General features: G+C 41.1%; 1 protein-coding gene and 2 long non-coding RNA genes across 10 annotated transcripts; 2 read left to right on the top strand and 1 right to left on the bottom strand.

The window, feature by feature from the left end:
* Positions 1 to 54,752: 54,752 nt before the first annotated feature.
* On the top strand, positions 54,753 to 102,105 carry LOC129625275 (uncharacterized). Its single transcript, XR_008701306.1, has 4 exons — positions 54,753 to 55,326; positions 56,161 to 56,261; positions 58,861 to 59,038; positions 101,867 to 102,105. It is a non-coding gene; the product is annotated as an uncharacterized LOC129625275 (long non-coding RNA).
* Positions 94,175 to 177,683, bottom strand: SNAP25 (synaptosome associated protein 25). Of its 7 annotated transcripts, XM_055543387.1 has the most exons (12): positions 177,538 to 177,683; positions 162,309 to 162,504; positions 161,880 to 162,061; positions 161,443 to 161,745; positions 160,131 to 160,326; positions 126,696 to 126,830; positions 124,745 to 124,786; positions 117,762 to 117,810; positions 107,287 to 107,404; positions 103,268 to 103,393; positions 100,744 to 100,888; positions 94,175 to 95,464 (listed from the first exon to the last, which is right to left on the bottom strand). In XM_055543387.1, the coding sequence occupies exons 6-12, from the start codon at positions 126,765 to 126,767 to the stop codon at positions 95,396 to 95,398; spliced, it is 621 nt and encodes a 206-aa protein (XP_055399362.1). In that variant the 5' UTR covers positions 126,768 to 126,830; positions 160,131 to 160,326; positions 161,443 to 161,745; positions 161,880 to 162,061; positions 162,309 to 162,504; positions 177,538 to 177,683; the 3' UTR covers positions 94,175 to 95,395. The 7 variants fall into 7 exon arrangements, with proteins under 7 accessions (XP_055399362.1, XP_055399357.1, XP_055399361.1 ...); XM_055543382.1 differs by lacking the exons at positions 161,880 to 162,061; positions 162,309 to 162,504 and adding an exon at positions 168,302 to 168,365; XM_055543386.1 differs by lacking the exons at positions 161,880 to 162,061; positions 162,309 to 162,504 and adding an exon at positions 168,302 to 168,365 and having other exon boundaries at positions 161,443 to 161,742.
* LOC129625274 (uncharacterized) lies at positions 176,940 to 215,689 on the top strand. Of its 2 annotated transcripts, XR_008701305.1 has the most exons (3): positions 176,940 to 177,267; positions 205,469 to 205,551; positions 215,428 to 215,689. It is a non-coding gene; the product is annotated as an uncharacterized LOC129625274 (long non-coding RNA). The 2 variants fall into 2 exon arrangements; XR_008701304.1 differs by lacking the exon at positions 205,469 to 205,551.
* The last annotated feature ends 72,669 nt before the right edge of the window (positions 215,690 to 288,358 follow it).

The following is a 288,358-nucleotide window of genomic DNA, read 5'->3' as shown; positions in this document are numbered from 1 at the left end:
ATGAGGTGGCCAAAGTACTGGAGTTTCAGCTTTAGCATCAGTCCTTCCAATGAACAGCCAGGACTGATCTCCCCTAGAATGGACTTGTGGGATCTCCTTGCAGTCCAAGGGACTCTCAAGAGTCTTCTCCAACACCACAGTTCAGAGGCATCAGTTCTTCGGTGCTCAGCCTTCTTCACAGTCCAACTCTCACATCCATACATGACCACTGGAAAAACGATAGCCTTGACTAGATGGACCTTTGTTGGCAAAGTAATGTCTCTGCTTTTCAATATGCTATCTAGGTTGGTCATAACTTTCCTTCTAAGCAGTAAGCATCTTTTAATTTCAAGGCTGCAATCACCATCTGCAGTGATTTTGGAGCCTCAAAATATAAAGTCTGACACTGTTTCCACTGTTTCCCCATCTATTTGCCACGAAGTGATGGGACTGGATGCCATGATCTTTGTTCTCTGAATGTTGAGCTTTAAGCCAACCTTTTCACTCTCCTCTTTCACTTTCATCAAGAGGTTTTTTAGTTCCTCTTCACTTTCTGCCATAAGGGTGGTGTCATCTGCATATCTGAGGTGATTGATATTTCTCCCGGCAATCTTGATTCCAGCTTGTGCTTCTTCTAGCCCAGCATTTCTCATGATATACTCTGCATATAAGTTAAATAAGCAGGGTGACAATATACAGCTTTGATGTACTCCTTTTCCTATTTGGAACCAGTCTGTTGTTCCCTGTCCAGTTCTAACTGTTGCTTCCTGACCTGCATATAGGTTTCTCAAGAGGCAGATCAGGTGATCTGGTATTCCCATCTCTTTCAGAATTTTCCAGTTTATTGTGATCCACACAGTCAAAGGCTTTGGCATAGTTAATAAAGCAGAAATAGATGTTTTTCTGGAACTCTCTTGCTTTTTTGATGATCCAGCAGATGTTGGCAATTTGATCTCTGCCTTTTCTAAAACCATTTTGAACATCAGGAAGTTCACGGTTCACATATTGCCAAAGCCTGGCTTGGAGAATTTTGAGCATTACTTTAATAGCATGTGAGATGAGTGCAATTGTGTGGTAGTTTGAGCATTCTTTGGCATTGCCTTTCTTTGGGATTGGAATGAAAACTGACCTCTTCCCGTCCTGTGGCCACTGCTGAGTTTTCCAAATTTACTGGCATATTGAGTGCAACACTTTCACAGCATCATCTTTCAGAATTTGAAATAGCTCAATTGGAATTCCATCACCTCCACTAGCTTTGTTCGTAGTGATGTTTTCTAAGGCCCACTTGACTTCACATTCCAGGATGTCTGGCTCTAGGTCAGTTATCACACCATCGTGATTATCTTGGTCTTGAAAATCGTTTTTGTACAGTTCTGTGTATTCTTTTCACCTCTTCTTAATATCTTCTGCTTCTGTTAGGTCCATACCATTTCTGTCCTTTATCGAGCACATCTTTGCATGAAATGTTCCCTTGGTATCTCTAATTTTCTTGAAGACATCTCTAGTCTTTTCCATTCTGTTGTTTTCCTCTATTTCTTTGCATTGATCACTGAGGAAGGCTTTCTTATCTCTCTTTGCTATTCTTTGAACTTTGCATTCAGATGCTTATATCTTTCCTTTTCTCCTTTGCTTTTTGCTTCTCTCCTTTTCACAGCTATTTGTAAGGCCTCCCCAGACAGTCATTTTGCTTTTTTGCATTTCTTTTCTATGGGGATGGTCTTGATCCCTGTCTCCTGTACAGTGTCATGAACCTCTGCCCATAGTTCATCAGGCACTCTATCTATCAGATCTAGTCCCTTCAATCTATTTTTCACTTTCACTGTATAATCATAAGGTATTTGATTTAGGTCATAGCTGAATGGTCTAGTGATTTTCCCTACTTTCTTCAATTTAAGTCTGAATTTGGCAATAAGGAGTTCATGATCTGAGCCACAGTCAGCTCCCAGTCTTGTTTTTGCTGACTATATAGAGCTTCTCCATCTTTGGCTGCAAGGAATGTAATCAGTCTGATTTTGGTGTTGACCATCTGGTGATGTTCATGTGTAGAGTCTTCTCTTGTGTTGTTGAAAGAGGGTGTTTGCTATGACCAGTGTGTTCTCTTGGCAAAACTCTATTAGCCTTTGCCTTGCTTCATTCCATATTCCAAGGCCAAATTTGCCTGTTACTCCAGATGTTTCTTGACTTCCTACTTTTGCATTTCAGTCCCCTATGATGAAAAGGACATCTTTTTGGGGTGTTAATTCTAGAAAGTCTTGTAGGTCTTCATAGAACAGTTCAACTTCAGGTTCTTCAGCGTTACTGGTTGGGGTGTAGACTTGGATTACTGTGATATTGAATGGTTTACCTTGGAAACAAACAGAGATCATTCTGTCATTTTTGAGATTGCATCCAAGTACTGCATTTCAGACTCTTGTTGACCATGATCGCTACTCCATTTCTTCTAAGGGATTCCTATCCACAGTAGTAGATGTAATGGTCATCTGAGTTAAATTCACCCATTCCTGTCCATTTTAGTTTGCTGATTCCTAGAATGTCGATGTTCACTCTTGCCATCTCCTTGTTGACCACTTCCAATTTGCCTTGATTCATGGACCTAACATTCCACGTTCCTATGCAATATTGCTCTTTACAGCATCGGACCTTGCTTCTATCATCAGTCACATCCACAGCTGGGTATTGTTTTTGCTTTGGCTCCATCCCTTCGTTCTTTCTGGAGTTATTTCTCCACTGATCTCCACTAGCATATTGGGCACCTATTGACCTGGGGAGTTTCAGGATACTGAAAGAGTATCCTATCATTTTGCCTTTTCATACTGTTCATGGGGTTCTCAAGGCAGGAATACTGAAGTGGTTTGCCATTCCCTTCTCCAGTGGATCACATTCTGTCAGACCTCTCCACCATGACCCGCCCGTCTTGGGTGGTCCCACATGGCATGGCTTAGTTTCATTGAGTCAGACAAGGCTGTGGTCCACGTGATTAGATTGACTAGTTTTCTGTGAGTATGGTTTCAGTGTGTCTGCCCTCTGATGCCCTCTCGCAACACCTACCATCTTACTTGGATCTCTCTTACCTTGGTTGTGGGGTATCTCTTCACGGCTGCTCTAGCAAAGCACAGCCGCTGCTCCTTACCTTGGACTAGGGGTATCTCCTCACAGCCGCCCCTCCTGACCTTGAACATGGAGTAGCTCCTCTCGGCCCTCCTGCACCTGCACAGCCACTGCTCCTCAGATTACATATAGAGGAGCATAAAAAGCCAAAATTACAGAAATTTATTTAGCTTCTTAACTTTGAAAGCCTAGGCTTAAAAACTACAGTTGTTCTTGTTTACTTGCTAAGTCAATCTGACTCTTTGTGACCCCAGGCACTGCAGGACACCAGGCTTTCTTGTCCTTCTCTATCTTCCAGAGTTTGCTCAAATTCATGTCCATTCAATTGTGATGCTATCTAACATCTTATCCTCTGCTTCCCCCTTTTCTGTTCACCTTCAATCTTTCCCAGCATCAGGATCTTTTCCAGTGAGTCGGCTTTTCACATCAGGTGGGCAAAGTATTGGAGTTTCAGCTTTAGCATCAGTCCTTCCAATGAATATTCAGGCTTGATTTCCTTTAGGATTGACTGATTTAATCTCCATGCAGTCCAACTCTCTAGAGTCTTCTCTAGCACCACAATTAAAAAGCATCAACTCTTTGGCGCTCAGCTGTCTTTATGGTCCAACTCTCACATCCGTATGTGATTACTGGAAGAACCATAGCTTTGACTACAGAGTTTGAATTAAATCATTCTCAGCCTCAGAATAGTGGAGAGAAAATCATCAGTGATAGGTAATTTTTCAAAGCAGACATTTTAAAAAGAACTGACAACAATTTTCTGAGTGAAAGGTGCTTCGTGATCAGTTTGTAATATTTCAAACCAATTTGCTCAAATCTTAGCTTGGAGTTTAATTACTCCAGGACAATTTACTCTTTCTTTATAAAAATGTATAATATTTAAGATTTATCAGCCTGTGGGCTGAGACTTGTTTCTTCCTTTAACTGTAGTATAAAATGTCAAAATGAACCAACCTTCCATTGTTATCTGTTGTGAAAGAAGAATATAACCATGGAAGTTTCATGTCTGAGAACAGAGAAAGCAAGAAACTCGGCTGAACAGTACACTCTAGTCGTCCACATCACTCCCATCCTTTAACAGATGAAAAGCCAGAGGCCAAAAGCATGTCAGGACTTGTCCAAGGTCATATAGGGAGCAAATAAGAAAACTCCATTAGGAATAGAGTCCAGGCATGAAATTCTCCTTCAACACATTCATTTTGCTGGGTGCATTCATCTAGATTTTATTCCCAAGATGAAAAAAAATGGCAAATTGTTCATATCAGCTAAATTTCATTCATGGGAAATCCCTGTGTATCAATTACATATTGCTGCAAAACCACCCACAACATACTTGTGGTGTAAAACAGCAACAATAATTTGTTATTGTTATTATCTCTCATGGTTTGGAGGCTCACTGTCTCAACTACAGTTCTCAGTTGGGAGTCTCTCATGCAATTGCAGGCAGGTGGCAGCTAGGGCCAGAGTCCTCTTGAAGTATTCCTCAGTCAGATGTCTAGTGATGGGTGCTGCTGTCTGCTGGGGCTTCAGCAGAACCTGTCAGCCAAAGCACATATAGATACTTCTCCACATAGCCTGAGTTTCCTCACAGCATGGTGTCTGGATTTCCAGAGCAGGTGTCCCAAGGGAGATGATGCAAAAATTGCATTTACCTCTTACAAACCAACTTCAGAAGTCACCTAGCATCACTGTAGTCACAAGCACACTCAAATTTAAGGGGAGGAAATGAAGTCATCAGGCTTCCTTGGTGGCTCAGTGATAAAGAACCTGCCTGACAATGCAGGAGATGCTGGATTAATCCCCAGGTTAGAAAGATCCTCTGGAGAAGGAATTGGAAAGCCACTCCTGTATTCTTGCATGGGAAATCCCATGGACAGAGGATCCTGGTGGGCTACAGTCCATGAAGTCTCAAAAGAGTAGGACACAACTTAGTGACTAAACAATAATATAGTTACCATGTCTCCTTAGGAGGACAATAAGAAGAGTAGGGGGTGGGGGGACTCCCCTAGTGGTCCAGTGGTTTAAACTCCATGTTCCCAATGTAGTGGCCCAGGTTTGCTCCTTGGTCAGGGAACTAGATCCCCCCATGCTGCAACTAACACCTGGTGCAGCCAAGTGAATTACAAAGAAAAGTGCGCCAAATGACATAGCATTGCAGCCATTTTGGAAAATATTGAATGCAATGGTTTACACTGTGGTATAATAAAGAAAATATCTCATTATCTCCAGTTCCTGACACAGAGCCTCAAAAACCCTTGGAATTTTCTGTAATAAAAATGTCTTTGTCATGCCAATGAGGTTACTCTTAGTGAGTTTGCTTTAGGATGGGGACTTGTCACCAGAAAGACCAACCATGATTTGAAAGCTGGAATTGTCCTAGATCACCACAATGGTGTGATCACTCACCTAGAGCCAGACATCTTGGAGTACAAAGTCAAGTGGGCCTTAGGAAGCATCACTACGAACAAAGCTAGTGGAGGTGATGGAATTCCAGCTGAGCTATTTCAAATACTAAATGATGCTGTGAAACTGCTGTGCTCAATATGCCAGCAAATTTGGAAAACTCACCAGTGGCCATAGGACTGGAAAAGGTCAATTTTCATTCCAAGCCCAAGGAAAGGCAGTGCCAAAGAATGTTCAAACTACCACACAATTGCTCTAATTTCACATACTAGTAAAGTAATGCTCAAAATTCTCCAAGCTAGTCTTCAACACTACTTGAACCAAAAACCTCCAGATATTCAATCTGGATTTAGAAAAGGCAGATGAACCAGAGATCAAATTGCCAACATCCGTTGAATTGTAGAAAAAGCAAGAAAATTTCAGAAAAACCTCCACTTCTGCTTCACTGACTACACTAAAGCCTTTGTTGTGGATCACAACAAACTGTGGAAAATTCTTTAAAAAGATGGGAATACCAGACCACCATACTTGCCTCCTGAGAAACCCGTATGCAGGTCAAGAAGCAGCAGTTAGAACCAGACATGAAACAATGGACTGGTTCCAAATTGGGAAAGAAGTATATCAAGATTGTATATTGTAACCCTGCTTATTTAACTACTATGCAGAGTACATCATGAGAAATGCTGGGCTGATTGAAGCACAAGCTGGAATAAAGATTGCAGGGAGAAATATCAATAACCTCAGATATGCAGATGACACCATCCTTATGGCAGAAAGTAAAGAGGAACCAAAGAGCCTCTTGCTGAAGGTGAAAGAGGAGGGTGAAAAGCCTGGCTAAAAACTCAACATTCAAAAAACTAATATCTTGGCATATGGTCCCATCAGTTCATGGCAAATAGATGGGGAAACAATGGAAACAGTGACAGACTTTACTCTCTTGGGCTCCAAAATCATTGCAGATGGTGACTGCAGCCATGAAATTAAAAGACACTTGCACCTTGGAAGAAAAGCTATTACAAACAGCATATTAAAAAGCAGAGACATTATTTTGCCAGCAAATGTCCATATAGTCAAAGCTACGGTTTTTCCAGTAGTCATGTGTGTACCAAAAAGAAGGCTGAGCATTGAAGAATTAATGCTTTTTAACTACGGTGATGGAGAAGGCTCTTGAGAGTCCCTTGGACAGCAAAGAGATCAAACCAGTCAATCCTAAAAGAAATCAGTCCTGAATATTCATTGGAAGGACTGTTGCTGATGCTGAAGCTCCAATACGTTGACACCTGATGTGAAGAGCTGACTCATTGGAAAGATCCTGATGCTGAGAAAGATTAAGGGCAGGAGGAGAAGGGGATGACAGAGGATGAGATGATTTGATGGCATCACTGACTCAATGGACATGAGTTTAAGCGAGCTCTGGGAGGTGGTGAAGGATGGGGAAGCCTGGCCTGCTGCAGTCCATGGAGTCATAATAAGTTGGATGTGACTGTACAATTGAACAACAACCTCCTAGAAGGGGGGGTGCTGGAGATGGAGTTCAGTCATATGACAATGATATGATCAATCACACCCAAGTATTGAAACCACAAGAAAATCTCTGGAGTGCATTAATCTGGGTTCTCAAGGACCAACAGTATACAGTTGACCCTTGAACTGGCAGCCAGGAGCACTGACCCCTGTGCAGTAGAAAATCTGTGTATCACTTTATAGTCAATCTTCCATATCTGTGGTTTGGCATCTGTGGATTCAGCTAACTGTAAATCATGTAGTATTTTAGTATTTATTGAAAAAAATCCACATATGAGTGGAGTGTGAAGTTCAAACACATGTTGTTGAAGGGTCATTTGAGAGTGTGAGAGAGTGGGGGACAGACGAAGAGATCTCCTGTTTCTCTATGTTCATAGATTTTTCTATGAGAAATGGTTCATATTATTGTGAAAGTGAAGTTGCACAGTCATGTCGGACTCTTTGCAACCCCATAGACTGTAGCCCACCAGGCTCCTCCGTCCATGGGATTCTCCAGGCAAGAATGCTGGAGTGGGTTGCCATTTCCTTATGGAGACTGATAATTCCAAGGTCTGCAGCTGGCAAACTGGAGACCCAGGAGAGTCAATAATATAGTTCCCATCCAAACCCTAGTCCAAGGGAAGGAAAACAGCAATGTCTTAGCTCAAAGACAGCCAGGCTGAGAGAAGGAATTATTTCTTACTCATGCTTTTTCAGGTCTTCAATGGATTGGGTGAGGCCCACCTCCGTTGGTGGGGTATGATCTGCTTTACTCAGTCTACTGATTCAAATGGTAACCTCATCCAAAACCACCTCACACACACACACAGAAATAATGGTTAACCAAATATCTAGGCAGCTAGGGGCCCAATCAAGTTGATACTTACAGTTTACCATCACACAGAAGCTCATGGGAGGTTCCTGGTTGGTGAGTGAATAACCCGATGTGCCAGGAAATTGACGTACCTGAATTCCATGAGAAGACAGCATGAAGTTCTGCCTTATCTTCCAACCTTGCCCCGTGCCTTGCTCCATCTGTCAGATCCATACTCTTAAGAGAAAACTGTAATTGTTAAGAATAATACTTTCCTGCATTCCACAAATTATTCTAGCAAATTATAAACAGTGAGAGGTTCATGCAGCTCCTGAATTTGTAACCGACTGTTTAGAAGTGCAGATGTCCTGGAATCTGATTTGTGGCTAGTGTCTGAGGTGGGGTCAGTCTTGCTCAGGCCTTGTCTGTGGGGTCTGCACTAATGCTGGGGAGTTAGTATCAGAAATTATTTGTTGGACGTCCAGTTGGTAGTACAGAATTGGTGTCAGATGGTCACACTTGTGACATTGATTCTTCTTCAGTTACCAAATCATTTCTTATTTTTTGTCTTATTCTCTCTTATATAGATTGTGTCCACTTCACATGCTATAGACAGCTTATAGGTATCACAGAGTGCTCATCAGACCAGATCAGATCAGATCAGTCACTCAGTCGTGTCTGACTCTTTGTGACCCCGTGAATCGCAGCACAATTTTTATCTCCAAAGTTCTCTCTTTTCTGTTTTCTCCTTAATGCCAAAGATGCCCAGTGAACATTTATAATTTCCACTCCAGAGGATTTTCTAACCTGATGGTAACAATAACCCTGTGTACGAGACAGCAAAAGAGATACTGATGTATAGAACAGTCTTATGGACTCTGTGGGAGAGGGAGAGGGTGGGAAGATTTAGGAGAATGGCATTGAAACATTTAAAATATCATGTATGAAACGAGTTGCCAGTCCAGGTTCGATGCACGATACTGGATGCTTGGGGCTGGTGCACTGGAACGACCCAGAGGGATGGTATGGGGAGGGAGGAGGGAGGAGGGTTCAGGATGGGGAACACATGTATACCTGTGGCGGATTCATTTTGATGTTTGGCAAAACTAATACAATTATGTAAAGTTTAAAAATAAAATAAAATAAAAAAATAAGGATCACGAAGACTTAGGCAGTACTCGTTTCTGGCAGGACAGAGTGTTCTTCTCTGATGGAGATAACTACAGCAACATCTCTAGGGCTCAGTCCTCGGATATTTTCTCTTTTCTACTTACATGCTCTCCTTAGCTGGTTTCACCCAGTATCCTGGCTTTCAATACCATCTGTGTACTCCAAACTGGATATACACTCCAAACAATCTTTCCATTCTTAGTCAAGGGCTGCTTCTAGCTGTGCAAGTGTGATCCTTTGTTTTCTTTCTTTCACATCCCACCTCTGATCCATTAGCAAATCCTAACAGCTCTTTTAAAATATAGTCCAAATTCAACTACTTCTGTCTACCTCGCTGCCACCACTGGTTCCTGCCATCATTATTTCTTGATTAAATTATTACAGTAGCCTCCTCACTTCTACCCAACTTCATGTTCTGTTCTCAACTCAGAGGATGAAGAGATTATGTTAAAAATAAGTAGAGAGGAAATAAATGTTAGATCAGATCACTTCTCCTCCAAAACCCTTGAATGGCACCCTATTCCAGTCAGAGTAAAAGCCAAAATTCTTAATAAAACCTACAGGCTCCATGTGACCTGGTTCTATGTCTTCTCTGACTTCATTCCCAGTTTCACTCCTTTGTTGACTTCATTGCAACCACAGTGGTTCCTTCCTATTCCTCCAACATACTAGGCACACTCCCAGATCAGGACCATTCTATTAATTATTCTTTTTGCTTGAACTGACACTCCCAAATACCCAGATGGCTTACCCCTTACTTTATTCAGGTCACTACTCAGAATTCTGCTTTTGTGTAAGAGTTTTACTGGTTACTTCATTTAAAATTTCAACCCAACTCTTTTGCAGATATTAATATCCTCTCTTCCCACTTGACTTTTCCTCTTAGCTCATATAACTCTCTAACACTTTATATATTTTACTCATCCAGTACCCAATTAGCAGCCAAATTATGTACTTTAATGAACTTAGGAATCTGAGGAAGGGAGAGATTTGTAATATCCAGGAAAGACTTCATAGAATAGGAGGATGTGAGTTGCCTTTGAAGAAATGGGTGGGATTTGAATAGTCAATAAGGGAAAGGGATGACAATTACAGGTGAAAGAAGAAATTAACTATTTTCCAGAGATTTGAGATGCAAAAACTATTATAGTCTCTTAAGAAGTAGGGCATTGCAATACATTTTTGGACCTTTCCTTGAACACAAGGACATTTTCTGTTTCTGTTTCCTTCATAGCTAATCCCAGTACTGGGCACAGAATAGAAATTCAATAGCTGTCAGGTGAATTATTAGATGAATAAATCGATGGATTGATGGATGCATGCATGTATGAATGGATCAAAGGATGGATGAGTGCATAGGTGATACAGACTCATGGATTCAGCTACTTTCTGTTTATATGACATTGAATTCTGATGCATTTTAATCATAAAGATAATTCTTCACTCAGTGATCATAAGACTGACTTAGTATTGACCCACCAGGAAGGAACTTTAAACAAATAGACTATAAGAATTTTTTCATTGAAGTAACACATACATGACATTAAACTTGCCTTCTTAACCATTTGTAAGTGGTCAAGCAGAGTTAAAGATATTCACATTTCTTGCAGTAGATTTCTAAAGCTTTTTCATCTTGTAACACTGAAACTCTATACCCAGTAAATATTAATTACTCTACCTCCCTTCCCCCACTATCTCACAGTAATCACCTTTCTACTTTCTATGATTTTGACTATTTTAGATAATTCATATAAATGGAATTATACAGTATTTGTCCTAAAAAGTCTATAAGAAGTTGTAACCTCCTCTTATGCTACTTTGACAGGAGCAGTCATTGGAAAACATTCTACCTTGGAAGCTAAAGTTCCTGTTGTGCAATTCAAAACTGGATTGAGCAACAAGAACTGATTATTAATTACTTGGTCGGATCTTCATATTTATTCAATAAGATAATGATATTCTCATTATATAAATGAGGCAAGTCAAAGTATCATATTTATTAATTCTAAGATATTCATTTCCCCCCACATTTTAAAATTACTGAAATAAAGGTGTATTATAATCCATGGACAAGTGTCTTGCACCTGGAGCCTAATGATGTGAGACATAGCAAAAAGAAATACAGGAATGTCTCACACATTGCATTGGGCATCCGTCCACTAAAAAATAATTTATCAGAAATTCAGATTTAACTGGGCATCCTGTATTTAATCTGGCAACCCTAATCTCACTTGATCCTTGAAATAAAGGAGTTCAGTGGACTGGCTTTGATTTCCCCAAGATCTTCAGTGAGGGGAGCTGGCTGGGGAGATGTGAGATGCTCCAGTTCATCAGGAGCAGAAACCCTCGGGACAGTGCCTGACCCAGTATCTTGGGAGCTCCCTTAATCCAGCTCTTGAGTCATGTTGGAAGTGTACCAAATCCTTAATTTGGCTGAATGCCAAATAGCCTAGTGTTAAAATAAATAATAGGCTGAAGCCAAATATTGTCAACTTAAAATGAACTTCTAGGGCAGGTTGTTTTCTTTAAAAACTCACAGCCCAAATGGAATTAAATAGCAAAATGGAAATATAGTTTTTGAAGATATTTTGTTCAATCTCATAAATGATACAAATCTAATAATTATGCAAACTCTATAAACATGATTTGTAGATAATCTCAATTATTCAGCCTTCTATTCTCATTTAAAATTGTACAAACATTTATTGCCTCAAGAAGAATAATTTATTCTTCTTAAAGTTACCCAGCATTCATCCTTAATATTCCTATTAGGCTGATTTATTTCTTTATTGATTTAACAATTTAAAAGTCTTTAATAATTAATTTTTACCTAAAATTGTAAAAACCTTTCACAGTTGTTCATTATAATAGTATTTTACTCTTTCAGTAATAAATACAAATTTCAGCTGAATGATTGAATTTTAGCACATAAAGCTCACAAGGAAATTTTTATTCAATATTTTATTTAGATGCTTATTTCAATTTGAAAGTAAATATTCAGATATTAACAATAAATCCAAAAGAGTAACTGTTTTATTTAACTGATTTTTTTTTTTTAAACTTAAAGTGTGGTCCTGAATTAGCAGCATCACCTGGCAGGAATGTTCAGGATTTCAGGTCCACCCTGCTACTGCTGCTACTGCTGCTAAGTCGCTTCAGTTGTGTCCGACTCTGTGTGACCCCATAGACGGCAGCTCACCAGGCTCCCCTGTCCCTGGGATTCTCCAGGCAAGAACACTGGAGTGGGTTGCCACTTCCTTCTCCAATGAATGAAAGTGAAAAGTCAAAGTGAAGTCGCTTAGTCGTGTCCAACTCTTCGTGACCCCATGGACTGCAGCCTACCAGGCTCCGCCGTCTATGGGATTTTCCAGGCAAGAGTACTGGAGTGGGATGCCATTGCCTTCTCTGCAGGTCCACCCTAGACTTACAGAATCAGGATGTGAGGGTAGGCTTGTGTTTAACAATCCCTCCAGGTGATTCCAATGCACAGTGAAGTTTGAAAAACTCAGGCCTTGAAAAACAGTCTCCTGGCCACTGACAGGATCTCAGAATCATCTCAAGCCTAGGGAATTAGAATCTGCATCTCAAAAAGATGCCCAAGGGATTTGTGTGCACATTAAGCCTGAGCCCCACTCTTTTAGAGTTTTAGTTTTAAAATATACCAAAATGAACACTGTGCTTCATCATGTCTAACCAGCTGAGAGTGATGAAAGACCAGTGACTTTGAGTGATCCCTGTGCTCAGACTGACAACTAAACTCAATTCAACCAATAGTGGTGGTGTTCGGTTTCTAGGTTATGTCCAACTCTGTGACCTCATGGATGCTGGCTTCTTTGTCCCTCACTATTCCCGGAGTTTGCTCAAACTCATGTCCATTGAGTCAGTGATGCCATCCAAACATCTCATCCTCTGTCATTCCCTTCTTTTGCCTTCAATCTTTCCCAGCATCAGGGCTTTTTCCAATGAGTCAGTTCTTCACATCAGGTGGCCAAAGTACTGGGGCTTCAGCTTCAGCATCAGTCCTTACAATGAATATTCAGGACTGATTTCCTTTAAGAATGACTGCTTTGATCTCCTTGCAGTCCAAGGGACTCTCAAGAGTCTTCTCCAACACCACAGTTCAAAAACATCAATTTTTCAGTGCTCAGCCTTCTTTATGGTCCAACTCTCATATCCATACATGACTACCAGCAAAACCATAGCTTTGACTGTACACACTTTTGTCAACAAAGTGATGTCTGCTTTTTAATATGCTGTCTAGGTTTGTGATAGCTTTCCTTCCAAGGAGCAAGCATGTCTTAATTTCATGGCTGCAGTCACCATCTGCAGTGATTTTGAAGCCCAGGAAAATAAAGTCTATCACTGTTTCCACTTTTCCCCCTTCTGTTTGCCATGAAGTGATGTGACTGGATGCTGTGATCTTAGAGTTTTTGAATGTTGAGTTTTAAGTCAGTTTTTTCACTCTCATCAAAAGGCTCTTTAGTTCCTCTTAGCTTTCTGCCACTAGATTGGTATCATCTGCATATTTGAGGTTGTTGATATTTCTCCCAGCAATCATGATTCCAGCTTATGATTCATCCAGCTGGGCATTTTGCATGATGTACTCTGCATATAAGTTAAATAAACTGGGTGACAATATACAGCCTTGAGGTACTCCTTCTCCAATTTGGAACCAGTCCGTTGTTCCATATCCAGTTGCTTCTTGACCTGCATACAAATTTCTCAGGAGACAGGTAAGGTGGTCTGGTATTTCCACCTCTTTAAGAACTTTCCAGTTTGTTGTGATCCACAGAATCAGAAGTTTGGGGATAGTCAATGAAGTAGAAGTAGATGTTTTTCTGGAATTCCCATGCTTTTTCTATGATCCAGCGGATGCTGGAAATTTGATCTCTTATTATTCTGCCTTTTCTAAATCCAGCTTGTACACCTGAAAGTTCTTGATTCACATACTGCTAATGCCTAGTTTGAAAGATTTTGAGTATTACTTTGTTAGCATGTGAAATGAGCACAATCGTACAGTAGTTTGAACATTCTTTGGCATTGCCTTTCTTTGGGATTGGAATAAAAATTGGCCTTTTCCAGTCATGTGGCCATGACTGAGTTTTCCAAATTTGCTAACATATTGAGTGCAGCACTCTAACAGCATTATTTTTTAGGATTTGAAATAGCTCAACTGGAATTCTATCACCTCCACTAGCTTTGTTCCTAGAAATGCTCTTTGAGGCAACAAACACTCCAGGCAGTCTGGCTCTAGGTGAGTGACCACACCATGGTGGTTATCCATGTCATTAAGATCTTTTTTGTATAGTTCTTCTGTGTAATCTTGTCACTTCTTCTTAACTCTTCTGTTTGGTGAGCAGATGTCAATCTCATTCCATTCTTTTGTTCTGTCTACATTGCTCCTTTTTAATCCTTGATTGGCATTTGTGTGTGTGTGTGTGTGTGTGTGTGTCTGTGTGTGAAGTCTCTCAGTCGTGGCCGACCCTTTGCGACCCCGTGGACTGTAGCCCGCCAGGCTCCTTTGTCCATGGGATTCTTCAGGCAAGAATACTGGAGTGGGTTGCCATTTCCTTCTCCATAACTACTGCAAAAACTCTTCTACCTTCTATCTAGCCCTTACCCCTGGTTTTGTTACACAGTGATAACTAGCTGATATAATGTCCCTTATAATAGCTTTATCAAAGTCATAAAGGCATATCCCCAAAACATCTTGGGAGATGGTATATCTTCCAATTTTTTAAGAGGCTTCTTTGAAGCAGGAGTCCCAGGTCTGGCTATGTGGTCAAATCACCTCGTAACTTTAAACTTTAAACTTCTGATATTCAAGGAGCCCTCCAGACAAATGTGAATTTCTGAGTGTGGGCTACAAGCATTAATCTCTTCCTAAAGGCTGCACCAAAGTAGAGAACCAGCTATCTACAGTTTGATTAAATTACCATACCTCCTCTATGCAACATGGCTTATGCAGCTAAGCTTGACATTCATGGTGATGGAAGTTCAAGCAAATGAAATACAGAGGTTTCTTAGTTTGCAAAGTCTCACAATCTCTTTATTATCACACAGAGAGTCTTTTAAGTGGGAGGCAAGTAGGTTCCACCAAGATCATCACTCTAATAACCCTCTCAATTGAGGAATCCACAAAATGGATTCAGGGAACTGAGTTTTATCACCTGCTTCAGACGTTAAAAATAGGCACATCAAATGTTTGCAATAACATTCATATTTTATCCTCCATTCTTCCTAATTATGTGACTCTCCCCAAACGTGTTGAGTTGCATCCTGTATCTACCTCCTCATCTCACCAGTAGGAAAAATACCTGATACAAAGGGTTCAGAGTTCTGTAGTCAGCCTGGAATTAACTTTTAAACTTGAATTCCAAGTTAAATATTGGTTCTGATCTCTCTATACAGGCTTTTGGGAGAAAATATCCATTTGAAACACTCTTCTGGCCATAAGACTGCGGTTTAAATTTAACCTAAATCTCTCTAGTAGCTGAATAAGTTCATTTCCACTCCTGGAGAGGAATTCTTGTTTACAGATCCACAATCCCAGATGTGCTTTGGAACTGGAAATTCGGGAAGTGTAGAAAGTTAATGCAGTGCATACCTGGCATATTGTATTACATCTCCAGGGAAGTCCAAAGCAGCATCCTGTAATAAACACATTTAAATCTCTGCAAGGAAACATAAAAATTCACAGTAAGAGAGATAAATAGACATTATAAACAGTTTTATGTGAGTTCTGATTTTGCCATTAAATTTAAAGGAAACTTAGTTTTCAGAGCTTTTCCTATTTGGGCACTCTGAATAAGAGATTGTAGACTGCAAGCTGCTGTTTAAAAAAAAAAAAGAAAAAAGCTTTAAAAGAGTGAATTTCAGCTGGGAAAAGCTGAAGGGAAACAAATGAACAGGAAGAGTGGTATACACTGGAAAAGCTCATTTAACAGATTTCTTCCCACAAACAAGCTAGGTTGTAATGAAAATTGTGTGATTCCTTAGGGACCAACCTCAGAGACCCAACCAGGAGATCTTGCAAGAAAAAAAGAGACTTATTTGGATTGAGAGATGGGTTTTAGGGAGAGATGAAATGAGGGGAATATTAAAAAGCTTTGGGAGCACCTAGAAATGGCATCTTGTATGTGGGCTAATTATTTTCAATGATGATTCATTCCCCAAGAAGTTTACAGCGTTTGTTTCTTTCTTTTTAAAGTTCATCTACTTCAGTGTGGTTAATGGTGGGTGGTTCAGGACAGATCCATTGTTCTTGCAGCTTTTGAGAAAACTCAGGAACCCTTTTCAGATCTTCTGATTTTTGCCTCCCAAGTTCTGCTTGCTGACTGTTTGTCTCGGCCAGAAGAAGGAAGGGGTCCCTTGAGTCTGTGATTGTTTAATTGGCTTTTGCTCAAGGAACCTCACAGGTTAGTGAAAAGAAAATAGAAATTGGTAAGCTGTAGCCCTCCTTTAAGAAACATGCTACTTTTTTTTCTAAGTGTATTTCTGAAGATTTTTCTTTTGACATCATCTTTTAAAGAATGGATCTGAGCTAAGATGTGTCAGATCAAAGACAGATTAAAAATTCATAAGCAAATCATCTATTTTTTCTCAAATACTTTACTGACTAGAATAACTGAGCACTTCAGAAGTGTTTAATCACTTTTAAGACAGTCTCAGGGGGTTTTGTAATGTAAGTTTTATCAATATATAGCATACATACAGTAAACTGCACAAATTACAAGTGAGCAGATAGACAGCTTATCACAAAGCTTACATGCTCTGTAGCCAGTGTCCAGACTAAGAAATAGACCATGACCAGCACTATAGTCTTTCCTATAGTCCCTACCCCAAGTGGTGGCACCATCCAAAATTAAGACCATAGGTTAATTTTGTTTGATTTTAATTTCACTTTTTATAAGTTTTATTTTTTATTGAATACATTTGATTTACAATGATATGTTAGTCTCAGGTATACAGCAATGTGATTCAGTTATATATATATAATATTCTTTTTCAGGTTCTTTTCCCTTTTAGGTTATTACAAAATATTGAGTATAATTTCTCTTGCTATACAATAGGTCCTTATTGATTACCTATTTTATATATAGTAGTGTGCATATGTTAATCCCAAACTCCTAATTTATCCTCCCTGATTCCCCTCTTGGTAACTATAAGCTGATTTTCCATGTCTGTATTTAATTTCATTGTTTTGAATTTTATTTCTTTTGCTCAACATATTTTTGAGATTCATCCACATTGTTGCCACAGCTATAGTTCCACTAGTTGCATTGCTGTGTGGTTACCGTTGTATGACAGGCTGCTACCATTCGTGGCCCCTTGGTTTGTGATTGCTCTGGGTTAGAGTGACTAGTACTGCTTTAAGCACTCTCGTGCATGCCCCTCAGTAAGCATGCATATGCTTTCCTGTTGTGTGCCTACAAGTGGGATTCCATAAGTGGGTCATATGGCATGCAGACCTTCAGCTTTAGCAGGCGCTGCCAATGGGTTTTCCAAAATGCTCACACCAGCAGTACATGGGTATTCCATGGTGATTTTGAAATAGATTTCCATGTACAGTAATATTTTTCAGTTCAGTGTTTGAAGTTGTCCCTCTGTATTCTGTCTGTAAGGATACTCAAAATTAAACTTCAAGCCTTTCCTTATGTTTTAAAATAATCTCATGGTTTAAAGTAACCCCAATGGTTGCATTCCTTTACACTAACAATACAATATCAGAAAGGAATATAAAAAAAAAAAAACCTTTTAAAATTATACAAAGAAAATAAAATACTTAGGAATACATTTGACCAAGTAGGTAAAAGACTTACATACTGAGAACTATAAAACGTTAATAAAAGAAATAAAAGAGGATATAGATCAATGGAATATCGATATCTCATGCTCCAGAAATGAAAGAATTAACATTGTTCAAATGATAATACTACCCAAAGCAATCTACAGATTTAAGGCAATCTTTATCAAATTACCTGTGATATTTTTCATAGAACTAGAACAAATAATCCAAAAAATTATATGGAACCATAACACCCCCCCCCCGCCCCAGATCTGCTAGAGCAATCCTGAGGGGGGGGAAATAAAAAGGCAGGAGGCATAACTCTCCCAGATTGTGGACAATATCACAAAGCTACAATAATCAAAACAGTATTTTTTTTCTTAAGGCATATGGATCAATGGAACAGAATATAAAGCCCAGAAATAAGCCCACACACCTATGGTCAATTAATCTTCGACAAAAGAGGCATGAATATAAAATAGATACCCTCTTCAGCAAATGGTGCTGTGAAAGATGGACAGATGCACAAAATCAATGAAGTTAGAATACACCTTCACATTGTGCACAAAAATAAACTCAAAATGGCTTAAATACTTAAACATAAGCCATCATAAAACTCCTAAAAGAGAGCATAGGCAAAACATTCTCTGACATAAATGATATGTCAGAGATATACCATGGTCAATCTCCCAACGTAATAGCAATAAAACCAAATATAAACAAATGGAACCTAACCAAACTTAAAGCTTTCTGCATGGCAAAGGAAACCACACACACACACACACAAAAGACAATTTACAAAATGTGAGAAAATATTTGCAAATGATACTGCAGACAAGGATTTAATCTCTAAAATACATAAACAACTCATACCACTCAAAAACAACAAAAAAATAACCCAACTGAAAAATGGGCCAAAGACTTTAATAGATATTTCTCCAGAGAAGATACACAGATGGTCAGTAGGCACATACAGATGGTCAGTAGGCTCAACATCACTAATTACTGGAGAAATGCAAAGCAAAACTACAATGAGGTACCACCTCACAACTGTCAGAATGGCCATCATTAAAAAGTCTACAAGTAACAAATGCTAAAGAGGGTTTGAAGAAAAGGGAGCCCTCCTACACTGTTGGTGGAAATGTAAGTGGGTACAGCTAATATGGAAAACAGTATGCCAGTTCTTCGGAAAACTGAAAATAGAATTATCATATGATCTAGCAATCCAACTTTGGAAAACACACAGACAAAGCTATAATTCAAAAAGATACATGCACCCCTATGTTCACAGCAGCACTGTTCACAATAGCAAACATGGAAACAATTTAAACGTCCATCAACAGATGAATGAATAAAGAAGATGCAGTAGATATATATAATGAAATACTACTCAGGCATTAAAAAGAATGAAATAATGCCATTTGCAGCAGCATAAGTGCAACTAGAGATTATCATGCAAAGTGAAGTAAGTCGGAAAGAGAAAGGCAGACATCATATGATATCACTTTCATGTGAAATCAAAAATATGGTGCAAAAAAAACCTATCTACAAAACAGAAGCAGACTCATAGAGAACAGACGTGGTTGCCAAGGGGGAAGACGGTAGGGCGAGGGGTGGGCTGGGAGTTTGGGGTTGGTAGAGCAAACCATTGTATTTAAAATGGATGAACAAGGTCCTAATGTATAGCACAGGGAACTATATTGAATGTCCTCTGGTAAACCATAAGGGAAACGAATATTAAAAAATATGTATGTGTAAAACAGAGTCACTTTGCTGGATAGAGATTGGCACAATATTGTAAATCAACTGTGCTTCAATTAAAAAAAAATAAAAAATAAAGTAATTCCAGGTTTCAAATGAAAAGTCCCTCACTCACTGTTTCATTAGCATCACAGCATGCTGCAGCCTTCCATATTCTTCCATGACTAGATTTTGTCAGCCAAAACAGGTGTACTGATTTTACCATTTCTGAACTTTTAGAGAGCAGTTTAAGGGACTTATAATTTGAGGAGCAATATTCAGTCTTAAAGTTAATCAATGAGAAGTTGGAAAGTTAAATGAGAAAGTGTACTCAATTCTAGCAAAATCTAACATTGACCCTCACTTGAGACTGTCAAGGTACCAGGGTGATTATCACATGCAGTTTCTATGTCCCATTATTTTGTGGCACATTTATGTACATTCATAAGGCAAAGAATATGTAGACTCTGCACATAACTTACAAAACGTTTCATGTCATGTTTCATGTAGTCGTGGCCTCATTTTATGCATGGGTATATAAGCGAATAAGATAACACCTATTGGTTAAGTGCTGACTATGTGTCAAGGAGTGTGATCTAGGCTTTAGACTCTTGTTCCTAAAAGTGGATCATGGCATGGACATCATCTGGGAGCTTGCTAGGAAAAGAGATGCTCAGGTCCCACCCAGATATGAGCAGGAACCTTCCTTTTAACAAGAGGTCCAAGGGATTCTAATACATGTTAGAGTTTGAGAAGTGCTTGATTTAGACACTTTATCTGAATTAGCCCTTCTTAAATTCTGAAAGAGATGGGAATACCAGACCACCTGACCTGCCTCTTGAGCAACAGTTAGAACTGGATAGGGAACAACAGACTGGTTCCAAATAGGAAAAGGAGTACGTCAAGGCTGTATATTGTCACCCTGTTTTTTTAACTTATATGCAGAGTACATCATGAGAAATGCTGGGCTGGAAGAAGCACAAGCTGGAATCAAGATTGCCAGGAGAAATATCAATAACCTCAGATACGCAGATGACACCACCCTTATGGAAGAAAGTGAAGAGGAACTAAAAAACCTCTTGATGAAAGTGAAAGAGGAGAGTGAAAAAGTTGGCTTAAAGCTCAACATTCAGAAAGCAAAGATCATGGCATCTGGTCCCATCACTTCATGGGAAATAGATGGGGAGACAGTGGAAACAGTGTCAGACTTTATTTTTCTAGGCTCCAAAATCACTGCAGATGGTGACTGCAGCCATGAAATTAAAAGATGCTTACTCCTTGGAAGGAAAGTTATGACCAACCTAGATAGCATATTGAAAAGCAGAGACACTACTTTGCCAACAAAGGTCCATCTAGTCAAGGCTATGGTTTTTCCAGTGGTCATGTATGGATGCGAGAGTTGGACTGTGAAGAAAGCTGAGTGCCGAAGAATTGATGCTTTTGAACTGTGGTGTTGGAGAAGACTCTTGAGAGTCCCTTGGACTGCAAGGAGATCCAACCAGTCCATTCTAAAGTAGATCAGCCCTGGGATTTCTTTGGAAGGAATGATGCTAAAGCTGAAACTCCAGTCTTTGGCCACCTCATGTGAAGAGTTGACTCATTGGAAAAGACTCTGATGCTGGGAGGGATTGGGGGCAGGAGGAGAAGGGGACGACAGAGGATGAGATGGCTGGATGGCATCACCGACTTGATGAGCATGAGTCTGAGTGAACTCCGGGAGTTGGTGATGGACAAGGAGGCCTGACGTGCTGCGATTCATGGGGTCGCAAAAAGTCGGACATGACTGAGCTGAACTGAACTGAAGATCATGTAAGGGTGCTAGGAGCAATATTCCTATCCTATTCTATTCTAATTATTTATGCCAGTTTTGTTGAGACATAAAGGACATATGACCCTGTGTAATTAAGGGATACAACGTGTTGATTTGTACATTTTTATACTATAAAATGATCACCACCAAAGTGTCACTAACATCTGCATCGTATCATCTACTTATCATTTCATTTCACCCTCTCAGCAACTTTCAAGAATATATATATTCAGATCATCTGCCAATTTTTGTCAGATCTGCTGCTGAGTTGTATGAGTTCTTTTTTTTTTTTTTTTTTTTTTTTTTAGCCATACTGTGTAGCATGCAGGACCTTAGTTCCCCAACTGAGGGTCAAATCTGTCCTCTCTGCATTGGGAGTGCAGAGTCTAAACCACTGGACTCCAGGGAAGTTTGTAAGAGTTCTTTATATATTCTAGCTGTCAACCATTCCCTGTTCTTTATCTCATGAATGATTAGCTGAGATTAGAACTTTGTCCCCTTGAACTTGAAAATGAAAGTCACTCAGTCATGTCCGACGCTTTGTGACCCCATGGATAACACTGAGGAGGACATAACCTGGGCTTCAGCATCAGTCTATGTTAAGTCTGTCCTTAGCACACTTGGCAGCCTCTGAGCTGCTGCTAAGATGCTGAAAAATTCTGAAAAGTGTGAGAATATTTAAAGTAGAAATCCTCTAAGTGCCTAAGTGCATGTGAGGTTGCAGAATTGATCTAATACGCATTGGATGGTTTTGAACTAAGATATATAATACAGAGAGCTTAACTCATAGCTCAGTTGGTGAAGAATCTGCCTGCAACGCAGGAGACCTCAGTTGGATTCTTGGGTCAGGAAGATCCCCTGGAGAAGGGAAAGGCTACCCACTCCAGTATCCTGGCCTGGAGAATTCCATGGACTGTATAGTCCATGGGATCACAAAGAGTTGGACTCAACCGAGCGACTTTCACTTTCATATAATACAGATGCTCTTTCAAGATTTGCATTTTATTTAATAGCATCATTTTGTCCCTCTAGAAGCCTGCTTAACCTTTGAACACAAAAGGTGTTATGGAAAAAATATATATGTATTTATTCAGCTTCATTTGTCACAAGGAAGAAAAAGCAACCACTTTCCTGTACTTTACTAAAAGATATTCTTTCTACAAAATAGAAATCTAGAAGTAGCAGGGAACAGAAACTTCCATTTACTCTATGTTCCATTTTTGCCATAATAAGCAATCCTAAGATTAATTTAAAAAAATCTGACCATCCTTCTTTGCATTGTATCTGTGTTGTGGGTCCAATACTAAGTGATTAGAGAATAGAGAATAAAGAAACAAAAAGTCTCTATTAACCCTTATTTAAAAAATGGTTTTTGGCTTGTGGTTTTTGGTTTGTTTGTGTTAGCTTGAGTTTTTAAATCCTGGCAACTGAATGTACTATGTGATGGTCTTTTCATAGAAAATGTACAATCTACTTAATGAATTAAAATTAGAAACTTGCAAGGGGAAAGTGAAAGTGAAGTCGCTCAGTTGTGTCTGACCCTCAGCGACCCCATGGACTGCAGCCAGCGGGCTCCTCCATTCATGGGATTTTCCAGGCAAGAGTACTGGAGTGGGGTGCCATTGCCTTCTCTGTGCAAGGGGAAGGTCTCTCTAAAAATCAGGACTAAGATATCAGCAGAAACTGAAATACAAAAATATATTAATTATATTGTGTAAAACTCTATGAAACTATTATTATAATTTTTATAACCAGAGGTGTCAATTTAGAAATGTTCATGGCTGTAGAGATTTTTATTCTACATATAGACTATGCAGAAATATCACCTACTTACTCTTCAGTCATTTTCACTACCCACTACCAACCTGTTTTCACTGTAATACCAAGCTTTATTTTCATGTCTGTATTTTCTGGTTTGCCTCTAGAGAACAATTAGGCAGAACTAACAACACTGAAGTTAATTTAAAGATTGCTTGCAATATATTTCAGAGGCAGCAAGAAATAACACCATGCAAAGTATAGAGTTTTATGCACTATAGCAACAGAGTGGCTGGACTTTGAACCTAAAACAATTGGGTTATTTTTCTAGTATGAATAGACAGGTTATCGCAAAGTTGTCTTCATGTTTCCCCCAAATAATCTTTTTCTGTTGAGTCAATGCATAGGACCTCAAGAGCACTGCTCCTGATGTTTTATAAATTAGTTATAGACTGAGGTAACACAAGGTCAAAATAGCAGTACTTATTTTATGAATATGTAATTGACATATACATTGTATAAGTTTAAGATATACAATGTAATGATTTCACAAACATATATATTGTGAAATAATACCACCATTACCACCATAAAGTTAGTAAATACCTCCATAAGTTCACATGCTTATCTTTGTGTGTACGTTAAAAACATTTAAGATTTACCCCCATAGCAACTTTCAAATATATAATATGGTATTACTAACTGTAGTCACTATGCTGTACATTAGATCCCTACTATTTATTCATCTGAAAACTAAAAGTTTGTATCTTTGTCCAACATTTCCCCATTTTATTCATCCCTAAGCCCCTGGCAATGATCATTCTACAGTCTCTTCAGGTTCTCTTAACTGGATTAAATTATATTATTTAGCTTATTTGTTTATGTTTCTTGCTATTGAGTCATATGAGTTCCTTATACATTTTGAATATTAACCCCTCATCAGATAGTTTGCAAATATTTCCCCCATTTCCTTAGACTGCCTTCTCATTTTGTTGGTTGTTTCTTTTACTGTAAAAAAGCTGTCAGTCTGATAGTTACACTTGTTTCTGATTTTGTTGCTTGTGCTTTTGGTGTCATATCTAAAATACCATCGCGAAAACCAATGTCAAGGAGGTTTTCCCATATTTTCTTCTAATAGTTTTTTAGTTCACATTTTAAATTTAAGCCTTTAATCCATTTGGAGCTAATTTTTGTGAGTGGTATAAGAGAGAGGTCAGATTTCATTTTTTCCAAGTGATTATTCATAAACTTCTCTCTTAGAATTGTTTTTACTGCGTCTTGTAAGTTTGGGTATGTTGTGCTGCCATTTTTATTTGTTTCAAGATATTTTTTATTTCCCTTTGATTTCTTCTTTGATTAACTTTTTGTTTAGGAGTTGTATAATTCCCACATATATGAGAATTCTTCAATTGATCTCCTGTCATTATTTCTAGTGTTACAATATTTTGGTCAGAAAAGATACTTGGTATATTTCACTCTTCATAAATTTCCTAAGACTTGCTTTGTGACATGATCGGCCCTGGAGAATGTTCTATGTGTACTTAAGATGAATGCATAGTCTGTTGCTGTAGGATGAAATGTTCTGTCCGTCTTTTAGGTTCATATGGTCTAACGTACAGGTCAGGTTCAATGCTTCCTTACTGATTTTCTGTCTGAATGATCTATCCATTGTTGAAAGCAGGCTATTGAAGTCCCCTCCTATTATTGATTGTTGTCTATTTCTCCCTTCAGATCTGTTACTATTTGTGTAAATTTATGTCCTCTGATGTTGGGTGCATATATATTTGTTATGTATATATGCCAGTGTTGTTTAGTTGCTAAGTTGTGTCTGACTCTTTTGCGACCCGATGGGCCCACCAGGCTCCTCCATCCATACGACTCTCCAGGCAAGAATACTGGACTGGGTTGCCATTTTCTTCTTCAGGGGATCTTCCTAACCCAGGGACAGAACCCATGTCTTCTGCATTGGAGATGGACTCTTCACCACTTAGCCACCAGGGAATCTCACATATCTATTTTAAATTGTTGTGTTCTCTTTATGCACTGACCTCTTTATCATCATATAACAACCTTCTTTGTTTCTTGTTACTTTTTTAAAATCTATTTTGTTTAATATGAATATAATTACCTCCTACTCTTTTTTGACTTCCACTTTCTTGGAAAATCTCTTTCAATCCCTCCACCTTGAACTTACGTGTGTCCTTAAAACTGAAGTGAGTCTTTGTAAGCAATATATATTTGGGCATTGTTTTTTTTTTTTTAATCCATTCAGCTACTGTATACTTTCTGATTGGATCATTTAATCCTTTTACACTTAAATAATTATTAATAGGTAAGGATTTATAGTATGATTTTTCTGAATTGTTTTCTGGTTGTTCTGTAGTTTTCTTGTTCCTTTATTCCCTTGATGTCTTCCTTTGGTAATTGATGATTTTCCATACTGGTAGTTTTTTATTCCCTTCCCTTTATCTTTTGTGTACCTACTGTAGATTTTTGCTTCGTTTTCACCATAAGACTTATATAAAACATTCCCAGGTGGCACTGGTAAAGAATCCATCTGCCAATGCAAGAGAAGCAGGAGACACAGGTTCAATCCCTCAGTCAGAAAGATCCCTTGGAGTAGGAATGGCAGCCTACTCCAGCGTTCTTACCTGGAAAGCTGCATGGACAGAGAACCTGGTGTCATACAGTCCATGGGGTCACAAAGACTGAGTGACTGAGCACATAGTCATAATAGTCTATTTTACTCTAATAACAACTGAACTTCAATTGCATACAAAAATTCTACCCTTTTTCTTAACCACACACACATTTTGTTTTGGATGTCACAATTTACCCTTTTCTATATTGTATATTCATTGACACATTGTAGCTACAAGTTATTTTTATAATTTCGTCCATTAGGTTTTATATGTGGAGAAGGCAATGGCAACCCACTCCAGTACTCTTGCCTGGAAAATCCCATGGACAGAGGAGCCTGGTAGGCTGCAGTCCATGGGGCCACAAAGAGTCAGACACGACTGAGCGACTTCACTTTCACGTTTCACTTTCATGCATTGGAGAAGGAAATGGCAACCCACTCCAGTGTTCTTGCCTGGAGAATCCCAGAGACAGAGGAGCCTGGTGGGCTGCCATCTATGGGGTAGCACAGAGTTGGACACGACTGAAGTGACTTAGCAACGGCAGCAGCAGGCTTTATATTAGAGTTAAGTTCTTAGCACAACAACATAATACAGTATTATAGTTTTCTATATTTGACTATATATTAATACTTATCCTTACGGGTGTTTTATATTTTCATATGTTTTTGTGCTACTAATTAGAATCCATTTTTCATCTTGAAAAGCTCCTTTCAGCATTCTTGAAGGTAGGTCTAGTCATGATGAACTTCTTCAGCTTTTGTTTGTTTGCAAAAGTCCTTATTGCCACTCCATTTCTGAAGGACAACTTTGCCAAGTAAAGTATTCTGGATAGCAGTTTTTTTCTTTCTACATTTTGAATATATTACCATGTTTCCTGGGCTATAATTTGCCTGCTGAGAAATCTGCTGACATACTTATAGTGGTTCTCTGTATATGACATTTTTTTCTCTTGCTGTTTTTGAAATTCTCTCTTTCTTTGAACAGTTTTATTATGCTATGTCTTGGAGAAGATCTTTCAGGTTGAAATTTTAGAGGGAAACTTTGTGCTTCATGAACTTGGATTTCCAAATTTCTCTCCAGACTTGGGAAATTTTCAGTCATTATCTCTTTAAGTAAGTACTCTGCACCTTTCTCCCTTTCTTCTCTGGGTCTCTGGTTTTGATAATGGTAACCCAATGGAGATCATGATGTCACATCTGACATAACTTTAGCAATATTTCAAAGGGTAAATATTATTATCCTCATTTTATTGAATCTAAAACTAAGGTCCATTGTCCCACCTAACAGTTTATGATTAGAAGCTATAGAGACAGCACTCTAATGCAAATTTTCCATTTAAATTATTAGTATCTTTTTTTTTTTGTACAAGATGTGGCTCTATTAGAATGGCACTCAACAAAGAAGACTCAGATGACCATTATATCTACAACTGTGGGCAAGAATCCCTTAGAAAAAAAGGTGTAGCTCTCATAGTCAACAAGAGTCCAAAATGCAGTACTTGCATGCAGTCTCAAAAATGACAGAATGATCTCTGTTCATCTCCAAGGAAAACCATTCAATATCACAGTAATCCAAGTCTATGCCCCAACCAGCAATGCTGGAAAAGATGAAGTTGAATGGTTCTACAAGGCCTCTAGAACTAACACCCCAAAAAGATGTCCTTTTCATTATAGGGGACTGAAATGCAACAGTAGGAAATCAAGAGATACCTGGAGTAACAGGAAAATTTGGACTTAGAGTACAAAACAAAGCAGGGCAAAGGCTAACAGAATTTTGCCAAGAGAACGCACTGGCCATAGCAAACACCCTCTTCCAACAACACAAGAGAAGACTTTACACATGGACATCAACAGATGGTCAATACCGAAATCAGATTGATTATATTCTTTGCAGCCAAAGATGAAGAAGCTCTATACAGTCAGCAAAAACAAGACTGGGAGCTGACTGCGGCTCAGATCATGAACTCCTTATTGCCAAATTCAGACTTAAATTGAAGAAAGTAGGGAAAACAGCTAGACCATACAAGTATGACCTAATCAAATCCCTTTCAATTATACAGTGGAAGTGAGAAATAGATTCAAGGGATTATATCTGTTAGAGTGCTTGAAGAACTATGGACAAAGTTTCCTAATATTGTACAGGAGATAGTGATCAAGACCATCCCCAAGAAAAAGAAATGCAAAAAGGAAAAGTGGTTGTATGGATGTGAACTATAAAGAAAGCTGAGCGATGAGGAATTGATGCTTTTGAACTATGGTGTTGGAGAAGACTCTTGAGAGTCCCTTGGACTGCAAGGAGATCCAACCAGTCCATCCTAAAGGAGACCAGTCCTGGGTGTTCATTGGAAGGACTGATGTTGAAGTTGAAACTCCAATACTTTGGCCACCTGATGCGAAGAACTGACTCATCTGAAAAGACCCTGATGCTGGGAAAGATTGAAGGTGGGAGGAGAAGGGGACGACGACATTGAGATGATTGGATGGCATCACCAATACTATGGACATGCGTTTGAGTAACCTCTGGGAGTTGGTGATGGACAGGGAAGCCTGGAGTGCTGCAGTCCCTGGGGTCACAAAGAGTTGGACATGACTGAGTGACTGAACTGACTCATGATTTATGGCAATACAGTTTGTATTGGCTTTTGTTTTTATTTTTTCAGATTCCCAGAATGTTATAAATTTCCCCACATAGCAATTTCATATGCCTTTGCAGAATCTCTGTCCATAAAAATTATTATTGCTTCAGATTTCCAATTGTTTAGGAAGAAGAATTTTATTTTATTAAGTTATAAATGAGTAATGAATTATTTAAGAAGCAAAGCAAAATGAAACACTGAGTTAGAAAGAAAGAAAAGCATATTGAGTTTCCTGAGAGGTGATTTGTGCCTTATTGTTCAGGTTCTAAACATACTAAATACAGAAAACAGAGTCTGCAACTGTATCATGGAAAATATTCATGGACTAGACAGAAAAATATTAAGGTATAGAAAGCTCACAGCATTTATTTTTGTAGTCAGAGCACCTGTGTGCTTTAGTTTCTAGATGAGCTATCACTATTAAAATTGTTTAATCTTCCTGGAGCTCTGTTTTCTCATCTGCAGAACATAGAAACAATAAAGCGTATTCTTCTCTTGGGGTTGTAAAAGTCAAATGAAATAATAGCCATTACTATTGACTTTTGTGCTCCTCCCAGTATGCTCTGTGGGCAGGCTCCACCACTGTACTCCTACAATTCTGCACTGTTTCAACATGTGAGTCTTGTCCCCACACCACCAATCTGGGTATCCTATAATCCCACTCAATTCTGACACTGTTTACCTGGAGAGAGCATCAGATTCCACAAGTTAAAGGCTCAGTCCCCAAGACAGACTTCCACTTCAGATACCAATCACAGTCCATTTTGTTGCCTTTGTTTCTGAACAACTGGCTATAAATTATATAGCCAACCACACCCAAACACAACCCAATCCTTGTGTTTGATTAATTTGCTAGAGTGGTGCACAGAATTCAGGAAACCAGTTTACTCACTGGATTACTGATTTATTACAAAGGATTTTAAATGACACAAATCAACAGCCAGATGAAGAGATTCATAGGGTCAATGTATGGGAGGTGTATGAGGAGTCTGTGCTCTCTGACCATGCCACTTTCCCCAAATTTTTACTTGTTCATTGACCTAGAAGCTCTCTTTCCTTCTTTTCTTTCTTTCTTTCCTCTCTTTTTCTGTCTTTCTTAATGGAGGCTTCATTACATAAGCATGGTTAATTAAATCATAGGCCATGGATGATTAAACTCAATTTCCATCTCCTTTCCGCTCCCCCATGGTTGCCAGTGGTGGGTGGAGGGCACAGGGGACTGAAAGTCCAGACCCTCTAACAAGCTAGAAGCCTGCATTCTTAGGCTGTTGTTTTTGTTTAGTCACTAAGTCGTGTCCAACTCTTTCAGACCCCATGAACTGCAGCATGCCAGGCTTCCCTGTCCTTCACTATCTACCAGAATTTGCTGAAACTCATGCCCATTGAGTTGATGATGCCATCCAACTGTCTCATCCTCTGTCCCCTCCTCCTCCTGCCCTCAGTCTTTCCCAGCATCAGGGCCTTTTCCAATGAGTCAGCTCTTTGCATCAGGTGGCCAAAGTATTGAAGTTTCAGCTTCATCCTCAGAACTTCCAGTGAATATTCAGGGTTGATTTCCTTTAGAATTGACTGGTTTGATCTTGCTGTCCAAGAGACTCTCAGGAGTTTCTCTAGCAACACAATTGGAAGCATCAATTCTTTGGCACTCAGCCTTCTTTACGGTCCAACTCTCACATCTCTCTCTCACATTCTTAGGGAACCCAGGGCTTTCCGAGAAAGTCACCTCATTAGCATAATAAAAGATACCATTATGGTTCTCCACACTTAAACTACAAGTCTTTTAGGAGCTCTGTACCAGGAAAGTGAAAAGAACACCAAATGTATATTTCTTATTATTAATATAAATCACAATATTATAGATCCTAAGTCGGCCTTCTCAGGAGAGAAGAATAAACCTGTTATTTTTCAGCTTAAGATTCCTTCCATGTAGCAATGCCAATAGGAAAATAGTCAAAACCATGTGGATACAGCATCATTAGATTTATTATAGACTGACCCTGACCAAGGCCAGGGAGAGAAATATCTGTTGGGCCTAGAAACTCCTGCACAAATAGGTTCAGTTTAACCCCTTTATAAATAACTTAAGAGTGTTTTCATTTTGACTTTATCCTTTGTGATCTAAATGCCAAGGTGGCCCTAGAGGCCACTGCTAGGTCCACCTCTAATTACTATTTACTTCACTTGGGTATGTTTTTTCTCATTAACAGATGGGAGAAGGCAGGTCCTCATGGAGGCAACCCCCAGTGGGCATGTGTTCACGCTCGGTGGATCACATTCTGCCTATGTTCTGGCTCAGATCACTTACATGATTTCAAGAATATAAAAAATTCCCACTTTTCCCTCTTCATAATATTTGTTTCTTCACAAAGTTTTGGTGACCTGAATACATTGTCCTGAATTCACTGGTTTCATACATTCCATTTTTACAACTGACCTCAATATCTTTCCCTCCTTTGCTACAATAAACTCCCCAACAGATCCTCACAGGCTCCTTATAGTGAAAAGACCATGAATAAACATAAGACCCTTTGCTAATGTGTCTAACATTAGACACATTGCTAATGTTAGATTTGTGTTGCTAATTTCAAACCTAAAACATTAGCAAGGGTGAGCTAGTTATTCAGACAAAAGTTAGGGCTACATTTTGCCTTTCTTTTCTTCTGGTTTTTGCTCCTGCCCTTCTACATCTTTCAGGCTTCCCTTGTGGCTCCTCTGGTAAAGACTTCATGTGTGGGAGACCTGGGTTCAATCCCTGTGTTGGGAAGATCACCTGGAGAAGGGAAAAGCTACCCACTCCAGTATTCTGGCCTGGAGAATTCCATGGACTGTATAGTCCCTGGGGTTGCAAAGAGTCGGACACGACTGAGCAACTTTCACTTTCACTTTCTACATCTTTCAAGGTCCTCTCCTGTTCCTCCAAAAGGTTTAAATTCTACCAATCCCGATATTGAAAATTGCCTATAAACACTTCCTTTATTTGTATAGATTATCTCTGGCATGTATTGTTTGTAGAATACATTTATTAATTTGCTCAAGAACGGCTTTGCAATATTACTTTGCTTGCTCTCTGTACCACATATTTATCTTTCATAATGTTCAGTTTCATGCTAATGGCACTTCTCCCTGCCTAGAATTTTAACCTTGAGAACAAGAACTGTTGATTATGCTTCTAGGTAATAGCACCCTACTCCATCTAATGCCTTCATTTAGCAGGTCTTTCAGGAATTATTGCTTTTATTTTTGTTTTAAACATATATTTCCTACATTTTGCCAAAGGAAATTAAATTGAGCTGGTACTTTAACCACTTCCAACTCTTTTACTCTGTGTATGTATGTATGTATGCATAAAGTTTTTTTGTCTTTTTATACAGTTCATGAGGTTCTCATGGCAAGTATTCTGGGGTGTTTACCATTCCCTCCTCCAGTGGATCATGTTTTGTCAGAACTTGCCACTCTGACCCACCCATCTTGGGTCGCTTGACATGGCATGGCTCATAATTTCATTGAGTTACGCATGACATAATAGTGATACATGACCAGGTAGTGATCTGTGAAGGTGTCTGTTGTCACCCTGTTTTTCTAACCTATATGCTGAGCACATCATGAGAAATGTTGGGCTGGATGAATTACAAGCTGGAATCAAATGGGTGGGAGAAACATCAACGACGTCAGATATGCAGATGATGCCACTCCAATGGCAGAAAGAGAAGAGGAACTAAAGAACCTCTTGATTAGGGTGGAGGAGAGTGAAAGAGCTGGCTTAAAACTAAATATTAAAAAAACTAAGATCATGACAACTAGGACCGTTACTTCTTGCCAAGTAGAAGGGGAAAAGGTGGAAGTAGTGACAGATTTCCTCTTCTTGAGCTCTAAAATCACTGCAGATGGTGACTGCAGCCATGAAATCAGAAGACGATTGCTTCTTGGCAGGAAAGCTATGACAAACCTAGACAGGGTATTGAAAAGCAGAGACATTACTCTGCCAACAAAGATCTGTATAGTCAAGGCTATGGTCTTCCCGGTGGTCATGGAGGACTGTGAGAGTTGGACTGTAAAGAAGGTAGAGCACCAAAGAATTGATTCCTTTGAACTGTGCTGCTGGAGAAGACTTCTGAGAGTCCCTTGGACAGCAAGGAGATCAAACCAGTGAATCTTAAAGGAAATCAACCCTGAATACTCATTGAAAAGACTGATGCTGAAGCTGAAGCTCCAGTATTTTGGTCACCTGATGTGAACAGCCAACTCACTGGAAAAGTCCCTGATGCTAGGAAATATTGAGGGCAGAAGAAGAGGGCATCAGAGGATGAGATGGCTGGATGGTATCACTGATGCAATGGACATAAACTTAGGCAAACTTCAGGAGATGGGTACAGACAGGGAGGCCTGCTGTGCTGCAGTCCATGGGGTTGCAAAGAGTTGGACATGACTGGGTGACTGAACAGCAACAACATATAAAGATTTACTTTTTAATTGAAAAGTTAATGAAGCAAAGTTGTTGCGTGGGTGGTGATGATAGATGATGGTGGTACCTGGTAGAACTTCCACAAATTAGGAATAATTATCATCCATGTTCAACAAAAGCTTCTTATGTATCATGCTGCAGTATAATTTTTAAAAATATATTTGATTTTTGTCTCTAGTTCCTGGTACAGAGCTTCAAAAACCACTGGAATTTCCTCAATGATAGGAGTATCTTTTGCTATTCATAATGAGCTGCTTTCCACCGCTTTCCACTGAGTTTATGCTAATGAAATGACTTAAGATGGGGGCTTTATAGAGCTTCGGGATGGGGGCTTGTGACCAGAAAAATCAAACACCTGATTGGAAGTTTGAGCCTTTCAGCCCCATGCCCCAACTACTAAGGAGGGGAGAGTAGCTGCAGATGAGTTTAATCATGTGGCTAATGCTTTAATCAAGCAGGTCTACTCAATAAAACCTCAATTAAAAAGCTCAGCAATGAGGCTTGGGTTTATACATGTAATGTGCTGGTAGTGTAGTGGACCTTAACTCCACAGGAGTTAGATCCTACACTCAGGACCTGCCAGACCTTGCATCCCATGTGTCTCTTCATCTGACTATTCATTTGTATACTTCCTAATAAAATGATAATTGTAAGTATATTGTTTTGATGAATTCTACAAGTTGTTTCAGTTAATTATCAAACCTGAGCGGGCATAGTAAGCTGTGAATTTGTAGCTTTCAACCATAAGTGTAGGTGGCATGGGACCCTGTGGCCGTGCAGCTGGCATCCGAAGGGGTGGGGAGGGGGCAGTCTCATGGGACTGAGCCATCAACCTGGGAGGTATGTGCTCAGTTCAGTTCAGTTCAGTCGCTCAATCATGTCCGACTCTTTGTGACCCCATGAATCACAGCACGCCAGGCCTCCCTGTCCATCACCAACTCCCGGAGTTCACTCAGACCCACGTCCATCGAGTCTGTGATGCCATCCAGCCATCTCATCCTCTGTCGTCCTCTTCTCCTCCTGCCCCCAATCCCTCCCAGCATCAGAGTCTTTTCCAATGAGTCAACTCTTCGCATGAGGTGGCCAAAGTACTGGAGTTTCAGCTTTAGCATCATTCCTTCCAAAGAACACCCAGGGCTGATCTTCAGAATGGACTGATTGGATCTCCTTACAGTCCAAAGGACTCTCAAGAGTCTTCTCCAACACCCCAGTTCAAAAGCATCAATTCTTTGGTGCTCAGCCTTCTTCACAGTCCAACTCTCACATCCATACATGACCACAGGAAAAACCATAGCCTTGACTAGACAGACTTTAGTTGGCAAACTAATGTCTCTGCTTTTCAATATGCTATCTAGGTTGGTCATAACTTTTCTTCCAAAGAGTAAGCATCTTTTAATTTCATGGCTGCAGTCACCATCTGCAGTGATTTTGGAGCCTAGAAAAATAAAGTCTGATACTGTTTCCACTGTTTCCCCATCTATTTCCCATGAAGTGATGGGACCAGAGGCCATGATCTTCGTTTTCTGAATGTTGAGCTTTAAGCCAACCTTTTCACTCTCCACTTTCACTTTCATCAAGAGGCTTTTGAGTTCCTCTTCACCTTCTGCCATAAGGGTGGTGTCATCTGCATATCTGGAGAGTTTTTCTGGAACTCTCTTGCTTTTTCGATGATCCAGCGGATCCTCGGGCATGGGGTCCTCCCGGCTTCTGCCCCTGACCTCGGACATGGGGTAGCTCCTCTTGGCCGTGCTAAGTGCTCCAGTTGCATCCAGGGTGCTAAGTGCACCAGTCGCAGCCGGTATGTGCTAGCTCCTGGTAATTCACATCAGAATGGAATTGGATTATTGGACACCCAGCTGGTATCAGAGAGTTAGTGTCAGAAAGTCCTTAGCACTGGGCTAAGCACTTTCTGTATATTTTCTCATCTTGGCTTCGCTACAGTAAATCCATGAGGTAAGTGTGGCTTTTGTTATCCTCTTATGCAAATGAGGAAATTAAGGCACACTTCTCCAAGATCAGAGGCCTGGTTTCTTTCCTTTTCTTTTTTTTTTTTTTTTTTTAAGGTTTAACATACATTAGATTTACTATATTAAAAATCTTTAAGTAATACTTCAAAAAATAGTTTCAAGTCTAAATGGCACATTTATTTATTAAGATTTCTTTTCTGGGGGATTTAATCTGATTTTACTTAACTGAAGGATAATTGCTTTACAGAATTTTGTTGTTTGCTGCCAAATATCAACATGAATCAGCCACAGGTATACATATGTCCCCTCCTCTTGAACCTCCCTCCCATCTCCCTCCCCACCCCACCCCTCTAGGTTGTTACAGAGTCCCTGTGTGGGTTCCCTGAGTCATCCAGCAAATTCCCATTGGCTATCTATTTTACATATGGTAATGTAAGTTTCTATGTTACTCTCTCCATACATCTCACCCTCTCCTGCCCTTTTCCTGAGTTCATAAGTCTGTTCTCTATGTCCGTTTCTCCATTGTGGCCCTGCAAATAAATTCATGGGTACCATCTTTTTTAGATTCCATAGATATGTGTTAGTATGTGATATTTATCTTTCTCTTTCTGACTTACTTCACTCTGCATAATAGGCTCTAGGTTCATCCTCCTCATCAGAACTGACTCAAATGCATTCCTTTGCATGACGGGGTAATATTCCATTGTGTATATGTACCATTACTTCTTTATCCATTCATCTGTCAATGGACATCTAGGTTGCTTCCATGTTCTTGCTATTGTAAATAGTGCTGCAATGAACATTGAGGTACGTGTGTCTTTTTAAATTTTGGTTTCCTCAGGATATATGCCTAGCAGTGGGATTGGTGTGTCATATGGTGGTTTTATTTCTAGCTTTTTAAGGAATCTCCATACCATCTTCCATAGTGGCTGTATCAATTTACATTCCCACAAAATTGGAACCCAAAGAGGGTTCCCTTTACTCCACACCCTCCCCAGCATTTACTGTTTGTAGACTTTTTAATGATGGCCATTCTGACCAGTGTGAGGTGATATCTCATTGTAGTTTTGATTTGCATTTCTCTAATAATGAGTGATACTGAGCATTTTTTCATGTGTTTGTTAACCATCTATATTCTTCTTGGAGAAATGTCTGTTTAGGTCTTTTTCCCACTTTTTGATTGGGTTGTTTGTTTTTCTGCTATTGAGTTGTCTGAGCTGCTTGTATATTTTGGAAATTAATTCCTTGTCAGTTGTGTCATTTGCTATTATTTTCTCCAATTCTGAGGGTTGTCTTTTCACCTTGCATAGAGTTTCCTTTCCTGTGCAAAAGGTTTTAAGTTTAATTAGGTCTCACTTGTTTACTTTTGTTTTTTATTTCCATTACTGTAGGAGGTGGGTCATAGAGGATCTTGCTTGGATTTATGTCATTGAGTGTTCTGCCTAAGTTTTCCTCTAAGAGTTTTACAGTTTCTGGTCTTACATTTAGGCCTTTAATCCATTTTGAGTTTATCTTTAAAGTGTATGGTGTTATGAAGTGTTGTCATTTCATTCTTTTACATGTAGCTGTCCAGTTTTCCCAACACCACTTATTGAAGAGGCTGTCTTTGCCCCATTGTATATTCTTCCCTCCTTTGTCAAAAATAAGGTACCCATAGGTGTGTGGGTTTTTCTCTGGGCTCTCTGCCTTCTTCCATTTGTCTATATTTCTGTCTTTATGCCAGTACCATACTGTCTTGATGACTATAGCTTTGTAGTATAGTCTGAAGTCAGGAAAGTTGATTCCTCCAGCTCCATTCTTCTTTCTCAAGACTGCTTTGGCTATTCAGGGTCTTTTGTATTTCCATATGAATTGTGAAATTTTTTTTTCTAGGTCTGTGAAAAATGCCATTGGTAATTTGATAGGGATCACATTGAATCTGTAGATTGCGTTTGGTAGTATAGTCATTTTCACAATATTGATTCTTCCTACCCAGGAACATGGAATATCTCTCCATCTGTTTATGTCATCTTTGATTTCTTTCATCAATGTCTTATAATTTTCTTTATACAGTTCTTTTGTCTTCTTAGGTAAGTTTATTCCTAGATATTTAATTCTTCTTGTTGCAATGGTGAATGCAATTGATTCCTTAATTTCTCTTTCTGATTTTTCATTGTTAGTATAGAGGCATGCAAGTGATTTCTGTGTATTGATTTTGTATCCCACGATTTGCTAAATTCATTAATTAGCTCTAGTAATTTTCTGATAGTATCTTTAGGGTTTTCTATACATTATCATGTCATCTGCAAACAATGAGAATTTTGCTTCTTTTTTTATGATCTGGATTCCTTTTATTTGTTTTCTTCTCTGATTGCCAAAGTAGGACTTCCAAAACTATGTTGAGTCTTAGTGGAGAGAGTGAACACCCCTGTCTTTTTCCTGATCTGAGAGGGAATGCTATCAAGTTTTCACCATTGAGAATAATGTTTGCTGTGGGCTTATCATATATGGCCTTTACTATGTTGAGGTAGGTTCCTTCTATGACCATTTTTTAAAGAGTTTTTTTTTTAACATAAATGGGTGCTGAATTTTGTCAAAGACTTTTTCTGCATCTATAGATATTATCATATGGTTTTTATCTTTCAATTTGTTAATATGGTGTATCACATTGATTGATTTACATATATTGAAGAAACCTTGTATCCTGGGAATAAACCCAACTTGATCATGGTGTGTGAGCTTTTCAATGTGTTGCTGAATTCTGTTTGCTAGAATTTTGTTGAAGATTTTTATATCTGTGTTCATCAGTGATATTGGCCTGTAGTTTTCTTTTTTTGTGTTGCCTTTGCTGGTTTTGGTATCAGGGGGATGGTGGCCTTGGAGAATGAGTTTGGAAATGGTCTTTCCTCTACAATTTTTTGAAAGAGTTTTAGGAGGATAGGCATTAGCTCTTCTCTAAATGTTTGATAGAATTCACCTCTGAAGCCATCTGGAGGCCTTATTTCTTGATGTGAAATTCCAGTGATGTGATTCATATTGCTCCCAAAACTACAGTCTCATAAGCTGAGGATAACCCATTTGGCAGTATGGAAGTAAAAATATGCTGGACCCCTCATGCTCATTTGCATAACGTTTTGGCCCTATCTTTTATTCCACCTATTGCTACAGTGTGGTGGAGAAGACTCTTGAGAGTCCCTTGGACTGCAAGGAGATCCAATCAGTCCATCCTAAAGGAGACCAGTCCTGGGTGTTCATTGGAAGGACTGATGTGGAAGCTGAAACTCCAATACTTTGGCCACCTGATGTGAAGAGTGACTCATTGGTGGTGTTGGAGAAGACTCTTGAGAGTCCCTTGGACTGCAAGGAGATCCAACCAGTCCATTTTAAAGATCAGCCCTGGGATTTCTTTGGAAGGAATGATGCTGAAGCTGAAACTCCAGTACTTTGGCCACCTCATGTGAAGAGTTGACTCATTGGAAAAGACTCTGATGCTAGGAGGGATTGGGGGCAAGAGGAGAAGGGGACGACAGAGGATGAGATGGCTGGATGGCATCACTGACTCGATGGACATGAGTCTGAGTGAACTCCAGGAGTTGGTGATGGACAGGGAGGCCTGGCGTGCTGTGATTCATGGGGTCACAAAGAGTTGGACACGACTGAGTGACTGAACTGAACTTGGCCCTATCTTTTATTCCATCTATTGCTACAGTGACCAGTTCAGGACATTCCTTGATCATCTTTGGGGAATGTATTTCATTAAGACCAGCCACTCCCTTTTTATGCATGTACCTTAGGGAACAGCTCAGCATCTACATGTGTGCAACCAGATGAGAGGGGATGTGGACTCTTAACCAATGAGTAATGGAAGCCAATGGGTGGGTAAATGGTCCCTATTTTGTCCCTGTGATATATTTTATAAGACTCTTCAAAAAAGTCTTATGTGGTCAAGCACCAGTTGCCACATAGTGGTGTCTTACTTGATATTCCTGTTTTGTTTCTCTTTCCTGCCCTGGGGTCCTCTTTCTATACCATATTCCTATTCCCTGAGATTATTTTGCAAATATACTATATATATTTTTGCAGGCTGTGCTTGCCAGAGAAACCAGCTGAAGACAAAATACTGCTAAATTCAGTCAGAGAAATACTGATGACACCTTAATGACACAAAGGCACAGAGGTAAATAGGCTCTCACTGAGTTTAAGGCTCCTGCACAAACTCTGATTTGTAGTGAAATAAAATATGGTGAAACTAATTAAAAGTGTCTCACATCATGGAATTTTTTGAAAGGGATTACTATGAACTAATAACATCTGAAATGATGAATGGTATGGCAACTGAAAAATTAACAGCAATGAACTGTGTTCATTATAACTCATGGAAAAACTAACATGAAGAGATTTCAGAGTAGACAGGACATTATTTTATGTGAGTTTAAATTCTGTTCTATTTTAAATAAAATTTCAATTTTATATTATTCCAAGTCTGAGAGATCTAGAATAATAATCTTTAAAAAAGTGTTATCTGGCTGAAGAAGGTCAGTGGCTGTATCATAGTGATGTTTGCATCCTCACTTCATTTGGGGTCTGACACAAAATAGACATTTAACAAAATGTGTGTTGAATGGACAGAATTTTAAAACTGATAATCAGAGGTTATACTGGATTGAATTGGGGTACCAAAAATATATGTTCACATTCTAACCCAGGGTAACTGTAAATGTGAACTTATTTTGAAAAATATGTCTGTAATAATTAAGTGAAGGATCTCAAAATGAGATCCACCTGGATTAATAAAGTGTATCCTAGATCCAAGGGCAAATATCCCTACAGGAAGAGAAGAAGAAACCAGCAGAAGGGAAGACCATGTGAAGTTGGAGGCAGAGACTGGAGTTATGGAGCCACAAAGCAACAGAGGGCAAGAAAAGGATTTATATCTAGAGCCTCTGGAGGAAGTGTGACCTGCCAACAGATTGGTTATAGACTTCTGGTCTCCAGACCTGTGAGAGAAAATTTCTTTGGTTTCAAGCCACTGTTGTTGCTGCTCAGTGGCTAAGTCATGTCTGACTTTTTGGCATCCCATGGACTACAGCACTCCAGGCTTCCCTGTCCTTCACTAACTTCCAGAGTTTGCAAAAATTCACGTCCATTGAGTTGGTGATGCCATCCAACCATCTCTTCCTCTGCTGCCCCTTCTCCTTTTACCTTCAGTCTCTCCCAGCATCAGGGTTTGTTTTTTTTTTCCAATAGTCATCTCTTCACATCAGATACCCAAAGTATTGGAGCTTCAGCTTCAGCATCAGTCGTTTCAATGAGTATTCAGGGTTGATTTCCTTTAGGATGGACTAGTTTGATCTCCTTACTATCCAAGGGACTCTCAAGAGTCTTCTCCAGCACCACAATTTGAAAGCATCAGTTCTTCATTGCTCAGCCTTTTTTATGGTTCAACTTTCACATCTATACATAACTACTGGAAAAACCACAGCTTTGACTATTCAGACCTTGTTGGCAAAGTGATGTCTCTTCTTTTTAATACACTATCTAGGTTTGTCATAACTTTTCTTCCAAGGAGCAAGCATCTTTTAATTTCATGGCTGCAGTCACCTTCTTCAGGGATTTTGGAGTCAAAGAAATTAAAATCTCTCACTGTTTCCATTTTTTCCCTTCTATTTAACATGAAATGATAGGACTGGATGACATGATCTTAGTTTTTTGAATGTTGAGTTTTAAGCCAGCTTTTCAGTTCAGTTCAGTTGCTCAGTCGTGTCCGACTCTTTGCGACCCCATGAATCGCAGCACACCAGGCCTCCCGGTCCATCACCAACTCCCGGAGTTCACTCAGACTCACACCCATCGAGTCAGTGATGCCATCCAGTCATCTCATCCTCTGTCATCCCCTTCTCCTCCTTCCCCCAATCCCTCCCAGCATCAGAGCCTTTTCTCCAATGAGTCAACTATTTGCATGAGGTGGCCAAAGTACTGGAGTTTCAGCTTTAGCATCATTCCTTCCAAAGAAATCCCAGGGCTGATCTCCCTCAGAATGGACTGGTTGGATCTCCTTGCAGTCCAAGGGATTCTCAAGAGTCTTCTCCAACACCACAGTTCAAAAGCATCAATTCTTCGGCTCTCCGCTTTCTTCACAGTCCAACTCTCACATCCATACATGACCACTGGAAAAACCATAGCCTTGACTAGATGGACCTTTGTTGGCAAAGTAATGTCTCTGCTTTTCAATATGCTATCTAGGTTGGTCATAACTTTTCATCCAAAGAGTAAGCGTCTTTTAATTTCATGGCTGCAGTCACCATCTGCAGTGATTTTGGAGACCCCCAAAATAAAGTCTGATACTGTTTCCACTGTTTCCCCATCTATTTCCCATGAAGTGACGGGACCAGATGCCATGATCTTTGTTTTCTGAATGTTGAGCTTTAAGCCAACTTTTTCACTCTCCTCTTTCACTTTCATCAAGAGGCTTTTGAGTTCCTCTTCACTGTCTGCCATAAGGGTGGTGTCATCTGCATATCTGAGGTTATTGATATTTCTGCTGGCAGTCTTGATTCCAGCGTGTGCTTCCTCCAGCCCAGCGTTTCTCATGATGTACTCTGCATATAAGTTAAATAAACAGGGTGACAATATACAGCCTTGATGAACTCCTTTTCCTGTTTGGAACCAGTCTGTTGTTCCATGTCCAGTTCTAACTGTTGCTTCCTGACCCTCATACAGATTTCTCAAGAGGCAAATCAGGTGCTCTGGTATTCCCATCTCTTTCAGAATTTTCCACAGTTTATTGTGATCCACACAGTCAAAGGCTTTGGCATAGTGAATAAAGCAGAAATAGATGTTTTTCTGGAACTCTCTTGCTTTTTCTATGATCCAACGGATGTTGGCAATTTGATCTCTGGTTCCTCTGCCTTTTCTAAAAGTAGCTTGAACATCTGGAAGTTCACGGTTCACATATTGCTGAAGCCTGACTTGGAGAATTTTGAGCATTACTTTACAAGTGTGTGAGATGAGTGCAATTGTGTGGTAGTTTGAGCATTCTTTGGCATTGCCTTTCTTTGGGATTGGGATGAAAACTGACCTCTTCCTGTCCTGTGGCCACTGCTGAGTTTTCCAAATTTGCTGGCATATTGAGTGCAGCACTTTCACAGCATCATCTTTCAGGATTTGAAATAACTGAACTGGAATTCCATCACCTCCACTAGCTTTGTTTGTAGTGATGCTTTCTAAGGCCCACTTGACTTCACATTCCAGGATGTCTGGCTCTAGGTCAGTGATCACACCATCGTGATTATCTGGGTCGTGAATATCTTTTTTTACAGTTCTTCTGTGTATTCTTGCCACCTCTTCTTAATATCTTCTGCTTCTGTTAGGTCCATACCATTTCTGTCCTTTATCAAGCCCATCTTTGCATGAAACATTCCCTTGGTATCTCTAATTTTCTTGAAGAGATCTCTAGTCTTTCCCATTCTGTTGTTTTCCTCTGTTTCTTTGCATTGACAGCTGAGGAAGGCTTTCTTATCTCTTCTTGCTATTCTTTGGAACTCTGCATTCAGATGCTTATATCTTTCCTTTACTCCTTTGCTTTTCACTTCTCTTCTTTTCACAGCTATTTGTAAGGCCTCCTCAGACAGCCATTTTGCTTTATTGCATTTCTTTTCCGTGGGGATGGCCTTGATCCCTGTCTCCTGTACAATGTCACGAACTTCTGTCCATAGTTCATCAGGCACTCTATCTATCAGATCTAGTCCATTCAATCTATTTCTCACTTCCACTGTATAATCATAAGGGATTTGATTTAGGTCATACATACCTGAATGGTCTAGTGGTTTTCCTTACTTTCTTCAATTTCAGTCTGAATTTGGCAATAAAGAGTTCATTATCTGAGCCACAGTCAGCTCCTGGTCTTGTTTTTGTTGACTGTATAGAGCTTCTCCATCTTTGGCTGCAAAGAATATAATCAATCTGATTTCAGTGTTGACCATCTGGTGAAGTCCATGTGTAGAGTCTTCTCTTGTGTTGTTGGAAGAGGGTGTTTGCTATGACCAGTGCATTTTTTTCACAAAACTCTATTAGTCTTTTCCCTGCTTCATTCTGTATTCCAAGGCCAAATTTTCCTGTTACTCCAGGTGTTTCCCCACTCCAGTACTCTTGCCTGGAAAATCCCACGGATGGAGGAGCCTGGTGGGCTGCATTCCATGGGGTCGCTGGGAGTCGGACACGACTGAACAACTTCCCTTTCCCTTTCCCAGATGTTTCTTGACTTCCTACTTTTGCATTCCAGTCCCCTATAATGAAAAGGGCATCTTTTTGGGGTGTTAGTTCTAAAAGGTCTTGTAGGTCTTCATAGAACCGTTCAACTTCAGCTTCTTCAGCATTACTGGTTGGGGCATAGACTTGGATTACTATGATATTGAATGGTTTGCCTTGGAAACGAAGACAACGAAGGTGGCTAAGACAGCGCACAGAGCATGGGCGGCTGTGATGGCGCCCAGAGAGCGGGCGAGAGGAGCTACACCATGCCTGAGGATAGGGGCAGAAGCTGGCAGGACCCCATGCCTGAGGGGCGGCAGCCAAGAGGAGCTGCCCCACACCCGAGGCCAGGGGCCACGGTCGGGAGTAGTAACCCCAGTCCAGGGAGCGGTGGCTGCGCAGGCGCCTGAGGGCCTAGAGGAGCTATTCCACGTTCAAGTTTGGGAGGAGCAGTGGTGAGGAGATACCCCTCGTCCAAGGTAAGGAGCAGTGGCTGCGCTTTGCTGGAGCAGCCGTGAAGAGATACCCCATGCCCAAGGTAAGAGAAACCCAAGTAAGACGGTACGTGTTGCAAGAGGGCATCAGAGGGCAGACACACTGAAACCATACTCACAGAAAACTAGTCAATCTAATCATACTAGTACCACAGCCTTGTCTAACTCAATGAAACTAAGCCATGCCATGTGGGGCCACCCAAGACGGGCGGGCATGGTGGACAGGTCTGACAGAATGTGGTCCACTGGAGAAGGAAATGGCAAACCACTTCAGTATTCTTGCCTTGAGAACCCCATGAACAGTATGAAAGGCAAAATGATAGGATACTGAAAGAGGAACTCCCCAGGTCAATAGGGGCCCAATATGCTAGTGGAGATCAGTGGAGAAATAACTCCAGAAAGAATGAAGGGATGGAGCCAAAACAAAAACAATACCCAGCTGTGGATGTGACTGGTGATAGAAGCAAGGTCCGATGCTGTAAAGAGCAATATTGCATAGGAACCTGGAATGTCAGATCCATGAATCAAGGCAAATTGGAAGTAGTCAAACAGGAAATGGCAAGAGTGAACGTCGACATTCTAGGAATCAGTGAACTCAAATGGACTGGAATGGGTGAATTTAACTCAGATGACCATTATATCTACTACTGCAGGCAGGAATCCCTTAGAAGAAATGGAGTAGCCATCATGGTCAACAGAAGAGTCCAAAATGCAGTACTTGGATGCAATCTCAAAAACGACAGAATGATTTCTGTTCATTTCCAAGGCAAACCATTCAATATCAATATCACAGCCAGCTTTTACTCTCTTCTTTCACCCTCAACAAGAGGCTGTTTAGCCTCTAAGTTTGTGGTAATTTGGTAATCAGGCCACTAAGTCTGTGGTAACTTGGTATGGCAGCCCTAAGAAACTAATACAGAGGTATTAAAATAAAATAAAATATGTCACAAAAGTTAATGGAACCTAAAATATGGCTCCAACCATAAAACCATTTCACAAATATTCACTGAGCATGTACTATGTTCCAGGCATTTTTCTAGAAAAACTCAGTGGGCAAACTTGATGGAAACCACTGTAGTCATGGCATATATGTCTCAGTAGTATTCTTCCTGATCAGAGGAGCCAATTTATTTAAAACTCCTTTACCTTTAACCAAAATGTTTTTTCGTCTGTACCTACACATCAGAGCGAATTATTAAACACAGCTAGTGGTAAAGACATTACTCAGCGAATAGGGATTACATAACAGCTTGGGAAGAAATTGCTCTCCATGGAGAATGCAAGCACTAGATTTTCAGATAGGAGATATTATTTTTTACCAATGATAACAGAAGGAAGACATTCAACATTTAATGACCACTAGATTTCTGTTCAACTGAAAGTTTAGACTTGGTTTGTCCACTCAGTGCAGTAGAATGTTGACCTCCTGTGAACAAGGACAAGGGATTCTGCAATAAACAGTATTCCAGTTTAGGGAAAACGATCAATAAAATTTTTCTCAAATTTGTTTTTCAACAATGCTTTTGAAAAGATAATATTTCTTAAACTTTCAAGCCATTGATTATCAGCCAGGAGATCCAGTCAATAGCTAGAGGAATGAGCATGACAAACCAATACTGAGGAATAGGTTTAATTAAAAAGCCTGTGTGTGTCTAGTTGGATTTTATACTTGTGATTGAGATATACTACTGCCTTTCATACTGCTTAAATTTAATTAAATTAAGGATTTCAATCAAAATAAATGTAAAAAAATCAAGCATATAATTTTAGTTAAATTATTATCTATATGATTGGAATAAGACATACCAAAAGCTCATCAAATTCTGGGTAAAGCTCTTTGGTTTCCAAGTACTTAAATACTAGAACATTAATGAACAAGCAGAGCAAAGCTCTAAAATACTGGAAAGAAAATGCATAAGGTGAGATATCAAATCCTATAAAACTAATAATTCAGTGCTTACACATAAATCAGAAAATGTCTTTACATTTCAACACATCTGTATTGAACTTAAATGTATTTAACTTATATGAATTCAACTTGGCAAAAACACACACCTTTCAATTAGCACTTGCCACTTCATTGACTTGGGGTAAGCCCACAGTCAGTGTGAGATGGGAGTCTTTGTTCCCTCAGCTTCCTGAGTCCCTGAATTCCGTGTGTGTGTGAGCTGAATACAATTCTTGTGTTTAAAGGTGCATAATTTTTCATACAACATGTTACCTATTGCCAAGCCAACTATCGTCACCGGCCTTAATCCATGCCTTTAACTGTATTATATTCTTTGAAGAGGATATAGACTGTCTTTAGGGGTAATTTGAGTGTTTTTTTAAAAAGCAAATTGATGCTGGAGTTTCTGTCTCATAAAGAATCTAACCTCAAAAAGAAAAAGGCAGAAAGAGAATCTGTTTGACGTGATATTAAACAAAACCAAAAATATGAAAAATGATGACTGTAGCCATAGCAAACAGCTTGACTACAATCTTTTTTTTTTTTCTCATTTGCAGCATGTGAATTTTTAGTTGCATCATGTGGGATCTAGTTCCCTGACCCGAGATCAAACTCTGGCCCCCTGCATTGGGAGCACAGAGTCTTAGCCATGGGACTACCAGGGAAGTCCCTTGACTGCAATCTTATGAGAACCCAAGCCAGAATCACCCAGTTAAGTTACTTCTGGAGAAACACCAGGAAATAAGCATTTGTTGTTTTAAGCTGCTAAATTTGGGGGTAATTTTTTGTACAGCAATAGATAACTAACAGGGTAAATATTTAGATTTGAAGAAAATATAGCCTTTGAATATTTTGAAATCAAGAGGCTTCCCTTGATAGATATGCGAAAAGCAACTACAAAACAAAGTGAGAGATGCCATAATCGGGGAGGTCACTAGTAAGCCAAATAAGACTTGGGAGCAAAAATTCCATTTCATTCCACATCACTGCTGCTGCTAAGTTGCTTCAGTCGTGTCTGACTCTGTGCGACCCCATAGACGGCAGCCCACCAGGCTCCCCCGTCCCTGGGATTCTCCAGGCAAGAACACTGGAGTGGGTTGCCATTTCTTTCTCCAATGCATGAAAGTGAAAAGTGAAAGTGAAGTCGCTCAGTCTTAGCGACCCCATGGACTGCAGCCCATCAGGCTCCTCCGTCCATGGGATTTTCCAGGCATGAGTACCGGAGTGGGGTGCCATTGCCTTCTCCGTGATCTCCAGGTCACTAGAGGACTATATATGCTCCACTAGGTAAACAATTACCTTCTCCCAACAAAGAAATGCACTACTTTAAGTCCAAGGCAATAAAGGAAGAATTACGACTTCCCTAGTGGTGCAGTGGATAAGAATTCGCCTGCCAATGCAGGGGACATCCACATGCCGTGGAGCAACTAAGCCCATGCACCAAACTACTGAGCTCAAGTGCTGCAACAACTGAAGCCTTCACTCCTAGAGCCTGTGCTCTGCAGCAAAGAGTAGTCCCCACTTGCCTCAACTAGAGGAAACTCACGCAGCAATGAAGACCCAGCACAGCCAAAAATAAATTAATAAATAAAATTAAAAAAAAATAAAGGAAGAAATAGAGGAGGAGCTGGGAAGCACAAAGAAGGGCCAGTGACTTTTATCAATTATCTACTACATCCTGTGTGCTTTATGTACATGACCTTAGGCAGTCTTCATACCATTGTATTAGAAAGGTGTAATTTTCTTTATCTTATAGATGGGCATCTGAGGGCCAGTAAGTGGTGGGGCTGAGTATATGGACTGCTGGGTCCAAAAGCTCATTTTTATTCTACTGCACCAGACTGCTCTCATCCTTACCCCTCAAGTTCTAGTGATGCCCATTGGAATATCAAGACATGCAAAGCCTTTCCTTTTGGAGTATTCACAGCATTTGCAAAAGTAATCAGTAAGACTACATTGAAAGTCAGACTCCCTAGCCTGTAATAGACAGTGGCTTGAATCTTCTTACTAGTGAATTTCCATCAAACTCTTGTTACAGTTTTATAGGAGTTGGGCCAATATTTCATGAAGGTGGAAGAATTAAGCAATGGGGAACCATGAACTAACCAATAGGTTGTGTTCTCAGTTCCTTAACTTTATAGACAAACAATTCTTTTCAATTTTGTTAATCTTGCTGAGGTAATCTAGATAGAAATGTTCACTGACTGAAATCTTTGCCTGGAGAGTTATTGTCATGTTTGAATTTCTAAAAGCCTTTGAGTAATTAAGAATAAGCAAAAGATGTTTCTCTTCCAAGAAAAAAACACTGACAACTGAAACTTTTTTGGGAACATAAACTTTAGCATCAGTCTTATTGCTAATAATCTTAATTCTATGAAATTAGACTTGTAAAAACTGAACTGAAAGGAAAATGGTTATTACCAAATGAGGAATGGTTAAATTGGCGCAGATAATTATTTAGCCAGAATAGTGAGCCATCTACTTCTGCACCTTGAGAGGTGCTAGAAAAGATTATCCTACCAATGACTCCTTCATTGTCTTGTTAAAACACCTACAATTCCTATGATTGGAGTCATTCTTTTGTGTTTCTTCAAGGGCTTAATTCTGAACTTGAATGGGTAAGGGTCACATGTTCAGAAAACAAAACAACAGAAAACACCAATCTAGGGACTTCAGGTATGAGCAAGTCTGTATAAGCAAGCCTCTTTCTTCTTTAATTCCTGAAAATTGTATAATATTTTCTAGAAGAATAAAAAACTTCTACTCCCTCATAGATTTCATCTTCTGTGAAAGTAGGAGACAATATGATCCACAGACTGTGAAATAAATAAAGCAACAGAGACGAGCAACAGCTGCAAGAAGGAAGAGAAGGAAGAAAGCAAGAAATTAGTAAAAGGACCCGGAGAAAAACAGATCTCAGAAAGCACTGTAAGAATACAGTTTCAGAAGGTGATGCACTCATGTGAAAGGACTATGGACAATACAGAAATTTTACAACCTACAAAAGTTGGAGCTCAGATGGTAGTTAAATGTGATGATTTTCTCATCCATAGTGACTCTGACTTAAATAACATCATTAAAAGCTGGAGGACTGCCACTATGGTGTTTAGCTTCCCTGGTGGCTCAGACGGTAAAGCGTCTGCCTACAATGCGGGAGACCCGGGTTCAAGGTCGGGAAGATCTCCTGCAGAAGGAAATGGCAACCCACTCTAGTATTCTTGCCTGGAAAATCCCATGGACTGAGAAGCCTGGTAGGCTACAGGCCATGGGGTTGCAAAGATTCGGACACGACTGAGCGACTTCACTTTCACTTTCAATCAAAGAATAGATGCACACATTTTTAACAGTGCAAAGGTAACAGTAAGAAAGATAATATTATTGATATGAGTGGTAGAGGAGAGAAAGGTTGTGGAAGAAAGAGAAAATGCTATTTTTATTGTTTCTCATGCTGCTGCTGCTGCTAAGTCGCTTAGCAGAGGACTATTATGTACTAGCTAAATGCATTAGTAAGAGTAATCACCAGAACAGAACTACAGATCTTCCTAAAACTCAGAGCTACAGACAGAAAACAAACCAACAGACTATACAGAGAAAGTCTTTTCCATATATAAAAGCAGAAAATAAGAAGACAGAATGATAGAACCAAGAACAAACATATGCCATCTCAGTATTTATAAACGGGTTTAACCAACATATTAAAATAAGAATTTCAGATTAGATTGAATTAAAAATATGTGAATTCTATGTCACATAAGAGACACGCCAAAGTGATTCAGGACGCTTAGAATAGAAGAGTGGGCAAAATCTACTAAAAAAGGACACATTTTAAAAAATGGAGGGATTAGGATCATGGTATCAGAAAAGTATGACTCAGCCCCAAATTCAGCACTTTGTAGTTTTGAAGAATCCAAAAAACATACCAGTTATAAATATCTATGTATCAAATAACATAGCAACTACAATCATAGAGCAAAAATATAGATGATAAAAAGAGAAATAGAAGCATGTTATAGTAAAGGACTTCAAATTACTCTGGAGTTTATAATAGCTTGAGTGGATAAAAAATATGAAAGGATAAATGAGGTCTAAATAGCATAGTTTTAAAGTAGAACTGATTGATATGTATCAAGTTATACCCTGAAAATAGAGCACATGTATTTTTTCTCAACATCCCATGAAATACACATAAAAATGACCACATTAAAAAAAAAATCAGGACACAAAAAATTTCAATAAATTCCAAAAAGTAGAAATACTTGAAAAGACTTTAATAACCAGTTTCTTCAAAATCCCAAAGTTTCATATTATTAATCATTCTCATTTAAACTGTAAAATATAGAATACACAGTGGTAGAGGAACATACAACCTGACCAAATCATAAGTACAGTGTTAGCTTGCATCCAAATGCAATTTTTTTTTTGTGGGGGGGGGGGGTGGTATGTCATGCTGCTGGCAGGATCTTAGTTCCCTGAGCAGGGATTGAACCCATGCCCACCACAGTGCAAGTGTATAGTCTTAACCACCAGGGAAGACCCTCTAAGTATTTTCTTTTAAACAGTATCTACTATTAAAGTCAGATACACAACTAAACAAAATAAACACATAATTGTACCATAATTTGAGAAGGTTTTGGGTTCTAGAAAACACATATTGTCATTAGTTACTGGCATAGTTAATTTATGTAGATAATCATGAAAAGTTTGCTTCCACGCTTGCTTTCTTCTTTGTGGTTGTCTTGCTTAAACAACCTCAGAATCTCCTGTACCGCTGAAACTGAAGAAAAGAGAGGGCCTATTCTTAAGAATTTCATTTCTAATGATTGCTATTATGATTTACATATGCTTATTGGGGATAACTTGGAGAAGACAGATTTTTAAAAGGTATAAAATCAAAATTACCTAGTGCCATTTATATAGCTGTAATTCCTGTATATAAATGGCTTCTATATACTTCAAGAAAAGAACTGGATTATAAAGTTGGGCACCATTGTAGTGTATGTAGAATAGTTTTCTTTTCCTTTCTTCCTTTTCAACAAAACATTTTTACAACATCAAAGAAATGAAGTGTTTAATATTATATTAATATCATAGTGAATGATACTAGATATCTGTGGTTTTAAGACTTAACTGAACAGAAATGAATTTAATAATAAAAGCATATAATATGAAAATAATCATCAACTATGCTTTCCTAATACTGTTTACTGTACCTGAAATGATTATTAAACTGTAAAATATTTGATTTTTAAATAAGAAATACTCAAAAGAGTTCAGTGAGTGAATGAATGTTTCTTGAGTTTTATTTTGGGTTCTCCTAAAAATCAGGTCCTGAGACAAGGATTTGAGAGTAGTTTGGGAGTTAATTTGAATTTAAATTGGCAAGGTTTCAGGATTATTTAGGAGGTGAAGGAAATACACACTGGCGATCTTCTAAGACGGGGAAGAAAGAGTCAGTGATGTGTCTCACTGAGTCAGTTACCATTATGGAGAACTGGAGCTTAATTTTGCTGGGGAAATTCTGTAAGCTAGTGAAGAATATGTCAGGGTTATCCTATCTGAGGGTCAAAGGAACTGGGACATTTATACACTGACTGGCAGAGGGGGCTCCAGAGGACAGTGAAAACCCTGGGGAAAGAAATGCAGAGACTGGCTGTTGAAAGCTGGGCCAGTGTGCACCAAGCCACTCAGAGGAGTAGTGGGATGTGGGCGAGACAGCAGCAGCATCCGATCTTTGGTGTGTAGAAGCACAGTATCAGTAACTGAGGGAAGCTAGAAATCAAAATGGAGAAGGAAATGGCAACCCACTCCAGTATTCTTGTCTGGGAAATCCCACGGACAGAGAAGTCTGGTGGGCTATAGTCCATGGGGTCACAAGAGTCAGACAAGACTTAGCGACTAAACAACAACAAAACAAAATCAAAATGGATAAGTTTTTCTGAGCACACAAGTTGGATTGAGCACATGTATAAAATCAGAGATTTTTTTCTTTTTTTTTTTTTAGACCTCCACAGAACAGTGTATTTTATTACATGAGGTAGTAATCTGCAAAGCTTCCTCTCTTTTCTATTTTTTTTGTCCTTGCCCTACAGACTTTCCCAGTTGGAGGCCCCTCTGCCAGTGGGTGGATAAACATCCCAGTCATTTCCACTAGACCAGGCTTTGTAGTTCTTCAATACTCAGTCTTCACTTGACTGTGCTAGAGTCCTTTGTTAGAATAGTTTTCAGAATCCTTTTTGAATCTGAGACCCCAGGATGTAGTATTAAGATTGGCTTCTGTTCAGTTCAGTCGCTCAGTCGTGTCCGACTCTTTGCGACCCCATGGACTGCAGCACGCCAGGCTTCCCTGTCCATCACCAATTCCCAGAGCTTGCTCAAACTCATGTCCATTGAGTCAGTGATGCCATCCAACCATCTCATCCCTTGTCGTCCCCATCTTCTCCTGCCTTCAATCTTTCCCAGCATCGGAGTCTTTCCCAATGAGTCAGTTCTTCGCATTAGATGGCCAAAGTATTGGAGTTTCAGCATCAGCATCAGTCCTTCCAATGAATATTCAGGACTGATTTCCTTCAGGATTGACTGGTTGGATCTCCTTGTAGTCCAAGGGACTCTCAAAACTCTTTTCCAACACCACAGTTCAAAAGCATCAATTCTTCAGTGCTCAGCTTTCTTTATAGTCCAAATCTAATATCCATACATGACTACTGGAAAAACCATAGTTTTGACTATATGTACCTTTTTCGGCAAAGTAATGTCTCTGCTTTTTAGTATGCTGTCTAGGTTGGTCAAGATTGGTTTGGTTCTCCTGAATTTTTCTTTGTTATTTGTCCCTGTTTTTTTTTTTTTTTTTTTTTTTTTGGTCCTAAGAACACTATTATTTATTTATTTACTTGTCCTTGCTGTTTTTAAAGAGATTTGCATTGATTTTGTGATGTGCTGGTGGATGCCTAGAGGAACTTAATTAAAAATAGACTGTGAACAATTTGGTAATGTGGGGAATGCAATATGGGGTATAAAGTGAAGAATATTTAGCACACAAATATTGAGGACACTTGGCAATTGCCATGGACTCATCAATGAAGGTTGTTTCTCTACTCTGAGCCCGAGTTAAGTCTCAGAGCTGGCTGATTCTGGGGCTCTGTGGGAGAGAGGATGGGATGACTGAGATAACTTGAGGATAAGCCAAGGGGCTCACAGTCATGGTTAACTACCAGTCAGCACTACCAGTTCATAAACTGCTAGTGCTGGCTGAAACTCAGCCCTGCGGATAACCTAGGTAAAAATGTTGTCAATATTTATTTCTTAGAATTGAGGTTAAGATGGCGTTTTGCCTACTCCTGTTTGCAGATGGGACCAGGGAGTCTACAGAATCTCACCAGCGTCTGTAATTCACACTGGTTGTGGTCTAGCGGCAGTAGGCCTCTAAAGAAACAACATGGACTGGATTAATCTGGATGGCTGTCTGAAAACCTTTGCTCCAATACCATTTCCCAAAATACAACCAGTTCTGTATGTTTATTTATCTCCTTTTGTATACATGGTTACCAAGGTAAGATTACCTGCTACTTTTCCTTTTAAGTGCTATCTCCAGATGCCTGAAGGAAAATACCAGAATATGGATGAGCGGAATACCAACATCTGGGCTGGTTTTTCTTTTCTTTCTTTTTTTTTTTAAATACTCAAATCTCTTTTACTGGGTGGATGCGGAGAGGGGTCGCTCTCATCGCACAGCCTGTTCATTGGTACTGCCTCCTGGGTCCTGGGGCTCCATCATACGTGGTAGCTCAGGTGGGCTGGAGAAGGGCTCTGTGGGTGCGCAGGGCCTCAAAAAACCTGCCCAGAAGGCTAACCCCACTATGGCTAGGGCCCGGGGCTACGCTGTCTGGCTGGTGAAGCCACACTCGCTCAATGCCCTGCCTTTGTCCAGAAGCTAGGGCTCCTTGTACACAGCCACTCTGGTCCGGTGGCCGCTCCAGGATGCCTTCGGTGATGCGCTTCAGCTGGAACACTGCGCTCGACACTTGAGCATCCGTGAAGATAGCGCTTCATGGCACGCAGCCGAAAGAACCCGGAGCCGAAAGACCCCGCAGCGTTGCACCCCGGAGGTGGCCTCTTCTGGTTCACGTGCCTGCGTGGCCTTGCTCTGCTGGGTTCCCAAGTCCCTGCAGCCGGTGTACCGGCCTCTGGCCTGCCCCGCTTCTCTGCTTCTCTGATGTTACCTTTATTTCCATACATGAAAGTGAAATAGAATTAAAGTAGCTGTTCAGTTCAGTTCAGTTCAGTCGCTCAGTCGTGTCCAACTCTTTGCGACCCCATGAATCGCAGCACACCAGGCCTCCCTGTCCATCACCAACTCCCGGAGTTCACTCAGACTCATGTCCATCGAGTCAGTGATGCCATCCAGCCATCTCATCCTCTGTCGTCCCCTTCTCCTCCTGCCCCCAATCCCTCCCAGCATCAGAATCTTTTCCAGTGAGTCAACTCTTCGCATGAGGTGGCCAAAGTACTGGAGTTTCAGCTTTAGCATCATTCCTTCCAAAGAAATCCCAGGGCTGATCTCCCTCAGAATGGACTGGTTGGATCTCCTTGCAGCCCAAGGGACTCTCAAGAGTCTTCTCCAACACCACAGTTCAAAAGCATCAATTCTTCAGCACTCAGCCTTCTTCACAGTCCAACTCTCACATCCATACATGACCACAGGAAAAACCATAGCCTTGACTAGACGGACCTTTGTTGGCAAAGTAATAGTGTTTGCTAAAACCATTCATTAAATGTATTTTTTCCCCAAAAAGCAAGCCATAGGGGAATTTGAAAATTCCAACTCCAGTTCGGCTCACAGCAATGACTATACCGACTATACCGACTGTACCGACTTTCTGGAGAGGCTGAACCTTTGAAGGACAGCCGAGTTCACGCCAATCAGCAGGCAGTGGCAAAATGAAATGGATTTTCTTTCACATTAGACTAGATGGTGTAGTGACAAGCTGCAAAATATGCTGTTTCATTTTGGATCATGTTTTTCTTTTTTCCTACTCTTTGATTTGACTTGAAAGTCAAACTGAATGTCAGAGATAAAAATGTCATGCAGATCATAACTCAGTTATCCTGGGTTCATTGGAGATGGACACAGCTGAGACTCTTGACAAGGTACAGAGAGGTCAGTTCAGCTATGCTGTTCCCCAGCCATCCCCTGCTATTCCTCACTCCAAAAGAGTAGTTCACTTTATTATGTCTAGTTCAATCTCAGGTAAAAGGTTCAGCTGGGCTCCTAGAAGCTTAAAGACAGTCAATTTATGAAAGTATTAAAAGATAATTTTTAAAAAAATCCTCATAAATATAAAAAATAGGCACACGTCAGAGATTTTATTTAATTCATTAATTAGTGAGAGAACCGCTAGGATGTTACCACCAGTTCAAAGGAGACTCCAAAAAAATACACATATGTAGGCTATCAGGAATGTTGCAGTGAATTTGGATTTGCTTCATTGGTGCCAAAATCGCTTCTTGCACAGAGAGGGAGGAAAATTAATAGAATCTCCTCCAAATGCATTTGCATATCTGTGGACAAGAATCATTTTTATCTCTTTCAGTTGTTTATAACTTAAAGATCTGTGGAGAACATTAATACAATGACAGATGTAAAGGCCCTGCAGAATCAGATAACTTGGAGACAAACATCGCTAGTTTTCCACTGAAAACATCCGAGAGTGTTTTGGCTGTATTTTAGTCTTTCATAACTTCTTCCTACAAAAGAAAACTTGACTAACATCATGTCTGTCTCTCTAAGGTTCTATAGAACAGAAAAGGCAACTGTGCTCTCTTCCTGCGTCTGTTTGCCAGAAACAATCAAAACAGGACAACAGACGGACTGAGTAGCAGGTACTTGGGAGCTGGAGAAATCAAAGGGAAGGAGAGTAAGCTTTAAAATACCCTTTGCTTAATCATTGTCTTTATAGCATATTGCTTTGTGTTTCACGGTGTGGAAAATTTTAAGAGAAACCCTACATGAATGAGACATCCTTCAAGCTACACTCTTTTGATTTCACAACTTTCAACATTTTGGAACGTCAGGAAAAGCACTGTGAATCCTTGAACCTTGAATCAAATGCTTTGGAGAATAATGTGAAAGTCTTATGACAATTTTTATGAGAAATTAAAAGACACCAAGACACCACACTTCATTCTGTCCAGCAAGCCTTCTTGACTACTTTCTTATACCTCTTCCTCTAACCCCCAAATTCCACCTCTAATGGCTGTTCCTGAATCTCTTCTCTCTCACTCGTGTTCAGTTGTGCAAACTCTTCTCCTTATTATTTCTTTTTTTATATAGAGATAATAACTTCATCTTCTCATCTTCAATTTTTCTGTTTCTACTGTGTCTCTCAGCACAATGTCCTGCCAAACAAAACCAAGCAAATCCTATATCCTCAGAAGTGAATGAAGAGGGATACCACAAAAACTTGTAATTTGATATGTTCCTTCTTGTCACACTTTATTTCAATCTAAAGATTAAGTCTCTTTGCTATATGTCTTGGAATATAAATAGCTGCCACATATCATACTTTTAAGTATGTGTACCATACTAGATAACAATTTTTATAAAAATGGTAATTTTTCTGAGAAAGGATTCTTGAGCTTTTTCTAAATGTTAACTGGATTTCTCTCGACAGTCTCAAAATTCAGACAAGCAGATGGACTGTATTTGTTTTCTAGGGCTACTGTTGCAGAGTACCCCAGATTGGATGGCTTAAACAACAAAACTTTATTCTCTCCTAATTCTGGAGGCCAGAAGTCCAGGATCAAGGTGTTTCCGGGTTGGTTTCTTCTGAGGCCCCTCCCCTTGACTTGTGGATGTCTATCATCTCCCAGTGTCTTCACGTGGCCTTTCCTCTGTGTGTCCCAATGTCCTCTGCATTTAAGGACACCAGTCACATCGGATTAGGGCCTACCCTAATGATCTTGTTTTCATTTAACTCTCTCTTTAAAGACCCCATCTTCAAACACAGTCACATTTGAGGTAAGAAAGCTAAGATTTCAATATATGAATTTTGGAGGGCCATAATTCATCCCTTAACAAGGACTGTTCTTTCTATTTCAGTAGAAGACAAATGCCAGGTATTCAGGGACTAAGTGACCTCTGAGCAATCTAAGGAACACAGATAGGCCTCTAATTCTTAGGAGTCATTTTAAGGTCATTCTTAGGAGAAGACCTTAAAATTTCAGAGTTGGCATTAGAGAAAAAGAAAGCAATGCTCTTTTCTTTGTCTTTAATTTAAAGATATAAATGATGGATATATGCCAAACTTATAAATATGCTTCAAGGTATCTAAGTTAGCCATTTCCATAGCTGGTCTAAATATTCATACAACAGTATTATAGGTATTTTGTGTGTGTGTTTTGACAATTGTACTGAGATATAATTTACATACTACAAAGTTCACCAGTCTAAAGTGTACAATTATCATGAGTACAATTATGTAGAAAAGGATTCTGCACTCTATGTTGATTAATTATAATCTCTATGATATCTCTGCAAGATTGACATCACTGGCATTTTTAGATGAGGACATGAAGTTTAGAAATGGAAATAATTTTCTCAGATTCTCCTAGCTAATAAGTAAAAGAGTTAGTCATTCAAACCCAGGTTTATGTGGGTCTAAAACCTAGGCCCTCTATACCATACCACTCAGCGTACCCTTCCCCTTTTACCATAGGTAATATTTTTTCATTGTATGGAAATCAAAGAGCACAGCTAAATAAAAAGAAAATAAGAATCATCAGTAATCCTTACCCAGTGTTCCCCATCTATAATCATTTTGATATGTATTCTTACAGTTGTTTTTCCATTCATGTGTTTCCAGCACATATGACATCATATAAGCAAACTCATTGTGTCTTTATTTTCTTCAAATAAAATTAAGTGTATCTCTGATTTTCAACCTACAAGGTTGTCCAGAGATCCTTGTAAGTATTGAGGCTCCTGACTTTCCTTGAAGTCAAAGAGAAAAGAGAGGCTTAATCACTACTTGCAAAGTTGGGGAAGGCCTTTGCCCTTCTACCCACAGTGGTATCCTTTATCGTTGTCTGTTGTCCAGCAGTTCAGGAGGACAGGAGCTGTACTATTTCAGAGCCTGCAAGAGCACAGAGAGCTCTGCTCCAATGGAAGGCTCATTACCCATGGAAGCTTCCTTCTGAGGTCTTGTCACCACCAAAGGGTAGGTAGCTCAGTGGTAAAAAATCGGTCTACCAATGCATGAGACAAGGGTTCAGTCCCTCTGTTGGAAAAATCCCCTGGAAAAGAAAATGGCAACCCATTCCAGTATTCTTACCCGGGAAATCCCATAGTCAGAGAGGCCTGGCAGTCCATGGGGTCACACAGAGGCGAACACAACTTGGTGACTAAACAACAGTAACAACACACAGTCTATGAAGCATGGGGCCTGAGTCCTCCAAGCTCTCTGTGCACCCTACTCCCCTTTAAGGATTTTACCTTATCTGCCTGTCACTCTTTCTCCTGTAATTCCTTCTTCCATTATATAATCCTATTTGTGCAGGTTTAGAAAAAACAGGATCTAAGAAAGGAAATATTTACAGTTTACAACTCCCTTTAGAAAAAGGAAAGAATAAAGGATTTGGCTATTGAAACAAATTTATTTGTTATGATTATTATTTACAAAATCAGGATCATATTCTACCTGCTGTTTTTATCCAGTATGACAATCTTTATAGTTTTTAATTGGATTTTTAAATTATTGAGCTTTAACAATTCCTTGTATATGTTGGATACTAGTCCTTTATCAGATTTGTGTTTTGCAATTGTTTTCTTCTATTTTGTCTTTTATTTCTTAAGTGTCTTTTTAGAACAGGAGTTTTACATTTTAATAAAATCCAACATATCAGTTTTGGTCTTGCAGCTAAAAAACTCAGTCTCTCAACCCAAGGTCATAAAGATTTTCGCCATTTTATTATAGAAGTTTCACAGTTTTTCACTTTACATTTAAGTCTATCATCATCCACTTTGAGTTAAATTTTGTTTAAGTGTTAGGTCTGCATCTAATTCCTAGTGTCACTTATTGAAAATACTGTTCTTTCTCCATTGAATGGCCTCTGAGCCCTTGTCACAGATCAGTTAGACTTTGTGTGATAGGCATTTGGCTATACTCTGTGGGTCTATTTCTGGGCTCTTTATTTTGCTTCTTTGATCTATGTATCTGTTTTTTTCCCTAGTACCATGCTATCTTGATTATGGTAGCTATCTAGTAAGTCTTGAAATTGGGCAGTTTAAGTCTCTGTTCTTTTTCAATATGGTGTTGGTTATTCTAGGTCTTTTCCTTTTTGATATACATGTTAGAATCCTTTGATATTTACAAAACAGTTGCCAGGATTTTGATTGGTTTTACATTACATCTACAGATAAACTTGGGAAGAATCGACATATCTGGCCGGGACTGTCACTAATGACTCATGGGAGTTGGTTGATGAATGCCCAAGTTTTCCCACTACTCAAGTGTGACATCTCTGTGCATTTTCCCCAGAGCTTCCTAGAGGTCTCCACAGGTTCAAGCACCGGTTTCCCACAGTGAATACCAAAGTGAGTAGCTATTCCCTTCTCGAGGGATCTTTCCGACTCAGGGATTGAACCCAGATCTCCAATGGCACCCCACTCCAGTACTCTTGCCTGGAAAATCCCATGGATGGAGGAGCCTGGTAGGCTGCAGTCCATGGGGTCGCTAAGAGTCGGACACGACTGAGCGACTTCACTTTCACTTTTCACTTTCATGCACTGGAGAAGGAAATGGCAACCCACTCCAGTGATCTTGCCTGGAGAATCCCAGGGATGGCGGAGCCTGGTGGGCTGCCATCTATGGGGTGGCACAGAGTTGGACACGACTGAAGCAACTCAGCAGCTCCTGCATTGCAGGAAGATTCTTTACCATCTGCACCACCAGGGAAGCTCCCAACTTCTCATTAAAACATCCTTTCAGCAAAAACAAGACCAGGAGCTTTCTGTGGCTCAGACCATGAACTCCTTATTGCCAAATTCGTACTTAAATTGAAGAAAGTAGGGAAAACCACTAGACCATTCAGGTATGACCTAAATCAAATCCCTTATGATTATACAGTGGAAGTGAGAAATAGATTTAAGGGCCTAGATCTGATAGACAGAGTGCCTGATGAACTATGGAATGAGGTTCGTGACATTGTACAGGAGACAGGGATCAAGACCATCCCCATAGAAAAGAAATGCAAAAAAGCAAAACGGCTGTCTGGGGAGGCCTTACAAATAGCTGTGAAAAGAAGAGAAGCGAAAAGCAAAGGAAAAAAGGAAAGATATAAACATCTGAATGCAGAGTTCCAAAGAATAGCAAGAAGAGATAAGAAAGCCTTCTTCAGCAATCAATGCAAAGAAATAGAGGAAAACAACAGAATGGGAAAGACTAGGGATCTCTTCAAGAAAGTCAGAGATACCAAAGGAACATTTCATGCAAAGATGAGCTTGATAAAGGACAGAAATGGTATGGACCTAACAGAAGCAGAAGATATTAAGAAGAGATGGCAAGAATACACAGAAGAACTGTACAAAAAAGATCTTCACGGCCCAGATAATCACAATGGTGTGATCACTGACCTAGAGCCAGACATCCTGGAATGTGAAGTCAAGTGGGCCTTAGAAAGCATCACTACGAACAAAGCTAGTGGAGGTGATGGAATTCCAGTTGAGCTATTCCAAATCCTGAATGATAATGCTGTGAAAGTGCTGCACTCAATATGCCAGCAAATTTGGAAAACTCAGCAGTGGCCACAGGATGGGAAGAGGTCAGTTTTCATTCCAATCCCAAAGAAAGGCAATGCCAAAGAATGCTCAAACTACTGCACAATTGCACTCATCTCACATGCTAGTAAAGTAATGCTCAAAATTCTCCAAGCCAGGCTTCAGCAATATGTGAACCGTGAACTTCCTGATGTTCAAGCTGGTTTTAGAAAAGGCAGAGGAACCAGAGATCAAATTGCCAACATCCACTGGATCATAGAAAAAGCAAGAGAGTTCCAGAAAAACATCTATTTCTGCTTTATTCACTATGCCAAAGCCTTTGACTGTGTGGATCACAATAAACTGTGGAAAATTCTGAAAGAGATGGGAATACCAGACCACCTGATCTGCCTCTTGATAAATTTGTATGCAGGTCAGGAAGCAACAGTTAGAACTGGACATGGAACAACAGACTGGTTCCAAATAGGAAAAGGAGTTCGTCAAGGCTGTATATTGTCACTCTGTTTATTTAACTTATATGCAGAGTACATCATGAGAAACGCTGGACTGGAAGAAGCACAAGCTGGAATCAAGATTGCTGGCAGAAATATCAATAACCTCAGATATGCAGATGACACCACCCTTATGGCAGACAGTGAAGAGGAACTCAAAAGCCTCTTGATGAAAGTGAAAGTGGAGAGTGAAAAAGTTGGCTTAAAGCTCAACATTCAGAAAGCAAAGATCATGGCATCCGGTCCCACCACTTCATGGGAAATAGATGGGGAAACAGTGGAAACAGTGTCAGACTTTATTTTGGGGGGCTCCAAAATCACTGCAGATGGTGACTGCAGCCATGAAATGAAAAGACGCTTACTCCTTGGAAGGAAAGTTATGACCAACCTAGATAGCATATTGAAAAGCATAGACATTACTTTGCCAACAAAGGTTCATCTAGTCAAGGCTATGGTTTTTCCTGTGGTCATGTATGGATGTGAGAGTTGGACTGTGCAGAAGGCTGAGCGCCGAAGAATTGATGCTTTTGAACTGTGGTGTTGGAAAAGACTCTTGAGAGTCCCTTGGACTGCAAGGAGACCCAACCAGTCCATTCTGAAGGAGATCAGCCCTGGGATTTCTTTGGAAGGAATGATGCTAAAGCTGAAACTCCAGTACTTTGGCTACCTCATGCGAAGAGTTGACTCATTGGAAAAGACTCTGATGCTGGGAGGGTGGGGGCAGGAGGAGAAGGGGACGACAGAGGATGAGATGGCTGGATGGCATCACTGACTCAATGGACGTGAGTCTCAGTGAACTCCGGGAGTTTTTGATGGACAGGGAGGTCTGGCGTGCTGCGATTCATGGGGTTGCAAAGAGTTGGACATGACTGAGCGACTGATCTGATCTGATCTTATTAAATATCTTTTATTCCCTGCTCACTCTCCCACTCCCCTACTAGTGTTTCCTGTGATCACCTCCAAAATAAGATACTTTTCCTCAAAATCTCTTCTTAGGGTTTGTTTCTGAGGGATTCAAACTGTGACAGCCCTGTGGTAACACCTGTACACTAAAAGGCAGGTTCAAGTAAGTCAACTCCGTTGCCTACATGTACCTAGTTTCCAAAGCAGCATCAGACATAATCAGTTTAGATAGAAATCACATAGTCAGATGACTTAATGCCTACCCCGGGTGCTCAAATGTATTCTTTAAGAGATAGAAAACAAGTGCCCTCTGTTCTCTCTCCTGCAGATAAAAGAGAATTAAGATGAAGCACATTTAATTTCAATAAGCATGCATGTGTGAGAAAATCTACCTCAAAATAGCTAAAATGGTAAAATATATGTAGCTATTTTAAAGCTAGGAGATTTGGATTTGTCTCAGGCAGCTTTTAGCTCCTAGGGTTTTATGGCTCACTAGCTTCAGGTTAAAAAATTAGACTTTCAAAGTATGTTGTAGTTTTAGTCTCTGCCCGTCTTTTATAGTTTTGTAGTATAAGGGTTTGGGGGAGGCGGGATATAGGGGGAGGGATAAAGTTAGGGAGTGAGGAATGAAATGTACCAAGGAAGCTGGTCCAACTATCTGTCTTGATTTTTAACAGCCTTCAAAGCAAGTCACGCATGCTGAGCACTGCAGAAACACCAGATGCTTGTTGGGGGGAAAAGTCTTCTGGGAATGCACTCTTTGAGGGGAGAAAATGGCTTCATAAAGAATGATGCAAACACTGTACATTGCCCTGCCAGCAACTTCTCTCTTTATTTGCAATTGTAGAATGAAATCTCCCCTACACCAAAGCCTCAGTCAGCTGCAAAAACAATGTGTTGTAATATGATATTTATTTTTGCTGAAATGGAGCCACAGCCCTGCTATTTCAGATTCTGCAGCCTTGCAAAAGCATCTAGAGAGCCTTCGCTGACCTTGAGAAAGGGCAGAGGCTAATGAAACATCCTCGCTTTTGCAATTTAATTTTTCTTCAAGAACACAAGGCAGAGCTAGATGATTTTCCAGCCAGCTTTTGAAGTGAAAAACAAAAATGAATTAATTAAGATTATCAGACAGCCTTTACAAAATGTAATATCAGCCCTTTATTATGATATAATATCAGCCAATATTTGCTTCACTTTCCCTGGGAGGAATCGGATTGGAGCTGCTGATCATGGAAGAAGTCATAGTTTGTTGTCTCAATGCACATTCAAGCAATTTAAATCTAGTCTCCCAGAGACCTGACATCATAAAAGGAAATTATGTTCAGGTCTTCTAATCTAAGGAAACATTACCTCAACACTGTTCAACTCAGCCACTATCATGATTTTCTCTTTCCCCAAAGCACCAAACTTTATGGGAGAGACGTTATTGCTTCACCACCTAATGTTTCCTTGATTCTAAGATCTACTGCCACAGAACACTTGAATTATGTTGTTCTTTGGAAGGTCATCAAGGACCTCACCCTCTCCGATCCAGTAAGCATTTTTCAGCCCTGAGGGCTGCGCCACTGGACACTGCTTGCCTGCTCCGCCTTTCGCACTGAAGCCTGTTTCCTTGCCTGTGGTGGGTACGATGCTTCTTTCTTCTGGGCATCCTTGCAGGTCTCCCTTCAGGTCATTCTTCAAAGGCTCTTTCTTCCAGCCTCCTATTCTTCATATTCAGTAAGTATCCATTCTCATATTTTTTAGCCATCACCTCCCCGATGGCTGGAGCTTCAGCAGCAATCTTGAATGTTGAGATCCCTTGAGGATGGAGTCCCCCACTGTAGGATGCTGAAGAGCACTTTAGAAGAAACTTGACTCCCTGATGACTCTGTTGGCTGTGACATATTTGTTCAGCCTTGCACTTTATGATTTCTTCTACATGCTAAAATAAACTCTATGTGTTTAAGCCATTGTTAGCTCAGATTTTCTGTATATGCCACAGAATCTAATTTAGGTAATAAAAAATGGGTATAATAATGCTTCTCACAAAGTCAGTGTGAGGTTGACTCGGCAGAATATAGGTCATGTGCCTATATTATAGGTCATGTGCTTAGCCAGGCAGGGCCCTATGCAGCTGAAACATTGTAAATATTATAAACTCTGTGCCTGCACTCCCAATTTCATAATGACCGTACCACAGAGCCTTAAGCACATTCAAAACAAATCCCTACCAAATCCAACTCCTCTTCCTAATTACTTTATTCTTTGGTTTATGACATTACTAATCTCTTGCTGTAAATCAAGGTTTTGATTCTCCTTATTCTTTCCCTCCTAATGTAGAATTAATTGCTAAATCTTATTGATCTAGTCCTTCAAATCTTCTCCAATTAATTTCCTCATTTTTCTATCTCTGCTGAAAACTCCCTAGTTGAAGCTTTTTATTATCACCTACCCAAACCATTGCAATTGTCGATTGAATTGTTTCCCACTTTTTGCATGTCTTCCTACACCGTTATCTTGTGGAAACCCTAGATGAATCTTCCAAAAACACCACTCTAATCCTGTTACTCTTCTGATTAAAAACCGGAGTCGCTTGTCATTGCCCACCGAGTTAGACAGCTCATTCCTCAGCAGGCACTTGAGACCCCAGCCTGTCTTCTGATCCCATTCTCCATCTCCCTCCATGCTTATCAATCTAGACTCTCTGATTTGCCTTCTGCTTTCTTAATTCTGTTTCTTCACTTCACTTCACTCACCCAGAATGTCCTCTTCCACTGCACTCTCTACATTTCAATATCTTAGCAAGCTTTTAAAGCTTTATAGAAACAGTCAATCCTGGAAGTCCTCCTTCCAAAGCAGATGTGATTTCCCCTTTACTCAAAGCACTTTGTATCTCTCTTACGGTACGGTGGCTCTATTGCTTTATAGCTGTGATTCCCAAAGTTTAGAGAGCATCATAATCACATAGAAGAATTGTGAAAATCGATTTCTATGCCTGCCTCCCAGAGGTCTGGACTCAGAAGGTCTGGGAGGGGGCGGGGGGTGGGCGGGGTGGAGTCTGAGAATTTGCATTTCTAACAAAGTCCCAGGTGATGCTGCTTTATAGTTTTCCCTCCATATTTGTAAACTTCTTAAGATCAGACAATATGGTTTATTCTAATCATGTATTTCCTGAGGCTCCCAGCAACTGTAGATAGTTAATAACTTTATTTAAAGGGAATTGCATAGAACAAGAAACCAAGTTTCTATTTTCAAAGTCGGCACTGTTCAGAGTTACATTCAATTGTTGGTATCCATCATTCAGATAGAACACATCTAAGTGCTTTTGCTGAGAGCATAGCCAAATTCTTCCTAGTCTTTGCTGTTGTTCTTGGTCTGGGCAAGCGTGCTCATAGCATGTACTTGGAGGAATATTAGGTTTTTAAGGTAATGACATGACATGGGTTCAGGGAAAGCAGTAGTTGAAGGGCTCTCTCAAAGGAATAGGATGACAGGAGTTCAACGGTTGGGAAATTAAGTATGAAGGTTGCCATGGTAAAGTAACAGCAGATTTCAAATCTATAATTGTACCTGGAGAGAGGTACGTTAAAGACTCCTCCATATACTTTTGTTCCTGCTTATGCTTTCAATGCTTCAAAAGGTAGTCACTCTGAATTCAAGTTGTGCTTCTAATTGCCCTTACTATTATTCTCAGAATGTTGTTGAGAACCAACACAATTTTTCTAAAAGGAAATTAATTACACCTTTTCTTGGTTTAGAAATGTGGGCGACTGGGTATTTTGGCAAATTCATCTGCTGTTTTCTTCCTCTATGTAGATAACAGACTGATAATTTCCTTCTGCATGTCTTTCCAGTTATTCAGTAAGGGTATTTTTTTGGGGGGTGGGGGTGAGAGGAAATTTTGCATGTTGAAAGTATTTTTGAAATGACAAGAAAATAAAGAACAAGTCAGGCAAAGAAACAAAAACACCACAGTCATCCCCCAGAGGCCTTCGTTCTTAGCTTTTAATATTTCACATCATACTTCTCATGAAATAAACCCTACAGAAAAAAACAAAGAATGAATGGAGAACATTACAAGAAAGGATTTATATCAAAGAAGGATATTTTTTATTTTAAAGAGGCAATTCAGTTATACCCAGATGGAACATTAAAAAAAAGTCGCATTTATGCATCATCGTTTTTCAACAACTGAACAGATGGTACCTTTTCATGTGCACTGTGCGCAACAGCCAGTGCATTCAGCAGCCGTCTGCCCCACCCTTACCACGATTCCAAGTTTACATGGAAGAAGACATGTTGGTTGAGTTAACTCAGAGACCCCTTGAGAAACTGCTTTCCTGGAGCCCTGACATTACTGTTTTATAATATTTCCCTCTTCAAGGAAGCAGATGGGACAGCCAGAGCATGACTTTTATCTCCTGTTCTTGAGCAAGGTGCCCAAAGGCTTCCTGCTCCTTCCCAGAGACAGGCCACAGATCTACAGTGCTGGAGAGAAGCAGGCAACATCTGCAGACCTAATGCTAAAAGCTCTTGTTGGTTTAAATGTCCTATTTCTTTGCTATTTGTATTTCTAGAAATTTTAGGGAGATGCTTGCTTACCCTTTCTTGTCCCAGTGAGGTTACATTACAATTGATGCTGTTAAGGACCTATAATTTATGTTCTAAGTGGAAAAAAAAATGAGTGACAATACATCATCACCACCACCACCCTCACCTGACTGTTGGAATGGTTTGCCTGAGGATAGTAGTAGAAATTCTGCTTCCTCTAGAGAAATTACTATGGGCTTTGAAAGGCTAGGGGTGTGGGACCCAGGCAAATCTCAGGGGGAAAAAGTGAAAGTTGCTCAGGTGTGTCTGACTCTTTGGGATCCCATGGACTATACAGTCCACGGAATTCTCCAGGCCAGAATACTGGAGTCGGTAGCCTATCCCTTCTCCATGGAATCTTCCTGACCCAGGAATCATACTGGGATCTTCTGCATTGCAGATGGATTCTTTACCAACTGAGCTATCAGGGAAGCACTCAGGGAAGGCACCAGATAAATAATAACTGAGAAGGACTTATAGTTTAACTAAAGGGAAAATGAAATTGTTTGCCAGCCTACCTCGTGTTGTCCCACAATTTCTGGCTTCACTGAGATAAAATAAAACTGGTCAGAGAGCAGAGAATCCTGAATTTTTGGCATACCCTTGGACCCTAAGGCATTTCACAGACTAGCATTGATTTCATCACTTTAATCCTTGGCTTCCTAAGTGACAGGCACTTATCACTTTCAACATTTCAGGACTATGTTAATCTCTGTTGTCTCCTGTCCCCAGCTGTTAATGTAGCGTTGCCAGTCCTTTGAAAAGCTCTGTCTTCCTATTCTTCAGCCCTTCTGGTATCCATGCCTTTGGCCCTGTGGCTTTCCAGCATCTTCCTTCCAGAGGCTGAGCTTGCTCCCCTGCCCTTTGACTCTGATTTTATCCATATTACCTGGCCTTAGCCAATGGGATATGAGCAGATGTGACTCAGGCAGAGGCTTGAAAAGGAGTTTCTTCCTTTCCACTGTGGTTTGTGTCTCTGCTGTCTCCAGGAACATGTGCCCAGACTATCTTGCTGGAGAATGAGAGATATATGGAACAGAACTGAGTTGTTACATTTGTCTCAGGTAGAGACAATCTAGATCAATCAAGGGCCGACTGACTCCCATACCAATTCTTTATCTTTTAATCCATGGTCTAGTTCTGGTTTTATCTCCAATGTCATTCTCGAGTTTGCTCACTTCTTTCCACCTACACAGTCACTGCCCTAGTTTAAAGCATCTGTGCTAGGGCCTCTTAGAAGCAGCCCCACTTTCCCTCACTTTTCCCCACAAGGCTGTTCCCACTCAGCAGGCAAGGGATCTTTTAAAAACACATTTCAGAGGGTGTTATTCCCCTAGATAAAACTTTTGATTGTTGTTGTTATTCAGTCTTTCAGTCAGGTCTGACTCTTTGTCACCCCATGGACTGCAGCACACCAGGCTTCCCCATCATTCATCATCTCCTGGAGCTTGCTCAAACTCTTGTCCATTGGGTCCATGATGCCATCCAACCATCTCATCCTCTGTCATCTCATTCTCCTCTGGTCTTCAATCTTTCCAGGGTCTTTTCCAATGAGTCAGTCCTTCACATCAGATGGCCAAAGTGTTGGAGCTTCAGCCTCAGCATCAGTCCTTCCTGTGAATATTCAGGACTGATTTCCTTTACCATTGACTGGTTTGATCTTCTTGCAGTCCAGGGGACTCTCAAGAATCTTCCCCAACACCACAGTTCAAAAGCATCAATTCTTTGGTGCTCAGCCTTCTTTATGGTCCAGCTCTCACATCCATACATGACTACTGGAAAAACCATAGCTTTGACTATATGTACCTTTTTTTTGGCAAAGTAATGTCTCTGCTTTTTAATATGCTGTCTATCTTGGTCATAGCTTTTCTTCCAAGGAGCAAGCATCTTTTAATTTCATGGCTGCAGTCACCATCTGCAATGATTTTGGAACCCAAGAAAATAAAGTCTGTCACTGTTTCCACTGTTTCCCCATCTATTTGCCATGAAGTGATGGGACCAGATGCCATGATCTTTGTTTTTTGAATGTTGAGTTTTAAACCAGCTTTTTCACTCTCTTCTTTCACCTTCATCAAGAGCCTCTTTTGTTCCTCTGCTTTCTGCCATAAGGGTGGTATAATCTACATATCTGAGGTTATTGATATTTCTCCCTGCAATCTTGATTCTAGCTTGTGATTGATCCAGCCTGGTATTTTGCATGATGTACTCTGCATATAAGCTAAATAATCAGGGTGACAATATACAGCCTTAATGTAATCCTTTCCCAATTTGGAACCAGTCCATTGTTCCATGTCCAGTTATAACTGTTGCTTCTTGACCTGCATACAGGTTTCTCAGGGGGCAGGTAAGGTGGTCTGGTATTCCCAACTCTTGAAGAATTTTCCACAGTTTCATATGATTCACACAGTCAAAAGCTTTAGTGTAGTTAATGAAGCAAAAGTAGGTGTTTTTCTGGAATTCTCTTGCTTTTTCTGTGATCCAATGGATGTTGCCAATTTGATCTCTGGTTCCTCTGCATTTTCTAAATCCAGCTTGTACATCTGGAAGTTCTCAGTTTATGTACTGTTGAAACCTGATACTTTGCTAGCATGTGAGATGAGTGCAATTTTGCTATAGTTTGAACATTGCCTTTCTTTGGGATTGGAATGAAAACTGACCTTTTCCAGTCCTGTGGCCACTGCTGAGTTTTCCAAATTTGCTGGGCTATTGAGTGCAGCACTTTAACAGCATCATCTTAAGATTTGAAATAGCTCAGCTGGAATTCCATCATCACCACTAGCTTTGTTTGTAGTGGTGCTTCCTAAGGCCCACTTGACTTCTCACTCCAAGATACCTGACTCTAGGTGAGTGATCACACCTTCGTGGTTATCCAGGTCATTAAGATCTTTTTAATATAGTTCTTCTGTGTATTCTTGCTACCTCTTCTTAATATCTGCTGCTTCTGTTAGGTCCATACCATTTCTGTCCTTTATCGAGCCCATCTTTGCATAAAATGTTCCCTTGGTATCTCTAATTTTCTTAAAGAGATCTCTAGTCTTTCCCATTCTGTTGTTTTCCTCTATTTCTTTGCATTGATCACCGAGGAAGGCTTTCTTATCTCTCCTTGCTATCCTTTGGAACTCTGCATTCAGATGGGTATATCTTTCCTTTTCTCCTTGCCTTTAGCTTCTCTTCTTTTCTCAGCTACTTGTAAAGCTTCCTCAGATAACTATTTTGCCTTGTTGCATTTCTTTTCCATGGGGATGGTCTTGATCACCACCTCCTGTACATTGTCACCAACCTCCCTCCATAGTTCTTCAGGCACTCTGTCTATCAGATCTAAGCTCTTGAATCTATTTGTCACTTCCACTGTATAATCAAAAGGGATTTGATTTAGGTCGCACTTGAATGGCCTACTGGTTTTCCCTACTTTCTTCAATTTAATTCTGAATTTTGCAATAAAGTGTTCATGATCTAGCCACAGTCAACTTGTGGTGATGTTTTTGCTGGCTGTATAGAGCTTCTCCATCTTCAACTGCAAAGAATATAATCAGTCTGATTTTGGTATTGATCATCTGGTGATATCCATGATCTTCTTAGGATAAAATCCAATATGTTAGCACAGTTCTCAAGATTTGCATACCATGCTTGCTCATCTGAGTTTTATTATAAAACACTGTTCTATCCTTTTATTATAGTCCTATTCTACTGACCTGCTCTATTTTTGTCCTCAAATAAGCCCAGCCCTTTCCATCTCTGAGCCTTTGCCCATCCTGCTCCCTCTGGAATGCCCTTTCCTTAGCAATGTGAGTCACCACACTCTCCATCAGTTTGTGCTTAAGCACCACCTCCTCCTGGAGATCCTCACTGTCCTTTATCAACAAGCCTCTCCCAAGCTGCAATCAGACCATTTAGACAGTTTCTTTCATAACATTAGTCACAATCTATAATTATCCTATTTGAGTCTTTGTTGGCTGCCTTCTTAGAAAGTACATTTCTCATATACAAGAATTTGATGTTCTTATTTTCACTGATATTCCTGCATCTCACCTATAATCAGTATGTGTGTATGAGAGGTTAAAACTGGAGAACTCTTACACACACACACACATACACAATATATAAGTAATAATTATTCGTGTGTCTATGTTAATTAATCCTTTAACTTCACACAATATGTAATGCATATGTGGAACGCACATAGGCAATGTATACATATGTGTATAATGCACATATACACGCAACATCTTTTATATTTAACCACACACACATGTGCACAATTTACTGTTCAGAATCTTGTGTTACATAGAAATATAAGTTGACCGTTTTTTTATAGCAACAGATATAAGCCCACCTCATTCTTCAGGTTGCACAGTATTCCTTTGTAGCATGGATGAACCACAATTTATTTATGCAGTGTGAGCTAGTACTGAGATTATTCCTGTTTCAGTGATGAGAAAAGAGAGGCTGAGGGAAGTCCTTTGCTGAAGCAGCCTGTGTTGAACATGGGGTTTGAAGCTCAGTGGTGGAATGGGGCTGCACTGGCCTGGCCCAGCACTCCTAAGGCAGGACACAGTGGAGGCAAGTTTGGGGCAGGGTCAGCTTCTGCTGCTCTCGCACTTCTTTGTGGCTTTCTGTCCACAATCGTCTCTCCAATCTATCCATTGCCAGTGGTTTCCTGCTGGCTCTCACTCGCAGATCTGGGCTGTGGGCTGAAATTCTGCATTTCTAACAAGCTCTCAGGTGACTCTGGCGCTACCAGCCCACGGCCACACTTTGGGCACGTGAAGTGCTCTGTAAATGCTAAAGCCCACGTAAGCCAGGTGAATGTGAACTCTGAGTGTGAGTGAAGCACCTGATTGAATGGCAGCTGTGGTGACAGGCATTACGGGGGGAAAGCCGTACTGCATGGCCCTCATCCACGAAGACTTAAGACTTTAGTTAGTGAAAACGAAACATGTGTTGCAAAAACAAATTTTCAGTGCAAGGAGGAATGAGATAAGTGCCAAAGGCATAGACTTTAATTAGAAACCAGTTATGGGGAAAAGGAAAAAACACTCTACTTTGTGCAAACCATCAAATTTTTGGTATCTATTAACACTTACTGAATATCAATTTTGTTGCTAAAACTTTCTTCCCTCATTTTAGTGGGTATAGAATTAGCATTCTCCCAGAACTCATTGACAACTGTTTTGAACTTCTGCTTGCTGACCTCTTAGCTAACACCATCCTAAGATCCACATCGTCATAAGGGGAAGAAGCTATCTTAGGTTGAGCTTGAGATGAGGATTCTTACTTAGGGCAGGCACTAAGGAGGAAACTGACAGAGTGAGGAGAGAAGGGCAAAGCCAGGCAGGAGTGGGACGGAGGTGTGGTCTCATCTGTAGCCTCAACCTGAGCCCCTGCGGAGCTCTGGGGAGTGAAGGGCACTAAGAGACGTGCCACTTTAGCTCAGGGGACCACCCTTTAGTACCCCAATGTCACTCAAGCCTTGGTGGTGGGTTGCCCTGGTTCATGTGGCATCGTCTGCGTGGGGCACCTCCCATCAGTGCTTTCAGTAAGAATTTGCAGGCTCTGGGACCCCTCCATTGACATTCACTGACCTCCTGACTTCCCCCAATGTCCTCAATCTTTGTAAATACGTGCTTCATGCTTAGATGTCTACCATCCTCATTGCTCACTCTTCCTTCAGCTGGAGGGTGGCTAAAATACCCACTTACCGTGGTCTTTGTACATGTAGGTCTTAGGTTGTTGTAGCACATGGAATAAAGGTTATTCAAAGATGTTAAGTACTAATCCCTGTGAACTGTTAGTCTGACAAGGGAAAGGATCTTTACAGATCTTTACATCTTTATAATTGTCAGGATCTTGTCATGGATGATTATCTAGATTATTCAGGTGAGCCTTAAATGCAATGGTGTGTTGTTATAAGACAGGCAGAGGGAAATTTGACCCTGTAAAGATGGAGGCAGAGATCGATGTGGCCTTAAGCCAAGGAGTACCTGCAGCCACCAGAAGCTGGAAAAGACAGGAACAGATTCTGCCCTAGCGCCTCTATAAGGAGTATGGCTCTACCAACACCCTGACTTCAGACTTGTAACCTCCAGACCAGTGAGACAATAAAACTCTATGGTTTTAAGCCACCCGACTATGGTAATTTATTATAGAAACCATCAGAAAGTATTACAACTGGAATATTACCTTTTTCTGGTATTACCTGTCCCTGCAACACACACTCCAACAGAATGATGCCTATTTGCAGCTCAGGTGCCGCCTCTCCAGGTGGACTTCTAGACCTCTCCTCCCACCACCTCCAGGCCCCAGTCTGAATAAATACACCTCCTCCATCTCCCACAGTTTCTTTCTTTAAAAAAATTTTTTTTTTATTTGGTTGCACTGGGTCTTAGTTGTAGCACGCAGAAACGTCTATCTTTGTTATGGCATGTGGGATTTTTTTTTTTTAAACCTGTGGCATGTGAACTCTTAGCTGCAGTGTGTGAGATTTAGTTCCCTGAGCAGGGATCGAACAGGCTGCCTGCCTTGGGAACACAGAGTCTCGGCCACTGGACTACCAGGGAAGTCCCTCCCACAGTTCCTTGAACAATCCTCTCTCATTGCTTTTGCCCTATTATTTTTCCCCCTATTCTCTTGTATGACTGTCCCTAAGTCAATTTCCCTGTTAAGTTCTTAATCCCCAAGGGCCTTATTAATTTTTGTATTTTCTGGGTTTGGTACCATGCTGAGTGCAAAGTGGCATCTTAACAAGTGTTTGTTTCTTGGCATGAAGAGGAGGTAGATGCTGCTGTTCAGTGGCTAATGGGGAGATTTGAGGATCCCCAAGGCCTCACATAATTGGCCAGAACTGGCTGTATGTGGGTGGGTGGCAGCTCCCCTGTGAACCTGCCCATCAAGACCTCCAGCTCAGCCTGCTTGGAAGCTTCCTGAGGCCTCTGACCTGGGGCTCCCCTCCGCTTTGCACCTGCAGAGCTGGTGTTTATTTTCTGCCATGCTCTTTTTCTAGTCTCCTCCTCTGTCCATTTTCCTTCTCCTGCCTCCTAAACAACTGTGACTTACAACCACAAATGCAGATCCCCTTTCCCATGATTTTTAGGAGTTTCACAATTTCCCTCATTATCACCTTTGGGTTTAAAACAGGAGTTCTCCGGCAGTGTTTCATGTCTCAGAGCCAACCTAGGGAACACAAAACATGTGACACTTCAAGAAACTGGGTGTCATTTTAGAGTTCTGGCAGTCTAGTTGTTCTGAGGGGGTAGTGGATAAATATGGAATCTGAAAATTAGGAATTGGGTTTCAGTCAAAAGGATGATGTTAGAGTTTTTTTAGTTCTTCTTCTACAAATTTCCAACTCAGATTTCCTGGACAGTGTTTGTAGTCAGATTTAACAGTCCCTCCTAAAACTTGACAGTTTTCCATTAGCCTCCAAGGAAGGTAGAGAGATATTTTTTGTCTCTCTCTTTCTCTTTTTTTTTTTTAAGTATTAGGTAGAAGTCTTCCCGGAGAAGGCAATGGCACACCACTGGGGTCAGACACGACTGAACGACTTCACTTTCACTTTTCACTTCCATGCATCGGAGAAGGAAATGGCAACCCACTCCAGTGTTCTTGCCTGGAGAATCCCAGGGACGGGGGAGCCTGGCTGCCGTCTCTGGGGTTGCACAGAGTCAGACACGACTGACGTGACTCAGCAGCAGCAGAAATCTTCCAGGGACTTCCTAGGTGACTTAGCAGTATAGGATCCACCTGCAATGCAGGAGACACAGGAGACTCAAGTTTGATCCCTGGGTCAGGAATATCCCCTGTAAAAGGAAATGGCAACCCACTCCAATATTCTTGCATGGGAAATCCCATGGACAGAGGAATTTTTTGGGATACAGTCCACAAGGTCACAAAAGAGTTGGACATGGCTCAATGACTAAACAACAACAACAAAAGAGGGCTTCCAAGGTAAGGGTTTTGCTGCTGTCTTTTCTCCCCTTTATGCTATTTAGAAGCCACTGTAAGGTTGCAATTATGGAACCTGATCGTTAGGGGAAGGTGCAATAATTTATTCACAATTATTTGAATTTGTTATTCAAATAACAAATATTTGTTATCTGTTGCTGTGTTACAGTTCAGTTCAGTTCAGTTGCACAGTCATGTCCGACTATTTGCAACCCCATGGACTGCAGCACGCCAGGCCTCCCTGTCCATTGCCAACACCTGGAGTTTACTCAAACTCATGTCCATTGAGTTGGTGATGCCATCCAACCATCTCATCGTCTATCATCCCCTTCTCCTCCTGCCTTCGATCTTTCCCAGCATCAGGGTCTTTTCTAATGAGTCAGTTCTTTGCATCAGGTGGCCAGAGTATTGGAGTTTCAGCTTCAACATCAGTCCTTCCAATGAATATTCAGGACTGATTTCCTTTAGGATGAACTGATTGGATCTCTTTACAGTTGAAGGGACTCTCAAGAATCTTCTCCAACACAGTTCAAAAGCATCAACTCTGCTGCGCTCAGCTTGCTTTATAGTCCAACACTCACATCCATAAATGACTATTGGAAAAACCATAGCCTTGTTTAGATGGACCTTTTTTGGCAAAGTAATGTCTCTGCTTTTTAATATGCTATCTAGGTTGGTCATAACTTTTCTTCCAAAAAGCAAGCTTCTTTTAATTTCATGGCTGCAGTCACCATCTGCAATCATTTTGGAGGCCCCCAAAATAAAGTCTGTCATTGTTTCCACTGTTTCCCCATCTATTTGAAATGAAGTGATGGGACCAGATGCCATGATCTTAGTTTTCTGAATGTTGAGTTTTAAGCCAACTTTTTCACTCTCCTCTTTCACCTTCATCAAGAGCCTCTTTAGTTCTTCTTTGCTTTCTGCCATAAGGGTGGTGTCATCCACATATCTGAGATTATTAATATTTCTCCTGGCAATCTTGATTCCAGCTTGGGCTTCATTCAGCCCAACATTTCTCATGATGTACTCTGCATATAAGTTAAATAATCAGGGTGACAATATACAGCCTTGATGTACTCCTTTTCCTATTTGGAACCAGTCTGTTGTTCCATGTCCAGTTCTAACTGTTGCTTCCTGACCTGCATACAGGTTTCCCAAGAGGCAGGTCGGGTGGTCTGGTATTCCCATCTCTTTCAGAATTTCCCATTTTGATCCACACAGTCAAAGGCTTTGGCATAGTCAATAAAGCAGAAATAGATGTTTTTCTGGAACTCTCTTGCTTTTTTGATGACCCAACAGATGTTGGCAATTTGATCTCTGGTTCTTCTGGTGTTTCTAAATCCACCTTGAACATCTGGAATTTCACAGTTCACATACTGTTGAAGCCTGGCTTGGAGAATTTTGAGCATTACTTTGCTAGCGTGTGAGATGAGTGCAATTGTGCAGTAGTTTGAACATTCTTTGGCATTGCCTTTCTTTGGGATTGGAATGAAAACTGACCTTTTCCAGTCCTATGGCCACTGCTGCATTTTCCAAATTTGCTGGCATATTGAGTGTAGCACTCTAACAGCATCATCTTCTAGAATTTGAAATAGCTCAACTGGAATTCCGTCACCTCTAATAGCTTTGTTTGTAATGATGCTTCCTAAGGCCCACTTGACTTCACATTCCAGGATGTCTGGCTCTAGCTCTAGGTGCATGATCACACAATCATGGTTATGTGGGTCATTAGGATCTTTTTTGTACAGTTCTTCTGTGTATTCTTGCCCTCTCTTCTTAATAGCTTCTGCTTCTGTTAGGTCCATACCATTTCTGTCCTTTATTGGGCACATCTTTGCATGAAATATTCCCTTGGTATCTCTAATTTTCTTGAAGAGATCTCTAATTTTTCCCATTCTATTGTTTTCCTCTGTTTCTTTGCAATGATTACTGACAAAGACTTTCTTATCTCTCCTTGCTATTCTTTGGAACTCTGCTTTCAAATAGGTATATCTTTCATTTTCTCCTTTGCCTTTAGCTTCTTTACTCAGCTATTTGTAAGGCCTCCTCAGACAACCATTTTGCTTTTTTGCATTTCTTTTTCTTGGGGATGGTCTTGATCCCTGTCTCCTGTACAATGTCAGGAACTTCTGTCCCTAGTTCTTCAGGCACTCTGTTTAACAGATCTAATCCCTTGAATTTATTTGTCACTTCCACTGTATACTCATAAGGGATTTGATTTAGTCCTATCTGAATGGTCTAGTGGTTTTCCCTACTTTCTTCAATTTAAGTCTGAATTTGGCAATAAGGAGTTCATGGTCTGTGCCACAGTCAGCTCCTGGTCTTGTTTTTGCTTATTGTATAGAACTTTTCCATCTTTGGCTGCAAAGAATACAATCAATCTGGTTTCGGTATTGACCATCTGATGATGCCCATGTGTAGTCCATTGAAGAGGGTGTTTGCTATGTTACAAACTCTCCCCAATCCTAGCAGCTTAAAACAACAAGCATATACTGTCTCACAAAGCTTCTGAGAATCAGGGGTTATTCTGATTCAGGGTCTCTCGTGAAGTTCCTGTCAAAATGTTGTTTGGGGCTGTAACTGAGTAGGACCCTATGGGCCTTCCTGGGACAGATCCCACCCCCATATCTTTTGCTGTAGCTCCTCTCTGAAGTACCCAGATAATAGTGTGTGCATGTGTGCTAAGTTGCTTCAGTCATGTCTGACTGACCCCATGGACCACAGCCTATGAGGCTCCTCTGTCCGTGGCACTCTCCTGGCAAGACTACTGGTGTGAATTGCTGCGCTGTCCTCCAGGGGAACATTCCAATGCAGGGACCAAATCCAGTCTCTTTACCTCTACGTGCCCTGGCAGGCCGGTTATTTACCACTAGCACTGCCTGGGAAGCCCACCCAGATAGTCGTATCTCATGCATATTCCCTGAGTTTTTTGGATGCTAAAACCACCACCGAGTGGAAGAAATAAACTACTTGAAGATCATGAGCACTTAGCCCCCAGATCTTCAGGCAGCTAAAGATTAACAGTGTTAATTGCCCAGTTACCTCATCATCAACCAATCAGACAATTGTGCACAAGCTGATCACACATCTGGCGATGCCCTTCCCTCACCTGGCCTTTAAAAATGCTTTCCTGAACCCTTTCCAAGAGTTCAGAATTTTGAGGGACATGACCACCCACTTAACCTTGCAATGCATGGCCCGTCTATGAATCTTTCTCTGCTCCAAACTCCAGTGTTTTAGTGTTCAGCCTCACTGTGCACCAGGCACATGAACTTGAGGTTGATAACAGGACTACTACAGCCTTCAGAAGGAGCCGCGGGATCTGCTTTCAGGAGGCTGATTCCTGTGCCCCTGGGCTGGAGGCCTCAGTTCCTTGTCATGAAGCCCTCTCTATAGGGATGCTTGAGTGCCCTCATGACCTGGCAACTGCCTTCTGATCCTAGAGCTGGTGATCCCAGAGGAAACAGGGAAGAAGTCACAGGACTTTGACTACCTCGTCTTAGAAGTTACACACTAGCGCTTCTGCCTTATTCTGTTCCTTGGCAGTGAGTCACTAAATGTCCACTAAAAGGGAAGAGAATTAGGCTTCACCTACTGGAGGGAGCATCAAAGAATTTCAACCACCAGAGGAGCTTTCCTTCCAATAGCTCCAGAGAAGGCAAACAAGTTCTTGTTACCCTGTGGATAAAATACCAGTATGTGAATAAAATACCGGTATGTGAATGGTCTGCTGAGAGGTTGCAGGGGGTATAAAGTCTTACATCATAATCATGGAAATAGTGAAAAAGAGTCATACTTATGAGAATAAGAGTAGGGGGTGCTGCTGGCTTCAATTTAGTGCTTTCTGTTTAACATACTCAATATGAACTAGATATCTTGCTACGTCCTTCAACTCAACAATTCAATATCAAGTGCCATGATGAATGAAGTCAAATCCCTACCTTCGAGGATAAGATACAGGTGGAGCAGTGCTATCCCAGCTAAACTGTCCCAGCCAAAGTAAGCCCAGAGGGAAATCCAACGACCCACAGAGGCATGAGGGAGCCCAGCAGAAACCAGCAGAACCAGCCAGCTCAGATCTGCTGAACTGAATGTGAGACATTAATATTTATTGTTGCACACCACAGAGCTGGTGTGATTGCTTGTTACACAAAAATAGTAACTTATATAAGTTTATAGTGTCAAGAAAGAGACAAATATAAAGGCAAATTTTGCAGTGCAACATGATGCATATCATACATGAGGATTTATTAGGGTGCTCTGGAAAAGTGAGTAGGCAGTGCCTAAATCTCCCTCAGAGCAGTCAGGGCAGTGGAAGACTTCAGCTCATGCCTGAATGAAGTCCTAAGCATGAGCAGGTGTTTTCTAGAGTGGGTTGGGAGATTGAGGTAGGTGCAGGGGAAGCCCATTTTTTCAGAAAACTTAAGCATCTTAGTAAGCTAGGGAGCAATAATAATAAATGAGTCCTATTTCTTGGCAGCCACTGGATCATTAATAACTTTATATGTCCTGTTGAAAACCTTGTTCTTTATCTTAAAGGTAACCATTGAAAGATTGAAGGTACATAACATGAACAGATTGGTGGTTTTTTAAGTTCATTCTGGGAGTGGTATTTTATTTTATTTTATTTTTTTGCTAAGTTGCTTCAGTCGCGTCCAACTCTGTGTGACCCCATAGATGACAGCCCACCAGGCTCCCCTGTCCCTGGGATGCTCCAGGTAAGAACACCGGAGTGTGTTGCCATTTCCTTCTCCAATGCATGGAAGTGAAAAGTGAAAGTGAAGTCGCTCAGTCGTGTCCGACTCTTGGCGACCCCATGGACTACAGCCTACCAGGCTCCTCCGTCCATGGGATTTTCCAGACAAGAGTACTGGAGTGGGGTGCCATTGCCTTCTCCACTGGGAGTGGTATGAACCCAAGCAACCATCCCCTGGGGGAGGCTAGTCTTGAATCAGTGATCTTCCAGATATAGCCACAGATAAGAAGAGGGCAAGAGAAGGGAGATATTAGGAAGTGGTGTAAACAAGGCTTGGCAACAGATTTTGTGAGGGAGTGAGTGGTACCTGGCTTCAGTCCCAAGAAGAAAACTTTGTAAGGGGGAGTGGTAAGCATTTCATTGTGGGTCATGATGAATTTGAAATGTCTGTGGGTGAGCTGGGAGGAGGTGTTTAGTAGGCAGGCAGATATGTGATTTGGGGCTTCAGAAGAGAAGCCCCAGTTTTAAACATCTAGTTTTAAACATCTGCCTGGAGGCTGTAGCTGAAGCTTTTACAGGGAATGTTGGCTTTATGTAGAGTGAGAAGTGAACCAAATTTAGTACCTTAGGGAAACATCAACTCCTAAAAGATGGGCAGAGGAAGAGAACATTCAGAGGCTGAGAAAAGAAAAAGGAGACTGAGAAGTTTCAGAAGAGAGTGGTTTCTTAAAACATGAAGATTGAGTTTTGAAGTCAGAGATCAAAAGTATCAAATATTCCAGAGAGGCTGGGAAGTTTTTTCTTGCTTTTGTATCCATAAACTATGCTGAATTTCATGGTATTCCTGCCCAAGAGTTGAATTAAAGTTCAGGAAGGGTCAGAGATATATTGCAGAGAGACAAGAAAATGGAGACAACAACGGTTGTTAACTATTTCTTAGTAGAAGAGCCATCCATGGGCTCTCGGCCTCAGCTTTGACTGCAGCCATGGCTGGGTAAATAGTCCTGTATGGCCTTTTCGAGCAGGCATCATCTTGCCTCTAGTTTGTACTTGGAGTATTCCCTTTTGTCCGGGACTTCTCCAATGCCATGCGCACCAGTGACAGCTTGCTCAGTACAAGCAATCTTAGAGGGATTGGGGAATTATACCTCTGTTGGGGAATCAGTCACACCCGTGTGAATGTGAATTAATGAATTAAAGGCTTCTGCTTGCATTATTCATAATTCAAGACATGGAAACAATCCTAAGTATCCATCAGCAGATGACTATATTTAAAAATGTATTTATGCATAATGGAATATTATTCAGCTAGAAAAGGAAGAAAATCCTGCCAGTTGTGACAACATGACTCAACTTCGAGGGCATTATGTTAAATGAAATAAGCCAGATAAAAGAAGACAAATACTATGTGATATCATTTACATGTGGGACCCGAAAAAAGCTGAATTCACAGAAACAGAGACTAGAATAGTGGCTGTCAGGAGCTCCAGGTGAGGGTGATCAGGAGGTTTGGTCAAAGGGTCAAACTTGCCAGTTATAACATGAATATATTCTGGGGATATAATATTCAGCATGGAGACTATAGTTAATAACACTGCATTATATATTTGAAAGTTGCTAAGAAAGTAAATTTTAAATGTTCTTACACACACACAAAATTGTAATTACGTGAGATGATGGATGTGTTAGTTAACTTTATTGTGATAATCAGTTTGCAATATGAACACATATCAAATATCACCTTGTACACTTTTAACTTACAAAATGTTGTATGCTAATTATATCTTAGTAAAGTAAGAAGAAAAGAAAAGAAAAAAGTGTGCTACTGCCTCTCCTCTTTAGAATGGAGGATTCCGAGAGGCATTCTGTAAATTTTTCAGAGGTGCCCATGGAACTGCACTCCATTGCTCAGAGCAGTGATGTTGACAACGCATGCTTGAATCGGCTTTTCTTCCTTACCAGAGCCCTCATTCCTGCTCCCTGGGATGACCTCCCAAGTCCTTGACTCAGGCTCTGCTTTGGGAGAATCTAAATTAAAAAATAAATCTTTTAGACTAAAGATTTAAGGTGAATTTATAGATATAAATAGGTACTCACTGCACTGCACCCTCTTTCCTTAAAGCTCCTGCTGACTAGGTGGCTATGTTTGTATCACATGATCTAACTCTCCAGTAATGGCTAACTGGAGCAAGAGTGAGCATGTGACTAAGCACAACCAATTCAAATGTAGATGAGTCAGCAACCTATGATGCTTCTTGTTGTGAAAATAAGGGAGAAGGTAAATAGAGTCCCTGTTTTGGGAATCGTACTACAAAAGATTTAAAGAATGCAGAACTAAGTGATGAGAGCAGAAGCTGAAGGGTTGAGATGCATGGTTGGTCCCCTCCAGCAACATTCAGTTCAGTCACTCAGTTGTGTCCGACTTTTTGAGACCCCATGGACTGCAGCAATCAGGCTTCCCTGTTGTTCACTACCTCCTGGAGCTTGCTCAAACTCATGTCCATTGAGTTGGTGATGCCATCCAACCGTCTTGTCCTCTGTCGTCCCTTCTCCTCCTGCCTTTAATCTTTCCCTGTATCAGGGTCTTTTCCAGTGAGTCAACTCTTCTCATCAGGTAGCCAAAGTATCGGGACTTCAGCCTCAGCATCAGTCCTTCCAATGAATATTCTGGGTTGATTTCCTTTAGGATTGACTGGTTTGATCTCCTTGTAGTCCAAGGGACTGTCAAGAGTCTTCTCCAACACCATAGTTCAAAAGCATCAATTCTTTGGCACTCAGTCTTCTTTATGGTCTAACTCTCACAACTATACATGACTATAGCTGAGACTATACAGATCTTTTTCAGCAAAGTAATGTCTCTTCTTTTTAATACGCTGTCTATGTTCATCATAACTTTTCTTCCAAGGAGAAAGCATCTTTTAATTTCATAGCTGAAGTCACTGTCAGCAGTGATTTTGGAGCCCCCCAAAATAAAGTCTGTTACAGTTCTCATCGTTTTCCCATCTATTTGCCATGAAGTGATGGGACTGGATGATAAGATCTTAGTTGTTTGAATGTTGACTTTGATGCCAGCTTTTTCACTCTCCCCTTTCACCTTCATCAAGAGACTCTTTAATTCCTCTTCACTTTCTGCCATAAGGGTGGTGTCATATGCATATCTGAGGTTATTGATATTTCTCCCGGCAATCTTGATTCCAGCTTGTGCTTCATCCAGCCCAACATTTCACATGATGTACTCTGCATATAAGTTAAATAAGTAGGGTGACAATATACAGCCTTGATGTATTCCTTTTCCAATTGTGAACCAGCCCATTGTTCTATATCTGGTTCTAACTATTGTTTATTGACCTGCATACAGATTTCTCAGGAGACAGATCAGGTGGTCTGGTATTCCCATCTCTTGAAGAATTTTCCACAGTTTGCTGTGATCCACACAGTCTAAGGCTTTGGTGTAGTCAATAAAGCAGAAGTAGATGTTTTTCTGGAATTCTCTTGCTTTTTTGATGATCCAGCAGATATTGGCAATTTGATCTCTGGTTCCTCTGCCTTTTCTAAATCCAGCTTGAACATATACGTTTTCAGTTCTTGTACTGTTGAAGCCTGGCTTGGAGGATTTTGAGCATTACCTTGCTGGCATGTGAAATGAGTGCAATTGTACAGTAGTGTGAAGATTCTTTGGCACTGCCCTTCTTTGGAATGAAAACTGATCTTTTCTAGTTCTGTGGCCACTACTGAGTTTTCCAAATTTGCTGGCATATTGAGCATAGCACTTCATAGCATCATATTTTAGGATTTGAAATAGCTCAACTGGAATTTCATCACCTCCACTAGCTTTGTTCATAGTGATGCTTCCTAAAGCCCACTTGACTTCTCATTCCAGGATGTCTGACCCTAGCTGAGTGATCACATCATCATGGTTATCCAGGTCATTAAGATCATTTTTGTATAGTTCTTCTGTGTATTCTTGCCACCTTTTCTTAATATCTTCTGCTTCTGTTAAGTCCTTACCTTTTCTGTCCTTTATTGTGCTCATCTTTGCATGAAATAGTCCCTTCAGTTCAGTTCAGTCACTCAGTCATGTCCGACTCTTTGCAACCCCATGAGGCATGCCAGGCTTCCCTTTTCATCACCAACTCCCGGAGTTCATTCAGACTCACATCCGTTGAGTCAGTGATGCCATCCAGCCATCTCATTCTCTGTCATCCCCTTCTCCTCCTGCCCCCAATCCCTCCCAGCATCAGAGTCTTTTCCAATGAGTCAACTCTTCGCATGAGGTGGCCAAAGTACTGGAGTTTCAGCTTTAGCATCAGTCCTTCCAAAGAAATCCCAGGGCTGATCTCCTTCAGAATGGACTGGTTGGATCTCCTTGCAGTCCAAGGGACTCTCAAGAGTCTTCTCCAACACCACAGTTCAAAAGCATCAATTCTTTGGCACTCAGCTTTCTTCACAGTCTAACTCTCACATCCATACATGACCACTGGAAAAACCATAGCCTTGACTGCTGCTGCTAAGTCACTTCAGTCATGTCCGACTCTGTGCGACCCCATAGACAGCAGCCCACCAGGCTCCCCTGTCCCTGGGATTCTCCAGGCAAGAACGCTGGAGTGGGTTGCCATTTCCTTCTCCAATGCATGAAAGTGAAAAGTGAAAGTGAAGTCACTCAGTCGTGTCCGACTCTTTGCAACCCCACGGATTGCAGCCCACCATGCTCCTCTGCCCATGGGATTTTCCAGGCAAGAGTACTGGAGTGGGGTGCCATTTCCTTCTCCAATAGCCTTGACTAGATGGACCTTTGTTGGCAAAGTAATGTCTCTGCTTTTCAATATGCTATCTAGGTTGGTCATAACTTTCCTTCCAAGGAGCAAGTGTCTTTTCATTTCATGGCTGCAGTCATCATCTGCAGTGATTTTGGAGCCCAGAAAAATAAAGTTTGACACTGTTTCCACTGTTTCCCCATCTATTTGCCATGAAGTGATGGGACCGGATGCCATGATCTTCGTTTTCTGAATGTTGAGCTTTAAGCCAACTTTTTCACTCTCATCAAGAGGCTTTTTAGTTCCTCTTCACTTTCTTCCATAAGGGTGGTATCATCTGCATATCTGAGGTTATTGATATTTCTCCCGGCAATCTTGATTCCAGCTTGTGCTTCTTCCAGCCCAGCATTTCTCATGATGTACTCTGCATATAATCCCTTGGTATCTTTAATTTTCTTGAAGAAATCTCTAGTCCTTCCCATTCTATTGTTTTCCTCTATTTCTTGGCATTGTTCACTTAGGAAGGCTTTCTTATCTCTCCTTGCTATTCTTTGGAACTCTGCCTTTAGCTGGGTATATCTTTCCTTTTCTTGCAGCAACATTGTGAGAGAAGAAAAGCAGTTAGTTAACACAAGAATATAAAGACAGACAAAAGGAGAACTTCCACAGAGCTCATAGCTATGCTCCTTCGGAAACTTCAGTTTTTGTCTTATAATAAAAAGTAAAATCATGCTTGTAGAAAGGAAAGGAAAAGGGTAGGCCAGAACTTGTTCGTTTATATTAAAAGACCCTTACAGCTGAAGGAAGAGCCAGATGCATTTGGAGACTGTATTTTGTTGTTTTTATAACTGTTTTGAGACTTCTTGTCGAGGTATATAAAATACATCCCCCAAATTGCACACATATCATATAGAGCTCAGTGAATTTGTGAAAACTGAATCATGCATGTAACCAGCATTGATATCAAGAAACAGGACATTATTAATGCCCCAGAAACTTCCCTGTGTCCTGGTTAAGTTCTTAACCCTTCACCCCAAGGGTAATTACTATTCCAAATTCTAACTCTGTGGATTGATTTTTTGTTGTTGTTGTTTTTAATTTATATACATAAACTCAAATAAAGTGTTCTTCAGATAGAAAACAAACATATGGTTACCAAAGGGAAAGTGGGAAGAGGGATAAATTAGGAATATGGGATTAACACATGTATTCTACTATATATAAAAGAAACAACAGTGACCTACAGTATGGCACAGGAGCTATATTCAAGATAGGTTATCTTATGATAACCTGTAATGAGAAGTATCTGAGAAAATACACATATGTATATAAACAAATATATATAAATATATATAGTGATTCATATAAATGAATCACTTTGCAGTACATTTGAAAATAACACCTGAACCTAACACAACTTTGTAAATCTAATATACTTCAATAACATTTTTTAAGTAAAAATGTTCTTTATATTTGGCTTATTTCATCCTGCATTGAATTAGTAAGGTCCACGCATATTGCTTTAGCATGTAGTTGTATTAATAGTTTGTACATTCCTATTGCTATAAGAATTCCATGTGTAAACAACCATAAAAGATTTCTTCATTCTACAGTTGATGGGCATTTGGGTAAAGCCCACTTTGGGTCTGTAATGAATACTTTGGTTATGAATATCTTGGTACATGTTTTTGATCAATGAAGGTACAGTACATATCTGATGGGTAGATATCCAGGAATGGAATGACTAAATCATAGTGTTTGCCTGTGTTTGCTTGTGTTTAGCTTTTGTAGATGGAATGGCTAAATTGTAGTGTTTGCTTATGTTTAGCTGTTGTAAATATGGTTGTTCCTCTTTATTCCCAGGGGATTTGTTTCAGGACTATTGGATACCAAAATCTATGGTTGCTCAAGCCCCTTACTGAGAGATTTGTGTTTGGTTGAATCTGCAAATGCAGAATCCTGGATATGGAGGACCAAATATACCACCAAACTGTTCTCTAGAGTGGTTGTACCAATTGACACTGCCACCTATGCGCATGAGAGTTCTAGCGGAACCATTTGTTTTCACTGGCACCCGTCCAGGAACTTGTGTGATTTTACCCTGTGTTCCCAAGGACTTCATACAAGAGAGACCAGGCAGAGGACTGTATTATTCAGAGTCTGGGGTTTATTATTCAGGGTTGAAGGGCAGGAAATTATAGATATTAACACAAGAGTGGAGAGCATTGTGTACCAAGCATCTTGGTGACATTAGGAAGTTGGACTGACTGAGAAAGAACAAAGGAGGAGCAGCTAAAAGTTTAGATGAGTTTGAAGGGCATGAGCAGATATGTAAGAACACAAAACAATGAAGTGTAAAGTTTTGGGTCAGAGATGAATTTTTCCCTGAACTTTGTGGCAATATTAGGTGAGACTGAGGATGAAAGCAGCTTTGCAGTGTAGAAGCTTATATTCAAGGTCACCTTGATGGCTGTGAGCATAAAGGTAGAGAAGGACCAGGGACTGCGGGTCAGGTTATTTTCAGAAGATGAAAGAGAAGTGGCAACAGGGACCTGAGTCTATAATCAGCCCCTGTTCTCCAATCCTTCAGGTAATAGTATCGCCTAAAAGTTCTCTTTCATATTTCTTTCTTATTCCCTTTTGACTAGTTACACCATTCTCTGCCCCCACCTCCTCAATTTCTTCTCTGCTGTCATTTTGCCAGAATCATTCAATGCTATGTTCTTTGTTGTCACTTTTCCTTATCTCCCACCTCATGGTAAGCTTTCTGACCCTTTGTCTCTGGGTTTTCAGGACTCAAAACCAAGCCTTCCTTATCACTTTTCTGCTGCCATCCAAAATCTTTGATCTACCACCAATATTTAGAACTTGATTCCCAACCCCTCAATCTATTCTTCACTTTGGTCTTCCAAACTATATCTGTTGGTCCTCCAAGTTATAGTAAAACAAAAGCTTTTAATACTTCATCTTATGTTGTTTTGCATTTTTTTTTTAAGCAGTGGAAGCTTTTTCAAACAAAATCTCACTTGAGACCCTAATTATAAAGCAGGGAAATAGGGAGCTGCTGCTATGATGTGCGGAGAAGGTGATGGCACCCCACTCCAGTACTTTTGCCTGGAAAATCCCATGGATGGAGCCTGGTAGGCTGCAGTCCATGGGCTCACTAAGAGTTGGACACGGCTGAGTGACTTCACTTTCACTTTTCACTTTCATGTATTGGAGAAGGAAATGGCAATCCACTCCAGTGTTCTTGCCTGGAGAATCCCAGGGACGGGGGAGCCTGGTGGGGTGCCGTCTCTGGGGTTGCACAGAGTCGGACACGACTGAAGCGACTTAGCAGCAGCAGCAGCTATGATGTGAGTGATGACTCCTAAGACTGAGCAGTATGCAACCCACAAAACTGTATGCAAAGCACATCAGATGCTTCTTAAACATACCTTCCAATCTCTCACCACAGCCACAGAAGTGGTGACCAATGTCATGCAGGTTTCAACCAGTTTCACACAAGGGCAGACAGTACCCACCTCAGCCCGACCTCTCACTTCTGCCTGGAATTCTTTGATCCTCTAGTGTGGGACATCCTTAAAAAGAACCTCTTGACATTCAAGAGCATCACTAAGAAGTATAAGGGAATTGATGCTCTGCCCTGTGGCTACCCTTGACCAAAGGGAGATAAAAGCTGATGGGCAAATCTCTCCTGCTTGCCCTAAGAAGATGGCCCTGGTGTGCATTTCATAGGGCTTCTCAGCTTCCCCATGGAAATCAAACATCCAGGTGCCTGTACTTGGCTAATTGGTATGCATTCTGGCATTTGCTTCCCTTCCTTTGCTATTCACTCTCCTATCCTTTTTTCCTGCTCTCTAAAATCACACTCCCAGATAAACTACTTAGACTTATGCATCAATCTCAGCTTTGTTTTCTGAGGAATCAGCCTGGAATGCCCCCAATTCAGCCCTTAGAGTTTGCAGGAAAGCATTTCCAAGGTACTTAGTGTTTCTTCTTGGTTTGAATAACTGCTCTGGAATAATAATTATATTGAGATAGTTGGTAGGGATATCTTGATTGTTTTTTGTTCCCAGAGCTGAGCAGGTTCTCCATATATAAGGTGCAGAAATGAAATTCTGGAGGCTAGGAATTCCAGTGGGCCATTGCCATGGTCAAATTGATAGGTATGGAAGATAAAGTGGCTTTTCAGTGGAGACAGATAAAAGCTTTAGCCTCCTGGAGAATCTCATTGGTTTAGGTGGGGGTTTTGCCTTTAATAGCAAATGAAGATATGGGTTTAGGTCTCTTGGGCTTTTTCTTCCCCCGGCCTCTGAAAGTTTAAAAACACACACCCTTAGCCTTGCCTCATCTTTGCTAAACTGGTGGTTGTCACAGTTCCCTTAAAGAAGTAAGACAGTGCCTTGGAAGACAGCAGTCACCTCCCACACCCCCACTCCCCTAGACACCCTTGTGTGTACTTAAGCTGTCTCTGACACACATAATTTCTTTTTCATCCCTGAGTAATCAGTCTTTTTTATCCTCTTAGTAAAGAGAAGAGTATATTTTTGTACAGAAAAGACTGGGAGGAAAGGAAAATTAAAGAAAGCACCATTCTCTTGAGAAATTTCAGTGTAAATTCTCACAAAATAGCAACAAATAAAAGATGACAGGGAAAAACCACAGAAGCTTCTAGAATAAGGGTATTTGCCAGGTGCTGGTCAAGGATCCAGTTCTATTTTGAACATTTTAAAGTGTTTTCTTTCCAGTTCTGGTGTGTAGGGGTTAATGACGGTGCTGAAACCCTATTGCTTTGAATAGGAGGGATTAGTTTCATTATTTCGGGATTAAGGTCAGTCTTATCGACTGGCTGCCACATCCTGTCAGCAGTGCCTGGAACTACAGTCACTCTGCCCTGGGTTCTCAATTCCTCCCTTGGGCAGCTGCGTGCTGCGTCCTCCGTTATTATTATTATTATTTTTTAATATGACTAAAGGGGAAGAATGGAACTTCCCTGTGGCTCAGAAAGCAAAGAATCTACCTGCAAGCAGGAGACCTGGGTTTGATCCCTGGGTTAGGAAGATACTCTGAAGAAAGGAATGGCAACCCACTTCAGTACTCTTGCCTGGAGAATCCCATGGGCAGAGAACGCTGACAGGCCACAGTCCATGGGGTCACAAAGAGTTGGACACGACTGAGCAACTAACACCACTACTACCACCACTAAAGGGGAGGAATACCTGCATGTACTTACTCTAAGTTACACAGAGGCTCTGCCCTGAACTTTTGTTTCTCTGTGAGAATAAGGATGCAGAGGAGGAAAGGAAAATTCCATACACGTCATAGATAGATGGCCAAGACAGCTGTGTTCACTTCTCTCTGTATCCACACCCTTTGCAGTGTGATTTTAACCTTTTCCTAATAAGAAATGTATTTTCCTATCTCTTGAATCTGAATTGGTCTTGTCTCTTGTTTTGGCTAATAGAAAGTAGTAGAAGCAATAAGCCTAGATCTCAAGAGATTTTGCCTGCTTCCGCCTTTTTTCTTAGAGGAAAACAATAGAATGGGAACGACTAGAGAGCTCTTCAAGAAAATTAGGGAAACCAAGGGAACACTTCATGTAAAGATGGCCACAATAAAGAACAGAAATGGTATGGACCTAACAGAAGCAGAAGCTATTAATAAGAGGGGGCAAGAATACACAGAACTATACAAAAAAGATCTTCACAACCCAGATAATCATGATGGTGTGATCGCTCACCTGGAGCCAGACATTCTAGAATGAAAGTCAAGTGGGCCTTAGGAAGCATCATGAGGAACAAGGCTAGTGGAGGTGAAGAAATTCCAGTTGAGCTATTTCAATCCCAAAAGATGATGCTGTGTAAGTGCTGCACTCAATATGCCAGCAAATTTGGAAAATTCAGCAGTGGCCACATGACTGGAAAAGGTCAGTTTTCATTCCAGTCCCAAAGAAAGGCAATGCCAAAGAGTGTTCAAACTATCACACAATTGCACTCATCTCACACACCAGCAAAGTAATGCTCAAAATTCTCCAAGCCAGGCTTCAACAGCACGTGAACCGTGAACTTCCAGATGTTCAAGCTGGTTTTAGAAAAGGCAGAGGAACCAGAGATCAAATTGCCAACATCCGTTGGGTCATCAAAAAGCAGGAAGATTCCAGAAAAACATCTACTTCTGCTTTATTGACTATGCCAAAGCCTTTGACTGTGTGGATCACAACAAACTGTGGAAAATTCTTCAAGAGATGGGAATACCAGGCCACCTGATCTGTCTCCTGAGAAATCTCTATGCATGTCAGGAAGCAACAGTTAGAACTGGACATGGAGCAACAGACTGGTTCCAATTTGGGAAAGGAGTACGTTAAGGCTATATATTGTCACCCTGCTTATTTAACTTCTATGCAGAGTACATCATGAGAAACGCTGGGCTGGAAGAAGCACAAGCTGGAATCAAGATTGCCTGGAGAAATATCAATAACCTCAGATATCCAGATGACACCACTCTTATGGCAGAAAGTGAAGAGGAACTGAAAAGCCTCTTGATGAAAGTGAAAATGGAGAGTGAAAAAGTTGGCTTAAAGCTCAACATTCAGAAAACGAAGATCATGGCATCTGGTCCCATCACTTCATGGGAAATAGATGGAGAAACAGTGGAAACAGTGTCAGACTTTATTTTTCTGGGCTCCCAAATCACTACAGATGGTGCCTGTGGCCATGAAATGAAAAGATGCTTACTCCTTGAAAGGAAAGTTATGACCGACCTAGATAGCATATTGAAAAGCAGAGACATTACTTTGCCAACAAAGGTCCGTCTAGTCAAGGCTATGGTTTTTCCTGTGGTCATGTATGGATGTGAGAGTTGGACTGTGAAGAAAGCTGAGTGCCGAAGAATTGATGCTTTTGAACTGTGATGTTGGTGAAGACTCTTGAGAGTCCCTTGGACTGCAAGCAGACCCAACCAGTCCATTCTGAAGGAGATCAGCCCTGGGATTTCTTTGGAGGGAATGATGCTGAAGCTGAAACTCCAGTACTTTGGCCACCTCATGTGAAGAGTTGACTCATTGGAAAAGACTCTGATGCTGGGAAGGATTGGGGGCAGGAGGAGAAGGGGACGACAGGATGAGATGGCTGGATGACATTACTGACTCGATGGACATGATTCTCAGTGAACTCCGGGAGTTGGTGATGGATAGGGAGGCCTGGCATGCTGGGATTCATGGGGTCACAAAGACTCAGATACGACTGAGTGACTGAACTGAACTGAAAGGAAATCAGTCCTGAATATTCATTGGAAGGACTGATGCTGAAGCTCCAATACTTTGGCCACCTGTGTGAAGAACTGACTCATTGGAAAAAGACCCTGAAGGCAGGATAAGGGGATGACAGAGGATGAGATGGTTGGATGGCATCACTGACTCAATGGACATGAATCTGAGTAATCTCTGAGCGTTGGTGATGGATAGGGAGGCCAGGCGTGGTGCAATCCATGGGGCTGCAAAGGATCGGACACGATTGAGTGACTGAACTGAACTCTGTTTCTTGGACTTATCTGATTTTGCCATGAAAGCAAATCCTGATTGATTTGGAGAATGAGAGATCACAGAGAGAAAAGGGAAGGAGCCTCAGCAGACAGCTGCCAGTTCATCCAGCTTACCTGCAGTTGAGTATAGTTATCATTCTTTTTAAAAATAGCATCTTCTCTCCCACCTCCTACACTCTTTATCTCCTTCAGTGTTTTACATTTCTCTGGCACACTTACCGTCAGATATACTTCATATTTAGTGGTTGACTTATCTGAGCAGATAAACCCTCCAGCTTGAATGTGTGTGCATGTGTACTCAATCGCTTCAGTTGTGTCCAACTCTGTGCGACCCTATGGACTGTAGCCTGCCAGGCTCCTCTGTCCACGGGATTCTCCAGGCAAGAATATTGGAGTGTGTTGCCATGCCCTCCTGCAGGGGATCTTCACGAGCCATCGATAGAACCCAAGTGTCCAATGACTCTTGCATTGGTAGGTGGATTCTTTACCACTGAGCCACTTGGGAAGAGTTATCTTCTAGGTCTGTCTACAGCTTTGGAGGCACACATCCGACTCGAATCATGCCTACATCACTTACTAGCTTTAATGAGATAAATCTGGTTCAGGTAATCTATTAATTTATTCTGCAAAATGGGGCTAATAGTGTCAAGGTTACAGAATTTTTAAGAATTTAATGAGTCATCATAAATGAGGCACTTTGCACAGCACCTGGCTTGTATTAGCTGATCAGAAAGAAGTATGAATTTTCTTCCCTTTTTCTCAGTTTCTAGTGCAGTTGTCAATGGGCTGACAAATGAGTGCCACAAAGCTTGCGGTGAGGTGGTCAGAGCAGAGGCCAGGAGAGGGTGTGGAAGGAGGAGAACCAGGAGAAACGAGAGGCAGACAAGAGGAAAGGGCTCTGTCACTAGGACCCAGGACCACCTTCTAGTGTTTTTGTAGAAGATTTAGGCCTTGCAGTATTCTGCCTTGCCCCAATAATTGTATTTCTAGTGTACTTCCTGAGTTGGTACATTACCCAGGTCTGATTCATCCCTGGAGAATATGTCTTCCTTTAGCCAAAAGGAGCTGACTGCATTAGAGCTGAGGCTAGACAAGCTCAATTATCCAAGGAAATATGCTTCAGAATGAATTATGTGTTGGACCTTAAAGCAGGATGCCCATGTCCTACTTTTCATATATTCAGTATGGGGTTTTAATTATTCAAACAATGTGGAAACACACTCACTTCACTAAGAACAGATGGAATTGGGAAAAGAATTTTGTAACACAGCCCATAGATCAACCCCTTAGTTGCTTTGACATACATGGTATGTTTATTTTCCCCATCTTTAAGCATCCTCTCTACTACCTAATTTTAAGGCATAAATGTGTTGCTAGAGTTGGTCCTTAGAATAACTTCCCTGAGCATCTGGGTATCTCTAGAACTTGTTCTAAAACTTGGGGAGAAGCTAAAGAACTGCAAACATTTGCTGAGCATGATGAGTTTGTCATCACTGGTTTCACTTCTTAACAGCGCTCACCAAACCTCTGGAATTACTGGTGGAATGACCTGGCAGTGAGCCAAGGTGATCAGGACGAATTCACCTGCATTGCCTCTGCGGGGTAGGAGAGGGAAGCAGCAGAGGTGGTAGGAGTGAGGAGATAATGATGGCACTGGTGACGTGGTGGAGGGGGAGGCAAGGGCAGCGGCAGCAGTGGTGACGGGGGCGGTGCTGATGACTGGGGAGGGAGCAGTGATAAAGGAGGTGCTAGTTAGGGTGTTTCAGAGGCGGTAGAGGTAGTGGCAAGGTCAAGGTGGTGGTAGTCAAAGCAGTGGTGGTGGAGGAGCTGCAAGGGTACAGGTTATGATGGAGGTTACGGTGGCAGAGACAGTAATGGGGGTGAAAGTGGTGACATCAAAAGAATTGAAAACACACGTCTGCACAAAAACCTGTGCGTGAATGTTCAGAGCCTCATAACTGATGAGTCCAAAGGTAAAAACACTGCAAATGTCCAGCAATGGGTGAGAGGATAAACAAAATGTTTTCCATACAATAGACGTTATTTGGCCATAAAAAGGAAAACTCTGATACATGCTACACTATGGATGAAATCTTGAAAACATGATGCTGAATAAAAGAAGCTAGTCACAAAGGACCACATATTGTACCATTCCATTTATAGGAAATGTTCAGAATAGGCAAATCTATAGACAAAACTTAAATCAGTGGTTGCCTATGGCTGAGGGAAGCAAAATGGGAATGACTACTGATAGGTATGGAGTTTCTTTGGGGGATGATAAAAATATTCTAAAATTAGATTGCACATAACTGTGAATATACTAAAAACTATTGGATTACACAAATATTGAATATATTGGCTTCCCTGATGGATCAGATGGTAAAGAATCTGTCTGCAATGTGGGAAACCCAAGTTTGATCCCTGGATTGGGGAGATCCCCTGGAGAAGGAAATGGCAAACTACCCCAGTATTCTTGTCTGGAGAATCCCATGGATGGAGGAGCCTGGCAGGCTACAGTCCATGGGGTGGCAAAGAGTGGGACACGCCTGAGCAACTAGCACTTCCACTTTCACACTGGATTATACGTTTTAAATGGGTGAATGTTATGATATGTCAATAAAGCTGTTAAATAAAGTGGAGGCAGCAGTGGTGCTGGTCCTGGTGGGCTCAGTTTGGTGGGGTGATACTGGAGAGAAGGAAGATGAGAGTTGATTGACACCTAATCTACCTCAACCCATGTACAGCCACGTCTGAGTACTACCGATTTTTCCTATGGATTTTTTTTTGTTGTTCTGTGCCTTCTGGTTGAATTGCATTCCCCCCATGGCCAACACTGATCTCTACATAAGAATTTGTGAAACAGATTATAAAAATCATGCCACGTTTCAATTGCCAATGGATCATATGTAGAAGGGACACCTCTGCTTTTCCCATATGGTGTCCTTAGCACACAGAACTGACTTCTTAGGAGTGATGGGACTGTAGCCAGATTTATTCTTCTCATGTGAGTACAAACTCAGACAGGGTCCATGAAGAAATTAAAGCAGACATCTGGGGTCTATAATTTTTAATAATTTTAAATTAGCTACAAAATGTCAATCACATCACAAACTGACAGAGGAGACAGGAGGAATTTAATATTACATGCCGTAATGATATTTATCTCATAGTTTATCTATATTTCATTCATTTACATTATTTTTTTTAAAGGTTTCTTTATCAGCTACTAAATATCTCAGCAATTTGGTGTGCATAGCTCTAGATTAAGCAACAGAGAATTGTACTGATAACAAACCACAGGGGAAATAGTGATTAATAAGAGTCAGCCTTATAAAATTTACATCTCCACACTGTTTCACAGCAAGGTCGCTTTCTCCAAAACACAGTCTTCAAAAGCAGCAAACAAACTCTATATTACATCCATTGGACATAATTTCAGTCAAACGTATATTTTGCTGGAAATGATTGAATGGTCAGTATGTCAAACCCATCTTTTTTTAAAATTATTCTTTTTAAAAAAGGATGATTATGATTGATAAGTTTAAATATTGACAGAAAGAAGTGACAGTACCGCAGTTTTGCTGGTATAACTTAATCTCGACAGTGTCTCAATACTGAGCATGCTTTGTTGTTGTTTTGCTGTTGCTGCTGTTGTTGTATGTGTGTTTTCTCATCAGTATGCTACTGTCATGGAAAGATTTTGTTTAAGTAGGAATCTAAAAATCTATTTAGTTCTCATGCATAAATGCATAAATCACATCACTTTGAGTGCAATGCCTGTGTGTAATTCCACGTTGTCTAATCATGAAATCATAAAGACAGATGACAGCCATGAGGAACCAAAGACAGCAAATTTTGAGTTTCAGAGCCTGACACCCAAAGAAAGGACCGTGGCAGTAGCTCTGTGGAATGTCGCAGTTTTACAAGAACAATACTGTGTATTGAAAGAATCAACAGCACATTGAGCATTCCTAATTTGTTATCATTCAGCAAACACCACTGAAAAGAGAAAAGGTAAAATGAAACCCAAGACATCTTACATAAAAAGTTAGAGCCACCAAATGACCACTATATATAGCCTTTGGAAAGAAAGAGACCCAGAAAAAACAGAAGACACGTAGTATCGTTGGGCTGATGGACGACACAAGACAACATTCACAATGGGGGCAGGTTGATGTGTGCATGTGTGCAGACCTACTAGGTAATACCATGAGAAAAGCATGAAGGTGCTATCTTGCCCAACAGCATTTGGAAGAAGACACAGACGGGCCATTTAACCACTCCCCAGCATCTTTGTTGCACGTTGGTTGGCCTCATCAATTCTGGTTTTGTTGGAATCAGCCTAGAAAAAGGGGAAAGGAAAACAGAATTCAGTTTACCCATTAAAATTCTATTGGACCCCTTCAGGGTCCAGTTCAAATGCCTCCTATTGGGTGAAGGCATTTTGAAACTTTCCTTTTCATCAGAATGAACCATCCCCTCTTTTGTGTTCCCAGAACCATTGGCTGGACTTGAGCATGATCACAGAAGTTTGATCTCATGACTTAGTTCTCATGATTGTTTTCCCTACCACAGAGTGTTCTTTGGAGGACAGAGACATATCATTTATCTTTCTCTTCTGGAACGACACCCAACGACTTCTACGGCAGACATTCACATCTGTTAAATTGAGTTGAATTCCTGCTATTTGTACAGTTACTAGCAGTGTCAGTTTGGGCAGATTTCTTAACATTTTGGCGCCTCAGCTTTCTGCACGGTAAGCTGGGGGCAGTAAAGAACACTGCTGGTGAGCACAGTACCACTACTAGGTTCCGCTCACTCAACTGGGACAGCATCAAGATTGATATCAACACTGAGGGATATACTGTTGTTAGCTCCTATTTCCAACTGAGGAAACTAAGCAGAGAGGATTTAGGCAATTTGTCTAACATCATAGCACTAATAAATGGGGAAACCAGAGTCAGAAGGTCCGGAGTCAGAGTCCACACTATAATCACTGTTAGTCATCTTACTACTTAGGTTTGCTATGAGGATGAAATGAGTTGCTACACATAATGGTCTTAGAATAATGTTTTGCAAAAATGAAGTGCTCAATATATCTTATCTTACAACTAGTGCTGTTGGGTGAAAACGTGGTTTGCTTTTGCAATATTTAATATTTTTTAGTCCCATTTCTGAAGACTTACTCCTGTCAACTTGATAACTGGCTTGTTTTAACAGAGACACACTTACTATCATTTTGTATTTTGACTGACTGCCTCACTGCTTGAGTTCTCTTTTGCTCTACATGCATCATGAAACCCAGGACTACTACCTGGATATACTGTTAAACTCTGGAAAATGAACAATTCCTAACATCACTGAGGAACATACGAGTCAGCAAGCAGAAGAGAAGACAAACGTTCCTTTGTGGCTGTTGTTTCTGTTCTATTTTGGTTGATAATGTGGTCTGTCTCTCTCCAACCTGGGAAGGGGCCAGGAAACTGAGAGGCAGGGCAGGGAAACTGGACTAGTTTATAGCAACAGTACTTATTCGGTGATTACTGCTTTCACATCAACAACTGTGCCTGGTGCTTTGTAATCTCCACCAAGTTGTGTCTTCTTTATCCAGTTTAGTTGTGAATTCCCAGGACACTAGAGTTATCACTATTCAAATAGAAATTTGCCAAGTGAAAGAAAAATATTTCTAGACTGTTCATAACTTTGAATTATCTGGCAATGGTTCCTTACCATCTGTTTGGATAGTTAAGAGTTGACTTCAAAACAGTTAAGGTAGAACACTAATTTTCCTTGATCGTTTTGATCTATAGACTCGTAGTTTTGACCTTTAGGTTTGTAATTTGGAAAATGGGTATTTCTCTCCAGTTTTCCTGAATACTTTAGTATTCCCTCGTTAGCTACAAATCCTATCATAAATAGTAACACTTTGATCCAAAGGAAAACTAAAAGGTCAGATCAATGTGAAATGTTTCTTAAGATTGGATTATGCTGATTATTTTTCCAGACTTAACTTTGAGAACTGCTCAAATAAGGAAAAGGCTTCCCTGGTGGCTCAGAGGTTAAAGCATCTGCCTGTAATGCGGGAGACCTGGGTTCGATCCCTGGGTTGGGAAGATCCCCTGGAAAAGGAAATGGCAACCCACTCCAGTATTCTTGCCTGGAGAATCCCATGGACAGAGGAGCCTGGTGGGCTACAGTCCACAGGGTTGCAAAGAGTCGGACACGACTGGGCACCAAATAAGGAAAAAACATACATTTAAAAACAGATAGCATTTCTGAAGGCAAACATTCTAGGATTTCTTGCATTACGAAGGCACTGGTGAGGCTTCATGCGATGGTACAAGAGAATGTTTTGAAGTAGAGCATGAGGATACTCTTTGGATACACTCAAAGAATCTGGGAGGAGCTAGAACAGACGTATCGTCAATGAGCATCTGTGATGTCCACCTCAGTTCTTTCCGAAGCATATCAAAATTCCAGCCCATACAATATCTGACACCACAGGAGCCAAATCTTTATTATATTATATAACATATGTGCTTTTAGGAAAAAAATCCTGAGATAATCTTCTTTCACTTGTCTTCCTGGTATTTGGAGAATGGATCTGTGTTTACTCTATTTATATCTTGTAGGACATATTTATGCAATATATCCCATCTCTGTTTTCACATTTCTATTTAGAGAATCCTAAACTTGCTAATACACTCAAGATACACTACATGATTTGCCTTTGTAAGAAAACCTGATCCAAAAAACCAGCGGAAGAGGTAGAAGGGGCTGTTTAGCCCACACTTCTGAACACTCTGGAAATCTTTACTCCAGACCATGGCAAGTAGCTTTTAGGGCACAGCTCTGACTTCTGGAAGAGGATATCTCTATCTTACATGACAGGCTGTTCTGATCCCAGATTTGAACTGTTCTCTTATTATCTTTCCCCTGGAGAAGGAAGTAGCAACCCACTCCAGTATCAGATGAGGAACCAGGTCATGAAGCTGGTGAGCAGGAAAGCCTTGCTGGAACTCAAGATCTTAGTTTTCAAATGCCATGCTTCCACACTGATGGGAGACTGTGAGCAATCCTCAATCTTCAACTTTACTGTATTTAACAGTAAAGATGCGATGTGTGCATTGCATCTTGCACTGACAATTTTAAATCCAAGTTTGAACATTATTGTTTCCTTAGCAACAGTTCCCATAAAGACCTGACAGAAACTTGCCCCATTTTAATAGATTTCTAAAAGAATCATACAATTCCAGCCTTAGAAGACTGCCTATTTATAAATACCCTAAATCAGAAAACAGGGTTTTTAAATGGACAAAGTAATTTCTTGACAGTCCATAGGAATGTACTGAAGACTGCATTATTTTGGATTCCCAAAACTTCACTACTAATTGAAGTGATGAAAAAGGATCATGATTGGTGGGGTTGGGTGAGGGCTGTTGTTTAGGTCATGAGAGAATATGGGAGAAATAGAAGATTCTCTTTAGTCCTACAGTATGATTTTAATCCTGGATATGCAGATCTTTGCACACCATTTTCTATAATCAGAAGTAAGAACTTGCAAAAGAAGGTAGACGTCTACTAATAATCATGTAACATGTATCATTTGGGGCAATGCTGAATTGAAATGGGTTTTATCTCAATCATATCCACATTGTTGTTTTGAGGGAAAAAAAAAAAAGCTAGTTATTAGAAGGGAACTAGACCCCTGCCTCACTTCTTAAGGGATTCGGCATCCAAGGATGAGATAAACTATAATGGCTATTTCCTATCCACTTGCCTGACTTTTGATGAAACCCTATAGCTGCACAAGTCTTGGTTCTTGCAGTAAACTGGGCCCAGAATGAAAACTTTCCCCTAAAGAATAGACCTAGAGATGTGAAGTGGTAGATTAAGATGCCACCTGCCTTTCCAGGAAAACTGCTTGCTTAAAGCCCAGCTCTGTCAATAAAGACTTGACCCCTCTTTCTTAGTAGAAGTTCTCTCTCTAGGACTCTAATTGAGTTAGAGATACATTATCTCCCTACATCTCTGAGTCAATTGGGTCCTTTGATAGAAAAATGGCTACTTTTCTTTTTTTTTCCCCCAAATCATTTTCCTATTCGAAGGTGGTTCAGCAATTATTTCTTAGTTCATTTTTCTGGGCCATAATGGGTTAGATCCATTTCTGTTGGCTCCAGGGCTTTTTAAAACTCTCAATATTGTTCTAAAAATCTATTGATTTACACAGCTTAAAAGCTTTAGCACATCAAAGGCTCTTACCAACAATAAGCATGACTTGTGAAGTAAGCAAAGCACAGGTATTTTGTCAACTACACTGACATTTGTGTAGCTCAATATTGATTAGGCAAAATATTATGCAGTCAAATATCTTTATAAAGTGCATAGAACACAATAGGGCAAAGCACTCCCTTTAAGTCTACTCATTCCTTTCTTAAGTCAGTGGTGGATGCTCAGATCCCAAGAAACAGAGTATTTAGTCTTACGATTCAAGAGAGCACAAAAACTGCCCTTCTACCCTCAACCAAAGTGGAATGAGTTGTTGAAAAGAAACTCAGGGTTTCAGGCTCAAAACTTTAATATCTTCCAAGGAATAAACTCACATCATACAAGATTAGCTAAGTAGAATTGATTATAGATGCACAATTACCATTAAACTCATAATTTGCCTATTTCTCCCTGTTGGCATTTGGATATCTTGAGATTATAAATAATATTTAGGAGTCTACTGATTAGGGAGGGGATGGAACACAAAGACACAGACTGTATCAGATTTGCATAGTGTAGAATATCAGGTGTGGGTGCCACAAATCTTTTTATAAAAGCTTTCCAGCTCTTCTTTCTGTTCCTTCCTAATCTGAAGCCCCCAACCCTATCTTTTTCCATTTGACTGTCTCTACTTTTTCTGACACTAGGTGGTTCAGTCTTAGTGTGACATCTGGTGTCCTTATATGAACTCAATTTCATTAGATTATGTTGCCTACTTCGAGATCTGGACGTGTGCACTTTTGAACTGGAAATGGAATCTGGGCCTTTTTAAACTATCATTTGAGCTTCCGCACTTAGAGAATCAAAGCTCATATTCATCTTCTGGCAAACCTAAAATAACTGTTCTTCCCTCCATTTCCTGATTCTATTCCTACCTCATCTCTGACAAGCTCCTAACCAACCTTCAAGACTCGATTCAAATTCATCTTTTTGGGTGAGATTTTCCCATCCCCTGACCCTTGAAATCTTTCCCCATCTAACCTGACTTAGCATTTGATGTGCAACTTTCTTGACAAATTATTTTCCTCTGGATGCTCACTGCCTCCCATAGGCTGTGAGTTTCTTGGCAGTGGAGATGGTGTCTTTCTCATCTTAATATGTCCTTTGATGCCTAGCACAATGCCTGTAGTAAAGGTGGCCCTGAGGAATATCTGCTAGATTAAATTCTACCTTATTATTTACTTATCTTTTGCTGTATTTCTGTCTTGGAAAATTAAGGAGAAGATGTCTATCTACCAGGGCCTGAATCCAAAGTCACGGTTTTAGGGTCTTGTTAAGCCATTCATGCTTCCTTGGTGGTTATTTCAGAGAAGATGATAAGCAACAGAAACCTGCTGACTGCCCCGTGCTCACCTTCTCCATGATCCTGTCGATCTGGCGGTTCTGTGTATCAATCTCATTGCCCATATCCAGGGCCATATGACGGAGGTTTCCAATGATGCCGCTCACCTGCTCCAGGTTTTCATCCATTTCATTTTCTCGGGCATCATTTGTTACCCTGGGCATCAAAGAAGAGAAGTTTTAGAAGGTAAGAAAAACTCAAATGCCCAGGACCCAAAGCTTAGGGAAAATCTATTGATCTCCAGGTATCAATCAGATCCTTTTTAAATCTCTGTTCTATATGAGAACATTTTAGCTTGTGTAGATAGGAAAATAATTTGTAAATGCATTATTGAACACTTAAATTTCTACTTTTAAAGACGGCATATTAAGCAGATTAATATATCACTTCTCTCAATTCTACCAACACCTCACTTCCTCCCTTTATGACTATCCCAATTTTCATGTTTTGAGGCTAAAATCATTTTAGTTGGGAGGATTCCAGGTCAGAGAATGAAGGTGGAACCAGTTAGAAACTGTATTTTTCTTTGTGAAATGTCAATCAAAATCTCCAAGACTCAAATTTATAAGGAAAGAAAAGCTATTGTACTAAGTGAGAGAGTTTCTCCACTCATCTATTTCTCCATTTGGGACAAACATTAATGGGAAGAGTAATGAGAATAACAATCTGCCCCTTAATCCTATTTGCTCCCAAGAACTCCAAAGGGAACTACTTTTTCAAGACGATTTTTACTTGCTCAGGTTTCGATGTTATGTGGTTTTTTGTGACATTGTGAATAGGTGATTTCAAGGAAGAAAACTGTGATAAAATATTGTTTCAGCCTACGTAGGGAGGAAGGAATTGGCTCTCAAAATGCCTTCCCCAAGGGGAGTTCCCATTTTTTTCATAACTCAGCTTGAAAGTTAAGAAGGCACTTTTTTTTTTCCTTAAAAAAACTTCTAATTGCAATTTATTTACATATCATTTTTATTAATAGCTACTATATAGCCACAGTTCACCCCCTGCACTGTGTGGATCCATGCACTGCTCAAACTGTCTTTAAGAAAGAACTCATTGCTTTAAAAAAGAAAGAACTCATCGCCCAGTTGTAAGGAGTGTGATTAGCTGACAGCTTCTCATTGTTCATTCCTTTAGGTCTGCTTTGAGCTGAGGTCTTGTTCTTCTCAAGGTGGCCCCAGGCAATGACGAAGCAAGACTTTTTACAAAGACTTAGTCATTTCTACCTACGGTGGAATTCCTCCAATGAGCAACTTTGCTGTGGAGTTCCCAATGAGTTGGTAGATTGTCTGCCAGCTCTGCCTGATGGTCTGACAGCTCTTCCCCAGTCTTACTTCCCCTCTTTCCCTCCCCAATGTTGCTCTCTAATAAACCTTTTGCACTCTCTCTCATTCTTAGCACCTGCTTTTGACCCAGCTAATGGACATGGGCACATACCACACTAACTTTATTGTAAATGGTAGATACTTATTTCAGAATGTCTGAGTTTTTCCTCCTACAGATGGCGATGGGCTAAAATTTGCTCACAGGGGTTAAAACCCATCCCTCATGGTAAATCCCAATGTACACTGCTCCTCTAGGGTTTTTAAAGCAATCTAGGCCAGATAAAGTTAAAGGGGAACTTCCCAGGTTTCGTATGTAGAAAAGAAGTTTACATAAATGATCGTCAGCAGCTACGACTTACTTCTGGTTCCATAGTTCTCAGCCTTCTTTTCATATTAAAATCTGAGGGGCTCTAAAAACTACTGACACCTGGATCTCACTTCTAGAGATTCTGATTCTGATACAGTCGGTATGGAGTAAGCCCAGGCATCTCAACCCCTGCCCATAGCCATAACTACTGCTGGGCTCTGGTGACACTTCTCTCCTGTCCCTTTAGTATTCTTCCTGCCATTGCTAGTTCATAGATGTTTCACCATTCCTTATTATCAACACGGCCCACATATCTGCACATCATCTCATAAATTCTGTCCAATCAAAGTCATGGAGTGAAACATTGTTTACTGCCACACTGACGCTGGATGTGGTCACGTGGCTGGCTTTGTCCAGTGAAATGTGGGCAAAGGCTTGACAAGTGCTTGCATATGGGAGCCTACCCCTTGGTGCTGCCACTACCACGCAAGAACCATGGGCTTCCCTGGGGAGAGGTCACAGAGAAGAGAAGGGACACCTCATACCCACGGCCCCAGCCAATCACCAGACAAGGAAGCACTGCTGTCTTAGATCATCTTGCACCCACTTGCATGTAATGAGTGAGCCCAGGAGATGCTCTCGGAAGACCTGCTCAGTCAACACAGAGATTCAGAAGTTAAAAAAAAAAAATGGCGTTTTTCTCTTTTTTTTGGCGGCACCACTCGACTTGTAAGCTCTTAGTTCTCTGAGCAGGGATTGAACCCAGAGCATGACGGTGAAAGCACTGAGTCCTAACCATTGGACTGCCAGGGAACTTCCCAGAGTTGTTTTAAGACCCACTCAGGTTGGAGTGGTTTGTCATTCAAAAGTAGGCAACCGCTATAGTGCCAGGTGCACAAGGCTCACCTGCGGATGAAGCCACCACTGATGGCCATCTGCTCCCGTTCGTCAACCACGCGAGCAGGCTGGCTGGCCACAACTCCATCCTGATTATTGCCCCAGGCTTTTTTGTAAGCATCACTTGATTTAAGCCTATGCAAAAAAGAGGGTGAGTGACGAGCAAAAGGGGCAGCGCATCAAGCTCACAACAATCATTACCTCTTCAAGCTCAGAACCGAACCAAGCGAATGAGTTTTAATTCGAGGCATTAGAGAATACCGATATATCATAATCCAGACCCAAACAGTTGGCCACCACCAAGCCTCAGCTACTCAGGATTTCATTTTAGTTAGTTCAGTTGGATTTAAGACAAGGATTAACGTAGTTGGAGGACATTCAGTTCTATTTCAATGACATGGTTATATTTGGAGACACAAAACACAGAAAAAAACATACTGGCAGACAGACACAAAACAAGACTGCCAAGTAGAGTGTGTCTATCACACCACAGCAACACACTGTCATCAAGAAAAACATCCTGGACCAAGTTTTTACACACTATCATGCAAAGATTCCCGTTTTAATTGTTTTCCCCCAATGCATATGCAGAACCAAGCATTCTCACTCTGCATGGAGAACATACAGGATTGGTGGTTGGCCAAGGGTGATGGTCTTTGAGTTGCCTCTAGAGTGATTTGAATTAGATAATATATCGGTACTTCCAAACAGTCACCATACATCCAGAGTCGATGTACAAACCTTTGTCCACAGAGACAAAAAGTAAAAGAGGCATAGTGAAATGAATGCAGGAAAATAGAAGAGAGAACAAGCCATCTAGCACCAAAAAGGGAAATCCCTCTACATCTTCTTCATGCACCAGCTACAGGCATGAGTAGAAAGTGAAGCATTCTCATTTAAGCCAAACTACTCCAGAAGTTGACCATTCTCAAAAAAGGCACTAGCAGGACAGTAATAGCCTTCATGAGGATTTGAAACGCAGGTTCAATAGCTTCTTTGTTGGACTGAGGGGCAGGATGGGAGTGGTTATAGCTGCCTACTTCAAACTATACTGGGATGTGGTAGGGGAAAGTGGTATGGAACTGGTGTGGTCTCTGTGGGCCATATTTCACTGAGCTGCCTTGGAGAGAGACTTAAAATCCAGGCATACCTATTGTGCCCAATAGACACGTGTGCAGCATATTCTGGTGGGTGTGTTGTAACTGAGCAATCAAAGATGTTTTTATGTTCTTTGCATAGTAGAAGCCACACGCCTTTTAGTCCAAGAACAGAACTTCTTTTGGTCCCGTTTTCACATTTTCTATTTTCTATTATACGACACCAGAATTTAACCTTTTTTTTTCCTTTTTTTTTTTTTTTTTTTTTTTTTTTTTACTGGAGGACCATAGCCATCTATTAAAACTGGCACTAAGACTAATATTTGAAGATTAGGGACCAAGAAACCCTGGAGACAAATTGGAAAATTGTACAGATGGAATTTCAGCAACTCCCACATCTAATGTATAATGCCATAGCCTTCAAGCAGTCAGAATTCACTGCTCTAAAGAGCCAGGGCCACTTAGTGGGATAGGATCCAAAAAGGAACTTAATAGAGTTTAGAGTATGGCTTTGTTTTTGTTATTTTCCAAATCCCCATTCCCCTCCCTCCTCACATTAACAGAAGTTATATGGACCTTGTGATGCTTTCTGCTATGTAAAATGTCTGGTGTACCATCTTTGGCAGTCAAGGGAGTGGGAAAGTTTGCGTTTCTGAACGAAGGCAAATCACTGCACCCACAATGCTGCACATAGACTCACATAACTGCGGGACATCTACCATAGTCCCTCGAAACATGCCGAGACAGGGCGAAGCCCCCAGAGAGTGCAGGGAGCCACCAGCCACTGTGCTGTGACACATGGTTTTTAAAGCATTATTTACACACAATAGGGAACACTTCAGTCAAGCTTTGAAGCTCAGTTAGGGTCTCTTGTGTAATAAGGAATTAGTGCCAACTAGTACGTGGAATTCCCAGGGGTCGTGATTTCATCTGAGCATTAGAATCTGTCACAGGGAGGGAGGGGGGCCTGCCTCCACCCTTTGTCCACACAGTTGGTGGATGGGGAAAATGTATCTCTGAAATTCATCACAAAATAGGTAGACATCTCACCTGGGGGCAAGTGACCACTGAAAATGATGAACAGTTAAATCTTGACTAACTGGAATGCTATTTTGGTGAATTATAGGACTTTCCTAACACAGTGGGCCATGGAGGTAAATTTAGTTTCAAGAGTGATGGCTGACTATCTGTTAGACTCTTGAACCACTCTCCTGCCTTAGAGTCTTAGGGCAGGGAACATGATCAAAGAGCTCCTTGGCTTTGGTTTCTCTTGATATGTCTGTTTGCCCTTCCTCTGCAGCTCAGCTTTCATTGCTTGGTCCGCTTGGATGTGGAACTTGCAGAATGAAGACTGAGCGAGAGAATGCAAACTGCCTAGACTGACCTTTAAGAGAAATGCTGTTAAATCCCTGATGGGATTTTCCTCTTTGTTTATTTGCCTCTTCTTGCTAAAAGTCAAAACGAACACAAATATAAATATACTTGAAGGTTCAAGTTAGCTAGATTCCAGTTAATCAGGTTTTACTGTAGATCATTCTTTAAAAAAAAAAAAAAACAAAACACATTTATTTGTAAATTGAGCCCCTCCCCTCCTAAACAGGAAGTGGGATATTTTAAATCAGCCTCAAAGTTTAAAGGATGTGAATGGTCATATAATCAGCTAGAAATGACATCGATTTCTATTCTAAAAGCTAGGATCAGGAGAGCTTTTAGAAAAAGGCTTCTGTTCAAAGGGAAGTAGGAGGGGTGAGGGGAATCGGGTAACGGGTTTAATTTTCCAAATGCATGTTGGACAATCCGCTCATGCATTTTTTTTTTTTTTCCACTGCTAGTCAAATAAGACTACCTTCCAGAACACTAATTTTCAGGTTCCTTCTGTTGCAAACCTTTATAACCACATGTCACATTTCTGCTACATTCCAAAAAAGCGTTGCAGAACCTTAACAGTTGAATGTTTTGTGATGTCGTGCATGCAAAATCTACACATTTCAACATTTCGGCCAGTGTACGGGAGATCTTTCAAAAGGAAGAATTGGAGAGGGATGGGTCCAATTTGCTAAGGCGTGAGCACTTCTTGGTGAAGGACTCTTTGCCTCTGCATTGGGTGCAGCCGTGGCATCTATGTTCTAACCACTGACCAGATTTGGTAACTGGTGGGCAGTTGAAAGGGTGAATCTCTGTCTTACTCTCTAACTTATGGAATACTTGTTTGGGCCAAATTACCTGTTACTTTTGCTTCTGAAAAATCAAACCTTGATACATATGTGTATCTCAACTTCCAAACTTACCCCCAGTCTTTTCTAAATCTGCAATTTTGGTTTTGGGGATTTAGAGAACATAAAATTCCCTGGGTGGTGCCTCTTTCTTGAGGTTAGTCTCTGTCTTGAGGTACACTTTCTGGAAAATGTTGAAACGTTCATCAATAAAAGTTGCTGACAGTGAAGCTTTCACTGTAGTATGCCTGATTTTTAATGCATCAACAGTTTACTCCCACTAATATCATCTATGCTATGAGATGAATGCATTAGAGACGGTATTGATCTGTTCTGCATGCCACATACTCATCCTGCCTTTGCACCCAGCAGGAATGAGCTTGTCAAGGCTTGGAGATGGGCCTTGGGAAACCAAAGCTTCAGGCAGGCAGGCAGCACCTACTTGTTACAGGGACACACACAAAGCCCGCAGAATTTTCCTAGATCCGTCAAATTCTTTTCTGCTTCTTTCATGTCCTTATTGATTTGGTCCATCCCTTCCTCAATGCGTTCCAGTTGTTCTGATTAAACACAAGTATTTTATCCCCACAGAATGAAGCGGATGGAAAAGGACAAAGAAAAAAAAGACAAAACTTCAGACATTCACTTTGACATTAAAAAAAAAAAAGAAAGAAAAAAAACTGGACGCCACAGATTAGAGCTGGTACCCAGTACCTACTTGTTACAAGGACATATGAAAAGGCCACAGCATTTCCCTAAATCTTTTAAATTTTTCTCAGCCTCCTTCATGTCTTGATTGATATGGTTCATGCCTTCTTCGACACGATCGAGTTGTTCTGGTTAGGACAAAGGGATGACAGTGTGGAATGAATTTTTTGGGGGTTTTCAACAGAACATGAGAAATGAAACGGAATTTGAAAAAGAGGGAGAGCTATTACAATGCATTGTCTGAGGATATGCATTGCTAGAATCGGCTGTTGATGTCCTGTGCAGCCAGGGATGGAAGAAAATGAACAAAAGTGACGCTCATATAGTTTACAGTTCAGACATGATGGGATGGGGTAGGTAAGCCTGCTTGATTCTGAATGTCCAGGAAAACATCACAGCATATTCACTTACTCAGACACCAGTGAAACCCAAGAGAAAGAAAATAGGGTGTTAGTTTATGTTTTAGGCATTCAAATGCAATGGTACTAGAGAAAGTGTCTGCTTCAACTTTAAAACATCTCTGTCTTTTGGTTTTTAGTATCCTCAACCAGCTAAGGATAGAAAATAATCCACTTTCTCCTTTGGGAAAAATAACAACTATAGTGATAATTAGCAATAGGTACCATATCTTTTTTTCCTCCTAGGAATGGCTGTCTAGCCAAAGGCAGGCCATAGGCAGTTTTTGGTTTTGAATATTCAATTCATAGAAGCTGTAAGAAAAGCAATATCTGCACAGCAACATTACAGGTACTGGACCATTAAATTCCTGGAGAAAGGCAATGGATTGGAACATGAAACAGTACTAAGTCATCACTGCCAGGAAAGCTGACCTTAGACAGTATCTTAAGACATAGACTGATGGCCATAAAAACGAATCATACTTCTAGGTTGCCAGGGTTACATTCATCAACTTGATTAATTTTTCAAAAGTGGTGTCATTAAATTGAGTAAACTATAAGTTTCACGAAGTGATTTTTAAAACAGCTTTTATAACTTTTCAGCTTTTCAGGTAGCTCAGTGGCAAAGAATCTGCCTGCCATTGCAGGAGATGAGGGTTCTATCTCTCAGTCAGGAAGATCCCTGGAGGAGGAAATGGCAACCCACTCCAGTATTCTTGCCTGAAAAATCCCATGGACAGAGGAGCCTGGTGGGCTACAGTACATGAGGTCACAAAGAGTCAGACACAGCATAGCGACTGAGCACATAAGACCATTAAGGCAGCAGTGGGATGTCCTGGCCGGCTATTTACAAAACCTTCACACTTCTATTCCTCTTTTCAACTATATTTTCATGCATGCATGCCTATACCCCTGGGAAGAAAGACATGATTAGAATAAAACTGGTATAAAAAAACTTTCCTGTATAAAAGGGCATAAATAATTACTTAAAAACAATTTCACATTAAATTGCCATTCCAAACTGGAGAGACTGCTTGTCCATTTGGAAAATAAGAAGCTATTGTGTTGTCTTTTGTGGGGCTAAGGAACAGAATTCAGCTTATTAGGAATCTGCTGTCTCTCCTCTGCTTTTCAAGAGACAGGGGAAAACAGAATGTTTATCCAGTATGTGATAGCCACAGGAAATGACAGTGTAGTGCTGGCAAAACTTTGCTGAATAAATATAGGTATAGTCATATCTTTAAGAACATTCTTGAAGGGGCTAAAAAAATGGATGGCTGACAACTCTTTACATTCCAGAGAATTCTGTACTTTTCCAAACACTTCATTCCAGTTTCCTTAAGGAATGCAATAAATTAGTCTATAGATCAAAATAACTATCAAATGAGAGATTGGTTTGGGGAAGTGGAGCCCAGTATCTTCAAAACAAGAAGCACATTAAGAACAGACAGAATAGGGATGACAACCCCCATTTGAGGAATGCTAAGGGCTTCCTGGAGAGCTGATCTGAGGTGGGATTGAAGCACATATCTGGGTTTGGTTCAGTTCAGCCATTCAGTTGTGTCTGACTCTTTGTGACCCCATGGACTGCAGTATGCCAGGCTTCCCTGTTCATCACCAGGTTCTGGAGCTTAGTCAAACACATGTCCATACATTCAGTGATGCCATTCAACCATCTCATCCTCTGTTGTCCCTTTTTCCTCCTGCCTTCAATCTTCAATCAAAAGTCCCCCATCAGGGACTTTTCCAATGAATCAGTTCTTTGCATCAGGTGGCCAAAGTACTGGAGTTTCAGCTTCAGCATCAGTCCTTCCAATGAATATTCAGGACTGACTTGCTTTAGGAGGGACTGGTTGGATCTCCTTGCAGTCCAAGGGACCCTTAAGAGTCTTCTCCAACACCACAGTTCAAAAGCATCAATTCTTCGGCACTCAGCTTTCTTCACAGTCCAACTCTCACATCCATACATGACTACTGGAAAAACCATAGCTTTGACTAGACAGACCTTTGTCAGCAAAGTAATGTCTCCACTTTTCAATATGCTGTGTAGGTTGGTCATAGCTTTTCTTCCAAGAGAAAGCAGCTTTTAATTTCATGGCTGCAGTCACCATCTGCAGTGATTTTGCAGCCTCCCAAAATAAAGTCTGTCACTGTTTCCATTCTTTCCCCATCTATTTGCCATGAAGTGATGGGATTGGATGCCATGATCTTCATTTTTTGAATGTTGAATTTTAAGCCAACTTTTGCACCCTCCTCTTTCACTTTCATCAAGAGGCTCTTTAGCTCTTCTTCACTTTCTGCCATAAGGGTGGTGTCATCTGTGTATCTGAGGTTATTGATATTTCTCCAGGCAATTTTGATTCCAGGTTGTGCTTGATCCAGCCCGGCATTTTGTATGATGTACTCTGCATATAAGTTGAATAAGCAGGGTGACAATATACAGCCTTTATGTACTCCTTTCCTGATTTGGAACCAGTCTGTTGTTCCTGTCCAGTTTAACTGTTGCTTCTTGACCTGCATACAGATTTCTCAGAGGGAAGGTCAGGTGGTTTGGTATTCCCATCTCTTTCAGAATTTTCCACAGTTTGTTGTGATTCACACAGTCAAAGGCTTTGGCATAGTTAATAAAGAAGAAGTAGATGTTTTTCTGGAAGTCTTTTGCTTTTTTGATGGTTCAGTGGATGTTGGCCATCTGATCTCTGGTTCCTCTGCTTTTTCTAAGTCCAGCTTGCACATCTGGAAGTTCATGGTTCACATACTGTTGAAGCCTGGCTTGGAGAATTTGAGCATTACTTTGCTAGTGTGTGAGATGAGTGCAATTGTGCAGTAGTTTGAGCATTCTTTGGCACTGACTTTCTTTGGAATTTTGGAATGAAAGCTGACCTTGTCTAGTCCTGTGGCCACTGCTGAGTTTTCCAGATTTGCTGGCATATTGAGTGCAGTACTTTCACAGCATCATCTTTAGGATCTGAAATAGCTCAACTGGAATTCCATTACCTCCACTAGCTTTGTTATAGTGATGGTTCCTAAGGCCCACTTGACTTCGCACTCCAGGATGTCTGGCTCAAGGTGAGTGATCACACCTTCGGGGTCATCTGGGTCATGAAGATCTTTTTTGTACAGTTCTTGTGTGTATTCTTGCCACCTCTTCTTAATATCTTCTGCTTCTGTTAGGTCCCTACCATTTCTGCCCTTTATTGAGCCCATCTTTGCATGAAATGTTCCCTTTGTATCTCTAATTTTCTTGAAGAGAGCTCTAGTCTTTCCCATTCTATTGTTTTCCTCTATTTCTTTGCATTGATCACTGAGGAAGGTCTTCTTATCTCTCCTTGCTATTCTTTGAAACTCTGCATTCAAATGGGTATATCTTTCCTTTTCTCGTTTGCCTTTTGCTTCTGTCCTTTTCTCAGCTATTTGTAAGGTCTCCTCACAGCCATTTTGCCTTTTTGAATTTCTTTTTCTTGGGGATGGTCTTGATCACTGCCTCTTGCACAACATCATGAACCTCCATCCATGTTCTTCAGGCACTTTGTCTATCAGATCTAATCCCTTGAATCTATTTGTCACTTCCACTGTATAATTATAAACAATTTGATTTAGGTCGTACCTGAATGGTAGGGAAAACTATTGTTTTCCCTACTTTCTTCAATTTAAGTCTGAATTTGGCAATAAGGAGTTCATAATCTGAGCCACAGTCAGCTCCCCGTCTTGTTTTTGCTGACTGTATAGAGCTTCTCCATCTTTGGCTGCAAAAAATATAATCAATCTGATTTCGGTGTTGACCATCTGGTGATGTCCATGTGTAGAGTCTTCTCTTGTGTAGTTGGAAGAGGGTGTTCGCTATGACCAGTGCGTTCTCTTGGGAAAACTCTGTTAGCCTTTGCCCTGCTTTGTTTTGTACTCCAAGGTCAAATTTGCCTGTTACTCCAGCTATCTCTTGACTTCCTACTTTTGCACTCTAGGCACATATAATGAAAAGGACATCTTTTTTGGGTGTTAGCTCTAGAAGGTCTTGTAGGTCTTCATAGAACCATTCAACTTCAGCTTCTTCAGCATTACTGGTAGAGGCATAGACTTGGATTACTGTGATATTGAATGGTTTGCCTTAGAAATGAACAGAGATCATTTTGTCATTTTTGAGATTGCATTCAAGTACAGTATTTCAGACTCTTTTGTTGACCATGATGGCTACTCCATTTCTTCTAAGGTATCATCTGAGTTAAATTCACCCATTCCAGTCCATTTTAGCTGGCTGATTCCTAGAATGTCAACGTTCATTCTTGCCATCTCCTGTTTGACCACTTCTAATTTCCCTTGATTCATGGACCTAACATTCCAGGTTCCTATGCAATATTGCTCTTTACAGCATTGGAGTTTACTTCCATCACCAGTCTCATCCACAATTGGTATTGCTTTTGCTTTGACTCCATCTCTTCATTCTTTCTGGAGTTATTTCTCCACTCTAGCATATTAGGCACCTACCGACCTGGGGAGCTCATCTTTTAGTGTCCTATCTTTCTGCCTTTTCATACTGTTCACAGGTCTCTCAAGGCAGGACTACTGGGGTGGTGTGCCACTCCCTCCCCCAGTGGACCACGTTTTGTCAGACCTCTCCACCATGCTCCGTCCATCTTTGGTGGCCCCACTCGGCATGGCTCATTGCCACATGCAGGTGTCTGGGGGAAGATGAAAGTGGTTCCTGTGGTGAGATTTCGCCTCCTAGAATTATGAAAGTAAAGGTTTCTTTTGATGTGTTCACTGTGGGTGGCACTGATTGTAAAGAATGATTTGAAATACTTGTTTCTACATTGCTTCAAAAATCTGAAGCCTCTCAAATTCATTTGAATGATCTTGCCTGAATCTTAGTTGCTCTTGTTGAACTTGTGAGAGACTAGCAGAGCATCCCTCCTCTGGGGGCGCTCCACCTCCACCAGCCTTCTGGCTTGCTCTGGAGCTCCACATTCTCCCCACTGGTCAGGACAAGGTTCCTTAAAGTCTGCCCTTATCAGAGAGGAGCTGAAATGGCCCAGCAGAGTGCTTGAAACCAAGAGGACTGTGGGCAGGTAGGCCCATATTCTGCTATCTGGGTAGAGAGGGCAAATATGCTGGGCTCGACCAATAAGCTGACACATGCACATGTTATGGCATGCGGACATACATTTAGGTGTTTGCCCTTCCTAAGTAATTTCTCAAGATAGTATTTTCAGCAAAATATAGGAGCCCCACTCACTGTGTCTCCAGGAATTAGAAAATAACATAAATAAAAGCAAATTGGTACACAAGTGTTAGATTTCTAAACCAGAGAATCCAAATGAAAACATACAAACAGGAAGAGTCAAATCCCTATTTCTGAGAGTGGGCTTCTGCCATGGGTTGCAGCATGTACAGCAAAGATCATAGCAAAGTAGAATTCTGGAGCTATTTCAGAACAGTTGATTCTGAAAACTATTTTATATTTACCAATTTTGGCTGAATGTATCATTATACACAATGTAAGTCAAATCCTGAAAAAACATCATGGAACAATTTTGTCACAGATATTCTAATGATAACATTCTTTCCTTTTTCTTGTCCCCTATTAGAATGTGAATGTTATGAAGTCAGGGACTTTTGTCTGTTTTCTTCAGTGCCATTGCACGTAGTAGGTACCCCAAATAATGTCAATCTTTAGAGTGTAATCGAGTTATGTTTGCGAATATGCTTGGACTATAGGGACTTCACAGCACTTCAATGATTTCTGTGAAGATATTTCTCAGGAAATGCTTGAAAGCAATCAATATCCTCATTCCATTCTGACATGGACAACAACACCTGAGAGACTGATGCAATGCAGTATTCAGGCTTGACTGCTCCTTACTTCCCTAAACTTACTTTCTGACTGTTCTCTGTTTACTCTTGGAGACTGGGAGGGAAATAACGTTTTGGATTGGGGAGGTGTTCCAGTACATCACACTATATGTCAGGGCAAGAAATTGTTCTTTCTTACTTCTGCCATGATATTTGGATGACTGGTTATTTGTGATGGATCCACCAATGGCAGGATGCTTAGGGATCTAAGTTTAGATATCATTTCTACTAATAGCTCAGTTGGTAATGAATCCACTTGTAATGCAGGAGACCCTGGTTTGATTCCTGGGTCGGGAAGACCTGCTGGAGAAGGGATAGGCTACCCATTGCAGTATTCTTGGGCTTCCCTTGTGGCTCACCTGGTGAAGGATCCGCCTGCAATGAGGGAGACCTAGGTTCGATCCCTGGGTTGGGAAGATCCCCTGGAGAGGGAAAGACTATCCACTCCAGTATTCTGGCCTGGAGAACTCCATGGACTGTATAGTCCATGGGGTCACAAAGAATCAGACATGACTGAGCGACTTTCACTTTCTATTAATATTACTTAAGTAAAGCAGCATGGGGCCATTAGAATCCTCAATCTAATAAGAAAAAAAATAGAAGAATAGCAAGACCCAATGTATAAGCCTTCATGAGTGTATCAAGTTACACATGCTGAGTATATGATTTTAATTTTCCTGTGCACTGATGAACATATGGTAATTAATTTAAGTAAATTTAAATAGTCACTTGACTAGTGGCTACCATATAGGACAATAGCAGCTTTAGTCATTCATAAGAGAGATTGGTGAGGGGACTTTAGCAAGAGGGATGTTTCCACAAATGCTCTCTTGTAGGGCCATGAACCATTTAGAAATGTTGGCAGACCCTCTGGATGATGGTTTACTGTGCCTTTACTCTGCCAGGCAGTGGCCAAAGATTTCACTGTCTAGTTTGGAGTTTTTCCCATTGGATTTTCCCAAGAGCCACATTTTCAGCATCTAAACAAACATATAACCCAGCAAAAACCAACAAAGGGGACAAGAGATATGGAAGTGAAAGTTTAAATCATCCCACATTAGAAGTAAGGGTATATCGGGGGATTTCTTTCGTAGAACAGAAAAATCCCAGGACGCAGTACATTTCCAGGGCCAGCTGTCATGCTCAGTGTTCCATGGCCTCCTGATACCTGAGTATAAAACAAGAATCCCATAAGGAATTTCTGAGTTCAAGCATTTAGCAGGGCAACCTGGAATGGCTCTTTAGGAGGATGGCTGTTTCTTGAGACTTCTGTGCAGCTGAAGGGTAGAAGCAGTCAACACTTGCGGTGTTCAGGCAAAGATAAAATTAGTAGAGCATAAATTGGAGAGAAATTTTAAAGCAGTTACTGATCTAAACAACTAAACACAGCATATACAGTATTCAAATGCATTTACAATGGCAGAGAAGATAGTTGTTGACTCATTTAAAAAGATCCTAATCTCTTCTTACAGTATAAATGGAACATATACCACTTAAGATCAGGCAGAAGCCACCTACTTTTGAAGGTTTACAGTTGTGTGTTTCTCTTCAATATCAATTATCCATCATGCATCTGGTAAAACCCAGGTTATCCTAGGAAATATGTTCAACCAAGAATTCAGCTGTGTGGCCATAACTGAAATGTCTTAGCTGAGAACATTAACTGTCTTGCAGGGAATATCTGCACTTTTGGTTTGTTTCTCTGAGAATAATATAAAGATATTCTTGGGAATCATTTATGTTTAAGAATAATTTATTTTTGCATTTGATTGGAGATTTTGGCAAATTTTGTCTCGATTTTCTTCATCAAAGTACAATGTAATTTGCAATTTAATATCTTACTTTTTTTTAAACTTTAGATTTTATGTATTATTTTTCATGTCTTTATGTCAAAGCTTTATAGTTAGGGGTAAAATGGCATTATACTGAACCTTTTTCAAACCTTTCTTTCTATTGCAATGCTTCTTTTCTAGCCCTTTCATATGCAAATCATTAACTAAAGAGAGTTAATAAGGTAGAACTCTATATTTCTTTTTGAGTGTATATGTATCAATTAAGCACTGGAAATGAAGTACCACTCTTCTATAGGGGCACATGTTGTCTAATTAAATACAATTTTTAAAAAACGCAGTGACAGTGCATCCTGAATTTCAAAGTCTGGGACGTTGTTATACAGATCAAGTCAGCAAGTCTTAAAATTCATAGCAAATTCATTTGAGGATTTCTGAAGACTGCTATAGCTATTGTAATCCCTTCAAAATACAACTCTACTAGACTTCATTATTTTTGTATTAATTTTGCAATTTATATTTTTTTAAATGAGAGGGCAAGTGTTGGGATTGATGTTCATTGTTTTTTTAAAAGAACTTTTCTCTTGATTTTAAAAAACTGGTTAGTTAGTGTATGTTTATTGAAAAATTTTAATACAAATAAATAATATAGAAACAAATGTCTTTACCGACAGCCATGCGGGTATACTCAGATCTCCTTCCAAGAGGGCCTCTTTAGTTAGTTGACACCTCCAGCTGTCCCACGTCTATGATCTCCCATATTTACATGGAGGCCACGCCCTCTCTGGGATGCTCCTAGCCAATGACTGAGCATGACTTACTAGCCTGGAGGCAATCCTGCCCAGCATGGTGGTGCCCCGCTGGGTAGTCTTTGCTCCTGGGCTGCACATCAGTCTGGCTGAGACTTTCTCAGAGCAGCATTGCAGTATGAGATTCCTACCCAAGCCTCCATCCACCCTCTCCCCTCTCAAAAGTATCAGGCCCACATCACAAAAGGCTCTCCCTGCTTACTCCTGCTCGTCTCCTCTTCACCAATGTATTTCTAATTGATTCCTAGCAGTTGTTTCTCAGAGGACCCCTAAGAGTAGTTCAGTCACTCCCAATCCCTGCCCCAACTCCTCAGAGGTCAGTAAATAAAGATTTATATTATATATTGCAATGGTTGAAGACACTTTATGCAGAATTTCTTTCATGGCCATACCATAATTGATGTGGTTGGCCTCTTCATTGCCAGACGCTTAGGTTGTATCCAGTTTTACAGTATTATAGGTAAAGCATGTATATTTTTCTTCACAGATTTGTCAATGAATATCTGCAGCATCTACTTCTAGGAGTGAAATATCTTGGTTGAAAGATGGGCGCACATCAAAATGTGTGTATATTATCAAATTACTCTTAAATGTTTGTATCAATCAACAATGCCCACATGTAGATTGAGGGTTTCTGTTTTCCTGACATATTCACAGTATTGATTATTATCAGTTAAAAAAAGTTGTGCCGTCGGCTAAAGAGTGGCATCTTATTACTGTTGTTGGGTAAAGCAGTTTCATTCGTCTACATGTAAGCTGATGATTTACATATTAAGGCAATTTTCCTCTCAATTTGAAATTTATTCCTGGAGTTTGTTTATGATGTTCCATGTTTTAAATAAATGTTACCTTTTTATCTTTGACATTTAAAAATTTCTCATGATTGCTGAGAATTTTCTAAAGCCGACATTAAATACAAATAAAGAGAAAATATTTCTGCCAAATCTGTTTGTTATGATAAGAATTTAGAATGGAATCAGGCAACTAACTTCTAGCTAGAATTAAAGCATCACTGAATGACTAGATGAATAAGCCAAAGGGAAATATGTTAGTACTCCCTTCTAGATTCCACCATAGACTATAAAGATGCTATACTAAAATGCTGGTACTCTGATTTTCACTGCCTCTATTTTTATAATTAAATGAAAAAGTTAAAATATTTTAAGTGGTTCAATTTTCCATTTTCAATGATTTCCCTCAGTTTATGGCCTGTTAAAAAAGCTTCTAGCTATTTAAGGAACCCTCTTAATGACTTATAAATCAAAACGGCCAGTCTCATTCTATCTAGGAATTATTAGAAGAACACCAAATTTATGGGAAAGATTGGGGCTAAGGGGGAGAATCCCCAAACTGTCCAAAATATTATCATTTAAAAAATCCAAACAAATGACTTTTGCCTTCAAAATTCTTTTACCCCAACACATATAACAGAGAGTGTAGTACCATTTATTCAACCATGAAGACATTTCTATACATATACCAATTTCTTTAAAAGGAACAAAAAAATAAGATGAAAACTAGAACTCGTACACTTATATATGTGTGTAACACATGCAATGACCACGTGTGGATACACAAATCATTTTTAAATGCAGTTTATTCAGAGGAGGAATTGTTCTTACTGAAGAAATCTGAACTTACCTCCTTGTTCATCCAACATAACCAAAGTCCTGATACCAGCATCTTTACTCTACATTCCAATAATGGTAGCAAAGTGGAAAAAGAGTTAGAGAGAGAGAAAAGAGAGAAAGAGAAATCAGTAAGGGGACAATTAGCCCTAGAAATGGAAAATGAAGAAGGATCAAAGGAAAAAGAGGAAGGAAATATGGTGAAGAATATTAGGGGCTGGGGAGGGACTCAGAGGAGTGGGTCATTTATGGACCTGATCATTCAGTGATTCTCAGATAGAAGAGGGGGATACAGCTCAGTCTCCAAGGGGTAGAACTGGGGTTGGGGCTTGACATGGACTTGGAATATACACATATAATAGCATACTGTAATTCTATATCTGGAAAATAAAAATGCCTATCATTTTGGTAACACCAACCACAGAAAGAAAAGTCTTTCAAAATCTTTGAGACTAAAACTTCTTTGGCTTGATATATCAGAAAGTTTCCATCAGTGAATTGGGGAAGGGTGGTCCACTGGGAAGATGTGTGTGGAATCTTGTGTGGGAGGTGGGGTGAGATTTTTAGGGTTATCTAAAGAGATGACTGCATTACAAAGGTTGAGAAACACAGCTCAAAAGGAAATTCAATCTTCCATTTATTTTTCTCTATGGAGAGGTTTTCTGCAAGATTTAGAAAAGGGATTAAAAGATGAGAGATAAGGGCTTTTTCTAATGAAATCTAAAGTTCTGCACAACAATATAGTGTGAGAAAATAATTCATCCACAAGTTTTACTGCAGATTTTCAGGTCAGGAGAAGTCTATAAAAGGCACCCACACCTCACTCCATATGATCTCAATATGTCCAACAGCCCTGAACTATTTGGTGGAGGGAAGTGGGAGTTGGTGATGGGTGGGAAAAGGAGCAGAGATATTTGTATTGCTCATACTTAGGAATCTTCATTTCCAGGAATACTAACTAGTTAAGTAAAGACCTTCCATTTCATAGGGTGACTGTTGATAGGTATTAAATGCTAGTGCTTACAGTTTGGATTAATTGGTTTTCCAAGGAACACTCATGGCAGCCCTGAGAATAAATTCTAAAATAACACATCTCTCATGGCTCCTTTTATTTTCTACTGGCTTACAGTAAACTAGGAGAGAGAGAGAGATGTTACTGGAGGTCAACAGAAGGTTTGGGTTGTTGTTGTTTGAACAGTTCTTCAATGATTCAATTCCAATAGTGCTTAAAAAAATTAAAACAATGAAAATTATTTCTGTGAGCTTTTATAAACTCACTGTTTCAGAAAATGTGTGCAGTTAACTTTCCCAGACAGAAAAGTATTTTGCTTTAAAAAAAAAAAATTGAATGAAAGATTCTTTAAAGTGCTGTATAATTTTCACAAGATTCCCATACCTGATTTCATATATCTCATAATAGCCGCTTTCCCCCCATCCCTATATGGCCCCTTCCTTTTTCTCACTGGCAACCACTAGTTTGTTCTCTGTATCTGTGAGTCTGCTTCTTTTTTGTTCTAGTCACTATTTTTTTGTGTTTTTTAGATCCCACATAAAAGTGATATCATACAGTATTTGTCTTTCTCTATCTTATTTCACTTAGCATAATACCCTCCAAGTTGCTGCAAATAATACTATCCATGTTGCTGCAAATAATACTATCCATGTTGCTGCAAATGGCAAAATGTCATTCTTTTTTATGACAAATAGTATTCCATTGTGTATATATACACCATAGCTTCTTTATCCATTTATCTGTTGATGGACACTTAGGTCATTTCCATACCTTGGCAACTGTAAATAATGCTGCTATGAACACTGGGGTGCATGTATCTTTCTGAACTAGTGTTTGAACACATTTTGATAAACTTTAGCTGCCAATTCAGGATATAGTTTTGAAAGTGATGGCTCAGCGTGACTTCAAGAGTCATTGACAGCACAGATTCTGAAGCCAGACTCTGCCCTGGAATCCTGGTGATTTTCTTTCCTGGCTGTGGGTCCTTGGCCAAGGGGCTTAATTGTTCTGGGCCTCAGTTCTCTCATTTGTAATACCGTGATCATAATAGTGCATATCTCACTGAGTTGTTACTTGAATTCAAGTTGTTACTTGAATTCACTGTTCTAGCACAGTGCTAGAACAGTGCCTGGCCTATAGTTAGCATTACAATCGGGTTACTAAAATAAACACCTTCACAAACTGCATCTATAGCAGGATATCTGGGCAAACTAAAATATCATCATTACCAACTACCGTAAGAAGCTTCTAGATCACTGCTTCTCAAACTTTGATGTGCATGTGAATCCCCTGCATAGGAAACATCTTGTTAAAATATAGATCTTGATTCAGTAGGACTGCGATAGAGCCAAAGATTTTGCATCTTGAACAAGATCATCAATGCTGGCTGGTGCAAGGACGTACACTAGCAGCAAGATTCTAGACCCCAGAAGATACTTCAAATGTTGTTCTTCAATGTACTATGAATGGAAATTCATCTACACTAGCCTGAACTTTAACAGGGGTTTTCCTTGTAACTCAGATGGTAAAGAATCTGCCTGCAGTGCAGGAGACCTGAGTTCGATTCCTGGGTCGGGAACATCCCTTGGAGAAGGAAATGGCAACCCATTCCAGTTCTCTTGGCTGGAAAATCCCATGGACAGAGGAGCCTCGCAGACTACTTTAATTTCTTTGCCCCTTTTCTGAAAATTTTAGCCATTGCATATGAGAAGAAATTTTAAGAAGCAGATGGCTCATTCAGACATACAGATGTGATAATGCAAGTTCTGGTGAGGACAGAGCCATCTTAGGGAGTATCTTCTTTTGTGAGGACTCAACTCAAGGTCATGTATGAGATCTCTGTTCCATTCTATTGGGGACAGAGGGTGGGCAATAGATGAATGATTTCAGTTTAGTCAACCCAGCTCTCAGCTGTTGACCCTTTTTGCTCTACTCATTTATTTTATATGAAGCCCTGCAAGTATAATTTCCTCTTTGTTCAATTTGGTGCTCAATATTTCACTGTTGGAATGATTCACTGAACAATCCAGATATGCCTCAATTTGGGAGAACAGAAGCAGTGAGCACAGATCAGAAAGTCAGGAATACTGGATCGTGTTAGCTCAGCCAGCAACTGAGATTGAGGAATAGTCACTTGACCTTTCTAGAGGCTTCCCCATGTTTTTCTTAAAAAAAAAAAAAAAAAAAAATTAACTTATTTTAATTGGAGGGTAATTACTTTATTGTGGTGGTTTTTGCCATGCATCGACATGAGTCAGCCACCAGTGCACATGTGTCTCTGCATCCTGAAGTTCCCTCCCACCTCCCTCCCCATCCCATCCCTCTGGGTTGTCCCAGAGCACGGGCTTTGAGTGCCCTGCTTCATGCATCAAACTTGCACTGGTCTTGGTGCTTCCCCATGTTTCAGACAAAGACAGAGATGCTAAATAAAACTGGGAAGTCCCTAGGTTGGTTCATTCACTCATTTGTTCATTCACTAAATGGTTATTAAGCTTCTACTCTGCCCCTGGAACTAAGGTAAGGGGCAGACAAATACATGGCTGAGAAGACAAGTATTATGTTTTAATAGCAAGGAGGGAGAGGAGGTGGTCCTATATTTGTCTTAGTTCAATTCTTGGTTCCTGTTTGAGATTCCTGGGAAACCTGTCTACCTAATAACAGGGGGAATTGGAGATGTCAGGGACTTTTTTTTTTTTCATTTCTTTTTATTTACCTTTTATTTCTCTGTCTTATTTTTTTTCTTGCTGATGAACTAAGACAATGTTTATAGAACATTTTAAAGTCTTTCTTTTGTCATCCTGAAATGCTTTCTCCAAAGTCCAATACACCTGAGCTAAAACTAGGCCAGTCCAGGTACTCTCTCAACTGCTAGAGTTCCAAAACACCCTCCCGTCTGTCTACCTGAAAACAATTGTGCAGCCTGATCTCCCCTTTGGCAGAAAATATGGCATAATAAAGACATAGCTTTAGAATACTTACTTTCTTCTTGTGGTCAATGTGTTTCAAAAGATAAGTTGGAATGAAAAGAAAAGATGCTACAACACCCATCAACACTGGGGAGCCCTCAGTAACCACCATGGCATGAAGCTCTGTGTGGGGCTTTAGGATCAGCCTGCCCTACAGCAGCTTGGCTTTTCCTGGTTTAGCTTCATGGCCCAAGGCATTAACGTGTAAACAGCGTTTCCTGCAGTTAGTATTATGACTCTTCCTTTAGAATTCACTGTCCTCTCCTTTGTGCTCCTAAGAGGGGGAGTCTTGACTTTGGAGAACTATTTCCATAAGTTTTCCTGCATGATATCCATTTTTATCTTCCACCCCCAGAATCAGGCATTCCGTAAATACTTGTTGAAATGCATCCATCAAAACAGCCAGTTCCCAACTCTCCCTAAAAACCAAGTGCTATGTGATTTCCAATCTTTTTAAGTGTATATGGTATTCAGCTTTTCTGAACTTTCTCCACTGACCTCCGTGTGACTTTACATTGTCCTTGATAGGCTCTCGGTAGCTTCTATTAAAAACTAAGCCTCCATGCTTCCACTCTGTTATACCCTGCAGTCCACGAGGGATGGCACAAAGTCCTATATTGCACTGAAAGTGGAACTGTTTACCTTAGGGATACTTCACAAGCTGAGTAACCTTTCCTGTCTTTAAGACTCAATTTCAATAAGCATTCAGCTCAATTCAAATTATATGGCACTGATGTACTTTGGGATCATGGGCAAGATCCTAGTACTTCAATGCTTGAATTTTCCTAATGATTTCTGCCCTTGATGAATATTTAATGCCGATTCTCTTTAAAGGGAATTTCCTTCTTGATTCAAAAGCAGAATATCATCTGACTAGCCAATGCCCTAGACATAAGAGGCGTCCGACCATCAATATAAAATAACCCAGGAGGATATAAGAGCAATCAATCTAGTCTCATTATGCCTTGCTCATAACTTCCTAAGGATTGAAAGTCTAATAGCCTCCTCTCTCTCATTAGAGGTAGGAAACAGCATCCATATGCTTCATCCCCTGATCTAAGATGCAACTTTATGCTTGGCAGAAACACTTAGGAGAAACAAAAATGTATGATTTGAGAATCCTACTTCAATCAATAGAGCTTTTGAGATGTTTTCCTCCAGAATAAATTAGAGAATTAGAGCAGATGCTTCTTTTCCAAGACTGGCCAACACTGCCTGCAATTTAAGAAGACACACAAAAGAGAAGCGTGCATAGCCCAAAGACTCAGGTTGGGGAGAGGTGGGGGGAAAGGTGTATTGGATATGTTTCTCTATCACTTGTCATGTTCTAGGCAGTGTTCCAACATTGCACAGGAGGGCAAACTGGTGATAGTTTCTGTAGATTAGAAATTTGCTTCACACATGCATACAAACAAGTTAAATATGAGCTTGGAGGCCACAGTTGAAGGTCATATAGATGTATCATTATATATCAAGATAATGACATCAGCTGACTTCCAAGCTCCCTTGCTTCCAGTCACTGTGATAGCTCACGTGGGGATGTTACTCAGATTTATTCCTTTCACTTGTTCTCATGACAGGTTGAGGAGCAACATGTTTATTTGGAAAGCCTGGTCAGCACTCTCAAATTTAGTCTATCTGTGCTTCCTTCTTGGTCCTCAAGTATTTCCGCATGAATGGTGTTCCCAGGATGGGGCAAAGAAAACATTTCTCTTCATTAAGAGAGCGAAGGTTGCCTCCTTGTGTGCCTGCCAAGGGTCCCTGGCTGGCCTGACTTCCTGTGAGACCAATTTTTGTTACACTGCAGGCTCACACTATCATTTTTCATGACAACAGATTTCATTTAGCAGCCCGCCCCCACCCTCCTGGGGGTCCTCCACGTTCTTGGTTGCCACCTTCTCCTCCCCTTCCTGTGACAAGTCACATTTAGCTTTATTTCATTCTTAGCTGAGAAGCTGAAGCTGCAGAAATAAAGGGAAATGATGGCTTCTATAGTGTAAGAGATGGCTGCCCTTCCCTTTCGCCTTATAAAATTTATCTTTTCCTCCTTTCATGTCATTGCAGAAGCAATTAACAGAAGCGTGAGCCCAGTAGGCTCATTTAGTCTTTCTGCTAGAAAACCCCCAAGATCTCTGAAGATGATAACCACACATGAATTCATACGTTGATAAGCATTTTCAAAGCATAGCTAAAACAGCATCTCACTGAATAAAAACGATTAGACTTGTTTTATTCAGTTAAGATAAATATAGCTCATCCCATTCTTTTTCCACTTCATCTCTCCTAGTGGACAAGTTCAATTAATCTATTTATTCTTCCTGGTTGACTGCTGCTCTCCCAAATTGGAATAAGTGGAGTTTATTGCAAATGCCCTTTTGATTCCATTATTGCTATCTGCCCTATTTTACCCATTTAAAAATAGTCAAGGAGTCATTAACCATGCCTTGCAAATGAATGTTCAGTCCAGAGCCAGGAATGAAAAAAGAGCTTCTATATTTACATGACTAGACTTAACGCTTCCTTTTATTAAGGAATTTTCCTATTATTTCATGAATTTTAGTTCCTGACTCTAAATCTAACAATTTTTGAAAATATGATGCCTCTATGGAGACATATTTTTAAAAGTAATACATGTGGCTAAAGTCAGAACAGAAAGCCAAGATTAGATGCAATTTAGAGGCATCAAAATCAGTACAAATGAGGATTTTTATGTGGACAATTCTTTTGTATATTAAAAAATATCACTCTGATATGTTTTTAAGATTTCTTGGGAGCATTTATTTACTTTGAAATACCATTTTCCTCTGCTTTCCAGACTTAGCTTGGGCTGGAGGGAGAGTGAATACTTTGATGTCTACTTGGCAGCTTAAATACAGCATCTCCTTCCTTATGCTGCTTTCTGGTACCTACGTTCACACTGAAATCAAAGGGACAGTGGCCAAGGGAAAGACAAAGGGCCTAGGCAAAGAATACGTCAGCCAAAGGCAATGTTCATCTTAAAATATGGTCATTCCTTACCTCTTCAACCAGTTGAAGCATACGACGGGTGCTTTCCAGAGACTAAGACAAAAAAACATAAATATTATGAGTGAAGGATCCAGAGGTCAAGGAAAATCAGAAAACTTTCTTCACTTGGGAAACATATAGGGTCATTATCACATGTTCTTTGAAGTTTGTAACGGAAACACAATTTCAATCTCTTTCCTATCAGGCTTTCTACATAATAAGATTCCTTAAAGAAATTACATTAAAGCTGATTGTCATAAAATCAGAACCATATGAAGCTGATCTTGATATCAAAGACAAAGTAATCCGGAAAAGATAATTCTGCATGTGGAGGAGTCATGAAAAATTATCTTAAATACTCAGAGGACTAATTTTGTCCCTCTGGATGAAGAATATTGAATTTTAAAGACATTGCTTTTCATGAATTGAGATAAATCTAACATCAAGTTTCTTATAAAGCTCCTAGAAACACAATTGGAAGTTCTTATCAGTACAAATTAAGTTGTTGCCCTAGGGTGGAAAAAAAAATCAAGCATGTTTGAAATGACTAGCCTGCAGGAGACAGCTATAATTATCTTGGTTCTAAGATAAGAAAAAATAAATTCAGCACTAGTCCCTTGGGCATAGTGTGGTCACTTTTTTCTCAGTTCTTTTGAAATTATTAGAATTCAGCAACGAGTGTGATTTCTCAAAAGCTGTGCTTTTAAGTGACAAACTTATTTGGGACAAGAGTTTTCAGGAACATGAAGCATGTTCACTTTCTGGGAAGAACGGTCAGCAGGCTGCTTTTTGAAATAGAAGAGCTGTAAGCAGTGGTGTGCTGGTAAATGCCTAACAATAGGCTCACCAGAAAAAATAAAAAGTGTGTTATTTTAATGACATAAAGGATGGATATAAATGATATAAAGGATGCTATTTATATAATAGCATAAAACTTACTATTATTAATAAAATACATAATACTCTTTATTGTAAATTCCATATAGCCAATGGATTTTCACAGAAAGCTTTGTTTATTTTGCTGAACTCTTGTGTCCACAGCTAAGCATGAAGACAACAAGTGCAGCTCTGGTATGAACACTGGTTGATATTTTCATTTACATTAATGAATAAAAGCAAAGTGAAGGAAGATGTATGTTGCAATTCTATTCATTTATCAATGATGCAAGTGGCTTCTCTGTTGAAGACAATCATAGTTTTCAAATACTGGAAGATTTGCTCAGTTGTTTTTGTGTGTGTGTGTGTGTGTTTTATAGTGTAATGGCTGTGGATGTGCATCCTTCAAAATTTAATCTGTTATTAATACTTTTCCACTTTCTTAAGTCTAGAGGATCAACAAAACAATAGGTCAAGTCCTGATTTGTAGTGTTTGCAGATTCCATGGTCTAAATATTTTTTCCCTCTCAGATTTCTAAGTGCACCGTGGTGTCCCTGAAGGTGAACCTGGGAAGGTTCATCGGTCACATGCTGGTAGACTATATCCTCACACTACAGATACTGCACATACCAAGAACTTTGAAAGCATAGATTGTAGTAAAATCATTAGGATGTGATGAGATTTAAGCATTTATTACCTTTGATTTTAATAGAATCTATTTAATTTCAGTTTATATAATTCAATCATAATACCAGCTTGCAAAGTTCTGGACAATGTAACAACCAGCTTTCAGAAGTGAGCCATTTCCTGCACACCACCGGCTGTAAGACATTCAGAGACGTTGCTTTTCTCAAAGAATCGTGACTTCTCTAGATTTCCACAAGTTGGGAGTTTGGGCTCAGTCACTGATCTGCATGTAAGTTTTATAACCAACCCATTCCTGTCCGCAGAGGCCTTAGGTATATAGGAAATCAATGCTGCTTCTTCTGAAACAGGAGAAGAAGCTCTTTCCCCACCTCAGCCTGACTAAAATAGACTACGTGGCTGCCCATCTCTTGCTTGCTTCCCGGGGCTGGGTTCTATCACCTCATCGGCCAGCTGGTCAGCTCTCCGCTGCATCTCCTCCAGCTCATTGCGCATGTCCGCGTCCTCAGCCATGGTAGCGGTGTGGGCGGGCAGGGCGCCTAGATCGGGGCGTCAGGGACGGGTTGGCCACGGAGCCTGGAAAGAAGCAGGTTTGACCATATGAGTGTTTCTATGTATACACGCTGTTGTGCCCAACTAGGGGAAGCTCTAAATGGTCCACGCTTTCTGTCTCCATGCCTCAGCAATCTTCTGAGTTGTAAGCGGTGCTCAGAAAGGAGGGCACCGAATTAAGTTGCTTCTCTAAAAGCCACGTGAGTGCCTCCCTGCCTACTTTACAGTGGAGCTAGATACCCGTCTACTCATGAAGCATTCTTAAAGATACACACCACCCACGTTTGGAATGGAAGAATGTGGCTCCGGGTTAGAATTCATTTAACCTTGCACTTGTTTATTTTTATTTTATTCTTATCAGTTTAGTGAGGCATAATTGGCATACAATAAATCCCACATCTTTGAAGTACACAGTTTGAGACATCTTGAAACATACTCCCAAGGAAACCATGATCCAATTAAAATAAACATATCCATCACCCCCAGAAGTTTCCTCTCAGGCCTTTTGTAATCCTACCCACCCACTCACTCCATCACACTGTACCCTGCGTCCCCCACCTCCCTCACAGTGACAAGACAACGGCTTATCTGCCTTCTGTCACTATAAATTAGTTTGCATTTCCTAGAATTTTATACAAATGGAATAATACAGCATGGACTTTTATTTGAGATATTCTATTGTATTCAGAAGCAAAAGACAGAAAGTCTTTAGTGTCTTTCAGTTATTATCACAGATTGTCTAGAGGGCTGATGTGGGGGGTGCATAGGAATTTTTCCAAAGAAGAATGGGTCATTGGTGGTGAAACGTGACCTGTGCATTTTTCTGGTTATGCTCTTGAAATCCTGTGTGGTGCAAATTATAGGTAACCAGAGTGCTCCCTCCAAAGCCAATCGGCCCCTTGCTTCCCCTCCCCGCTTCCTCCTCCATGTTAGTCACCAGAGTAAGTTCTTATGATGTAGAGTTGTAAATGCTTTGCGTTTTAGCATAGTCTCCATTTTAGAAATTAGGGATCTAGGAAACAGAAATTGGAAGCAATTTTTAGACCAAACCACTCCTGAACCTTGAGATGAGGGGAAACAAAATTCCTGTGGTCCTCTGTGGCTGGGGTCTGCTCTCCAGGATAAAGTGGTGATCTAGTGGAAACACTGAGTATATCGTAGGTTGTATCTGTGATGTCAGAAGGGCCGAGGTGGACTGTTGGCTCTGGCACTCAGCTGCTGGGTAACTCTGGGCAAGTTTATCAATGTCTCTGAGCCCCAGCTTTCTCAACCGGGCAAATAATACCAGTCTCTTTGGCTTCTGGGGAGGGGCATATATTATAGGAAGTTCTGATCAACCTCATTTGTAAGGATGTGGGAGCTTAGTCATCAGAAAGGCTTGCGCCTTCACGATAAACCTGTAGTCTTTGCCAAAAGTAGAACCAGTCTAGTGTTTCTTAATTAGCTTTCCTTTACTGATGGCTGGGCAGGAGGCATGTTGCATGCAGTGCTGAGCACCCACGGAAGCCTGAAACCCGGGGAACCAGCATAGGGCCTGAGTCTCCAGTCTCCAAGCAGCACCTCTCAAAGGATTTCCACATAGAGACAAATAAGAGCACCTTCTCCCCTGTTCTCATCTTTGTATTTCTGCTGCCTTGGTGGAGGCAGAAAGAAACCTACCTTTCCTTTAAATAGGCCAGTTTGTTAGAAGGCAGAGGTCTGCGTGCTTTCAGATCTGTAGCATCACACACACACACACACACACGCGTCTCATGTGTTTCCTTGGCAATCTCCTCTTTAAGTTGCTATTCTCAGCACTTGAAGAACAGCTGCAGGGACCACTGAGCTCAAGCTCATGGTCACCTATAGGGACCTGGCGAATGGGCAGTTGGCACAGTGGCAGCAAAACCATGTGATAGACACCCTTTTTTTTTTTTTTTTTTAATCACTTTCACGATCCCCATTCCCTGGTGCTCCCAGCTCTTGTCTTGCTCTAAAGAGTGGGGGTATGTCTGTGATTGGGGGGTTGGTGATACATCTGACAGATCTCAGGTGCATAGTATTTCAAAGCTGAGATAGCAGTGTCCACTCTCCTGGTAAGAACAGGGGGAACGAAACCACAGAATGAACCTCCAGATCTTCTGTTGGGACATTTATTGTTTGGTATTTGATAAATCGCCCCCACACCCCCCAAACCCATGCATATTAGATTCTAAGAGGCAGCACCAGAAGAAGCATAATGATATCAATTAGCAGTAATTTCAGTAGCTGAAAGAATGTTAATAGTGAAGTGGCATTTATTGCAGCCATGAAATTAAAAGACGCTTATTCCTTGGAAGAAAAGTTATGACCAACCTAGATAGCATATTGAAAAGCAGAGACATTACTTTGCCAACAAAGGTCCGTCTAGTCAAGGCTATGGGTTTTCCAGTGGTCATGTATGGATGTGAGAGTTGGACTGTGAAGAAAGCTGAGCGCCGAAGAATTGATGCTTTTGAACTGTGGTGTTGGAGAAGACTCTTGAGAGTCCCTTGGACTGCAAGGAGATCCAACCAGTCCATTCTGAAGGAGATCAACTCTGGGTGTTCTTTGGAAGCAATGATGCTAAAGCTGAAACTCCAGTACTTTGGCCATCTCATGCGAAGAGTTGACTCATTGGAAAAGACTCTGATGCTGGGAGGGATTGGGGACAGGAGGAGAAGGGGACGACAGAGGATGAGATGGCTGGATGGCATCACTGACTCGATGGACGTGAGTTTGAGTGAACTCCGGGAGATGGTGATGGACAGGGAGGCCTGGTGTGCTGCGATTCATGGGGTCGCAGAGTCGGACATGACTGAGCGACTGAACTGAACTGAACTGACACGCAACACTTCATTCAGATTAGCACATAACCTCCATCTTGGGGTACTCAGGGGCCAGCTTGCCTGCCAATGGACCAGACCCAGCAGCTGCAACTGGGACCCTTTTGTCCCTGGACTCCTCCTGACACGGACAACTGGCCAGAGTGCTCCGACCAGCAAGGAACAAGAGACTTTATTGACCTCTCTCCCCTTCCCTCTCTCTTTCCTCTCCTTAACCCTTCCTATCCTTCCCCGTTTTTCTAGTCCCCTGGTCCTGGATGCAGGAATCTGGTCAAAGGGCCCTCAGCGTGAGCTGAGGATTGGAGACTGATCACCTCCTCTTGGCAGAGAACTCGAATTCTGGTTCTGATTTCTGGTAGGGCCGAGTTCCAGTCCTCCCTTCTCTGGAGGCCCAGGGAAAAGTCCCATAACGCCTAGGTATCTGTAGGTGGCAGGAGATGTCTGTAAGGCCACCCCTATCAGCCCCTCTCCCGCCTCCTCCCCCTTCTTCTTTCAACCTGGGTTCCTTTCCTCCCTTTGAAATCTTTGTTGTTAGTACTTGGATCTGAAGTCCTGTGTCTGAAGGAGGTTTTCTGAGAGACTGTATTCTTATATTTAAGGGCTTCCCTGGTGGCGCAGAGGTTAAAGCATCTGCCTGCAATGTGGGAGACCTGGGTTCGACCCCTGGGTTGGGAAGATCCCCTGGAGAAGGAAATGGCAACCCACTCCAGTATTCTTGCCTGGAGAATCCCATGGATGGAGGAGCTTGGTGGGCTACAGTCCACGGGTGGCAAAGAGTTGGACACAACTGAGCAACTTCACTTTCACTTCACTTTCCATCTTGGGTGTTGCCCAAGCTGCTAGTGTGGCCTCAGCCAGCAAAGCCTGTTTAGTAAGTGAGGAAATTAGAAGCAGAGCCTCTCAAATCTGTTCCCTGGGGCTCTGATGTAAAGTCTCTCTCCCAGTCCATTAAACGCCCAACAGTATCCTATTAATTAGCTCAAATCACTAGTGTTTATCAAAGGGTCTGGTCCCTAGTAGGTGTTCAATTCACGTTAAATGACTTGTTGAATGAACAAATGGACCATTCTGACACCCCTAGGTGGCATTGATGCTTCCAAGATAACGATTTTCCAGATGTGGTCCAGGTGGTACCTCTAAAACCTCAATGGGCATTAGACTCACCATAAACCTTGTTGAAACAAATTGCTGGTTCTCACTCTCAGAGACTCTGAGTCAGTTAGACAGAGGTAGGGTCCCAGATTCTGCATTTCTAACGAGCAACCTGGAGATGCTGGTGGTGTTGGTCCACGGAATGCACTTCGAGTAGCTCTGCTCCTCAGAACACTCCCCCGGAATGTTAATAAGTGTCCCCAGGTCGGGTGGGCAAGGCCTTGTGGTTGTTTAGAGCTGGAGAAACAGTCGACTCAACCAGGGGCTTCCGGAAAGCATGGCCAAATCCAGATTGCTGACTGCTTTTATTCTGGCTGTAAGTGAAGGATGCTTTTTACATTTTAAGATGCTTAAAAAGACTCAAAGAAGAAAAATATCTTGTATATGTCAAGTGTCAGGGTCCAAAAACAAAGCTTTGCTGGAGCGCTTCCACACTCATTTGTTCCCCACCCTCCATGGTCCTTTTAGGTCACTTTGACAGAGCTGAGTGGTTGCCAGAGGCAACAGGGCTCTCAAAAGTGAAAATATTTACTCTCTGCTCTTCTATGGAAAACAGTTGCTAATCCCTAGGCTAAATAAAGTTAAACAGAAATCCTTAAAGCAGTTCTTGCCCATGGGTACCATATATTTGCCATTTACAGATACAGGGTGTGTGTGTTTTTCTGTTTGTCTGTAGCTCTGGAGCTTTGTGATGGAGCTTCCTGTGATGGGGTTCGTGCCTCCTGGACCACATTTTGAAACAAGAAATGATGCATGGAGTGAAATATTAATATGAAAGTGAATTTGCCTTTGACTGACAGAGTTCTGGGACTGCAAGTCCTATTAATTTGTGTGATGAATCTGGGATGGGCACACAGCCCTCATAAAGACTCCTAGCTTTCACGACCAGCTGTAGAACAAGGTTCCTGGCCTCAGCTGCAGCACTGGTTTGCGTTGGAGACAGAGATGTCTTGAGGATTTGCTGCTGTTGAGGTACTCAGTAGAGAGTGGGCTGGCTGCAGTTACCCACTGCCATCAAATGTAGTTTGAAAAGTTCTCATTCTCCTTCTGCATGCAAGTCTATTTAAGACCCACAGTAGACACAGGACAGGTAGGCTCTAGAGAAAAGCCTTTCTCTGTCATGAACGGGCTTACTTACTTACATGAGTTAGGTTAAGACTGCTTTCTCAGTATAGGGTCTGGACTCAAATACGGGGTTAGGACTCAAGAAGCGTGGGTGAGTATGGATATGTAGAAGTGTGGCTTTGATGTACAAGGTTGACAGAGACATGGATGGCCATTATGCTGGGGACACCAGCTATCAGTCCAAGTGCCACAGGGCTGGAATGTCATGGAGAAAGTGTAAGAGAGTGTACCTTGAGCTAACATCTATTTCTCTTCATGTTTCACACTTTCATAAAAAAACAAAACAAAACCAAACCTATATACACCAATATCCATTGGCTGAATTATTACAGAAAGCTGAATCCAACATCTTTGTGTCTCCTCACACTGCTAATCGTTTGAATGAAGCTTCTATAGGACACGTCTCTCTCCTCCTGCAGCTCCTGCCAGGCCAGAATACTGAAGTGGGCAGCCGTTCCCTTCTCCTGGGAATCTTCCCAATCCAGGGATCGAACCCCGGTCTCCCGCATTGCCGGCGGATGCTTTACCAGCTGAGCCACAGGGTGCTTGTTTATCTATTTAATATACAGCAGTGTGTATCTGTTAATCTCAAATTCATAATTTATTCCTCTCCCCTTACCCCTTTGGTAACTATTAGCTTGTTTTCTATGTCTGCGAGTCTGTTTCTGTTTTTTTAAAATAAGTTTCTTTGTATCATTTTTTTTTAGGTTCCACATAGAAGTGATATCATAGGATATTTGTCTTTGTTTGACTTACTTCACCTAATGTGGTCATCTCTAAGTCCATCCATGTTGCTGCAAATGACATTATTTCACTGTTTTTTATGGCTTGAGTAATACTTCATATATATATATATATGTATATATATACACACACATATATATATGAATATTGGAATGCAGTTAATTTTTCAAATAAGAATTTTTTTTCTTTTCTGAGTATATGCCCAGTGGAGGGATTGCTCGATCATATGGTAACTCTAGTTTTAGATTTTTAAGGAAGCTGGGCTTCCCTTGTGGCTAAGGTGGTAAAGAATTTGCCTGCAAAGTGGAAGACCTGGGTTCAATCCCTGGGTTGGGAAGATCCCCTGGAGAAGGGAAAGGCTACCCACTCCAGTATTCTGGCCTGGAGAATTCCATGGACTGTATAGTCCATGGGTCGCAAAGAGTCAGACACGACTGGGCAACTTTCACTCACTCACACTCACTGACAGGTATGCTGCTGCTGCTGCTGCTAAGTCGCTTCAGGCGTGTCCGACTCTGTGCGACCCCATAGACGGCAGCCCACCAGGCTCCCCCATCCCTGGGATTCTCCAGGCAAGAACACTGGAGTGGGTTGCCATTTCCTTCTCCAATGCATGAAAGTGAAAAGTGAAAGTGAAGTCGCTCAGTCATGTCTGACTTTTAGCAACCCCATGGATTGCAGCCTACCAGGCTCCTCCGTCCATGGGATTTTCCAGGCAAGAGTACTGGAGTGGGGTGCCATTGCCTTCTCCGACTGACAGGTATATCTCACATATATTCCAACTTTGATATTATTTATCATCTCTACTTATGTTTTTAATCTCCAATTCTTTTTTCCCTTACCTTTATTCTTATTTTACTTCTTTTCTTCCTAAGATGTGTTACTACACTGTTCCTTTTATATCTTCTTGACTTGACAAAAGATTCATTTTACATTTTTTCTTATTTTTGGTACAGTATACTTCTTATTGTCCTGTGTGTTATTGTGGCCCTTTTCTACATGTTTTGACATATAGAATGGTCTTTGTTATTTATTTCTAAATACTTTCAGATCTCAGTTTTCATTTCTTTTATAACTCAAGAGTTATTTGAAAATTTGATTTTAAAATTTAAATTAAATATTTCTGGGTAATTTCTAATTTTACTTTCATTATGATCAATGAAGACAATCCATACAATTCTTGCTTTTTGAAATTTGCTGAGATTTTCTTTGCATCCTAACATATGGTCAACTTCTGAGAATGTTTTATTTGTGTTTGAAAAGAAGGTCTATTCTGTATTTGACACTATCTAGCTACCTACTCCCATCAGATGGAACTGAAAAGGAAGGTGTGTTATTCAAACTCTCTGAAATCCTTAGTCAACTTGATCTATTGATTCCTGTGTATTCACATTGTGCATAGGAGCGATTGCTTTATTCTTTCCTTCCTATATTTCAGTCCATTTTTGCTTTTTCCATTTTGCAGCTGTGTTATCATACATATAGACCCTGCCCAATGGCCACATTTTCATGGTGGATTGCAGCTCTTATCAACGTTAAAGAATAGTATTGTACCTGTGTACCCATTTCATTATGTTATTTATGTTGCACAAAGTAGGTCAAACTCAAAGGAGAGAATATATATCTTAGCCTATCCATTTCATCTTCAGCAAACAGTAAATAAACCCAAAGAGCTACAACAACAACAAGAAGCCAGTATCACACATCCAAGTTGAGGGAGCTCTCACTTGGCTCATGACTCAGAGGCTAACAGTGGGGCAGCCTTCTGTTACTCTGGGCTTTCCTCCTCCCCTCCAGAAGGGACCAGTACTTGGTATGGTTGGAGGCAGGTCTCTTTTCCCAACTGTGATGGTACAAGAATGTGATCAAGGATAGGCCCAGTGCTATTATTTTCCCAGTTGAAGTTTCTCCTTGAGGTTAATGCAGCTACAAGATCTAAAATGCTCATTCTAAGAGAATGGTGAGCACAGTTATTGCTGCTGAGACAAGTCTCTAAGATTCCTAAAGCACAGTGGGAGCATTATTTATTCTGAATTATCTGAATTAAGCCTAGGTTTGAAGCAGCCTTTCTTGATTAAGATACATCAGCTGCAATTATCCAACATTTTATGTCACATAACTCTTGTCAAAATATTAGATGTAATAATAGTCATTTATTGAGAATTTAATAAGCGATAGAAATCAGGCCAGGAACTTTACATTAAACTTTATATGGGGTTTATAATAGGGTCCCCCAAACCTTTGCTACTCCAAGTGTGGTCCCCAAACCAGCAGCATCGGCTTCACCTGGGAGCTTGAAGATACAGAATTTTAGGCTCCACCCAGACCTAGAGAATCAGATCATCTGCCGTAGAAGATCACTGAGCATGAAAAGTTTGAGACGTGCTGCCCTAAACACATCATCTTCACACTAAGCATGAATGATGTGCCAGTTGATAACCAACCAAGATCACAGAGCTGCCATGGAAGAGACCGAGAGCCCCACCTCTGGAGCCTGACCCTGCCTGTCCCTCCACTCAGACTGGATGCATTACTTCACTCTACTCTGTCTACACAACCTGCAGACTTCCAGCAGCATTTGCTTCCCCAAAAGCTTAAAGCTCCATGGGGCCATGGTTCTAAATGTCTCACAACAGAGTACTGTCCTTGGAGGTGAACAAACTGGCTGATTTCAATGAGATTATGTCATTCAGAATGCACAGAGAAGATGCTTATAAGAAAAAGTGCACCGAGACTTTTCATCTTCCCAAACAATAGAGTCTGTAAAGGTTAAGACTTTTCATTTAAGATCATTAGAACTCAAAAAAGAAAGTTGGGGATTTTGCATATTGGAGACTCTATGGATGGTCCTGATAAATTCTTCTTCTTCAGAAAATGATGATAATGCAAATACAGGTCTTAATGCTAAACTCAGGACCAGAGCAAAGAATAATTTCAGCAGATGACAGGCAACAAGATTCTGTTTGCAGTTCTATTGTTAAAAATGGCCATTTGTTAAATCTGCTGGGTCCATGGCTGTATAAGTTCTTCAAAGTGTGGACTGCATCTGGCTCCCTGTTACTCTGTTTTGAACATTCTTGTGCATGAAATTTAGCCTCTTTTCACTACTGGTTTTAATAAATGTCTTAGTTGAATGAAAAGAGTATCTTTCAAATATAAAGAATAAGTGGCTCATGAATGAACTGACTTACTATCATATGTCCATTTTATGTCCATTATGTGGTTCACAGATAAGTCACAAGTGACTTAGGGCTTCTCGGTAGCATGGTCTGAGTTCTCCTTGCATCTAAAACATTTTACTCGCTTATTGAAATACAAATTTCCAGTCACACCAGCTATGGAACAGGATCTATGAAGGTAGGGCTGGCATATGCATTAAAAAAATTTTTTTTTAATGTGTACCAATTTAAAAGTCTTTATTGCACTTGTTATAATATTCCTTCTATTTTATGTTTTGTTATTTTGCCCCTGGGGCATGTGGGGTTAGTTCCCTGACCCAGGATTGAACTTGCACTCCCACTGGAAGGCAAAATATTAACCACTGGACTGCCAGGTCTCAGAATCTGTATTTTTGACAAAACCACAGGTCCTTCTTATGTGTCCAGAATGGGAGGATCCATGTGCAGTATCATGTAAGGCTGAAGGGTCCTGCAAGTACTCAATGGTCTGATAGTTCTATGATAAAACCATCTAGAAATGCAAGTGCATGGCTGTCCAGCATTTAGGAGGTCATCTTGATCTGAAACAGCAGTCTTCGCTTCTCCCCACCATGTTCTCAATTGATAGCATAGTATGTGCTGGGTTAAATACTATGAATACACTCCTTATAGGAAAATTTGACTTAAGAACCATCTCAAGTGACAAATATCTCAACCAGCTTGCAGAAGTGTCATTGTGCCCCTGAGTGTTTCTGAAGGAGGGCACTGACTACCATTAGAGCCCAGTTCTTTTTAAGCTGGGTTTATTTGTCTCCTAAACCATTGCATCCCACACTGTTCCTAAATGTGACTCTATATTTGTACATCTGGTTATATGGATACAGTCCTGATCTGGTTTCCTTTGATAAGGGAAGTCTAACTTCCCAAATGAGTCCCTTCCTGGTCTATTCTGGGATTAATGACATCATGGCTGACAGGCGGATTTGGCTTGGTTTTTGTTTTTTAGGGACTTGGGTCAGGGGTGGCCTGGCATTTCAATGCAGCCAGCTTTGGCATCTCTTAATTGCAACAAGGCAGCCAGCCACAACCAACACTGATTATGCCTAAATTTCCCCTTTCAAAAATGCCAATGTTTCCTTTCTCTGTTTTGCAAATGTGGTCAGATGGGTATTTAGCAATGAGGTTTGTATTATGCAACAGTTTCTGACTGTTTACGTGGGAGCCACGCTGGGAGGAATCACTGACCAGGAGAGAGGGAAAGGCAGAACTGAATCTCATCTCATTCATCCTGATCATAGTCAAAGCAAACCACAGTAACTGGTTCATGCATTTAACCAGTATTTGCTGAGTACACAGGTTAGTGCAGCCACACCCAGCCTGCAGCTGGAGAGGAACGGCTTCCTCTATAGGGTGGCTGTAGGAGCTTGAGCTGGAAATCTTTGCTTTCAAGTCTCCTCCTCCATCATGCCTTCAGAAGAAACTGATTAAAATGTTGTATTACAAGGTATCTGGCTTGGTTTCCAAGGGAAGGACAATATCCATGTAAGACTAATACTTGGCCACATGAAAAACAAAATGCCCTAAATAAAATGATTTCACTCAGGAGCACATGAACAGATAGAAGCCAGGACTAGGCAGAAAGACCCTCATTCTCACTGGAACAAATTCTTCTTGTGCCCACATGACTAACCAGCAGTTAGAAGGAAGCCACGGTTTGTTCTGTCTCCTGACACCTTGTCTTCAGTTGCAGATGCTGTTGGGGCTCTGCTTGCCTCCCTGTGACTTCCCGCCATTGTTTCCATGTGGTCACCCCCTATTTCTGTTTCACTCCTGACTCATGTACGTGACCCTCTCTGTAAAGCCACCCTAATGTGGCTTCACCTGATCTGCTTGATCACCTGCAAGTCCCCAGGTCCTTCTGGGCAGACCCACAGCTGGCAACCTGCTGGCACAGGAGTACAGAGGCCCAGCTTTTTTTTTTGTCCTAAAGCGAGAGACATCCTGAACTCAGTGGACACTCCAAAAGTTCGCTCAGGGTCACACTTGGAGACCTCACCTGCCATTGCTCCACTGCCAGGCTTCCTTTCCCTGGAATCAAGGAGTCCAAAAACCAAGTGATATCTATCAAAATTCATACTCATCACTTTGTGGTTAGCTTGAAGTTGGGAGGAGTACAAGGGGGTTAAGAGCTTTGAAATCATATTATACTAAGGATGAAGGAAGGCATGAGGGTGTTTAGCTGGGAGAGAAGAAAGCAGAACAAAACGTGATGGTTACAAGGAAGAAACGTGATGATGGTCTTGGTGAACCCCAGAGGCCCACCTTCCTGAAACAGCTCTTCCAAATGCTTCAGTACCCGTCACCTGGGATCTACTGGGAGCCCTGCTAATTAACATAATGGATGTTAGGGATGCTTTTTCATTGGTGAATAGTGTTCAAGATATAGGAACTGGCTAGAAATACAGGCACTAATATCCCACATAACATAAAGTGTGTGTGTATGTGTATGCACACTTGCACACATATATACTCTCTCAGTCCAGTCCTGTGCCATTGGCCTAAGGTTGGAATTTGGTTCTTGATTCTGTTATGGTTAGGTAATTCCCTTGCCCACAGATTCTCACCTGAAGAGCCTGCAAAAACAGCTTGCTGAGGTAGTAAGTAACTCTGGAAGAGGACCTGATAATTTGTAAGAGACTCCCAGGTGATACTGCTACTGTTCAGGGAACACACTTTGAGAATCACTGGTATGGTCTGATTACAAGGTCATGTGAATCCTCCCACTAGACTGTTTTGGCAATCTCCTGGATTAAGCTTTTCATGCAAGGTACTTATTGGAGTGTCCCAAAGAACAGAAAGTTGGGATATGCACTAGTAGAACAGGTTGTCCATCTAGGGTTGTGAGGGTTGTGTCTTTTTTCTGAGAATATTTGTATGAAGACAACACTTCATCCTGAATCTTGTTTTCTTTCTAACATAATATCTAGTTTCAAAGTCATGTCAGAAGAGACCCACAAGCTCTAACTACTGGAGGCTGTGACTATCTACAAAATAATCATCAGAAGACAGTGTGCAATGGACTCCAAGGAACAAAACCACCAGTGCTGGGGGGAAGTTATAGGAAAAGAGAGTTTGGCTCAGTAAAGAACCTTGGAGTCTAAGGTTTGAGTGTGACATCTTGGATGGATCGAATTCCTTTTCTTGGAAATACTCAGGGAAAGGGTGGTAGCCCATGGTGGATGGATTCAATTAAGAGAGAGGACGCTGGATTAGGCGATGTGTAAAATTTCTTTTCAAACCTGTGTTCTTCGGCTCTATAAGGGAAGTCAAGGTGAATTTACGATGGTGATGCTGCAAGGCCAGGCCCTTCTCAAGAGTGGGGTCTTTGTGCCATGGCAACTGGGAGTCACTGATCAGCAACACCATCTGCTTCTCTGTGTTAAAGGATAGGAGGTGGGTAGAAACCAGGAAAATATTTCCTAAGTGGATGAGCTCCCAGGAAGGTGTTGTTTCATTAGCAAAGTCCACTTTATGGAGGTAAGAGAACCAAAAATGCCAACCTAATGGTTATTTCTTAGTTTCATTGATAATTTCCCATCAAACAATACAGGCATTTGCCCCTGGACTATATAATTTTCACCTCTAATAGAGATAATATTTTTTTTTGTTGGCCTTATATAAAAGCTCTGTCTCTTGAAGCAGGCAGCACCTTCAAACTCAAGCCCACTCCAAGCACACCCATCATGGAACAACCTACTAGGCAATTAAACTAAGAAACTCATGGAAAATTACTTGTTCTAGAAATGAATTTACTTTAGGGTTTCTTTAAATAGCAAAGCTCCTGGCTTACAGTCTAGCATTTTCCAGACCATTAAGTACTTGACAGACAGAGTGTGAACGAAAAATAAAAAATTCTGGCCAGAGCATCAGGAATCTCAGCTAAATGCAGAAGGACTCCAAGAGATAGTGAAGGGTCTCTGATGTGATTGTATAAGTCTTTGGGAACCAAAGACTGATTTGTAGTATGAGATTTACTCAAATTTCCAGGTGCTTAGAACAAGTCACCAGAGTATAAATCTGGTTTCTTAGATGACTTGATTTGGCATTCCCTAACATTAATATGGACTTCCCAGCTGACCCAGTGGTAAAGAATCCACCTGCAATGCAGGAGATGCGGGTTCAATCCGTGGGTCGGGAAGATCCCCTGGAGGAGGGCATGGCAACCCAATCCAGAATTCTTGCCGGGGAAATCCCATGGACAGAGGAGCCTGGCAGACTACAGTCCATGGGATTGCAAAAGGGTCAGACATGACTTAGTGACTAAAAAATGCAACACAACACAACAACAACATGAATATGGAGTGGGTTTAAAAAGCACTTTGGATTAAATCTTGTGGGCAGAGGGCCTAGGGGTTTTTTTTGGCACATACTGAGAACATCAGAGAGAAAGAAGCTTCCTGTGCCCAAGTGCTAGATATTCATGCCAGATTAAATCCCCACTCAATATATTTCCAATGTTCGCTTCTGTCATTGAATCTGTGTTTGATCACAGATAACTCCAATGCAAAATTCCAAAAAGTTAAAAACACAACTCTCATGAAAGTATAGAGTAAAAATATGCCAAATATTCATTTAGGGACTTTCCTGGAGGTCCAGTGGTTACGATTTGCACTTCTAAGGCAGGAGGTGCAGGTTTGATTCCTGCTCGGGGAACTGAGACTCCACATGTGGTATGGTATGGACATAAATAAATAAATATCAGAGCTTAATAAACCATTTTCTAAAAATCCATTTGCTTTCAGGTTTAAAAAACAGATTTATTTAATTCATTAATGAGGGAAGCAACTAGATAAAAAAGCTTGTTCACAGATAATTCATATAGAATAATGCTGGATTGAGATTGCTAAATTAGATACAAACTGGTTTATATCTTATAGGGCAGTAAAACTGTAGCTTTTATACTAGACAGAAATCATTTAAATCTTTAGCACACAAAAATCTCCAAGCTGATCTTCACAGGGTCTGGAGCCTGATCAGAAGTTAATAGAAAGTCATACAAAGAGAAGTAAGTAATCCTTAGGTGAGTCCCTTAGACTTGTATCCAATTTCTTATCTTATTTCCAAGTTTTGGATAATTTTTCTTAATATAGAATAGGTGAGTTATGCCATGGGCACTATACCATGAAATTTGTAGCTGCCACCTGATGAATTTCTTTTGCTTTGGAAAGTGGAGTGCTTTCTCCTGGTATACTTAGTGAAAAGGAGTGTTTTGTTTTGTTTTGTTTTTTTAGTTTCTCTAATCTGAGGTGGGTGGGAGGCACATTAGTCTCCTACAGAACTTAAAAAAAATCCAGATGTCTGGGGAACACTGCAGAGCAATTCGATGAGAATCTCTGAGAATGGATCTAGACAGGAGGATATATTAAATCTGTTTGGGTGATTCTAACTGCAGCAAATTTGAGAACCACTGAACTATTTAGAATGGACATCTATGTGTGTATGTCTATAAATAAGTTTACCTTTCAGTTAGAATATAATGATATATATCATCCTGTTTTTTCTTTTATTAATTATATTTTGAAAACTTTCAGTAATCATTAAATGTTTCTCAGATATCATTTTAAAAGACTATATACTGTGCTTCATCATATAAATGTGCTATGATTCATTGGGCTTATCCCTAGGCATTTAATACTCTTTACTTTTGTTTTCTTTTTTTCCTGTTATAAGTTAGACTGTCATGAACATATTTACATAGAAACTTTATCTACTTCTTGGATTATTTCCTGATAATGGATTTCTGGGAGTGGATTTACAGGTCAAAATAAACAAATAAATGTTTCACAGACACTTGAGACATATTACCAAAACTGCTTCCTATAAAGTCTTATCAATGTATACTTTTAAACTGATGATCTCTTCAATTTTTTTATTTACAAGCTATTTAAATATTCTAATAACAGTCAAATATTCATTTTCTTTCAGTTTTTCTCAGTGGTTATTTTTAACTTTTTATCTAGCTTAAATTTATGTTAGAGTGTATATAGAAACAGTTAAAACTCTAATTTCATATGTTTTCCAAACAATCCCTTTTTTCAACATGCTTTGTGGAATAATTCATTCTTTCTCTATTAATTTATATAAAGTAAAACATGTAGGTTAGTTAGCTGTGCTTTGTAATGGGTGATAGACTCATAGATATTCGTGAAGGTTTAAACTACTAACAAACTATTTTGACTGTATTCTTGTCTCAATTCTAACCGTCACTATTTCTTAGAGATACTGAGTTCTGGTTTTAATGCTCCCTCAGAGAACTCTTAGGTGTTGAAAAGCAACTCAAATCTCATCCTCCCTAAGATGGCTTTAATCTGTCTGCAAGCAGCTTGTAGCTTTGCCAATAACAGGCCTGCCTAAATCCATCTGTTCTACTTTAAATATTCTCCCTTTGTAATGTTGGTTTTACTCTTACATTACCTATGAAGAAAGGTTTTTCTATGTAATGTCTCCGATTGAGTTATTATCAATTCTGAATTTAGTGGGATCCCTTTTCATATATTTTTGTTTACATATATTTATTTATAATATTATTTCTATAATAATTATAGTCTTGTTCTGTGCATAATATCCTTATTTAAAATAATTAAATGAAGACGAAATCTATCAAAGCCATATCACACAAAAGAAAAGCAGCCCAGAATTTTTAATTATGCTCAAGAACACAGAAACATTTTTGATGACTGCAGGACCTGAATTTCTCCTTTCTATTCCTTAAAATTCCTCTATTAAATCATAAGAAAGGTAGACTTGCCTACTCAGTCTTTTTCTTTTTTTTTTTACTTTTTATTTTGTATTGGGGTATAGCCGGTTAACAATGTTATAACAGTTTCAGGTGAATAGTGAAGGGATTCAGCCAAACCTATACAGGTATCCATTTCCCCCCAAACTCCCCTCCCATCCAGGCTGCCACATGACATTTCCTACTCAGTTTTTTAATGAGCTGTACTTCATTAGCATTATCACTGTTAGCTTTGTTGAGTCTGAGAAACTGTCACTATGCATCTCCTATTTCCAGACATTGTATGGACCCCTAGTGACTGTGTGTTACAAAGAGGAACAGCTGACCTCAGTGTATTTCCATTACCTTGAGAAGGCAGAGGAAATGTGTGTGTGTGTTAATCATGTTACTGTTTCAGAAAGTGAGACTAGCTTACCCTAAATCATCGACCCTCCCCCACCCAGCCTCTATCTTGATCAAGGAGTTACTTGCTCCTCTAAATATACATGAAAGACGGTTGCCAAGATTAAAGGTGTCATCTGTGGCCAGGGGAGCAAGTATCACTTAGAAGTGCTTCCCAGCACCAAAAAGTCCTTGTGAGACCATCCAGCATTTGGAAACCTGGCAGGGTGCTCACGGTCATTGCATTAACCTGAGGGCCCCTGGGGATGTGTGATCTGGCAAACTCAACCCAGCAAACTTCCAAGTCTTTCCCTTGCCGTAGGGTGTGGCCTTCCCTGAGGTCACTTCAGGGACCCTTCGTTGGAAGATGGCTGGGCTGAGGAGTCCCACCACGTCTCAGCCATCCCCTCACTTCAAATGAAGAAACAGTAGGACGCCCAGACCCCCTGCTGTGGCTGAATTCAAGGAGGAAGCTGAACAAACTGTGCAGACATCAGTGAGGCTCAGAGCAGGCTGCACCTGTTTGGGGAGAAGCTCCTGAGGCTCTGGGCCTCCCCGTGCATGAGAAAAAACTCCCAGTGATGCAGGTCTGAGCAGAAGGCATCTTGCCTTAAGGACACATCGTCTGACCCCTGGAGGGTTCTGAATGCTGCGCTCTTCACCCACTGCGACTCCAAGCCTCCCAGCCTGCTTCTCCTCCTGCACCCAAGGGTTAGTCATGCAGTCATGCCCGACTCTCTGCAGTCCCATGGACGGCAGCCCACCAGGCTCCTCTGTCCATGGGATTCTCCAGGCAAGAATACTGGAGTGGGTTGTCATGCCCTCCTCCAGGGGATCTTTCCAACCCAGGGATTGAACCTGTGTCTCCTGCATTGCAGGTGGATTCTTTACCATCTGAGCCTCCAGGGAAGCCTCTCACGGTGCTTACAAAACCAGTCGCTCAGGGTGGTACCTTGCTCAAAACAAGCCCTGACTTTGTAGGAACTTCAAAGTTGGACTCCACATGTATACACTGCTACATTTAAAATGTATAACCAACAGGGACCTACTGCATAGCACAGGGAACTCTGCACAGTGTTATGTGGCAGCCTGGATGGGAGGGGAGTTTGGGGGAGAATGGATACATGTATATGCATGGCTGAATCCCTTTGCTGTTGACCTGAAACCATCACAACACTGTTCATTGGCTATATTCCAGTATAAAACAGAAAAATAAAAAAAGCTGGACCCTCCTCCATAGGGGCCCCACAAGTTCTGGGCAGAAAGACACTTCTCTATTGGTGACAGCAGGGAGAAAGGAGGTGGTCCTGGACTGATTCCTCCCAGGAGCCAACCCTGAGCCAAGAATCTGTACAAGACTCTCCTGGGGAAGAGTCTCAGCAGATACCTGGGAGAGAATAGAGGAAGTAGGCTGAAGAAGGGGAAGACATCACGCAAGACAGGCTCATTCTGCAGGGAGCCGCGAAGTGTAAAACCAGCCTGAGATTATGTGCTGCCTTGAGGCCAGGGAGCTGGGCTTTCGGACTCCCACCCCAGTTAGTCATGGGCAAAAGCATCTGCCTGGACGAGGGGTGCAAAGACTCTGCAGGCATTGCTGAGACTGTCTGACTGAGGCGAGCTTCACGGGGCTATACACGGGCAGCTCTTTATATGGCAGGAGGCGGGGGCTGTCTGAGCAGCAGAAGCTGCGGACACTGTGTAAAAAGCTGGTGAAAGGGACCCAGGATCTGGCGGGCCCACAGTGCCTGGGGGAGGAGCCTCTGGGGATGCATCTTCTAGCAGCCCTGGGCAGAGCAGTACTCCAAAACCAAGGAGAAGTCATCTGGCCTAAAGCAGGTGGGAAGCCATCTGTGGGCTCTGTGGGAGCACGAGGCACATCCTGCTTAGGGATCCCTGCCAGTCAGCGGGGGCAAAGCCTGGCCAGCTCACCCTGAAGCCTGCCTGCCTGGGCCCCGTGCAGTGTCAACACCTTCCCTCCAGTGCTGGGCTGTGCATGATCACCAGAACTTTCGTGTCATTAGACTGTATATACAGCCGTCAATGTGTGTTAGTAACACAAACATACCTTTGTAGCTGTTACTGAATGACAGCCCAAAGGGAAATTGTTCTGCATATAAAAATGTCTTCAAGCCTCATCCCTCTGAGAAGGTCAACAATGCTCATCAGTTCTGCTGACACATCCAGGACCCTTGGCTGCCCAGCCATTCATGCAAAAGCCCTAATAATAAGGCAAGGGCCACTGAGTGCCGAGCATCTGCCCAGCTGTGTTGAGACGCAGGGTAATAACCAACTCTGTGAGGAGGGTGCTTGGAGCCAAGGAACAGAGGGATTGAGTGAATGGCCCAGGGTTCCATAGCTGGAAAGTAGCAGAGTTGAGATCTGAAGCCAGAGTCTGATCCAGAGTCTTTCCCCTTGACCACTGGGTTACACAGCCTTGGGGACCATAGTTCTAAGAGTTGTGAGTAGCTCCAGGATGAGAAGAAGCCAGACTTCCATCAGGATTTGGCCCAAGGCCCAGTAAGTGAGTTCTACTTTAAGAGTTAGATCCAACTTGGGTGCTCATCTATTCTCCTAGTCCACAGGTGAGAAGTGAGATGTAAGGTAAAGGGAGGTGCCGTGGTCAAGATGATGCAGTTCTTAGTACTCTTGGTACCTCATTTTTGGTTTGTATTCTTTCTATCCTCCTTATTATCTCATTCAGGCTCCTCAGCTATACTGGAGTGGGTTGCCATTTCCTTCTCCAGGGGATCTTCCCGACCCGGGGATCAAACCTTGGTCTCCTGCATTGCAGGCAGATTCTTTACTGAGCCACCAGAGAAGCCCTTTCTTCCTTAGAAACAGTAACTAAAAACAGTGAACACTGACTAGTCCTCGGTATAATATGTGCTAGGTATTTTGCTAAGCATTCCACATGCATTATTTCCTTCAATCCTAGTTATATAGGAGGCTATTTTTAATCTTCATTTTTTTTCCAGATAGAAAGCCTGAGCTTTAGGAAGGTTTAAATATTTTGACCAGGGCCACACAACTGGCAAGTGACCAAAACCTAAATCTCTTTTATTCTAGAAGCAGTTGTTTTAATTGGTGTTAATAAAAATTATCCAAAATTTGGAAATAAAGGAGAATGATCACCTCCTTTTCTATCAGACTGGAGAATTGTCTAACATTATAGAGGAATGTTTATTTGTTTGGCTTACTATTTTTTCTCTTTCTCTTTAACAGCTTTATTGAAACATAATCGATATAAAATATACGCACATATTTAAACTATTGTCACATGTACATTGCCCATGAAACCAGCACCGTGATCAAGGTAATAACTATATCCATCACCCCCCAAATTTTCACTATTTCGTCTTAATTAGAGAACAGAATATCAAGTTAAATGGTACTTTATAGACAACTGAGCAAATGAGTTTTTTGTCCATAGAGATACAAATGGTTTCTCTTTAGTAGAAAAGATAATCCCACGTATGACAGTTTTATTGCCCTATAAGACATTAATCAGTTTCATACTTAACTGAAAGCATTTATTCTAACATCCTTTCCTGACTGTTTATATAAATCTTTATTCCTCAAATGCTCTGTGAGTGTGTTTTCCCAGCCTACTGGTTCTCACTAATGACATAAATGAACCTTTAGAATATACTCACTATGGGCTGAGAGGACAGTCATGCTTTAACTCTTTGGACACTACTGAGTTTGCACGTGTGATTTGAGAAGGTGTCGATGTATCCCTATGTCTCCAGACAGTAAGTTAAGGCACGCATTTTCTTATGCACTTAAGTATGGTAGACCTCCAGGTGGCTCCAGAAGGTCATGGAAGCCATGGCAGAAACAAGGCTTGCATTTGTATTTGGCGTGTGCTGGTGTCATAACCTGGCAGACACAGGAGCATTGAGAATGCATGCTTTGAGTCTCCAGGTTCCTCTTCTTTCTGTTTCTCCAGGTTTGAGATTTCCTTTTCTGGTAGCTGCACAAATACCTAAAAATTCCATAAATTCATTTTCTAGGAGGCAGGGATTACAGGCAAATGGGCTTTTCTGGGCCCACTGTTCAATTCACTAGAACCTCCAAGGGATATGATGGGAAATGAAAGATTTCATGAATAACAAAATGGAAACAGAAAAGCCACCCAGGAAAAGGTTGGCCTGCTTTAATCACAAGTGTAAACATAGATTCTTTCAAATCGATTTGTGTGTTCCTTTTTGGAGGTGGCAGCAGGTTTGTTTAACATTTTCCAAAGAATCTGTCTCATGCTTATTAATCATTGCTCCCTCGGGAGCAAGCTTGATGAAAATGCTTACCTACTTTTACTGTAATCCTCCAAATCCCTGTGATTTTGCTTGCCGCAATATCAACTCTAGACTCGGCCCTGCCTTCTTTATTGGGCCAGCTTCTGCCCAGCCTTCAGAATTCAGCACAAGTGGTATCTCCGGGAGGAGGCTGGTAGCCTGGGCCAAGGCCCCCTCGACTCCTGTGTGCCCCTGGCTGTCCTGTCCTCATATTTCTCACTTCATGTTACACTGGCCTCTTTATGTTACCGACCTCTCCACTACCCCCTCATGGGTCCTCAACAGCCACCCTTTGAGGGAGGCTAGCACACAGAAAACATCAAGTGACTGATTTTGAGGACAAGGGTCAGAGTGCACCCTTCCTTGTAACAGCTTTGGTTTGACCTGACTCTGGGCTCTCACACTTGAGCAGGCACTCACACACATTTGCTCATTTCCTGCAGTTTTTTGGCACCAGTCTTCCTTTGACCATTGAAGGCAATATATCCTTAATTAATGTTTGTTAATATTTGTTGGAGAATCCAATGAGCAGTTTAAGAAATCACACACGCACACATACACACACACATTATCTGACCTCTGTCATAGAAGGTGGAGGGAATATGAGAGACACAGAGGCCACTGCTGGCCATCAGGTGTCACTTTTGTAGGGCCTGACTAAAGTGCCCAGAAAATGTAGCCCCAGCCATATTTGCCAGGGATTCTGGTTCTAATGAAACCAGTTGGAAGGCCACCAAAGTTCCCAGAACATGAAATTATGACTGTACCTTGCACCCTTCTATTCTCTTAGACTTAGTCAGCTCTTTCAGAAATGCCTCTGGGCACCAGAACTAGCTCTATTTCAAAACAGTTTTTGTCGTCGTTGTTCAGTTGCTCTGTTGTATCTGATTCTTTGCAACACCATGGACTGTAGCACACCAGGCTTCCCTGTCCTTCACTATCTCCCAGCGTTTGCTCAAACTCATATCCTTTTGAGTCGATGATGCCACAGACTTTGGTTAAAAAATATTTTAAAAATAAGTGGTTTTCTGAAGAAAGTGAGTTCCCAAATTAAGAAAATATCCTTTTAAAATGTAACTATAGAATCAGAGATCTCAAAAAGTTCTTGAAAGTTGAGATCAGTTTCTTTTTTGGAGAAGGGTGTTGGCTAAAGCGGTGCTAGTTAGAGTGTGATCTAGGGCGGCAGCATCTCAGCCCTAGGGGACTCGCTGGGAATACAAATTCACGAGCCCTGCCCCAGGGCAGCTGAACTGGAGTCTCTGAGCATGCAGCCCCCAAAATTATGTTTTCATAAGCTCTCGAGGTGATCCTGAGGGTCACTAGGTGAGCAAACTCAAAACTCTCCACAGATCAGTTGTTTTCCTTCAGGAGCAAATCAATCCATTCTACAGAGTTCTCAGAACACCAGAGCTGCTAAAAACGTAGCTGTCAAAATCACCAGGAGAGCTTATTAAACACAAATTCCTGGGCTCCAACCACAGAGATTCTAGTCCAGTGAGTTTGGGGTGCTGCTTATAAATTTGCTTTCTCTCAGGCTGCCCAGTGGTTCTGCTGATCCCTGGACCACACTTTGAGTAGCAAGGGCAGACATCCAGAAAGCCATGAGCTGATCATACATGGCAACAGAAGCCACACTCCACGCAGTCAGCACGGAATGATGCCCTGGCAACCATAGGGAGGGTTTTGTTTCTTCCCCTGTAAGAAATCCAGTGAAACAAAAAACAGCACAGAAGGTGCTGGAGCAGGTTCCTTTCTGTAGCTTCAAAAGGCAAAACTTTTGTGCAATTTTTTTCTTTCACCTCTTTTGATGAGGACAGTCCCTTAAATATCAGTAACCAGAGGCTGCTGGGAGTGGGGCTCATAACACTGCGCATCCCAGGGCTTCCCAGCTGAGCCCCTCTCCAAGGAAAGGAATAAATGAATGAATGAATGAATAACTACAGAAATCACACACATATACACACACATGCTATGTAACACTATATAACTAATAATGAATAACAACCTCCACATATCACAGTAATGCCTGGTTATCAGAGAACTTGCATATATATAATAAATAATTATTTATAATTATTGCTTAATTATTGCTTCTGGACTGTGAGATCATTGTTGACTTTCTTTTTTATACTTTTCTTTACATACTTTTTCTGCAATTAAAATTAATTGTTTTTATAACCAGAAGAAACACTATAAAAAATGATATGCATTAAAGGAGAGAAAGTGTTAACAACTGAATTGGATGAGGTGTTCGGTTGGCTGGGGAGTATTATATGGGTCCTCATGGGTCTCTTTATCCTTAGAGCCAAGCATATATTTTATTGGCTTCTGTACATGCGTACACATGTATGAGTTTGCTCATTCCTGTGCGGTCTATCATGAAGAAAAACATCTTAGGCCTCATTACCCATGGGCATGGGTTTCAGATGATTGATTAAACTGGGGTGACTTCTATACTTCCTTGTATCCATGCAACCGCTAGGTGAACAAACCCAGGCTGGCCTAGTGGATTATAAGATAGACCATGTGAAACAGAGATAAGTCATCTCGGCTAAGACTACTCTAGACCAACTAGCATCCAGCTGACCTAGCAACTGACCATAGAGTGAGCCCAACCACGAGCAGAAAAACTGCCCAACTGAACTCAACCCAAAGTACTGACTTTGAATCATGAGCTAAATAAATGGTGTTGAAGCCACTACATTTGAGGGGGTTATTTGTTACCCAGCAAATGCTAACTGATATACTGGGTATACATCGAGTTTACTAAGTGCCATCATCCTATTCTTCTCTCCATACCCAGAAATCATTTTTGTTTTTACCCTTCTATGTTAGGAGTTTTAAAGATAGTGGTATTATCAGGATGAGTAAGCAGCAGGCAGCAAGTAGAGCGGAAATAAAGTATGCTCAGAAGGCATGGCAGTAATGGAAGGTGCTGTCTTCACATCCTTAATAAAAGAAAATAGGCCAAGAGGAAAAAAAGAAGCCTGACTTAATATAAATTTTTCATATGGCATTTCAGGAACAACCAGCCATTCTATTCTTAACCTTTTCCTCTATTGAAGCTGAAATTTATTTCCAGTTAAACATCTAGCTTTGTCTGAAAGACAATACTGAAGTTGTGGGCCAGGACAGGAAGAATGAAGTTGGGAAAATAAAATGTGATACTCTCTACAGCAATTCCATTATCATTTCCCTATCTGATAAGTGAAGAAAACGAGGAACAGGAAGATTACATAACTTCCGCCAGATCTGAGGCTGGAACACCCGCCATTTAACCCTTACATTAGATGGCAGCCACATGCCAGGACAGTGCCTAGGATGTGGCAGATGGTCAACAAATGCTGTGTGGGGCTGATCATGTGAGCCCTAATAGGATGTTGCACTTGGGCCTGGTGAGCAGCTTCTGGAGAATGAATATTCGTGATGGGTATTGATCGATCTGCCTCTTTTATCCCCACCTTTCTCTATATAGGGACACTTTTAGCATATCCATTCTTTATGGATTTCAAAGAGCCAATGAAATTCTTTATGGCTTAAAAAGTGGTGATTTGGTAGGAAGTTCAGGAGACTTGTCTGGAAAGTGAGTTTTCCAAGCACACGTAATTTTCACTCGGGTTCCGTGAGTGCTGTGGATGACAACTGGGGAACTGGTGGAGATTCTGGGCATGGTGGGTGGGAAAAGCATCCCCCTAGACACACCTGCCATTGTCAAGGTGGTTTACCTCTTTTCTCTCTTCTCTATGGTTCAGCCAAACATTAAAATTTCTTGTATCCAGTTGATCATGCAATCTTCACTAAAAACCTTGCAAGTATGAACTGATTTGCCTCTCAATAAATTGGTCAGTCATTTTCATCTTTTCTTCCACCTCCTGTGCCCACCCCACAAACATGGACAGATGTGCACAGAACACACGTCACATGCCCACCACCCATGTTTTTTTGTTTGTTTGTTTTTTGCTCTCAATCAGGAAAATTCAAGTAAGACTCTATTTGTGAAATATAACTGCTCAGAATCAGTTCAGAATCAACATGACCCTAGTGAAAGCCCTAGAATTCTGTGTTTTCCCAGCAGGCTTCAGAAAGAAGTGGAATCAACACAGTCAAGTATAAGATGAATTCCAATGAGCTCCACTAAATAATGCCAAACCTCGAGGATACTCATTACCTGGGCTGAAGGACATGAAGCTTTGAAGTCTCAGATGTAGGTAAAGGCATGTTTAAAATTTCAGTCATGATGTGAATTAATATACTTCTATTCCTTGCCAAATTTGGGAAGCAGAAAGATGATTTTACATAGGGACAAGAAAGAGTAAGAGAAAAGACAGCTTATGATTTACATGTGCTTCTGAGGTTTCAAATAGGCTGCAGTGGTAAGTAAGCAAATAGACTTATTCATGAGTCTATTTAATTATAAATTCATTTAAAAATATGTACCAAGCACCAACTGAGTGGGAATTAGTGCCGTGTGTGTGAATGATAAACAGGATAGTATTTCTGGCGCCAAGAAGTTTGTAGCCGAGTCCAGGTGCAAGAACGTGGATCTGGAGACATACTCAGGGTGAGGCGCTGGCAGTACTCAGAAACCCACCCTATCCAGGAAATAGCACTTTCTTTAGACTCACAAATTTAAGAGAATATTCGTTCTCCTGAAACACAGCCAACCTAAGTTTTCACAATCAGAAGCTTCCTTTGTGTTACCAAACTCTTGACATAAATATGAAAGACAGATTGACTTTCTTAAGCGTGCAAGACAGAGCACAAGGGTGTGTTGAATGGTCCAGATTCTTTTACACTGACCACCAGTTTGAGTTATTGAAAGCAGTGTCCACCCCTCTCCTAACATCTCCCTAACATCAAAGACCTGCTGAATTTTCCCAAGTGCATCTTCAAGAATTGAGAAAGCAGTAAGAAAGAGACTTCCTGTGTAAAGGATACTTAACATCACATGGCCTTGGAGAGAACCAAATCTTACTATACATCTCTGCTCTCCTTCCCCTATCTCACTCCCAACTTACTTTCCTGGTATAAGTTTACCCAAGATTTCACAGGTGCACTTCCTGATGGGGTCCCCTTCCCTGACCAGGTCATGCCCCATTTTAAACAGTCTCATAACACTCTATACTTTTGACAGTACCATTTAAAATACTGTAGTGGTTATAAGTATGGACTCCAAAATCAGACCTCTTCAGTTCAAATCCTGGGTCTGCCACTTTCTGGCCATGTCCTTTTAGGCAAGCTGCTTAACTTCACTGTGCCTCAGTTTTTCTTATCTGTAAAATGGGGTTAAGAGTAGTTCCTACCTCATAGGCTTTTTTTGAAGACCAAATGAGGTAATATTTATGAAAATGATTAGAACAGTGCCTGGCAGAAGGTAAATGCTAAATAAGTGTTCATTTAATACATAAACAAAATGGAATGAATTGTTTAATACATTCCTTTCAAATATAAGTTCCAACTTATTGTTTTTCATCACTGAGATGAACTATTGTAGTACTAGATGTCCAATGCACATGGGTGGAGTAAGGAAGGCATTACTACTTCTATTATTACTATTACAGTTGGTACCTAACATTTATGGAATATTTGCTCTGTATCTGGCACTGTAGTCAAAACTTTATAGGCATTATCTGATGTAATCTTCACAATAAATCTTAGAAATAGATATTAACACTCTTTTTTCAGATGAGGAAACTGAGGCTCAGAGGTTACTAAACAATTTGCCCAAGGTAACATAGCCAGGAAGTGCTGATTCAGTTCCAGGGGGTCTGAGGAGTATGCCAAGTCCTGGATCATTTGAGAAGTTTGCATAATAGTGACTGGGAACTAAGGCAAAGAGATGAGGTCAGTACGGTGGCTATGGAAGTGTACCCCTCAGGTTCTTGCTGGTGAGTGGGGTCTGGGTACTATGCACACATACACACACACCTTAAGGATGGGCTAGATTCAGTGCTGAGTTTCTAACATGAGCATATGGAAAGGAAAAATAGTAACTCTGCAGGGAGAGACTTGACAAGCTCTGCCTTGGGCAAGTGGGCTTCCCCAGGGGCTTAGCAGTAAAGAATCCACCTGCAAAGCGGGAGATACAGGAGATGAGGGTTCAACTTTCCTGTGTCGGAAAGATCCCTTGGAGGAGGGCATGGCAACCCACTGCAGTACTCTTGCCTGGAAAGTCCCATAGATTGACGAGCCTGGTGGGCTGTAGTCCATGGCGTCGCAAAGAGTCAGAGACGACTGAAATGACCGAGCACGCATGCATGCACCTTTGGCAAGTCCTGAAGTAGACCTCTCCAGTGATACTACATGGATTTACTGTCCCTCCTGACAGGAGGTGGTGAGTAGGACACTTCACTTCTGCCATATTCTTTCCAAAAACCCGTAACTCAAGTCTAAAGCTAAGAGCAACAGCACACAAACCCAGATTGGGGGACATTCTACCAGGTACAGGGCAATGCTCCTCAAGACTACCAAGGTTTATAAAAATCAAAGAAAGATGGAGAGACCGCCACAGGTTGGAGGACATGGGGGAGACATACAACTAAGTGCAGTGTGGTACCAGGATTAGATCCTGAACCAGGAAAAGAGCGTTAATGAAAGAGCTGGTAGGACACAAATAAAATCCAGAATCCCATAAATAGTAATGTCAGTTTCTTAGTTGTGACAAATGTACCATGTGTCAAATGTAAAATGTGAAAATGTAAGGTGTTAACAGTGGGAGAAATTGGATGGGCAGTGTAATATCCTTGCGATTTGTCTGTAGATCTAAAATTATTCCTAAATAAAAAGTTTACTTTAAAATGCTTCCAGAAATTGTGACTTGATTGCTCTAAGATATGGCCTGAGCTTTGGAATTTTTATAAGAGCCACCGGAATTCTGATCTGCAGACAAGTTTTGGATACTACTGATCCACACTTTTAGGAGCTGGGCAGTAAAGCTACTTCCTTTTAGGTAAAGTCAAAGGGGCAGCTGCCTTAAGGTGACTCTACACCTGAGCTACTGCTTCCTTCTCTGTGATCTCAGTTCAGTTGTCCAGTCATGTCCGACCCCATGGACTGCAGCATGCCAGGCTTCCCTGTCCATCACCAACTCCTGGAGTTTACTCAAACTCATGTCCATTGAGTCAGTGATACCATCCAACCATCTCATCCTCTGTTGTCCCTTTCTCCTCCCGCCTTTAATCTTTTCCAGCATCAGGGTCTTTTCCAATGAGTCAGTTCTTCACATCAGGTGGCCAAAGCATTGGAGTTTCAGCTTCAGCATCAGTCCTTCCAATGAATATTCAGGACTTATTTCCTTTAGCAGGGACTGGTTGGATCTCCTTGCTGTCCAAGGGACTCTCAAGAGTCTTCTCCAATACCACAGTTCAAAAGCATCAATTCTTCAGCGCTCAGCTTTCTTAACAGTCCAACTCTCACATCCATACAGGACTACTGGAAAAACCAAAGTAATGTCTCTGTTTTTTAATATGCTATCTAGGTTGGTCATAACTTTTCTTTCAAGGAGCAAGTGTCTTTTAATTTCATGGCTGCAATCACCATCTGATTTTGGAGCCCCCCAAAATAAAGTCTGTCACTGTTTCCATTGTTTCCCCATCTATTTGCCATGAACTAATGGATGCCATGATCTTAGTTTTCAGAATGTTGAGCTTTAAGCCAACTTTTTCACTCTCCTCTTTCACTTTCATCAAGAGGCTCTTTAGTTCTTCTTCTCTTTCTGCCATAAGGGTGGTGTCATCTGCATATCTGAGGTTATTGACATTTCTCCCGGCAATCTTGATTCCAGCTTGTCCTCCAACCAGCCCAGCATTTCCCATGATGTATACTACATATAAGTTAAATAAACAGGGTGGCAATATACAGCCTTGACGTACTCCTTTCCCGATTTGGAACCAGTCTGTTGTTCCATGTCCAGTTCTAACTGTTGCTTCCTACAGATTTCTCAAGAGGCAGGTCAGGTGTACTGGTTAGGTGGGCCTAATCATAATTATGCTGGCTAAATGGGTATTCAGACCTCCCTTTGTAGAACCAAACTAAAATGGAGTTGCTATTGTCAGGGATGAAATCAAGATGGTCAATACAGGCATGCAAAGGAAACATAAGTGAGCCTTACAGGACTTTACAGCTCTTCTCAGAAATCAGCAGAGGACACTAGCCAATCCCCAAACTCGAGTTCTGTTCCCATTAGCTCTAGATTTCCTTGTGATCCTGACTCAGCTGCCCTGACCCAAATAAGAACGATCACTGGGCAATCAATCAGCTGAAAAAGCCAAATAGCTTCTGTATCGATCCCATAAATCCCTCAGCCTGTGAGCAACTTAGAATTCTTTGCTCCTGGAGTCTTGAGCTTTCCAGTTCACAGGTCAAAAGCCTTGCAATAAACTCATCCTTCTGCTTTGTTTTATTCTGAGGGTAGAGCTTGTTTTATGACATCATCCAGCATGCCAGAAATTTATTCCTGAGGAGCTGAGTGAATGGAACATCTGGGAATCAGTTAAGTGCCTAGTGAGAGTTGACTATTTACAGGCTTTTTTGAAGAGAACCCGTGGACAATGAGAAGTTCCTCCTGTAACAGACCTCCCATATTAGCTCACTTAATTTATTTATATTTCGTTCCAATGTTTTCAGACAGCAGGGCACTTTATAGCCTAGTCATCTCACTCCCTCACTCAGGTGAGTCGTGGCTACCGTAAGGGATGCTGGAGGTGCCCTGCCTAGATCCCAATTACTCTGTACTAGAAGGTGTACCAGTTCCCCAGAGGTCAAGCTTGCTGTGCTTACAGGTTATACCTGTGACTTGCCCTGAGCCCTGCCCCTGGCTCATGGGCCACCCCACCCTGAGATGCCTGGGAGTCCAGGCTGCCCAGTGACTGGCTGAACAGAGCTACCTCCTTGCCTCAAGGCAGGATGAACTGTGATGCCACGTGCCCTCCGGAGCTCAGGACCAGGCTGAGGCTAGTCCCCGGCTGAGATGGCATCCTTGCTGGGCTCTTTCCCCTTCCCTGTCTTGCTCTCCTCACTCTTACAGGCTGACCTGAGAATCCTTCCTCATCAAATCACTTGCACTTGAGTTCTGTTACAACCAGGGAACCAGACTTATATCTGCCTGCATCCCGCTCCAAGTGGTGACTGGCGGACAGTAGTTAGGGTCCTCCCACCCCAGTGATCTTCACTGGCCACCATCTGTGTCTCCCTGCACCCCTAGTATGGCTCTAATGGCGTCTTAATTTCTGCATCCACAGCCACATCAGGAGATGCAGTTGCCTCCTACTGGGCTCCCTATTTCTGCTCTTATTTCACCTCAATCCAGAATGATGCTGGAAAAAGATAAAGCCCCTCTGAGGAACCCTGCAGAGGTTTCCAGTGCTCTTCCACCAAAAGCTGGACCCTCCTCAAGGCCCAGTGGGCCTCGCCGACCTGGCACTTCCCAACCCCGGCCTCATCCCACATCCCTTCCTTCTCCACCAGCTTTGACCCCTTGCTGCTGAAAACACCATCCTGGCTCCTACCTCAGGGCTCTGAACCATTATCCTGAAACACGCCCCCACCAGGGCTGGCGCCTCCGCCTCTGGGGCTGGACTGCCATCCTCCCTCAGAGAGGCCCACACTGACCCGTCTCATTTCCACTTCACCCTCTCTGAATCTGCTTAGCCCCTGTGTCATCCGAGGCCGTTTTTGGTCTGCCTGCTTGTTGGATGCCTGCCTCTTCCTGCTAAAACATATCTCACTGCCGATCTTGCCTGACTGTTGGCCCTGTTCGCCTAGAGGAGCACTAGGCACGTAACAGATGCTCAGGAAGTGCACGGAAGGAGGGGAGCTGAGGCGCCGGTGCTTGGTGCTCCAACGCCAGCGTCGAGGGGATCTAAGCCCACCGACGACATCCGGAGCCCAGGAGGCGTCACCAGACAGCCTATAAATCACAGAAAAAGAGGCCACCCTTGCGCGGCGATGGCATTCCTCTGTCAGACTGGCCCCTCGAGGTCTGTTCTAGTCCCCATCTCTCTGGCCACGTCCTCACTGCTCTTCCTGGCTCGGGGTGCCCCAGCTTTGGTTGGACTCATGTACCGAGGGCCCACAGCCCACACAGCCCCTCTCGAGCAGGGTGAGCGGCCCCAGATCTTTTGCTCAGCTCATTCAGCGAGGCCAAGGGGCGTCCTCCCCACCCCCAACAGCTGCTTCGCAGAGGCGTCTCCACAGCTCGCACCAGGGACCCCGGCTCCTGCCGTGACTGCTGGCCCCGTGACTGAAGCCTTTTCATCAGTCCCCAGGGCTGCTAACGGTGAACACTGAAAGGTATTCCTCCAGAGCCCCCTGCCTGCTCTTCCAGGGCTCCGCAGGCCTTGCCTCTTCTGGAACAATGACTGTGGATTGAGGCAATCAAGGTCAGAAAAGTGCATGGGGGCCCCAATTCGGGCTGGAAGGCAGGCTGCAAATAACCAAATTACCCAGTTCAGAGCGAGACCGAGCTGCTGAGATAGGGTCATTTGGGAGGCCGCTGATGGATGTCCTCAGGAGAGGAGCCTGTGGACAGTTGAAGGGCTATAGGAAACGGAACTGGCCTTTCCCCAATGTGGGGGCAGGATTCTAAGACAACACTCAAGGGACTTCCCTGGTGGCACAGTGGTTAAGATTTCGCCTTCCAGTGCAGGGGGATGGATTTGATTGCTTGTTGGGGAGCTAAGATTCCACATGCCTTATTGCCAAAAAGCCAAAACATAAAACACAAGTGATATTGTAACAAATTCATTAAAAACTTTAAAAATGGTCCACATCAGGGAAAAAAAAAAAGACAGTGCTGAAGATTCCGCCATAAGCTCTGTGTGTAATCCCCCCCGTTGGGCACTGGGTGTGGGCGTCTGTGACTGTGACAGGATAACCCATAGCCCGGTGGCTAGGTTATGTCAAATGGAAGAGGCAAAGGGACTCTGCAGAGGTAGTTAAGGTTCTTAATTAGTTGATTTTGAGATCATCTAGGGGGTGGGCCTGACCTAATCAGGGGAAAGTCCTTAAACCAGGGAGTTGGTTGACCCTTCCTGAAGAAATTCTCCCACTGGCCTTGAAGAAGTAGACTGCAGCTTTCTGAAAGGGCTTGCGAGGGGGCTTGCAAGGAACTGAGAATGGCTCCTGGTGGCTGGCCAGCCAGGGAACGGAGCCTCAGTCCTATGAATCCTGCCAACCACCCAAACATGCCTGGGAGAGGCCCTCAGGAGGTGTAGCCAGCTGACCCTGGACAGCAGCCAGTGAGGCCCCGACCCAGAACCCACGGGACCATGAGATGCTCTATGCCATACAGTGCCCAGACCCAGGACCCATGGGATCCGTGAGATCTCTATGCCACACAGTGCCCAGACCCAGGACCCACGGGACTGTGAGATGTTCTATGCCACCCAGCACCCAGACCCAGGACACACAAGACCGTTAGACATTCTATGCTACCCAGCGCCCAGACCCAGGACCCATGGGACCATGAGATGCTCTATGCCACCCAGCACCCAGACCCAGGACACACAAGACCGTTAGACATTCTATGCTACCCAGCGCCCAGACCCAGGACCCACGGGACTGTGAGATGTTCTATGCCACCCGGACCCAGGACCCATGGATCCGTGAGATGCTCTATGCCACCCAGTGCCCAGACCCAGGACCCACGGGACCCTTGAGATGCTCTATGCCACCCAGCGCCCAGACCCAGGACCCACGGGACCATGAAGTGTTCTATGCTACCCAGCACCCAGACCCAGGACCCATGGAACCATGAGATGCTCTATGCCACCCAGCGCCCAGACCCAGGACCCATGGAACCATGAGATGCTCTATGCCACCCACCGCCCAGACCAAGGACCCAGGAGACCATAAGACATTCTATGCCACCAAGGGCCGAGACCCAGGACCCATGGGACCGTGAGATGCTCTATGCCAAAAGGTTGCGGTAATAATGTTACGCAGCAATAGATAAGAACTACACCTGGGCTTTAGAGAGGCTGCTATGGGTCTGCAGGCTGCCTCCCCCAGACCAGAGGGCTTCTGCCCCCTCTTGTCTCCCTCCACACCTCTACTTAGGAAAGGCTCACAGGTACTGCAGCATAGCATGGAAGCTCTACTCATAACTAAAGTCCCAAAGTGTCCTTACTTGTGAGTGAGGGGCTTGAATCGAAGGCTTCTCAACATTTCCTCCAGTTCAACGTTCCATGATTCTACGATGGAACCCCATCCCTGGGGCACCACATTGAGTGGTTCAGAAGCAACTAGAGCTGGTATCTTAGATGGGATTCAAACTAGGCCTGAATGACCCAAGGTGCCCTAGCTTTCATCTCCATATCTCCGTTAAAGCACTTTAGAGTATGTCATTTAAATGGGTTCCGGGAACCCATGGCATGAAATTTACATTCATTGATCTATACCAGGGCGTTTTTCCATCAGAGACCCTCCGTCCCCCCAGTTTGGGTTCTTTCAATTCCAACTTTATCTTGTTTTTGTCCGGTGAGGGGTGGAGAGTTTCAGCCACTCACCAATACTGGCTTCAGAGCAGCACTGATGTTCTATCAATAATGTTTTCCAAAATGACAGGAAGGCCCCCATGAAGTCAGATATACGGGTTCTAAAATGGAATTGTGCACCATCACTATGCACCCCACATGCTCCCCTTCCTATTTTTTCGCCACCTGGAGGCTGACGCTCTGTGCCGACTGCTGCAGCTCCTTCCCGGGACTGCGAGAGCTGCCACCTCCCTCCCACTCCCCGGCTGGCGGGCTGGAGAGAATTACTCCCTCTCTCGGTCCTCACCCCATGCCATTTTATTTTTTAAATGTTAACAACGATAAAGTGGGACTTACATTTTGGTTTGGTGCTTAAAAACAAACCCTTTGATTCTGTCTGCTTGGGGCCCATGGGTGCAATCAGCCTTAAGATCACAAGATGCCAAGAGATATGGTTCTCTGACTCCTTCAGTAGGAAACCAGGAGCAGCAGGACCGGACAAAGCGCCTGACAGATGCTGGATGGGGGAGCACAGATGACGGGTGGGTGTGGGCTGGAGAATGTTTAAGGATCCAGAGATTCAAAGATGTAGTGAGCTTAGAGAGAGTGGTCACAGTACCCAGGGTAGGGGGGCCTGGGAGATGAGACGGACAGCCCACTGCCCTCAGAGAGGGGTCACCGTGAATAGAGCTTAGACTGGAAGATAGACCTGGTTGAGAATGTTAGTTCTGCCATTTTCAAGCCAAGAGACTAAGGTAACTTACTTACCTTAAATTACTTACTGAACCTCAGTTTTCTCAACTGTTAAATGAGACTAATAATACCTTGTAGGTTATCATGGGAATCAAATGAGATGATGTATGCAAAAACCTTAGCTTAGTGACTAGCACAGAGATGCTGAATAAATGGTACCCAGCTGGAGTGCAGTGAATACATGCTGAATAAATGAAGGGTTGTAATATCTATGTGCCAAAGCTGGAGACAGCTATGACGCTTGGGTGTCTGGAGATGACAGTTTGCAAAACTGTAGCAGTCATTCTTGATTCTCTGCCTATGTCACCCCGGTACTGTCCTCTCCCTTATATTCTAAGAGCATGTATGACAAGCACTTATGTGCCTTTGGGGATTTCTGCCTTCTCGGGAGTAAGCTTGCCATCTCGCAGGGCTGGGTGCAAGTGGCACTTAGCCACTTAAGGATGGGAGTTGGTATATAAGTACCCTCAGATTCCATGCCCTTCAGGTGGGGCAATTCAGGCATATTGTACGCTCCCTCTGAGAGAGGTCCTGCTGGGACTGAACCCCTGCAGGCGGCACTCTGCTCTCTGATGCCCCTTGTGTTGGCTTCCTTCCCATTTGAGCTAGCCTCCCTGCACACCACTCTGCTTCCTAGGATCACCTCCCAAATAGAGTGCTGCATCCTTCTCCTGGGCTCTGCTTCTAGGAGGACACTACCTAAGACAGCATTCCGATGAAAACATTTAGAAGCCTTTGCATTTTCCTTTTTCTTTCTTTTTTTTTTTTTTTTTTCCCACTTTGGGGATTCAGTAAACTAAAGCTGCTGCAAGACTGAACAAGCGGACAGCTCTTCTGCCTGGGGTCTTATCCTCAGGAGCCTGTCATCTGCCATCTGAAGTGGTTTGAAAAAATGAACAGCCAGGTTTCAGGATACTCTTTGGAAGTGCGTGACTAGAAAGTGGGGTGAGCCAGACGTCCCCTGCTAATCTGCAGAAGAGCTAAGATGAAGTTTCTGGTGGGGCTGCTGCGAGGTCCCGATGCAGGTATCTGGCTTGTTTTCCGTGACGCAGCAGCACCGCTGAAAAGCCTTCAGGGTTTTTTCCACTGCCTCCTCCCTCGGGTTCCCGTTTCTCCAAAGCCCTCATTGGATAATGGGTTGGCTGAGGGCGGCTTCTACCGTTATAGGGAGTTTTGCAATTAGAGGACAAAGCAGGGTTTTCTTACACAGAGGAGACTTCTGGAAGGACAAAGAAAAAACTTCAAATACAAATTCACTGAGACAAGCCCGAGTGAAATTTCAGCTAAAGGAACATCATCACAAAACAGTAAGAAACTGATGTTTTTCTCCAGTTGGAGCACAGAAATGCTTACTCATCCTCAATGTTTAGAGCAGAAAATTTTCCCTGTGCCTCCTGAATTGACTAGACATCTGGATCTGTGATTTCTTGGCCACCTTGGAGAGATGCAGTAAAAGGTTACAGGTGCCTTCTTGACTCAAGGATATCCAAGCTTAGGCCAAGGGCTCTGACTCTGGCTGAGGAAGGGACGGAGGCCTACAGGATGACAGGGTCATTATCATGCATGCCCAAGTTCCCTGCTTTGTGGAAATTAGTGGAAGCCCCTAGATGGACAGGCAGAGCCTAGAGCCCAGCCTGTGGTGGTGGAGGGGTTTCTGTGACTTATGCTCCCAAGATTGGTGGGGGCTGTGGTTGATAATTTTATAAAAATGGCTGAAATAATTCCCCTTTGGGTATTTACAATCTTGGGCGGCCCCTCCCCCACTCACATACAGTGACTTACTTTGGCCAATGGGACGATAATGAACGTGACCTCAATGGACTTGGGAAATGTGAAACATGGCGGCCTGCCCTCTCATGCTGTTTTTGGGTGATATGTGGTCCAGTCACTCCTATTGCCCCAGCCAAGAGCCAGGACCCACCACCATTCACAGAAGTGAAGACATCATGGACCAACAGGACTCCAGCCAATCTACTAGCTGAATAAGAAACCACCCAGGTTACCCACAGACCCATAAGCAATCATAAATGCTGTTTCAAACTACTAAGTTTTAAGGTAAACTGTTTCATAACAAAGACTAATGACTTCAGGGTCTCCCAGCTGTCACTGGTACCTAGATGGCATGTAGACTCCCCTTGCTCCCTCCATCAGCCTCCTCCCACCCCACCTCCGGGAGGGCTCAAACCCTAATGAGCTGCCAGTAGAAATCTTAGGACATTTTCATATTACTTTGCAGCGGTTGAAAATATCTCAGAATATTATATTCTCAGCACCACTTTGAAATTATGGTAGTTATTGGACTGAACATTGTTACTTAATACTTAAATCCTTAAAAGATTATATATTGCTGTCCCACAATTTAAATATTTTGATAGCTATGCTTTAGTTGATGTCCTATGAAATCCTAAGTATTTCATCTTATACATTAAAACATATCACCCAGCAAAGGGATCCAAAGACTTCCTTAGATTGACTGCCAGGAGGATCAGCGGGGGAAAAAACAGCTAACTCTATTCAGATTAAAAATCAAAACCAAAAAAACTTGGTTGGCCTATTTAATACAACCAATCTAGTCTCCAAATACTGACATCACTTATGAAGACTAGGAAAAGATAACCCAGGAAACTTCTAGCTGTATCTGATTCTGACAGGATCATTGAATCACCAAGAAAACCACTACTTTTAGGTAGTAGAGACAAACTCAAATGCCCTTACAGGCTGGCAAAATAATACATGTGTGAATTGAAGCAGGTATATAAAGACATTTAGTGCTAGGCTCTGTGGCAAATTGAAACAGAAATACTCTGTGTTAAGGCACTCAGATTTGAAGTGTTTGCAAACTCAGCATTGGCCCAATAAAGCAAGTCTGTGGACAGCATTAAGCCTAGGGGTCATTAGCTCGTTAACCGTGGATTAGAAGCAAAACCAGCCATCTGGTCAGCCCTTTTCCTTGAGCTGGCAGTCATCGACTTCAGTAGGTAGCTGATGTTTCACAGGGCAGTCAAATTTCTGATGCCTCAGTTTGCATAGCCACAAAATGGTCACTTTTAAAATAACTTTCCTTTCGAGAGCTGTCATGAAGTTAAAAAATTAGGTCATATCACGGGAAGCAATTTGTAAAAAAAAAAAAAGTCTTTAAATATTGGTTTTGGTTTGGTTTGGTTTAGCCGCTAAGTCATGTCTGCCTCTTGTGACCCCATGGACTGTAGCTTGCTAGGCTTCTCTGTCCATGGGGTTCTCCAGGTTTGGTAAGTGACCTGATAAAAATTAAGTCTGTGCATGTTGGAGATACTGCGGCTTATCATACCAACCCTGAACCTGGTTCTCCCCTCAACTGCATTGTGTGTGTGGTTCCAGCACGTAAAACATAATCTTGCATGATGTTCACACCCACAATCAATTGATATAAGCTGGGCACCTGGCCCACGCTGCACCAGCCAGAGCTGTTCTGAGAGCTTTTAACATGGGGTATAGACAATAGAGGGCCGTCCGTTGTCAACAGTGGATGTGCAGGGAGCACAAACTAGGCATCCACGTTCCTGGTACCTGGAGGGAGGAACTGACTTTTTAAGGAGAGAGAGTGCAGTCAGTGTACAGAAGGAAGCACTGACACGAGGCAGCAGGAGAGCCTTGGAGGTGCTTAAACACTAGGTTTGGGTTGTTCCTGAATTCCAGCAACCTCTCTGTCCTTCTCATGGTTTGGCTGTTCAACATTTACTCAGATTCTTTGAGCAACCATTCATCTCCATTTTTGCCTAAATAACTCATATTTGGGTTTTTCTGTCATGTGCAAAACCCGAGTAGACACAAGCAATATAGCCAATCATTTTAGGATGCTCTACCTGGCAGCTCAGAATCAAAATGTTCCTCAAATGCTTTTATAAATGTTGGGTCACCATTTGAAGCCTGAGATCTCTGAGGGGAACAGCAGATTGAGACATCTCCTGAGTGGAGAGGAAATTTGGAAGAGCTGAGGCAGGACTGGCAAGGAAGAACAGGACAGGAGAAGAGCACTGAACTGTGAGTCAGGAGTCCTGCTTAATGCTCACCCTGTGGCTTGGTAAATAATTTAGCTCTGAGCCTGGGCATTTGTTATTATTATTATTTTTTAAATGCCATCTGTACATTCTGCCATAGCTCAAACCTATGGTTCTCTGTGAGCTGAGGACAGAAATCACACAGATCCTAAGGTGAGCTGTCAGGATCCTTTTTCTAAGGACAGTTGATGCTCTGATCCAGAGCAGAAAACAAAACATTGCGGGATGAGTGGAAAAGGTCAGGCTCCCTTCTTGCACCAGCGGCAGTTTATTGAAGCGCCCAAAGCAAAGGCATGGAGAAGTGCTTTATTCTTTGCACAGTGGGTACTGTTTCCTCTCTGGTATCCTTCAGAGGCTGCAGGCTGGAACTGCAGAAAGAAGGGGCTACAATGTCATTTGGCGAGATGTTAAATTTTTCTAAGTTTGCGGAGGAAGAATCTAAGAGCCAGAGATTGTTGCAGGGGGGAAAAGATAACAAAGGAGCCCTACGTTCCCCACCCATGACCCCTGTCTTCATTCTGTGGACATTTGTCTTCCTCATCCTTCAAACTCATTCTGATGGGCAACAGCATCCATATATTAACTACGTCAGAAGAGTGAGTGGAGACTTCTAACCAGAGGCCCAGGACAGGACTTCTCTCTCCAAATACCTAGGCACAGCTTCTGTGTGGCAGAGAACAGGGGAAATGCCTCATCCTCATCAGACCCTGTTCAAGATCAGTGTGAAAACTTGAAGGACCTACTAAAGGCTATTGGTTCTCAAACTGCAGCATGTATCAGAATCACTTGGAAGTGATGAAACAGGAAGGCTCTTGCCCCATCCCTAAAGTTTCAGACTTAGGGGGATGGGATGGGGCCTGAGAACCGCATTTCTAACAAACTCAGGGGACACTGATGTAGCTGGTACAGAGATGATAGTTTGAGAGCCAATGTCCCAGAGTAAAGAGCAATGACTGTGGAGGGTCAGCAGTATTGTGCTTGGGATCTGAAAACTCAAGTTTCCTCTCTTATTAGCTGTGTGGAAGGAGCGTCCATTCTCTGCCTCTCAGACTCGTTAATTTCTCCCTCATCCCTTAAAATGGGAACCTTCACTCTTCGGGAAGATAGTTTCCACCATTCCTTCCACTCCTTTCTTTATTTGCCCTTCCAACACCCAACTTAAGTGCTTTGTAAGATAGGAAACAGGCAGTGAGCAAGTAGAGCCCAGTCCTCCATTTGGCTTTTTCCTTTTCTTATCCACAGAGAGGTTACATTTTCTGCTCCTCCAAGCTGCAAATCTTCTGAGGCATGTTCTGCATCTTGGGAGGGATAAGGGGGAAGCCAGGACCCAAGATATTCTTGCTGTGCTTGAGTACACTTATCTCTGAAGCCCTTCCTCCTTTCGTGAGTCTCAATTTGCAAGAATTCCCCCAAAATGTAAGGTCACTGCTGCATAGAGAATTGCTTTGGGAGCATTTTCCAACTTTAGAGGGAAATCATTCTGTGAATGCAGGCTGGAGCATACATTTTGCAGTTCACATGACTTGTTCTATTATATATTTGATTTTATATTTATTGGTTTTCATGAATAAAGGTAAAGGTTTTGATGAGGTGACATATGTAGGAATCTTGTACCTGGAGCTGGCTGCAAGAGAGTCTGTGTTTGTACCTCTCTGCCTATATATTATGTGCATATACAAAAACACACATGCCCACGTACAATATTTAATAAGGAGCCCAATGGTCCCCCAACAAAAACATTAACACTCAATACAAAATGAAGCCAACAGATGTAGCTTCAGCAACAGTTCACTAACTTACAGTAGATTTTTTTCTTAAGCTAAAGCAGAGCAGGGAATTTTGCATATCATCTCTAACTCCTCAAGGGTCTTAACACCTAAGGCCTTAAGCAAGAGGGGACCAGTGCTTTGATAAAGCATAGCCCGAGTTTCTTCATTTCCAAAAGCTATCCTGAGACTCACAAAGCCATTCCCAGAGCAGAGGTGCTATTCAAAAGCATTTGAAAAATCCTTGCACAAATAGAAAAACCAAAGACTGTTGACATGTTTTTCCATTTTATCGTGCATGCTGCTGAAGACAAAAGAATAATGTGGTAGTGTGACCTGCTGTTTCCATAAGCAACACCCACACTACAAAGAGGAAGAGAAGCACACAGCCTTTATGCGACCTGCGATAAAGAACACTGGACGTCTGGCACCACAAACGGTGGACAGTGGAACATGATGACACCAGTTCCTTCTTTCCCTGGGGCAGGTAACAATATTCCACAAGCTCAGCATCACATAGCATCACAAGACACATGCAAGGCTGCCACTGCTTTCTTCACACAGATGTGAAAACTGAGGCTCAGTCCAAGCTGGGCAAGTTGGTCAGGGTGATATAACTGAAGCGGCAGGGATGGGCTGGGTATGCAGCCCTCTGATACTTGATTCAGCACTCAATGAGTTTCTCCAGGTAGCGCACATCACCATATCTCACCTGGACTTTTTCGTCCAGAGGACAGAATTCTTCAGATTTGGCTGACTCATGTTCTGTACATCAGAGCACATTTTCTAAAAGAAGATCCCAATGTATTGTGTGCGACTCATGAGAAAATTTATGAGGTGGTAGGGAAAAGCATGGGCTTTGCAGTCAGAGAGACAAAAATTCCAAAGGCTTTTAAGGTTGCCATGGAAATTAAATGAGATAACGTACGCCAAGGCCTAGCACAGCATACTGTGGGCATGCAACAAGTCTGGTGGCCAACAAGTGGTGCCTTCACTCAGCTGGGGAAAGTAGGGCACAGAGTAACCGCTCAGTGGTTTTAGACTTGTTTCAAGAGAAGGACTGGCGGGGGCGGGGGAGGGGGATGCAAAATTCAGCGCTCCGTTAGTAATGGCTTTTTCTTAGCGATTGTTGTTGTTTAGTTGCTAAGTCATGTCCAACTGTCTTGCAACCCCATGGACTATAGCCTGCCGGGTTTCTCAGTCCATGGGATTTTCCAGGCAAGAATACTGGAGTGGGTTGCCATTTCCTTCTCCAGGGGGTCTTCCTGACCTAGAGATCAAACCTGAGTCTTGCATTGGCAGGTGGATGATAAATGGGACTAATTTACCACATCATGTCTCAGTTTAGTTTTCTCTCCTAGGCAAGAGGACACTGGATGTTTGAAAGGACAAGTTAGAAATTATTGTGTTTGGAGGACATTTTCTCAGAAGTTAACTCAACATGGAGAGTTTGTATATACCAGGCCACCACTGCATCACAGAAGTGAGCAAAATACATGGCCTCAAAAACAAGAGTGAGCTGAAGCTACCAATCTGTCTCCACTGACTATATGTCTCAGGAAACATGCGAAGAGAGGCAGCAAAAATATCCTTTCTATCTTAACAAAAAGTAAAGAATTTTAACAGCTTATATATGTTAAATAGCTTGGCTTTATATGTGAAACTGGCCTAAATCACTCATAGGCAATATTCTTCATGTTCTTCAGTGGTTTTTCATATCTGAATATAAACCTACTTTTAGTAAGGTTTTTCTTGAGATCCTTTTGATTCTTCATTAGCATTTTAACTCTTGACTCATAGGTGATAAAACAGCAGGTCAGAAAAATTAATTATTTGCCAAACTTTGGCAGCTAGTTGGGATGAACAAACGTAATTCTTTAGGACATAATTTTATTCCAACATTAAGGGTGAATCTGTATTTCTGAGTTGTTCTGATCATAATATCTGATCAATAAAAGAAGAAATTACTTACAGTGGTAGAATTCGCTGCAAAGGGGTAGTTGGCATTCCCATTCACTCATTCTTTTCCTGTATACCTGGTGTGTGACAGGAATTGTTACAAGTGCTGAGGATTCAAAGATGGTTAAGACACTGCCCTTGGTCTCAAAGACCTTTATAGTCCGTTAGGGTAGAGAAATTCACAAGTACATAATTACAAAGCAATGTGATAAATCTTATAAGGAAGATGGGAGCATTGCTTATTGGTAAGGAGAGGTAGATTCTGAAAAGCAAGAGCTGAGAGATCATTACATTCTTCTGTTTGTTCCTGAATCTTTGAAACTTGTTTAAGGGAGTTTTCAGAGGAGGGGAGTGGATTGGCTTGGGAGGTACTGTCACCTAAAAGATGTTGCTGTTTTTCTCAGTCACTCTATTCTTGCTTTGTGCCATGAATTTTATAGTTGGGGCTAGGTTTTCTGGCCTAGAAAATACTATATTTCTTGAAGCCTGACCTATTCTCCCCATGAGTGGTGGGGAATGGTCTATATAGGGAGAGATTGGGGTACTGTAATATAACAGGAATATAAAGGAAATTTAGTGATATCCTAATTTGTTGCCACACAAATAGAGACAAATTTGCACACAGGAATATCTTAGATATTTACTAAGTTCCTAGATGGCTAAGGATACATTTTGCTTATGATGGCAACCTTTCCATGGACACTGATCACTGAGTAGAAACTTTCAATCAGTTATATATTTTGGACAGAGAGCCAAATACTTTTCTAAGTTGGGTTCATGTCCTTGAGTCTAAAAGGGAGTCTATGTGAAATGTGTCTTCTAAAAGAAAAATACATCAAGAACGGATGCCCAGCAAAAATACACTGAAGGCAGAATCATGTATGTTTTATTCACTGCTCTATCTTCACTAACCAGTACTGCTTTCCTGGGACAAGAGAGACGTTCAATAAATATTTGTTGAATTAATTAGTGAAGAGTGCTATAATGACAGCTGATTTATGTTTGAGGAGGGAATAGAGGGATAGTCACTTTGAAATTGGAAAAAGTTCATATATTCAGCAATTTCTCAAGCATAAATCAGGAATACTATCTTGCTTTCTAGTATCATAATGAAGTTATAATGGACTGTCCTATGAAAATGAAGAAATTCACTCAATAGAACTATTGCATATTGAAATCTTTTGCCAGTGTTCTTCCTAGCAGACATACTGGCATTTATTTCCCTCTACTTTCTGTTTATGCTGCAATGTGATTTGCCTCTAACTGGCTGTCAGACAAACCTCAGCGAAATTTAAAAAATATACTGCTTCACAATTTGTCAGTCACTATTCTTTGAAACTGTACAGAACATGAATAAAAGAGATCAGCAATTTGGCTTGAGATTCTCCGTGGAAAGGGAATTCTGTTCAACTTGCAGACTCTCTAAGCTTCACTGAGAGATTTCTCTAGAATAGGGATGAGGCAGGAGTCCAGGGAAACTCTGGCCTCTGGGGGCAGCTGAGAGGCTTTTGTTTTCTTACATGTCATCAGTAAAGGACAGAAACCACTCACTCAAGCCTGTAGGCATAAAAAATCATCTCTCAAGTTCAAAATCTATAATTAGGGTCATTTGGATATAGAAAATGATGGGGAAACTGGGACAAGATAGGCATTTTGTTGAACCTAGAACCATTCTAGAAGGAAAACAACCTTTTCTTCAAGTATGAAATGGACCATTTTGGAAAATGAGGTGAGCGGACAGAAAGTGCAGTCTCAATTTATGATATAAGAATTAGCCATCTCTGGGTAATATAACACAATAGTTGCTCAGTTGTGTCTGACTCTTGCTAACCCATGGACTATAGCCCACCAGACTCCTCTGTCCTGGAGAATTCCAGGCAACAATACTGGAGTGGGTGGCTGTTCCCTTCTCCAGGGGATCTTCCCAACCTAGGGATCAAACCTGGGTCTCCCACATTGCAGGCAGATTTTTACAGTCTAGCCACCAGGGAAGCCCCTTTCAGTAATAGGAACCAAATAAAATCAGTAACAAAAACCCAACAATAGAATAAAAGATAAGTAAGTTGTTTTAATTTTCCCTTCACAGGGATAATACTTCAGCTTCTTTTACTAACTAAGAGGATCAAATTTATTTTTCAAAACCACAGAAAGCAATTCACAAACCCAGCGCAGCTGTCATTCAGCACCAATCCAGTCTGAGCATTGTTAATTCACTTTGAGTTCTTCCAGAATGGTTGTTAAGCATTTAAAAGGAAGCACTAACACTTCAATAGGATTTTTCCCCATCTCTTTTTGGGGATACAGATTTGTTCTTCTCATTAGTTAATCACTGCTGAAACTAACCTCTGTGAGTCAGCAGTAAGAAAATCAGTTAGCATATCCTCATGCTTTGCTTTGATGGAAAGATGCTGAAGTCTGCAGTAAGAATGAGGTTATAGCAACAAGGGGAACAAGGCTTTTCTGGAACTTGTGAATTTAATCCACACGTGACTATGAATTTAATTAACATATATTGTACCGCCAGCTGTAACCTCTGAACTTTAAATCTCATAGCCTTTAAAGCTTCCTTCTTTCCTAGTCCCTCATGCTTGAAACTTTTTTGTAATGTTATTTCACCACCTTCTCCCCATCCTCCAAATTTTATTAGTTTTTGAGCTGGCTACTTAAATCATGTAATTCAGTTCATATGAAAATGTTGCTTTTTAAGTACTTATGATCTCACAGACTCTATAAAAAGCTTCTGTCTCCCCTTTTCTAAGAGGTAGGAGAAGAAAGAAGAATGAGGATATAACAGCTAATAAATGGCTTTAAATCAGACAGAAGACATGATCAAAAGGGGGTTTAGAAAGAAAATTTTAAAAACAGTTAGTTGGGTTGAAAGAAGAATTATAAAGTTTAGGCAGGTTGAATAAAACAGTCTGTGCCAGACAGCAATAAATCTGATTGAGGAGGGGAGATCCCCCAAAGCAGTGATGACTCAGATTAGGGCTTTGAGAAAAAAGTCAGGATTTTTTAAGTCTGACCAGAAAGGCCTCAGAAAGATGATGTCAAAGAAATTATTGAGGGGGAAAAAAGAGAGAGAAACATTGAGGAGCAGAGGCGCGGTGGATATAATTAATCTTACATTGAAAGAGGCAGTCAGGTCAGTTACTGAAGCAGTATTAGGCAGTAACCTCTGAGACCACCAGGTAACCATCTCAGACTCACCCACCTAGACTTTTCACCACTGATTTCATTAACTTCATTAATATGGTAAGGATACTGGAAAACATTCATTCAATTCTGTCATTCAGTAGATGAGGAAATTGAGTTCCAAGTGGAACTCAGTTCCACCATTCAATAGTGGTTGAATGATTCATTTAAAGAAATTCATGTTGATGTATGGCAAAACCAATACAATATTGTAAATTAATAATAATAATAATAATAATAAATAAATTTTAAAAAAATCTACCAAAAAATAAAAAGAAAAGAAAAAGCAGTTGCTTTGGGTCTAAATCCAGATCTCCTGGCTCCTGATCAGCAAGCATCCTTGCCATCATGCTCTGCCATCAAAGTGAAAGGGGAAAGATACTGCAAACAAACAAACAAAAAATCATGTATATTCTGTGCCCTATTTGGCCAACATGAAAAATGTAGATGATGCAAGAGGTCGCAGAGTGTATAGCTTAGACTCTGAAATCACACGGACTGCATTTAAACCCTGGCTCTGCTCTGTAATGTTAGGCAAGTTACTTAGCCTTTCTTTGCCTCAGTTTCCTCCTCTGTAAAATGGAAACAATAATGGTACCCTGACTACAGGGCTGTTACGAGGGTTCCGTGAGCTAGCACAGGTAAAAGCTTTTAATTAGAGGTTCACTCTTCTCCCCCACAGACCTATTCTGATTAATCACTGCTTTGGGTATCTCTGTTCTCAGATTTATGGCTTACTAAATGTTACTAATATCATATATGAACTGACTATGGTTTGCATCATTTATTTAGACATTAGAAACTGCTTGGATTTTATATTGGGTGAAGTGCTTTGAGATCCTTGTGAAGAAAATTATGTAGAAACAAGTAGCTATTATCATTACAGCAATGATAGTAATTCTGAAGAGTTCAAAGTGCAGACAGCATTCTCTGGAAATTTCTCCGAAGCCTCTTTCCTTTTGTAAGATTACTTTTAAAAAAACTTTCTCCACTGACCATGTTCTGTTTCCTCAGTGCTCTGTCCTATCTCCTCCCTTCTACTTAATAACTTGGAAGGCCCTCTGCACTCAGTTTAATAACCATCAGTCTGACCTTCTAAAGCATCAAATGTCACTATCTGCAATTTTGCCCCAGGGAGTCAACTTGGAAATCAACATGTTATCCTAAGGATGTCTCTCCTGCCAGTGTTTTGGTGAAGAACAGATGAGAATAGTCCCTTGACACTTCTGAGCGAGAATTGAAATAGCAACAAGATCTATGTCTGCAACTGCCATTTATTTTTCCACACGAAGCCAGGGACTATTTCGGGTTCAGCAGTTCCATCAGAATTTGGAATTGTGAAGCTCTGCTGTGAGAGTAGCAACCACAAGATTAAAAACAAAATGGGTATAGCTCAGACCTCAAGCAAGCCCTGGAGTGACAGTAATCAGCAAAATTCAGCTAGGATGCTAGGATGGTAGGGAAAGAAATATGATATACTGCCCATTTTACCTCAGTTTTTCAAACTTTTATCATAGCATCTTTTATTCCTTCCTTTCTTTTTTCTCCAGTTTTGGCCACTGGGAACTGGTTGTATGTGTCATGCTGCCTGAAACATGAATAGAAAACCTGGCCTCTTTCCCCATCTATCCAGTTAGTGTATTCGACAATGCAGAATACTCAGAGAGTCCACAAGAGTGTTCCACATGTTTATTATTCAAGTGTACCTTCTGGATACCTCTCATCTCCAGATTTCTGACCTGATTCTCAACCTTCTTGGTAGACACTCATCTTGAATAATTTGTTCCAGTCAGTAATTAAAATTTGAAACTTACAATTAACTTCTGGGTAGGACTTAGAAGCCCATGTGTATACTGCAGGATGATCTTTCTTAAAATTTATTATTTTTTGAGATATCTGGTTTCCTTTATTTTTTTATTGGAGGAAAACTGCTTTACAGTATTATGTTGGCTTCTGCTGTACAACAGAGCAAATTGGCCATCATTACACATATTTCCCCTCCTCTCCTCCCATCCCACCACTCTAGGCCATCCCAGAGCACACGGCAGGCTCCCTGCGTGACACAGCCACTTCCCGGCTATCCATTTTACACATGGTAGTGTTTATATGTCGATGCTCCTCTCTTCATTTGACCCACTCTCTCCTTCTCCTACAAGTCCATTCTCTATATCTGAGTCTCCATTCCCTCCATGCAGGGTGATCTTAACAGATGACTAAATGAGGACTGGTTATTATTTTTTTAATTCATCATCCTTTATGATAACACTTTGCCACTGTCTATTTATGAGAGAATGCAAATTTAATTCCATTCAGTCAACAGCAATTCCAAAATGCTAAAAAAAGACATTCCTACTTTGTACATCAGCTTCTGCTCAGAAATCATCTTCAAAGGATAAAGCACTAATTCCTCAGTGTAGCATTCAAGGCCTTTCATAGATGACTCTAACTCACTGTTCTAGCATATTCCCCTTTACAAGCCTCCCACTCCACCCAAATAGATGGGCATTTTTAGGGTCTACTGAGCATAACTTGAGCTTGTTTAACTTGTAGTTCTACCTATGCTGTAACTTTTACTTGCCAGACTTCCCCCCACCTCTCTCCAACCTCCAAAAGCCAGCTCAGGTTCTGTTTCTTCTCTCAGACCATTCTAGTCCACTGAAATATTGCCCTAAGAATTTTCATTCCTTACTTTTGGTCACATTGACGTAGCAAATAATTATATACTCCCTCATGATTTTCCTTCTACTGTTTTGTTGTATTTTCTTTCTGGTATTATTTACAAATGTTTGTTGTTTATTGTTTTCATTAAGAATACTAGATGTTAAACTTATTGAAGTCAAAAACCATATAAGCATGAGATTTTATATCTTCAGTGGGGTTCATTTATGTATCTGGTGCTCACTGATTGATCAATATCTTTCAATCAGGTTTGTCTCTGCTGACAAGGGATGACATTGCAGAAATGTATCTAGCACTGAGGCTGAAAAAACCAATTTTCTTCCCTTTATAGAGCTGTAAATCAGTTCCATGATGTGAGAAAAAGTTTATTCATAGTGCATCATATAAAAAGCAGATTCATCTATTTTTAATCCTTCATATCTTCTTTCTCAACTTCTCTCTCAAATTATCTCTCATTTCTCCTAATCACCGACACCTACATGATCTGCTGAAGGCTGCCTGCTACAAGAAGAGGTGCTACTGGCAGACACCTCAGTCTTCTGGTTGATGGTCAAGACTTAAGACTTTAGAAGTGTCTTTATATAATCTAATTCAGGGGCAGTTGGTACTGTGTTTGTGCATGTGTGGTCATGCATGTTTAACAAAGTGAAAATAAGATAGTGAATTCTTGGCAGATTTTACCATGGAGAGGTTAATAAGATTACAAACTGTTTCACGTTCTGAATGCCAAGGTGGTAAAGCAGAAAATTCCAGCGAGCAAACAGGCAGGTACCATCAGAAGGTCTGTGTTAATGTTTCCTGGCAAGTCTTTACATCCATCTGCTTCTGCCTCTTCTCACTGTATCGCCCTGGATTTTTTAAATTTAAAACTTAAGGTAGGAAATATCTTGATTTTTTTTTTCCTGAAGCTTATCCATAATGTAAATGTTAAAATTCATGTTTCAATTACATTTCTGTTTAACTTCTCAGTAAGCCATTAGCTCCATAATTGTGCACATCAACACTTCCTCCCAGATCTGTGCCCTTCGCCAGCTTCACTGCAGTCCTCTACCTCTGCCCCACCATCCCAGTCTTCCACTAGCAGACAAACCCAGCAGTAATTACTAATGACCAAGCACGTAATTCCGGAAGCGTTGAGCTTTTTCATTTGTCGCAACTACGCAGAGAGCTGTCTGGACATGCAGCATGGAGTCAAAGCATTTTTAAAGACTCCTAGCCATCTTGTCTCCCCTCCTCCCATCACTAAAACACAGTTGTTTATTTCATCTGTAGACTGCAGAGTTATAAAATTCATCCAAGCAGTTACATACACTTAAATAATAATTTTACATTTGTATCCAACAACAGTTGAATATATACTTACATGGAACCACATAGTTATCCATAAAAAACTGTAAAACAGTAGTAAATAAATAGCCAGGAATGAAAAGTACTTTCTCTATGTGGATAGGGCATTTGAGCACCTCCAGCATATAAATGACTGGACTTAATGACTAACTAGCCCCAATATAGGATCTTATTTTAAGACTTTTCAAGGGATCATGCTAACGTTTATTTAATGTGTGGTATCTACATTCTTACACATGATGCTGTTACTCTTATTTAACAACTAGTCAGTGAGCACAGTTTTGTTCCTAGTCATTTTATATTGATTTTTGTCCATACCAAATGGCTGGAAATATCCCTGTAACAATTTTTGTTCACTCAGAGGCTCAAAATGTCAGAATAGAAAATAGTTAAAGTACTTATCACTGCCTCAGCAAAATCCCGCAGTGCTGTAAAGGAAATCACAGATCTTTAGGTCAGAGTCCAGTTTCAGTCTAACACCATGGTCCTTCCATCTGCATCACATTGAAGGACACAGTTGGATTCTCCTGAGGAAAACCAGTCTTAATATTGTCAAAATCAGAAAATTATCCTGAGATAACCAATGTCCATAGGAAACACTTCCTCTCATTCTGAAACCACGGCCAAAGAGGTTAAATCTATACCCTGCAAGACCCATAATATTTCTTAGAGATGTATTTTTTATGGGTATGTGCTTCTGTTCATGCCTAATTACAAAGATAAAGGAGAAGAAGAGGGATTCACTATTGAAGTTGATTTTGCTTAGTTCAATTACCCCCATATTTTTTATCAAATAGATACATGTCAAAAGATATAACATTCCTATAAACAGATCGTGTTGGCGTCTTCGTATATACCCTATCCATGACCACCTAGGATCTGTAGACAGATCTATTTTGTGTCAATAAATAAATAAATAAAACCCCTGATTTCCTACTGGAAGATAAGTACAGATCTTAAAAAATGTGTTTATTTTCTACCTTAAAAAGGCGGGGGTAAGGAGAGGGAGAGGGTAACACAGAAAATTTTCATAAGTAGACTTTTTTCTGAAGCTATGCAGGAGCTAAGGATGGGAACTGGTAATTGCCTGCAGAGGGGTCCAGTAGGAAGGATTTATTTTTTCCTTTTAACCTACTATGCCTGCTCTATTAGGGATATCCGAGAGATCGGAGTCTCAGAGAAGCAGTTTGGCCTGAAACCTCTAGCCCTGGCCAGGCGTCTCTGCCGCAGGTAAATGCGGCGCTGTGGCCGGACCGCTATCCGCGGTGCTGAAAGGTCGCAGGCGCCAACGCAGGCCCCTGGTGTTGCTGTCCAGGGTGCTGAGCACGGGCCGCCGCAGTCCCGGAGGCGAGCCCGAGCCCCCGCCCCCGCCCCCGCCAGTCTTCCGCAGAGCCCTCCCACCCAGCACTACCCGTCCGCCTTCTGCCAGCCTGCTGTTGACGTGGAGCAGGCGGCATAAATCAAGTCTGTGGGGCATGGAGGCTGCTGTGGCGGCTGCAGCTCAGCTTGCCCGGGGCGGGAACTCCTCTTTCTTTCGCCTCCCAGCGCCCACACCCTGCCTTCTACCTAATTCTTCCCTGGATAATAGCTCCCTAACGACAGCAGTCATGATAATAAGGTCAGAACGACAGGGTTGGTTTGTTTTGATCTACAGAATGAAAAAAAAAACAAAACAAAACAAAAAACCCAGCAGCCTAAACATCTCTGAAAACTGCACCGCAAAATGGAAGAGACAGAGGGTCCCACTACTGTTTCAAAAGAGTAAGTTATTCCGTACGTATTCTTGCGCTTCCACCCCATCGCTCCATCTGCACTATCCCCTTTCACTCCTTCCCCAAGCAGCTCACCTCGAAAACACTTTATAAAGCCCTAGGCGGGAGTCTAGCCGGACGTGCACACACGGAATACCGCACCCTGAGTGCACAAATTCTTGTATTTACCCAAGCTCACTTGGTCTGTCCAGCTGTGGTCCCTTCTGGGTATGCAGCCAGCCAGTGCCAGAACCACGACCTGGGGATGGGGTCTCCTTACCTTGGCTTCTCCAGAGGGTAGTGTTCGCCCGGCCCCTGCAGGTTCCAAGTGTGAAGGAGCCGCGGAGCAGGGAGGGAAGGAAAGACAGCGCCTGACCTCCCCGAGGTTTTGTCTTCAATGCAACGTGAGCTCTGCCCTCATCAAAGATGGCCGTCCCTTTTGACGTCAGCAGCTTTTAATAGCCATCTCCTGGAGGGGCGGGGAGGAAGTGTGTTTAGGGGAGGGCGGGGGGAGGACGCGGGCGGGGGTGGGAGGGGAGGAGCCGCGAGGTACTGAGCGCTTGACTCAGCTCCCAGCTCGCTTTACTGCAAAGCTTTGTATTTTAGTTTTTTATAAACACCCAAACGGGACTATTCTTATGATTCCACTTTAACACCCGGGCACGGGCAAATTCATTTATCTCGCGACTGGTCTTCTGATATTGTTTTGTTTGTATAGGTGTGTGTCTGTATGTATATGTGTTATATACATGGACTATATGCGATTATATATATACAAAAAATTTCCCCTGCTGAGTTGAGTCTTTGGTTGAGTCATGAAACGGAAGAGGAAGGCAGAGGAGGAGTAAGAGGGTGGGGGATTTCAGCTGCAATTTGCTTTTTCTAAAAAAGCTGGTCCGAAGGGGCATCCCTGTCAACCCCCACCAGCTCCATATATGGTCAGGCTACGTGGGTTGCTATTTTTATGAGTGATTTCTTCATTTTATCAAAGTAGCATCGAGGGCTTGGAGTTCGCATTAATGTGGTCAGTTGTGGAGAGAGACTAGTACACGTTATTTTAAAGTACGTCAGAGCAATCATCACAGAGATTTCAAAGGAGTTGGGGGAAAGGGTAGGGAATGGCAGGTAGTTAACCCAACTAGCGTGGGTTTGCTGAGTTCAAGGCTTGGAGTTGAGAGTTGTTTGAGGAGGGCAAAATAGATGACGCTGTTTGGGGTTGAATTTGCAATCGGAGCCTAGGGTTTTATGTTGAACTTATTAGGAAGAGTCCACAGAGGCGCCGTACATTCCTTATAGGATTGACTAGGCTTCTGGGGAGCCGGTAGTATGTGAACAGCTACAGGTTCAAGGATGCTGGGACGCTACAAAATTCTGCTGGTTCATTCAGTGCGCAAACCCTGGGTACCAGACGAGGCTGGCCTTCCGATGCTCAAAACAAGAGGTGGGCGAGAGAAGCTAGTAGTCCTGGTCATAGGAGAGATTAAAAAGAATAATCATAAGGCAATAATCTTGTTCTTTGTTGTGTGCTTTAGGCGCCAAGAAGGGGAGGGGCGGTGGAGGGCGCATATGCAAATAGTCCCGCGGTGGCAGCCTTTCGGATGATTCATAGGTGTTGGGGAGGCTGTCGCGGGACTCTCCGCGGGGAGGGCAAGCTGGGGAGCGCGTGGGAGGGGGGATCTCGGTTGAGGAACTGTTTGTACTTTTCCGGGAAGAATGAGATTAGAAGTCGTGCCTCGCAGTGTTAAAATTTGATGGCCCCTTTTAGGTGATGGAAAATCCTTGTCTGGGGGTTGGGTGGGGGGCAACGTATAACTTCCACCCCCAGCCCCCGCAACACACAACCCCCCTCTGAGGCATGAGAGCCAGCTTAGGTTTTTAATGCACAAGGAGAGCGAGAGAGAGAATGAATCCCAGAAACAAAGGAGAGAAGCAGAGTTGTAAAGAGAACATTTATACCGAATAGAACTGTAAGAATTCAATAAGCAATACCTTTAATTGAAATAAGTGGATGTTATTGTCTCTTTAAAGACTTCTTGACCGAAGGGTATTTTGAAATATTAATGTTTTCAATAATAATTAACAAATAGTGTTTGGGTTTTTATTAAAGCTGGATTCTGAAAACAGGACGTGTTGCTGAAATGTGTTTACTTCATTAAACATTTAAGATTCTTATACAGTTAAGAAGAAGAGAATCTGCCTGGTCCTCAGATACTTGACAATGAAATTCCTAGTTACAACTGTCACCTTCGTTGTAGAGCAAGCTGGAACGGGCTGGGAGAAGTGAAGGCGAATGCACTGATGTCACAGCAAAACACTTTATGATCAGAATTTTTTTCCTCTAAATGTGACTTTTTTTTAGCCCATAAAAGTTGAGGGGTTGGGGAGCCTGCAGTGGGAAGAAACGGAATATGTGTATGGCACTCAGTCTGAAAGTCATTCAGGCAGAAAGTTTTGTGCAGGAATGGAGGAGGTAGGGGATTTTCCAGATTAAAAAATAGTAAAACTGAAAAAGTACCTACGTCAGTGAGGAAGGCTCATCCTGTGGGCGACAGCTCTGTGGCAGTCACAGGGGAGGACTGGCTTGGTATTCTGAATTTTCAACTGCTGATGCCCCACACTGACATCTTTAAAAATTACACAGTATAGAAGAGAGTCAGACTGATTCAAAGCATCACAGAAAATACCTCAAGCTCTACAGGATTATGCTGGGTGAAGGCAGCATTTCTCATTCTCTTGTGCTTCTGTGAAAAATGATGCTGTTTGAGATGTTCTTCATTTTGTTCTGAGAAAAGAATAAATTTGGAAAACATAGACATTGGATAAATATAAGTCTATTCAGGAAAACCAGACATCTGTAAATGCATTTTAATATGATAATGAGATTTCCCCCCTAGGGTTTTCTCCTTGCTTGATTTAAAAAAAAAATCCATAGTCATCCTTGCCAGTAGGGAACCAGCATATTTATGTTATTCAGGATCCATAAAGGCCTAAGCCATACAGAGAAGGAAAGTGATGGGAAATTTGCTCTGAAATGATTCAGCTGCCTGTGAGTTATTTCTACAAAGATCCAACATGTAGAGCAACGAATGCTTAGGAACTCATTTGATGAGTAATGAGAAAATTATCTGCTCTGCTGGATGGATATTTACACTATGCTAACTTAGTCTCTGAAAGCTTTTTCTGGTACACCATGCGCCAAAGTATTCTGGTTTGCAGTAACTCCAGATGTAAGATATTTAGTTTATATCTCCCAGGTAAGGTACAAGATACAAACTTCCCTGGTGGCTCAGATGGTAAAATGTCTGCCTGCAATGTGGGAGACCTGGGTTTGATTGCTGGGTCGGGAAGATCCCCTGGAGAAGGAAATGGCAACCCACTCCAGTACTCTTGCTTGGAAAATTCCATGGACAGAGGAGCCTGGTGGGCTACAGTCCATGGAGTTGAAAAGAGTCAGACACGACTGAGCGACTTCACTCTCACTGTCTCTCACAAAGAATAATTATAAAAAAGTTTTTATAACATGTTATAAGGTCTTTCCAAAGTCAGTTTGCAAATAGTTTAGAACTAGCCCAGCTCAGAACCCTCTTCTCCAAGATCATACCCATGAACAATATTTCAAAATATCGTGAGTGCACAAGAATATACAATTTGACAGATCAACCGTTTTAATTCCTTGGTTTCCTTTCCATGTGGCTTACTTGCTGCTTTCTCTTTATACATTTTTCCAGTTCTGACTCCAATCCCCGCCGCATTTATAGACAGTGACTTAATAGTAGCTGGGGAAAACGTAATACTCTAAATCTAAACTCATTGTTCCCTGAAACCTCTGAGGCAGAGACATACCTTGTAGGAGGTAGATGGAGGACTAAAGATACTGGTTTCTGTTTCTGAGTTGCTGTGTTGGAAAAAAAAAAAAAAAGACTACACCTCAAATTTTCAAATAACACCTCATTCCTTACTAAGAACAACATTGTAGGATGGAAAAAGAAGTACTTAGCTGACAGATGCTGAGTGCTTCCAAACTCCTAGTCCTTAATGCATCAAAATTATAAGGTCCCTTTTGCACATGAATGCATCCTAGGACCCTCTCCCATACTGAGATATGAAGGTGGTCAAGCAGGGAAGAAGAACCCTGTGACAGGGACAAAAGGAAGGAGAAGATAGTAGCTGAAATTAGCAAACTTTCAAAGGGTTATTTGAAAGCAATCACAATATTCCTTTAGTAAGTCTTTCAAGAGTTTTATCAGGTCTGTAACCTCTCTATACCTTCGTCCTCTCATAGGTAAAATGGGGATAAAAATTATAACCAACTCAAAAGGAAATTGTGAAGTAATGATTAAGTAAATCTCTCAATTTGATGAGACTCTTAACTTTTCCTTTAAGTAGTGACATAACTCTGCTTTAATATGAAAGGTTGATTTTTTTCATTAGCTGCTAATGAAATATGTATCAGTTAACGACTCTGGTTTCTTCACCTGTATTGGTTCATTCATTACTCAACATTTACCTGCCATATGCTTGACACTGGAATATATTGGGATTTTAGTAAAACAGAGTGGGGAATTGAGGATTAGAGAGGTTAAGTAACCTAACCATAGCTAATAAATGATACAGCTGGAATTTGTGCTTTAGTATAGACTGGAATCACTGTGCTTTAGTACAGACTCTGCCAGCCCCATTGAACTTACTCCATCTGTATCTCTCCAGAGAAACAGAACCAATAGATAATGAATATATATATAGAGAGACATACGTTCTCTCTCCCCCATACTACCCTCCCCCTTCTTGTTCTCTAGTATGTGTGTGTATATGTATGTGTGTGTGTGTGTATATACATATATATATATGCAAAGACATTTACTGCAAGGATTTGGCTCACATGATGATAGAGGCTGATGAGTCTCAAGACCTGCAGGGTGAGTCAATAAGCTGGAGATCAAAGACACCAAGCCAATGATGGTGTAGGTCTAGACCAAAAGCCAACAGGCTCAAGATTCATAGAGAACCATTGTTTCAGTTTGAATCTGAAGACAAGGAAAAGCCAGTGTCCCAGTTTAAAAGAAGCCAGGCAAGAGGAATTCTGTTACTTGGGGGAGAATCAGCCTTTTTGTTCTACTCAGGGCCTTAGCTGATTGGATGAGGCCCACCACGTTAGGGAGGGCAATCTGCTTCATCAGTCTATTGATTTAAATGTTAATTTCATCCAAAGAGACTCTCAGAGAAATGTTTGACCAGATATCTGGGTACCCTGTGGCTCAGTCAAGTTGACAGACAAAATTAGCCCCCATACCCTCACTTTTCAGGTAACATCAACATATTATGATTTGTGTATATCTAATTTCTTTAGCAGCTTTATGGTTCCATCTGCTAATGGGCTTTCCAGGTGGCACTAGTGGTAAAGAACCCATGTGCCAATGCAGGAGACCTAAGAGACACCAGTTCTATCCATAGGTTTTGGAAGATTCCCTGGAGGAGGGCATGACAACCCACTCCAGTATTCTTGTCTGGAGAATCCCACAGACATAGGAGCCTAGAGGACTACAGTCCATAGTGTCGCAAGGAGTTGGACATGACTGAAGTGACTTAGCATGCAAGCATGCTGCTAATGGGATGAGTCTATGGATCACTGACCATATGTTTGGTTGGGCTGAATTTCAAGACAAGATCTAGGCTGGCAAGATGATTACTTGGGATAAGCAGAAGAAATACAGTCCAAATAAAAGAATGCCAAGTTCAATCAAGGAGGGAATTCAGAGATCAATACCTAATAAGGAGCATAAATAAAAATTAGGTCAGAAGAAACACTCAAAATTTATTTGAGAGAGTCAGCCAGAAGTCAGAACAGAATATCAATATCAATGTCAGCTACTGTTTTTGAGGGGATGATGTGAGATCTTCAATAAGAATTGATTCCAAGAGCCAGGGACTCTGGCAGTGAAAATCAGGTGGGGATCGGTTGGTGTGAATAATTCAGGATATGGCTGGGATGGAGCAAGGCTATCTGGGCTCATTCTGTTAGTGTTGGCCATGAAAAGCAGTGCAGTTCTGCCAGCTAACAGGTACCAGGCTGGGCAAGGCACTCTAATATCTCAGCAGATAACATCAGTGACCTCTTGCTCATATCCAGTGGACTGCCCTTCTTTTTAACCTCTGACTTCACTTGACGGTTTGTGCAACTCATTCCATTTCTTAAAGTGCTCTACCATGCACTCTCTCCTGTCTCTACCTTCTCTGTTGTCTGCTCATTCTCCACAGCGTTTGATTTGAAGCAGTAAAATTGTGGTGCCCAGCACGTTAAGCTGGACATTTCCCTGAGCCCTGCACAAGCCCTCTAGGAGCTCCATATACCCATGGAACATGTCCTGACTCTCCATCATGAAAACTTTAATACTCTAAGCCAAAGAGAAGAATATTGAACTGTTCACATTTGTACAAATTGTAAAGCACTGTCACACATGTGATCTCTTTTTATTCCCACAATTCTCTGAAGTATGGGCTTCCCTGATTGCTCGGGTGATAAAGGATCCACCTGCAATGCAGGACACTCTGTTTCGATTCCTGGGTTGGGAAGATCCCCTGGAAGAGGAGGTGGCAACCAATTCCAGTATTCTTGCCTGGAGAATTCCATGGCCAGAGGAGCCTGGTGAGCTACAGTTCATGGGGTCACAAAGAGTCAGACACAACTAACACATTCACTTTATATTCCAAGTCCCACCTTCTCTCATGATCTTCAGAAACATATTCCTAGCTTCTTACTGAATACTCTTTCATCTGAAGAATCAAAGGCATTTCAAACTGAAGCTATTTATGCACCAATTGATTTCTCCCACCCTCTTCCTCTTAAATCCTTTTTATAAAACTCTTTTCTTTAAAGAGGATAAAGGAGGTATTTATCTGGTCTAGTCTTACACCTGATGCATATCCTATTCAGTTCAGTTTAGTCACTCAGTAGTGTCTGACTCTGTGACCCCATGCAGCAGGCAGGCCTCCCTGTCCATCACCAACTCCCGGAGTTCACCCAAACTCATGTCCATTGAGTCGGTGATGCCATCCAGCCTTCTCATCCTCTGTTGTCCCCTTCTCCTCCTGCCCCCAATCCCTCCCAGCATCAGAGTCTTTTCCAATGAGTCAACTCTTCGCATGAGGTGGCCAAAGTACTGGAGTTTCAGCTTTAGCATCATTCCTTCCAAAGAAATCCCAGGGCTGATCTCCTTCAGAATGGACTGGTTGGATCTCCTTGCAGTCCAAGGGACTCTCAAGAGTCTTCTCCAACACCACAGTTCAAAAGCATCAATTCTTTGGTGCTCAGCTTTCTTCACAGTCCAACTCTCACATCCATACATGACCACAGGAAAAACCATAGCCTTGACTAGACGGACCTTTGTTGGCAAATATCTTTGCTTTTGAATATGCTATCTAGGTTGGTCATAACTTTCCTTCCAAGGAGTAAGTGTCTTAATTTCATGGCTGCAGTCACCATCCACAGTGATTTTGGAGCCCCCCCAAATAAAGTCTAACACTATTTCCACTGTTTCCCCATCTATTTGCCATGAAGTGATGGGACCAGATGCCATGATCTTCATTTTCTGAATGTTGAGCATTAAGCCAACTTTTTCACTCTCCACTTTCACTTTCATCAAGAGGCTTTTGAGTTCCTCTTCACTTTCTGCCATAAGGGTGGTGTCATCTACATATCTGAGGTTATTTATATTTCTCCCGGCAATCTTGATTCCAGCTTGTGCTTCTTCCAGCTCAGCGTTTCTCCTGATGTACTCTGCATATAAGTTAAATAAGCAGGGTGACAATATACAGCCTTGATGTACTCCTTTTCCTATTTGGAACCAGTCTGTTGTTCCATGTCCAGTTCTAACTGTTGCTTCCTGACCTGCATATAGGTTTCTCAAGAAGCAGATCAGGTGGTCTGGTATTCCCATCTCTTGAAGAATTTTCCACAGTTTATTGTGATCCACACAGTCAAAGGCTTTGACATAGTCAATAAAGCAGAAATAGATGTTTTTCTGGAACTCTCTTACTTTTTCCATGATCCAGCGGATGTTGGCAATTTGATCTCTGGTTCCTCTACCTTTTCTAAAACCAGCTTGAACATCTGGAAGTTCATGGTTCATGTATTGCTGAAGCCTGGCTTGGAGAATTTTGAGCATTACTTTACTAGCGTGTGAGATGAGTGCAATTGTGCGATAGTTTGGGCATTCTTTGGCATTGCCTTTCTTTGGGATTGGAAGAAAACTGACCTTTTCCAGTCCTGTGGCCACTGCTGAGTTTTCCAAATTTGCTGGCATATTGCGTGCAGCATTTTCACAGCATCATCTTTCAGGATTTGAAAGAGCTCAACTGGAATTCCATCACCTCCACTAGCTTTGTTTGTAGTGATGCTTTCTAAAGCCCACTTGACTTCACATTCCAGGATGTCTGGCTCTAGGTCAGTGATCACACCATCATGATTATCTGGGTTGTGAAGATCTTTTTTGTACAGTTCTTCTGTGTATTCTTGCCATCTCTTCTTAATATCTTCTGCCTCTGTTAGGTCCATACCATTTCTGTCGTTTTTCGAGCCCATCTTTGCATGAAATGTTCCTTTGGTATCTCTAATTTTCTTGACGAGATCTCTAGTCTTTCCCATTCTGTTGTTTTCCTCTATTTCTTTGCATTGATCACTGAGGAAGGCTTTCTTATCTCTTCTTGCTATTCTTTGGAACTCTGCATTCAGATGCTTATATCTTTCCTTTTCTCCTTTGCTTTTCACTTCTCTTCTTTTCACAGCTATTTGTAAGGCCTCCCCAGACAGCCATTTTGCTTTTTTGCATTTCTTTTCCATGGGGATGGTCTTGATCCCTGTCTCCTGTACAATGTCATGAACCTCCACCCATAGTTCATCAGGCACTCTATCTATCAGATCTAGGGCCTTAAATCTATTTCTCACTTCCACTGTATAATCATAAGGGATTTGATTTAGGTCATACCTGAATGGTCTAGTGGTTTCCCCTACTTTCTTCAATTTAAGTCTGAATTTGGCAATAAAGAGTTCATGATCTGAGCCACAGTCAGCTTCCGGTCTTGATTTTGCTGGCTGTATAGAGCTTCTCCACCTTTGGCTGCAAAGAATATCATCAATCTGATTTCGGTGTTGACCATCTGATGATGTCCATGTGTAGAGTCTTCTTTTGTGTTGTTGGAAGAGGGTGTTTGCTATGACCCGTGTGTTCTCTTGGCAAAACTCTATTAGTGAATTACAATTATTGAGTACTTGGCTATTAGGCATTGTGATGTGTGCTTTACATGTATGATCGCTTAAGGTGAACAGTGTTGGATCTGTGATCTCTGAAGAAGATTTAGCTTTGGGAACAGGGACCAGGCTTGATCACTGAAGAGCTTTTGTGTAGCAGAGCTTTATTAAGGTATGAAAGGGGACAGAGAATGCTTCTTACACAGACATCAGAAGGGGGACAGAGAGTGCCCCCCTTACTAGTCTAAACAAGGGAGTTCTATACGTTTTAAATTAGTTATGAAATAAATCAAAAGAATGTCTCAAGGTTGTCAAGATCTGAGTAGACCCACTGTCATAATTTACATTTTAAGAAAACAGGATTAGCCAGAATGTTTTCAGAAAGGAGAAACTGTCCTCAAGCAGGATACACTGTTGTTATATAATCCTTAGTACAGAGTTTAAACTGAGTTGTTTGTTGTGTAATCATCAGTTCCAGGCTTAAAGAAAGAAATGTTTTATGTGAGTAAGACTAAGGAATGTAGAGAGAGAGAGAGAGAAAAAGATGTTTGTCCTTTCCTCCTCCTTGAGAATTCCAGAGCCCTTTCTCCTTCTTGAGGGCTCTGGATCCCTTTCTCCTCCTTGGGGACCCTGGACTTCTTATCAATCTGCTTAAGAATTGACTCTCTCATTCCCCTTTTTTCTTTTAGGAGTATTATGTTGCCAAGGGGAAGGGTCATCATTTTCATTTCATAACTACTTCCTGGTGTTGAGAGGCATTGTCCCTAAATTTGTTGAGGCAGCAGATTCTCCCAACCCTCATATTGAGGGCCTCTGATCCAGGAGCCCCAAGTAATAGTTGGAGGAGATTGTGGCACTTCTAGGAGCCTGGACAACCATTTGTAACTTAAAAGCCTTCAGACAGTTAGAAACAAACCCCATGTACAGTTACAGATGTAAGGCAAAACAGTCATTAAACCAAGTTAAAACATAATCAAAATTAAAAGTCACATTATTTCCATAGTTACATCACTCCATCTTAGGATTGTTAGATGTCATCAGATCAAGAAGAGGTGTCACATATGATTGTTGTTGGTGAAGGTATTCTCAGAGTTGAAGAAAGTCATTTTCTTGAAATGGAGAAACCCACCATGGGAAGCCTTCAGTTGATGAGGAGGTTGAAAAGCTGAAAGCTGAGTAGCATAGTTAATTCTAAGACTTCAGGATCTATGACAATATCTGCGCACAAAAACAGTCTGCTATAGAGACAGTCCCTTCTTAGAGGCAGTTCGAGCCCTCATTAAAGCTATGGGTCAAACTTTAAACCAACTGTCTTGTGTTTCCTGAGTTAGCTTATGCAGATGCCTTTTAATAATGTCATTAGCCTTTTCAACTTTTTCTGAAGATTGGGGTCCCCAGGAACAGTGTGATATTCTATTCCTCAAGCTTTTGACACTCCTTGAGTTACAGCAGCTTTAAAGGTGGAGTATTGTTGCTCTGAACTTTAGAGTTTAATATAAAACTTACATCATGACAAGTCAATACAGTAATATTTTGCCCATTCATTAACCTCAGGCTTTAGTGGATACTGCTTTTGATGTGAAAATAGGTGAGGGTTATTGAGCTTAATGATGACAGGAACAGCATTTTATGCTCAACCCATAGTTTTTCCATCAGCCCACACTCTAGGATTTACATTTTGTTCAATTAATGGGAGAGAAAGAGCAGGCTCCATATTCATGAAAACAGAGGCCTAGACCTTGTTCAGTATATCTCTCCCCAGAAGGGGTGAGAGAAACTCCAGCACAAATAGAAACTCGTGAGAAAATAGCACAGAGTCCCAGTTGCAGCTTAAAGGATGACTGAAATAATAACACTTGGCTCATACAGAGAATCCCATTACAGTAGTGGATCAGGAGGAAAGCGGGCCAGGGGCTTCAGTGAGCACAGAGAAAGTTGCCCCAGTGTCCAAAAGGAAATTGACTGGATTGGCCCCCCACCATTATTAACACCTGGGGTTCCTCAGATTTTATTAGAACAGGGGCTTGTGTGGGGACCCCTGAGCACCTTCAGTCCTGATTGTCCTGAGAGTCCAAGCCCTGGGACCTAGGCCTCAGATGGCAGTCTCTTCTCCAGTGTGGTCCTTTACAGACTGGACATGGAGCTGGGAGTGGCTTCGATGCCTGAGGGCAATCTCGCTTGAGGTGCCCCTCCTTTCCACATAATAACAGGCCTGTCCCTTTTCACCTGGGTCCCTCTGGGTATTTTTCTCTTCAGGCTGATTCTTAGCAGTTTTCTCAACCATCACTAGAGCCTGGGCCTTTTCTTTGGTTTATCCTCCTCATATTCTCTACTGTAATATATTGTCCGAGCCTGCTGTAACAGTTTTTCTAAAGACTGATTTGGTCCGAACACCTGTTTTAGTAACTTACGGCAGATATCTAGCGCTGACTGAGTGAGAAATTTGAAATCAATGTCAGTAAACTTGTGGAGAGCCTCCCATAGTCTATCTAAGAATTTACCAGCAGTTTCCTTCTCTCCCTGTTCTATATCAGCCAAGTTAGCATAGTTTAAAGTCTTAGTGTGTGCTTGCTTAAGTCCTTTAAGAATACATCCAGCAAAGCCGTTCTGTTATTGGAACCGCTTGGCTCCCAGTAGGAAGGAGGTCTATTTCCCCTTGTTTCACGTTCAAACCATTCATCTCCAAAAGTAGTAGCTTCCCCCAAAACTCAAGTTTTTGAGTCAGGAATCAGTGTCTGTCCCAAGACATGTGTTGCGTCTCTCCAAGTAGCGTCATAAAGTAAAGTTAGTCCTATAAAACCTTCCATGTACCTTTTGGATCCTCTAAATAGTCTCAACCACAACTGGGACTTTGAATTTCTACCTAGACTGAGGCAACCCTTCCTGGAAGGGTGCCATGATTCTCATCCTGTTCAGTTGGGAATCCCAGATACAGGGGCAAAGTAAGAGGACAGGAGGGAGCTGAAAGTTTCACACCCAAATCTGCACCCTTAGGACACAAGTCTGGCATGTCTCGCAGAGAGATAGAGCAACACATATGGCACTTCTACCATCCCCCTTGTTTTCTACAGAATTGATCTAATTGTGAAACAGTAGTATTGTTGAAACCCTTCAGCAGCAGGTTAGTGTTCCCCAGCTTCCAAAAGATACTTGGCAATTCAGCATCACAGAAGAAGATCAGGATTGTCTTTTTTAAACTCGGGGGGTTAAACTTATCCCAGTTTTTAAAATGCATTTTAAAAGAGTGGTTATAGAACTGTTAGCTCCCATCTATAAGAGAAAAACGGAGAAGGCAATGGCACCCCACTCCAGTACTCTTGTCTGGAAAATCCCATGGACGGAGGAGCCTGGTAGGCTGCAGTCCTTGGTGTCACTAAGAGTTGGGGACGACTGAGAGACTTCATTTTCACTTTTCACTTTCATGCATTGGAGAAGGAAATGGCAACCCACTCCAGTATTCTTGCCTGGAGAATCCCAGGGACGGGGGAGCCTGCTGGGCTGCCGTCTATGGGGTCGCACAGAGTCGGACACGACTGAAGTGACTTAGCAGCATAAGAGAAAAAAGCAGCATCCACAGCTGTGGCTTCTTTCCACCAGAGGCATCCCTCCCTGCTCTAGATGGGGGTATAGAAAGACTCTCTACTAAAGGTTTCCTTCCCTGGTCGGACTTGGTCTGTCCCTTACTGACGCAGGTGCCTTACTCGTCCCTCTTGGTTCTGCCACCGAGGCTGGGTGGAGATGCACCAGGGTTATACCTGATGGCATCCCAGATTGATGTCCAGTTCCTCACCATTAAGAACTTTGCCTGATTTTCGCCCCCTTTCCTCTGATGCCACCCAGGATGGAGCAGAGTAGCTTTGTGGAATGCTTCCTAAGCTAGGACTCAGGGGAAGCATCCATGTTCCACGTGCCTATGCACATTCCTGAGTAGAGTCCTGACTGCAATAGAAGCACTGAGTCAGTGCCACATCAGTATATGTGACAGTGAAAGGGTCAGCCAGCGAGGAAAAAGTGATTTTTGTCCTCAAGCTACTAAGACCAATCATTTCAGTTCATTTCCATGGATTTCACAGAAAGAATATTTCAGGAGTTGAGACAGAAGTCATCAGAGGGCCTCCTCTGGTCTGTTAAGAGCTAGCACTACCAAAGGAAGAAACACATTTCACTTCCAATCTGACCAAGTCCTGCACTTCTGGATCTGTGTCCTCCACATAGATAGGAGGCACAGCCATGACAAAGACTCACTTTCAGGTTGTTGGCCCCTGAGGCAGGCACCTGTGAGAGTGACCTCTAGCCTGTGAGACATTCCTGGAGCTAGAGCTCTGTCTAGTTCCCACACATGCTGCTGGAGTTAGAGCTCCACCACACCCCAAATGTACTCCTAGTGACTTTCTAGCAAAGCTTGCCTATCTAGCAAGGCTAAGCACTTCCATCCATGGGGTCTAAGTAGAAGTACACAATAACAGAATGGATCACAAGTCTGTGATTCGACAGATTATGTTAGTAGTTCTAATTCCCCACGCAATTATGAAGTGGTCAAAGAGACCAGGAAAAGGTGACTGAGAAAGGAAAGTTTGTTCTACATGCTTTGCCCATCTCTGGCTGCTCCCCTTTCAGGGATGTTGGTTGTCTCTTGGCATTGATTGGCAGGTCGATATAAACCCCCAACAAGATTCCCCTTTCTGGGGCTACCTTCGGTCATTACGAAGCACTGCGAAACTGCAGAGCAGGACTCATCACTTGCTTCACGCAGGGAGTGTCATTCATTCACACAAGAAGCAGAAAACGTGTATACTGGGAAAGCAGAGAGGGTAGAGCTCTTAATGTTCTTATCTTCTCCTGAAGATGCCGGACAGCTCCCAAGATGGTAGCTTATGGTCAACGGTGTCGGATTCATGGTCTCCGAAGATGATTTAGCTTCGGGAACAGGGACCAGGCTTGATCACTCAAGAGCTTTTGTATAGCACAGTTTTATTAAAATGACAGAGAAAACTTCTGACATAGACATCAGAAGGGAGACGGAGAATGCCCCCCTCACCAGTCTAAGCAAGGGATTCTATACTTTTTAAATTAGGTATTGCAATAAATCAAAAGAATGTCTCAAGGTTGTCAAGATCTTAGGAGACCCACTGTCATAATTTACATTTTAAGATAACAGGATTAGCCAGAATGTTTTCAGAAAGGAGAAAGTGTCCTCAAGCAGGATACACTTTGTTATACAATCCTTAGTAAAGTGTTTAAACTGAGTTGTTTGTTGTGTAATCATCAGTTTAGGTCTTAAAGAAAAAAACATTTTATGTGACTAAGACTAAGGAATGTAGAGAGAGAAGGGGCGGGGGAGATGTTTGTTCTTTCCTCCTTCTTGAGAATTCCAGACCCCTATCTCTGCTTTGAGAGCCCCAGACCCCTTTCTCCTCCTCAGGGACCCCAGACTTCTTATCAACCTGCCTAGGAATTGACTCTCTCATGTATGAGTGCATTAAATCCTCACAGCAACCCCATGGGAATACAGTTATTGGCCCTTTTCAGATGTAGAAACTGAACTGAGGCAAATAAGTGACATGGCTAGAAATTGGCTTAGCTGAGATTTGCCCTGTCTAACGATACAGCCATGCTTCTCACCCCTGCATTATAACTCTGCTTCATAAAGATCTTGTGCTAGAGTGCTTCTTAAGGTTTGATAGTCAGTGGTCTTGAGGAGGAACTTGAAATTCTATCAAGCCCCCAAGTAGTGTCATTGCTGCTGATCCATGGATGACACTTCGAATAGTAAGACTCTGATTAGTTTGGCCAAGTGGTAGTCCAACTTGTACTTGAACACCTGTGGTTGTACGGGAGTCACTACCATTTCAGAAAGGCAAGCCTTTTCATACACAGATGGCTCTAATCACTGTGAGACTTCCCCTTTTACATTTTATTCCTCAGATTGGCCAAAATCTGGCTTTCTTGAGGCAGCACAGTAGAGACTCACAAACCAAATGGCCTGTGCTTATACCCTGGCTCTACTCTCAACTGTGTGACTTTAGACAAGTTATTCAGCTGTTTTTTCTCAGCTTTCTCATTTAAAAAATTAAAGTATAATTGACCCACACTACTATGTTAGTTCTAAGCACATAACATAGTGATTCAGTATTTCTATACATTAAGCAATGATCATCATGACAAGTCTAATAACCATCTATCACCAAAGTTACTACCATATTATTGACTGTATTCCTCATGTTATACATTTATTTTGTATTATAATCCCCATGACTCATTTATTTTGAAACTGGAACTTTGTACCTCTTAATCCCCTTCACCCACTTCCCTCTGACAACCACCTCTTTGTTGTCTGTATCTATGAATTTGTTTCTGTTTTATTATGTTTGTTCATTTCTTTTGTTTTTAGATTCCTCATATAAGTGAAATCATATAGTATTTGTCTTTCTATAATTTATTTCACATGGCAAAATGCCCTCCAGGTCTAGCCATGTTGGTGCAAATCATAAGATTTTATTTTTTAATGGCTGAGTAATAGTCCATTGTTTATATGTATAAAATATTAATATATGTGTATATCATGCCTTCTTCATTCATTTATCCATCAATGGACACACTTTGGTTGCTTACATATCTTGGTTTTTGTAAATAATGCTACTATGAACATAGGGATGCATATATCTTTTCAAATTATTGTTTTTATTTTATTCAGGAAAATATGCAAGAGTGGAATTGATGGGTTGTATGGTAGTTTTATATTTTTTTGAGGAAACACCATACTGTTTTCCATAGTTGCTTTACCAATTTGCATTTTCATCAACAGAAAAGTAGGGTTCCTTTTTTTCCACATCTTTGCCAATATTGCTATTTATTGTCTTTTTGATAATAACTATTCTATGTTTGAGAGGTGTGAGATGCTATCTCTGTGGTTTTGATCTGCTTTTCCCTGATGATTAGTGATGTTGAACATTTTTTCATGTGCCTGTTGGCCATCTCTATGTCTTCTTTAGAAACATGTTTATTCAAGTCCTCTGCCCATTTTTAGTTGCATTATTTGTTTTTTGATATTGAGTTGTATGAGTTTTTAAAAATATATTTTGGATATTTACCCCTTATCAGATATGTCATATTATATAAATATCTTCTCCCTTTCAGTAGACTCCCGTTTTGTTTTGTTGATGGTTTCCTTTGCTATGCAAAATAGTTTAGTTTAATGCAGTTCCATTTGTTTATTTTTGCTTTTGTTGCCCTTGCACAAGGAGACATACCTCCAAAAATATTGCTGAGACAAAAGTGCGTACTTACGTGCTTAATTAACAATATCACAAGATGTCTTGTTTACTAAAGTAATACTCAGATGCATCTTGGTATTCTCCTTCTCTGGCTTTTCTTCATCTTCTCAACTCTCCAGGCTCAGGCCAAGACCTTTCCTCCTCTCTATACACTCATTTCTTGGTGATTTTATCCAATTCTTCACAAGTGGCGCTAGTGGTAAAGCACCTCCCTGCCAATGCAGGACTCTTAAGAGGCACAGATTTGACCCCCAAGTCGGGAAGATTCCTTGCAGAAGGAAATGGCAACCCACTCCAGTATTCTTGTTTGGAGAATCCCATGGAGAGGAGACTGGTGGTCTACAGTCCATAGGATCACACAGAATCAGACACGCCTGAAGCGGCTTAGCACATAGCACACATAGCACACAGAGCCTCAAGTAGCATTTATCTATTAATGCTCTCATATTTACATGTTTAGTCCTGTTAGGTAGGTAGAATAGGGAAAAGGAGTCCAAAATGGTGGTGGCTAAAAGACAAGGAAGGTCAAAGGGAGGTCTAAGGACCAGAGTGAAGACTTCAGGCAGAACAAACAGCACTCCTGGCTAAGCCCAATTTGCACAGGGCAGGCCCAGGTGGAGGAAAAAAACATATAAAAGGAGGAGCCAAAGCACTCTCTCATGGACTCTCTCTCCCGCGTGCGTGCGCTCTTTTCTCTCTCTCTCTCTCTCTCTCTCTCACTCTCCTGCTATCTTCTAAATAAAATAGAGCTGTAACACTGATTTGCCTAAGAGCTGTAGCACAGGTTTGTCCAAGACCCAAGAGCTGCGACGCGCCGAGGGCTTTGATGTCCGTCGCTCCAAATCTTTGTTGTGACGAGACAAAGAACCAAGGAACATACACTCGTGTGACAGTCCTATTTATCTCTTGAACCCCAGTTGTACTCCACACATGCACTTAAATAAAAAAATAAATATGGATTTATAACCTAGCATGAAGAATTTGTGATTTTTAACTCCAAAATGATTCCTCTAACTTTGTTCCCTGTGTTATAAATGGCAACTACATTCACCTACTTTCTCAGAAAGAAGATGAAAAATCTTATTTCACTCATCTCTTTCACATGTACATCTAACCCATAAGCAAATGTTCTATTGTCAATACATTTTTAAAATTCAATGACTTCTCAACTTTCCATAGATCCTATCTTAGTTTAAGCCACCCTCATTTCTCAGTGAATTGTTAAAAGCAAATTCCTAATTTGTCTCCTAGGCCCTATTTCTCCACATAGCTGCCACAATGACACTTTTCAAGACAAGTCTTTCTCAAAAATGTTTGATGGTTCCTATCACACTTAGAGCTCTTCTCTTGACCTGTAAGATGAGGTTCCTGGTCAGCTCTCTAAGTTTCTTTCCCAGTGTTCTCTCTCCACTTATCTTCACTGCAGTCATATTTGGCCTTATTGTTGTTCACTGTACAATCAAACTCACTCCCATCTCAGGACCTTTGCCTTTACTATTAACTTTACCCAAAACACTACCCAAAATACTTGTTCCCACTCATGTCTCATTTTCTCAACTGCTACTTTTTCAAAGGAACCGTCTCTGACAATCCAAACTAGCTGAGCTTGGCTAATCTCCAATTCACTATCATTCTTTATTTTTTCACTCTGAATTATTTTTCTTTATAACACTTTTCTGCTCTTGACTTTATCTATTGGTTTATTTATCTACATCTTATTTTGAAGAGGCAACAATTGTCAATGACATTAGCTTTTCCTTTGGGTAAATTTTTTTGTTTCTAAATAATATGCAGACATCGTTAACTCTTTTTTTTTTTTTTTTAATTTTGGCTGCACTGGGTATTCATTGGACACACAGTCTTTATCTAGTTGCATTACATGGGCTTACTTGCAACCCCTCCCCCAATGTGGGATCTTAGTTCCCCAACCAATGTTTAAACACACATCCCTTGAGCTGGAAGGCGGATTCTTAACTGCTAAGGGAAGGCTCTAACACTGTTAATTCTTGATTTATAAAATAGAATACCGTTTGACTTCCTGTTATGATCAATGATAGTCAAGCTCTCTTAGATTTTCCTCTCCCTATTCTTTCAATATCATGAGTTTTTTTAATATAATCACTTAGCCATCAATATGAGTAGGTAAGTATTGTTCAATGACAAGTTAGCACCACACAATAAATATGCTGTTTCTTTTTAATAATTTTCCATTTTCCTTGGGGAAGATTTTAAGAGCTTCTGTAGAGAAGAAAAGGATGGTTGCTTACAAAGAAATATGAATCACATCAACATCAGGCTTCTTCTCATCAGTGAATCCAGAAGGTAGGGTCAATGGGATAAGTCTTCAAATGTTGGAAGAAAGATAAAATTTAGTCTGTAAGTCTATACCAAGCCAAAGTGTTCATAAACAATAAAGGGCAAAACAAAGACCTTTCCAGATATACACAAAATCAGGAAGTTTACTTGTGTTCTGTCTGTGAAAAACAATTTCACAGCATTGTACCCTAATCAAATATATCTGCAAAGGAATCCACAAAATGCAGGTAGACTAAAGATTTAAGAAATATTAGAACTAATGTTGAATTTCTTTCTTAGTATCAAAGCTAGGAAGCAAGTATAGAAATAAATCAGTGCAAATTATATCATCTAACAAATAGCATAATTTAAAAGATGGTTGATTATGGTTTTGGTCTGACAATGGCGTTGTTGTTGTTGTTCAGTCATTAAGTCATGTCCAACTCTTTGTGACCCCATGGACTGCAGCACACCAGGCTCCCCTGTTCTTCACTCTCTTTAAGAGTTTGCTCAAACTCATGTCCATTGATTCGGTGATGCCATCCAACCATCTCATTCTCCGCTGCCCCCTTCTCCTCATGCCTTCTATCTTTCCCAGCATCAGGGTCTTTTCCAGCGAGTCAACTCTGTACGAGGCGGCCAAAGAAAGTATTGGAGCTTCAGCTTCAGCATCTAGTCCTTCCAATGAATATTCAGGGTTAATTTCCTTTAGGATTGGCTAGTTTGATCTCCTTACTGTCCAAGGACTCTCAAGAGTCTTCTCTGGCATTATAGTTCAAAGGCATCAGTTCTTTGATGGTCAGCCTTCTTTATGGTCCAAACCTCACATCCATACATGATTACTGGAAAAACCATAGCTTTGACTAGATGGACCTTTGTTGAAAAAATGTCTCTGTTTTTGAATACACTGTCTAGGTTTGTCATAGCTGCTCTTCCATGGAGCAAGTGTCGTTTAATTTCATGGTGGCAGTCACTGTCCATAGTAATTTTGCAGCCCAAGAAAATAAAATCTGCCACCGTTTCTATTTTTTCCACATCTATTTGCCATGAAGTGATAGGACTGGATGTCATGATTTTAGTTTTTTGAATGTTGAGTTTTGAGCAAGCTTTTTCACTCTCATTTTCACCCTCATCAAGAGGCTCTTCATTTCCTCTTCACTTTTTGCTATTAATGTGATATCAGGCGATGGCACCCCACTCCAGTACTCTTGCTGGAAAATCCCATGGACAGAGGAGCCTGGCGGGCTACAGTCCATGGGGTCACTAAGAGTTGGACATGACTGAGCGACTTCACTTTCACTTTTCACTTTCATGCATTGGAGGAGGAAATGGCAACCCACTCCAGAATTCTTGCCTGGAGAATCCCAGGGACCGGGGAGCCTGGTGGGCCGCCATCTATGGGGTCACACAGAGTCAGACACGACTGAAGTGACTAAGCAGCAGCAGCAGCAGCATCTGCATATCTGAGGTTGTTGATATTTCTCGTGGCAGTCTTGATTCCAGCTTGTGAGTCTTCCAGCCCAGCATTTCACATGATGTACTCCACATATGAATTACATAAGCAGGAAGACAATATACAGCCTTGCTGGACTCCTTTCCCCAATTTGGAACCAGTCAGTTAGTTGTTCCATGTGTGGTTCTAACTCTTGCTCCTTGACCTGCATACAAGTTTCTCAGGAGACAGATAAGTTGGTCTAGTATTCCCATCTCTTTAAGAATTTCCCACAGCTTTCTTCTAAGAACAGTAAAAAATAAAAAGCCCCTATTTAAAAATACGAGGAAAAGCAAAACTACAACTTAGATTTTTGGTTCAAATATGAAACAATTTTGAGAAATTTTTGATGGAGCTTAAGGAAATATTTTCCATTTATTCTTTCCCTTTATTTTCGTGTTATTATGATGAAGATTTAGTGCCATAGGAATGTTTAAAAACATACTATTTTACCTGGTGCTGTAATGGATAATAATTATATAATCATAATGTTTAAGTGCTATTTATTAATTTTCAAAGTTTATAATCAAGTTTTATATCAAGCACAGAAGATATAATTGTTTACCTAACAGAATCTAAATATTATAAAAAAGTGATGGTAGAACTTTCAGAATGTGACTGTTAAAGGAGGTGCTTTAACAGGAAGAGACAAGGTGGAGAGATTTTATTTAATGATCCAATTTATCCAATTTTATTTGGTAAAGGGTTAAGAGAATAAAGCTGATAGAAGAAAAAAAATAAAGTTTAGGGGCAAAGCAGAGATGACAGTGAGGGAAGGCAGGGGGTTCATGTCTCCCCATACCAAGGATGCTCAGGAGGTGCTGGTAGGACCTGCAGTGGACAGGCTGATGGGAGGAGCCCCAGGAGTGACCAGTTACCAGGTAGGGGGGAGTAGGAGAAGGTCTAGGTTGGGAGATTGGTGACTGAGGGGCTGCTGAAGGAAGGGGAGCATAAAAATTGACACAGCCACTATGGAGATTCCTTCAAAAGTAGAAATAAAACTGCCACATGACCCAGCAATTCCACTACTGGGCATATACTCTGAGAAAACCATAATTAAAAAAGACACATGTGCCCCAGTGTTCATAGCAGCACTATTTATAATAATTAGGACATAGAAGCAACCTAGATGTCCATCAGCAGATGAATGGATAAAGAAGTTGTGGTCCATATGGTTACAATGGAATGTTACTAACCATAAAAAGGAATTCATTTGAGTCAGTTCTAGTGAAGTGGATGAACCTGGACCCTGTTATACAGAGTGAAGTAAGGCAGAAAGGGAAAACCAAGTTTCATATATTAGGACATATCTACGGAATCTAGAAAAATGGCACTGATGAACCTAATTGCAGGTCAGGAATAGAGACACAGACACAGAACGGACTCTGGACACAGCACCATCCTGTCTAAAATGGTCAGTGGGCGGCTGCTGTCTGGGTTCAGGGAGCTCAGCCTAGTGCTCTGTGACAACTTAGAGGGGTGGGGTGGGGTGAGGCGCTGGGGGGAGATTCAGGAGGGAGGGCACACACATGTACTTGACCCACACTGTTATATGGCAGAAGCCAACACAATGTGGTAAAGTAATTACCCTCCAATTAAAATGTTTCAAAAAGAAAGAAAAGGTAATCATATTATATGGTTACATATTGAGTTATATATAAATTAATCAGCAGAAATCCAAAAATTAACAGAAGTAACAAAGTTTAGGTGTTGGAATAAGAGAGAAAAGGCCAATTAGATCATGTTCTAACCTTGAATAAGAAAGAATTAATAAATATTATTTAAAGTTGATAAATTAAGAAATAGAATATATTACTTAAAATTAAGGTTATAAACAGTAAGAAGAACTTATAACTGAAATATTTAAGGATGGTTACTTTGGAGAAGGATAAACACTAAAATGCCTGATTTTATTTTATTTAAAAAATTTTATTGAAGTGTAATTGACTTAATATTAGTTTCAGGGTATAGCATAGGGATTCAATATTTTAATATACTAATAAAGATCATCACAATAAGTCTAGTTACCATATGTCACCAAACTTGGTTATTATAATACTTTTGACTATGTTTCCTATGTTGTGTATTACATCCCCATGACTTACTTATTTTATAACTGTTTGCACCTCTTAATCCTCCTTCCCCTATTTTGTTTATCTTCCCACTCCTCTTCCTTCTGAAAGTCACCAGTTTGTTCTCTGTATTTTTGAGTCTGTTTGTGTTTTGTTATATTTGTTTACTTGCTTTTTAGATTCCACATACAGTATTTGTCTTTGTCTGTATGACATTTCACTTCATGTAATACCCTCTATGTCCATAAATGTTGCCACAAATAACAAGATTTCATTCTTTTTTATGGCTGAGTTTATTCATTCATCTATCAGTAGACACTTAGGTTGCTTCCATATCTTGTCTGGTATAAATGCTGCAATGAACATTGGAGTGCACATATATATTTTGAATTAGTGTTTTTGTTTTCTTTGGATAAATACCCAGAACTAGAATTGCTGGATCTGCCTCCTCAGGCGAGGACAACAAAAGCATATGTAAATAAATGAGCCTACATCAAATTAAAAAGCATTTGGATAGCAAAGGAAACCAATAACAAAATGAAAAGACAACCTACTGAATGGGAGGATTTTTTTTTTTTTTTTGAAGGGAGAGAGGGAGATTTTTGGTTTTATTGAGAACGGTTCATGGAGGAAGAAGAGGAGACAGCCGAGATGTGAGAAAGAGGAAAAGGCCCTGTGTGAAGAGACGGGATTGTGCTGTTTGAGGTGGGGCGTCTGGAGCAGGAAGGTGGGTGGTGGCGCTCCCTGCTAGCCCCCACGAGAGGATTCCTGTTCTCAGGACTTTGGCCTTAAGGAGACTTCAGTTTCTTAGTCCGTGTGGAGGTTCATTTTTGTCAATGATATGAGGAGTTAATATCCAAAAATATACAAAGGACTCATACAACTCAATATAAAACAATTTGATTAAAAACTGTACAAGGAACCTAAATAGACAATTTTCCAAAGACATACAGATGTCCAACATGCACATTAAAAGATAATCAGCATTAGATAATCATCAGATCAGATCAGTTGCTCAGTCGTGTCCGACTCTTTGCGACCCCATGAATCGCAGCACGCCAGGCCTCCCTGTCCATCACCAACTCCCGGAGTTCACTCAGACTCATGTCCATCGAGTCAGTGATGCCATCCAGCCATCTCATCCTCTGTTGTCCCCTTCTCCTCCTGCCCCAATCCCTCCCAGCATCAGAGTCTTTTCCAATGAGTCAACTCTTCGCATGAGGTGGCCAAAGTACTGGAGTTTCAGCTTTAGCATCATTCCTTCCAAAGAAATCCCAGGGCTGATCTCCTTTAGAATGGACTGGTTGGATCTCCTTGCAGTCCAAGGGACTCTCAAGAGTCTTCTCCAACACCACAGTTCAAAAGCATCAATTCTTCGGCGCTCAGCCTTCTTCACAGTCCAACTCTCACATCCATACATGACCACTGGAAAAACCATAGCCTTGACTAGACAGATCTTTGTTGGCAAAGTAATGTCTCTGCCTTTGAATATGCTATCTAGGTGGGTCATAATTTTCCTTCCAAGGAGTAAGCGTCTTTTAATTTCATGGCTGCAGTCACCATCTTCAGTGATTTTGGAGCCTAGAAAAATAAAGTCTGACACTGTTTCCACTGTTTCCCCATGTGTTTGCCATGAAGTGATGGGACCAGATGCCATGATTTTCGTTTTCTGAATGTTGAGCTTTAAGCCAACTTTTTCACTCTCCACTTTCACCTTCATCAAGAGGCTTTTTAGTTCCTCTTCACTTTCTGCCATAAGGGTGGTGTCATCTGCATATCTAAGGTTATTGATATTTCTCCTGGCAATCTTGATTCCAGCTTGTGTTTCTTCCAGACCAGCGTTTCTCATGATGTACACTGCATATAAGTTAAATAAACAGGGTGACAATATACAGCCTTGACGTACTCCTTTTCCTATTTGGAACCAGTCTGTTGTTCCATGTCCAGTTCTAACGTTTGCTTCCTGACCTTCATACAAATTTCTCAAGAGGCAGATCAGGTGGTCTGGTATTCCCATCTCTTGAAGAATTTTCCACAGTTTATTGTGATCCACACAGTCAAAAGCTTTGGCATAGTCAATAAAGCAGAAATAAATGTTTTTCTGGAACTCTGTTGCTTTTTCCATGATCCAGCGGATGTTGGCAATTTGATCTCTGGTTCCTCTGCCTTTTCTAAAACCAGCTTGAACATCAGGAAGTTCACGGTTCACATATTGCTGAAGCCTGGCTTGGAGAATTTTGAGCATTACTTTACTAGCGTGTGAGATGAGTGCAATTGTGCAGTAGTTTAAGCATTCTTTGGCATTGCCTTTCTTTGGGATTGGAATGAAAACTGACCTTTTCCAGCCCCAGGCTAATGCAAAGCAAAATCACAATGAAATATCACCTCACACCTGTCAGTGTGGCTATTGTAAAAAAGTCAAGAAATAGCAAATGTTAGCAAGGATTTAGAGAAAAGGGAATACTTATGCACTATTGACAAGAGAAGTGATAGTCGCTTAGTGATGTCGGACTCTTTGTGACCCATGGACTGTAGCCTGCCAGGCTCCTCTGTCCATGGAATTCTCCAGGGAAGAATACAGAAATAAGGAACCATTACCTTGTCCAGAGGATCTTCCCAACCCAGGGATAGAACCCTAGTCTCCTGCACTGCAGGCAGATTCTTTACCATCTGAGTCACCAGGAAAGTAAAAATATTATGGAGGTTTCTCAAAAAATTAAGAATAGAACTACCATGTGATTCAGCAATTCCACTCCTGAGGGTTTTTTGTTTTTGTTTTTGTTTTTTTTAATGTGACTGCATTACTCTTCTTAAAAAGGATGGAGATATCAAAATTATTTCAAAATGCTTTTAAGCAGGCACTCCTGACTTGGGTGGGCTGCAATGTTCTATCTGAAATGTCTATCTCATAATACCTTGGCAATTCTAAAACCTTGCTTGTTCAGTCTGTCCAAACAGCACCCATTTTTAGAGTGGAGAAGAAAAAAAAATTGTTGAAGTGCATTTTTAATCTCTTTGTTCTTCTGGGTAATGCTAAAGAGAGAGTGTGGATTAAATGTGAGATGGGGGAGCTGACATCTGGGCAGGAGTCCTATTGGAGTTCACATTTTAATAATAAAATAGTAATCATAAAGGAGTTACTTTAGCAATGATGTGGTAGTGATTTCCAAAATCTGCTCCTTGAAAAATGCAGTAAGAACATTCACAAAATTTTTTTAAAACTTTTTTTTTTGGCCTCTGGAAATTAGCCAAAGGTTTGCAACAATCTGATTCAAATAACTTATTCAATAAAAATGGCTGAATCTAGGTAAGAACAGCAAGTTTTGTGGCATTTAACTTTTCTTGCTTCCATTCCATTTTCCATAGCTTTGTAGAACCCTTGCAAACCCACGAGCCTAGAGGCCGGGGGGAGGGGGAGGGGTGGGGGGGGGTTGGGGGGCGAGGTGTGAGGGGGAAGCATAATTGGTTTGGAACTCCCCAGAAGATCCTTCAAGAAAGAGTTGTCATACCTTCCTCCAGGGGATGGATCTCCCTGAACCAAGGATGGAACCCATGTCTCTTGCATCTCCTACATTGGCAGGAAGGTTCTTTATCATTCATGCCACCTGGGAAGCCCCACAAAATATTGTAAAATAATTATCCTCCAATTAAATAGTTTTTTTTTGTTTTTTGTTTTTTGTTTTTTTTTTTAAAGAGAGAGAATTGTCACTATTTGAACAGTAAGAACTGGACATGGAACAACAGACTGGTTCCAAATCAGGAAAGGAGTATGTCAAGGCTGTATATTGTCACCCTGCTTATTTAACTTATATGCAGAGTACATCATGAAAAATGCTGGGCTGGGTGAAGCACAAGCTGGAATCAAGATTGCTGGGAGAAATATCAATAACCTCAGATATTCAGATGACACCACCCTTATGGCAGAAAGTGGAGAAGAACTAAAGAGCCTCTTGATGAAAGTGAAAGAGGAGAGTGAAAAAGTTGACTTAAAACTCAACATTCAGAAAACGAAGATCATGGCATCTGGTCCCATCACTTCATGGCAAATAGATGGGGAAACAGTGGCTGACTGTATTTTTCTGGGCTCCAAAATCACTGCAGATGGTGATTGCAGCCATGAAATTAAAAGATGCTTGCTCCTTGGAAGAAAAGGTATGACCAACCTAGGCAGCATATTAAAAGCAGAGACATTACTTTGCCAGCAAACTCCATCTAGTCAACGCTATGGTTTTTCCAGTAGTCATATATGGGTGTGAGAGTTGGACCATAAAGAAAGCTGAGCTCCAAAGAATTGATGCTTTTGAACTGTGGTGTTAGAGAAGACTCTTCAGAGTTCCCTGGACTTCAAGAAGACCTAACCAGTCCTTCTTAAAGGAAATCAGTCCTGAATATTCATTGGAAGGACTGATGCTGAAGCTGAAACTCCAATACTTTGGCCACCTGATGTGAAGAACTGACTCATTTGAAAAGACCTTGATACTGGGAAAGATTGAAGGCAGGAGGAGAAGGGGATAACAGAGAATGAGTTGGTTGGATGGCATCACAGACTCAACGGACATGAGTTTGAGTAAACTCTGGGAGTTGGTGATGAACAGGGAGGCCTGACATGGTGCAGTCCATGGGGTTGCAAAGAGTTGGACATGACTGAGTGACTGAACTGAACCAAAGTTCCCTGGAAACACCTGCTCTTAGGGCTTGTCTGTATCCCAGGGACAGAGGAGCCTGGTAGGCTACAGTCCATGGCGTCGCTACCAGTTGGACACGACTGAGCGACTTCACTTTCACTTTCACGCATTGGAGAAGGAAATGGCAACCCACTCCAGTGTTCTTGCCTGGAGAATCCCAGGGATGGAGGAGCCTGATGGGCTGCCATCTATGGGGTCACACAGAGTCAGACACGACTGAAGTGACTTAGCAGCAGCAGCAGCAGAATGCAATCAATATGAATTGTGTCTTCCCCAGGTCATTTGTCAAAAACAGTCAGCAACAAATGTTTAACATATCAACACCACAGTTCAAAAGCATCAATTCTTCGGTGCTCAGCTTTCTTTATGGTCCAACTCTCAAACCCATACATGACTACTGGAAAAAACCATAGCCTTGACTAGATGGACTATGTTGGCAAAGTAATGTCTCTGCTTTTTAAGATGCTGTCTAGGTGGGTCATAGCTTTTCTTCCAAGGAGCAAGCATCTTTTAATTTCATGGCTGCAGTCAACCATCTGCAGTGATTTTTGAGCCCAAGAAGTTAAAGTCTGTCACTGTTTCCACTTTTTCCCCATCTATTACCCATGAAGTGATAGGACCAGATGCCATGATTTTTGTGTTTGAATGCTGAGTTTTAAACCAGCTTTTTCATTCTCCTCTTTCACTTTCATCAAGAGGCTCTTTAGTTCCTCTTTGCTTTCTGCCATAAGGGTGGTGTCATCTGCATATCTGAGGTTACTGATATTTCTTCCATCAATTTTGATTTCAGCTTGTGCTTTATCCAGGCTGGTATTCCCATGATGTATTCTGTTATATAAGTTAAATAAGCAGGGTGACAATATATAGCCTTTACGTACTCCTTTGCCAATTTGGAACCAGTCCGTTTTTCCATATCTGGTTCTAACTGTTTCTTCTTGACCTGCACACAGATTTCTCAGGAGGCAGGTCAGATGGTCTCCTATTTCCATCTCTAAGAATTTTCCAGTTTGTTGTGATCCACACAGTCAAAGGCTATAGTGTAGTCAATGAAGCAGAAGGAAATGTTTTTCTGGAATTCTCTTGCTTTTTCTATGATTCAACAGATGTTAGCAATTTGATCTCTGGTTTCTCTGGCTTTTCTAAATCCAGCTTGAACATCTGGAAGTCCTTGGTTCACGTACTGTTGAAGCCTAGCTTTGAGAAATTTGAGCATTACTTTGCTAGCTTGTGAGGTAAGTGCAATTGCGTGGTAGTTTGAACATTCTTTGGCATTGCCTTTCTTTGGGATTAGATTGAAAACTGACCTTTTCCAGTCCTGTGGCCACTGCTGTGCTTTTCAAATTTGTTGGCGTAATGATTGGAGCACTTTCACAGCATCATCTTTTAGGATTTGAAATCGTTCAGCTGGAATTCCATCACCTCCCATAGCTTTGTTCATAGTGATGCTTCCTAAGGCCCACTTACTTGACTTTGCACTCCAAGATGTCTGGCTCTAGGTGAGTGATCACAGCATCATGATAGTGATCATACTATCAAGCATACCAAAGATCTATAAAAGAAGTAGAAGAATGGGAGAAAAGAAAGAGGCAGAAAGAATATTTGAAGAAATAATGGCCCAAACTTCCCAGTTTGAGGAATAACATTAAACGTCCAAGAAACTTAGTAAACTCCAAGTAGAAGTACATCATAATAAAACTATTAAAAGCCACAGACCAAGAGAGCATCTTGAAAGTACAAGGGATCCTCAATAAGACTAACTGCTGATTTCTAATCAGAAACCAGGAATGCAGTGAGATGGTATATTCAGAGTGATGAAGAGAAAGGACTTTTATCCAAGAATTCTATATTCAGCAAAGCTGTCTTTCAAAAAAGGGATAGCTTGAAACATTCTTAGATTAAAACAAAACAATAACTGAAAGGATTTGCTGCCAGCAGAATCACCTTACAAGAAACACTACAGGGCTGAAATGGAGAGACATTAGATCGTGACTTAAATCCATATAAAAAAAAGTGAAGATTATCAGTAAGGGTAAATACATGTTAAACACAAAAGTCAGTAGTTTTTGGTTTGTAACTCTTCTCTTCTATTATGAGAAGACATATGCATTAATCCATATGTATGAAACTGTGTTGATGGGTTTATAATACAGTAACATAAAGATGAAATTTGTATTACCATTCATAAAGGTGGAGAGAGGGGATTGGAGGTATATCAGAAAAGTTTTTGTGTACTATTGAGATAGTTTCAATAGCAATATTAATATTAATTGGTATCATTAATTAATATTAATCTCAACTAGAGTCTTAAAATAAATATGGTAATTGTAAATCACAGGGCAATTACTAAGAAAATAACCAGAAAAGTACAGTTAAAGGAAAAAATGACAAGAAAATTAAAATTAAAAAAGAAAATTAAAATTAAAATCAATTAAAATTGATACTAGAAAATATCAATTTAACACAAAAGAAGGCAGTGATGGAGAAATTGAGGGGAAATACATAGGATATATACAAAACAAATAACAAAAAGCCAAACATAAATCCTACCTTATCAGTTATATTAAATGTAAATATTCAAGACACTAATCAGAAGGCAGAAGCTGGTCAAATGGATTTTCTTAATAAAGCAATTGAACTATATGCTACCTATAGGAGACCTAGTTTATCAAAGACAAATGTTGAAATTTTAAAAGATGGAAAAAGAAAAAAGTATGCAAACAACAAGAAGAAATCTGCAGTGACCATAGTAACAACAGACATGATGTTTCCAATAAAAATTATTACTAGAGACAAGGGCATTTATAATCTTAAAAGTATAACAGCAAAGCACGACAGATTGAAAGGAGAAATAGACAATTCAACAATAATAGTTGGAGATTTCAACACCCCACTTTCAAAATGCAAAAAGCCCCACATAGGAAATTGATAAGGATCAAAGACTTGAACAACACTAAAACACTCTAGTCCTAACAGACTTCTGTAGAAGTTTCCACCCAATGACCACAGAAGACACATTACTCTTGGGTACACAACACCTTCTCTGTGCACCTTTGTGCAAATTTCTCCTTGACCCTCTTTATAAGGATGTACGCAGCCCGATTTCGTTTAGGCTTCATCCCAGGATAATCTAGGATTCAGTTCAGTTCAGTTCAGTTGCTCAGTCGTGTCTGACTCTTTGCGACCCCATGAACCACAGCACACCAGGCCTCCCTGTCCATCACCAACTCCTGGAGTTCACCCAAACCCATGTCCATCGAGTCGGTGATGACATCCAGCCATCTCATCCTTTGTTGTCCCCTTTTCCTCCTGCCCTCAATCTTTCCCAGCATCAGGGTCTTTTCAAATGAGTCAGCTCTTCACATGAGGTGGCAAAAGATTTGGAGTTTCAGCTTCAACATCAGTCCTTCCAAAGAACACCCAGGACTGGTCTCCTTTAGGATGGACTGGTTGGATCTCCTTGCAGTCCAAGGGACTCGCAAGAGTCTTCTCCAACACCACAGTTCAAAAGCATCAATTCTTCGGTGCTCAGCTTTCTTTATAGTCTAACTCTCACATCCATACATGATCACCGGAAAAACCATAGCCTTGACTAGACGGACCTTTGTTGGCAAAGTAATGTCTCTGCTTTTCAATATGCTATCTAGGTTGGTCATAATTTTCCTTCCAAGGAGTAAGCATCTTTTAATTTCATGGCTGCAATCACCATCTGCAGTGATTTTGGAGCCCAGAAAAATAAAGTCTGACACTGTTTCCACTGTTTCCCCATGTATTTGCCATGAAGTGATTGGACCAGATGCCATGATCTTAGTTTTCTGAATGTTGAACTTTAAGCCAACTTTTTCACTCTCCTCTTTCACTTTTATCAAGAGGCCCTTTATTTCTTCTTCACTTTCTGCCATAAGGGTGGTGTCATCTGGGTATCTGAGGTTATTGATATTTTTCCCAGTAATCTTGATTCCAGCTTGTGCTTCCCCCAGCCCAGCGTTTCTCATGATGTACTCTGCATATAAGTTAAATAAGCAGTGTGACAATATACAGCCTTGACGTACTCCTTTTCCTATTTGGAACCAGTCTGTTGGTCCCTGTCCAGTTCTAAATGTTGCTTCCTGATCTGCATATAGGTTTCTCAAGAGGCAGGTCAGGTGGTCTGCTATTCCCATCTCTTTAAGAATTTTCCATAGTGCATTATATTATTTATTATATTATTATAATCTAGGATAATCATCTCATTTCAAGGTCCTTAACTTAATCACATCTGGAAGACCTTTTTCCAAATAATGTTTACAGATTCCAGGGGTTAGAACCTGATATCTTTGGGTGACATTATTCAGCCTACTTCAGGGAGCTTTTTAAAATTCTTGGCGCTTTTAGTACCTTTCCCAAAAATCCTGATTTAATTCTGTTGAAGTGGGCCCGGAACATTGAAAATGTTTTTTAAGTTTCCCAAGTATATCCAGTATTTCAAACGACTGCTGTGAATTACTTGTTTATTTACATTTGGTCCCTTCTATCTGCTCAATCCTTTTTTATGCAATTCCCTTCTTTTAAGGAGCCCTGATGGAGCTAACCTGCTGCCTCAGATAACTTCTACCAGAACAGATTATCAGATACAAATTCATATTAAGTTAATTCATATTCACCATGCTAAAAAATCAAAATAATTTTTGAAAGAATTGAGTAAGGTAGATTTCAGATCAACTGCATGGTGGTCAAAGAAATCTTGAAGGAAAAGAGGGACATGTTTTGCTCAGAAGTGCTGGGATGTACCACAGAAATTACTCAAGACAGGGAGTCAGGATTTATTTTTATTTACAAAATGGCAACCCACTCCAGTACTCTTGCCTAGAAAATTCCATGGCTTGAGCAGCATGGTGGGCTACAGTCTATGGGGTCACAAAGAGTCGGACACGACTGAGAGACTTCACAACTTCACGAACAAACAAATATAAAACGTTACATGTTGCTGACACCATTCTAAACACTACAGGTTTAACTTCCTCCGACTTACTGAAGTTTGTACTATTACAATGCCCATTGAACAGATGAGTAAACTGAGACACAGAGCAGTTAAACATCTTGCCCAAGTTCAGTTCAATTCCATTCAGTCACTCAGTCATGTCTGACTCTTTGCAACCCCATGGACTGCAGCATGCCAGGCTTCCCTGTCCTAAACTGCTCTGTGTCTCAGTGCTTGTCAGGTTCAGATTCAGGAGTCTGGGGTGGAGTCCACGTTTCTAACAGACTCCCAAGTGATGCTGGTTCTGCTGGCTTGTGGACCTCATTTTGGAGTGGTGCTGTGCTGAAGCATCAATGTCAATCTCCATCTGTGGTGAATTTCCCAGCTTTACTGGCCTTCCCTTAAAATGGTAGGCATTGGAAGCATTGGTATACACTATCTGTATGTCCCTAAGTAGGTTCTGTCCTGCTATCAGTCACCTCTCTTAGGTTAACATGAGGATGCAGACAGCCTTTCTGTCAGGATTATAGGCTTCCTCATTTTCCTACTCCACGCTTGCTTGGGTTTAAGGCACTGGACCAAAGCAGATCTCTGGCTTAGGGTTCAGGGAAAGTTAGTTGGTGGGTTCATGGTTACCATTTTATTCAATAAAGGAGCCAGAGATCACTGTACTTCCTGCTGCTTGTTTAGAGTTCTACGAATATAGACTAGAGAGATGTACCAAACCCCAGATGACTGCAGGCTGCATGGCCACCCCAAGTCAGCAGCACTGCTCGGTGGACCCACAGGTTGACCAGCCACACCAAACGCTGTTATTACGAGCCACTGAGTTTTGGGGACACGTGCCATGCTGCATTATTGTAGAAGCAGATTACTAAAAGACCATCTCTGTAAACAGGGACAAATTTTTAATTCTATTCCCTCTGTAAAATAGGATCAACTTATTCAGAATTATTTTGAATAGTAAATAATAAGGGAGGTAAAAAAGAACACGATATTGCATGAAATGTCAGAATTGCAACTACAGTTTCCCCTTCGATAGCTAGTCTTCAAGAAGCTTAATCAAGAAAAAAATCTGGTAGAATTAAGAGATGGTGTGAAACAGACAGAAGGAAACATTTGTGATCTTTGCTTGGTGTCAGATAATTTCCTAGACCTTTAACATATTTTATAATATTTTTTGTCTTCCCTACAAACCTATCGGTAAGTTTTATTATTCCCTGTTTATGGATGAGGAAACTATGACTCAGAAAAGTGAGCTGACTTTGTCAATGTCAAATAGCTTGTAGTGCAGGCCCTGGAATAAAAACAAATCTTTTTAAACTAGGTCTTTTCACTTTAATGACCTTGCTTTTTTCACTGTTAAATCCAATTCAAACCTTATTTACACTGGAAGTTTTAGTAAAATATTGTATTCTGGGCTCCCACTACAGAGTAAGATAATAGATATTTTTGCTATTTCCATTTGATTTAATAAATTCTTCTTCTTTCTGTCTAGAATTAGTCTCTCTTCTCTCTCTAAACCTGTGTGTGTGTGTTTCTCTCTCTCTTCTGCCTTCAGATCCTTGTAGTTAAAATTCTAGCAGAAGATAAGTGACTCAGCAAGCTGGATGTTAATCTCAGTGGTTTATTTATTCTTAAAGGAAAAAATTCTCTTAACAGTATATCTAGAAGTAAGGGAATGAAATTTTTAAGGCTCTTGTAGAAAAAGCATCTTAGATATACATAACCTATATAGTAATTTTTTCCTCAACATTACAGGAAAAGAGGACCAAGTTCATAGCAGAGTTTAAATAGATATCTTGTTGTTCAGTCGCTCAGTCTTGTCTGACTCTTTGCGACCCCATGGACTGCAGCATGCCAGACTTCCCTGTCCTTCACCATCTCCCAGAGCTTGCTCAAACCTATGTCCATGAGTCAATGATGCCATCCAACCACCTCATCCTCTGCCGTCCCTTTCTCCTCCTGCCTTCAATCTTTCCCAGCAGCAGGGTCTTTTCTAATGAGCTGGCTCTTCGCCTCAAGTGACCAAAGTATTGGAGCATCAGTCCTTCCAATGAATAGATATCTGCTGCTGCTGCTGCTAAGTTGCTTCAGTCATGTCCGACTCTGTGCGACCCCATAGATGGCAGCCCACCAGGCTCCCCCGTCCCTGGGATTCTCCAGGCAAGAATACTGGAGGGTTGCCATTCCCTTCTCTGATGCATGAAAGTGAAAAGTGAAAGTGAAGTTGCTCAGTCATCTCCAACACTTAGCAACCCCATGGACTGCAGCCTACCAGGCTCCTCTGTCCATGGGATTTTTCCAAGCAAGAATACTGGAGTGGGGTGCCATTGCCTTCTCTGGAATAGATATGTACATACCATTTATTATGCTCAAATGCACAAGCTATTTTTTATTTCTGTATTTAATGCTTATGAGAAATCATGCCTAGGATTGACTTTATCAAATTTGATCCATTGCTTCTATCTAGTTCTTAATCTGCATGCATATAGCTCTTCTATTTTTATTATTTTCTATTTTTATTCTGAAACAAAAGAATCATAACACACTTTTTCCATTTTAAGCTATATGACCTGGATTTGGATGATGTATTGGTCAGAACAGGCTAGATTATATTTCCCCTCATGTTCATAATGGCCTCACCATTGACAGTTTATTTTTCTAACCTCTACTTGTACAGTGCAGACTAGCAGGGCCCTTCTTCATCATCCTCATTAATGTATGTCCACTGTTGGAGACTCCAATATGGGCTTTTGTGATTGTCAACATACAGAGAAAGGGGGAATTAGCCAAGCAGAGGGACTTATATGCTTCCACTGGAAGACACGCATGTCACTCCTGTTCATATTTAACTGTGTAAACCAAATCACGTGGCCTCTTTTACTTAAGAAGGTGGGGGAAATGCAACCCCTCTATATTCCTAGAGAAATAAAGACAGAGGTTTTATAAGCAGCTCTAATAACAGGCCAGATGGCCTCACTGGTGGTCAGGTAGGGTCCTTGCTTCTCTTGGACCAGTGATGAAATACTGAGTGTTCAGTCAGTCAGTAGTGTCTGACTTTTTGTGACCCCGCAGACTATAGCCCACCAGGCTCCTCTGTCCATGGGATTTCCCAGACAAGGATACTTGGTTGCCATTTTCTCCTCTAGGGGATCTTCCCAACCCAGAGATCGAACCTGTGTCCCCTACGACTCCTGAATTGGCAGGCAGGTTCTATACCACTGAGCAACCTGGGATGAAGTAGAATTCTGGCTAATTCACTTTCTTCTTGGATGGACTAACTTTTAACCTTAAAAAACAATAATGCCATATCTTATTATACAGCTTAGAAGTTAGCATGTATAAGGAATATACACATATAAGTGATTTCAAATAAGGTAATATAGAATTTTATTCTTTAATATGATAATACTCTTAAAAATAGGCAAGTTTCTTTTTCAGTTCTCTTTTGCTTTTACTGTTACAAGAAGGGGGTTCACATTGTTTGGCTTGTATTCTCTCTCAGATGTCAGGAGATATTGTTTCTTTCTTTCTTTTTTTTAAGCCATTAATGTATAATGATCACTGAGCTCCAGGCAATTCAAACTTTGTTCATGTCAGAGATATGAAATTTGGCTTTTGAGGGTGGACTCATCCTTCAAATATGTAAAACTTATTTTGACACTGCATGCATTGTCTAAATTTTTGCAAAACATAGGTCCTCTTAATTTCTTTAAAAGAGTTTATCATATTTTCTATCAAATAAGGGTGAGACAACTTGATCTGGAAAGCTAAACACACTAATACAAAAGCAGTTTTTAGAGCAGTCCTGTCCATAGAACTTTCTATGATACCAGAAAATGTTCTAGAGCTGCAATATCCAAAAAGGATCCACTGACAACATTTAGCACTTGCTATATGGTTAGAGATGGGAATACCAGACCACCTGATCTGCCTTTTGAGAAATTTGTATGCAGGTCAGGAAGCAACAGTTAGAACTGGACATGGAACAACAGACTAGTTCCAAATAGGAAAAGGAGTTCATCAAGGCTGTATACTGTCACCCTGTTTATTTAACTTATATGCAGAGTACATCATGAGAAACACTGGACTGGAAGAAACACAAGCTGGAATCAAGATTGCCGGGAGAAATATCAATAACCTCAGATATGTAGATGACACCACCCTTATGGCAGAAAGTGAAGAGGAACTAAAAAGCCTCTTGATGAAAGTGAAAGAGGAGAGTGAAAAAGTTGGCTTAAAGCTCAACATTCAGAAAACGAAGATCATGGCATCCGGTCCCATCACTTCATGGGAAATAGATGGGGAAACAGTGGAAACAGTGTCAGACTTTATTTTTCTGGGCTCCAAAATCACTGCAGATGGTAACTGCAGCCATGAAATTAAAAGACGCTTACTCCTTGGAAGGAAAGTTATGACCAACCTAGATAGCATATTCAAAAGCAGAGACATTACTTTGCCAACAAAGGTCCATCTAGTCAAGGCTATGGTTTTTCCTGTGGTCATGTATGGATGTGAGAGTTGGACTGTGAAGAAAGCTGAGTGCCGAAGAATTGATGCTTTTGAACTGTGGTGTTGGAGAAGACTCGAAAGTCCTTTGGACTGCAAGGAGATCCAACCAGTCCATTCTGAAGGAGATCAGCCCTGGGATTTCTTTAGAGGGAATGATGCTAAAGCTGAAACTCCAGTACTTTGGCCACCTCATGCGAAGAGTTGACTCATTGGAAAAGACTCTGATGCTGGGAGGGATTGGGGGCAGGAGGAGAAGGGGATGACAGAGGATGAGATGGCTGGATGGCATCACTGACTCGATGGACATGAGTCTGAGTGAACTCCGGGAGTTGGTGATGGACAGGGAGGCCTGGCGTGCTGCGATTCATGGGGTCGCAAAGAGTCAGACACAACTGAGCGACTGATCTGATCTGATATGGTTAGTGTGACTGAGGAACTGCATTTAAAATTTTTACTTAATTTTAATTAGTTTAAATTTAAATCTAAATAGCCATATGCTGTTAATGACTACTGTATTGAATATAGTAGAGTTTTAGAATTTGTGCATTCAACCTATGCTTATTATTGTTGAATTAAAAAAGGAAACCTAAAATACATCCTTAAGTTCAAATAAAGGAAGCTGATAAGTATATCCCTGGTCTGCGTACTTAAAATCCAAGATTCCCGTGGAAAGGTTTTCTCACTCTGGGGTATGGGTATCTTGGAATTCTAGGAACCTGCAGAATCACTGCTTTGGGAGTGGACTCTGGGTTAGACCATGCTGGGCAGCAGTGCTGGATGGTGGGATAGGGTGGAAGGAAAGCCAAGAATTGTCATGGAGCAGAAGTATTATGTCAGTCATCGTGGTGACCTTAATACCTTTCTTGGCAAGACCTATGAGCTCAAGGAGGTGGCCTGAGATGGTCAAAAAGAAGGCCCTGCCAGCTCCTGCTGAAAGAGACTCACAAACATACAATGACCGTATTCTTTACTCCCTCTATTCCTCATCCCTTATGGGGATCGAAGTTGACAGTTCTACCTCCAGTTCAGTAAACCCTCCCTATCATCCTGTGAAATGACAGTTGCTGTTTCTCAAACTTTAAGTACTAAACCAGCATAATATTACCATCTCTCAAACTCAGACACAAGTCACATGCTCACCTTTAGATCACCCCTCCCCAATGTAGATATTTGGGAGTGAGCACTAACCACCACCATCATTAAGACAAAGCAGTTGGAATATCTCCTCTTTTCTGCTTTATCCCAAGACTTCCACTATGCTAAGACCTAGCAGCACAGAGACTACGCAGGGTCCTTCCTTCAGGGAGCCCAGAGTCAGCAGTGAGAGACAGACATAGGAAGTGCTTGGGGACGTAGAATAAGGAGTGATACAGTGGGAATATGCAAAGTGAGATTAACATTCCCTCCAGTTACTTGGAATTCAGAGAAAGAAGTCTTTCTACAAATGTTTGTAGCAGAGACTAGCTCAGAAGTCACCGAAGTTGTTACTTCTTTCTGGTCTCTCAGGCAATACTACCCAGCCTCACTTTTATTTAGTCCAAGTCTGTGTGACAAAGTTCTGTCTAGTGTATCTGGCCACACTGAAGTGCCTCCTATAAAACCCCTTGTTTTATTCTTCATGTTCTTTCTGTTGTAGGAACCATGAAAGCCAAATGCAGAGGGTGGTAGTACCATTAGCTGAATGGAGCTGGGTCCTTGACAACATTGCTTGGAGGAGACACCAGGAAGGCCTCACAAATCCAGCTGGACTGTTACGTGAGAAATAGACTTGTATTGTGTAAAGCCACTATAATTTGAGGGCTGTTTGTTGTAACTATTAGCATCAATTACCTTTATATGGTTCAACTGGCTTCAACTTGGATATCAAATATAATCACAGACTATTAGAACTTAGAAAATTCTCAGTCTATTTCATTTCTTTATCTCATAGAAAAAGCAATGAAGTGACTTGCCTAAGTTCACCTTGCCAGTTTTTGGAAATCCCAGGACTAAAATCCAGTCCTCAAGTCTCAGTCAAAGGCAGGCTCCACCAAACCAGACTTGCCTCTGTTAGTCTATGCACACTTTTCAGTTCTTTTGTACAACTGCCGGTGAAACAAAACACGCAAGTTGAATTTTGTGAAAAATAAAAATTTATCTTTTTGAGGAAGAGAATATTGAGATTTAGCCTAATCTTTTTTGATATTAGAATATCTAGGCTGTTTATAACATACTGAACTTAAAGTGTACTTTAATTTGTTTATCAGGACAAATTCAGGTTTATCACCAGGACAATGCCTTATTATATTGTTTGTTTTTGTTACACTGTGCCTGGTGTTTAAGTTTATCCACCTCTGGGAAGCAAGAGGTTGAATTCTTTGGGTACAATATATGGGTTCATCAATTTCTGAGAAAAGAAGACTAACCTCGCTGACCTTCAGTGTCATCAGATTGAGCTCAAACTTTTTTAGTAACTGGACTAAATCCATGGTACTTATGCTACCTAGGATAAAGTGGGGCAAAGAAAACCACACACAGGTTAATTTAATTGCTGTAGCAGATACTATACTTGCATGATCTGTTATAGATACCAAATCTTGATTCATTTGTGTGGCAACCAGCCTAGCCCAGGTGATGAATGGTGATGAATGTAAACCAGATGTGCCAATCTTGTCTCCTTTGTAAATAATTTTTCTAGAAATGGGAATGGGGACAAATTTTGGCCAATGAAATGTACCTAAAAATCTGCTGGAGGTTTCTGGAAAATATTTTCCTTTCCAAGTCAGAAACAACTAAGCCTGCCTGCATGCCTGAAGAGGGAGATGCTGAGGAAAGGCCATTACTCTGCCACTGCCTCCCTCCATCGGGATTTAGTCATGGGAGGATGAGACTCTTGAAGTGGGAGCGATACTCCAAGGTGGGAAACACTAACGTGAGTTGGGCATCTCTTTTTCATATCCCTTTATACCATTACCTTCACCCCTCCTTGTAAGCACACGGTTGCTTGTTTCTCAGTTCATTGCAATTGAGGGATTAAAGGTTAAACCCTTTAAAACTTCCCAAAAGATTTATTGGGTTCCAGCCCCCCATCCATTCTCTGACAAATTAGCCTGGTCACCACGTTTCCATCTCTTCTATCTTGCCAGGATAAGGGTGATACAGATAATATTTGTCCTCAAGTTTCTAATTTATAAAATTGCAGTGATAAAAATCTACCTGTTATTGTTATTAAAAGGACTGTACTGAATTCATTATTCAACTCATATTTACTAAGTGCCCATGAAAGTAAAAAAGTGAAAGTGAAGTTGTTCAGGTGTGTCTGACTCTTTGCAACCCCATGGACTGTAGCCTACCAGGCTCCTCCGTCCATGGGATTTTCAAGGCAAGAGTACTGGAGTGGGTTGCCATTTCCTTCTCCAGGGGATCTTCCTGACCCAGGGATCAAACCCGGGTCTCCTGAGTTGTAGGCAGACACTTTTAGTGTCTGAGCCACCAGAGAAGTCCCCACTAAGTGCCTACAGTGAGCTAGAAATTGTGGTTAGCACTGATGATACTGAATGAACAAAATAGACCTGATTTTTAGCCCTCATGGAAATTCTGATCAGGTAGAAAAGACAGGCAGAAAAAGTAAATTGTTAAATAAACATACCAAGAATCAGAAAGAATTTCAATGAGCTAAACAGGATAGAATATGGAGGAAAATGAGTGGGGCAGGAATACTACTTTAGATAGTCCAGAGAAGACCTCTAATAGGTGAGGAGATTGAACCTGAGAAGTATGGAATGGAGCCCACAAGATAAAGAATGGGGAGCAAGGGAAAAGATTTTGTAGCAAATGAATAATAACAGTCTTGAGATAGGAGGAGCTTGGTTATGCTAAAAGAAGTGAAAATGTAAATGTGGCTGGAATGCAATTAATTATAGAGAAAAATGGCAGGGACTAGGACATGTAGGGCTTTATAGTTCATAAAAAGGAATTTTTATTGGATTCTAATTGCAATGAGAAGTCTTTGAAGGGTTTTCAGCAGGGGAGGCATGATTTTATAGGATTTAAAAATTAAAACTCTAGCTTTCGTGTAGAAACGATGTAGAGATGTTCAAAGCAAGGAGACCATATGAAAGGCTGTGTAGTGCTATAGGTAAGCAATGGCTTAACCTGAGAGAAGAGATGTACGAGGGACTGGAATAGAAGTGAATAGATTTAAGACAAATTTAAAATGCTGAATCAACAGAGTTTTCTGATGGATTGAGTGTGGGAGGTAAGGGAAAGGAAGAACTTAGTGGTATCTTCCATATTTTTTATTCAAAGAACTAGGTGGATGGTAGGGCTACTTTCTAAGAGGAAAACACTAGAGAAGGGAGATTTTGGACTTGGGGTGAAAATCAACAGTCTGATGTGGATTTTTTTTTAAAAAAGATGGCTAAAAGTAATTTATTTAGTGATGTCATATTGGTAGCTGAATGTGTATTTATAGATAAGTCTAAACTGATACAACAGTTAGCTATTGCTGTGTAACAAACCATACCAAAAATCAGAAACTTAAACAACAACTATTTTGTTAGCTTGTGTCTTTTCAGGTTGATGAGTTACCCGAGGTTAAGTGAGGATCTTTCTTGCTGTCACCTGGGTTCTCTAGTGCATCAGTAGTCAGCTGAGTGTTGGCTAAGTGGCTTTGTTTCTGGCAGTTGGTTGATTGTCACATGGTATAGCGATCTATATTGCTTTTCATTCTTTAGTGGGCTGCTTTGGTCTTGTTCATAAAATAGAAAGAGGGTTCTAAGAGTTAGTAGAGCCTTAAACTCATAACTGGTCAGCATCACCTTCCCAGAATTCCACTGTTCAAAGAAAATTTTAAGGCCAGTCCAGATGCAGTGAATAAAGAAATAGAGTCTATCTCATGATGTGAGCTGTTGCAAAGTCACATGGCAAAAGCATATAGACACAGAAAGGTCATTAACTGGGGCCATCCATGTTATTAATTAACTATCAGTTCAGTTCAGTTCAGTCGCTCAGTCATGTCTGACTCTTTGTGACCCCATGGACTGCAGCATGCCAGGCCTCCCTGTCCATCACCAACTCCCAGAGTTTACTCAAACTCATGTCGATTGAGTCGGTGATGCCATCCAACCATCTCATCCTCTGTCATCCCCTTCTTCTCCCACCTTCAATCTTTTCCAGAATCTAGGTCTTTTCAAATGAGTCAGTTCTTTGCATAAGGTGGCCTAAGTATTGGAGTTTCAGCTTCAGCATCAGTCCTTCCAATGAACATTCAGGACTGATTTCCTTTAGGATGGACTGGTTGGATCTCCTTGCAGTCCAAGGGACTCTCAAGAGTCTTCTCCAACACCACAGTTCAAAAGCATCAATTCTTTGGCACTCAGCTTTCTTTATAGTCCAACTCTCACATCCATACATGACTACTGGAAAAACCATAGCCTTGACTAGATGGACCTTTGTTGGCAAAGTAATGTCTCTACTTTTTAATATGCTGTCTAGGTTGGTCATAGCTTTCCTTCCAAGGAGTAAGCATCTTTTAATTTCATGGCTGCAGTCACCATCTGCAGTAATTTTGGAGCCCCCAAATTAAAGTCTGTCATTGTTTCCAGTTTCCCCATCTATTTCCCATGAAGTGATGGGACCAGATGCCATGATCTTACTTTTCTGAATGTTGAACTTTAAGCCAACTTTTTCATTCTCCTCTTTCACTTTTATCAAGAGCCTCTTTAGTTCTTCTTCACTTTCTGCCATAAGGGTGGTGTTGTCTGCATATTTGAGGTTATTGATATTTCTCCCAGTGATCTTGATTCCAGCTTATTCTTCCTCCAGCCCAGTGTTTCTCATGATAAGTTAAAAAAGCAGGGTGACAATATACAGCCTTGACGTACTCCTTTTCCTATTTGGAACCAGTCTGTTGTTCCATGTCCAATTCTAACTGTGGCTTCTTGACCTACCTACAGATTTCTCAAGAGGCATATCAGGTCGTCTGGTATTCCCATCTCTTTCAGAATTTTCCACAGTTTGTGGTGATCTACACAATCAAAGGCATTGGCATAGTCAATAAAGTAGAAATAGATGTTTTTCTGGAACTCTCTTGCTTTTTTGATAGTCCAATGGTTGTTGGCAATTTGATCTCTGGTTCCTCTGCCTTTTCTAAATCCAGCTTGAACATCTGGAAGTTCACGGTTCACGTACTGTTGAAGCCTTGCTTGGGGAAGTTTGAATTTTGAACATTACTTTGCAAGTGAGATGAGTGCAATTGTGTGGTTGTTTAAGCATTCTTTGGCATTGTCTTTCTATGGGATTGGAATGAAAATTGACCTTTTCCAGTCCTGTGGCCCCTGCTGCATTTTCCAAATTTGCTGGCATATTGAGTGCAACACTTTCACAGCATCATCTTTTAGGATTTGAAATAGCTCAACTGGAATTCTGTCATCTCCACTAGCTTTGTTTGTAGTGATGCTTCCCTTGACTTTGCATTCCAGGATGTCTGGCTCTAGGTGAGTGATCATACCAGCATGATTATCTGGGTCATGAAGATCTTTTTTGTACAGTTCTTCTGTGTATTCTTGCCACTTCTTCTTAATGTCTTCTGCTTCTGTTAGGCCCATACCATTTCTTTCCTTTATTGAGCACCATCTTTGCATGAAATATTCCCTTGGTATCTCTAATTTTCTTGAAGAAATCTCTAGTCTTCCCCATTCTATTGTTTTCCTCTATTTCTTTGCATTGATGACTGAAGAAGGCTTTCTTATCTCTCCTTGCTATTCTTTGTAACTTTGCATTCAAATGCGTATATCTTTCCTTTTCGCGTCTCTTCTTTTCATAGCTATTTGTAAGGCCTCCTCAGACAGCCATTTTGCTTTTTTGCATTTCCTTTTCTTGGGGATGGTCTTGATCCTTGCCTCCTGTACATTGTCACAAACCTCCATCCATAGTTCATCAGGCACTCTATCTATCAGATCTAATCCCTTGAATCTATTTGTCACCTCCACTGTATAATTGTAAAGGATTTGATTTAGGTCATACTTGAATGGTCTAGTGGTTTTCCCTAGTTTCTTTAATTTAAGTCTGAATTGGCACTAAGGAATTCATGATCTGAGCCACAGTCAGCTCCCAGTGTTGTTTTTGCTGACTTTGTAGAGCTTCTCCATCTTTGGCTGCAAAGAATATAATCAATCTGATTTGGGTATTGACCATCTGGTGATGTCCATGTGTAGAGTCTTCTCTTGTGTTGTTGGCAGAGGGTGTTTGCTATGACCAGTGAGTTCTCTTGGCAAAACTCTATTAGCCTTTGCTCTGCTTCATTCCGTATTCCAAGGCCAAATTTGCCTGTTACTCCAGGTGTTTCTTGACTTCTTACTTTTGCCTTCCAGTCTCCTGTAATGAAAAGGACATCTTTTTTTGGTATTAGTTCTAGAAGGTTTTGTAGGTCTTCAACTTCAGCTTCTTCAGCATTACTGGTCGGGGCATAGACTTGGATTACCAATATATTGAATGGTTTGCCTTGGTAACAAACAGAGATCATTCTGTCATTTTTAAGACTGTATCCAAAATTGAATTTCAGACTCTTCTGTTGACTATGAGGGCTACTCCATTTTTTCTAAGGGATTCTTGCCCACAGTAGTAGACTTAATGCTCATCGGAGTTAAATTCACCCATTCCAGTCCATTTTAGTTCACTGATTCCTAAAATTCCTAAAAACTAATTGACTATAGTATATGTTATAATTCAGGAGTCTTCAGCATTTAGGTATTATTTAAACCATAGGAAAAGCTGAGCTCAACTAGAGAGAAAGTATAAGTGAAGGAGAGAAGAGTCTTAAGACGTTCCAGCATTTGGCTAATGAGGTTGGGGCCAGCAAATAGACTAGAAGGCAAAACAGGGAAGAGAAATAGATAGATCATGTACTAATGTTTAGCAAACTGAGTCTCAATATAGTTTATATTAATTCATTGAGGTGTCCTCAGTTCAAAGAAGACTTAGTTAGCTCTATGGTAGGAAAAAAAAATTATCTATAGACTAGAGAATCTAGTAAAAACCATGTAGAGTGTATAATTTAGTTGGAGGGACAATTTCATGCTCCCATAAAGTTAATAACAATGTAAGATAGCTATACAAGTGTTTCTCAAGGGCCTATCACTGAGAAATCTTCAGCAAGATAAAAGTCAACCCTTTGGCTGGTTACATGGATGCTTTTGTTTTGTGAAAAATCCATTGAACCATACTCTATTACTTGTATAATCTTCCATGTGTGCATTATATTGCATAAAAAGATTAAGAAAAAAATAGTTTATCCCTCTGAGCTATTGATACTGATAATGATTTAGTTTGATTTAAAATACTGTCTTTTCATAAGAATTTCCTTTTATTATACTAGCTTTCATACATATGATATATTCTTACATAGTTCAGGACTAAAATTTAGAAAAAGAGGCTTGACAATAAAAAAATACTTTTTCCTTATAAGCAGTTTAATCATGATTAATTTTTAAACCTTTTTTCAATGGTTTTGAAAAAATATATTATCTTTGTCTTCTACCTCAGCTTAAATGAACTCCCATTATGAAAAGCAATCTAGTTCTCTGCTTCAGCATGCACTATACTTTTAACATACGAGCAGAAGAAAATTCAAACAGAGGAGAAATTGCTTTTTGTTACAAGTTTTTGCTAACAGAAGGTAAGAAGTCCTTTTGAAAAAGACAATTGAAGGAAAAGAAATTGGAACAGTTAAAAAGAAAAGAAGACCTTGTAGAAATAAAATAAAGACCAAATCAGATAGGGGCTTACTTGGAAAACTGGAATAGGGACAAATTGGTTGGGTCAAAAAAGGAAAACAGCTTTTAGAAAAATGGCTATAGAAATAATCATAGAATTTAAAGTTGGTTTGGATGATTTAGGATTGCTGGGGAGGAGGGGTGACAAGACAGCTCATGTTTCAGGAGATTTGCACCATGTTTTATGCAAAGTTGAGCTAGAAGTTGTTTTTATAATCAAAGCAACCAAAAATGATTATTAACTATATATTCATAGCATGTGAGCATTGGTAGTAACTGAACTCAGATAGCTGTTAGAGTGATGAGATACAAGGACCCTCAAATCAGACGAGGAAGCCAAGACCCAAAGAGATTAAGTAATTTGGTAAAGGCCATCTGAAGAGCCAAGAATAAAGAGGTATAGGACTAGTCTGAGTTGTTGTTGCTGTTGTTTGGTCACTAAGTCGTGTCTAACTCTTTGTGACTCCATGAACTGCAGCATGCCAGGCTTCCCTGTCCTTCACTATCTCCCTGAGTTTGCTCAAACCCATGTCCATTGAATCAGTGATGCCATCCAACCGTCTCATCCTCTGTTGCCCGCTTCTCCTCTTGCCCTCACTCTTTCCCAGCATTAGGGTCTTTTCCAATGAGTCTGAGTTAATCACCTCAAAATCTAAACAGAGAGGCTTGCTCTATTTTTGTAGGTAAACCATGCAAAAATGAACTTGGTAGAAGATGTAGTTGTTGTGGATTTTGTTTTCATATTGGGCAAAGCCTGTTACCAGAAGCAAAGTGAAGTCGCTCAGTCATGTCCGACTCTTTGCAACCCCATGGACTGTAGCCTACCAGGCTTCTCCATCCGGGATTTCCCAGGCAAGAGTACTGGAGTGGGTTGCCATTTCCTTCTCCAGAGGATCTTCCCGGCCCAGGGATTGAACCCGGGTTGCCCACATTGTAGGCAGATGCTTTACTGTCTGAGCCACCAGAAGCAAAGGGAATGCCAAAGCAGGTGATTTACAAGTGTGTACCAATATTTCTGTAAGAGAGACTGTGGCAGTTTTAAAAAAAATGGCCACAGATTCTTTGCTATTTCTTTCATTGAGAGTTTGAGAGTCCACGTCACCTCCCCTGGACCTGGGTTGGGCTGTGACTACCATCTGCAGAACAAATCGAGGTTGGAAAGCAAGTATAGAAGCCAGGAACCCTTTTCAGAGGTTGTTGCTTCCATTCAGAATGATGGCAGCTTGGAGTAGGGGGATGATTCTGGGGATGGAAAGAAGAAGCTCTAAGAGGTGGAATTTAAGAGGTGGAATCAACTGATGATAGAATGGATTATGGCAGGGTATGACTTGAGCAGTAAGAAGGTTCTGATTTCCCTAACTGGAAAAAAATCTAGGCCTAGAGCCCCAGCATTCTATTTTAGCCATTTGGGATGACCATGAGACATCCTGCTTTCTTTTGGTGGTTGGGTTTCAAATGGGCAATTAGATCCATAAGTTCGGAGCCCAGGGGAGAAATCTGAGGTAGGTATAGAATTTCTCTTATTATACAAAAGTTAATTTTTTTTTTTAACTTGAATTATTCTTTTGGCTTTTCTCCAAACCTATGAATTTCAATATTCTCTTGGGCTTCCCAATCACTTCAGTTCCAGGTAACACAACACCACGGTCATCTTCCTCCATCTCTGTTTTCATATATGAAGGTTTTCTTTAGCTCTCTTCTTTTGTGAAGTAAAACAAAAGCTAACCAGATTTCTGAGTTCTTAGCCAGAACATCAGAAAACAAACAAAAACACAAGGCTTAGAGCTTAAATGGCTCCACTGCACATTTGCAATTTCACAGCAGCCCCTAGGGGTTTAAGGGAAATATTGCAGGCTCAAAGTCTAAGAAACAGATGGTGCCCCTCATCAGATTTGCCTGTAAAATTCTGTAACTCAACATGACAGATTACATCTATATTTCAGTTTATAAAAACCTAAAGAGAAGGCCACTTCTCCAGATCTAATAACTACCCATGGGACTATAATGATGGTTGGTACTGTACTCCCAAATCCACACTGTCCTCCTCTCAGAATTACCATTTCTATTCCCTCAAACTTGCTAGCTTGATCGCATTAAGTGGAGTTTGGAAAGAACACCTGTTTAACTTCTTTCCTCAGAAATAATTTCTTTGTAATCTTTGTAATCAAAATGGTAACAAGAGTAAAATTGGCCACATACCCATATGTATTGGCTATTGTTCAGGATTTCTGGGCTCAGGAATCAAACTGGGAAATGCTCCCATAGATAACATAATGAGATAACTTCTGTAAGTGCCCTATCAAGGGCAGAGGGAGAGCACTTAGTGGCAACAATTTTGTCTCCTTAGAAGATAAGGGTAGTATCATTATCAGAGGGGAAAGCAGCATTTCTCACAAATGGTTAAGATCATGATCATTTAGATTGTTGCACTTCTAGCTCATCTTTACCTTTCAAGCCTTAACTCAAATGCCCCTTTTCTCAGAGGCCTTTTCTGCCTGCTCATTCATTTAAGGAAACCACCCTCTTCTCTGGCCAATTACTCCATTATTCATTACTGTATCTATTCCCTTCCTTGTACTCATGATAATTATTTGTAATTTCCTTGTTTCAGTGTTTGTTTATATGCTTATTTGGTATTCAAGTGCTACTTTATCCCTCATTCAGAATAGGTGCTCAATTAATTAATGAAATGTCTGAACAAGGCCCAAATCACCAGCTAGTCTAGTAAGAGAATTCCATCCAATTGATTATCTGGTATCCTCTGCCAAGCACTATCCAATAGAAATATAATGCAAGTCATTGATAGAATTTTAAATAGTCTAGTCACTAAAGAACTAGAGAGATATGAAATTAACTTTATAATATATTTTATTTTACATAATATATCATTTCAACATATAATCAGTATAAATATGATCAATGTAAAAATGATTAGTAAAATAGTTTACATTCTCTTTTTTGTAGTAAGTCTCTGAAATCTGGTCAATTCAGTCAGTCAGTTCAGTCGCTCAGTCGTGTCTGACTCTTTGCGACCCCATGAACCGCAGCACGCCCCGCCTCCCTGTCCATCACCAACTCCCGGAGTTCATTCAAACTCACGTCCATCGAGTCGATGATGCCATCCAGTCATGTCATCCTCTGTCGTCCCCTTCTTCCTCCTGCCCCCAATCCCTCCCAGCATCAGGGTCTTTTCAAATAAGTCAGCTCTTCGCACGAGGTGACCGAAGTATTGGAGTTTCAGCTTCAACATCAGTCCTTCCAATGAACACCTAGGACTGACCTCCTTTAGGATGGACTGGTTGGATCTCCTTGCAGTCCAAGGGACTCTCAAGAGTCTTCTCCAATACCACAGTTAAAAAGCATCAATTCTTCGGCACTCAGCTTTCTTCACAGTCCAACTCTCACATCCATACATGACCACTGGAAAAACCATAGCCTTGACTAGGTGGACCTTTGTTGGCAAAGTAATGTCTCTGCTTTTGAATATGCTATCTAGGTTGGTCATAACTTTCCTTCCAAGGAGTAAGCGTCTTTTAATTTCATGGCTGCAGTCACCATCTGCAGTGATTTTGGAGCCCCCCAACATAAAGTCAGCCACTGTTTCCACTGTTTCTCCATCTATTTCCCATGAAGTGATGGGACCAGATGTCACGATCTTAGTTTTCTGAATGTTGAGCTTTAAGCCAACTTTTTCACTCTCCACTTTCACTCTCATCAAGAGGCTTTTTAGTTCCTCTTCACTTTCTGCCATAAGGGTGGTGTCATCTGAAATCTGGTAAGTATTTGATACAGTACATCTTAATTTGAATGTTAGATTTTTGTAGGAGCTCCTTGATTTGTATTTTGATTTTATAAAATTTATAGTTGAAAAAGAAGACTCATATCCCCAAGCAGTTCCAAACAGATTTAAGCATTTTCTGATAATGAATCAAGTATCAGATTTTAAATGTGAATTTAAGTAAATTTAAATGAAAGAAAATTAAAAATTCAGTTTGTAATTTTAGTAGACACATTTCAAGTACTTAACGGTGCTAGTGGTTACTACATTGCAGCATAGACATCTTGTCAAACTTTTCTCATCATGTTGTCTTGTGGAAATGTGTCCTCACAATCAGATTGTGCTATTTCAAGAGAGAAAAGAGAAAGAAACTTGCAACATTAAGGGGAAGTGTTTGCCAGGAACTTTGGCAGGTATTTTCCAAATAAACTTGCAAACAAGCCTATGAGGCTGATTCCACTGTCCACATTTTATCCCTTGGGAAACCGAAAGCTGAGTGAGAGAGAACCTGCTGCAAGCACATGGCGTCTTTTTCTCTCTCCAGTGGTTTCTGGATGGTAAGAGTGAACAAATGGATGCTCATCTTCGGCTTTGTGTCCTCCTCATCTCTCTGGGTACGACCCTGACCACACGGGAGCATGCCCAGCTCTGCAGGTGTGAGCCACATAGTGCAGTCTCTCTGCTTCCAGTTCCTCACAGATCCTGGTGAAGTTCAGTCCTGACGTAGGAGGTAGATGGGCCCCTGAGCAGAGCAGCTAGAGTTTGTCAAGCAGAGTAAATTGAAGCTGTTTTTCCTAGACACTCTAAGGAAAAAGTTAATGGCAGGAGGTGAGCTCTGCTGGGGTAAAGAGGTAAGATGAGCACTCCTGAGGTCAGTGAGACCTCCCCAACTGCATATGTGCAGAAAAGCTCCTTGGGGGGTCAAAAGGGAGGGGGGCCACTCCGAAATAAATGTTTTCAAACTGCCCCTCAATATCCCTTTTCTTTTCTTCCTTAGTGAGAGAACCCGTTATTTTTAGCTGGACACGTGCTCCTCCCCTGAGAACAAAAACTATATTTCTCTACTTCCTTAGCTACCTGTGGTCATGTGACGAACTTTTGGCCAATGCAATGTAGGAGGAAGTGTGTGAGGCTAATGGGAAGTTTCCTTAAAGAAAGAATTTCTACCTTCCTTCACTTCCTTCCTCTATTGCACATAAAGTGGTCTCAGCTGAATGCAGAGTTGATGGCTGGAATTTCAGTATCCATGTTGGATAATGAGGTGGAGGCAATGTGGCATGAGATGGGTGCCATTGTGCTTTCTGAGAACTTCTTTTTTGTTTAGTCAATATCAGTTCAGTTCAGTTCAGTAGCTCAGTTGTGTCCGACTCTGTGACCCCATGAATCACAGCACGCCAGGCCTCCCTGTCCATCACCAACTCCCGGAGTTCACTCAGACTCACGTCCATCGAGTCAGTGATGCCATCCAGCCATCTCATCCTCTGTCGTCCCCTTCTCCTCCTGCCCCCAATCCTTCCCAGCATCAGAGTCTTTTCCAATGAGTCAACTCTTTGCATGAGGTGGCCAAAGTACTGGAGTTTCAGCTTCAGCATCATTCTTTCCAAAGAACACCCAGGACTGATCTCCTTCAGAATGGACTGATTGGATCTCCTTGCAGTCCAAGGGACTCTCAAGAGTCTTCTCCAACACCACAGTTCAAAAGCATCAATTCTTCGGCACTCAGCTTTCTTCACAGTCCAACTCTCACATCCATACATGACCACAAGAAAAACCATAGCCTTTAGACAGACCTTTGTTGTCAAAGTAATGTCTCTGCTTTTGAATACGCTATCTAGGTTGGTCATAACTTTTCTTCCAAGGAGTAAGCATCTTTTAATTTCATGGCTGCAGTCACCATCTGCAGTGATTTTGGAGCCCCCAAAAATAAAGTCTGACACTGTTTCCACTGTTTCCCCATCTATTTCCCATGAAGTGATGGGACCAGATGCCATGATCTTCGTTTTCTGAATGTTGAGCGTTAAGCCAACTTTTTCACTCTCCACTTTCACTTTCATCAAGAGGCTTTTGAGTTCCTCTTCACTTTCTGCCATAAGGGTGGTGTCATCTGCATATCTGAGGTTATTGATATTTCTCCCAGCAACCTTGATTCTGTCTTGTGCTTCTTCCAGTCCAGCGTTTCTCATGATGTATGCTGCATATAAGTTAAATAAGCAGAGTGACAATATACAGCCTTGACATACTCCTTTTCCTATTTGGAACCAGTCTATTGTTCCATGTCCAGTTCTAACTGTTGCTTCCTAACCTGCATACAGATTTCTCAAGAGGCAGGTCAGGTGGTCTGGTATTCCCATCTCTTTCATAATTTTCCACAGTTCATTGTGATCCACACAGTCAAAGGCTTTGGCATAGTCAATAAAGCAGAAATAGATGTTTTTCTGGAACTCTCTTGCTTTTTCCATGATCCAGCAGATATTGGCAATTTGATCTCTGGTTCTTCTGCGTTTTCTAAAACCAGCTTGAACATCAGGAAGTTCATGGTTCACATATTGCTGAAGCCTGGCTTGGAGAATTTGAGCATTACTTTGCTAGGGTGTGAGATGTGTGCAATTGTGCAGTAGTTTGAGCATTCTTTGGCATTGCCTTTCTTTGAGATTGGAAGAAAACTGACCTTTTCCAGTCCTGTGGCCACTGCTGAGTTTTCCAAATGTGCTGGCATATTGAGTGCAGCATTTTCACAGCATCATCTTTCAGGATTTGAAATAGCTCAACTGGAATTCCATCACCTCCACTAGCTTTGTTTGTAGTGATGCTTTCTAAGGCCCACTTGACTTCACATTCCAGGATGTCTGGCTCTAGGTCAGTGATCACACCATCATGATTATCTGGGTCGTGAAGATCTTTTTTGTACAGTTCTTCTATGTATTCTTTTTTTTTTTTAATTTTATTTTTAAACTTTACATAACTGTATTAGTTTTGCCAAATATCAAGATGAATCCGCCACAGGTATACATGTGTTCCCCATCCTGAACCCTCCTCCCTCCTCCCTCCCCATTCCATCCCTCTGGGTCGTCCCAGTGCACCAGCCCCAAGCATCCAGTATCGTGCATTGAACCTGGACTGGCAACTCGTTTCATACATGATATTTTACATGTTTCAATGCCATTCTCCCAAATCTTCCCACCCTCTCCCTCTCCCACAGAGTCCATAAGACTGTTCTATACATCAGTGTCTCTTTTGCTGTCTCGTACACAGGGTTATTGTTACCATCTTTCTAAATTCCATATATATGCACTAGTATACTGTATTGGTGTTTTTCTTTCTGGCTTACTTCACTCTGTATAATAGGCTCCAGTTTCATCCACCTCATTAGAACTGATTCAAATGTATTCTTTTTAATGGCTGAGTAATACTCCATTGTGTATATGTACCCCAGCTTTCTTATCCATTCATCTGCTGATGGACATCTAGGTTGCTTCCATGTCCTGGCTATTATACACAGTGCTGCGATGAACATTGGGGTACTTGTGTCTCTGTCCCTTCTGGTTTCCTCAGTGTGTATGCCCAGCAGTGGGATTGCTTGATCATAAGGCAGGTCTATTTCCAGTTTTTTAAGGAATCTCCACACTGTTCTCCATAGTGGCTGTACTAGTTTGCATTCCCACCAAAAGTGTAAGAGGGTTCCCTTTTCTCCACACCCTCTCCAGCATTTATTACTTGTAGACTTTTGGATCGCAGCCATTCTGACTGGTGTGAAATGGTACCTCATAGTGGTTTTGATTTGCATTGCCCTGATAATGAGTGATGTTGAGCATCTTTTCATGTGTTTGTTAGCCATCTATATGTCTTCTTTGGAGAAATGTCTATTTAGTTCTTTGGCCCATTTTTTGATTGGGTCATTTATTTTTCTGGAGTTGAGCTGTAGGAGTTGCTTGTATATTCTCGAGATTAGTTGTTTGTCAGTTGCTTCATTTGCTATTATCTTCTCCCATTCTGAAGGCTGTCTTTTCACCTTGCTAATAGTTTTCTTTGATGTGCAGAAGCTTTTAAGGTTAATTAGGTCCCATTTGTTTATTTTTGCTTTTATTTCCAATATTCTGGGAGGTGGGTCATAGAGGATCCTGCTGTGATGTATGTCGGAGAGTGTTTTGCCTATGTTCTCCTCTAGGAGTTTTATAGTTTCTGGTCTTATGTTGAGATCTTTAATCCATTTTGAGTTTATTTTTGTGTATGGTGTTAGAAAGTGTTCTAGTTTCATTCTTTTACAAGTGGTTGACCAGAGTTCCCAGCACCACTTGTTAAAGAGATTGTCTTTTCTCCATTGTATATTCTTGCCTCCTTTGTCAAAGATAAGGTGTCCATATGTGCGTGGATTTATCTCTGGGCTTTCTATTTTGTTCCATTGATCTATATTTCTGTCTTTGTGCCAGTACCATACTGTCTTGATAACTGTGGCTTTGTAGTAGAGCCTGAAGTCAGGTAGGTTGATTCCTCCAGTTCCATTCTTCTTTCTCAAGATCGCTTTGGCTATTCGAGGTTTTCTGTTTTTCCATACAAATTGTGAAATTATTTGTTCTAGCTCTGTGAAGAATGCTGTTAGTAGCTTGATAGGGATTGCATTGAATCTATAGATTGCTTTGGGTAGTATACTCATTTTCACTATATTGATTCTTCCAATCCATGAACATGGTATATTTCTCCATCTGTTAGTGTCCTCTTTGATTTCTTTCACCAGTGTTTTATAGTTTTCTATATATAGGTCTTTAGATTCTTTAGGTAGATATATTCCTAAGTATTTTATTCTTTCCGTTGCAATGGTGAATGGAATTGTTTCCTTAATTTCTCTTTCTGTTTTCTCATTATTAGTGTATAGGAATGCAAGGGATTTCTGTGTGTTGATTTTATAACCTGCAACTTTACTATAGTCATTGATTAGTTCTAGTAATTTTCTGGTGGAGTCTTTAGGGTTTTCTATGTAGAGGATCATGTCATCTGCAAACAGTGAGAGCTTTACTTCTTCTTTTCCAATTTGGATTCCTTTTATTTCTTTTTCTGTTCTGATTGCTGTGGCCAAAACTTCCAAAACTATGTGGAATAGTAATGGTGAAAGTGGGCACCCTTGTCTTGTTCCTGACTTTAGAGGAAATGCTTTCAATTTTTCACCATTGAGGATAATGTTTGCTGTGGGTTTGTCATATATAGCTTTGATTATGTTGAGGTATGTTCCTTCTATTCCTGCTTTCTGGAGAGTTTTGATCATAAATGGATGTTGAATTTTGTCAAAGGCTTTCTCTGCATCTATTGAGATAATCATATGGTTTTTATTTTTCAATTTGTTAATGTGGTGTATTACATTGATTGATTTGTGGATATTGAAGAATCCTTGCATCCCTGGGATAAAGCCCACTTGGTCATGGTGTATGATCTTTTTAATTTGTTGTTGGATTCTGATTGCTAGAATTTTGTTAAGGATTTTTGCATCTATGTTCATCAGTGATATTGGCCTGTAGTTTTCTTTTTTTGTGGGATCTTTGTCAGGTTTTGGTATTAGGGTGATGGTGGCCTCATAGAATGAGTTTGGAAGTTTACCATCCTCTGCAATTTTCTGGAAGAGTTTGAGCAGGATAGGTGTTAGCTCTTCTCTAAATTTTTGGTAGAATTCAGCTGTGAAGCCGTCTGGACCTGGGCTTTTGTTTGCTGGAAGATTTTTTATTACAGTTTCAATTTCTGTGCTTGTGATGGGTCTGTTAAGATTTTCTATTTCTTCCTGGTCAAGTTTTGGAAAGTTGTACTTTTCTAAGAATTTGTCCATTTCTTCCTCGTTGTCCATTTTATTGGCATATAATTGTTGATAGTAGTCTCTTATGATCCTTTGTATTTCTGTGTTGTCTGTTGTGATCTCTCCATTTTCATTTCTAATTTTATTGATTTGATTTTTCTCCCTTTGTTTCTTGATGAGTCTGGCTAATGGTTTGTCAATTTTATTTATCCTTTCAAAGAACCAGCTTTTGGTTTTGTTGATTTTTGCTATGGTCTCTTTTGTTTCTTTTGCATTTATTTCTGCTCTAATTTTTAAGATTTCTTTCCTTCTACTAACCCTGGGGTTCTTCATTTCTTCCTTTTCTAGTTGCTTTAGGTGTAGAGTTAGGTTATTTATTTGACTTTTTTCTTGTTTCTTGAGGTGTGCCTGTATTGCTATGAACTTTCCCCTTAGGACTGCTTTTACAGTGTCCCACAGGTTTTGGGTTGTTGTGTTTTCATTTTCATTCGTTTCTATGCAAATTTTGATTTCTTTTTTGATTTCTTCTGTGATTTGTTGGTTATTCAGCAGCGTGTTGTTCAGCCTCCATATGTTGGATTTTTTAATAGTTTTTCTCCTGTAATTGAGATCTAATCTTACTGCATTGTGGTCAGAAAAGATGCTTGGAATGATTTCTATTTTTTTGAATTTACCAAGGCTAGCTTTATGGCCCAGGATGTAATCTATCCTGGAGAAGGTTCCATGTGCGCTTGAGAAGAAGGTGAAATTCATTGTTTTGGGATGAAATGTCCTATAGATATCAATTAGGTCTAACTGGTCTATTGTATCGTTTAAAGTTTGTGTTTCCGTGTTAATTTTCTGTTTAGTTGATCTATCCATAGGTGTGAGTGGGGTATTAAAGTCTCCAACTATTATTGTGTTATTGTTAATTTCTTCTTTCATACTTGTTAGCATTTGTCTTACATACTGCAGTGCTCCCGTGTTGGGTGCATATGTATTTATAATTGTTATATCTTCTTCTTGGATTGATCCTTTGAGCATTATGTAGTGACCATCTTTGTCTCTTTTCACAGTCTTTGTTTTAAAGTCTATTTTATCTGATATGAGTATTGCTACTCCTGCTTTCTTTTGGTCCCTATTTGCATGGAAAATCTTTTTCCAGCCCTTCACTTTCAGTCTGTATGTGTCCCCTGTTTTAAGGTGGGTCTCTTGTAGACAACATATGTAGGGGTCTTGTTTTTGTATCCATTCAGCCAGTCTTTGTCTTTTGGTTGGGGCATTCAACCCATTTACGTTTAAGGTAATTACTGATAAGTATGACCCCGTTGCCATTTACTTTATTGTTTTGGGTTCGAATTTATACACAATTTTTGTGTTTCCTGTCTAGAGAATATCCTTTAGTATTTGTTGGAGAGCTGGTTTGGTGGTGCAGAATTCTCTCAGCTTTTGCTTGTCTGAAAAGCTTTTGATTTCTCCTTCATACTTGAATGAGATCCTTGCTGGGTACAATAATCTGGGCTGTAGGTTATTTTCTTTCATCATTTTAAGTATATCTTGCCATTCCCTCCTGGCTTGAAAAGTTTCTATTGAAAGATCAGCTGTTATCCTTATGGGTATTCCCTTGTGTGTTATTTGTTGTTTTTCCCTTGCTGCTTTTAATATTTGTTCTTTGTGTTTGATCTTTGTTAATTTGATTACTATGTGTCTTGGGGTGTTTCGCCTTGGGTTAATCCTGTTTGGGACTCTCTGGGTTTCTTGGACTTGGGTGATTATTTCCTTCCCCATTTTAGGGAAGTTTTCAACTATTATCTCCTCAAGTATTTTCTCATGGTCTTTCTTTTTGTCTTCTTCTTCTGGGACCCCTATGATTCGAATGTTGTAGCATTTAGTATTGTCCTGGAGGTCTCTGAGATTGTCCTCATTTCTTTTAATTCGTTTTTCTTTTATCCTCTCTGATTCATTTATTTCTACCATTCTATCTTCTAATTCACTAATCCTATCTTCTGCCTCTGTTATTCTACTATTTGTTGCCTCCAGAGTGTTTTTAATTTCACTTATTGCATTATTCATTATATATTGACTCTTTTTTATTTCTTCTAAGTCCTTGTTAAACCTTTCTTGCATCTTCTCAATCCTTGCCTCCAGGCTATTTATCTGTGATTCCATTTTAATTTCAAGATTTTGGATCAATTTCACTAGCATTATTCAGAATTCTTTATCAGGTAGATTCCCTATCTCTTCCTCTTTTGTTTGGTTTGGTGGGCATTTATCCTGTTCCTTTATCTGCTGGGTATTCCTCTGTCTCTTCATCTTGTTTAAATTGCTGAGTTTGGGGTGTCCTTTCTGTATTCTGGCAGTTTGTGGAGTTCTCTTTATTGTGGCATTTCCTCGCTGTGTGTGAGTTTGTACAGGTGGCTTGTCAAGGTTTCCTGGTTAGGGAAGCTTGTGTCGATGTTCTGGTGGATGGAGCTGTATTTCTTCTCTCTGGAGTGTAATGAAATGTCCAGTAATGAGTTATGAGATGTCTATGGTTTTGGGGTGACTTTGGGCAGCCTGTATCTTGAAGCTCAGGGCTGTGTTCCTTTGTTGCTGGAGAATTTGCTTGTTATGTCTTTCCCTGGAACTTGTTGGCCCTTGTGTGGTGCTTGGTTTCAGTGTCGGTATGGAGGCATTTGATGAGCTCCTGTCAATTAATGTTCCTTGGAGTCAGGAGTTCCCTGGAGTCAGGGTTTGGACTTAAGCCTCCTACTTCCAGTTATCAGTCTTAATTTTACAGTAGTTTCAAAACTTCTCCTTCTATACAGCACCACTGATAAAACATCTACATTAAAGATGAAAAGTTTCTCTACTGTGAGGGTCACTCAGAGAGGTTCACAGCGTTACATGGAGAAGAGAAGAGGGAGGAGGGAGTTAGAGGTGACCCAAATGAGATGAGGTGGAATCAATAGTGGAGAGAGTGGGCTAGCCAGTAGTCACTTCCTTATGTGCACTCCACAACTGGACCACTCAGAGATGTTCATGGAGTTATACAGAGAAGAGAAGAAGGAGGCAGGAGACAGAGGTGGCCAGAAGGATAAAAGGGGGAAATGAAATGGAGGGAGACAGATCCAGCCAGTAATCAGTTCCTTAAGTGTTCTCCACCGTCTGGAACACACAGAAGTTCACAGAGTTGGGTAGAGTAGAGAGGGGTTAGGGAGGAGATACAGGTGACCTGGTGGAGAAAATGGAGAGTCCAAAGCGAGAGAGAGCAGTCAAGCCAGTAATCTCGTACACTAGTGAAAAATGGGTCCTGAAGATTGGGTTCTTAAAGGTACAAAATTGGTAGCAAATAAATAAAAGCAAAAATTAGAAATCTAGAGTAGAGTTTGGAATTTCAAAAATGCGATGTTAATGAAAAGAAGAAGGAAAAGAAAGAGAGAAAAAACGAACAAAGAAAAACAAACAAGGTCGTGAAAGTTATAAAGAAACTACAGGTACAAAATTGATAACTAATACCAAAAAGCAAAAATTAAAAATCTAGAGTAGAGTTTGGAATTTCAAAAATACAACGTTAAAAAAAAAAAAAAAGAAGAAGAAGAAGAAAAATAAAGAAAGAAAACAAACAAACCAACAAAAACAATGTTGCAAAAATTATAAAGAAAATACAGGTACAAAATTGATATCAAATACCAAAAAGCATAAATTAAAAATCTTGAGTAGAGTTTGGAATTGCAGATATACGATGTTATATAAAAGAAGAAGAGAAAGAAACAGAGGGGAAAAAAAAGTCACAGAAATTATGCAAAAAACTATAGGTACAAAATTGATAACATATACCAAAAGGCTAAAATTAAAAATCTAGAGTAGAGTTTGGAATTTCAAAAATACAATGTTAAAGAAAAGAAGAAAAAGAAAAAAAAAAAAAAAACACAGTCAAATAATTATAAAATATATATATGAAGTTTGCTGAAGAAGAAAAAAAAATAGGGTCTTTTTTTTTTTTTGCAAAGTAATAGTTATAAAAGTGAAAATTAAAGGACAATAGAGGACTTAAAAAAATTTTTTTTAATTAAAAAAAAAAGAAAGAAAGAAAGATTGATCGTAAAAATAGTAAAAATATATCTAGGTCTTTCTCTGGTTTTGTTGTGAGTATTGTGGGTTCAGTTCATTTTTGGCAGTTCCTTAGTCCGACTTATATTTCTCAAGATCTATAGGCCCCTTCCTATGTAGTCCGTAGTAACCACAGGGTTTTAATCTATGGTGTGTAGCTTCCAAGGCGTTTCCCTCTGTTATAGCTTCTTCTGTTTTCTGGTCTCTTCAGTGTCTGGTTCCCGCCCTGACACAAAGGGGATGGTTGAGGACACTATTTTTTTTTTTTTTTTTTTAATTTAGGCTCACTTGTTCAGCCGCGCTGTGGGGAGGGAGGGAGTGATGCTGCAAACAGATAACATTGGCGTGCGCTCGCAGTGCCTCAGCCACACTGGGTCTGCCCCCGCTCACGGCGCATGTAGCCTCCCTGCCCACACTGCTTGGGCTCTAGGTTGTTCCGCCGGGAACAATCAGAGGCCGGCCCTGGGCTGAGCTCCCAGGTCCAAGCCGCTCAGGTTCAGGCACTCGGGTAGTCCTCAGAGGCGCAGACTCGGTTGGGCCTGCGTTTTGTGCTCTTCCCAGATCCGAGCAGCTCAGGTGATGAGGTGTTTGGCGGGCGCCAATGCTGCGACTTATCACCTCCCCACCACTCGGTTATCTGGGTGTAAAACCGGCGCACCTTCTCAGGCATCTGTTGACCATCCAGACCCCCAAGAAGTTTTAGTTAGCAAAGAAGCCTGCTTACAGTTTTATAGATAGTGTCTCTCTGGGGCTGCGATTGCCCTCTTCCGGCTCTGGCTGCCTGTCACCGGAGGGGGAAGGTCTGCAGCCGGCTATCTCTGTTCAGTCCTTTGTTCTGTGCGCGGGCCTGGCGGTGACTTAGGTTAGGGCTGGCTTTTCGCGTGTGGCTTTTCGCGTGGTAGATATCCCACAGTCTGGTTTGCTAGCCCAAATTATTTCGCTCAGATAGCGCTCAGGACATTCGGCCCGATTCTTACTCTAAGGGACACAGCCTGCGCCGCATTTCCCTGCCCAGCCCCCGCTTGCTAATGCCGTGTGCAGGCGTCTGCGCTGCTTCTCCGCTGGGGGAGTTACCGTAGGGCTCACAATCCGTGATTTTTGTTTATTTTTTTCCCCTCCCTTTTATGTTGCCCTCTGTGCTTCCAAAGCTCGGCACAGATTCGGCAGTGAGAGGGTTTCCTGGTGTTTGGAAACTTCTCTCTTTTTAAGACTCCCTTCCCAGGACGGAACTCCGTCCCTCCCTCTTTTGTCTCTTTTTTTGTCTTTTATATTTTTTCCTACCTCCTTTTGAAGAGTTGGGCTGCTTTTCTGGGTGCCTGATGTCCTCTGCCGGCATTCAGAAGTTGTTTTGTGGAATTTACTCGACGTTTAAATGCTCTTTTGATGAATTTGTGGGGGAGAAAGTGTTCTCCCCATCCTACTCCTCCGCCATCTTGGCTCCTCCCCCTCTTCTATGTATTCTTGCCACCTCTTCTTGATATCTTCTGCTTCTGTTAGGTCCATACCATTTCTGTCCTTTATCGAGCCCATCTTTGTATGAAATGTTCCTTTGGTATCTCTAATTTTCTTGAAGAGATCTCTAGTCTTTCCCATTCTGTTGTTTTCCTCTATTTCTTTGCATTGATCGTTGAGGAAGGCTTTCTTATCTCTCCTTGCTACTCTTTGGAACTCTGCATTCAGATCCTTATATCTTTCCTTTTCTCCTGTGCTTTTTGCTTCTCTTCTTTTCACAGCTATTTTTAAGGCCTCTTCAGACAGCCATTTTGCTTTTTTGCATTTCTTTTCCATGGGAATGGTCTTGATCCCTGTCTCCTGTACAATGTCACAGACCTCATTCCATAGTTCATCAGGCACTCTGTCTATCAGATCTAGGCCCTTAAATCTATTTCTCACTTCCACTGTATAATCATAAGGGATTTGATTTAGGTCATACCTGAATGGTCTAGTGGTTTTCCCTACTTTCTTCAATTTAAGTCTGAATTTGGTAATAAGGCGTTCATGATCTGAGCCACAGTCAGCTCCCAGTCTTGTTTTTGTTAACTGTATAGAGCTTCTCCATCTTTGGCTGCAAAGAACATAATCAATCTGATTTCAGTGTTGACCATGTGGTGATGTCCATGTGTAGAGTCTTCTCTTGTGTTGTTGAAAGAGGGTGTTTGTTATGACCAGTGCATTTTCTTGGCAAAACTCTATTAGTCTTTGCCCTGCTTCATTCCATATTCCAAGGCGAAATTTGCCTGTTACTCCAGGTGTTTCTTGACTTCCTACTTTTGCATTCTAGTCCCCTATAATGAAAAGGACATCTTTTTTGGGTGTTAGTTCTAAAAGGTCTTGTAGGTCTTCATAGAACCATTCAACTTCAGCTTCTTCAGCATTACTGGTTGGGGCATAGACTTGGGTTACTGTGATGTTGAATGGTTTGCCTTGGAAATGAACAGAGATCACTAGTAGGAGGGACTCTGGGCAAAGCTGGGACCACCTGTAGGCAGTATCTCCCAAGCCCTTCTGCCTAAATATTTATTCTAGGTACTTGTGCATGAACTCACTTTCATTTTGCTATCTATTACACTGTTTTCTGAGTTTCCTAGTTCCTCTTCCTCCAGGCATTTCATCCTTCTTTTCTCTCTTCTAAGAACTTGTTTGTCTGTCTAGCTTTCTGGCTATTGACTTGCTATTGGAGATTGATTGCATTAATGTCACAGATTACCAGGCCTCCCTTTATCCATAATTTTCTTTAGTGACCTTTCACACTGATTCTGGGACCTGGCCCTGAGATATGTGATTAATGAGATAGCAGCTATCTTTTTGAAAAGTGCATGTACATTTTTCCTTTCTCTCTTGGATCTCTGCACACCAGGAGAACATGCCTGAGTTAGCCTGCTGGAGGGATGGAGGGATGTGAGAGATATATGGAATAGAGCCAAGGCATCTCAGCTGAGGCCACTCTAGACCAGCCAGCTGACAGCCAGCCTGCCAGCTGATAGTGGATGTCTGAACAAGCCCTGCCAAAATCAGTCAATACTGGTCCAGGGTGGCAGAACTTCCTAGTGGAATCATAGGCTGATGAGAATTTACAAATGATCGTTGTTTTATGACACTAAGTTTTGGGGTGGCTTTTTGCATAGCCATAGCCACACTTCCTTCCACAACTGCCCCTCCCACTGTCTTACCACAAGCATCTCTGCTTACAATCTATGTGATTTACTGTCTATATGATTACATAAGTTGATATTCTCAGTTTAACCTGAGATTTTTGGCTTAAAGCAGCAATCATTTATCCATGATTATTCATGAATCTATGGGTCATCTATTGGATCTGCTGTGGGTTTTGCTTGCCTGATCTTGGTGGGACTTGCTCATGCATCTATGGTCAACTGGAGGTTAGGCTGATTTATTATAGCAACACTGGGATGATTCTCTCTCCACGTGGTCATCATCATGGCCTGAGCTTATTCACATAATGCTCACAAAGCTCCAGAAGTACTCAAGAGTGATGAATTCTAACATGAAAGCTGTTTTCAAGCCCCTGCTTACATCATTTTTTCTCTATTCCATTGACTCAAACCCAGAATGAATATGGAAAAACATTGTAGAGTGACATCACAAAATTAGGATCACTAGTGCAATTGATTGGAGAAGGCAATGGCACCCCACTCCAGTACTCTTGCCTGGAAAATCCCATGGACGGAGGAGCCTGGTAGGCTGCAGTCCATGGAGTTGCTAGAGTCGGACACGACTGAGCGACTTCACCTTCACTTTTCACTTTCATGCATTGGAGAAGGAAATGGCAACCCACTCCAGTGTTCTTGCCTGGAGAATCCCAGGGACGGGGGAGCCTGGTGGGCTGCTGTCTATGGGTTCGCACAGAGTCGGACACGACTGAAGTGACTTAGCAGTAGCAGTAGCAGTGCAATTGATCCATTGTAGTGATATCACAGAAATACTTTGGTTTCTCTGAGCCTTGGTTTCCTCTTTCAAAAATGGAGATAATAATACAAAGGTGTTATATTTGAATTATATGTAAATATATAGAAGTCCTGGGGCTTCCCTAGTGGCTTAGATGGTAAGGAATCCGTCTGCAATGCAAGAGACCTGTGTTTGATCCCTGGGTTGGGAAGATCCTCTGGAGAAAAATGGCGGGAAATCACCAGTATTCTTGCCTGGAGAATCCCATGGACAGAGGAGCCTGGCAGAATACAGTTCATTGGGTCACATGAGTTGGACACGACTTAGGAACTAAACCACAACAACCAAATGAAGTCTTAACCCTCAGTTCCTCTGAATGGATCTTATTTGGAAATAAGATCTTTGCAGATATAATTTAGTTAAAATGAGGTCATTAAAGTGGGGTTTAATCCTGTATGACTATTTTCTTTGTGAGAAGAGGAAAACATCGTTAAGATCCAGACACATGAGGATTGGGGCAGATGTAGGCATAATAGAGCTGCAAGCCCACAAATACCAGGGATTGACAGTCACCACTAGGAACTAAGAAGGGGTAAGGAAGAATTTTATTTACAGCCTCAGAGGAACATGGTCCTGCCAACACCCTGATCTTGGACTTCTGGCCTCTAGAACAGTGAGACAACACATTTCTGTTGTTTTTAAGCCACTCAGTTTGTAGTACTTATTACAGCACCCCTAGGAAACTAATACAGCCCTACTCCACTGGCTTAAAACTCAACATTCAGAAAACTAAGATCATGGCATCCGGTCCCATCACTTCATGGGAAATAGATGGGGAAACAGTGCAAACAGTGACAGACTTTATTTTTCAGGGCTCCAAAATCACTGCAGATGGTGACTGCAGCCATGAAATTAAAAGACGCTTGCTCCTTGGAAGAAAAGCTATGGCCAACGTAGCTGCTCCTAAGTCTGCTGCTAAGTCGCTTCAGTCATGTCCGACTCTGTGCGACCCCATAGACAGCAGCCCACCAGGCTTCCCGTCCCTGGGATTCTCCAGGCAAGAACACTGGAGTGGGTTGCCATTTCCTTCTCCAATGCATGAAAGTGAAAAGTGAAGGTGAAGTCGCTCAGTCGTGTCCGACTCTAGCAACCCCATGGACTGCAGCCTACCAGGCTCCTCAGTCCATGGGATTTTCTAGGCAAAAGTACTGGAGTGGGGTACCATTGCCTTCTCCGTGACCAACCTAGACAGCATATTAAAAAGCAGAGACATTACTTTACTAGCAAAGGTTCATCTAGTCAAAGCCATGATTTTTCCAGTGGTCATGTATCGATATGAGAGTTGGACTATAAAGAAAGCTGAGCACCAAAGAATTGATGCTTTTGAACTGTGGTGTTGGAGAAGACTCTTGAGAGTCCTTTGGACTGCAAGGAGATCTAACCAGTCCATCCTAAAGGAGATCAGTCCTGAGTATTCATTGGAAGGACTGATGCTGAAGCTGAAACTCCAATACTTTGGCTACCAGATGCGAAGAACTGACTCATTTAAAAAGATTCTGATGATGGGAAAGATTGAGGGCAGGAGGAGAGGGGGACAACAGAGGATGAGATGGTTGGATGGCATCACTGACTCAATGGACATGGGTTTGGGTGGACTCTGGGAGTTGGTGATGGACAGGGAAACCTGACATGCTAAAGTCCATGGGGTTGCAAAGAGTCGGACATGACTGAGCAACTGAACTGAACGAACTCCACTGGCAGAACTTTTATCTAAGTATCAGTGAGAGAAGTGACTGCTGATGGATGGACGCTGGCCCTACAAGTAGAGCTTCTGAGGTAATGCCAATCCCATTTCATATTGGGAAGAATCTCTTCAATAAGGGTGAGGGTGCACAGCTGTACAACATCAGAGCTGCCTCAGATATCTGGCTTTAGAATCCTTGGTTTTTCAAAGGAAACACTACTTGTCTTCCTGTCAGCCTCCCTCCTGGCTTGTGGTCAGCTCCCCACATCTGCCCATAGCAGTCCTTGGGAGGCATGTCTGCAGGGCCGGGATGTTTCCATTTTCTGAAGAAGCAGCTCTGAGTTCTGATTGCTGGCCTTGCTCCCATGTAACTCTAGTTCCAGTTAACATTTCAGGAAGACAGAGGCTAAATTTAATTCCCTTTAACCTTGTGATTTCTATACCATATCCTCCATTCAGACTCTTGTATTATGCAACTAACTTGATTCTGGGCATTCTAGAGGCAGTAGTGGTAGTTTTTGTAGTCAAATAGGTGGGGAAAGTCATGTTTCTCTTGTGGGAAATCTCGCATCTCCTTAGACATTTTAGGAAGTTTGCCACATGAGAGTGCTCCCAGAATGCACCACCAGATTCCTCCCAGAATGCTCCTTGCTGCTTCCCAACCTCTAACATTGTTCATTCTTTTCTCCTTGGCAAGACAGTGCTTCTTAAACTCTAAGAACTTTATTTTTCTACAACTTTAATCCAGCGAAATATTTTCCCCACATTTGCATTATATTGTCTTTTTATTAAATTATAATTGACTAATGATATTAGTTTCAGAAGCACAGCATAATTATTTGATATTTTTATACATTACAAAATGATCACAAATCTTCTTGCTGCCTTTCACCATAAAAAATTATTACCAAATTACTGGTTACCAGGGTCCAGCCCCGGTAGGATCCAGGGATTCCCTCAGGAGGATGGCATCGGTGAAAGAATAGATAAAGAGATAGAGATAGGGAAAGAATTTTGCAGTTAAGAAAATAGAGGAGAGAAAAGAGGCTAATATTCCTTGGTTTACACAGAAAGCCAATAAAGCCCCAGCACAGGACTTACTCTGTTCACGTAGGCCGCAGGTGCCTTCTCGAATCACGGAAGGTGCCCCACCTTGGGCGCCTTCTTGAGTGGGTCTTAGAAGCCCAGGCAGGAAAGTGAACGCAGAGAGCCCCTGCGCTCCGTGGAGTCAGCCTGAATAGGAAAAGGAAAGAGAAAGAACGACACGGGGAGACTGAACTTCGGTGAGCAAGGCCCGCACTTTATTTTCCAAAGTAGTTTTTATACCTTAAGTTGTGCATAGAGGATAATGGGGGAAGGGGTAGAGTCATGCAAGGTCAGCAGTCCTTGATCCTTATCAAAGCCAGGCTTTCTTCCTGCAAACTTATCATATGCAAAAGTTTTAGGTGATTTACATCATCTTCTGGCCAGGAAGTCTGTTAACATTTTATGACCCTTTTCCTCAGAAAACTTATTTTTCTCTAAAGGTGATTATTCTAAAGTCAGCCGGCACCCTCCAAAAGCATTAGATAAAATTGCATACCTATAGGGCAAAAAGTGGTGGGCTATAACAAGAAAAGAATTAACTCAAGGGTCTAAGGTTACAAACATTAAAGCTACTACTTACATTTCTATACACCAACTATATTAATCAATACACTCCCAGGGACACAGTAGGTAAAGTGAAAGTGTGAAAGTGAAGTCCCTCAGTCGTGTCCGACTCTTAGTGACCCCATGGACTGCAGCCTACCAGGCTCCTCTGTCCATAGGATTTTCCAGGCAAGAGTACTGGAGTGGGGAAACTTGGCAGCAAGCTTTAGCTCAACAAAGAAATCCCCTACTAATTCTATTTAACAATTTTAACTCTCTGAGAAGCTCTGCATTGTTAGAATATCTTAAGCTTCCCACGCCTCTCGTGGTTGGGAGGCTGTGAATCTGAACAAACCTGTCAGGCAAGCTAGAAAGTCATCAGAGGGGTTTGAATTGAAACACTCCTATTATGTCCAGGAGACTTATTAACTAGCGTTTTAAGTTGATTTTCTTACAGAGAAAGGTGGTCGGGGATAGCCCCCGTTAATGTCAGAGGAGTTGGTGAAAGTCGTGAAATAGTAAAACAGACAGATTTTGGGGTAGACTCTCAGGCAGGCCCAGAAAGGCACCCCTCAAGTTCTGGCTCGCCTTGCCCACCAGAACTCTCCCACATGGTCTTGTCATGGGTGGGGACTCCCGTGCTGGCTCCCAGCAACTGGTTATATTTCCTATCCTGTACAATGTATCTCCATGATTGCTGCTACTGCTAAGTCACATCAGTAGTGTCCGACTCTGTGCAACCCCATAGACAACAGCCCACCAGGCTCCCGCCCCTGGAATTTTCCAGGCAACACTACTGGAGTGGGTTGCCATTTTCTTCTCCAGTGCATGAAAGTGAAAAGTGAAAGTGAAGTCTCTCAGTCAAGACCTACTCTTCGCGACCCCATGGACTGTAGCCTACCAGGCTCCTCCGTCCATGGGATTTCCCAGGCAAGAGTACTGGAGTGGGTTGCCATTGCCTTCTCCATCTCCATGACTAATTTATTTCAAAACTGAAGTTTCTACCTCTTGATCTCCTTCACCTATTTTGCTCATCTCCCACTCTCCTCTCTTCTGGCAACCACCAATTTGTTCTCTCTATCTATGAGTCTGTTTCTGTTTTATTTGTTGTTTTTTAGATTCCACATATAAGTGAAATCATACAGTGCTTATCTTTTTCTGTCTTACTTATTTCACTTAGCATAATATCCTCTAGGTTCATAAAGGTTTTTTCAAATGGCAAGATTTCATTCTATATTATGGTTGAGTAAAATTCCATTTTATATATATATATATATATATATATAAATATATATATATATATATATATATATATATATATATATATATATATATATATATATATAATTGGAGAAGGCAGTGGCACCCCACTCCAGTACTCTTGCCTGGAAAATCCCATGGACAGAGGAGCCTGGTAGGCCGCAGTCCATGAGGTCACTAAGAGTCGGACACAACTGAGCGACCTCACTTTCACTTTTCACTTTCATACATTGGAGAAGGAAATGGCAACCCACTCCAGTGTTCTTGCCTGGAGAATCCCAGGGACGGGGGAGCCTGGTGGGCTGCTGTCTATGGGGTCGCACACAGTCGGACATGACTGAGGCAACTTAGCAGCAGCAGCAGCATATATATAAAATGGAATTTTACTCATCCATAATATAGAATGAAATCTTGCCATTTGCAAAAACCTTTATGAAAAAAACTCACTTCATGGGAAATAGATGGGGAAACAGTGGAAACAGTGTAAGACTTTTTTTGAGGGGGCTCCAAAATCACTGCAGATGGTGACTGCCGCCATGAAATTAAAAGACGCTTACTCCTTGGAAGGAAAGTTATGACCAACCTAGATAGCATATTTAAAAGCAGAGACATTACTTTGCCAACAAAGTTCCGTCTAAAGGCTATGGTTTTTCTTGTGGTCATGTATGGATGTGAGAGTTGGACTGTGAAGAAAGCTGAATGCTGAAGAATTGATGCTTTTGAACTGTGGTGTGGGAGAAGACTCTTGAGAGTCCCTTGGGACTGCAAGGAGATCCAACCAGTCCATTCTGAAGGAGATCAGCCCTGGGATTACTTTGGAAGGAATGATGCTAAAGCTGAAACTCCAGTACTTTGGCCATCTCATGCGAAGAGTAGACTCATTGGAAAAGACTCTGATGCTGGGAGGGATTGGGGGCAGGAGGAGAAGGGGACGACAGAGGATGAGGTGGCTAGATGGCATCACTGACTCGATGGACATGAGTCTGAGTGAACTCCGGGAGTTGGTGATGGACAGGGAGGCCTGGCATGCTGCGATTCATGGGGTCCCAAAGAGTCGGACACGAATGAGTGACTGAACTGAACTGATATATATATATATATCACTGTATATATATATATATATACACACACACATATATATGTATATATTTTTTGTTTTTGTTGTTTAGTCACTAAATCATTATATGTCTCTATATATCTATATATATATGGATATATATATATATATATAGACACCACAATTTCCTTGGACACTTAGTCTGCTTCCATTAGTTGGCTATGGTAAATAATGATGTGATGAATAAAAGGTACACATATCTTTTCAAATTAATGTTTTTATTTTAATTGGAAAAATACCTAGAAGTGGAATTGATGGATTGTATGGTAATTCTATTTTTAATTTTTAAAGGAAACTTCATATTGTTTTCTATGGTGGCTAAGCCAATTTACAGTCCCATCAACAGTACACAAGTGTTCCCTTTTCTCCACATCCTTACTAATTCTTGTTATTTCCTGTCTTTTTGATACTAGCCATTCTGATAAGTGTGAGGTGATTTCTCGCTGTGGTTTTGATTTATATTTCCCTGATGATTAGTGATGTAGAACATCTTTTCATGTGCCTGTTAGCAATCTGTACCTCTTCTTTGGAAAAATGCCTATTTAGGCCCTTGCCCATTTTTCAATAAGGGGTTTGGTTGTTTGTTTGTTCTTTAGTTTTATGAGCTCTTTATATATTTTGGATATTAATCCTTTATTAGGTATATGTTTGCAAATATTTTATCCAATTTAGTAAGTTTTCTTTTCATTTTGTTGATAGTTTCCTTTACTATATAAAAGATTTTTAGTTTGATATAGCCCTATTTATTTATTTTTGCTTTTGTTCCTCTTTTTTGAGGGACATAGCCAAAGAAATATGACAAAGACTGATATCAAATCATATACTGCCCATGTTTTCCATTAGGAGTTCTATCCCTTCAGATCCTTTATTTAACTATTTAATTCACTTTGAGTTCATTTTTGTATGTGGGGTGAATAAGTAGCTCAGTTTGATACTTTCACATGAGGTTATGCAGTTTTCCCAACACCATTTACTGCAGAGGTGGTCTTTGTGCCATTGCATAGTCTTGCCTCCTTTGTCATAGATTAACTGACCATACGAGCATGGCTTTGTTTCTGGGATCTATTCTGTTCTGTTGATCAATGTATCTTTTTGTGTCAGTACTGTATTGTTTTGATTACTACAGCTTTGTACTATAGTTTGCAATCAGGAAGACTCTTATTTCCTGCTTTATTTTTCTTTCAAGACTGCGTTATTCTTCTGGGTCTTTTGTAGTTCCATACAACGTTTAGTATAATTTGATCTAGGTCTGTGAAAAATGCCATTATTATTTTGATAGGGTTGTAATGAATCTCTATAATGCTTTGAGCAGTACAGATATTTTAGCAATTCATAAGTATGGTATATCTTTCCACTTATTTGTGTAGTTTTCAATTTCTTTCATCAGTGTTTCATAGCTTTCAGAGTACAGGTCTTTTACCTTCTTGGTTAAAATTATTCCTAGATATCTTATTCTTTTTGATGCATTTGAAAATGAGATTGCTTTCATCATTTCTTCTGGTAGTTATTGTTAGTGTATAAAAATGCAACAGATTTCTGTATATTAATTTTGTATCCTGAAATTTCACTGAATTCATTTATTTGTTCTAATAGTTTTTTTGTGAAATCTTTAAGGTTTTCTTTATATAGTATCATGTCATCTACAAATAATGCCAGTTTTACTTCTTCCCTTCCAATTTGGTTGCCAAATTTTGAGAATTTTAAGTCATGGGTCAGAATGGAGAGAGCATAGAACTTGAGACAAAAGGCCTGAGTTCAAGATTCATCTTTAACACTTACTATGTGTCTTTGAGCAAGTCATTTAACATCTCTGTACCCTAATTTACTATCATTATTATTATTGGTGGACAGAATAACTTCATTCTGAGAATCAGCTAAGATAATGAATCTAAGTGTGCTAGACTGTGTAAGAGTTATTCAGTTCAGAAAGAGACAATGTATTTATTCATTCACTCAGCTAACAACAATTGAAAACCTATATATGTGTAGGTCTTCTGCTAAATGCTGGAAATATAGTAGTGAACAATATAGTTGAGGTCTTTACCCTCATATATCTTATATTCAAATGCAGGAAACAGACAATAAACTACCAAAGTGAAGTGAAGTCGCTCAATCATGCCCGACTCTTAGTGACCCCATGGATTGCAGCCCACCAGGCTCCTCCGTCCATGGGATTTTCCAGGCAAGAGTGCTGGAGTGTGGTGCCATCGCCTTCTCCATATAAGGGCTAACTAATGTTTATTAATCCATTGCCATGTGGATTTCACACATTGTAAGGCACTATAAGGGCAGAAAGACAGGGGACCAGAGAGAAGCCTTATAAAGGTCAGTGTTCAGTCAAGCCTTCTGCTCCATTTGAACAGAAGACAGCCATCCAGTCTCCTACCATGCAGCTCTGCTTCTGTCTCTTTGGGCCCCAAACCTAGGAAACTCAGCATATCCCCTCATGAAGACACACAGAAGCAGTTTCCTGACACCCTACATGGGCACAGGGCAGCCTACTGCTCTGCCCTCCAGCAGGATCTGGCGGTACTCTTGTTCCCTCTTCACCTGGTACTGACATTTGGGAAGGAAAATGGGGGTGAAGGATGGGGTTTGAGGCTAGAAAGATGTCTACTGATGAAACCTGAGTAGTCTGGAGTCAAAACCCAAGGTGCTGACAATGTAGATCCAACTTAAGATTTTTCAGGCTATGAGGCCTTCCTGGCACTTTGTGTGTTGGTAATTTAACTTCACAGAATGGCAAGGTAGCAAGGAAGGTGAAATATGTAATTGGACATTTCTGTGGTCAAGCAGCCTGTGCTCAACCCCTGCTGCTGCTGCTAAGTCACTTCAGTCGTGTCCGACTCTTTGTGACCCCATAGATGGCAGCCCACCAGGCTCCCCGTCCCTGGGATTCTCCAGGCAAGAACACTGGAGTGGGTTGCCATTTCCTTCTCCAAAACTACCAAAAAATAGGCACAATTGCAAATAAGTAGATACTTACAAACTATAATCGTTTCTAGGAAGGAAGCTATTATAATGGTAAACTAGGAATAATTAGGAAGCCATTTGGGCTAGATGTTAAGCAACATGGACAGAGCTGAGATTGTCTAAGATTTGAAGGTTCTAACTATATGCTTGGAGGAAAAACTAGGCAGGAAAAAGTGTGAAGAGAAAAAAATGATCTTTTTGCTCTTTTTCTATAATACAACCTGAATTTCCTGTAGATCTATTTGTCTTGCTGCCTTGCTACTCTCTACTCATTGGATCAACAAAGAAGCATCTTATCTTCAGGGGAAAGCAGATGCCCCCTAGACAAATGCCAAGTGTCACTGAATTATAGAAGGGGCTTTCTCAAGTCTAGTGAACAAAAGCTTAGGAAGCTAGCTTTTGTTGACAAAAGAACAAAAGAAGTTTTAAATTTAAAAATTTTCCTTTATACATTAATAGCAATTAGAGTCTGAACACAAGGTTTCAAAATGACACAGAGGTAGAAAGAATTTAGTCTGTATTTGAAGGGAGTTCCAATGAGACAAAAAGAGGGTAGAAATTTTCCTACCACTAAAACAGAGAGGGAAACTTAAGGATAAGAGGTCAGATAAAAAAAAGAGGTCAGATATGAGTGAACTGGGTCTTTGTGCATGCTAAGTTGCTTCAGATCATATCAGATCAGATCAGTCGCTCAGTCGTGTCCGACTCTTTGCTACCCCATGAATCGCAGCACACTATGCCTCCCTGTCCATCACCAACTCCCGGAGTTCACTCAGACTCACATTCATCAAGTCAGCGATGCCATCCAGCCATCTCATCCTCTGTCATCCCCTTCTCCTCTTGCCCCCAATTCCTCCCAGCATCAGAGTCTTTTCCAATGAGTCAACTCTTTGCATGAGGTGGCCAAAGTACTGGAGTTTCAGCTTTAGCATCATTCCTTCCAAAGAAATCCCAGGGCTGATCTCCTTTAGAATGGACTGGTTGGATCTCCTTGCAGTCCCAAGGGACTCTCAAAAGTCTTATCCAACACCACAGTTCAAAAGCATCAATTCTTCGGTGCTCAGCCTTCTTCACAGTCCAACTCTCACATCCATACATGACCACTGGAAAAACCATAGCCTTGACTAGACGAACCTTTGTTGGCAAAGTAATGTCTCTGCTTTTGAATATGCTATCTAGGTTGGTCATAACTTTCCTTCCAAGGAGTAAACGTCTTTTAATTTCATGGCTGCAGTCACCATCTGCAGTGATTTTGGAGCCCCCAAAAATAAAGTCTGACACTGTTTCCCCATCTATTTCCCATAAAGTGATGGGACCAGATGCCATGATCTTTGTTTTCTGAATGTTGAGCTTTAAGCCAACTTTTTCACTCTCCACTTTCACCTTCATCAAGAGGCTTTTTAGTTCCTCTTCACTTTCTGCCATGAGGGTGGTGTCATCTGCATATCTGAGGTTATTGATATTTCTCCTGGCAATCTTGATTCCAGCTTGTGTTTCTTCCAGTCCAACATTTCTCATGATGTACTCTGCATATAGGTTAAATAAACAGGGTGACAATATACAGCCTTGATGTACTCCTTTTCCTATTTGGAACCAGTCTGTTGTTCTATGTCCAGTTCTAACAGTTGCTTCCTGACCTGCATACAAAGTTGCTTCAGTCATGTCCAACTCTTTGCAACTCCATGGATGGTAGCCCACCAGGCTCCTCTGTCCATGGGATTCTCCAGGTACGAATACTGGAGTGGGTTGCCATGCCCTCCTCCAGGGGATCTTCCCAACCCAGGGATCAAACCCACGTCTGATGTATCCTGCATTGGGAGGCAGGTTCTTTATCACTAGTGCCATCTGGGAAGTGTTTTTATATCTTTGTAGTAGATATAAAAACATCTTTCAAAACATGGTTTTAGGGAACATTGTTGTTGAACAGCAAACATAAATCCATAAATGCCTATCTCCTTATTGACAGGATGAAGATTTTATTAAGTGTCCATCTTTATCTCACATAGTCCTTGTTACTAGGAAACTACACTCACCTCTAATGACAGTGGTGGGGCTTAATTGAAGTAAATGATGGTCATCTCAACCCCCTTAAATGCAACTGGCTCAGAAATACAGGTCTTAGCCAATCAGCACATGGCCTTCTTTTGTCTGTCCTTGTTTTGAGTTGGTCCAATCAGGCTGAAGGAAAAGCCTTTTACTACAAGGTTACAGAGAAGTTTTCTCCTACCCTCTCCCATTGCTGATGGAGGAAGCAGGTTGCCAATACGATTTACACTCAACTTCTGACCAAATTAGAATCTGGCTTTGGGATGAGGCCAACATTGTGGCTCTCAGAGTGAAGAAGCTAAAAGAAACCACATCCCAGCTGACTTTGTTAAGGTCTTGAACCAACCAATTCCAATACTAGACTTCCCATTTTGTAATATTGTAATTTTATTTCCTCTTTAGTCAATTTGAATCAGGCTTTCTGTTACTTAGAGCCAAATGGGAGAAATAGCCAGACTGTTCTGGAGAAATGCCAAGGTAGGGAGAATAATGTCTCACTTTTATGAGTAGATCCTAGGAAATTTTATAGATTATTAGAGGAGTCCTATGTCAACAGGAGGAGGCTAAGGCAAAAGAGAAATGCACACATGGCATGATCTGATTAATTAGCAAAAAAGCATATGTCACCTGCATTAACCTGAGAGTGCTTTATAAAAAATTCAGAATTTCTTGCATGCTCAAGGGGACAACGGGACATGTAAGATAGTTGAGGGTGCTGCCTTGTAACTCCTTTCCCAATAAAGGGTGTGGTGATTTTGTAGAGAGGGCAGTAAGATGTGTCACTCAGGCTAAGTTTGAATGGAAATCACTGCAGCAAGGATGAGTCAGCAAAGGCAGACCATGAGTTACACAAGAGCCATCAGCACTGGCTGCAGCAAGGTTAGACTTTTACCAGATAAGGGGAGGCGTATCTGAACGTGAGGTCGTTGGGAATCAGCAGAGAACCACAGGTAGGTAAGAATGTAAACATCTACCTATACCCAAACTCCATATTAGAGGGGAAGATCAAATTCTGAAGCCAGCTGAGAAAAAAGAGATAGAATCTTGATAGGGCATATGGAATTAAAAGTGATTAATCACATATCTAAATGAGACTGGGTTAATCTGAAAGAGACTGTGTTAACCTCACTCTGGTAGTTTGCATTATTTGCTGTAATTCTTTGCCCATCCTGTATCCATGCCCTTGATCATGGGACCTCATAACTCCTCTTTCTAAAGAGGTAAAGTCTAGGGTGGAGTCTATTTCCACACTCCTAGATGTGTGGCTACATAACCTATTTTAGTGAATAGAATGAAACTGAAGAGATTTGTTCCACTTTGAAGCCTAAGTCTCAAAAGGCCTATCTGTTTCCATTTTCTTGCACTTTTATGTCTGCTATCATCATGAAAACATACCCAGGCTGAAGAGTTACGTGGAGGAGGACTGAGTCACTCTAGTTATACCAGCTAAAGACATTTTTAGATCAGCTAACATCCAGACATCCCCAGATGTAAAAGTTTTCTCTTAACACTGTAAAAAATTATCACAATTTTAGAGGCTTACGAGGGGGTCTTCCCTGGTGGCTCAGACGGTGAAGCATCTGCTTACAATGTGGGATACCCGGGTTGAATCCCTGGGTAAGGAAGATCCCCTGGAAAAGAAAATGGCAACCCACTCCAGTATTCTTGCCTGGAAAATCCCATGGACGGAGGAGCCTGGTAGGCTATAGTCCTTGGGGTCACAAAGAGTCGGACACGACTGAGTGACTTCACTTTTACTTTCAAAAGGACACAGATTTATTGTTATAGATCTGGAGGTCAGAAGTCTCAAAGGAGCTCACAGAACTGCATTCTTTCCAGAGGCTATGGAGGGAAATCTGATTCCTTGTCTTTCCCAGCTTTTAGAAGCTGCAGATATTGTTTGACTCCCGGACCCTTGAACCATCTTCAAAGTCAGCAGCATAGCATCTCTTCTGTGTGACCTCCTACCAATCTCTTTTATGAACCCTAGTGAGTATATCAAGCCCACCCAGATAATCAAGAATAATTTTTCCATCTCAAGATCCTTAATCACAGCTGCAAAGTAATATATTCACAGGTTCTAGGGATTAGGATATGGACATCTTTGAGTACCATTATTCTGTCTACCATACCATATACATGAGCAAGCCCAGACTAGGACCAGCAGACATAGGTGTATGAGAAATAAATGCTCAGTGTTATGTGCCACTGAGGTTTTGAGATCATTTTTCATGTGGCATTGTTGTGCCAGTCGATAACTGACACGTGATAGAGATTGAACTATTCTTAATTGGCAAATTTGAAATTATATCTTTCCATTAGTTAAAGTAACATCTACAGTGCAAAATGAGAATAAAGTAGTAAAAAAATGTTACTTTACTTTTGTTCGTCTTTTTTTTTTTCTTTCTTTGTTTCTACTTTTTCATTATGGAAAAAGAGAAAATGTAGAAAACCAAAAATATAGAAAAATAAACTGAAATATATAATTAAAAAGTCATTTGTCATCACATCATTCTAATATGATTGCTATCAACATTTTGGTGCATACCCAGAATTTTCAAATATTCAATCCTTAGAAATTCTATTAATGGGACTTTCAATGGAAGGTTGACCTGACCCAGGAGAGCTCTCTTCCCATCTCAAATACAGAACAAGCATATTATAAAATAATAACATGAATGAGAGAAGGTCAGAGTTAGTGCATTCTAAACTATTGTACTGTTTGGAAGAAGGAAAAAAAGTGAAGATTATCTTGCGATTTTTTAAGACGGAGAAAGATGAAGATTAACTTGTGATTTCTTAAGAATAAATGCTAAACACTTAAGAATGACCACTAAAATAGTAGAAATAATATGAGGCCAATAAAGGAAGCCAAAGGAAATGGATCCAACAAAATTCAGGGACAGGAAGGAAAAGAAGCAAGGAACAATCTCCCAAATGGAATGCACAAATTAAGATGGCAGAGATAATTCATTATAATAATACAAATAGATTATATAAAAAGTAGAGACAATTAAACTGGTTTAAAAAATATCTATTTGCTACTTTCCAGAGAAGCATTTAGATAACAAAACTCAGAGGGGTAGGAAACAAGAGATGGAAAAGGTATTTGATGTATCATGCAAATACTAAAAGAAATATACAAAGCCCTGTATAGACCAAAGAGCTGTATGTACTTGAGAAAATTTAAAGATAATATATAGAGCTATAAAAATGGAAGATTATATAGTCATGTGATGGAATACTAGGTAACAATTACTATGAATGAACTAGAGCCATATAAATCAGACTAGAGCCATATGAATCAGATTTCAAAGCATGTTGAATGGAAAAAGAAATGGAAAAATGTTATATTCAGCCTGACAACATTTATCCATATAAAAAAAAGCAACTCTATATATCTCCCATATGTATGTGGCAAAAATAGGAAAATCTGGACTAGGTGATATACACTAAATTTATGAATCAGTCAGTTTGAGAGGGAAAAAGATAGGCTAGAGAAATAGAATAAACAAGACTTCAGCTGACTTATAATAGTCATTATTTTAAGCATCCTGAAGGAGATACATAGTTGAACCTTGAACAACATGGATTTGAACTTCTCTGGTCCACTTATACACAAGATTTCTTTCCAGTAAATACCACAACACTTCTAAGGTCTCAGAGAAGGCAGTGGCACCCCACTCCAGTACTCTTGCCTGGAAAATCGCATGGACGGAGGAGCCTGGTGGGCTGCAGTCCATGGGGTCACTAAGAGTCAGACACGACTGAGCGACTTCACTTTCACTTTTCACTTTCATGCATTGGAGAAGGAAATGGCAACCCACTCCAGTGTTCTTGCCTGGAGAATCCCAGGGATGGGGGAGCCTGGTGGGCTGCTGTCTATGGAGTCACACAGAGTCGGACACGACTGAAGCGACTTAGCAGCAGCAGCAGCAACTAAGGTCTACTGTTGGTTGAGTTTGCAGATGTAGAATCAAGGATATGGAAGGCCAACTGTAAAATTATAATTGGATTTTATATTGCACTGGGGGGCATCCTTCACTCTGGAATTGTTCAAGGGTCAACTGTAATTAATCATTCGTATCACAAATGCAAACAATTGATGTTGAAATACAGACCAGTATTGTTGTTTCTGTCGTTGTTCAGTTGCTAACTTGTGTTTGACTCTTTCCAACTCTATGGACCACAGCTTGCCAGTCTTTCCTGTCTTTCACTGTCTCCCTGAGTTTGCTTAAACTCATTTCCATTGTGTTGGTGCTGCAATCCAACCATCTTATCCTCAGTTGGCCCCCTTCTCATCCTACCCTCAATATTTCCCAGGATCAGGGTTTTTTCCAATGAGTCAGCACTTTGCATCAGGTGGCCAAAGTATTGGAACTTCAGTTTCAGCATCAGTCCTTCCAGTGAATATTCAAGGTTGATTTCCTTTAGAATTGACTGGTTTGATCTCCTTGCGGTCCAAGGGACTCTCAAGAGTCTTCTCCAGCACCACAGTTTAAAAGCATCAATTCTTCAGTGCTCAGCCTTCTTTATGATCCAACTCTCACATGACTACTGGAAAAGCCATAGCTTTGACTATACCAATCTTTGTTGGCAAAGTGATATCTCCATTTTTTTAATACACTGTCAAGGTTTGTCATAGGTTTCCTTTCAAGGAGCAAGCGTCTTTTAATTTCATGGCTGCAGTCACTGTCCACAGTGATTTTGGAGCCCAAGAAAAGAAAATTTGTCATTGTTTGCACTTTTTCCCCATCTAGTTGCCATGAAGTGATGGGACCAGATGCCATGATCTTAGTTTTTTGAATGTTGAGTTTTAAGCCAGCATCTTCACTCTCCTTTTCACATGCAAAAAGGAAAAATGTTGTCTGAGGAGGCCTTACAAATAGCTGAGAAAAGAAAAGAAGCTAAAGGCAAAGGAGAAAAGGAAAGCTATAAGCATCTGAATGCAGAGTTCCAAAGAATAGCAAGGAGAGATAAGAAAGCCGTCCTCAGTGATCAGTGCAAAGAAATAGAGGAAAGCAATAGAATGGGAAAGACTAGATGTCTCTTCAAGAAAATTAGAGATACCAAAGGAACATTTCATGCAAAGATGGGCTCGGTAAAGGACAGAAATGGTATGGACCTAACAGAAGCAGAAGATATTAAGAAGAGGTGGCAAGAATACACAGAAGAACTATACAAAAAAGATCTTCATGACCCAGATAACCACAAGGGTGTAATCACTGACCTATAGCCAGACATCCTGGAATGCAAAGCCAAGTGGGCCTTAGGAAGCATAACTATGAACAAAGCTAGTGGAAGTGATGGAATTCCAGTTGAACTCTTTCAAATCCTAAAGGATGATGCTGTGAAAGTGCTGCAGTCAATATGCCAGCAAATTTGGAAAACTCAGCAGTGGCCACAGGACTGGAAAAAGTCAGTTTTCATTCCAAGCCCAAAGAAAGGCAATGCCGAAGAATGTTCAAACTACCCCACAACTGCACTTACCTCACACACTAGCAAAAAGTGAAGTCACTCTTTGCGACCCTATGGATGTAACCTACCAGGCTCCTCCATCCATGGGATTCTCCAGGCAAGAATACTGGAGTGGGTTGCCATTTCCTTCTCCAGTGGATCTTCCCAACCCAAGGATCAAACCTGGGTCTCCCGCACTGCAGGGAGACTCTACCCTCTGAGCCACCAGGGAAGAGCCACCACATGCTAGCAAAGTAATGCTCAAAATTCTCCAAGTCAGGCTTCAACAGTATGTGAACTGTGAACTTCCAGATGTTCAAGCTGGTTTTAGAAAAAGCAGAGGAACCAGAGATCAGATTGCCAACATCTGTTGGATCATTGAAAAAGCAAGAGAATTCCAGAAAAATATCTACTTCTTCTTTATTGACTATGCCAAAGCCTTTGACTGTGTGGATCACAACAAACTGTGGGAAATTCTTCAAGAGATGGGAATACCAGACCACCTGACCTGCCTCTTGAGAAACCTATATGCAGGTCAAGAAGCAATAGTTAGAACTGGATACGGAACAACAGATGGGTTCCAAATAGGGAAAAGATTACATCAAGGCTGTATATTGTCACCCTGCTTATTTAACTTATATGTAGTGTACATCATACAAAATGCTGGGCTGGATGAAGCACAAGCTGGAATCAAGATTACTGGGATAAATATCAATAACCTCAGATACCCAGATGACACCACCCTTATGGCAGAAAGTGAAGAACTAAAAAGCCTCTTGAAGAAAGTGAAAGAGGAAGGTGGAAAAGCTGTCTTAAAGTTCAACATTCAGAAAACTAAGATCATGGCATCCAGTCCCATCACTTCATGGCAAACAGATAGGGAAACAATGGAAACAGTGAGAGACTTTATTTTTTAGGGCTCCAAAATGACGGCAGATGGTGACTTCAGCCATGAAATTAAAAGATGCTTGCTCCTTGGAAGAAAAGCTATGACCAACCTAGACAGCATATTCAAAAGCAGAGACATTACTTTGCTGACAAAAGTCTGTCTAGTCAAAGCTATGGTTTTTCCAGTAGTCATGTATGGATATGAGTGTTAGACTATAAAGAAAGCTGAGCACTGAAAAATTGATGCTTTTGAACTGTGGTGTTGGAGAAGACTCCTGAGAGTCCCTTGAACTGCAAGGAGATCCAACCAGTCCATCCTAAAGGAAATCAGTCCTGAATATTCATTGGAAAGACTGATGCTGAAGCTGAAACTCCAATACTTTGGCCACCTGATGCAAAGAGCTGACTCATTTGAAAAGACCCTGATTCTGGGAAAGATTGAAGGCAGGAGGAGAAGCGGACAACAGAGGATGAGATGGTTGGATGGAATCACTGACTTGATGAACATGAGTTTAAGCAAGCTCCGGGAGTTGGTGATGGACAGGGAAGCTTGGCGTGGTGCTGTCCATGAGGTCACAACGAGTTGGACACAACTGAGCAACTGAACTGACATTCACTCTCCTCTTTCAACTTCATCAAGAGGCTCTTTAGTTCCTCTTCACTTTCTGCCATCAGAGTGATATCATCTGCATATTTGAGGTTGACAATATTATTCCTGGAAATCTTGATTCCAGCTTGTGATTCATCTATCCTGGCATTTCTTGTGATATAATCTGCTTTACGTTAGGAGACTCAAAACAGCAACTGGGGAGGAAAAGTATTTCTGGAGGAAGAATTGAATGGTCTTAGTTCAGGTTCACATACTCCATTTAGATGGTGAACACTATGCTTTGTGCAAATAGAATCCATTTTTTCTGTTGTGTCTCAGAGCCAACTCCAGAGAAAGAATCTCAATATATTTGGTGGCTGACCTTGAGAATAAGAGTGTCAGTTTCTTTTATTTAAAGCAGCAAATTTAAACAATGTCATCCTTAGTCACTTTATGGAAAATTTACCAGGAGCCAAGTGACCTATATTGTAAGAGAAACAACTAAGAAAAGAGAAGTGTAGTAGACAAAGCATCAAGTGTGGAGACCAGAATACTTCTGTGTAAGAAGAAGAGGACTTGGAGAAGCTCATCGGTTAAAGTTTCTCACTTGTCAGATAAGAAAGGTTGGGTCAAATCAACTCTGAGTTAAGTTCTCACTGGCTCATTGTATGTGACTTTGCAAGTCTTCCCCTTAAAAAGTGGAGCTGTGACTTGCTTTGACAAATAGTGATTGAATGAAAATGTGCAAGCTATAAGCCTCGATTTTAAGATTCCGTGTGTGAGATTTTCTTCTTGCTCTTGGAAGCCTGTTTCCACCATGTACAGAAGCCCAGCCTAGGAGATGGATCCAGTCAACCCTAACTTAAATTGTGGAGCCAAATAAATAATTTTTTTTTAGTCATCAAGTTTAGGGGTGGTTTGTTATGCAGCAATAGCTAAGCAATATTTTTCAAATTGAAAATTTAATAAGTCAATTACCCTTCCCTTCCTTATACCTTCAGACAGAGGGCATGTTTTCTAGGAAACTTCCCCTGACCAAGAAAGCATCCAATGCATTGTCTTGATCTGTGTAACTTCCTGTATCATTGTCCTATTGGCTATTTAAAGACTACACATTATACCTAGAACCTCTTTATTTCTGCCTCAAGCTTTTTAAAATTTACTTATTTGGCTGCATGAGGTCTTAATTGCAGCATGGTAGCTCCTTGTTGTTAGTTGCCTGTAGCATGTGGGATCTTAGTTCCCCTTAGGTCGAACCCTTGTCCCTTGCATTGCAAGGTGGATTCTTAACCACTGGACCACCACGGAAGTCCCTGCCTCCAGCTTTTTCTTATGTAGCTAAGGCCAAACTACCCGAGGCTCTCAATGTTCACTTCAGTAGGCATGTCTGTCTTTAGTTTCTACACCCTGTCCTCTGACAGTCACCATCCTTGAAGGTGGGCAGCATCCTCTGGTTGTCTTTAGATGCTTGGGACTGTTGCCCATGAATATCTAACCTCACTTGTGTGGTGATCCTTTAGCTCAGAACTCTGTCCTTTGCATTTCAAGGTGATACCTAGTTATGTAACAGATTAATTCTGATGCTGGCAGGTCACATATATTTCAGCTCAAATTGGCTGAGGGGAAATCTGTTTCTGTTACCGAAGAGTATCTGGTTTCAGGCATGGTTTTAATTAGATTTCCATCTTTTTCACTCCATCCTTAATCTGGCTTTTCCTCTGTGTTGCCTTAATTTACAGTCAGGCTTATTCCACGTGATGATAAAAATGGCTGCCGGAAGCCGTGGACTCCCGTGTTTTCTGCTGAATAACTGCAGGATAAAAAGACCTTTCCCTTCCCAGAAGTTTCAGCAAAAGTCTAGAAGCTGATTTTCACTGGACTTCTCAGCTCACATAGTGTGTCTGAACTGATTACTTTCTCCAGGGGAGGGCAAATGCTAACTGGCCAACATCGGCTAGCCCCTCAGAGAAAGTTAGAAGTGAGGGTGGGGTGAGCATCACTCAGTCGATGGATCAAGACAGAGTGGGATTTTCTGTGGCATGTCAGGTGCTGTTACTAGAAGGGGGACAGATGTGAGCAGACAGAACCAGCAGCAACCATCCAAACAGCAGTTTTCAATCTCACTGTACATTATAGTCACCTGGTGGGGGGTGGTGGGAGGACTTTTAGAAAATACTTCCAGAAATATTGCTTTATTCGGTCAGAGGTGTGGCCTGGGCCTCGGTATTAGTTTAAATTTTCCAGGTGATTCTAATGCATAGCCAAGGCCAGAACTGCCACATTAGGAATATTAATATTAATAGCTAAATAAGCCTGACCCTGGGGAATGCCTCTCAGGGCAGAGTTCCCGACCCTGGAGAGCTAGGAATCCAGGTGGTACAGGGGACATGGGAGTGGACTGGGGTAGGCAGGTAGGAAAGGCTAATTGCCCCCAATCTGAAGTATACTGGCAACCACCTGCTGTGTACACAAGCTGCCAGCCCTGATGACAACTTTTAACATTAAATTTTGAGAAACGTTTTGGTCCATAAAGCCAAAGAATCCACTCTGACACTCCCCAATTGCAGAATGAAAGGTACTAGGTCAGCTACCCTGTCAGAGGCCTCCTACCTCCGGGATCAGGTGCAGAGACCCTTGAGAGTCCCTGGCATAATTCAGCCAGTGGAGCAGGCACCTGTCTCCCTGGTCCCCATCAGAGGGGGTGGGACGTCATTCCCATCTTTCACGCTGCAGAATGTTTCTCCCAGCTGGTTGGAGGAGGCAAATTCTCCTCATCTTTCTAGTGAGGAAAAGTTCTGGCCAATCACAAGAAGCCAACTGGAGACTGCAAATGTGGGGATGAGATGGCAGAATCTGTTTTTGGAACTGCAAAAGACACACCTCCCGGAGCACAGAGCTGCCCCAGAAAGCTTGTTGTCAGGCAACCTCTGGCAGCCGCTCTGCCTGCTGAGCTGGGGGCAGAGGTGGTCAGAGACTGCTGGTTGCCTGGGTCTCTGCATCCAAAACTCCACATCTTCAGAGTCCAGGCCCTGAGCAAAACAAACTGCGAGGCTTCTTCCAGAACTTTCATTTTGGGGAAAACAAGAGAGGAGAAAGCTCAGACAGAGGCGGTGGGCTCAGTAGATAGGGTAAGGGACTGGACATCCGAGCCCCAGCACCGTGGTTCCTGTCGTGTCTTCCTCGACTTGAGTACATGAGTGCCTCCCTGAATCTCACTCTCCTCATCTGTAATATGGGGTCCTAGATACGTCTGAGAATCCTCCAGCTCTGCAAACTTTGTGATTATGATAGTAAGGGAGGGGCCACCAGCCTGCTTTGTTTTGGGGGCAACGGAGTGTTTATGGCGCCCTCATTTTTAAGAGCAGGAGACGCCCCCTTTTCTCCTTGTCCTTTCCTTCCCTCCTGATCACCTCCCTGTCACTCTAGGAACATAAACTTCGAGGACAAAGCCCCGGGTGTGTGAGGGGCGGCCAAGCCCAGCCCCCGCACCCCCTATCCCGTCTCTGGCTTTAACCCCAGCGTCACAGAGGGAGACGTCTGGGCTTCTGCAGGCATGGAAACTCAAAGCCCTTCCTTTTGCGCTCCTCTCTCCCGCCCTGTCTCTCTCCTCCCCCTCCTTTCCCCTTCCTTCCACTGATGTTTACTGATGCCCTAAGTCGTGATGACGTGCCAGGCGCGGTGCCAAGCTCTAGGGCACCGAATTCATCAGGGGGTGGGCGAAAGCTCTGCCCGGGCGGAGTCTCCCGGGGCAGACGTGGAAATAAACAAACAGTGATGGTGCCGCGCCCCGAGGGCGCCCGCGGAAGTGAGCGCGGGCTGCTCGCAAAGTCCCCCGGAGGACGCCCGACCCCGGGAAGGCCGGGCTTGCGCCTCCCGCCGCCGCAGATGGCAGCAGGCGGAGGAGGCCGGGCTGCAGCCCCGCGGGGACCGCGGTGAGTCAGGAGCCCGCCTCCCCGCCCTCGCGCGGGCGAATCCCTGCGCTCAACTCGGCGCCGCCCGCGCCGCGCCTCCGCCTTCCCGCCGCGCCTGGCTCCCCGCACCCGCCCGCTGCTGGCACCAGCCCAGGGTCGCGGCGGCAGTAGGGAGGCCGAGGGGACTGGTGCTCGCGCGGCTGGAGCGGGGCGATCGCGGGGTTGCAGTGCTCCTTGGCATCGGGAACGTTGCCGGGGAAAGCGGGGAAACAGAACCCGTGAAATGACTCAGGGTTCTTGGAGTGGCTGCGAAGAGGTGGTGCAGAGGGCTGGTTCCAGAAGGAACGATGGGATGCCAGAGGCCTGGTGGTTTTCTAAGCCTCAAGGAGAGGGACCCTGCTCCAAGCCGAGCTGGAATTTTTGTAGGAGAGTAGAAATGCACTTAAAATGTATATCCCTAAAAATATCTATCTGCGTATTTGAGTGAATTCACAGCAAGCAGGTGACCTAGAAAGAGAAATAAGATCCTGAAGCCTTGCGTCTCCACAGAATAATCCCTCTGCTGGGCCAAAGGCAAATGCCTTAACCCCACTGGCCTTTCCAGATGACTTTTGGAAAGAAAGCCTGGAGGCAGGTTGGAAATGCGGTCATTTCTGTTTGTAACTACCCAAAAGGGCAACTCCAAAAAGCCACCTTGAACTCCAGGGGTGGCAGGGAGGTCACCAGGTCCCCCAGGAGCTCCTGCTAGCTGGAATCTGTCCTTCCTCCATAGGTTAAAGGCAGAGGACTGGCACTGCCCCGGGCCTCTAGGATGAAAGAGCTGCCCCAACTTAGAGGTGCTTCCACCAAGATGGGCAGTGACTTGTCCAGTAAAGCCTATGACTTGGGATCTCAGCTCACAGAGGGCCAGTGGAAGCCCTCTCTGTGCCTCTTATCTGTACCAGTTTGCTTCCGGGGAACAGAAAGCTATTTTTCCTCCATATAGTGGCTGAAGTCATGCTCCTGCAACCCAAGTCAGATTGTACTGTCACAGACCCCTTCTGTGACTTCCCACCCCAAGTCATTACCAAGCCTAGAGGCCCTCTGAGATCAGGTCCCTGTTACATTCGCCTCCTTCCCTTCCCCTCTTTCCCCTTTCTCCTTCTGTTCAGGCCACATCAGGCTCCTCCCTGGTCCTTGAACACAGCAGGCACACTCCCGGCAGGTTCGCCCGCATGCTGTCAACTGAATGACTGAGCACATTGTATGTTTACTTATCTGCTTATCAAGCATCTCCCCTAAAAAGCAAGTCCCCTGGGGACAAGATCTTTGTCTGTTGGGCTGTTCTACTTCCAGTGCTTGGCATACTGTAGGGGCTCAAATAAATATTTGTGGAAGGAATGAGGTCAGGATCCACCTAGGACTTTGCTCAACTTCACAATTAGTGAAACAGCTAGAAGATGAGCCCTGGTCACTTTCCTGACCTAGAACTTTTCTGGTATCTCAGACTCAGGCTGGTTATTTGGAATTGATCTCAAATGAAATCAGACTGGACAATGGCTACTGAATAAGCTGAACATCTTCTCAAGATGGAATTTTTAGGATCCTTAAAAAAACCCAAGTGCCCCGGAACTCTGGAATGTAACTATTAATTTAAGTAGGAGGTTCCAGTAGATGTTGAGTGATTCGTGATGCTGTGCCAATTTTTGGTCTTTCCTGACATTTCCTATTTAGCTAACTTTGAAGGCTTGGCTGGAAGCTGAGCTTTAAAGAGTATAGGGCCTTTACTGAATCTCATCCTACCCATTTAGTCTGGAGTTAATTTTGAAAGAGAGAGTCCTGCAGACTGAAACTAGAATCGTAAGATCTGTATCAAATCATTAGAATACCGCTAATGGTCATTTGGGCAAAGATGGGCATTCTAAGTGGTTCAGTCTTGTGGCCATTTTTGTGGTGTGTGTCATGCCATCTAGTTCTTAGCAATTGTTTTATTTTTTTCTTTTAAATTGGAATATTATCAAGGATATCCAAGAATATCAGCAGTGCTAGTACTTTTTAAAATGGCATGATGCAAAGAAGTCCCAGAGTTGGAGACAGGAAAACTGAGCTTGCATCTTGGTTGCTCTGTATCCCAGCTCTGTGACCCTCTTTGTATCTTCAAGCCCTCATTTGAACAGGTAGGGTTGTACTATCTACCTGAGAGCTCTGCAGTGAAGGTCAGGTGAGTTACTGTAGAATAAAGTGCTTTATAGGTGGTATAACACTGGGTACTTCAGTGCCCAGCATGATGCTGTTAGAAAGAACATTAAAAATAAAATTGAGGATAAAAGTCCGTCTTTCTGCAGTTGCAGTCAGGGTGACGGCTATGTACAAAATACAGAGCACTAGAGCACATTAAGAAAGGAGTTGAGAGCAAAAATGAAAAATCTTCAAGTGTCAAGGTCACTGTGCCCGGATGGGGGTGGGGATGTGATCATTGTAGAATTGTAGAAGTGTGGAGGTGTGTAACAGATGAATCATGGGGCTGGATCAATGAGAGTTGGAGGGACCAGACTCCAACTGTTCATGTTCAAACTGACATGAACCTGAGAATGGAAAGATGGAAGGATGGGTGGGGCAAGGGTCTAGTTCCCATCTTCCTCACATCTTTAATTTAGCAAATGTTCTTAAGTGCTGACCAGGTGTTAGACATGGTCTTTCCATCATTTCCAGGAAACTGTCCCCAGATACCTGATGAATAATTACATCCTTCTGTGCTGCTATTGGTATACCCTACCCCTCCTCTGCTCCTTACCCCATCTTAGCTTGGAGCAGTTAATTGGAGAAGTAGGGGATTTTAAACTCCTGAATACCAAGAAAAGCATGCAGTTTTCTATAGTTGGAAGCCTGATGCAGGTTTCTAGGGAGTCAGAAGAATTGGGTTTTCTGAGGCTTTGATGATGCATCCAACAAAGCCAAAATAACTGATTCAAACCAAGTGAAATATTTAAATTTACTCTCTTGTTATCAATTTATGAAACACTAATGTGTTGCCTCCTCTGTATTGGGCTTTTCTGGTGGCTCAGACGGTAAAGAATCTGCCCAAAATGCCAAAGACCCAGGTTCGATCCCTGGGTTGGGAAGATCCCCTGGAGAAGGGAATAGCAACCCATACCAGTATTCTTACCTGGAGAATTCCATGGACAGGAGCCTGACAAGCTGCAGTCCACGGGGTTGCAAAGAGTTAGACACAACTGAATGGCTAACACACCCTCCTCTGTATTATCTGTTTTAGTCAATAAGCCACTAGTGGATAGGCAATCTGACTTCCTAGCACACCAAGCACCAAGTAAAAAGCACATAGGAAATAGTGTCTAATGACAATGTGTTTTCTCTATCATACTAACTATAAAATAGCCTTCAAATGACCAAAGTTTTTCATCACTCATTGAATATTTATCTGGTACCTATGGGGTTCTCCTTTGTGTGCATAACTTCACTTACTTTATTTTTATTTGGGTCCTTAACCAGGGTTGACCAAAATGTTCATTTGGGTTTTTCTGTAAGATGTTATAGGAAAACCCAAATGAACATTTTGGCCAACTCAATAATTGCTTCTCATAAATAATCCTATGATGATACAGATCCTGATATTGAAGCTTCTGCTAATCTAGGACTTAAGAAGAGATGGCGATTCACTGACTGGAAAGAAACAGAGTAATGATAACAAATGGTAAATCCATTTGCATTGAATTGAAGGTAGGAAGATGAAAGGAAGTTAGTGTTTCAGTCAGCTATTGCTATATGACAAATCAGCCCCAAACCCAATCATTTCAAATCTTTTTTTTTTTCCTATACTATGCATCACTGGTTGGATAATCAGATGGTCTTGGTTCCGTGAGCTACTTTGGGTAAATAGTAAGAGCACCAGAGGTCAGACTCAACTAAGCAAGCTCATTTTGAGTCTTCATCGCATCACATTTGCTCATGTTTCATTGGGTGAAGCAACTCACATTGCTGAACCCCTCGTCAATAAAGGGAAAGGAATTCTGTCTGTAGTGGGAGGAAGTGCAAAAGGTCCTGCATACAGTGAGAGCTAAAGCAGGAAGGATCAACAATGCATAAATTAGAATCTAGTTTCTGTATATGGAATGTTTCCAGGATATGGGAATATCATTGTATTCCACCCCCTTATATGCTAACTCATTAAAATCAGTTAATACATGGATTAGGCTGTTCTAGCAGCAGTTGGAATTCTCCTCCAGTGAAAGCCCTTTTGGCTGTTGATTCATTGGCAACTGCAATCCTAGACATGGAATCAAAGAGTCTTCAGTTCAAGTTCCAGTGGTACCACTTCTCTGTACATCTCTAAGTGGCACGCTCCAGGTGCCATTCATTTCCTCATCTATAAAATGAGAGTAATCATTCTCTACTTATTTCATAGGGTTGTTATAAATGTCAAAATTAAGTGAGATCATTAGTATGAAAGTGTTCTGTAAGCTGGAAATAACTGCCCAGCAAGGAAACATTATTAAGAAGCAAAGTGCCCAAAGCTTTCTGATGGGGCCTGTTTGTACTGGAGATTTTTAGAAGTCCATCCTCTTATTCAATTCCACTGATTCAGTGACTTGCATTGTTATTGTGCTCCTTAGGCCTTGTTCCTGGTGCAGCCAAAATGTAGCATAAGTAGTCTGAGATGAGGCGGGGTAGTCAGGGTGGGACTGTCAGGAAAGGAGCATGAAATGAAGTGGTGAAGCCAAGGAAAAATTCAGCCCACTTTTTGTGTTTCTGGACAGCAGCGTGGCCATCAGTGTCCTCTTAGGGTCTCACAGTATGTATGGAATTCTGAAACCAACATCCTTTCTTGTGATTGTTACTTAATTTCTTCCTGGTTATTTTTCAGTGGTTTTTAATGGAGGTTGGAGCATGCCGTGGGAGGCAGTGCCAACTAATACAGAGTAATGCACAGCTTTGAACAGTATCTTGTGGTTTCCTTTGCTTGGCTTTCACTTCAGTTATAAAATCCTTGATTTTCATGAGTCCACCTAAAAATACACACTTGTTTAACAACCTTCGCCATCTACATTCTGGATATTTGTATCTGGGGTGCCATCTGTTCTATGTCTTGGAGCGAGCTGGTTCCTAGGTGTGCCATCCAGCCTCATCCGGGAGGTGGCCTGGGGTGTCCATATGGCCTCTGGCATTTTCCTGGTCACACCAATACCTGGGCTTAGGCCCAGGAAGAGGTTTGAGACTAGGAATGAGCATCATACCAAACACACCTAGGTTGGATCTTCAGTGCAATTTGACTTTTCATGCTGTATCTGGAGAGAGAAGGGAAGGCCATGGGGTATTTCTAGTGATCTCCTGTGACAAAATTCATTACTTAGAGGGTTTCTCCCTAGTGCAGTTATTTAGGCAAGACCCCTAAATGGAATGGTGTAATCTCTGATTTTCTAAGAAGAAACACCCCACCCACACCACATCCAAGATAAGGTAGGTTGAAATGTGAGCTTAAGATAAAACAAATGTGCACATGAAACTTAATGAACTTGGTATGGGGAGGAGGGGCAGTGGATGGAGTCAAGATCCCTTAGTCCCAGCCTCAGCTTTGTCCCTGACCAGCTATGAAGTCTTGAATTAAGCCTTTCAAGGACCTGTGCCTCAGTTTCCTCCTCTGTGGCAGGGGTGAGTTGGATCAAATGTCCTTCAAGTCCCACCCAGCTTTGTCATCTGAGACTTTCATGCCTTCTCTGTCCTCACTGATAAAATGAGGAAGGGGAACTATTTTACCTCCTCTATCTCATGATTGTACTTTCTAGTAGAAGGGAAACGGGATTGCACAGGGCTCAGCGCAAGCCCTGGTGGCCATATGTGCTCTTTGGCAAGAATCTAGGATTAGAAGATGGAAAGGAACACAGAAGGAGAAGTGGACCTTTTCCCATTGGCATGAGAGTGAGTGTTTTGGTTTAAATGTCCCAAATAAAAGTAAGACAAAGGAGTCTGCATTTTAACATTTTTCATTTTTCATAATAGACATCAACCCATTAGTGACAGTAGTCAGAGGGCATTATTTCAAAGTGCATTTTTCACCCAACAGGTACCCTTTGGAGTGTAAATGCACATTTCTGGCAAAGCCCCCATGCCTGGTGATGTTTTCCTTAGCATGGGGCGTTTAGAAACTGGGAGAGAGACTATGCAGAAAAGGGAGTATGTCCAGAGAGTAAACATGTCTGTGTTGCTCATTTTTCAGGACCACAAAATTAATAACCTCAGTGGCTTGATTCTCCCTGTGGATGCATCTAGACACCTCACTGCCACTGCAGGTGCCTGGGGATTAATGAGCATCCTCCACAACTTGGCTTGTTTTTGCTTTTAGCTTTCTCTTTCCTAAAATCTTCCATCTAGTACATCACCCTCTGTTTGGCCAGCAATGACAAGAAACAATGCATTGGCTTACTGGGGTTTGAATTCATAGCTGCTTTCTAGACCGCAACAGTGTCAGATGGTCTGTGTATACATCAGTCTCTTTGGGGATGGAAAGAGGAAAATTGTGATAAGCTAAATAATTTGTGGGGTGCATTTTAAAAGCTCTAAGTAGATGTTGCTTTTATAAATTCTTGTGGGCCTGTGTAGCTTTAGTTTGCTGCTCTGTTAAGTGCTGCTCACAGGGACCCACGTGTGAGTAGTTGAGTTGGAGGGTGAAGCCCATAAAGAGGAGGCGGGACAGGGACAGGGAGACAGGATCAGATTAGGTTCATCCCACTGAGGGACTCTGAGGGCCCAAGCCGAGAATTCATCTCAGAGTTAGTTATCCAAAGGGAGCCAGGAGGCTGGGGTATTTATCCATGAATCCCTGTCAGTTATTGTCTGAGGGCTGCTCCAAATGTATGTAAATTACTCAACAGGGACTTCCCTAGTGGTTCAGTGATAAGAATCTGCCTGCCAATGCAGGAGACCCGGGTTGGATCCCTGGATCAGGAAGATCCCCTGGAGAAGGAAATGGCAACCCACTCCACTATTCTTGCTTGAAAAACCCTATGGACAGAGGAGCCTGGCTGGCTACAGTGCATGGGGTAGCAAGAGTTGGACACGACCTAGCGATTAAACCACCATTGGCCTGAGTAGTTCTAAAGTGGAAGAACTAGCATACACCCTCAGGAGTAGAAATTCATGTGCATCAGTCATGTCTGACTGGGCGGATTCTTTACCACAGAGCCACCTGGGGAGCCCAGAAATTCAGGTAGGAGAGCTTTATTATGTTACGAGCTAAAGGAATATGGGCAGGGCTGTACCTGTACTTGCTGCAAATAGGCACATGAAGGAGACCACATACCACAAATAGATATATGTGGATGAAAGTACCAGACTTCCTCACTCAAACTTAAATGATAAAGGAGGCAAATGATTCAAAACTGAAATGTCCAAAAATTGGAATGAAGCTTAAACCAGGCTCCTCAATGATTTGCCAGGCATGGGGGTATTTTCTCCTCTATTTGTTTGTGGCACTTTCTCTGTGTTGGCTAAATTCTCAGTAGTTGCTACCCTCATGGTTGCAAAATAGTTAACAGCAGCTATATTTTCTGTCTTTAAAATCCAGCCAAGAAGAGAAAGTCTGTTTTATAAAAAGCTTGAATAAGTTCTATAATTAAGTCTTTTGGGCGATTATTGCCCTGATTGGGGTCATAGTCTCACCTTTAAAACAACCATTGCAGCCAGGGGACTTAAGTCTATCAAAATTCCTCTCTGAGTTTTTGGAAGGAGGGGGAATGGTGACTCTAACTCAGAACACATGACTGGTAAGTTTAGTCTGTTGAGACAAGAATAGGAGGTGATTATTACTGAGGTCTTTAAATCTAATAGTACAGGTGTTTGATAAACAAAAGAGTTAAATTCAGTGATATTATCTTTCAACCCCTTGATATCAGAATCCAGCTGAATGTCCTAGGAGGAGAGAAAGAGATCAACAGAGGTGTAGTGAAGGAGGGAGGCCAGGAAGGAAAAGTGATGGTGCAAAGCCTGGGTACCAATCGCCACTCCAGGGAGCTGAATTCGGACTGTATCTCTGACAACACTAATGCTGGGTAATATTTATTTAGCTGAGCCTAATAAGCAGTGTAAAGCGTCTCATCTCTCAAATTGGCACAGTAAGGGGCCACAGCAGCCAGGCTGCTGATAATTAACAGTGAAATGCCTGGTGTGCTCGCTCCTGCAACATCCGAAGAGATGCCTGGGACTGCTGGGCAAATTTATTTTCTTCTTGCTGGCTGGGGTAAGGAGGGAGCTTGCAGCAGAAAATTACTGAAGAGGCAGCCAGCCAAGTGCAGAACAAAATGGCTGCTGTGAAAAGGCAGGCTGGGCTGAGAAGGGCAACCCATCCCTTGCCTGTGAAGGTTCCATACTCAAACACTTTGCATTTTCAGTACCCTTAGCTGTAGACTGATATAGGCAAAGTGGAGATATATTGTTTTTAATTCACAAGTGCTACAGTTGAAACAGCAGCTGCAGAATCAAAGAATTTTAGAATTCAAGTGAAGCTTGTACTCTGTGCAGTTCGACTGTGTGTATTTACTAATGAAGAAATAGAAGCCTAGCACAGATGTGTGGCTTGTGACTTCACAGCTGAGTTGACACGAGAACTCAGTCCCCATGTCTGCCACTGCAGTGTTGATAATAACAATGTCTATGATCTAAATTCTTAGCGTTCAACCTGTACATGGATCTTCTTCCCTATTTACAGCTGAATCGTTCAGTGAAATTCATACAGCAAGTCAGTAGAAGATGGATGACTTCAATACTTAAAAAAATTTTTTTTAATTTATTTTTAATTGTAGGATAATTGCTTTACAATGCTGTGTTAGTTTCTGCTGTACAATATGAATCAGCTATGTATATACATATATACATATATACACATATACATATATATTTGAATCAGCTATACATAGCTGATTCAAATATATATGTATATGAGTATATATATATACATCCCCTACCTCCTGAGCCTCCCTCCCACCCCCAGCTTCAATCATTTTTTTTAAAAAATTTATTTTATTGAAGTAGAGTTGATTTACAATGTTGTGTTAATTTCTGCTGTACAGCAAAATGATTCTGTTCTATACATATATATTCTTTTAAATATTTTCTATTATGGCTTATCATAGGATATTGAATATAGTTCCCTGTGCTATACAGTAGAATCTTGTTGTTTATCTATTCTGTATATAATAGTTTGCATCTGATAATCCCAACTCCCAAGCCATTCCTCCCCCATCCTCTGTCCCCCTTGGCAACAACAAGTTTGTTCTCTTTGTCTGTGTGTATGATTCCAATACTAATCAGTACTGTTCATGAATAAGTTTGGAAGCTCTCTCTAATTAACTAATAATAGTGATGATGGGGATGATGTTGTTTAGTCACCAAGCTGTATCTAACTCTTTGTGACCCCATGGACTGCAGCCCACTAGGCTTCCCTGTCCTTCACTATCTCCTGGCATTTGCTCAGACTCATGTCCATTGATTCAAGGATGCCAACCTCTGGTGCCCCTTTCTCCTTTTGCCATTAATCTTTCTAGCATCAGGGTCTTTTCCAATGAGTTGGTTCTTTGTGTCAGGTGGCCAAAGTGTTGGAGCTTCAGCTTCAGCATCGGTCCTTCCAATGAATATTCAGGATTGATTTCCTGTAGGATGGACTGGTTGGATCTCCTTGCTGTCCAAGGGACTCTCAAGAGTCTTCTCCGGCACCATAATTTGAAAACATCAGTTCTTTGGTGCTCAGCCTTCTTTCTGGTCCAACTCTCATATCCATAGATGACTACTGGAAAAAACATAGCTTTGGCTCTATAGAACTTGGTCGGTAAAGTGATGTCTGTACTTTTCAATATGCTGTCTAGGTTTGTCATAGCTTCTCTTCCAAGGTGCAAATGTCTTTTAATTTTGTGACTGCAGTCATTATCCATAGTGATTTTGGACCCCAAGAAGATAAAATTTGCCACTGTTTCCAACTTTTCCCCATCTATTTGCCATGAAGTGTTAGTACCAGATACCATGATTTTAGTGTTTTGAATATTGAGTTTTATGCTGGCTTTTTAACTCTCTCTTTTACCCTCATTAAGAGAGTCTTTAGTTCCTCTGCCATTAGAGTGGTATCATCTGTGTATCTGAGGTTGTTGATATTTTTCCTGGCAATCTTGATTCTGGCATGTGGTTCATCCATCCGGCATTTTGCATGATGTGCTCTGCATAGAAGTGAAATAAGCAGGGTGATAAATACAGCCTTGATGTACTCCTTTCCCAATTTTGTTGTTCCATGTCCAGTCCTAACTGTTGCTTCTTCACCCGAATATAGATTTCTCAGGAGGCAGGTAAGGCGGTCTGGTATTCCCATGTCTTTAAGAATTTTCCACAGTTTGTTGTGATCTGCACAGTCACAGGCTTTAGCATAGTCAATGAAGCAGAAGTAGGTGTTTTTCTGGAATTCCCTTGCTTTTTCTGTGATCCAGTGGATGTTGGCAATTTGATCTCTGGTTCCTCTGCCTTTTCTGAATCCATTTTTCTAAATGCTAGCCTGTGAAATGAGCACAATTGTATGATAGTTTGAACACTCTTTGGCATTGCCCTTCTTTGGGATTGGAATGAAAACTGACCATTTCCAGATTGAAATGAGAGATAATAATTATTCAGCTCTCAAAATATACCAGGAATTGTGCTAAATAATTTATCTACATTATTATTTTGAATTTTAATTCTCATAATACGTTTTTGATGTGCTATTTCCCCATTATATGGTGAAGGAAATTGAGGTTTACAGAGTTTATAATGCATAAGAACTCATAAATGTAAATGGTGGGGCCAGGATCTGATCTGACCTGGTCTCATTCAAAAGCCTGTACCTATAACCATGATTAACCTTTTGCTTCTCAGGCCCTGACAGTATTTCAATGACTTCTATTCTGTTTTTTTTTTTTTTTTTTTTTTTCTGTTTTGTTTTGTTTTGCTTCTCCAAGAAGAAATTCTCTATTCGGAGAGATCTCATATCTTTTCCTTTTACCCTTAAAAAATTCAAATTAATTGTACTTTGTAAATTTGTGGTTAATGATTTTGGAGAGTTGATGGGTTTTTTTTTTGTTTTTTGTAAGATCACATGTGAAGTACTGCATTTACATATTTAAAGACAGTTTTCCTAAATGTCAAGTTCAAAATATAGATGTATCAGGATGTGAAAAGGAAATAACTTTCTTGTATTGCTGACTCTCCTAGCTCTCAAACTGCAGGTTGCATCCTGGACTTAGAGCACTGTGGGGACCTCAGACCCCACCCGAGGCATCCCTGCCAAATAGCCTTGCTTTCTGCTTGAGTCCCCACCCCTGATCTGCATGACTTCCAATTCTCCTTCCTCTAGTTTCTCCAGATGGCAGACATTTTCAGCCTCCTGGCTCCTGCAAGTTCTTCCTACTGACTTGGAGCCAATTCCTATAATCTAGCTTCCCCCTCTTCAGAGGGTTGTGCATAGCTTCTACAAGGACGGGGCCATCTGACTCCTCTGCCTACTGGCTCCTCTTGCCAGCGTCCTCATCTGACCTTGGTTTTTCCCCAGTTGATCCCCATGGAGAGATGACTGTTGGTTTGACCTGCATGGTTTTCCTGTTGGCCCCCACCTCATTTTAATTCTTCTTTCCTCAACTTCATCGTTAAGATCCCGTTCTTCTCTACTTTGTGGCTGTTTCTACCAAGCTATAATAGCATTATTATAACAGGTAGATGGGTTAACTCTGTTTTAAACTTAGAGCAGTTTTGTTAATTACATCAGCAGAGAGCTGGTTCAAGGATGACCAAAGAACTAACCATTGGTGTATAGGGGCATGGGAGGAACTGCTCAGCATGGAGGAGAAGCCCACCTACCACAACAAAATAATTGACGCAGACATAAGAACCACATAGAACATACCCAAATAAAGTTTGTACCTTTCTCCTTTTCTTTTAATTTTTTTCTATCTTAGCTTGTTAGACCTAAATTTCCCCCTATTTCTAACTTCAAGCAATTTCTGTCTTATATGGTGTGGTTTAAGCTTTTCCTACATTGTCAGTAAAAATTGCCCTTCGTCTGTCTTCTAGAAACATGCAATCTACCTGAATGTTTATAATATGAGCATTTCCCAAAAGAGTGAAGACTCAATTAATGGGGAGCTTATACTACTCATGAAAATCACCTTTAAAAAAGCAAATATTTCTTCTGTTGGATTTTTTTCTTTATCTTCAATGAAAACTTCTTACTTTCCCTTTATATCAGTGCATATATTTTAATTTATTATTATTATTTATCTTATGTTGGGAGCCTTGATGAAAACTAAAAGTTTTCTCTCCCCAGTAAAATGTCCAAATCTCTCTCTCTCTCTCTCTCACATTTTGGTCTGTATCCCAAAGTATTCACTGCTGCTCATACCCACAGAAGTCTATTCCTCCTACTACTTTCAGATGAAGAGTTCCATAAGATAAATGAGGTCATTTTATTTTCCTGATCCTTGTCACCTCAGACAACAGAATGAAGCCCAAAGTCTTCCATGACAATGCTCAAATGACTCTTCCTGTCCATTTATCCTCTGTCCCAGCAACATGTGCATTCTTATCTCTTTGTGCCTTTCAGGCTGTGCACTTGACCTGGAATAATCTTCTCTCCTTCTTTACCTTGAAGAATCAGATGCATCTTCCCCAGTCACACTAACAGCAACTTCTGTGAATCCTTCTATCATGTAACTGACATAGATGACAGACACAACCAGGCTTCATCCTCCCTTTCTCTACCTTATGATTCCATGAAGATTTGATCTCTTTGATAGTATTTCAGTTCAGTTCAGTTCAGTCTCTCAGCTGTGTCTGACTCTTTGCAACCCTATGAATCACAGTATGCCAGGCCTCCCTGTCCATCACCAACTCCTGGAGTTCACTCAAACTCATGTCCATCGAGTCGGTGATGCCATCCAGCCATCTCATCCTCTGTTGTCCCCTTTTCCTCCTGCCTTCAATCCCTCCCAGCATCAGAGTCTTTTTCAATGAATCAACTCTTCTCATGAGATGGCCAAAGTACTGGAGTTTCAGCTTTAGCATCATTCCTTCTAAAGAACACCCAGGACTGATCTCCTTTAGAATGGACTGGTTGGATTTCCTTGCAGTCCATGGGACTCTCAAGAGTCTTCTCCAACACCACAGTTCAAAAGCATCAATTCTTCGGTGCTCAGCTTTCTTCACAATCCAACTCTCACATCCATACATGACCACTGGAAAAACCATAGCTTTGACTAGACAGACCTTTGCTGGCAGAGTAACGTCTCTGCTTTTTAATATGCTATCTAGGTTGGTCATAACTTTCCTTCCAAGGAGTATGCGTCTTTTAATTTCATGGCTGCAGTCACCATCTGCAGTGATTTTGGAGCCTAGAAAAATAAAGTCTGACACTGTTTCCACTGTTTCCCCATCTATTTCCCATGAAGTGATGGGACCAGATGCCATTGATAGTATTTAGAAGCATGTAAATCTTAAAATTAAACAGAACCTTAAAAACCATTTTGTTAAGCTTTATTTTAGTTTGTATCAAAATATTTACCAATAATAATAGCCATTTAAAATAGTTAATGTGCAATTTTTACCTGTTGGGCACTGATCCAGCCATTGGGGCATAGAGAAGGAAGACTATAAATTAGTTTTAAAAAACAAATACTTAGGAACATTGAGAATTGGGAGTTCATTACTTTGAGAATTTATTTAGAGAATGACTAGAACATTAATTTTTTAAATTGGGAGGTTGAGAGAAACATCTTTGACATTTGAGTTGAAACCTGAATGTTAAGAAGGACCTGGTCCAGGCAAAGATGTGGGGAAGAGAATCTGGTAGACGATACAGCAAGTCCAAAGGCCCTGAGGTGGGAGCTTGCTAAAACAAAGACAGAAATCCAGTGGTGGAGGTGTTCTTAGTTGAAAGGAGTAAGGAATTTGGAATTTATTCTAAGTGACACAGAGCCTTCTGAGTCTGCAGGCTCCTTGAGAGCAGGCATATGTGACTCCAGCACAGTGCTTGGCAAAAGAAATAAATGCTGCAAAAAATAAGTTTTATAACAAAGTCATTTTGAGAATGTTAAGATGCACCTTATTGCAAACTACTAGGAGAAAGTTGTTTCCTAGGCTATGTTATGTATATCCATGGTCACATTTGGCTAAGAGAAAATTCAGCTGTTAAGTAACAACCCTTGGATTTCAATTTTCTCCAAGGACCACTGTGGGAACTTTTATGAGCTCATAAAAGTCCAGCTTGCCCTGCAAGTTCCCACTCATTCCACTTTCTTAGATTCTATCTTATTGCTGAAATGGTTTGAAGCCTCAGGAATTTTACAAGCTTCTATCTGCTGTTGGCTTTTTGCCTCTAGCGTTCAATTTTCACACCAACTTTTATGAATTCAAGAATGGTACTAGACTGGCTTCCTCTGATAGGATTTTTTCACTTTCAACACATTTTCAAACATTGCTTATTTAGAAGGTAGTATAAAACATATATGTTCAGTTTAAAGAATAATTATAAAGTAAATATTTGTGTAACCACTACCTGGGTTATGAAATGGAATGTTGCATCTTAGAAAGTGAGATTTTAGGACCCAAGCTGCCTTTAGAATTGAAATCACCTGGTTTGCACCCCTTCTGTAGATGTGAAGTCTAAGGCTTAGAATTGTCAAGTGGTTTTAGACAGGAAATGTAGCAGTTAGTGATGATGCTAATGGAGAACCATCAACGCTAAACCAGCAGATGCCTCTGAGATTGGGGGCTCAGTTTCTTAGACCAGGTTGTCCGGGGTTTGGATGAACATTTCAATTAGAGTTGGGAGGGCAAGGAGATGATCTCAGGGAGGGACAATTATTTCCCCTTCTGGAAGCTTTTTATGAGGGTAACACTTATGGTCTCTTTTCAAGATCCTTGTTAACTATATGTGACTGGATTTTTAGCATGGAGTTCTTTACATCTCTTTTATTCTTTTTCATCACTAATTTGGTTCATATTTACAGTCAATATTTTCTAACTTTTGAAAGATTTTTAGTGAGTAGTGGAATCAGAAGTGGTTTGGAGTTTTGCCTCAGTGGCTTTTTATTCCAAAGACAGTTTTAGTTGGAGGAACAGGGTGTTGTTTCATCTTTTCTATTTTGCTATTTCTTTGTTGTATTCTTTATTTAAAAAAAAATGGATAATAGTAAGTAAAGCACTTTCCTGAAATCTCTGAGTAGTTCTCACAAACTGTTAAGTTTGAGGAGGGGTCAACGGGACCCTCTGATTTATAGTTAGTTGGTCAGAAATACAGTGACAACCTCAGACCTTCAGTTGGCCTCTGAAGTGGACAGCAGTCTTGTAGGACTGAGCCCTTAACCTGTGGGGTCTATGCTAATTCCAGATAGTTAGTGTCATAACTGAGTTAAATTATAGGATACTTAGTCAGTGTCCACTAAGAATTGGGGAACTACTTGGTGTGAAAAACACACACTCACACACACTCAGACACACATTTGGTAGCAGAAGTGAAAACTAGAAGAAACTAGTGTTTGTTTGTTTGTTTGTTTTTTTAATGAGTCTAAAGACGTTTACACTTAAACATTTAAAAAATACCCTGTAAATTTTTTGTGAAGACAAAAAAAAAATCATCTGTAGGAGGAAAGAAGCATATAACCACTTCCTTCCAAGTCTGTCATCTTTGAATATTTTCACCGTAGTCAAATCAAATTAAAATTTGCATTAAGTATAGTGTTGGTGAGGGAAAAAGTTACACAGAGGCAGCATATCAGTTTAGGGTTCTGGTTATAATGATGGTGGAACAGGAGCTGGTGTATAGAATGGGGCAATGTGAACGACTTTGTTTCAAAGCAGCTTTTCTCTTGGTGAAATAGTGTGATTTACTATTTTATCTTTCCATGCTTCATTTGTTTTCCCCCTCAAGCTATCTTCCAGTTCACAAATTCTTCCTTCTGCTCTATTCTGCTGTTATAATCATCCATTAATTTTTTTCTTTGTCTATTGTATCTTTAGGTTCTAGACTTTCATTTTGTTTGTTAAAGAATCTTTAAAAATTCTATGTCAAATTTTTCAATCTTAATTTTTATCTGTTTCAATATAGTAAACAGTTGTAAACTCTGTTTTTTATATTTACATGTAAGGAGACCCTATGGTTTTCTTTATGTTGTCTGATATTTTTGATGTTTCTATTTAATGACTTTTATTTTTATCTGATTTTATTTTATATAAGACATTATCTTTGGAAAAATATCTGTGGGGATTTTTTCAACCTGTGATGCTGTGAGAGGAATTTCATTTCTTTTGTTCATGTGCCTGGAGCACTAGCAGTTTGAGGCCACCTTAATCCAATTTAGGAATTTAGATCATCTGGGCACCCCAGATGACTCAAAGCTAAATTATATATGAGAGCTTTGCGACTTTAGTTTCAAGTTTTATCTTCCTGATACAGTGAGACTGGCAAAAATCCCTTTATACAGTTTCTCAGATGCATCTTCCACATCAGCAAAAAGTGACACCAAATAATGGTTGACCTCTCCAGCTTTCCTTGGATGTTGACTTGTTAATTCTTTACTCCCTTATTTACTCTTTCATGCCTTCAAGCTGACTGTTATTATTAATTTTTAAAATATATGTTTCCAGTTTTTTCTAGTTGTCCTCAGTGATAAGACTAATTCAAATTATGTAGTGTTCTATTACTAGAGGCGGAGTCTTGAAATAGTGTGATTTATAAACTAGTCACCTGTGTATAAACTTCAGGGGCTGGTTACACACCAACTAGAGAGCAATATCTGAACTGCCACCTTTTTCAGATGTTGCCCTGTTGTTTCCTCTGGGGATTACTTCCTTTCACTCTGACAGCTGTTTCCTGCCCTCCTCCTCCCAACTCCCTACTGAGCTGTCCTCATGACGCAGAACTCTCTCAGCATTTCATACCCTGAGCTAGAAGACAAAAAGTGTGTCTATGCATCCTCAGCCTTCTCTTTCAGTTATTGACTGATTGATTGATGACTGTATTTTGGTGAATGGCCAGGAGGGAATAAGTGAACTTTTAGAAAATACATGACTTGAAATCCTGAAAACCAAATCATTTTCTCTTGAAAAATTCAGGATATGTGATATCTTCAGAATCAAATATGTTCTTTTTTGTGAGGTTTAACTAAAGATTCAAAATTTTTTCAACACATCCTTCAGATGGGTTTAAAAGTTGGCATATCAATTTGTGGGTACTTGCAAAACAAGCTTTCATAATTTTCTTGGCTTAAAATTCCTTAAACACATGAAGAAGGGTTATTTTTTAAGTAAAATTTTATTGAAATATAAAATAAATACAGGAACATACACAGACTATATGGGTGAATGGATTTTGGTAAAGTGAACACATCCATGTAACCAGGACTTTAAAACCAAAACTAGGTCATTGGCAGCACCCCAGATGGCTTTTTCATGTCCCCTGCTAATCTCTAATTCCTCAAATGTAACCACTCTCTTGACCTCACATTATGGATTAGTTCTGCTTATTTTTGAATTTTATATGTAGAATCATTTAGGACATACTCTTGTGAGTATGTGTTTGGTGTTTTTATTCTCTCAATATTATGTGTGTAGGATGTATTAATATTATTGCACGTGATTGTTAAATTGTTCTTCTTTTTTGTTATAGTCATCTACTGCATGAATATACTGTGATTTATTTAGCCAGGCTACTGTTAATGGACAGTAACGGACCGTTTTACAAACAGTGGTGTGACAAAAATACTTGTGCCTTTTTTAAAAGTTATTTATTTATTTATTTGGCTGCATGGGGTCTTAGTTGTGGCACTGATACCTTTTATCGCAGTGCACAGGCCCTTCATCGTGATGTGCAGGCTTCTCTTTAGTTGTGGCACATGGGCTTCATAGTTGCAGTGCTCAGGCTTAGTTGCCCCATGGAATGTGGGATCTTCCCTGACCAGGAATTGAACTTGTGTCTCCTACATTGGAAGGCAGATTCTTAACCACTGGACCACCAGGGAAGTCCCTCTTGTGCATTCTTATTATCTTTTAGTACACATAGATATCAAGAAGATTCTCAGTGTTTCATCTCCTAAGTTTTATCATGATGACCCAGATTCTTGTTCTTGATCTCCTAATTTGGACCAAATATGAAGATTCTGAAATGATTTCCATGAACTGCTTTCTGTGTAAGTTGGGAGCACTTTGTCCAACTGACTGGTCTTTTAGGTGAACCATATCACTATAATCTAGTTGTTGAGCTGGATGAATTTGATAGCATGGTGGAAAGACCTCATTGGTAAAGTACCTCAGTCAGTTCAGTTGCTCAGTCGTGTCTGATTCTTTGTGACCCCGCGGACTGCAGCATGCCAGGCTTCCCTGTCCTTCACTATCTCCCAGAGTTTGCTCAAACTCGTGTCCATTGAGTTGGTGATGCCATCCAGCCATCTCATCCTTTGTCGTTCCCTTCTCCTCCTGCCTTTGATCTTTCCCAGCATCAGTGTCTTTTCCAGTGAGTCAGTTCTTCACATCAGGTGGCTAAAGTATTGGAGCTTCAGCTTCAGCATCAGTCCTTCTAATGAATGTTCAGGACTGATTTCCTTTAGGATGAACTGGTTGGATCTCCTTGCAGTCCAAGAGACTCTCAAGAGTCTTCTCCAACACCACAGTTCAAAAGCATCAATTCTTTGGTGCTCAGAAATCCTGGGTCTGTAACCCTGACTTCTGAACATTGTTTTATATTTCCATCTGGCAATCTAAATTATATCTATTACCCATTATAGATTATCTTAGAAGTTAATTCTGCCACATCCCAATTGAATCTTTTAAAAATGTGAGAAAAGACTATTTTTTAAAAATAAAATATGGTCCCGTATGAAAATATTATTACAATTCTGTTAGCTAATGAGATTCTGTGAGAGCTCAAAAAGAAAGGATATCTGTTCACAGAATCTCCAAACTGCTTAAAAATTGGACAGAAAAACTGTCCATACATTAGAACAAAAGATGTTTAGAACAAAATACTATAGCCAGTGTGTTATTGTCATATATGCCTCAAAGCTAAACAGATGGCTAATATGGGAATTAGAGTAGAATTACTCATTCATTCCACAGAAACCATTCGAGCCTCTATTATTTGCTACTCTCTATGCTAATATAATTTACATTAAATTATATTAAATTAAATGTTAATTATATAACATAGTGCCTTCATAACATGATCTACTATAATTCCAAAAATTGACAAGAACTGGAGAGAAAATAAATCAACATAAGTAGAAGAGTGGGAGTAGATGCTATTTCAGATAGGGGAGGGAAAGGGAAGTCAGGAAATCACTTTGAATGAGTGACTCATGCAGAGACCCAAATGGAGTGAGGGAACAAGAACTGCCCAGATCTGGAGGAAAAGTATTCTAGGAACAGAGACTTATAAGACCAACCCCTGAGATGGAATTGAGATTGGCAGATTCAAGGATGAGTTAAAATGACATTACACCTGAAGGACAATGAGCAAAGGAGAGAAGAGAAGGTCAAAGGAGAGAGGCAAAGGAAGGCAGGGGCCATGGAAGGAATTTGAATTTTATCTCGAGGGTAATAGCATTCCACTGAATCATAAGTGGGGATGGGGAGTGTGTGGTTTTATCTGACATACTGTTGGCAAAGTATGGCTGCTGCATAGGGAATGGATTATAGGTATTAGAAATGGAAGCAAGGCAGACTCCTCTGAGAGCTCATTTGGTTCCCTGGGTTTGGGAGATGGAAGAGTACATGTGGTAAAAGCTACTACAGAACAGATCAGGAAATTGTTCCCAAGGACAAAAGAGCTAAATGCCAGAGTTTCAGTTTGAGAAGGTATCAGATGAACCCCTTTTACCCCTTTATCTTATAGATGAGAAAAATTAAGGCTTGGTGAGCCTAAGTAACTTTCTAAAGGAGAAGATGTGATTGCCATGTTGAAAACATGAGGACATTTGGAGAAAGGTAACTTTTGTCACTAAGTAAAACCGTTTATGCAATAAAGTGAAATTATTGGTAAAAGTTACAAGTATTTTGAAATTAAGTGCTCAGTTCTCCCCTTTCCCTCCTCCCCTGACAACCTCTTTTGGTAACACAAAATAGCCAGCTTACTATCTTAAGATGACTTTATGAAAGCAAAATTGACTTCGAACTTTTTGATGGCAATGTCCAAGATCTCAGTTTTCTTAAAGCTGACACAATGCTGGGCATATGACAGGTGCTTAATAAATAATTGCTGGTGGAAGTGGGAATCAGAATTCTGAAATGTGGTTTAAAAAAAGAGAGAGAAAGCCCACCGGCTCCATACTTAGCATTGTGCTAACACTGAGAAAGAACAATTAAAATATGGATATTTTGGATTATAAGTAGCAGAAACTCAGCTCAAACTGATTTGGTGGTGGTTTATATGCAGGTCAGGAAGCAACAGTTAGAACTGGACATGGAACAACAGACTGGTTCCAAATAGGAAAAGGAGTACGTCAAGGCTGTATATTGTCACCCTGCTTATTTAACTTCTATGCAGAGTACATCATGAGAAACGCTGGGCTGGAAGAAACACAAGCTGGAATCAAGATTGCCAGAAGAAATATCAATAACCTCAGATATGCAGATGACACCACCCTTACGGCAGAAAGTGAAGAGGAATTAAAAAGCCTCTTGATGAAGGTGAAAGTGGAGAGTGAAAAAGTTGGCTTAAAGCTCAACATTCAGAAGACGGAGATCATGGCATCTGGTCCCATCACTTCATGGGAAATAGATGGGGAAACAGTGGAAACAGTATCAGACTTTATTTTTTTGGGCTCCAAAATCACTGCAGATGGTGACTGCAGCCATGAAATTAAAAGATGCTTACTCCTTGGAAGAAAAGTTATGACCAACCTAGATAAAATATTCAAAAGCAGAGACATGACTTTGCCAACAAAGGTCCGTCTAGTCAAGGCTATGGTTTTCCCAGTGGTCATATATGGATGTGAGAGTTGGACTGTGAAGAAAGCTGAGCGCCAAAGAATTGATGCTTTTGAACTGTGGTGTTGGAGAAGACTCTTGAGAGTCCCTTGGACTGCAAGGAGATCCAACCAGTTCATTCTGAAGGAGATCAGCCCTGGGATTTCTTTGGAAGGAATGATGCTAAAGCTGAAACTCCAGTACTTTGGCCACCTCATGCGAAGAGTTGACTCGTTGGAAAAGACTCTGATGCTGGGAGGGATTGGGGGCAGGAAGAGAAGAGGACGATGGAGGATGAGATGGCTGGATGGCATCACTGACTCAATGGATGTGAGTCTGAGTGAACTCCGGGAGTTGGTGATGGACAGGGAGGCCTGCCGTGCTGTGATTCATGGGGTCACCAAGAGTCAGACACGACTGAGCGACTGAACTGAACTGCACTGAACTTAGTGGCTAAGTCATGTCCAACTCTTGTGACCCTTGAACTGTAGCCTGCCAGGCTCCTCTGTCTGGGATTCTCCAGGTAAGAATACTGGAGTGGGTTGCCATTTCCTTCTTCAGGGGATCTTCCCGACCCAGGAATCAAACCCGGGTCTTCTGCATTGCAGGCAGATTCTTTACTGACTAAGCTATGAGGGAAGCCCATCAAATTGATTTAAACATTAAAAATCATTCATTGGCCCATGTAATTAAGTCTAGGGAAGTATACTGGTTTCAGGTATGTCTGGATCTAGGACTCACAAGGCCTTTAAAGAATTCTGTCTTGTTTTTCTCTCTGTCCATTTATTTGTTCATCTTTCCTTCATGCTGGCTTCATTTTCAGGCTGACTTTCTTCACAAGGAGATCCTTCCACAGTTTTAAACTTATGCCTTCCAGTTTATTAACACCAACAGAAAGATTTTTCTTTTCCAAAATGTTTCGATCAAAAGTCTTCAGGGGCCATGCCAGTCGGCCCAAAGGAAGAGTGAAGAACGACTAACAGAAGTTGGTATAATTGATAGTGGCAGGTAAAACGACAAAGACCTGCTGTCAAAAGGGAAGATGCAAAGGAGAATCTGTAGCCAAAGAGGCAGTGTCTGCTTATGCAATCTCTCTGAAACCTGTGATTACCTTAACTCTAGAGCAAGACTGGCCAGCTCAGTATCCAAAAGGCTCCTCTGCTTACAGTGCTAACAGTGCAGATATTAGTAGATGCTTTCAGAAGCTCTATTTATCTCTTGGTTTCCTGAGGCAGCTAGATTTTTCCAAGGCCCCGCTGAGAAATTGAACAAGCTTCTTCTTGGGTGTGCAAGTGTTTACAGGACCGGCAGCCACGGTCATGCTTCTGTCTTCCTCACAGATGCCCAGTCATTGGTATGAAGTCCCAAAGGCCCATAGTTTATCTACAGCTTCTCAAAAATATTCTTCATATTTATAAAAGGGACAATGACCCCGGTGTCTGCTTTCCTCAAAAATTCAAGAGCTAGGGCAATGGAATAGCAAACCAAATGGGTTGGTGACTTCAGGCAAGTGTGTCGTTTTTTTACTCTGTCATGAAGGTAACCGAAGAAACAAACTCGGCTTCCCTATATTCCACTAAAAATGTCCCCCCAAATCCTACCATCCAGTTGAAATATGAGTCAATTAGGAGCTCTAAAACAATTAAATTAAATTGAAAAAAACATTTTATGAAAGAAATTGAATAGGTTGTTTGAGGTCACAGAGCATCCATTAATGAATGTTTGCCTCAACACATGCAGCTTTATTTTGCCTCCTGGATTGTAACATTTCTGAAATCTGCGTATTTCTCCTTTGTGTATAAATTCTGAGAATGTGTTTTTCTAGCCATGGCTCCACAAGACCAGTATTAATCATCTTCACAATTTTTGTCATATGTACTACATCATCAGGGCTCAGTGAAGGCAAGAAAAACCACTCTAGGTATTTCAAGCAGAAAGGGGTTTAATTTAGGGTGCTTACAAAATGGTGGAAGGAATGGAAGTCAGAGGCACCAGCAGAATTTTGGTTTCAGTGTCCAAGTCAAAAACTACTTATCATGTTTTTCACTCTTGATGCCTCCATAACCACCTCACTCCCAGGAGACTGTTGACTAGAGAGTGGAATCCTGAGTCTGACTGCTGCTCTCAAACCTCTCACCTGCCAAAAACTCACTGCCTCCACTCTATTTCTACATTACAAAACTCAGACAACTGCATCTAATTGGCACAGTGTGATTCATATCCAGAACCCTGATAGCAAGGGTGTCTGCAAAGTATGATTTTAAGACTTCCAACCTCTTGGAAGGAAAAGAGGAGGTTAAGAGAGCTAATCCAAGAATATGCCATTTGTACTCACTTTAGAAATTAAAATGATTCTAAAAAGAGACCTTATATTTATACTGTAAATGAAAATCCAGGATCATTTGCCATTAAAAGAAGTTATTTGTCAAAGTAAATGCAAGGAATTTTTTTGCCTTAAGTTTTCAAAAGATATCTTTCCTCCCTGAGAAAACAGAATAATTATAAAATGCTCTTCTCTCAGGCTTTCTCCAAACCACACTATTCCCCCATGCTATGCCATCTACCCATTTCATGTGTGCCAAAAGAGAATATTTGAAATTAAATTACAGCTCATGTCTCAATTAAACCAGATGTCTGTATGAACCATATTTAAGCTTTTTCATCCTGTGGGGGTTTGGAGAGGACCGCACAGAACCTCTCAGCCTCAGCAGCACGTGATAATGCACTTTGGGAAATGCTTTATTGGGTTTTAAGCACCTTGAAGGTACTTTGATCTCCTTTGTCTTAACTTCTAGGATGAATCCACATTTAAAGACAATCTCTTTAACAAGTGGTGCTGGGAAAACTGGTCAACCACTTGTAAAAAAATGAAACTAGAACACTTTCTAACACCATACACAAAAATAAACTCAAAATGAATTAAAGATTTAAATGTAAGACCAGAAACTATAAAACTTCTAGAGGAAAACATAAGCAAAACACTCTCCAACATACATCACAGCAGGATCCTCTATGACCCACCTCCCAGAATATTGGAAATAAAAGCAAAAATAAACAAATGGGACCTAATTAAACTTAAAAGCTTCTGCACAACAAAGGAAACTATTAGCAAGGTGAAAAGGCAGCCTTCAGAATGGGAGAAAATAATAGCAAATGAAGAAACTGACAAACAACTAATCTCAAAAATATACAAGCAACTCCTACAGCTCAACTCCAGAAAAATAAATGACCCAATCAAAACATGGGCCAAAGAACTAAATAGACATTTCTCCAAAGAAGACATACAGATGGCTAACAAACACATGAAAAGATGTTCAACATCACTCATTATCAGAGAAATGCAAATCAAAATCACTATGAGGTACCATTTCATGCCAGTCAGAATGGCTGCGATCCAAAAGTCTACAAGCAATAAATGCTGGAGAGGGTGTGGAGAAAAGGGAACCCTCTTACACTGTTGGTGGGAATGCAAACTAGTACAGCCACTATGGAGAACAGTGTGGAGATTCCTTTAAAAACTGGAAATAGAACTGCCTTATGATCCAGCAATCCCACTGCTGGGCACACACACTGAGGAAACCAGAAGGGAAGAGACACATGTACCCCAATGTTCATCGCAGCACTGTTTATAATAGCCAGGACATGGAAGCAACCTAGATGCCCATCAGCAGATGAATGGATAAGAAAGCTGTGGTACATATACACAATGGAGTATTACTCAGCCATTAAAAAGAATACATTTGAATCAGTTCTAATGAGGTGGATGAAACTGGAACCTATTATACAGAGTGAAGTAAGCCAGAAAGAAAAACACCAATACAGTATACTAACGCATATATATGGAATTTAGAAAGATGGTAACAATAACCCTGTGTACAAGACAGCAAAAGAGACACTGATGTATAGATCAGTCTTATGGACTCTGTGGGAGAGGGAGAGGGTGGGGAGATTTGGGAGAATGGCATTGAAACATGTATAATATCATGTATGAAACGAGTCTCCAGTCCAGGTTCGATGCACGATACTGGATGCTTGGGGCTGGTGCACTGGGACGACCCAGAGGGAGGGTATGGGGAGGGAGGAGGGAGGAGGGTTCAGGATGGGGAGCACGGGTGTACCTGTGGCGGATTCATTTCGATGTTTGGCAAAACTAATACAATATTGTAAAGCTTAAAAATAAAATAAAATTAAAAATAAAAAAAGATTAAAAAATTCAGGACTTCTTTGGTGGTCCAGTGGTTAAGACTTTGCCTTCTGATGCAGGGGATGGAGGTTCAATCCCTGATTGGGAAGCTAAGATCCCACATGCCTCATGGTTGAAAAACAAAGGAAAGGATAAAACAGAAACAATATTGTAACAAATTCAATAAAGATTTTTAAACCGGTCAACATACAGAAAAGTCTAAAAAGGAAAATCTAACCTAGAATTACAAATTGAAGAAGGAAGAAAATCAGGAAAGAGAACTTAAGGGAATTTCTGGAGTGAAGCAAAGACCAGTAGTCAATTTAAAGAAGCTGCCTTTGGGGGGTGGGGATAGGGAAACCTGAGGTGACTCCTGCAGGTTGAGCTCTGGACAAGAGTTGTCCATTTAACCCAACTTCTTTCCTGGTGCTTTGGATCTATTTTCCCTGTTAGCAGCTACCCAAACCTGTCTCTGCCATGAGGACCATTGTTTTCTCCTTTCCTTCCCACGTTTAACCGTGATCTTACCTGCCATCCCCAATTCTGCCTCATTTGTCTTCAGTATAGTCACCGCTACCAGCTTTGTTCTACTGTCTGCCTTTCAAAGAGCTCCATGACTGTCTTTTTTCACACCAGAATCCACAGCATCTAGGTTGCTGTTGTTACAAGCACTCAATTCACATTGGTTGAACAAGTAACACGTGGGTCAGTGAACAGTTAGTCTTCTGGGCTCAAGCCAGGCCAACCCAGAAAGAAGCTCTGACCCTACTCAGCCTCGCTTTGTACCCTCTGTGTTTTGTACAATGCCGGATGGATCAAAACTCTTTACAACAGAATGAACTTCCAACTCCAGACCACCTGAAGCACACGCAAGCCTTCATGTTGTAAACTCAGTGCTGAGGTAATGCTGGAAATCTCTTCTTTCATCTTAGAAGAAGACAAAGAACTATCTTTTTTCAATCTCTGAGCCCCAGTTTCCTCACCTGGAAAATGGGGAGGAATTTTTGGTGTGTGATTCACTAGTTGTAACATAGATCATATGAAATGATCCATTTATCCATGTAGTCATTGTTTAAGGAGTAGTTTTATGAATGCCTATGATGATCAAGGCCTTTAAATGGCATCTTCTCAACCTAGGTGCAGTATGTCAGCTCTCCTTCTTCAACATTCCTACACTTCCTTCTCTGCTCTGTTTTTCTCAAAAGTGTTTATATATTTTAAAATTTACACTATTTGTTATAATTATCTATTAAATTTTTTTATTACATATCTCCAATTACTAGGTTTCTAGGTTTTAAGCTTCAAGAGAGGGATAATTTGGGTTTTTGGTGTTTTGTTTTGTCTTTTGCTATTGTTTTTCTGGGCCTGCCCCTTTGTGGGCATTTAATAAATAATGTTGACTGAATAAACAAGTGTCCCATGTTTGTAGTGCAAGTGATGGAATAAACCAGGTTATTATATGAAACTCAAATGTTTCCCTTATTAGAGAAAACTTGCTGAAGAATGCGTGTTCTGTACAGATTGCTTGTAC

The sequence above is a fragment of the Bubalus kerabau genome, chromosome 13, assembly GCF_029407905.1.
Source record: "Bubalus kerabau isolate K-KA32 ecotype Philippines breed swamp buffalo chromosome 13, PCC_UOA_SB_1v2, whole genome shotgun sequence".
Lineage (NCBI taxonomy): Eukaryota > Metazoa > Chordata > Mammalia > Artiodactyla > Bovidae > Bubalus > Bubalus kerabau.
This window is presented reverse-complemented; position numbering and strand designations above follow the sequence as displayed.

Coding starts and splice junctions, on each gene's coding strand:
- SNAP25 (XM_055543382.1), bottom strand. CDS start 126,767: ATGGCTGAGGACGCGGACATGCGCAATGAGCTGGAGGAGATGCAGCGG. Junction 124,787..126,695: donor CTGACCAGCTGGCCGATGAG/GTGATAGAACCC, acceptor TTTTTGTCTTAG/TCTCTGGAAAGCACCCGTCG. Junction 117,811..124,744: donor TGCTTCAACTGGTTGAAGAG/GTAAGGAATGAC, acceptor ATTGGAATGTAG/AGTAAAGATGCTGGTATCAG.